The sequence below is a fragment of the Asterias rubens genome, chromosome 2, assembly GCF_902459465.1.
Source record: "Asterias rubens chromosome 2, eAstRub1.3, whole genome shotgun sequence".
Lineage (NCBI taxonomy): Eukaryota > Metazoa > Echinodermata > Asteroidea > Forcipulatida > Asteriidae > Asterias > Asterias rubens.
The window spans coordinates 11,009,103-11,267,080 of NC_047063.1; the positions used below are offsets into that span (position 1 = coordinate 11,009,103).

The following is a 257,978-nucleotide window of genomic DNA, read 5'->3' on the forward strand; positions in this document are numbered from 1 at the left end:
GGGGCCGTAGCAGTCTCTTTAAGAGACTACAATGAGAGACTATCAAGACGACATTAGTGACTTGCGTTTTGTGGTCAAAGAAGTCAATAATACCACTGAGCTTCCAGACATGTTGACACTTTATTTTCAACTTGTTTGTGGTCGGCGTCTCTATTTTTTTTTCAAGGGGCTTAAGTTTCTTGAGACTACTGGCCCAATTAATTTCTGGACATGGTTATTTCCCCCTTTGAGTTTTTTTCTTTCTCATTGGTGTCTGTCTTGCATTGTATTGACCAGGGCACAATTTCATAAAGCTTGTAAGCTCAAAAACTTGCTGAGCACAGAAAAGTATTGCTTAACAGAAATAGGATACCAGCCAAAATGCAATTAGGTTTACATTGTTGTGACTGGTAACCCCACTCAAATTTTGCGTTTCTCACAATGTTTTATACTATCAACAGCTCTCAATTGCTCATCACCAACTAAGTTTGTATGCAAACAACTATTTTGAGTAATCACCAATAGTGACCACTGCCTTTAAACACAGTTACATTTGATCATTTGTGAATGGAATGTTTTCTCCACTAGACATATGCCCCTTTCCCAATAACCAGGATTCTAGTAAAAGAAATGCATCCATGCCCTTGTTCTAAAGTGCTGTTCACACGACATCATTGCTTAATATTAGCATGTGGTAAAATGTAGCAATGTTTGACAAGATTCTGCAAGAAAACTTGGACAGTAGAAAAATGTGTTGTCCTTTCACACGTTGTGCATTTTGTAAAATTTTACAACCATGCTACAATTTAACAAGGGACCCTTGCTAAATTGATCTCATGTGAAAGGGGGTTTAATCATGGTATTATATACTCTCTATAGCTTGAGACCCTTGCTCTAGCATGTTTACCAAGATGTCAAGTACCCTGTTGTAGACCATAGAGAAAGGAGCAACTTTCCGGAGACAAAGGTCGTCTGGTTGAGAGAGTAACTGCTCGCAGACAGGCCTGGGGGTTGGGGGGGGGGGGGGGGTTACAGACAAAGTGGATTCTGGACAAATGTGTTTGAGATTGGATTTAGCCTTCCCTGAAATCCACTTGTTCTGTTGGCTTCTTATATGTATATATTGCTTACATAGCGATGGCAAGCATGCTGGCTTTTTACTTTATAGTGTATTTTATTATTGAGGGAGGGGACACGTGTGACTCAGATAGGAATAGTACACACTACCGCAGAGCAAGACACAACATTCCATTTTTAAGAGTGGACAAATTTAGTACTTGACCATCAGATTTGACAAGATGCCAGATTGTAAAAAGTTAAAACTTACTTCCGTGGGACAAGTCTATTTCTATATATAAATATATATAATGTTTTGATTACACATCCAATAAAATAGTAAAGTAACAGAAAAAACAAAAAATAAAAATAAATGTAAAACCTATTTCCTTGGGACAAATCTAGTTCTATTTTTAAATATTTTTTATATATGATTACACATCCAACAAATAAGCGCCAGTAAAAGGTGGAGAAAAAAATATGAGAAAAAATGTAAATTTTTTTTTTTAGATGGCTTTAATATCATGTGGAAGTTTGATTGGTAATCGTGTTTTTATCAAGGAAGCAATTTCATACTTAAAAAATGTATGTGCTTAGCAGCTCTATGAAATTGGGCCCTGATCACACCACGTTGAAAGCGAACTTAACATGTAGACTTAAACCATAACACGTGCACACTCACACTGCTTTCTATTGTTGCAATTTTTTGGCATTGCACATAGCTGCGGGACAATACAATAATAACTCGGTGCTAACTCTTGGAATTACTCTGACGTTATCTGACGCTAATATCATTATTTCCCCGGTGCCATTATTAACCGGGTGTGCATTCTGATGCTTATCTTTGAGTTTCTGGTGTTCAGTTTCTGTTAGTGTACACGGGTCCAGACGTTAACGTCAACCAATTCTTTAGCACCCCTCCTTCACCAGGCCTTATCTCGCCACCGATCAGGTCGAGGATAATTCACCAAAGCCAAACAAAATTACGTAGGACAGCCCTTATCGCATCATCGCTAAGCTAGGTGTTTTTTTTAGTCTTCACTGGTGACAAAATTCAATTTATTTTCTGTACGGTAGAGCTGATGTCTAGCCGCTACCCAATATCGTATGTAATTGAAATCGCATTTTGCTCATAATTCGGAAGCGTCATCGCATTATTTCGCTCAGAAGATTGATTTATGCAACTTTAACACTGTACGGTGAATGTGTAATATTTTTTTATGTAAACCTGAAAATGTTAACTAACTGGGGTGGGACTGACACTTTATACAGTGTACCACATGCCTAGAATTCAAATCCCTTTTTTAATAATGGCCTTTCCATCATGGAACAAAGGGGCACGCACCTTCCGGGAACAAAGGTGAACTAGGGCCAAGATAAGGGCAACCACAAAGCAAGGAGGCACTTGTGCTGGAGTTAAAGGCAGTGGACACTAATGGTAGTTGTCAAAGACTAGCCTTCACAGTTGGTGTATCTCAACATATGCATAAAATAACAAACCTGTGAAAATTTTAGCACAATCGGTCATCGAACTTGCGAGATAATAATGAAAGAAAAAACCACCCTTGTCACACGAAGTTGTGTGCGTTTAGATGGTTGATTTCAAGACCTCAAGTTCTAAATCTGCGGTCTCAAAATCAAATTCGTGGAAAATCACTTCTTTCTATGCCACTTCAGAGGGAGCCGTTTCTCACAATGTTTTATACCATCAACCTCTTCCCATTACTTGTCATCAAGAAAGATTTTATGCTAATAATTATTTTGAGTAATTACCAATAGTGTCCACTGCCTTTAATAAAGGCCTTTCCATCATGGAACAAAGGGGCATGCACCTTCAGGGAACAAAGGTGAACCAGGGCCAAGATAAGGGCAACCACAGAGCAAGGGGGCACTTGTGCTGGAGTTAAACCACCAACTGTGGATGGAGAATGATAAAACAATGTAAACAGTATCTGTCCATGCATCCTTACAATGACATCGCACACGGTTATCTTTTCTTCAGTGCCAGCAAGCCAGCAATTGCACTTTACATGTTAACAATAATGTACAGCGTAACCGTAGCGAACACAAAGATCATTATCCCGACACCTCCCCCTCCCTTGTCCTTCCTCAGACATCCCCCTCTCTTGTCTCATTCGCCTTCCACTCTTTCACTACATTGTAATCGCCAGATAACTTGGGACAGATTTCTTTTGTTTGCAGCCAAACCGCTGTGGCGTGCATCGGATCAGCAATCCATAATGCTTGACTGACCCCCCCCTGAATTTTAGCTCCAATAGATTGCTGGTTCGACAAGGTCTCTTGATGGATCACCAAGTTGAAGAGAGAAGGGGGGGGGGGCGGGGCGTAATAGGGTCCTTTACGACTGAACTGATCCCACATCTCAATGTTGGGAATGTCTCGTTCTTTGAGTTAGCGTGATACGCCTTTGATTTTTTAAGCCTGAGGGGCTTTGAGCGCAGGGTTAATATTAGTCATAGTCGTGATTTCATCTCGGCATTGTTGTATCATCACGAGGCGAGGCCTCTCCATGCCGTTTCGATTGGTAGTTGGTGTTTAGGGGTGGTTGTCTTAAAGACTACTTGGCTGGTTGTGGTAGTGCAGTGGCTTTTTGACTCCGGTTCTGAGATGCTTTAAGAACTTTAAGACATTATGAAATTGACTGACAGCTTGCACTTTTAGTTATTGGTGAATTTGATTAACAATAGGTACTAAACAAAAAAAGAAATTTTAATAATAAGGAATGTAAATAGCAACCCCATTAGGCATTTACAGAAATTAACCTAGATGTCAATATTAAACAATGCCCCCATGCATTCACATGCGTTGTTGGTTTTGCAATAGTGTAAAAAAGAAAAGTATGTAATTCTCTAAATGATGACACCTGCTCTACAGTGTTGGGGATCCTGGGTTCAAGTCCCACCTAAATAGGATGTGGTGTTTCTGCAGGACTTGAAAAGTAAAGTATGCAGTGCTTACCACATTTGTAATTTTTTTTTTTAACCGAAGACCTTTGATTAGTTTATTGACAGCAAACAATTTGTGTACAATGTCAGCTTATTGTGTGAAAATCTCAAAATTACGTGTTGTTGTGTCAGTAACAACAATAAATTGTATCACCAAGATTCTTATAATGAGGAAATAGTGTGATAGTGAAACGTTTGATGTGCAGTCAGCATAATGGAAGGTCAATTAATTAATGTGCAATATTAGAGTAGAAAACAGGTGTCCATTAAGAAATAGTTGAGATAAATGTGGTGCCATCTCTGTCCCTTGTGCAGTAATGTTCAAGTTAAGTATTCCCCAAAGTTTCCATTGACACCTCACTGTCACAGTCTTGTCTGCAAGGGGATATGGCTCAGTGACTGCGAAACATACATCAAGCAAACCATCCCTACAGGCTGCCCTCGCTCTGTACGCGCACTGTTTTAAAGTGGTGGATTTTACTCTTGTGATTAAAAACTTCCTAATCTCCCCATTGGTGAGTCAACTCCGGGATCGCAAAAAAAAAAAAAAAAAAACCCTTTGTTATTGAAACAAATAAATAATACCAAACTGCAGATATAGAAAAGTTTTGCCAGTGGGCTTGGAGCACTTAAGGGACAATATGCTTGCGATATTGCAGGAGATCCCCTGAAGCGTTGTAAACAAAAGGTTCTTTTTCCTCTCACCCATGTTTCTGTCTCTCTTGTGGAAGACAATGGATTAAAGGAGGTTGGATGATGGCTGGTATATAGCGGGAGGAGGAAACGAGAAAGTAAGTCAAGTGTGATAAGTGATGGTGACAGGTCTGTAACATTGTCTGGCATCTCCCGGGCATCATTCAGAGCAGGTGTCTCTGGTGAAGAGGGGAAGAAATTTTCTCCGGTGAAATGGGGAAGAAATATTTTCTGCAGCTCTGGAGAGCATTATGTTTCTCGTCAAGTCAAAGGAGGTGTCAAGAAGTCTTTTCGCTGATTTGCGGGGGGGGGGGGGGGGGAATAGTTGTAGTGCTTTGTTTTCACAAGAAGTATTCAATTCAATTTTATTGTATTGATATCATCACAGTTAACAAGTAAAAAGTGAAGGAAAAAATTCCCTGGGTGCACTAAAAAACGTTCAAGTTTATTTACTGAATAAAAAAACAATTCATTACAATTACATACACAACAAATACTCATTGCCGGAATATTTTTCAAGAATGGTAAATTTCTTATAATATGTAACATCTTTAAGAAAATTGCCATACCCATGTAAGTTTAATGTTTTTGTGTTTGAATAATAGAGTAGTTTTCTTACTTGCTGATAAGAATTTATTTTAGTTTTTACGTAGTATTGAAACAAAGTCTCGATGAGCAATTCAACATCTACAAAGTGTTAGAAACTCGACTTAAAAATCAAATTATTCAAATCAAGGGAAAAGTACCTGGCTTATGCTCTTCTTAATTTCATCTCTGCACCTCAAAATTGTATAATCGTATAAATTGAATCAAAGACGAGTGAACAAAACAGTAAGATGCAGACTTTGCAGAAAAATACCATGTCTTTTTACCAATCAAATTAACTGACTGCAAATCATGATCTGTCTCTGCAATCCGGGAGAAATTTAATTACCTTTTCATTCTAAAGTGCATGGTGGAACCAGCCCGGACCGGTTTCCACCAGTTTAAGCTTGGGGGATCCAGAGCTCAGGCAAAAAGAACCCATCCTTTTTTATTACTTGTGACAGGAATAGAGCATTTCATGCTTGGTTTGTCATCTAAAATCCGGTAAAAGGTGTGAGCAAATCCAATTTGGTGGGGCTTTGCAGGGGAGAGTGGGGGACGGACACATTTTCAGATTGTGCTTTTGTCAGTCGCGAGCGTGTTCTGATCAGCTTGGTAGATGGTCAAAACATTTCGGAAAGTGGGCGGGATTTTTTAAATTTTAGTTGCCCTTGGGCAAAGTCTTCAATAAGGATAATGGACGAGGTTCTTGTTGTTTTTAAATCATAGTTGTATTTATTTATCTGCTGCTCCAGGGGCTTTTTGAATGATGTTTGTTAGTCACTCTTATAGAAAGCCATAGAGCAAGGACCTATATCTAACTTACTTGCATTAATAATTTTTGCAGCAATCTTTGTTATGTGTTGGTTTTTTTATAAAAACAATTTGCGCAAGTTGATCCCAGACAAGGCTCAAAGCCACTCTTGGTCTGAGGCTTCTCAAAGAAAGTATTAAAGATGATAATAACTCAGGGGAGCTGAAATTAGGAACTGATGTTCCTCTTAAAACAGTCTAGATGGTGGGATGGAGGGAAACATGCACCAGGCAAGGAGTTCCAAAGAGATGCAGTGCATGGAATGAGAAAGATATTAAAATGGCTCTTTGTTTTACACCTCAACCAAAGCTAGAGTGTACGGGTTAGAAGAAGCAGAAAGCCTGGTAACACACTTTGACGTAACATCATTTTTAGAAATGACTGTACACCTCAAATAAATCGACAAGTTTACGTAGACGTGAAGACTTTTTGTATATATTTTCTAAACAGATGTGTGCTGTATGTAAATAAAGTAAACTGAAACAGCTTATAACAAGCACTCTCACTGGAAAGAAATCCAACTAAAGTTTCTTTAAACTCTTATTTCATAGCATTTTCTCTCTCTTTTTTTCCTGTCAATCGCGCTCCATTGTTATATTTTTAACACCTTTTTTTCTTCACACCTCTTGTCGAAATTCAACAAAAGAGGGTGGCGAAAATCAACACGCTGCACAGCCGTGGCCAGGTCGATCAGATGTGGTGGTAGGGAAAAGACAACCCGTCGAGCTAACTAGCTGTCCGGTGGACATTGAACAATTGCAGCGTGCCATGGTTGTGTGACAACATGTAACGGAAAAAAATCACACCCTCCGATTGTAGCTGGATTTGTTGTTGTACCACCACCAAGCTTGATCAAGTTTGGATCGAACTGATGTAGGGATGTGACTTGCTGATTTTGGCAATGATTTCCGCACTGCGGACTGGCCTTGGAATCAGTACAAAACTCCCGTAGTTTATCAATCAATCAATCTTACACCATATCCTGTAGGACGTTGGCTACTTGAATTTTCGCTCTCCACTCTTGCCTATCTTGCGCTCTTCGGTGTTCCAGGTAGAAGTTGCTGTTAGCGATGATGTCGCTTTCCCATCTCTTCCGAGGCTTACCCCATCTATTATTTCCAGTTACTGTTTCAAGTAGAATTGATGTAGTTTTTGGATGTAGGATGCTGTTGTTTAAAGAGAAGTTTATAGCGAAGTCAATTTATTATCTGTCAAGAGCAACTCTGCCAGAACAAATAAATTTAAAGGTGCTGTGGTATTTGAAGAGGCTGCAAGGTAGTTAAAAAGTGCAGGTGAATACCTAGGTTCAAAGCATCAAAATTACTACAAAATTATAACACAATACTTAAAAATAAGGATTCGGGAAGCGCTTTGAGATATTTCTGTGAGAATGTAAGTGCAGTTCTTGGTGCAGTTTATTATAATTAATAAAAAATACCTGTATTGAATCATCAAATTATTTCAGATATTTAAACTTTCTCTGTAAGTAATTAAAAATCTACCCCAGGTGATTCACATGTAATGAAAATACCTTTAAAAATGATCTAGTTAATAAAAAATTATGAAAAGGTTGACATTCCAACCTAGCATCCTAGGACATTTTCCCCCAAATCCCATAATCTGCGGCAATCATAAGTCATAAACAGAGCACACTCATACTGATCCCAGCCAATTTTCACAACTCTTCCAGCATCGCTCTGCGCTCAAATTTCATTTCAAATCCCCCCCCCCCTACTCCCCTTTCAGAGATGTCCTATAAAAAGTGCTTTTGATAATAACAGATGTGGAAAGAATTTTCTCTTCCAGCAAGCGGTGCCGCTGATGGAAACTTTGTATACTAATGTCTGGCCATGGATGGGCCTCTACTGGGGGTTCCAGACCAGATGCCTGTCCATGGTGGACCCATTCATCATTACCGCAGGGCATTCATGCATGTCCTGCTTGTCATTGGTAGATAGATATGCTCTTCATCTCCAAGATGATTTTTATTGAGGTCTGGATGATGGAATTTGCAGCCAGCCATCAATGTCTTCTTTCTTGTTACAGTTGTTTTTTTCCTCCTCCTGTTGGAAGTTTTGCTCACCACACACATGGTTGTATTGTACTAACTAACAGTTGCCATCTTGGTTGAATAGGTCTTGATGATGGACTGCTTGTAGTCTCAACCATGAGATTTCTCCTGAAGAGAAATTCTCGGCCATGAGATTTACCTGGAGAGAAATTCTCAACCATGAGATTTAACCTGGAGAGAAATTCTCGACCATGAGATTTAACCTGGAGAGAAATTCTCAACCATGAGATTTAACCTGAAGAGAAATTCTCAACCATGAGATTTCTCCTGAAGAGAAATTCTCAACCATGAGATTTAACCTGGAGAGAAATTCTCGACCATGAGATTTAACCTGGAGAGAAATTCTCAACCATGAGATTTAACCTGGAGAGAAATTCTCAACCATGAGATTTATCATGAAGAGAGAAATTCTCAACCATGAGATTTATCATGAAGAGAGAAATTCTCAACCATGAGATTTATCATAAAGAGAAATTCTCAACCATGAGAATTAAAGACACTGGACACTATTGATAATTACTCAAAATTATTGTTAGCATAAAAACTTGGAGAGAAATCTTTATACACAATATCCTCGTGATGTTTTTAGGATTAGAAATGAGAAATAAACATAGAACAGAATTTAGTACAACATTGGTAGCTTGTTGGAACATTTTTGGAACTACTTCGGTCCCGTTGCTTTAACTCGTGAAAGAAACAAGACTTCGTAACTCAATGGGTCCCCTATTGGTTTGTTACCTAGGGATAAGTCCTTTCTCTATGGATACACCAAGTGAGAATACTGGGCCCAATTTCAAAAATTTGCTAAGCATGAAATTTCTTTCTTGATAAAAACAGGATAACCAGCCAAATATCCACGTGATTTTCAGGATAAGCAAACAACAGCTGAATACCAGTAACATGCAATATGCAACAAATGAAATTTAGTCGATAATCCTGTTTTTATGAAGGAAGAAATTTCATGCTAAGCAAATTTTGGTGCTTAGCAGCTCTATGAAATTGGGCCCAGGTCTTTGACAATTGCCAAACTAAAAATTTGTAAAATCTTTGGTGCCATACCTTAGCATCCACCAGTACACACACCCTTCAGAATGGTTTCTCTTGACAGTTGATAATTTGTACATGTCTGTACCGAGTCTGCCAGGGCAATTATCAGCCAGTGCTAAACGGAATTCAGCAGATTCTTCTGTGACAGACACACATTCTTGGACATGGTTTATGGTCCACTTCTCCTTAGTTTGTGCCTTTTTATGAATTCTGGTATCCAAGCAAAAGATGTCTGCCCTCTCTTCAATGGGTCTCTGTGCCTGGTGTTTAATTTCTTCGCTTTGCTTGGCCTGGAGTCCTCCATTGGAGTTTAATAGGTCAGTTGTAGAAACATCTGCCATCTATTAATGCCAGTTTAGTTTCTCCAATGGTTTAAATACTCTGCCAGCACCTGACTCCTATCATGCTATGAAGATGCTTTTCATGCTACGACAATTCAGGAGCAATCGTCTGGAGTTGAATGATTTTTGCAGATTTCATTGGTCTGCGCTGACTTTTAAAGATATCATTTCTATGTTCTTGTCAATTTAAACAAGTTCTTGCAATTTCTACTGTTTGTTTATGTTTTTTGTAGTTAACATTGTGAAGAAATCCACTAAAACAATTAAGTATAAACATAACGTAGTGAGCAGTCAAAAGTTGAAAATATTTCTGTAAGAGAGATAACTTGAACCCAATGTTTTCTTATGTCTTCTTCTTCTTCGCCTTCCATTAGAGTACAGTCCACCATCTGGTATATTACGTACTTGATCATACTATTCATCCAAGAATTGTGAATGAATCCACTTTAACCATGAATCATAAACAAGAAGGGGGCCTAATGCACCTAACTAGTAACTTGGAAAACCTGATAAAAGTTTAGTTTAGAAAAAATTCCCCAGGTTTTCTTATTTCATCTTTGAATTGTGGGAGTTTTGTTTATTTACTCACTCATGCCCCCTGGTCCAGCAATCTCCTTGAACCTCTTGAGTTTATCACCATGGCAACTTGACAACTGCACACAAGATGCTGTTCCAGACACAGCCCAGACCACTCTGAAAGACTCAACTTTAACCCAACTGCTGTTTCATGACTGCAGAGCTTTTTAAAATTTTTATTAAACTAAATATTCAGCAGAACAGGCTGCAAAAATGACAATCAAAAACAATTTGTTCTTTTGATTTATAATCTTCTGTGTACATAGTACACAGTTAACATCATTTTGTGTGTACTGGGATTGGGGATTCAGCACACACTTGAAATATCAACAATCAGTCTTTTCTGAAAAGAGCATCTTTTCAGCTTCTCTTACAAGAACTTGACAAAGTGTTTAGTTACCTGACAAGTGTAGCAACATCATGCTCAAGTAACACTCCCTTCACAATACCTGGGCCTTAAAGCCAGTGGACACTATTGGTAATTGTCAAAGACCACGTTTTTCACTTGCTGTATCTCAACATATGCATAAAATAACAAACCTGTGAAAATTTGAGCTTGATTGGTCGTCGGAGTTGCGAGATAACTATGAAAGAACAAACACCCTTGTCACACGAAGTTGTGTGCTTTCAGATGCTTGATTTCGGGACCTCAAATTCTAAACTTGAGAGCCGAAATCAAATTCATGAAAAATTACTCTTTTCTCGAAAACTACTCCACTTCAGAGAGAGCCGTTTCTCACAATGTTTTATACTACCAACCTCTACCCATTACTCGTTACCAAGTAACGTTTTACCAATAGTGTCCACTGCCTTTAAAGCTGCGAAACAGCTTTCAGTATTCAAACAGCTTCTGTAACGTGTCCCGCATCAGCTCACTGGATAAACTTTTAACCAGAAAAATCTATGGGGGAAAAGAACCACCTTTGAACCACTGTCAAAACCAAAGGAGTGAACTTTAGGGCATACTATCTCACCATTGATGTAAAAATCGCCACCAAGAATCATCCAAGTTATGCAATCATGTAAAGAAACACTCTCAATCCTTCCCACACACTCGCAACCACTAGATCATACTTGAGCTTCTTTCTTTAACAAAGTTCTGTTGATCTATTATACCTTCCTTTACAATAGTCCGAATCACAGATACTGGTTTCAATGCCCAACATCTTTAGATTAAAGCCTTTGATTTGCTTTCAGTCGTTTTCACTCAAAGCTTCTGTTTGGGACTTACAGAAATCATGGGTGCCAGTTTCACACCCAAACGTTCTTTTGAATCTAGCCTGTAATTGGCTCCTCATCTTGCTATAGAGAAAAACAAACTTCTTTAGAATATTAATTTTGGTTTTTACCCATACACCGATGTGGGTTAGCACTGTATACTCAGTACTTACACCGATGTGTGTTAGCACTGTATACTCGGTACTTTCCCGAGTCCTGTGAAAAAAATATCACCGGCATTTTTACTCGGGTGGGATTCGAAACCACGACCCTTGCAATTCTAGAGCAGTGTCTCACCAACTAGACTACCTAGATCGCCTGGTAGCTAGAGGCAGTACGAATCCTGTTTTGGCAGCGGGTAATAACAATAATAAAACTTATAAAGCGCCATCTATCTAAGACTAAACTTATTCCGAGGCGCATAAAACAAACAAAGAGAGTAACAAAACAAAAACAAAAATACAAAATACGAAGCTTGGAAAGATATAAGGGTACATTGAATAAAAATGTTGAATTACATAAATGTGTTGGCAAAAATAAATGGTTAAAAACAGACAGAAAGTCAATCAAAAGAAAGTTTGAATAGGTGGGTTTTTAGCAGAGTTTTAAAAATGTCCAGAGACGTTGTAGCTCGGATATGTAAAGGAAGAGAGTTCCAGAGTGTGGGTGCGGATACAGAAAAAGCACGAACGCCATTGGAAGTGTTTGTTTTAGGGACAGTTAAATAAAGTTGGTTTGTAGAGCGAAGGATATAGTAGATGTTAAGTTTGCATCGGGGATAAAGAATATTAACTTTGGTTCTATAAACTTCTATAGATTGGAGAACTAAAAGAGAAAGAGCCAAAAATGGCACCGCTGCATGTTTCAAGTTGATCAGTGCACGCCTGATTATACACCTTGAAAGCAACTTCGCTGTGACAAACGCTAAGGAAAATACGTGTATTCTGGCACAAACGCTATAATAATGCAGGTGTGTTTGAGTGGGATCTGACACCATGTATTGATGTTGCCTCTGTATTGGATTCTTGTTTGCGTTGGTTCGGGGGGTTTGGTGTGGGGATTCGTACCCGAGCCTGGCCAACTGGCCTTGGCTTTGACAAGGTAAGGGGCTCCTCATGCTTGAAATTCCTCGGGAGGAGGTGTGACATCTAGCGATGGGGAGTCTGGTCTTCATGCATTAAGGGATAGCCTTTATCTCTGGAGGCGGGTTGTTTTTCAAGGATCATTTGAAATTATTTGACAGGCAGATTTTTGTTTTTTATAGGATGGGTATAATATGCAATTTTATAAGGGTTTAGGGTTTGTCTTGTTGAAGAGAATTGTGTGGGATTTGGTTTTGGACATTGTGACGACAATAAGCAGTGGAATGAATTTAAATGAAATACTTAAAAATAAAAAAGACTTTATTTTTTTCCACATTGACTCAGAACTACATCATTTTGTGAACACTACTCATGAAATCATCTGTAAAAACATGATTAAAATAAGATAGTATGGTTGGCAAAGTGGAGATGCAGAATCTTAAAAACAAAAGAAATACCCCTAACTCTACAAAATCCTTTCCTTTATTTTTGCCTGGGGTTGATTGCTCTACGACACTGCGCGACCAAACCAAATACACTTGGAATGATACCTGCAGCCGATTTCACAAAGTGCTCGAGTTAGTATGGAATCAATTTGTCCTAACGTCTTCGGATACGGAACTGAACTCATCCTAAGTCCTATGATAAATCTTAAGTTAGGAAGAGTTCGGTGAAATCGACGGCAGGCCTGCCAGTAGCCTATCACTGTGAACTGGTTGAACAACTGTATTCTTCTTCAATGTTCAGGGCAAAGAGATCTTAGATAGTATAGTCAAATGTTAAACAAAATCATACATGGGGCTTAAAAATGTTGCGTTCAAAAATTCCCAGTCTGATATTGGATTTCAATGTACATAATAATAACTAAATCAACTGAGAATGTGTTACATACCTTAGTGCAAACAAATGTAAAAGACGTGTCGTATTCAAGATAACGCATAGATTGCTACAGTAAACATACCCGGGCATCCCCAAGTCAAAGTTATGATGGGTATCTCTTGTATATTGCCCCTGGTCATAATTTCTACTTGTCTACAAGGCAATTGCAAGATGTTAACGCATTAACTTGAGGTAGTTTTTATCCACACACTACTCTGGAGACATCCAGAGCCATCGCTGTTTTATTTCACTGGAGACTGCTGCCTTTCTCTTCACTCTGCATAGAGCAGTTTACCCTCAGGAATGTTGGAAATGTATAAACAAGTTTTGGCTGGTGCTGGACTTGTTTATTTTTCATTTGGGACGGAGACGATTGAATAAAAACTGTGGATGAAATTACTGTCAAAATTATTATAAATATTTCTTCTTTTACAGTCAACAAAAATGTGTATAAAGTTTACCAAAAAACATGATCAGTAGGTCTTTGGAGGCACTGGACACTATTGGTAATTTCTAAATATAATTCTAAATTCGGTATCGAGCAATGGAGAGGTGTTGATGGTATTAAACATCGTGAGAAACAGCTCTTTCTGAACTACAAGTTTTTGAGAAAGAGGTAATTTCTCATTTAAATATTAAAAGACTTAAGCGTTAAGCCTGATGCCCTTTTGAGGCATCTGAAAGCACACAAATTTGTGCAAAATGGTGTGTGTTTTTCTCATTGAGTTCAAATTTGTCACAGATTTGTTTTATTGTGCTAATGATGGGATAGTTGACCAGGTGAGAATATTGGTCTTTGACAATTACCAACGGTTTCCAGTGCCTTAAAAAATAGTAGAGTCCTGTGCCGTTTCGTATTACATGCAATCAGCAGCACTAAACATTTCACTGTATTTGGGCTATCTTGTATACATTTTGTATTGACCTTTTCCTTGTTTGACATGCTATATTTGTGTGCATTTTTCATTACAAACATTAATCCAGCTTGTAGATTGAAAAGATATTTTTCCCCCCGAGTGCTATTAATAAACCTGCTGATATTTACTCAAGGTGTTCTGTCAGTTACATAACAAGAATTTAATTTCAGGATAAATTTGATAATTTAAATCTTGTGTATAGCCTAGCTACCAACACTACTAAGGTTATGTTTACAAAGTGCTAGGCTGTTGTATTGACAGAATGTATCGTATGACGTCATACTTCGGCCAGCTGTTCATGATACCTAAGTTGGATTGAAGATAAACTCTGACGCGTTCAATTTATCCTAATGTTTTCCTTTTCATTTCATTTAATTTCAGCTCATTTTATTGGAATCACACAGGCCAAATTGCACATGATTAACAATAATTAAATAGTAAAAACATTAAGAAAATTTAAGGAAGAATTAAAAAAAGATATTAAAAAACCCACATTTACAGGACTGGTGGAATACAAACAATGATGAGTTGCAATGCAAAAAAAAAAAAGCACTATAAAAAACAAAAACAACAAGCAAATAGAAGTGTGTAAAATGTGTTTTTATATTCTTCTTTTCTTTTCATGTCTTTCTTTGATGTTGTGATCATCATTTGTTTTTATCTTTGGATAAACCAGGTAAGTGATTTTGGTTTATACATCTGCCCTTGAGCTCTTGGAAAGCACCCCCCCTATCGAATAAGAGGAAAACAATATTTAATTAACTAATCAGTTTTGTACAGGTAGGTTAGTAACACCACTGGTAATATAAACATTACCATGCACAGTAACTTTTCTGGTCAATATCCAAATCCAACAATAAGCACCAGAAACTAAGGGAACGAATACCACTGATAACCTAGGTCAAAATTCCAGTTGAACCCAGTTAACTAACTAGGGTCAACTGGTTTAACTGGATAGTGACCAAACTTGTCCATTTTCCATATTAACCAACTGGTTTGGACTAGGTTTAACTGTGTTCAACTAGGTTAAAATTTTAAACCAGTTTGTTTCTGTCCATTTTCCATATTAAACCAACTGGTTTTAACTGTGTCTAACTAGTTAATCAACTGGTTCTCAACTAGTTCCAGTTAAACCCAGTTTAACTAGGTTCAACTGGAATTTTGACCTGGGAAGAGATGTAAATGTCAAGCGGAAATGAGCTGGTAACCAATTACATCAGTCTGTTAGCATTTAAGCTGCTTACTAGGGCTGAAAGTCACGAAGCTATTTAAGCAGAAAGCCTTGCTTACAGTACAGCTGGGCACCAGTCACAACAATGTAAACACTTTGGAGGTAAGACTGGTAACCAGTTGCTCCTTTAGTTAGCAAGATTAGTCTGTGCTTAGCAAACTGTGATGTTTAAAACTAGCTTCATGAAATTGGGCTCTGTGTTTCTGCTTGCCATTCTTCTTCTGTTTCAAGTAAGCACGATATTCTTGTGTGAAGTAATTAGAGGCTCTTGCTTTTGTCCTCTGTGGTTGTGTAGGGGAGGACAAGTCCCTAGACAGCCAATGTTTATGCAAGCATTAAGATTCCAATGCAATTACTCTCACCTATAAACATTGGGAATTTTAATGTGACCTAATGTTGACCATTAAAAAGTGTTGACCCATAGCCAGACAGGGGAAGAGGGATGTTAGGGAAGGTGGAGGGGAGATGGCATGGGTGGGGGTGCCTTGACTGAAGGGTGAATGTTGATGACCAGCAGCTACCGTGGGAGGGTGGGGGAGGGTTTGGGGAGACTGGTCTTGTGGAGGGGGAGGGAATGGTTAGGGGTGGCTTGATTGAAGGCGGCTGTTGATGACCGACAGTCCACAGAGATAGAGCAGGTCTTGGGGCTACAGGTTTTTGGGAAGGTTGAGGGAATGGGGATGGGTGGGGAAGGGCGAGTGTTGATGTCCAACAGCCACCATGGAAGAGCGGGGTTTGGGGAGACTGGTCTTGGGGAGACTGGTCTTGGGGAGACTGGTCTTGGGGAGTGGGGGTGTTGGTATAAAAGATATTCAGAACTGGAAAGAGATTTGTGATACAATGTGTGTTCTGTGGCCCACTAAACCCTCGCAGCTATAAATTGTCAGCCATTCAGCAGCATTTTCATAAACGATAACAGTCCATTATGATAACTGTGTGGACTGCAAGACAATATTAAGCGGTCGCCCCTCCTCCCTTAAAGACAGTGGACACTATTGGTAATTGTCAATGACTAGCCTTCACAGTTTGTGTATCTCAACATATGCATAAAATAACAAACCTGTGAAAATTTGAGCTCAATCGGTCATCGAACTTGCGAGATAATAATGAAAGAAAAAAACACCCTTGTCACACGAAGTTGTGTGCGTTTAGATGGTTGATTTCGAGACCTCAAGTTCTCAACCTGAGGTCTCGAAATCAAATTCGTGGAAAATTACTTCTTTCTCGAAAACTATGGCACTTCAGAGGGAGCCGTTTCTCACAAGGTTTTATTCCATCAACCTCTCCCCATTACTCGTCCCCAAGTAAGGTTTTATGCTAATAATTATTTTGAGTAATTACCAATAGTGTCCACTGCCTTTAAACTCTGGATCTCTCAAGATACCGTACTACATGATTTCCAAGGGGTCATACATTGGGCGAGCTGTGTGTGGTTTTTCCCACTACAGCCAGCTGGAAAAACAGTTAAGGCTAATCATAACACTGTATGATTAATACGGTAGATATGAAACAATATCGCTGAGTAATGTTACCACGCCGGACAACAAGCCGAGATGAAGACGGTATTCCCGTGAGAAAATTAATCTACCAGAGGTGTCCTTGAGAAAAATCATACCTTGTGCATGGGTCCTAGTCTCTACACAATTGGATTTCTCATTTTTGAATTGGATAATGTAAGGAGATGATAACGATTTAAAATGGAAAGCCATATGAAAGTACAGGATTTTGACAAGTGATGATAAGTTGAATCACATAAACGTTTGTGGGCACGTGTATGTGAACTGTGTATTGGGAAAAGTCGTTGAACATTGACGCCTGGTTTATACATACCTAACTAAAGCAAAATGAAAAGCGGCTTAAATAGGAAAAGCGGCTTCAATTTAATTTGTATTTTTTCTTTTTTTTGGCTGGCCCTTGCACTTTATTCATGATAGTTTTCTGTTTTTGCAGCAGTTGAGAGTCAGCCACTATAATTAACGGTTGCACAATCATGTTGTTAGAAAGTCAGCACTCTGCACTCGGCAGTTAACATATTCCGTCCTCTATTTATACTGGCCTTTAACAGAAGCCTGTAAAAAAAATCCTCAGCTTATCATCAGAGACCTCCTAAAGCAACTTGTAAATAGTCAAAACAACTCAACCAAGAGAACAACAAAAATAACGAGTCCATTTTCTCCACTCTTTTTTTCTTATGAATAAAATGTCCCTCTCGTGGAAGTCTTGTAACGGTTGTGAAACATGAGTGCTGTCTGCCTCCCCATTGAACAACAACTATTTCATTTGTCCATTCTACAAAAGTGTCACAGTTCCTTGCTGGTCAGAGGGTGTTTTTAACCCCCCTTCCCTCGCTGTACATCCCGTAGCCGACAAACAGTTATTTTCTCTAGCGATAACAGTTATTTCTATGGGCTACCACATAGTTATTTTCCAGACAAGATAAGTCCTTTTGTCGGAGGAGTCACGAATGGGGGCATTAGTCAAGATTTGAATTAGTTGGATCGGATCAGAGGCGGTGTTCGCCTCTATGGGGACCAGCTGGGGAGAAAGGCACCTTCTTATGTGGTGATTAAAAGTGGTGGCGAGATGGGCGGACTTTGTTAAATGGGTCATTATGAAGGGGAGGTCTGCATTCCATGAGATTCCTGTACTGGCAATGGTGTTTAGGGGACGTTTTTGTATTCTGGATGGGATATGGATCTTAAAAGCTATCAGTGGTTTACAGGGGGAGGTGTTGGGGCGGGAAGGGTTGGGGGGGTTCATTGCAGACGGATCATCTCCTAATGTGCTCTAGCTAAGAAGGATTACAGACACTTTGAGTAATCCTGGCTTTTCAAGGATGGATAATCTTGTCCTATGTTGTTATCCTGAGCAGTAATTTGGGATGGGGGAGGCTTAATTATAAACAAACAAACACATTGGGAATTTTGTTCTCATACATGCCCGTGCATTGAATTATGAAGGACACTCTTGGAAAAAAATGCTTGTTAGAGAAGCTCCCAATGTTTGTCATCTTATCTTTTATCAAGCCGTCGATATTGTATGGTCAGACACGAAAAGAGCAATGTCACAGTTTTCGTGGATCAAAGATATATCAGAAACCTGATTGACTGAATGAGTTTAAAAATTATGTCTGTATAGACCCCTTGCATTGGCTGCCATCTTTGACGAAACGTGCACACATGAAAGGCTATCATTGGCTTAGAGTCGTGCACAGCACAAAGTCCTTTTTATTTTTTTATTTATTTTTTATTATACAAAGATGGTGGTCATGACGCCATGGGCAAACCATCTATTGTATGTGCCTGCGGCTTGTTGTCACGTGAACATATGTTAAAGTATAGGATGCCTATAGCATTATCCTTAGCAATAGCCGAAGCCATAGCTGAAGCTGGCCAGTTCAGACTCAGCCTAACCAATTTCTAGTAATGAAAAAAAAAAACGAGGCAATTGGTGAAATTAAGATGAAAACTATTCAAAGGAATTACACAATAAGGACAGCAGAAACTCCTGTCGAAGATAGACCCTATAGGCCCTACATGTTGCTAAACGTGTTAAACATGTGCATGTACAGGTGTATACTGAAATGTAAACATGTTGTTTTATCTAAATTTGGGAACCAGCAATGCAAGGAATTCCCATATCTTGGCAACCCTTAAATTCTCGTGATAAGCCCAGACCCATTGATATTAAAGATTTAAAATGCTAAAATAGACGGCCGTCATTCGTAGGCTGTTAGATGACGTTTCTAATCTTAGAGAAGTTTTTTTGTACTGTAAGCTTCTTTGTAGGGGTTTAAGAGGGGATAATGGGGGATGGTTTTGGCTGGTTGTTTGGCAAAGAAACATCTAGGATATTACATGGCTGAGTTGGCAATCCATCTCACATACAGTAATAACCATTATTGCTTTATCGTATGGTAAACTCATCAGAGTGGTGAAGTAAAACAATGGTGTTTTGAAGAAGAAAGTGGTGTCTTAAAAATCAATTATTTGTTTTGTAGCAGATTAGCAAGCATTAATTGTATTAAAGGAACATGTTGCCTTGGATCGGCCGAGTTGGTCTTAAGCCGTGTTCGCACTGGATTAATATGTATTTTTACAACTTGGAAAACAACGCCGCCTGCCAATGAGGCATGCTCCGACACAGAGGGCCCATTACGCGGCTAGGAATACCTTCTAAACTATTTTCTGCACGGCCTGGCTCCGTTGTGTTTGTGTTGTGCATAGAGACATATAGGGACCAATACTCGGCTAGCTTTAGTACACGCGATCTAGTGGTTGTTGACTGCATTTGCCTATTACTGCTGTACAAATCACCGTCATATTGAAACTTTTGATCGCAACTTCTGAACGGGTCATTTCTCGAACTTATAAATCCGTGTATGGGAAAATTATTCCTCGTTTTTCAGCTTACGAGTTGCATTCCTGATTTGTGCTACATTTAATAGTTCGATAATCACGAAAATCTTATTCTTCCATGACAAAACATGTCAGCTTCCTCGGGTCAGGAAGATTTAACCGAGACGTCGCGTCCGCACTGGACTTTCTGGCTCGGTTAAACTGACTCGGTCAATCTTCCTGGGCACTCGGTCAATCTTCCTGGGCACCTTTGGCTCGGTTAAACTAACCGTGCGGCGTGGGTAAGTTACCTGTCAAAAAAACTACCCAGGCTGTTCGCACTGGACTTAACATGGGTAAGTTACCCATTGGCTCGGTTAGTTTGCCCAAATTAAGTCCAGTGCAAACACGGCTTTAGAAAAGCGTTTGAAAATAAAAAAATTAGACTGCACAATGAATGCCATTATTGAGTAACAAAATGGTGATTTTTGAGAAGCAACTGACACATTTTGTGTAGCATTCTGCTCTGCTGTACAAAGGGAAACCATTTCCTGCCTTGTCTTGTTCAGGAAAATGTAAAAAAAGTAGTCCCAAAAATAGGGATTTATTATAAATACACAGAAGCAGGGGCCATCGTGACCCGAATGACCTGACAAATTATCAGACTGCTCATTGGCTTTTCTACAGTTGTGCCATATGTCAGCACGGTAGGGGATCTTCCTGCTTGGAGAGCCAGCTTTAAGCCCCCAATGCTTACTCCACAGATCGATTGTCTTCCAGTAGACCAAACTGAACTTGAATGCTGCCCAAAGCATGATTTAGAAACCCCAGACTTTATTGACCTGGAATTGTGGTATATTGATGCCGCTGGAGTGATGTGAGGGTCTGATGCGGAGTTAAAGGTGGTACTAGAGATGTTCTTTGTTTGAATCGCCTTCGAAGGAATCTGTAATACTTAACTATGTAGGAGTTTCGTTAGAGATGAAAATATAACCCCTCTCCCACCATTGAAAAAGAAACACCCTGCTAAAAAAAACCACAATCTGTCGTTACATAAAGAGGGTCTAGTGTCCAGAAAACACAGATTAATATTTTGTTTTTATCTGGGGTTGGATGCACCCTACCCTCCATTAAACATTTTAAAATAATCATAGGTTCTCCCCTTAGTCATTTAACATTCCCTATAAAATCATCATATTTATTGTTTTACTTCTTTATTAGATGTAAGAGTAGGAAAGTCTCAATTAAATATGTTTAAAAAAATCATAAAAATTAAAACCCAAAACATAAATTATCTGTGCTCAGCTTGTCTTTTGGCCCGAATCAGAGGACTTTAACAAAAGGGATCCGGGTGGTGTGGCACACCAAGTATGTCCTCATTTAATTTTGTATTCAAACCAATTTCAGAGGACTTTAACAAAAGGAATCCGGGTGGTGTGGCACACCAAGTATGTCCTCATTTAATTTTGTATGCAAACCAAGTTCACTTTTAATTTTAGTTCATTTTATTAACAACATCATATTTATATTAATTTTGGTTTTTACCCATATACACCGATGTGTGTTAGCACTGTATACTCAGTACTTCCCGAGTCCTGTGAAAAAATATCACAGGTGAACAAATATCACAGGCATGTTACTCGGGTGGGATTCGAACCCACGACCCTTGCAATTCTAGAGCAGTGTCTTACCAACTAGACTACCGAGCTAGAGGCAGTTCGAATCCTATGTTTTGGCAGCGGGTACCGAGTATACAGTGCTAACACACATCAGTGTATGGGTAAAAAAACAAAATTAATATTCTTTATCCCTGATGCAAATTTAACATCTATAACATCATATTTCATGGCCAACAGGCCTCATTGAATGTGATTTACGATCAGTAATTAGAAATAAATAGTAAAAATATTAAGACAAATACAAGTAGGAATTTAAAAACACACATGGAGTACAGCACCGGATGAGGAATACAATCAATAAAACAACCAGTTGGGAATCGCTAAAAAAAAACCCACTGAAGTCCAAACAATTGGGAGAAGAAAGAAGCCTTAGATTTGACATTTGACCAGGTCGACTAACGGGGTGTGTGTATTTCAGGGAGTCAGGTGTTCCCACATCCCCCTTGTGTAGAGATTTTACCTGCGAAGGACAAAACAATGAATGGTTTGAATTTCATTCTGTGTTTGATTAACCTTGAGTGCCTACAGTAATGGTCTCCAGCTGTGGTGTTTTGATCCATTTGGAATGGTCGGAGTGTACAATTTTTTTCTCTCTTCTCTTCAGTTTATTTCAATTGGCGAAGGTATGTTTTTAATATCACATTGTAATGTTAAAGGAACATAAAGAATTGGGAAAAAAACCCAAAACACGCGTCTAAGATCACAGATTTGCATAAAACTCACAAGGTCTAATGATGATGATAGTAGAAAACACCCCTTGAAATATTTCTGTCCAAAATTTCATATTTGATGAGAAATCCCGTTTGGAATTTCCCCCCTGAAAAGAAATTCTCTCAAAGATTACAGCGTTTCAGACTTTAATATTTCTGTGGAGGATTGGTTGGTACATTACCTACTTATGGCGAGTATAAACAAATGTTCCATTACTTTCTTGGTATCCCTTAAATATCTGTGAGCCATAAAGTTATCAAATAGACAATTCAAATTCCATATCTTGCAATTCCCAGAAAGCAAATTCCACAATCAACTGACCCCACTTTTGGTTTTTCAGGTTGCACAAACATTTGATCAGAATAGAACACTATCTCTAAGCAAACCACAGATCTCTATCCCCTTGCCCCACCCCCCCCTCCACCATCAGACTCCCTTATCAACGCTGCTTTTCTCTCTTGTGACTGTGAACAAATTTATCAAGTTACGGACTTGTGATACTCGCTGAGAATTACTTTTAAAGGCACTGGATGCTTTTGGTAATTGTCAAAGACAAGTATTCTCACTTGGTGTATCCACCTCCATGGTGTTATCCCAAGCATAAAACAACAAACCTGTGAACATTTTTGGGCTCAATTGGTCATCGAGGTTGCAAGAGAATAATTAAAGGAAAAACACCCATGTTGCACAAACTTGTGTGCTTTCAGATGCATAATAAAAGACCTCAGCTGAATTCTTTAAATATTGTGAGTGAGAAATTACCTCTTTGCCAAAAACTAAGTTACTTCAGAGGGAGCCGTTACTCACACTGTTTTATACTTGCTATCTCAGTTGTATAACATAACAGTTCTCCATTGCTCGATACCAAGTCAGTTTTTGATACTAACAATTGTTTTGAGTAGTTACCACAACTCTCTAGAGCCTTTAAGCTTGGATTTTCCACTGCTTGTTCTCTTGGGTTCTTGGAGAGACATTTTGATTGGAAGATGTGGGGAGGAATTACTCTGGCTACTGTGGCCGGTCCGAGACGGTGTCCATGTGGATGCGGTAGATTGGGAATGCATAGCTTAGATTGCTGGATGTTAAAGCTCCATAATAGAAAGTTGATAATGACGTTTGAACTGTAGTGGTGTAACAGTCAAATGAGAGAAATAGTACGTCCTTGTCTGGGAATTGCTCCAAAATGTGTGGCGCGTTTTGAAACCTCAAAAATGTGTTTTGCAGATTTTGTATGTTTGTTGAAAAAGTTGAATGATTGAAAAGAAACGTGTGATGTCCTAAACATGATGGTATAACGATCGGAGGATCTGTACTTTAGTTTAAAAGAGATAAAGAGGTAACTTCAAAATGAAAGATATGGTTGAAGTTCCTTAAATATAGCAGTGTACTTTTTTACCAAATTTCCTTATTGGTTAAAAAAATATATAAACAATCAGGAATTCATTGATGTATTTAGTTTGTTATTTTCCGTACATAGGCCCTAAGCGTTCAAGTAAAAAGAAAGGAATGGCTTTAATCACTTTTACCCCCCCCCTATCTTTCGGACATATACCCAAACCTTGAACCCTAATAAAACAATTATAGTCTCAAAACATTTCAGCTTGTCCTGAGCATTTAATAATTAATAAGAAATATATCACAGCGAGTTAATCAATCACCAAGGAGCTTGAAAATTGTGGTATTTATGTGTGCGATTGTTTTCCCTATATGAGTCACCAGGAGTCTGATAATGAAAACCCCAAGTCAAAGTCATTAGTGTAGCAACTTGTAGTCGGCGGCGAGCATTAGTGTAGCAACTTTGTTGTCGGCGGTGAGCAAAACGGCATGAAATGATCACTCATAAATTTTGCAACTTGAGCAGTCATGCCTCAAGGAACAATCATCATGTCTTCAACGAGCGAGATTGTGAAGAGAAAAGAAAGAAAACTTAATCGTGATGATAATTTATCAGTTCTGAAGAATGTTACCGAATCTCTCTCTCGATCGGAATCCCTGACTGTTGTTCAAAATCACGCCAGATTGACATATGGGGGTCCACGGACGTGGCGCAGGCCCTTAGCGGAGTGTAACTGAAGACTGACAGCGCAGTGTTGTGCCAAGCAAAACATTTTGACTAATAGTGGAAAGTAATACTGCTTGGAAATTCTTTTTGGGCAAATCAGCATTTCAAATTGTCGGAGCAATATACGGCAAGAGTCACGTTACATTGATGAATGATGGTGAGAAGTGTGGGGGGGGGGGGGTTGAATATATTGAGAGAGTTGTCCATGTGAGTAGGGAGACCGTAGTCTCATTAAGGAGTCCCTTAAGATAATTATTCATGTATTCTGTTGGGATGCAGATGTACATGGAACCGGGCTTTTCAGAAATGAAACTAACCAGTTGAGGGTCTTGTGTGTAGAGTCTTCAAGTATTTAAAAATAAATAATAGGTAATTTAGATATTCATTGGTAAGGCAAACTCTCTTTGCATAGTGTGTTTTGTTTTGCTGTCAACTGTGCCCAATACCACTTTAAAGAGAGTTTTGTTTTTGTTTTGACCAAAAAAGCAAAAAAGCATTTCAAATTATGGTGGACACAATACTATAGCACCATTACATTAGGTTTGGGTACATTTTATCTGCATACACCCGAACCAAACAGTGCACTCCTATAGTAACCACCATATCTCAAAAAGGCTCATTCCTTATAGAACCTTTGGTTAAATTGGTGAGGATAGAACAAAAAACATGTAAACACCAGCAATTATTTATTTATTTAAAGATCTTTAAATTCCGATCTTTAAAGGTGTTTGCAATTCAGTTTCCCACAGAGGAACCTTTATTTTGTGGGAACACAATGACCTCAGTGAAACTGATAATCTATTAGACAAAGGTATTGATACTAAAATGATTTCTCTACGTGCAAATTTGTCCCACAACAAATCCCAGTCGGCCATATTAAAAAAAAAGAAAAAAGAAAAAAAGAAGAAAAAAAGAAGACCGAGGAAAGAGGAAACCTGATGCGGACTGCCCCGGGTGAAATGAAACTAGGGCTAATGCAGCATTATTGGAATGTAATATCACAAGGGAGAAAGACTGAGAGTGGCATATTACATTTGAGACATGTGCCACACGTTCTGCCGAAGGCATCACTATAGCTGCTATGGCAAGCATTTGCTCTTGTTGTGTTTGCAATTTTCCCACTTAAACTAATTCTGCTTTGAAAAAGAAGAAGAAAAAAAAAGAAAAAAAAAAGGGTGATAAATGTGGGGGCCCTGCGGCAACTGTATGTACATGTATGTCACGCATTTTCATTTAAGGTTTTGTCCGCTTTCCATTCATGCGCATGGGTCTTAAATAAAAAGTGCCTGTGGCGTGTGCGTCTCGCAGGCTATTATTATTTTGTGTCATCCACAAAGATTTCAATCGCAGGAGTGCACCTTTCTATGATCTAAATAATTAAAGAAAATAAATAAGCTTGTGGCTGTACTGCAATTACAATGTCAGTGAACGATTTCCCTCTTTGATAGCATAGCAAAATGCAACGCAAAATGTGTCGTTTGCTACTCATAAATCAAAAATTTGCGACTCAATATTACCGTGCCCAAAATCTTTTCAATCAAAATATTTTGTTCTGCAAAATTGTCAGATGAAATCGTTCCCTGAGTGTGTAGACTGGCCTAGGACCATTTTCATAAAGCCTGTAAGCATACAAAATAAGCAAAGCACAGAAAAGAATTGCTTAAAATGAACAGGTTACCCGCCGATTTTTGCTGAGGAAAGAAATTTGCCAAGCAGCTTTTTCTGCTTAACAGCTTTATGAAATTGGGCCCTGTTTGGAAAGGTGGTATATTTAGAAAGTAAGTAAATGTTGAGAAGTTGATTGGGATGTCACATTAGAGGAAGGTTCATTTATTTTTAGGCTTGTACGTGAATTGTACGTGGCTACCAGTCTAGTTTCAAATCTTTTTTTAGAACTTTAATTTTCATTGAATTGTATACAATAATGTTAGGCTACAGCTATGGCTGTTGCTAAGGGTGTTGCTAATGACGTCCTATACTTCAACGTAGGATGACACAGAAAATAAGCCGTAGCCCTAGCCACGAATTCGGACACGGTCTTACATATGCTCAATGCTTTTGAATGCATAGCTCCTGCTAATACGGTGTTTATGTGCAATGATAAACCAGGGGTCGATTTCACAAACAGTTAGGACTATTCCTAAGAGATATCAAAAGCTTACAGTTAGTCCTAAGTTAGGACTAGTAACTCGTCCTAACTCGAGATATGACTAGTCCTAACTCTTTGTGAAATCCACCCCAGTTGCATTTCAGAAAGAAATTCTGGCTATTATCAGTCCAGCAATCTTGTTAGCAGACATAGGGCTTCGTTCATAAAGAGACATCTCCCCCATGAATAGGGTACACCCTTGTAGTACATAGCCCCCCCCCCCCCCCCCCCCCCCCCCCCCCCCCGTTGCATTCATCGCTATGGTTTGCTGACGTCTTTTGTCGGGAGGTGCTTGGAACTCCCGAAAAGAATCACTAAAAAAGGATGAACCTTGAAAAGGGGGTTATCTGTAAACACTCGGTTAAATTAAATCTGACAATGCTTTGCTGCATTCTGGAGTGAAGATTTGAGTTAACAGGGGGAAAAGGAAGAGAAGAAGAAAGCACAAATAAAAAGGGAAAAGGTATAGCGGATGATAATTAGTCGAATTGGGTGAACACAAAATTCACTCTTTGGGCGCATGCAAGGTGTTTGTTTGTTGCACAACTTAAAAAATACATTAAATAACAGGGCCCAACTTCATAGAGCATGAAATTTCTTCCTTGATAAAAAACAGGATTACCAACCAAATTTTCATTTGTTCAATATTGACTGCTACTGGTATTCAGCTGTTGTTCGCTTATCCTGAAAATCATGTAGAAATTTGGTTGGTAATCCTGTTTTTATCAAGGAAGAAATTTCATGCTAAGCAAATTTTTGTGCTTAGCAGCGCTATGAAATTGGGCCCAGTTGTAATAGTAATGTAAAATGCAATAACTAAGGTCAAAATGGAGGTAACATCCAGAGGAGGTATAAACTAAGAGACCTAGACTGCTGTAGGTTCAAAAATATAAATTGACACCAACTCCCACCAATTTAACTTTTCTATCCCTTTAGTTTATGGACTCAATTTTGGGCTAAAGTAGTTCTGCTTTAGAGTTCGTCTCAACTAGGGGTCTGGTTTCAATTTGTGAAGGAAGATCGTTTTCTTAACTTCAGTCCTGAAAGGAAGTGGGGAGTTAAAGAAATTGGGAGATCAGGCTGATTTTAGTTTCATTTGTAATTTATTAGTGTAAGACATTACACATTTTGTTTTCAAAGATAAATGCAGTTCTTACAGAATTATTTTTCAGGATGTTTTACATTTCACAGATTTATCAGTGAAGTGAGCCAACACATACTAGAAAGTTTGACTTTGAAAGAAGACAAAAACTTTGTAATCGATTTTATTTCCCTTAAATAAGTCCGTACCTTTAGTCTATAAGTATTGATTTGCAAAATGCTAAGTACACACTACCCCGTGCGTACTTCTTTCGCTATCTCAGAATCTTTTGGCAGAGGAGGTTCTGTTATTGTATCTGAATTGACATTCTGGAATGTGAAAGTACATTCAAGATGCACCGTTTGCCAACAGTTGAGGCTGCCTGACTCGTGTAAAGTTACCAGTGCAGATCGCAGCTGGGGAGTAAATGGTGGGGAACTTTGACAATTTAAAGGTGGGATCATGGGTGGAGTGAAGCTTTAATAACCCATGTGACTCAGGTACTTTCGACACCTGATGTGTCACACCTGCAATGTTGTTATTTCTAGCATTTTTCCGCTGTGTACTGTAACATACTTTAGAAGTTATATCTCGCTATTAAGGAGTCCTTAAACTGACAAATTCAAAAGGCAAGTGCTGAGTTTTTTGTCATTTAAAAAAAAATTTTTTTGGGGGGGGGGACCACAACAAAAGATGTTTGGGAGTGTTTCGTCACATGAAAGGTGGTCTTGGAAACAACCTAACACTTTGCCAGTAGCTGTACAAATTTACACTCCAAAGTTGTGAACTTGTGATAGCACTGTGTGATAGAAGTGCAAAGCAGATAACACATTGAATAGGGTGCAGGGCGGCTTGTGATAACATAAAGAACTTGCCGTCCGTCCGAGCAAACTGAAGCAGTTATTACTACAATATGCAAGCCTGTGTGCTTTGATTTTGAAAGGGCTAAGGCACCGAGGTATTTTCTCTTTAGTAAAGTAAAGTAAAGGGCACCATTTCTAATGGAGCATTTGAAGGGCACCAAGGCAATGACCAGGGGCATGCATGGAGGCAATTGCCTTTGTTTCCTGTGTGAAGTATCGGGCCTGAGTGTGTCCAATGTGTAGACGCTGATCAAACAACACCACTGGTCTTTGGTCTACTGATGTGTATGTAGACTGATCATGCTACCAGCCTGCCGTTGTAAACCTCTTAAATGTTTTTTTTTTGTTTCTCCACTGGTATCAGCGGTTGCCGTGGGAGGTTTTTGATGTCTTTCAGTTTTGTAGACTGGTTGCTAAGCCTTTCAGAGGGACTCCAGGTGCCAGCCGGCCCAGCCAATGGAGCCGCCAACACAATCAGAAATTAATGGCTTACAGTGATTGACGCTCGGTCATCATTGAACTTCTATCATACAACTTCTATCATACATGTGTACAAGTACATGATGTGTTTGAAGGGGGGGGGGGGGGGGGTGGGGGTTGCTTCTAGCCATATTTTCTACTGAACCTATGAGTCAGTACATGAAGTTATTCGTGGGGGTAAGGTCATGAGTCGGAAGTGTGCTTATTAGAAATTCAAGTTTTATAAGTGTAATAAGTTCTTAAATAGCGCGTTCCACAATAACTGTCTCAATGCGCTTAACATTTAGTGCCCTAGTCATTGGGCCAATAACCTGCCTTTAATCTTTCTCAGCTCCCTGGGGAGTATACAGAAGAACAGAATTTAGATGCCTGTCGTTATTGTGTAATGTGAGTAGCCTTTGAAATGCCTGTTTAATAATAAAAATAATAATAATAATGTTGAACATTTATAGTACGCCATGTCTGTCAATGATGACACTCCTGGCGCAAACAAAACAAGAACTCTGCTAATACAAAATGTCACGAGACAACCAAAAGGTTGAAGGCTATTGTTTCCGAAATAGATATGTTTTGAGATGAGTTTTGAAGGAAAGAGTATCTGCTTTTCTGAGTCTGATATGCATGCTGTAGGGTTCTTATCTTGCTTTGACTTGCGTTATGTGCCAAATGCATTTACGATAACTATTTTACTGTACATGTAAAGTCGAAAGAGCATAATAAACTTACCATAACCCTGAAATCATATGTACCAGATGTGTTCAGGGCCAGTTTCGTAGAGCGGCTTAAGCAGAAAATATTGCTTAACAACTCTCTGCTAAGCGGAAATGAGCAGGATACCAATCACAAATGGTACGTGTGACATGGTAGTTTGGTTGGTAAGCATAGTTTTGTTGTGCTTAGCTTGAAAGCTCTATGAAATTGGGCCCAGCTGTAGCAAAATCAAAATAACTTTTTTTTCAAAGTTACTGTAGAAATAGTTTTCTCAATGGTGTATTTAATATGATGGCTGAAACTATAAGTTCAAGAGAGTCGAATGATCTTTAATAATGTTACGTAGCTGTTCTGACCTCATTCTCAGTACGTGTATGTGGGGGAGCATGTCACTAATTTGCACCCTGCCTATAAAAATAGATTATCTTAACAAAAGTAACTCCCCATTATCACAAAAGGACAGTTTGTTCTTGTAACAACAATGCTTGACACTTGCGCTGCGCTCAAGTCCCTTGGTTTGGTTTCTATGGAACTTTGAGGTGTGCGATCAGTAGTCCCCATAGAGACAAAGTTCATGCAAACATCAATGTACCTTTCCTCTCGAAGGGACAAAGTGAACATTTCCACTTGTCCCTCTCCTGTTTTGTACAATTGTACGGAACTGACTCAACGCGTCCGCCATTGACAAACCTGTCAGGTATATTTGTCCATGCGTCCCCTTACTCCTCGCGGGCTAAACGTGACACTCGGCTGGAACTGTTCTCCCCTTTGAACAAACTGAACAGAGGAAAAAATCCCAGAAGTCTTCAACAGGAGTTGCCATTGAAATTATTCCCCTTTTCCCTTTCTCTCAATCATAGTGGGTGATGTAGATATGCAGGCCTTGAACTTTGCTCTTGAATGAAAGGGGCTCAGCAATTTTCCTCTGGTAAGGGGCGCTTCTACTACGGGGAAAATGTAAGTTTGTTTTGGAAACTTGCAGAGGGCATCCCAGCAAGGTTCCAATACAAACTTTGTTTTGAGGCATGGGTGCAAATTTTATAGAGCTGCTTATCAGCACAAAAAGTAGCTAAACACAACAAAGTTATGCTTACCAGATATAAGGTTACCAGCCAAAATACCATGTCACATGTACAGATTGTGACCAGTATCCTGGTTATTTTGGCTAAGCAGAACACCTTTAATAAGCGTTGTTTTCTGCTTAAGCAGCTCTATGAAATTGAGCCGTGGGTATGCATCAAGTCTTATGAAAGAGAAATGGTTGACAGGGGAAGAACCATGGATCTTAGTGCTGGCCATAAGGGTGATGACCCCCTTACCATACCTTAGCGTCCATGGTGGTACCCCCTCTTTTGGAGAAACAAGCAGTGTATGAGTAAGCACAAAGCAAGGTCTCTAGCTGACTCGGTCATAAACTCCTACCATAGAGTGGCTAGGCTAGGTCCTAGCTCTATGCTCCTACAAAAGGACAGTTCCTCTAAGAAACTGGACAGATGGTCAAAAAGCAGAGGTCATCTGTAGACCATGCCACCAAACCCCCCTCTGTCTCATTAACACTATACACAAAAAAAAGGGAACACTGCAGGCTAAACTGTATGCCATTAAGGACCAAGGAACATGGAGGAAAAATAATAGGAGCAGCGGGATGTTTATTTGTACTGAGAGCTAAAAACAGAGAGTGGACAACATTTTAGGGGCCTGGAGGGCATCAAAACAGGATTGTTCTATAGTCTGTATGTGGGACTCTGCCACAAGCTGAAGTGACTTGTAGCTTTTTACAGATGAATCTCAATGAGAGTGTGATTGGGCTGTATTGCTCTCCAATGAACAAATAAAAGAAAGTAATTCACTCCATAATAGTTGTTAGTGTCATTATAAGTTAATCAAATTTTTACCGTCAAAGAAAGTGTGGTTGGCACAGGACCGGAGTTTACTTGTGTTGGAGTGCGCAGGAGGTTACGTGAGTTTACGTCTGCTCTTTTATCTGAACTGGAGGAGAAAACACCGTAACCCTGATCCCCAATCCGGCCATTTACACAGCGTTCTTGAGTTTCACCCCCACCATACAGAGAGAAGCATTTGCTGAAGATTATAGCGGCCAATGCCCTGGCATATAAGGGCCCAATACTGCTGGAGGAAAAAAAAAAAAAATATACCCTACACACCACATACACAGGTAAAAACTGTTTAAGGACATTGCTCCCACCTCGACTGAATTTCCCCAAAGATTAAAGGCAAACTTGCAGGAGTTGAAATGAAAATGCAGACATTGGTGTCCTGTCTCCCCCTCTTGGGATCGTTAAGCAGTTCAACAGTCACTTGTTTTTTCCAGCTTTTGGGCAGAGAGTCGAACAAAAGGTAGAAAACTTTTTTAAATTCTCTCTCTCCTTTGGAGACCAGACAAAAAAACTGTACACGGCTGTTGTTGAACTACAAGCGTTATATATAGGAGAGCGTGGTGAGGTAGGCGCCGTCAGGACATTGCCCCTTAGTCTGGCTTGAAAGCTGACGCGAAAGAATCGCTGTTCAAGCTAAACCCTTGGTCAACTCCGATTTGTGAGAGGTCTACGAGCGCAGACTCTCTTCTCAAGTCTTGCCGCGTTAGTCAAGTTTATTTTATGACTGTGAATCACATCAAGTTGAGTCACTGTTCAGCTGACTCGTGGACCAGCGAGTCAAGACATCTTCACGAGTCATCCTTGAAGTTACTCAGTACTCGACCTCTTTCCCCAATGATGGGTGATGCATGACAGCTCTTGGTTTTTCAGATCTCAACTGAACGTCTCAGCTTTCTTTGTTAAATAGTTTCAAACACCTAGTGGATTTAAATCCATGTCGTCATTTTTCCATTTCCCTTATATTCATGACAGTCACTATGGCTGACTTCATTGAGAATTTCAGTCCAGTCTTGTAGCATATACACTAATTGTTTTGTTTTAATCTTCCCGAGTACACTGCCCTCAATGTTTGGTCAAATGCCCAACAATGTAGCTGTGTTTAAGATGGGGTCGGGGGGGGGGGGGGGGGGTGGGGAGGGGGTTACCAACCATTAATAATACTATCATCTTTTTAGATGAGGCCATTGCTCTGTATTGCATCCAATATTGTGTCAGCTGTCTGTCACATAGTGCCCAGTGGTCTGATGATAAACTCCCTGTAGTGATCACCAAGCCACTCAGTCAATACCAAAACAAAGGTGGCTGTGGTCTATGAGTCACCACCCTTGGCTCAGCTTTACCAAGACCATGAGCCCTCTCTACTTTACAAAGAAAAGAAAGAAAAAAAACGATGACTGTGGAACAGTTGATTTGTCAATTGTTTCTGGGACCAGTTTAGAAAGAAGAGATTCAAAACCATTCATTACAGCTAATAGACAACCTTGACACCATTGCCCTACAACATGATCAAGCTGTTTAAGCTACCCAGGATCGGCCTGGATGGCACAAACGTGTTTCTAACATTGGACATACCCATGGTCACAATGTTTCGAGTCTGAGTTTGGCCCAAGTACAGTTTACTTTGTTATTATTACAGTTCTTCAGTCTTGGAATGTTCATTTCTTCTCTTTATGGGGATCTAATCAAGCAAGTTAATCAAAAAGAAAACAAAATCATTTATAATCCAATTCGGTTTCCATTCTATGGATTTCAACGACTTTCAAACTTCTGTGCTCTGGGAAAGAACTTTGCTTTCGCACTACGTGTGCCCTTTCAAAGATTCTCAATCATAATTGTTCATTGTTGTGCCTTCTCCTGTCAACCTAACCACCGAGTTTCAGTAGTCGTACACAAACTAAATTTGGACACGTAGGATAGCATTACTCTTTTTGCGTTGTTGTGTGAAGTTTGATTACAAGGTCTTTAAGAATGCATCCAATCATAAGGATATAGGCTACCCACACCAACCAAGTGAGTTTTCTGTCACCTTTTGTAACATTGAGGTGAACTTGTCAATCCCAAGTTTTTTTCTTCTTCAAACAGATTGACAGATTGAATGCCCTAAATAATCAAACTTTCTAAATGTCTTCCCCCCTCTCTCCTGTCCCATTTTGTCCAAATTGGAATTGAGTTTTCACTTCCTTTCTGTGACTGAGCTGCCGTTGAGAAAACAAGATGTGTCAAGTGAGGTTGAAATGACAGGGAGAGGTCAGTGGGTGGGTCAAACAGGAGCACCCACTAACCCAAATAATTACCGAACAGGGAGCTGAGCTGACCTAATTTTAGTGTCTGTAGAAACTTCACACAAAATCTGGGGCAATATTTGTGTTGTTGCGTTGTCGGTGGAGTGGAACACAGTTCACTGCTGCCTCTGGACATGGGTCTTAGAACACTAGCAATCTAAATGTTGTGGGATGATTCGTTCATAATGAACAAATTTGAGCGTGATTATGGACCAGTTTGACAGGATGTTGCTTGGACTCGCCAGTATTTAAAAAATAAATACACATTGGCATCATGGTGACAGCGTCTCATCAAGAAAGAGAGTACTACTAACAGGAATTATTCTACAAATTAAGGTCCCTATCATGGATTTCCAGGCCAGATACTTCACGGACGCAACGAAGGCAATTGCCTCCGTGCCCCCTGGTCATTTTGCCTTGGTGCCCTTGAAATACTCCATTAGAAATTGACAATTTCCGCATCAAGTGCCATTTACCAAGGAGAAAATGCCTTGGTGCCCTTGCCCTTTCAAAAACGAGGCATACAGGCCTGGATTTCTCATTTAATAAAGTCACTGTAGCACCTTCTTTTTGGGGAGGGGGCAACAATGTTGGTTTTCTGTCTTGATTTCAGGGGAGGGGAGGGGAGGGGAGGGGAAGGGGCAACAATGTTGGTTTTCTGTTTTGTTCGCGGTACTGAAAAAGGGTGACAAGCTAATGCTAGTTACATCAATTGTCAGTTTAAGGCTTAGGCCATACAACTTACAAGTTAAATTGTCAAAAATCTTTGTTGAGGTTTCAGGCGGTGTGGGTATCTAAAGCCACAAGAAATGAGTACTATGTAATCTGTTATGCAAAGTGTTGTTTGACAGTAAAAAGTTTCACTGTCGTGAGTGGTAACCATTTCCTTAAAAACAGTTTGATTCAAGGCCCCTTGCTACCATGACAATTTCAACAAGGCAAAACAAAGTCCAGCGTTTATGATAAAAGGAAAACACAAAAGCTACAACAAGCTGTTCTGCTGAAGGTTGTGTCACTGTTTACCCACAAACCAAGAGGATCAATGTTTCCTGGTATATATCTAGCGCAGAGCAATGACTTGCTCTATGCATAGAGCTCAATGATACAAGAGAGCGTCTTGGTCCCATCTTTGAGGTTTGTTTCTTGGGGACAGTTGATGGCAATGTACGCTCAACAAAAGATGCGTCTCTATACATCCGGATTCAATGACATCATTCAAAGGGGCCGCTTGTTTTGTCTGACCAAGGCCTATCCCTTCTACTTGGATGGTCTCCCTGTAACATGGACTGTTTATGTTGGCACTTTTTCAGATGTTATAATACGTGAAGCAAATCGCGAGATATTTTCGTACCTGAGGACACACCTCTGGGTGTTACTGCATAAGTAATTCTTTTCCTGTCATTTAAGGTTAGCTGAAAAATTTCCCCCCTTTAAACTCAAGGTCGAAGTAATGCTTTGTTATTAGGAAAGTGCGTGAGTTCGTTGTCGGACAGTGTTTTTTTATATTTTTGTTTTCCCCTGTAAACTCTTGGTGATTAGGGTAACAGAATTCGTCCCAAGAGTTGGCGAAACTAAGAGAGATGGTGTGAAACTTGTTGCGGTCGCCAATTTGTGAATTTTGTCGAGTTGAAGTGTTTGTGATTTTGCGGTTTATGGTGTCATGACAGGTTGAGAGCGGAACGGAAATAAAGTTTGGAAATCGTGGCAATAAGTTGTGACCATTCTTGGCTGTGGGGACTACAGAACAAATTAAATAAGAAATCTGTCTTAAAAAACAATAAGAAGCCCTTTGAGACGCCTGGGCATAATAAACTAATTACTATTTCTGTGATAAAAACTTTCTAAAAGTGAATGTGTTGATTTATTTCTTGTTGTTCACTCTGTTACACACATTCTTGTGCCCTCAGTTTGGATTCTTTACATTGTGATGTTGATGGGTTGTGATGTTGATGTGTTGTGATGTTGATGTGTTTATCTGCCTGTTTCTTCTCCAGCAAACATCCAAAGTTCCCAAGTAGAGACTCTCACATGTCCAACAAACTAATTACTATTTCTGTGATGAAACTTTCAAAAGGAAGTGTGTCGATTTATTTCTAAATTCTTGTTGTGCACACTTGCACGCACATTCTTGTTCCTCATATCAGTTTGGATTCTTTACATTGTGATGTTGATGTGTTGTGATGTTGATGTGTTGTGATGTTGATGTGTTTATCTGCCCGTTTGTTCTCCAGCAAACATCAAAAGTTCCCAAGTAGAGACTCTCTCACATGTCCAACAAACTAATTACTATTTCTGTGATTGAAACTTTCAAAACTGAATGCGTTGATTTATTTCTTGTTGTGCACACTTAATGCCCGGTCCCACTGCAACGATAACGAGAACGAGAACGATAACGACGCAAAGATAACGCAGTCTATTGGATGAATGAGCGTGTGCAGATTCTGCGTCGAGCAATTCAACCAATAGAACGTGTTCTCTTTGCGTCGTGATCGTTATCGCTCTCGTTATCGCTGCAGTGGGACCGGGCCTTAACACGCACATTCTTGTTCCTCAGTTTGGTTTCTTTACACTGTGATGTTGGCGTGTTTTTTCTGCTGTTAGTTCTCCAGCAGCAAACATCTAAAGTTCCCACGTAGAGAGACACCCACATGTCCAATAAACTAATTGATTTTTCCTCTGATGAAACTTTCTAAGGTAAATGTGTTGTTTTATTTCTAATTGATTTGCGCAATGATTCTTGTTTCTCAGTTTGATTTTACACTGTGATGTTGATGTGTTTTTCTACCATTTGTTCTTCAGTAGCAAACATCCCGAAGTTCCCAAGTAGACCGACCCCCATATGCCCCTACACCCAGCATGAGCCAGGGCCCATGTTTACATACAAGCCCCTATACCTGCTGTCAAACCACAACTGTGCAAACAATGACATAACCAGCCAAGATTGCTTGCCCACCCTGTCCCTCTGGTCATATTTCCTGTAGTTTTTATTGATTTCACAAAGATCTTATTTTTCTGATTTTTCATCGGGTTTGGTTTCCTTGGGATCTTGTTTTTCTTTTCTTTTATTTCCTTGGGAATATTTTTCTGTGGACGTTGAATGTTTTTGATATCTATTTAGGGATGAATCAAATTTGCTGGAATACTTTTTGTGATGATTGTATGTTCTGACATTCTGATTTTGTTTGGACTTGATTGCCATAAATTATAGAATTTTAAAGTTAAAAAAAAAATGATTCTGGAAGCTTGAAATCTTCTGTTTTTGTGACTTCCCTGTGTGTTACATGGATTATTTTAGGCGTTTATGTTTTCTTCTGGAATTATGAATTATATCTTTAAAACCTAAACATCTTTCTGTGGATTGTTTTATACCACATTGCCCTCAAGATGAATAATTAATACCTCTGTGATTCATAATAAATATCAAACGATGTTGAGTTTTTAAATTACACAATTATTGAGGTTTTAATATACACACAAATACACTTATCCTTTTCTCCAAGTGCTAGACATACCTTGCTGTAGTTGCATTGCACATTCAAAAAAATAAAAACCTGTCCTCAAATATGTACAAATGATAATAATGCATGCGTTGCATGCGCCAAAACCTTTCAGCAGCGCTTGCAACCACCGTCCTGTACTTAAGAGGTTTTGCCCTGAGAACCAAAAAACAAAGAAGCAACGGTTCCCCTCTAAAAATAAACCCCCAGACCCTTGGGTCTAGATAAATATTGCATTAAGAATTTGAAATGAAAATACTACTTGGAAACTGAATATAGTGAGATGGTTTGTGAAAGCAGTAGGGTTCTTGAAGGAATGCAGGATGCTCGGCTGGAGCTTAAAGGGGGGTGTAGTCCAGCACGCAGTATACCTGAAGAAACGAGCATAGCGTTTATGAAGGCAGATATGTGTAGGCCTATATAAAACAAAATTAAAAATACAGTGTTGTAGAAGGAAATATCTTTCATTCTGTTTGGTTGGGTTGAAAACACGGACAGGCTATCCTGTTTTACAACATTGATTGAAAAGTGTACACTCGTAATTCTTTTTTACTGGTAAGAGGGTTTTCCTTCGTTGTTGACAAACCAACAGTATAATGCACTGTTGTCTACTGAATTCAATTTGCTCAAAATAACTACTTGTTTACTACTAACTCCACAACAGTGTTATCTTGGTTGTAGAGTATTTTTATGCTGATTGTAATAGACCTTGTCGCAAATACTCGATACCCATGCGTTATGCGTGGAATGAAGTGCATGCTGGTCTAGCATCCCTAGGTAGACCAGCATGTATCTAATTTAACAGAGAGCGCTTGCGCAATGGGTATATGCGAAAAAATCTTTGTACTAAAGGATTCTTCAATATCACCCCCTCTATAGTGGTCGGATCCTGAGGTTCTTGAATGATATGCTTTTATCCACATCCATCTTATATGGTTACTGACCTGGTAAATCAAGGGCCTCTTTTTGTTCTCGCATTGTTTGGACTTCTTGTAGCAATAGCTTTTGTACACTAAAGTTGGTGAGGATGTCTTCGCTCTGTCAAAACGCCCGGATCCCTTTTGTCAAGGTAGACACCCCTACTAAAACTCAATAAGACCTTGTCCGATTTGGCCACTACAGCTACGGCTACGGCTACGTCTAGATTTCCGCGTCATCATGTGTTTAGGTATAGGACATCCTTAGCAACACCCTTAGCAACAGCCGTAGCTGTAGCCGAAGACGCCAATTCAGATGCGGCCTAAGTATGCTTTGCTGCTGGGTCCTTTATTGCACAGTTTTTCCCCAAACAAATTTACAGTTACTGTTGAAACAGAGTTCAAGTTCAACCCAGTGTCACCGTCATCATAACAATGAGTTAATATAACACGCATAACTGACATAACTAAAGACTTTCTTCCCCCGTAGTGTGTACAGGAATAAATAGCCCTCAGCTAGAAAATTCTTGAAGTGGGGTACCGGTCTCAAGACATCGGAGCTGTGGGTTTGCAGGGGCCCGGGTGTTGGTTACCGGTTAAACAAAATGGTGACAGCTTTGTGAGTGAAAACACTTGGACTGTAATTATTTTAGTTGGGTGTCGTTTCAACACCCTTCCATTAAAAAACTAAATGTACATCAATGCATCATGGGTGCATTTACTCTAAAACAAAACAAACAAGTACCGGTGACTTTGGTACAACATTTTACAGTATGGAGTGTGTAAATCATAAAGTACAGCTGCTCGGTTGTTTTTCCTTTAAATTTTTCAGGCATAAAATGATGGCAAATAAGTCAGATTTAATGTGGTTAAACAGCCCAAAAGTCTTTAAAGCCATTGGACACTTTCTGTAAACAGTATTTAACAAGTCCCACACTTCGTGTCTCACAACTCATATATAAAATAACAAACCTGTGAAAGTTTAGGCTCAATCGGTCATCGGAGTCGGGAGAAAATAACGGGAAAACCTACCCTTGGTTTCCACACGTTTCGCCGTGTCATGACATGTGTTTAAAATAAATCCGTAATTCTCGCTATATTGATAATTGTTTTAATGTTTTCTCAAAAAGTAAAACATTTCATGGAATAATATTTCAAGAGAAGTCTTTCGCCATTACCTTCTGTAAACCCTGTAAATTATTTGTAAATCTGTGAACTTTTTCTTCTTTTTTTTTCTCTTTCTAAATGATACCATGTTCCTACTTTTTTCAAAGGACCAAATGTCATGCCAGATAACAGGAGGCGGCGGCGGTGAGCATGTGTTTTCAAGCATTGCGTCTATCCATGGTATATGATCTAGAAAGGGTTGTTTCTGACAACCCTGATCCCACTCTGTTCCCTCCCTCTATAGCTAGCCACTCTCCCTGGAGCATTGAAGTCAAGACATTGCCTCTAGGCAATGATGCTGAATTGGAGAAAGTGAGAATTCATTTTGGGTTCAACTACTGTTAAGTGAGATTTCATCTACTATCCTAAAGCGCAAAATGTCCCCCGTGGGACATTGTAGTTGTTCAAGCTCTCTGCTCAGAGGCAGACATTTCTAAACAACAATTTATTATCAGCTCTCATGTACAACAATACTTATTATTAAAGTGAAGAGGTTTTTCCTGGAATGTTTGTCTAAGCTTTCAACTCAAAAGTATAAGTTTTTGTTTAGTTTTTGATAAAATTTTCAGATTCTAAATGAATTTATAGTTTTTAAATGAATTTGTACATTAACAATGAAAGTTATGGGAACTTTGGAAAAACAATGCATATTTGTTTACATTTTGCTATTATATTTTACACAGTAACACAAACAGTTTATTCTGAATATTTTATCAAGTGAAACTGTGATTAAATATAATATACCTTTTGTACATGATGTCATGTGAGTAGGACGTCCTCGGCTAGAGGTAAAATATTGGCTGATCCTGAGCAATGCGCAGATGTAGCTCTGCGTTTTCCACATCATTGCTTTACATCTAAGGAGGCAGCTTTTGTCCTTTTTTTGCTTGAATACTTAAAGCACTTCTAGGTCAAGTATTTCTCAAGATTGTTAGATTGTCCTCTTGCAAATTGAACTTATTTTGTTTCTTCTGCAATACCCATAGCGTCTTGTAATCGTAAGAATTGAATGAAGGACCTTATATCAAGGTAGGATTTGTTCAGCAGGCGTGCAGGGTAAACAGGGAATAATTAGCTGAGGTAATGAAAGGTTTAGAGAGGAAAATCTTGAAATTGACTTTGATATGAAAGTCTTGAAAGATACAAATGTTTTTTTCTTGGGTCACTGAGAAGGCCAGGCAACTCCCAGACCTACTGTCTGCAAGAAACTACTCCTGAGCACTCCCTTGTGATGTGGACGCATTATCAAAAGAGTTTGAAACCCTCTTGTGACCAGCGGGTATTGAAAGAATTAAAGACCCTAGCTCAAAATCGATTACTCTCAAACATTTGCTGCCCATTAATTGTGTGACTTGAATTCAGGAAGGGTTAAGTCTTCCTGAGATTTTCTCGTACGGTTCTGAACATAATGGTCTTACTATTGGAGTTTTTTGAGAGAAGAGAATGTTTTGTTTCAAAACCTTTCTCTGTTTTTGCTGAGAACATTACTGTTATACAAACAGGGTTTGATACCTTTTGTTGATCAAGTTTTGGGCCGTCACATGAATCCTACTATTACGAACTGTGAATGAAGATGTATATAATATAATTTACATGTGTAATTTACAATATAATTTACATGTAGTTGTCAAGTTTTTGAGGGGAAAAAAAAGGTGCAAATCACAGAGCAACATTTTCAGGGGAGTCACAGAAATACGGTGTACATGCTCGACTCATTTTTGTCACCTGGGATAAAAATAATTTGTGTGCAATGTTTTACTCATTTCCTCAAAACCTACAGCAAATAATATTTCAGGGAAGCTTTCTACTATCATATCTTCAAACTATGTAAGTTTAATGTAAATCTGTGGACATTGTGTTTTGTGTCGTACAAAAAGTACCCAGACCCTTTAAGGAAGAGTGCCCTGATCCAGCTGAGGGGGTTAACCCCAAGCGTCAAGTCCGAATCATTTCAATATACCCATCAAAAATTGCTCGGAGGTCAGCAAGTAATTTGGGTTTCATTGTTGATTTAAGGAACAAATTGAATTTGTCTGATTGGTTGACCATGCTGAGCTGTGGGATCACTAAACCCTGTGGTCTGAACACCCCTCTATGTCATGGCTCTGGTGCTAACCGCCGAATTCTGTGCTTAGGATCATCTTTCTAAGCTTACGTGCAAGCGCCAAATTTCTGGGCTAGCTGTGTAAGTGAAGATTGCCTAGAAATGTGGAGTACACGCACGCTTAAGAAAAAATTCCCTGCTAATGCGTGAAATAAGCTTGGTGTAAGCATGGAATTCCCTGCTTTTGACGTAAGTGATGATTTTTTTGTATATATTTTTTTTATACAGAAAGCAGAGCCATGAAATTTGGCCCTGATCTCGGGTCATTCTTTGTTGAAATTCTACCTGTTGATTGTTTGTGTGGTTCCCTTTTCGAGAACACTGAATCCAGCTTTCAGTAAATGATTCACATTCCTGCACTCTGAGATTTTCATAACTTGAGATTTTGGAGAAAAGAACACACACATTGTGAAAATTATATGCATAGCTTAAAACATTCTCTGATGATATGGTAAACTTTTACATTGATGATAATTAAAATCATTGAAATGATACAATTTATGTTACTCAGTCCCAGAATATTAGTATATTTGTACAAAATACGGCCCCAAAAAACTGAGTCTGCGTAGATTTCTTTGAGAAGTTTGTTCTCAACTGTTGAGGTGATTTTCAATAAAGAATCATTGACAAACATCCTGTGCGATTTCCACACGTGCTCAAGGCATTTGTCATCATATTTGCTTCCGTAATGCAGGATTTGTCAGCGTGTTATATGAATGGTTTCGACTACCTATACCATCCACCCCCCAGATAAAAAGCAATTTACACTTGAGCGCTAATCAGCTGCTGATATAGCCAGACCCTAATGACATTTCCATCAGCCATTAAGGCAAGCCGTTGCTAATAGCTGGGTAGCCTAGTCGATGGAGCACAACCACAGGGGCTGCGGCATACTACAAGGGAGTACGCTTACCCCTTAAATAGACAACAGTGAAAAGAACATGGGTTTGATGATCATCATGTGTTTATACAGTTGCTGAATGTGGACAGAGAAGCTCAGCTCATTGTGTTGTTTGGGAATCTCTGCTGAATTGATCTTGGAGATCCTCGTGTATGTAACTTTTAAAGTCATGCCGCGGCGTGCCTCGCCGTGCATTTATCTTCTTACTGTAAACATAGATGCACATCCCCAAACATGGACTAATCATTACAGCAGCTAACCACGGCACTGTTTAAGCAACACTCGTTATATGCGGCACTTTCATCCAAACTCTAAATGAGAACTGATTGCCTGGGTTTACATAGTTGCACCACTCCGTCGATTACCACCCGGCCAAATTGGTAAATGTATTGTTTAAGTGGGAGGGAGGGTAGGTTTCAGATTTTTAGTTAGCTCAGGTGGTGTTTTGGGATCGGCAGACTCAAAGGTACGATATCAGCGAATGGTTATGTTCAGCAAACACATTAGGTCGTTACTTGTTGGGTTTGACACCGTTGGATGGGTGTTGGAGTGTTTACTCCAGACAAGAGGTATGGTCTATCTATTTATGACTCCTTGGTGTGAAGTGTACTTTAGCCGTACTTGTTTAGTTTGGTGGTCTGCCTACTGGAAGTGCAGTACACCTTGACGAATTCAGTCGCATTTTGGAACTGCAGAATTCCTGTATTTAGAATTTGTTTGACAGCTTAGGTTGAAAGTTAGGTAGAACTTTTGACGTTACTCATATAATATTTTTGTATAAACTTTGCTGTAACTGTGACATGGTTTGTTGCTATTTCCCCTTTCAAAATGTTATAGGCCTACCTCGTGGCAGACAACTTACTTGTAAGTGTTTAAAGTGACTTTTCCCAGTAAAGAATAAAACAGATTGATTCGTTGATTTGTTGGAAAACCCAGCTCAAGCTCCATTGACCTTAACCTCTCTCCATCAACATCTCATCTATAATTTGTTCTAAAAACATTGACCGCCACCCCCTAAAATTTGTTTTGAGAAATATATATATTTTCACCATGATTTCTGGACATGTAGCTAATGTAGTAGTGATAGCCACACCATGGAAGTGCTTGAGAGATTAAGCAGATACTGTATGGTTGTATAGTCTTGGTTTCCATTGACTAGATGAGACCCATGGGGTTTTTGGTGGTCTGGTTGCCCACTTAAAAGTGCTCCTTGATCTCAATACTAACCAGTGTCCATGGTCCAAATCAGGGGCAAAGGGTTTACCAGCACTTTGTCCTTTAAAGGCACTGGCACCTTTGGTCATTACTCAAAATAATTGTTAGAATGAAACTCTTTCTTGGTAATGAGCAATGGAGCTACAGCTGAAGCCTTTTATTAGGCAGTTGAAAGCACACAAATTTGTTGGTGTTTTTTCTTTCATTATTCTCTCACAACTTCGATGACCAATTGAGCCCAAATTTTCACAGGTTTGTGATTTTATGCATTTAAGTGAGAATACTGGTCATTGACAATTACCAAATGTGTCCAGTGCATTTTAACCTGAAAAGGGGTAGATAACAACAAACCAAGTGCAGGCTCTTCATCTGCAGAAAATAAGCTAAATGATGCATTCTGTATTTTTGCTTTCTTATCAAAAGAATCCAGCAAAATTTATAAACAGTTATCACATTGGGATCAAAACTATAAGCCTGGTTTGTCATTTTTGTTGTTTAATATAACATGCAACTTAAGGTCAAATTAAATTGGTTTTCCAAAATCAGTACTTCTAAATCCTCAAATTCTCCATCCCTCTTCAAAAGAATAAATAAATCAATCAAATTTAACGAGTTGCTGAAATACAAGGAAGGAATAATTGTAATAAGAGGTTTTGACAGTATAATCAAGAAAATATTTTCCTCAACTCTGATTGAAAACAACAACAACAACAACAACAACAACAAAAACAAAAACAAAAACAACAATACCCATTTAGCTTTGTCGCATTTGAGAGCAATATTTCATTTTCATTGTTGGTAAAGTGTGACACAGTGCAGGTGCGAGTCTATTGAGTATAGAAGAATTCAACCCACAGGAAACAAACTGCAATCCCGCTGGAATCCCGCTGGAATTCCTCATGTTTCATTTTCAATTTTTGTTTGTTTCGTTCTCCGGACAACTCGTAAATTGTTTCAAACGCACCACTCTATAAACCACTGGAGGGAACGTGCCATATTAATGATATAGGTGTTTTTTGTAGGAGCAAGTGTTTAGAATCCTTTTCCCTATAGATGCGGCTCTGTTTTATACGGGACAAAAAAAAATAGGCGCAATAGGGTTGGGGTTGAGTTATAAATCTTGAATGCTGTGGGATGTACTTTTGGTTTGGGGTTTTTGTTCGTGTGTGTGACATCTGCATATTGATTCTGAGTCTTTTTTTTACATGTATTAACAAACATGGTACTGGGTAGGATGTGTCAATTGTTCGTATAAAAAACTGTATGTTTTTTCAGCAGGTTTAAAAAAATGCACTAGCGATGAAGAACCAATATGAAAAAGTGAAGGGAAAAAAATCACTGAGGAGAAAACCTCCATCAGACCTGATACTTCATAGTGGCACTGAATGCAATAGCCTCCATGCTCCCTGGTTATAGCCTTGGTGCCCTTGATATGCTCCAGTAGAAAGTTACAAATTTCTCATAGTTGCCCTTTACCAAGGAGTAAATGCCTTAGTGCCTTTGCCCTTTCAATAGAGCATAGCATACAGGCCTGCACCATGAACAGGGATTTGGATGTGCACAAATGACACAATTATTGTCACTGTCGGTTTTTTAGACCTGGAGGGATCTACTGGAAAGCCACAGAACACCCAGATAACTCTGTAGCTGCAGCTGGGCATATAAAGAAAATGGAGCTGCTTCTTTCGATTTGCCCATCACCACATGATGAGTCTGTGTGTGTTGGATCTAATTGCCTACATACTGTATCTCCGTCTTTGAGTACATCGGTGAGATTCCATAACCAACCAACCAACCAGCAACTGTACTAAATGGAGCTGAACTGGATTGAACTGCTCTCACTAATCAACCCAGCTGTCCCTCCTCCTCCGGGACGATTTTAATGACTGAATGTGCAGTGCAGTGACATCCAGCAGCCATTAGGCCTGGGTCTGAGATGAGTCCACTGGGGTTCTAGCTCTATGATATAACTTTACAAGTATCGGAGCTTATCAACCCAACACTTGTTGTCCATCATTCAATGCAAGAGGGAGACACAACAGAGTTCTTAATGATTATTCGTTGCTTGACCCAAGTGTTGCACTTCACTGGAAATGTGTGCTGTCCCACAGAGAGGGGGGAAAGCTGAGCATGAAGGATGTTTTAAAGGGCATGAGGAGATATTATTTCTGAATGAATATTTTGAAGTGCAGGCTTGTATATTTGGTTTTTTTATTTTTGAAAGGGCAAGGGCACCAAGGCAAAGTTCTTGTTGGTATTAAAAGGGCACCCTATGAGGAAATTGTACAATTCTACTGGAGCATTTTAAGGGCAGCAAGGTAATGACCAGGGGGCATTGGGTCAATCAGTCCCAGTGCATCTGGAATCATCAGGCCTGGCAAGCGGTTAGCGGGTCAGATGCAACTTGTAAGTTTACCTCGAACCACAAACGTGTCAAGATGGTTTGTTTTGTAAAGTTATTATTAAGCAGTTTACATGTAGGGCTTCATCTGGGGATAGTTGTAGGCTTTATGATTTGAAGACCAGAGACGTGAAGAAAAATATTTGCGCATGTCTTGAAGATGAAAACAAACCCCTCATTAAACATTACAACAGTCATTAGGTCTGTGCGTCTAGTGTCGAAGTCCCACTGAAGCCTGACTTAACCGAGTAGTAAATGTCACTAGTTGCTCAGGCCCAATAACAGTCATCCCCTTTAATTCTTCAGTATCAGGGTTAGTGAGACCATCTGAGAGGTATCTCTTTGCAGAATTCCCAGGCTGTCGATGCCTGATGATGATGTAGAGCTGATCTATTTGTTAATACTATGGAGAGAGGCTGTCCAGAGTTGTCAACATTTTCCAGGTTGCTCACAGGGTCTTGTGGGAGAGATTGCTAGATTGAGATGTCGCTATATACTAAGTATTGATGCTGTACATGGACATTGTGGATGCTGCAAGGGCTTGTTTGAAATGATGGGTAATGTTGGAATGGGTGGTTTGGGTACCTCTTGGGTTGGGGGTGAGAAGATTTCTTCTTATTTTGACCCTTTTCCTAACGTAGGGATGGCACCATTGGAATACTTTAAACCTTTTGCTCTCAAAAAAAAAAAACCACAATGTTAACACTGGCTGGGCTCCCAGTCCCAGACTATCATGTATTTTGCACATTTTCTTTTTTTAGTTTTCAAATAGTAATGGACATCCTACAGCAGTTTTGCTTGTTCCCTACCATTTTGATTTGTTTATGTGATTTGCTTTGTGTTCCACAAGGGTTAGGGTTTATTTGAATCTGGTGAGATACAATGGAGCACAAAAAATATGTCAGAAACCTTCTGCGATCGGGATGACCTGTCCCATACAAGCTTTACCACCTGTGAGCTCTCAACTAGCTAATTTGATAATTTCCAAATCATGTGGTATACCAATGTTGTACCCTCCCTTCTATTTAAACACAAGACCCTACTTTTGTCCATTGTCCCATCCAGCCAGAGGGGACAAATAAATTAACCACATATCACACCCCAGACATCAACATTGGCTCCTTTCATGTCTGCCTGTTTTGGGGGGTAGAAACAGAGAGTTAAAAAAAAAAAAATAAATAAAATAAATTGTTTCTGAAGCTGGTCATAGGTTAGGTTCGTGAGATTCAACCACCTTGTTATGCCACCACAAAATGAGCTCAAATTGAGACCTGATTATCCACTGAATGGTTTAATTGATTTGAGGTTGATGAGGTTTAAACCACAGACCTTCACATACTCCACCTTAGTTGGGTCCTTGCTTTCTGTTTACAAGTCTTTCAATTTGACTACACTTTCAGAACCATTCAAAAAGTTGTATGTTTAACCATAGAGAAAGGACTTTCTCTATGGTTTAACATAAAGGCAATGAGTCGACCTGCAACAACCATGTTTTCTATTTTTATTCAACTGAGCATACAAACACACTTTTTTTTGTAGTGACACTTTTTGACCAGTGTTAAAGCTGGGCGAGGGGTTTAAAAAAAAGTATTTTATGTTTACATATGGAGGCCATCATTGCTGAAGTGCAATCTGGGGGAAATCTGTGCTGGGCAGCACATTGTATGTTGCTTAGCGTGCTGGACGAAATTTGTTAGTTCTGGGCAGGCCCGCCTGGCACTGTCTGCCCGGCACCACCCACCTTGGCTGCAACACTGTTGGTGGCACTATTCACCAAACCGATAAAAAACCACCATTCAGGTTTTCTCCTGTCAAATATTCTTGGAAGCATTCCATGGTTATGTATTTTGATAGTTTGATGTAGGCCTAGACAATTCCCCAAGTTTGAAGGAATTTCAAAGTGATTTTTGTACTTAATTAGATGGGCTTGCCCCTCGTTGTTTTTGGTTAGTAATAGTAACTGAAGGACCAGTAAGTTTGCCATGTCACCACTTCCTTTTGCTTTTTCACAGCTGTAAAGAAAAAGTTTTTTTATACTGTTTTTATGTAACATAAAGTTTTGAAGCAATTTGAGTCAATGATTTGAATGAAGCTCTGGAAAACAATAAATTTAGCTAGGAGAATCACAAGGAGAGCTACTTTTAACTGGCCAGCAGACCACTGTTTAAATTACCAAGGACTCTCAACAAGAAGTCTTTCTTTCTTACTTGTTGTGAACACTTCGGACAAAATAACAGGGCTCTAACGGTTAGATAATCAAACCTTTCAATTTTTGTTTGTGAGGGGAATTGTGTCCTGCGAGGCAATTCTTTATCAAACAATGATGTACTCAACACTCCCATAACAGTTTCTACTTGGGTTTTAGTTCTTAGTGGACAAAGATCGGAGGTAGAAGCAACACTTTTGCTGAATGCCACCTTTGTCAGACTCTAAATGTTGTTTACAACATCACGACACTCAAGCGGCACGGCTAAATACCCTCAAAGGAGCGCCCAACAATGGCGCGTCAGTGTTAGCTGACAAAGATCACCAATAATGAATCCATTTGGTTTAGAACTTTTAAGATGTCCGCCTACCAGTTAGGAGAGATAATCTTGCGTGGAACGTAGACAAATCAACAGGCAGAGAAAGGGAGGGATTTGAGAAGAAAGGGGTCGGAGATTAATGGTAACACAATGGCGTTACAATAGCAGATGTGATGTGAATTAAGCTCAACTAATGCTACAACTAGAGATGCCCCGTTTGTGTAATTTACTTGCCAGTACTCAATGAAAATCACCTACTTCTGTTCGAAAACACTATGGTTCTTATCGCACTACTTAAATTTTGTGGACAATTTCAGGGACAATTTATTTGACCTATTCACACTTGGAACCGTGGCAAACTCCTGGGAAATAACTACCCTTGCTTGGGAGTAGGGTTTCCCCATGTAACCTAGGGGTTAGAGTCTTGAGTGTGTAATTTTTTTCTGAGGAATATCGCATGTAGTGTGAGAAAAACATTAGGTGGCAATGAGGTTTAAAATTCCCGGAAACTTCCCTGGTATTTGAATTGGCTCGCTAGTGTGAAAAGGGCTTAATACAGTCCTTAACTACATCTGCCTTTCAAAATAATTATTTGCTTCACCCCAAAATAATAACAATTAAAATAAAATTATAGTTTTAACGTTTTGGATCTAACTAATTGCATGTAAAACATGTTACTCTGTGTAACTCAAAACCAAATTATTTTTGTAATTTTGTCATACCCCCATCCGAAACGAAAACAGCCCTCCCTTTCAAACAACAACTCCTAAAACTCCAAGGTTCCCCCCTCCCCCTAAACACACCTCCAAGGTTCTTCTCCAACCAATGCCCAAAGTAATAGCACCTCCCCATTACCCCTGTAGCCAGACTAAACATCCCCAGCAGTGTTCCCATTTTACAGCACAATTATCAAGTAAGTTTTCAACAGGTCAATAATTGCTTACTTAACTTGCTGAAAGAGAGGGAGAAACAAGTTGCACCTGCAGCATAACAACCTGTGCTATGGTCTAATTGCTCTGACCTCTAAGCTCTGACTCAGGGAATGATTTCGGCCAGCAATTTTCCTATATCAAAATTAGCCGTAACTTTGTGTGTGCACACTGATGCTAACCCTTAGGTTACCTGGGGAAACCCTACTCCCAAGGAAGGGTAGGTATTTCCCAGGAGTTTGCCAGGGTTCCAAGTGTGAATAGGTCAAATAAATTGTCCCAGAAATTGTCCACAATATCTATGTAGTTTGAAAAGGGACCATAGGTTTTTTCAAACAGAAGTAGGTGATTTTCAATAAGTACTGGTTTCCCCCTTAAACTGGCAACACACTGAATGTGCTGAATCAATATTGGGTAGCAAATGGTGAGTTTTGAATAGCAACTGACACATTTTGTAGCAATTTATTTGCTCTGCTTTACAAGGGAAAACGTTCACTGCTACTATAATTTCAAACAGCCAAGGCTCCTGTTGTGACTGCCTGTTTTTAAGTTCCCTTAAATGTGATTTTAATGTATTTCTCATTTTCTTTTTTTTTCATATTCAACCTCTATTTTTCATCTGCTTCATCGATGTTTCTTCTACAACAACTTCAACAAATCAGGTAAGTGAGTCTTTTGCTAAAAATGCAACACAAAAACAAATGTGCATTCATTGTTTCAGTTTAACATCCATGCATAATCATGTAGAGAAGAAACCCTGCAAAAAGCAATGCATTTTGATGTGATTTGTTGATATTTAGGTAATACAAATTGGCTTCATTTCTGAAATGATATATCTTGTTGATATTCTACAACATATTCCCTTAGTAGTACTAGTAGCTGTAAAGCGTCGCTCTTACTTGCCTATAGATCAGTTTTAGAGACTTCAACATTATAAAGTTTAGGCAATCACATCAGCGGCCTACACATATGGAGTTACAAAGCAAACTGGATACACAACATATTAAAAGTACCAAAACGTCACTACGTTCCTATTCTGTGATAGCGGTTCTTGGAGTGATATCGCCCTCTATTGGCAGCAATTCATGATAGGGCGGATCACAGATTTGTATTGGTCGTAGATAACCAGAATTGGTATAGTGCCCTCACCATCCAAAGATAATTTACTTCAAATTGATTCTAAGTCTGTGTCCGAATTAGCGACTTCGGCTATGGCTACGTCTAGATTTCCGAGTCATCATGCATTGAAGTATGGGACGGCCTTAGCAACACACTTAGCACCAGTCAAAGCCGTAGCGTTAGCCGGCAATTCGGATACGGCCTCACTGTCGAAATAACCAGCTGTAATTCTGCTTTAAAGAGAAAGTTTATCTCGGCTATCAGAAACGCCTTAACATGTTTGCCATGTCTTGTTCCCACACTGCTCTCAAATGGAGCATGGACATTTCTTTCTGACCGAAACTGTCTAACCATAAAAAGGGAAATGAAATACTTGAGAGGTTATCAAAAGAATCAATGACATATAGACTTTAAGACATTGAACCCTAGAACAAATAAACATCCGTATGCAATAAAGATCAATAGGGACACAGCACCTGGAGAAACGAGGTCTGTTGATTCTCTTGAGTCCAAAGGGAGCTGTGAGAGTGCTAGCCAGGAATTCTACAAATCAGACATTTACAATTATTGCAAGATGCCTCTTAAAGGATTCAGGTACTTTTTCAAAATGTCCACAGATTTACATAAAACTTAAAGGGTTTGAAGATAATGATAGTGGAAAGCTTCCTTTCAAATGATACCAACTGAGTAAGTAAAATTTCAAGGGATGCTTTCTACTATTTTCAAACTGTGTAAGTTTAATGTAAATCTGTGGACATTGTGTTTTGTGTTAAGAAAAAGTACATAGACCCTTTTAAAGGAAGGTGTAGGTTTTGTGATCACTTTTAAAATTAATGGCATTAAGAACTTTTGGTTTGAAGATGCCTACAGCAGCTTCCAATAGTATAAAGCATTTTGAGAAACGTTGCACTTTGAAGTGATGTGGTTAAGTATCGGAGACATTTACAATTATTTCAAGATGCGTCTTAAAGGGAAGGTGCAGGGTTTTGTAATCGCTTTTTAAAATTAATGGCATTAAGAACTTTTGGTTTGAAGATGCCTACAGCAGCTTCCAATAGTATAAAGCATTTTGAGAAACGTTGCACTTTGAAGTGGTGTGGTTAAGTTTCAGATATTTACAATTATTTCAAGATGCGTCTTAAAGGGAAGGTGCAGGGTTTTGTGATCGCTTTTTAAAATGAATGGCATTAAGAACTTTTGGTTTGAAGATGCCTACAGCGGCGTCCGATAGAGAAACGTTTCACCATGAAGTTATGTGGTTATGTAAAAACGTATACCAGTTTTGATGCCCAAAATTTGAATCTGAGCTTACGCTTCTCCGCCAGCATACATTATATGCACTCACAAACAAACAAACGAATTACAAAAAGGGGACAAAATATGGAAAACATATCAAGCAATTATTAAATCATTAAACGTCTACTTTGTGATAAACTTTTATGCATTGTACTAAAAGGCAATGGACACTATTGTTAGCTACTGAAAATGATTATTAGCATAAACCTTTTTGGTAAAGAGTTATTGAGAGCTGTTAATAGAATAAAACAGTGTGAGAAACAGCTCCCTCTGAAGTAACATAGTTTTTGAGAAAGAAGCAATTCCTCCTTAAATAAATTGTTTGAAGTTGATTTCGAGATCTCAGAACTAGAATTTGAGGTCTCAAAATCAAGCATCTGAACGCACACAACTTGTGCAAAAAAGGCGTTTTTTTTCTTCCATTATTCTCTCGCAACTTCGACGACCAATTGAGCAAAATTTTTCACAGGTTTGTTATTTTATGCATGTGTTGAAATACACCAAGTGAGAAAACTGTCTTTGACCATTACCAATAGTGTCCAGTGTCTTTAAAGCTAGTCTAATCCTGTTTCTAGTGTTATTTTGATACTTTGAGAAATTTATTGGGGAATTCGATATGATGTATTCTAGTGATATTTTGTTACTTTGAGAAACTGCTTGGAGAATTTGATATGATATATTCTTGTCAAGAAAAAAGAAAGAAAATCAAATTGTAGTAGAATCTTCCCTTTAAAATTATCTGGCAATGCAGCCAGATGTGAAGCCCTGCCTGCCTTGGGTTTTAGGGAGATAGGATTACAGTCACCATGACCTCAAAAGGACTGGATGTTTCAAGGAGGTGATTTTTTTATTTTATAAAAGGCTCCTTCACTGAGGGCTGAGGTCGCTGACATTCAAGATGTCCCTGTCAACTTCTTAAGATGTCTGGGGCTTATTTTATATGAAGCTGCTGAACGCAAAAAAGAAGTTTTGCTAAGCAGAAAGCAATCAGCAGCTGAAATTTCACTGGGGTTGTTACCTGTGTTAATAAGCTGCTGAATGCAAAAGAGAAGTTTAGGCTTAGCAGAAAGAAATCAACAGCTGAAATGTCATGGGGTTACCTGTGTTATTTTTTGGCCTGCTTGTCACCTTTTGTCCAGAAAAATATGAACAATGTCTTTGTAGGTATTTGTCTGTATAAGGTTAAAGGCAATGGGCACTATTGGTAATTACTCAAAATAATTATCAGCATAAAACCTTACTTGGTAACAAGTAATGGGGAGAGGTTGATAGTATAAAACATTGTGAGAAACGGCTCCCTCTGAAGTGACGTAGTTTTCGAGAAAGAAGTAATTTTCCACGAATTTGATTTCGAGACCTCAGATTTAAAATTTGAGGTCTCGAAATCAAGCATCTGAAAGCGCACAACTCCGTGCGACAAGGGTGTTTTTTCTTTGATGACCGATTGAGCTCAAATTTTCACAGGTTTGTTATTTTATGCATATGTTGAGATACAAGTGAGAAGACTGGTCTTTGACAATTACTAATAGTGTCCTATGTCATTAAGTTCTTTGTGTTGTTCAATTACAATTTTCGCCGACTGAGGTTTTTGTAATTTTTGTTTTTCCCTAAACACTTATGCCCCCCTATAATGAAAATGTAATCGGTCCCTATCCACAAACTTTCTTTAAGTACTACATATCATTAAGGTACTCAACTTTCAATTCAGTTAGATGAAGGGAGCTGTCACAACCAAATACCTTTATAAACCGACTTTCTCTTATTCACCCTTCAATTTTTTATATTTTTTAAAATTATTTTCTTTGGGGGGGGGGGGGGGATTTGTTGATGGAATTTGGAATGGACTCGTTATAAGGGTCAATAGTGCAATGAACCTACGGTTGACCATCCTACATTTCTACTGTGCATAGTCATCCCTTCGTTATCACGCTAATAATATTGTCTACTAATCATACTCCAATAATAGAGTTGGATATATCCTGATCAGGATCTGAGTTGAAGTAACACCGATTCCTTAGTTCACATCTTGTCCAAACATCCCATGACAGTTTCCCAGTATTTGTGTTAACCTTCTACTACTACTCTCTGAAATGGTCAGGGTTGTCCAAACAATGGCGACAACTATTTTGCTTGTCTCTTGTATGTAGTTGCCCTGTGGGTGGGTACACAGGGCAACAGTGTTTTGTGAAGTGTTCAGTGTAGGGGTAGGCAACATGTAAAGCAAGTCATAAAAATAATACAATAAACTAGGAAAATGGGCAAGTGAAGTGAGTTGATCAAATTAACTCTTTGTAATTATGTTGTGTTCAACCCTGGTTTAAAGACACTGGACACTATTGGTACTTGTAATTATATTGTGTTCAACCCTGGTTTAAAGACACTGGACACTATTGGTACTTGTAATTATATTGTGTTCAACCCTGGTTTAAAGACACTGGACACTATTGGTACTTGTCAAAGACTAGTCTTCTCACCTACTTCTCACTTTGTGTATCTCAATTTGGATTAATTTTTTTGGGGGTACAAATTACACAATTACAGTGAGACGCTGTTAGTTGTGTTGCTTATGGCAAAACAATGCTATTTATTTAATATTCTTCAGAAAACTGGTTTTGTTTTTAGAGTCAGATCCTTCCTTGAGTATTCTTGGCATCATAGCGCCCTCTCTTGTTCAGGTTTCAACTTTTTTTGCATTATTATTATTTGCTCCGGTGTGATTTATTTTCTGCTGACTCTGGCTGGTTTAATCTAACGCAGTATGAATATTGACTTAGTAGATCCTAGTCAATATCCTTATTTTAAAGTATTAATTAAATTTCAAAGCAGGATCGTTGATGAAAACTATTACAAAATCAATTATTCATAGTTTTTCGTCAAGTGCTTTCAAAGTATTTCCATCATCATATTCTTCATATTAAACCATTTACACCAGCGGATTCCTTTTATGCTACGTAAGCACGTTATCGGACGACATAACAATGGGTCGTTCACCGCTGGGTTTTGTTATGCGCCCAAGCAACATTCCGCGTATATGCCAGCCGCGCCATTAAACATAATCGGCCTGTGCCACGAGGCGCACAAGTACGTAACACGAACCAGAGGATACACTCCAAGATGTGTCATTGTCCTCTAACAAAGGAACCCACCCAAATACTCGGTCAAACACCTGGGCATCAAGTTTCCTGCAAGGGGTAAAGAGAGAGAGGGGGAGAGAGAGATAAAATAGACAAGCCGGGGGTTAGGGGCATCTCTTTCTCGTTGCGTGGAAGAGTCCCTCGTGACTTAGGGAGACCAGGATGACACCAGATGATGTTGTACTAGGGGCAGACAATATTTATCTTGGGCGCATTGTTGTGGAGTGGGGATGATGGGAGACAGAGTGGTTGGCGTATAAGCTTTCACATTTTCTTAAAATAGCACTGGTGTCGGAGGTTTGTTTTGGGGAATGAAGGATTTTGTATGCTTTGGCATCAGGATATCTAAACCGACCAGCACAGTGTACATATTTTGGTAACTGCTCCAGGGAACAAAAGGGGGGGGGGGGGTCAAGATGGACTAAAAAATCAAGTTATTTGTTTCTCATCTTAGAGTTAATGAGAAATTCTGCTATGAATATTCAATTACTATGTGGATAATACATTTTTGTAGCATATAAATATTCATGTTTTGATGAGTCGGATAAGAGACCACTTCACCATAGTCACAGATGACTCAATGCATTTGCTTCTCATCTTAGAAATAATTAGAAATTACGCCATGAATATTCAATTATTTTGTAGACAATCCCCCTTTTTTTGACATGTTATTATTCATATTCAATTCAAAAGAACATTTGTGCCGGTTTACAAAAACACAAATTAAACAGGATAAACTGCACTAAATTGTGAAAGAAAAATTAACCGTTACAGTAAATTAACATACAAAGTAGATGGGGACGGGAGAGCGGCAGCTCCAAGTTAAGAATTAAGAAATAATACCAATAATTAGTCTAAGTAACGGTAGAACGAAGAAGACAAAGGGACTAACGATACTAGTAACAGTTAAGATAACAGGGCTGAATGCTTCGTTTTTGAAAGGGCAAGGGCACCAAGGCATTTTCTTCTTGGTAAAGGGCACTTTATGATGAAGTTGCAAATTTGTACTGGAGCGTTTCAAGGGCACCAAGGCAATGACCAGGGGACACGGAGGCAATCGCCTTCGTTGCCTCCATGAAGTATCAGGCCTGAGATAACAATTAAGAATCAAGGAACACTGCATGGATGCTGAGCACTGATGAATATTCACGATGTTTTGATGGGTCCGATAAGAGACCACTTCAACATATAAATCTCACATATGACTCAAAGCATTTATAAAGGTATTGTACTTGCAAGGTGAAGCCGACACCTTTGTAGTGTGCTGATAATGCAATAAAGGAGATTGCCGACCGATTAGGGTGTTTAGAAATGTAAATGCAAACATTAGTTGAAAGTTGGTAGTGGAACTAACGAGGCTGCATCAGTTGCTTGGCATGGTGTGGAATGTGTTTCTGTTTAATTCTCTCTTTTTAAAAATGATTTATTGAATTTATTTTATTTTGGTGTTTTTCAAATTTTTAATTTTTTGAAAAGTTTGTTTTCCCATTGTTTCACTGTATACAGTTTCAATCATCGTGTAGGCTCCGAATTCAAGGCCTTAAACTCATGCAATTGCCCACTGGCTTTGTCTTGGTGCCCTTTTTGGAAATTGTGATGAAAGATTGACTTGCCCCGACCAAGAATTAATTTCCATACGAGGTTGTGCATTGTGCTTAAAGAAAAACGGGTGCTCCTCCTTTCTATAAAGACCTTACGCACATGACGTCGCCACACTGGGGCGCCCTCACAAGGAGGTCAAGAAGAGGTTGCTGTGTCTTCCACATTCTTAGCTTCGTGTTACATTGTTCTATTAAAGTGAGATGGTCTCCCGGATGATTTAATACATAAAGTACATACATGGACAGTATTGCTGCATCAATATGTAAATTCCACTCATTTGCATATTATTGATAAATACAACCAGATGTCAAGTGGCTGTCACAGAATACAAGTTCTGATTGTTATTCAAATATTCCCATGGACCTACCTCCGCCATGAATGGACCAACCCTTCCTCACTCCACTGTAAAAGGAAGTGAGCCCCCTTGTGTTAAGAATGAGGCAACTAGATGGTTTCTTGGGCTTCATCTTGGTTACTTGTGCAGTCTGTGTTTCTCAAGACTGCATTCTGAAGGACTGAATTGAAAGGGTTTGCAACTGTTTGTTGTTGCCCAATTGTGCTTTAGTTTTTCTGCTCCAGAATAGTCTTTCAGGCCTGTATGCTTCAGTTTTCAAATGGCAAGGGCACAAAGGCATTTTCTCCGTGGTAAAAGTCACCCTATGCGGGAAATGTGAAATTTTTACTGGAGCATTTCAAGGGCACCAAGGCAATGACCAGGGGGCATGGGGGCAATCGCCTTCATTGCCTCCATGAAGTATCAGGCCAGATCTTTCTGTGGAAATATTTTTAGGGAAGATAATTTTAATTATTTAATGTAGGGCCTTGTCAGTGCTTCTGACGTTTTAAAGAAGCTTTGAATTGTTTCCACAAATTCAATCTGAAACAAGACTGATTGGTCTTTTAGGCCCCATACCCCCCTCTACCTGAATAATCCATGAACCAGTGAACTTGCCGCAACTAGATCAAAAAGAGCTCAGCTGGTACAACTAACCACACATAACATTGTCAAATGGACTGGACTGTTAGACCTCACTTCACAAGTCTGGGGCCCCTCTCATGCCCTCCCCTTTTTTCACTTTTGATGTCTGCCGCCCCAACAGGGTTCAAGGCTTTAACAAGTCCCCGAAGATGAGAGTGCACTGTAAACAATGCATGAACTAAAGGGTTTGGGTGCACTGATGATGACACTAAAGGATTACACCTCAGAAAAAAACCTTTTAAAGGCAATGGACACTATTGGTAATTGTCAAAGACTAGCCTTCATAGTTGGTGTATCTCAACATATGCATAAATAAACAAACCTGTGAAAATTTGAGCTCAATCGGTCATCAAAGTTGCAGGATAATAATGAAAGAAAAATAACCCTTGTCACACGAAGTTGTCTGCATTTAGATGGTTGATTTCGAGACCTCAAGTTCTAAATCTGAGGTCTCAAAATCAAATTCGTGGAAAATTACTTCTTTCTCGAAAACTATGGCACTTCAGAGGGAGCCGTTTCTCACAATGTTTTATACCATCAACCTCTCCCCATTACTTGTCACCAAGAAAGGTTTTATGCCAATAATTATTTTGAGTAATTACCAATAGTGTCTACTGCCTTTAAATCAAGCAGCTCAGAAGAAATTGCATACATCGTTCTCTCTCTATCACCCTGTGACTGAGCGAAGGTAAATCATTTGACAGAGTACATGCGTTTTACAAGTTGAATTTTTAACAGGCATGTGAGACTTACTCTTTTCAGCTGATTTTTCTCTCTTTTTTCTCTTCACTTTCTGTGTACAAAGTTATGGGAATTATTACCTTTTCCTCTTTTTTTTCTTGCCTGGTTTTCTCTTTTCCTCTGTTTTGATTCATGGATAGTTAATACTCACATGGCTGCTTTAAGAAAGTTGTAACCAGATTTTCAAATTACAGTTTGTGCCGAGGGTGTTGATTTCAAAGAGTTTTTAGTTTTAGCGTGGCATTATTTGTTAGGTTTTCTCTCTAGTTTGTGTTACTGTTGTGCTTTTTAACCTGTCGGTTCAAGTGTAAGGTGCCTGTAACGGCCATAATTCTGAAGTGGTTTTTATCAACGAGGAGAGCTTTATTTATGTTGAACTTGACACTGTGTTTAGTGGTATTTACTAAATTATAAGAAAACATGCATAAAATAATAATCCATGATGGAGTATAAACACTCTGAGCTACATGTACATGTACAAATTTTCCCTGCTATTTTGTAAAAATGAGTGTCTGCCATCAGAGTGGAGGATTTGAAAAAAGTAAACTCGGTCAACAACCCAGACATACACTCTGATATGACATAATGGCAAGGTGCAATGTTGTGTTGAGTCTATACAAAAACAAGCTGTAAATCTGTCAGTCAGTCAGACAGTGACAATAGTCAGAATTAGGCATTATGGATACATGGTGATGTGTCAGTAACAGTGTGTAGATAATAAAAGATAACTGTGGTTGTATGATGATAATTCAGTTAAAGCCATTGGACACTTTCGGTAAACAGTATTGTCCAAAGGCCCACACTTCGTATATCACAACTGATATAAAAAAAAAAAAAGCCTGTGAAAATTTAGGCTCATCGGTCATCGGAGTCGGGGGAAATAACGGGAAAACCCACCCTTGTTTACGCACGTTTCGCCGTGTCGTGACATGTATTTAAAATAAATCCGTAATTCTCGACAACGAGAATTGATAATTGTTTTAATGTTTTCTCGAAAAGTGAAGCATTTCATGGAATAATATTTCAAGAGAAGTCGTTCACCATTACCTTCTGTAAACCCTGTTAGTTATTTGTAAATCTGTGAACTTTTAGTTTTTTTCTGTAGCGAAAGTGTATAATGGCTTTCAAGATGTTTTACTTTTTTTCTGTAGCGAAAGTGTATAATGGCTTTCAAGATGCTTGGTCTGATTTTAGGCAGATTTGACCCATGAATTTAGATTTAAAATTCAATAGCTATTATTCTAGATTTGAGAAACTTATATGATTTCATTTAATGTATCCCACAAGAAATCCACTAAGTTTCAGCTTCGTCAAGTTTTAGAGGAAGAAAAAGTGAAAATTACATAGCAAATTTTTAGGAGAGTCGCGTAAATATGTTGTACATGCTATAAACAAATTTTAGTGTGAATTTGATTTTACTCATTTCTCAAAAACTACAGCAAGTAACATTTTAAGGGAAGCTTTCTACCGTCATTATTTTGAAACGATGTAAGTTTATTGTAAACCTGTGGACAGTTGTGTTTTTGTGTCGTACAAAAATGAGCCAAACCCTTTAAGGGTGTAACATTGATGTGTGTAAGTCACACTACGAGCTGGGGCGGAGGCAATTTCCCGTCAGCACTTCTCAACAAGGGGGCGACATTGTAATTTATCAGTATGGTGTATTCACCTGGACAGGAAAGTTGCATTTTAATTGGGATGGGAAACAATCCAATAAGGTTTGCGTCGGCTGTGTCAATGCCACCCTCGGGCCATCTTGGCAGTGGCTGAGAGAGGGAAACAGCTCAGCATTACGGGGCCAAGTGCCTCAACGATTGGAAACGTGTTGCCAGGTTATGGAAACAGGTGACGACCTGACCCTTCCTTAAAAAAAAAAATTGTAAATATTAAAATAGCAAATTGACATCTTTGGGAAGTAGCAGTCTGGCCTTAGGTGCCCATGGCCTGTCCCTTCAAAATATTTATAGGCCGGCTTGTCTTGACCAAGGTTTTATAAAGTCTGATGTGGATAGGTAGAGAGAAACAAGGAAGGAGGGGTGTTTGTTTCCTTTTGATCGCAATCAGTTATTGACTGTGTAAAATCACTGCTTATTTTTACTAGAAGGTTTATAAATGCTCCATTCTTTCCATGTTGTATTTTTTCAAAAGAAATATTTTATATTTCATGGTCGATGTGTACAAAAATGCGATGCTACTATACAGTAACTGGCACCAAGAAATCAAATCGCTATTTCAAAAAATAACAATGTAAGCAATGATTTAAAAGAAAGCATTTAGAGAAGCAAGCTCGATTCCTTGTCTCACTGACCTCATATTGAATTTAGTGGTTTTATACTCTGTTTGAAGATGATAACTATTTGCGCAGCATATGTGTTGTATTTAAAAGCAGGTATATTTTGTAGGGCAGATAATTAATATGCAAATTGTTTATCAGCTACATGTACCAGCATGTCTTTGTACTTTTGAGTTTGCAATTCATCAAGTACTTTTATTGTTTGCTTTGTTTTATTCGTATGTAATTCGACCTCGATGGCGGTTTAGTCATACTTTAGTCAATTTTAGTGAAGGATTATTTTCATAGTTCATTTGCTTGATTTACACCGTACAGCGTAAATTCTATAGGTTCATCCCTTTCCCATTATCTATTTTACCCTCACTTGCTAAGGAATTTTTAAAGGATTATCTTCCAGATGACTAGACCGGCCATTAAACTTCATAGTCTGTTCATTAAAGCAATTAAGTTATTAGTCTCGTTTTGGCGTTACCACATTTTAAGTTAATACCCAAATTGCATGCTTAATTTGACGCATGGCAAAATGGCTTTCTGAATGTGTTACTGGTCCATACACGCAGTGGTGCCCCCAGCGTCTCTCATGTGTGTCCTTATATGACCTTGAGTCTGCCTCATTAATTCTTAAGCCATCGCTTTTAATGAATAATTTCTTTTAATGAAATTGCAAAATGAGGGGACGTGTCCTTACAGGATGATCTTTTCATGAACGCGTCATTGGATAGAGTTGGATGGAGACCAGTCACTAAGTGCTTTAACCTAAAAATAAGTATGTAGGCCTACATCAATTTTTTTTCATAGTTTTTTTTTTTTACAGATTATAAATTTGATATGATGACTTTTTTTTGATTGGTTGACTGCAAGAACCGACTTTGGATTTTTTCCCTTAGAAGGCATTGGAGTGCAAACTTAATGGTTCCTTTTAGGAACGCATGAATGTGCAGTTTACTGCGTTTGACTTCACTGGTTGCAGAAATTGGCTTGTGATAGATAAACCAGAGTGGGGACAAAATTTGGTTCATGTAAAAACTTTTTACGCAGTCCTGTCCAAAATGTTCTCCATTTAAAAAACAAAATGTAACAACCCAAGTATCATATAATGTTCACAGGTATAGGTAGCTTGGCATCAGCAAATGCGGAAACAATTTGAATTGTATAAATCTGAAAACTTTCTGCTTATTAAAGCCCAGAAATAAATATATAACATGCTGTCTAGAAAATAGCCTTTGTCACTGGCTGTGATGTAGACTCTAAAGAATAGTCAAATGTTGAAAGCCCCATCCATGATCACTGTTGCTTAAATTGCAATACTACAAGTGAACATATGGAAAAAACACAAACCATTAATTAAGCTTGGTTGCACAATGTGATTATTGAAAACTGGACGTCAGGAATAAATTTTGCCATCAAGTAATAACCAATGGTGCACAGGTACCTGTTTCATAATGCGGTACTATATGACAGCCCAGGATAACCAATCCCTTTCTCTATAATAACACTTCTTATATAGCACATTTCACAATAACGTCTCAATACGCTTTACATATCCATCTCTTAACTATAGTCAGTTTAACAGCAGGTTCGTAATGTTTGAACAAGCCCCTTGTCCCCATTCCACTGGTCAGTCAGTCACAGTCTGCACGGTTGATGGTCAATTGATTCAGCTGCGGACCGGCTAATGGACAGAGTACCAACGTGGGTCCTCATCATGCTCTCCGCAGTCCTCCTCTACCTCTCTCCACTTTAAAAGATCCCATAAAACGGCGTCTCTTTCTTATTGATGTTGGCAGCATCCTGCACAAACATCTTACCCAAGGAGTACCAACAGAGGGTGTTTTTCTTTCCCTTCGTGAAGATGCTTGGAGAAGCTGATGTTCAGTTTTAGGGTGTTGATTTTTTTGTTGCTTGATTGAAAAAGAAGGAAATCCATTGCCTTGGCTATGCTACTTTTATGGTCCAGTAATAATCCAGTACCCCAAGGGAGTATTGTTGGAGAAGGGGGATTGGGGTCCTGCTAGGAAGGTTGAATTCAGAAATATTAAAGGAAGGATTCACCATTGCATCGGAATGTGTGTATTTTGTCTACTTAGGTAGAGCCAACTTATCGTGTACGATTTGATTTTTATATGATTTTTATATCAAGGTTTAAGAAATATAATGAATAGGGTAGATGGCCTTAGCTTTCGATCCAATCCGGACCTTCTTCAGAGGCATAAGACAAGTACAAACAAATACATATCCATTTATAGAAAAAGAGAGGGGGAAAGGGATTAAGGAAAGGATCCAGAAAGAAGCGGGAAAATAACAGCCAATCAAAGTTCCTATTTCAGAAACAATATTGGGGGCTATGAACCAATAGGAGTGAAGTGGCGAGGACAAAGGATGTTTAGAATGAAAGGAAGGGTTACTGGACCATAAAAGTGGTAAATGTATTGTTCGACAACAATGGAGGGAGACATGAAAGGGTAGGATTAGAGAGCAAGTTGCATCATGATGCAACTAACAATGGTCAATTAATAAGAATAGCAAGATCAAAGGTATGATGATTTTAAAAATAGGTATGAGGGACCTGTGGAAAAAAAGGGGGGGGGGTTACTTACATCAGATAGTTACAGTGATGAATTTATAAAAACAACTTTAAACTAGGTTAATTTATATTTTATGTACAGAATATATACAACATATGAGTTCTTAGGCAGAAGTGAAGTGGAGGGTAATGAGAAGTTATTTAACACCAGTGTTTATGTTAAGTCCAAAGGGTTTGACTGTCTTGAGTTGGTGAATCCAGTGTGATTCTCTATTCTTGCGGTGTGTGTCATCACCATTGCAAGCTTCAATCACCAGAAGTTCAACATCAATGACACTATGATTGGGGCTGTTGAAGTGGATAGAGACTGGGTACGGTTTCTTAGTCTTTATGGAAGAGACATGATTCGCAAAGCGAAGACTAAGTTTGGTCTTAGTCTCTCCCACATATTGTAGCCCACATCTCTTACATGATATGACATAGACTACATTAGACGTGCTGCATTCAGAGTCGGTCTTGATGTTGTATGAAGAGCCAGTGGTATGACTCTTCACCTTAAGTGAGGGCTTAATGTGCAGACACGTTTTGCATTTGGAACGGGTACATTTGTGACAGCCCAGTATATCTGTCGGGGGTTGTGTTTGGACTGTACCTGGGGGAAGTTTGGCCCTGACTAGTATGTCACCAAGGTTCTTAGGGCGGCGGAATGCAACCATGGGAACCTCAGTGATTGCTGAGTGTAACCTGCTGGAGGAGTGAAGTATAGGCATGTTATTATTGAGAATTGAGGGAAGTTTGGGTAGTTTGGGGTGGAAGGTGGTGACCAAAGCAACTCTATTGGTAGGAGGTTTTTTAGCTCCCGTGTTAGTCAACAGAGTATGACGAGGTACGTTGAGAGCCCTGTTGATAGCAAGTTGGACCCTACGTTCGCTGTGTCCCCTAGATACAAGGTGTTTCCTTAGCTCTGATGAGCGCCTCTTGTACAGGGTATCTGTGGAACAGATACGCCTGATACGTAAGGCCTGACTGTAAGCAATTGCCTTCTTACAGTGACTAGGGTGACAGCTATTGGAGAGAAGGTACTGGTGGGTGTCGGTGGGTTTACTGTAAACATCTGTGACAAGGCCATTAGGAGACTTGGTTATTGTCACATCTAGAAAGTTCACACTGGTGAGAGATTGTTCGGTAGTGAACTTTATGGTGGGGTGAAATGAGTTGATATGGGCAATAAACTCATCCAAGCTGTCTTGGTCACCACACCAGATGGAGAAAATATCATCAATAAATCTCCACCAAACTAGTGGTCGGTTGGGGGCGGAGGACAGGAGTCTGTCCTCCAACTGAGACATGAATAGGTTAGCATATGAGGGTGCCATTTTGGTACCCATGGCAGTACCCTGTACCTGTAGAAAATGCCTGTCAGAAAATGTTAAATTATTCTTCATTAGAATGTGGCTCATGAGTTCCTTAATATGACTCACTGAGGGGCGGGACTGATTACTAGCATTGAGGGCAGAGACACATGCACTCATGCCTTCATGATGGGGTATGTTAGTATACAGTGATGAAACATCAAAAGTAACCAAAATAGCAGAGTCAGGTATTTGGTGCTTGACCTCATCTAGTTTGTGGAGAAAGTCTTTGGTATCCTTGATGAAGGAAGGAATACGGCAGACTAAGGGTTTGAGGAAGCTATCAACAAACTCAGAAATGCGCTCTGTGGGGCTACCATTCCCAGATACAATAGGTCTCCCCGGGTTATTGGGCTTGTGTATCTTAGGTAGAAGGTAGAACCTTGCTGTACGGGGGTCATGTGGGAGGAGATAGTTAAATGTATCTTTCTCAATATCATTGGCATTATAAATCTTAACCAGGGTGTCACTGATATCTTGGGAGAAAGATTCAGTGGGATCAGAAGCACATTCAATGTAATGATCAGTGTTACTGAGCTGTCTAAGGCCCTCAGCAATGTAGTCATGTGTGTTCATGACTACAACTGCGGACCCCTTGTCAGCCCGTTTAATCACTATGTCTGGTGATTGGCGGAGTTGTGTAAGGGCGTGACGCTCATCTTGGGGGAGGTTGTTGGGAGTAGGGGTACTGGGGGCCTTAAGAACCTCGGAGTTAACCGAATTGATGTATGTCTCTAGAGACACATCTCGGTTCTTAGGGGGTACCCAAGTACTCTTTTCCCTGAAGCGGTTGCGGGGAATAGGTTGGGTCTCCACAGATGACTCGTCATCCATGGAGGGCTCTACATGAAAGTATTCACGTAGGCGTAACCTACGATTGAATTGGGCCATGTCCTGTTGGAAAAGAAGTTGGTTAGGTTCTCTGGGTGTGGGGCAAAACTTAAGACCCCTTGAGAGGAGTTTAACCTGTGGGTCAGTAAGGACCATGTCAGACAGGTTAACTACAGTATTGGTCTCTGGCAACCTAACAGTAGGAGGAGCAATGGTGGCTCTCTTACTGTGGAAACGTCTATGGGTGTGTTTCTTATGGTTAGCCAGGACATTCATACGTTTCTTGTTCTGTTTGTCCATTAGGGTGGACCTTAAGTGTTTGACGTTACATAGTATGGTATCTTGTAACTGTTCAAACTCTTCAATAGAGCATGACTCCTGGAGTTGAGACTCAGTGTTTGTTATCTCAAGTAACTGATTATCAATGAATTGTTGGCATTGATTTTCCAGCAACTTGATCAAACGTAAAGACGTATTAGTGAGTGTCTTGTTCCATTTCTTCAAAAAGGATGGGTCAAGGTCCCCAAAGGAAGGGGTACACTTGATCTGTAGGCCTTTGGGAATGATACGGGACAAACGATAAAAACGGTAGTTATCAAGATGTGACATGTAACGGGTGTTCTTTTCCTTAAGCTTACGAAGCTTGCGGAAAATGCACTTGGTGTCGGGAGCAAGTGCCATAATAGATGGGGGAATACAGTCAAGGGGAAATATCTTAAATCATTCCTGTGGAGAGAACGGGTTATAAATCCTGTACAAAATTGATTATTAATTAACAGACGTGAAAGATAAAAGTAAAATTACCTGCGAATAAATGGGGTTAACAAGACCCTGTAAAAGAACGGGTTAAACCTGCAAGAAATAAATTATGTACAAACCTGAAAAGAAAAAATGGGTTAACACAAACTTGTTGAAAAAGCAAAGTAAGTACAAAATCTGAAAAGGAAAAATTATGTACAAACCTGAAAGGGAAAACGTTAATATAAACCTGTGAAATAAATAGCGGTAAATATAGTCCTGGAAAAGAAAGGGTTATAAAACCTGCAGAAAAATAATATATACGTTATGTACAAATCTGAAAAGAAAAGTTATGTACAAACCTGAAAGGGAAAACGTTAATATAAACCTGTGAAAAAAATAGCGGTAAATATAGTCCTGTAAAAGAAAGGGTTATAAAACCTGCAGAAAAATATATACGTTATGTACAAATCTGAAAAGAAAAAATGGGTTAACACAAACTTGTTGAAAAATCAAGTTATGTACAAAATCTGAAAAGGAAAAGTTATGTACAAACCTGAAAGGGAAAATGTTAATATAAACCTGTGAAAAAATAGCGGTAAATATAGTCCTGTAAAAGAAAGGGTTATAAAACCTGCAGAAAAATATACGTTATGTACAAATCTGGAAAGGAAAAGGTTAACAAAAAATCTGAAAAGGAAAACGTTAACGCAAGCCTGTGAAAAAAAGCGGGTTAAACACAATCCTATAAAACAAATAGGTTAAAAACCTGCCAACAAAATTATTTAGTTGTATTTACAATCCTATAGGGCGAAAAATAATGATTAATTAATAATCTGTAGAGGAAGGAAAAATGTTAAAAGTGTTCTGAGAAGAACAGGTGGGAAGTGGGAAAAGATGAAAAGGATATGGTTATGACAATTAAAAACAAAATACAAGCAAATCAAGGGGATCACCCCGAAGGGATACAACAACAGAGAAATAAAAGTTTCTTACTACGACTTGTGGAGGGTCTGTTGAAACCGTTGAGTTGCAGACAGGAAAATCCTGGTGACCGGGAATATATATAATGAATAGGGTAGATGGCCTTAGCTTTCGATCCAATCCGGACCTTCTTCAGAGGCATAAGACAAGTAAAAACAAATACATATCCATTTATAGAAAAAGAGAGGGGGAAAGGGATTAAGGAAAGGATCCAGAAAGAAGCGGGAAAATAACAGCCAATCAAAGTTTAAGAAATATTGTAGGTTCACCATTGCATCAGAATGTGTGTATTTTGTCTACTTGGATAGAGCCAACTTATCTTGTACAATTTTATTTTTGTATTCTAGAGAAATAGGGAATTCCTTTTGTATTCTTGTTTAGAAATTCCCTTTTTTGGGGTAAGTGTCCAGTTGGGTTTGAGGGTAGATTATTTTCCCATTAAGCAAGGGGCAACTGCTTGTTGTACAAAACATGCCTCCATGCCCCCTGGTCATTGCCTTGAAATGCTCCAGTAGCAATTAACAATTTCCTCATAGGGTGCCCTTTATCAAGGAGAAAATGCCTTGGTGTCCCTGCCCTTTCAAATATGAAGCATACAGGCCTGACAGTATACCGGATCGCTGTCTAACTATTGGTTATTATTTCAAGCACATCCTGTGTAGTGGACTCGGCATGTTCTAGCAGCAGTCTGAGAAATCTAGGTACTTTAATTTTTGTGATGCTTTCCTTGTTTCAAGAGAGAGAGAGGGCGACAGAGACGGAAAGAGTATTAATTTATTTGTAATAACCCCCTCACATTAAAGATTCCACATTCATGGGATGTGAATAGCGCTCTCAGTCCAATGCACTTAGTGAAAACGTGCTTAGAATTCATAAGATTCCCTCCGACCAGTGATTCCCTTCTTGGTTTGCCTAATAATAAGATGAAGGGGTTTGTCAGTGATCGTTGGGAGATAGCTCTCCCACAGACAATGGCTGCCACTTACCATGGCAACGGTTGCCATAGGAACCAACCATTACATCAAATTAATAATCAGTGAGCTTTCAGATTGAAACTAATCATTTTCCCCCCGATGATTATCAACCCTGTATCTTTTGTTCTCAAAGCCAATGATTTAAGGATGGTAAAAAAAAATATTTCATCAGTTTGCGTTATTCCTTCACAAAGAGTCAGTCCTTGCCTCGTGAAAAATTTCATTGGTTAGAATTATAACAAGTGTCTTGGAAGGAAAAAGAAAGAGTCAGTTTTTAAATGGCGAATCTCTCGGCAGTGTTCCCTTTGTGCTTAACTGTACTATCGATCCTTTTATGGTCGTTTCTATATTTAAAAAAAAAGGTATGAATGAATACCTGGCGGTATCTCTGAAAGTGAAGCATTTTTATGAAAAGGTAATGAGGGGGGGGGGGGTGTCGCTGGTGCAGTGTTTTCATGACTATTGCCTTCGAATACTTGTCTAGACACATCTATATAAAGACATTTTTGCAAATGTATAATTTGTTTAAGGTTTTGAATTGTAAAAATGAATAAACTTCAGAATCAATCAATACAGTCTGCTGGAGCAGGAAATATTTAATTATTCATCAATTCAGCGATCAGAAAATCTTTTCAGAGGTTTAAAAAGGGTATGGCTGCGGGGCAGTTACCAGAAGCTATAGACGCACATGACAAGCTATCCATCGTTTTATTTGATAACTATAGCGGATTAGTCAATGAGAACGCCTCATTTGCAGTCCTTGATAACCAAACATATTGTTGGCCTTTTTGGGGGTGAAAAAAAAGTTGATTTATGTTTGGTTTGCAGTGATTTTATTTGCAGATTTTTTTTGATAATACGGTCATTCAAATCCTATAGATTTTGAAGAAGTTTATTGCATTATAAAACCAACCTGTTCATCATTAAAAGATGATGTCACCTTTATTTAAAGATCAGGAATTATCAATGGGACCAGTCCGATGTTTATAAAAAGTTGTCAGCACAGGAAGTTTGTATTTGTGGAATGATGCTAGTAATATTTGCTATCACAGTGCTATCACAGACACAACCTTAAAGGAAATGTTTCTTGAGGATTGGTAAGTGGTCGCATACTTCATTTATAGATTTTGGAAGTCAAGTTGTTACCAATGACACATGTTTATCAAGTTCTTTTATCATTGATATATCACATTTGGAAAAGCTGCACTGACTTTGACCTTATAAGCCATCAAAAGTGTCCTTCAATTTGGTGTTTTACAATTTGGTGTTTTGCAATTTGGTGTTTTCTCCAGATATGTATCAGAAACACTGTTATTCAAGAGAGAACTTCAAATTAATATTCTCTATCCCCGATGCAAATTTAACATCTATTATATCATTGCGGTACCCGCTGCCAAAACATGAAATTTTCGCTCAAGCAGGTCTTTAACAACCATTGTTATGATTACTAGATAGAACTTCACCTTCCGAAAGCTGCAATACACTGAAAAAAAGAAGAAGATGATTTCACACTTTTTGTTTATCTCAGTTTTTTATTTCATGGTTTGTTGACTTGACTGAAAGGCACCTGGATTTCAAAACAGTATTTGGTCTGCAAGGAATTTTGTTGCTATCACAGATTTTGTTAAAAGGCTTTGAAACTCAACATAATTCCCTCACCCCCCTGAAAATTCTGGAGCATGTAATTTGATGAAATGTTCAATAAGATGTTTTGTTATCTTTTGATAGTTACAAAAAATCTGAGGGTGCGCTGTCATATCGAGGTCTTCTCGTCTCCGCCGTTTCCGATAATATTAAGATGTCCCTCCCAGGCTGTGATAACAGAGCAATTTTGGTTACCTGTCTACAAAACCCTGGCGCCAATACCATAATTGCTGTATCTTTGCATGTGGGCTGTACGGTGCTGTTAACTGCTTGCCTCTGGGCCCAAACTCATTGTCAACCATATTCCACTCGCCTCTTTGGTGTACACGACAGGAATGTTATACTCCGTTTCTTTTCTTTTTTGTCTCTTAAAGGCAGTGGACACGTTTGGTAATTACTCTAAGTAATTGTTTAGCATAAAAACTTTACATGGTAATGAGCAATGAAGAGCTGTTGATAGTATAACACATTGTGAGAAACGGCTCCCTCTGAAGTAACTTAGTTTTTGTGAAAGAGGTTATTTCTTACTCAACTAATAAAAGACTTCTGCTGAATATGAAGCCTTTAATTATGCATCTGAAAGCACACCAATAATGCAACAAGGGTGTTTTTTCTTTCATTATTCTCTTGCAAATTTGATGACCAATTGAGCCCAAATTTTCTCAGACTTTTTACTTGCGTATGTGCATATGTTGGGATACACCAAGTGAGAAAATTGGTCTTTGACAATTACCAAGGTGTCCAGTGCCTTTAAGGGGGGGGGGGCGGACTTGTGGTTGTGGTTTGGTCATATTCGCCAGTGCCATTCTTGGCTGTGATAATTATCACAAAATTTGTTTCATCGGGAGTGAGTGATGGTGTGAATGTATTAGGGCTGACATTGTAAAGAGTCTTTAAAGGGATCTGTTTAGGGGTGGGAGGGGAGTCTGTCATAACGGCCCAGAGAAGTAATACGGTAGCTGTCAGCGAGCTGAAAGGATCGACCCCAGCTGGAAATTAGTTCACTGGACGAGTTTTTCATTTATTAGAATTCTAATTTGTATTAAGATGTTATCACGTTGTAAGGGTGAATTGGATATTAAAAAATAACTCCTGGCTTGTTATCATTATTGGAAAGAAGTACACAGGAAATTAAGCTACACGCAAGGTTTCTCCTTCTTCTGGCTCTCGTTCACAAAAACTAATGCGATTTATGATGGAAAATCCGTGGTGTAGAAGTGGATGTCTATTGGAAGGGCACTGTGTTCAGCATTAAAGGGACAGGACACTATTGGTAATTACTCAAAATAATTGTTAGCATAAAAACTTACTTGGTAACGAGCAATGGAGAGCTGTCGATAGTATAAAACATTGTGAGAAACGGCTCCCGCTGAAGTAACAAAAGAGTTAATTTCTCTCCAAGTATTTAAAGATTTCAGGCCTGAAGCGCCTTGAACACCCAGCAGGGTGGATACATGTGCATTACAAGTCTTCTTCTTTTCTTCTTCTTATTATTATTATTATTATCTAAAACATACAAATTTGTGCAACAAGCAGCGATGACCAGCGATTATTTTATGCATATGTTGTGGTACACCATGTGAGAATACTGGTCTATGACAATTACCAAATGTGTCCAGTGCCTTTAAAAAGGGATTTGTAGTAGGCTAGGAGGCACTGTCTCTGTTTGTGACACGGCCTTGACTCCTCACACCAAATTGGCAACCCTAATCCCCACTGATACCTCAATTAGTTTGAGTATTTGCTGGTAACCACAGCTACTCCATGGCAAAAAAATACAAACAACAACTTGCAAATAACACTGAGGTACGTACAAAGATATTAACATTCGGACAATCCAGACATGATGCCAGACAATTGCAAGTTTTCGGTGAGGGCAGTTTTCGTGATTTACTTTTTATTCATGAGAGAGGTTTTTTTCCCCCCTGCTTTACGACACAGGATGCCGCCCATTGCAAGTTGTTTGATAAATAAACAATCGTGAAGCGAGGGAAAAAAACAAGGACAAAATACTGGCCTATGGGGAAGGGGAGGCAGAAATCATGAAGGGCTGGAAGCTTTGAGTTCTCAACTAAACAAATAAAGGAGAGTTTTGCTTTACGTTGAGTGTTTTCATCTAGACATGTATCTCCCTTTGGAGAGAACGATTTTGTATGGAGAAAGAAATCCCTGTGGTCTGCTCACTAAAAATGATGCATTGTAAGACGTGAGAGTGCAATGACCTGTCGAGGATAACCTGAAGACAGTCTTTCCTGAGACAGTGTGGAGAATCAGTCCTCATTTTCATTCATTGATTAATTTTCATTCATTGATTAATTTTCATTCATTGATTAATTTCATAGGTAAAAATGCAAAGTACAGAAAATAAGAATGGTAAACAAAACAATAAGAGAGAGAACAAACCAAAAAGTAACACCCCTGATGGATTTAAAAAAAAAAAAAACTAAATTACTATTAAGTTAATCTCCTGATGCCACAATTTACGAACAGACAATAATAAAGGACATTAGATGGACATTAGCGACTGAACACCCAATCCACATTACGTAGTGACCTCAACATGATTCGAACCTGGGTCCTAGAAGTGAAAGGCAAGGAAAGATACCACTACACCAATTGGACCGCCCCCAGAAAAACCTTCGGCTAAGACCTCATTGCTGCAGAACCTGTCTGTATCATGACTGTCGGACTCCGGCCTGCCTGATTCATCATGTGAAATTATATACAAAGTCAATTTCCCTGACTTAAGATTGAAATTGCTTTGCAGTTGCATGAAGGAAGCAACCTATACTAAGGTTTCTTTGCATTGCTTTGAACTAAAAAAAAATACGGACTCATAACTTATACTTCCAAAGCATCTATCTGCCTGAGTATTCTGTACTGACAAAAGTCCATTCATGGCTTTACATTAGATTATATCCGAGTTGGAACTGTCACTGTACTTTTTGCATTGTGTTTATTGTGTGTTTTTATCTTGTATCAATACTATAGTCTCTGTCTTGACCATTGACCATGCATGTTGGTCCTTTTCTCTGTGGTATTACGCCTACGATCATTGTGTTACTTCCTGATAGAAGGAAATCTAACTCACTACTGTCATTAAAGGCAGTGGACACTATTGGTAACTACTCAAAATAATTATCAGCATAAAACCTTACTTGGTAATGGGGAGAGGTTGATGGGCTAAAACATTGTGAGAAACGGCTCCCTCTGAAGTTGAGTAGTTTTCAAGAAAGGAGTAATTTTCCTCAAATCTGATTTCGAGACCTCGGATTTAGAATTTGAGGTCTTGAAATCAAGCATCTGAAAGCACACCACTTATAGTGTGACAAGGGTGTTTTTTCTTCCATAGTTATCTCGCAACTCCGACGACCAATCAAGCTCAAATATTCACAGGTTTGTTATTTTATGCATATGTTGAGATACATCTAGTGAGAAGACTGGTCTTTGACAATTACCAATAGTGTCCATTGTCTTTAACTCAGTGAATCATAAAACCACCACACCGGTACACAAGCAGCCACCTCTATGCCAACCTCAGTGCTTGTTGTGACAGGGACTTGCTTCATTTGTGAAAATTAATAAGTTTTGTCCTTGGGATTTAAGAAAACACAGGAGTGGGAAGGCGAAAAGGGCAAGCAAATAAAGAGGTGGAAGTTTCAAGTGAAATTTTGTACATGAGGTTAAGAAATAATTATCTATAGGATCTGCTGCTCGTGTGCTAGTTTGTTATTGGAAATGGGCTTGGAATGGTGATGGAACGGTAGTGGTTTGTGATATTTGAAGATTGGCATGGTGTAATATACAATTTTTCAATGAAATAGGGTTAGTGGTGAATGCAGTTTTTCATTAAAAAAAGTATTCATGCATTCATCGTTTTACCCCTTTCCACAACACCAATGTTTCCATAGTGAAATAGAATTCTGAACTTAAGATGAACCTGTTGGCTGACAGAAAACTTGTACAAGATTGTTTTCATTCATTCTGTAGTGAATGTTTGAGTAACTTAATAACCATCAGTTTGTCACCTGTCAAACTTCTCGTGGTATTGTCCAAGGAGAGGGAAAGGGGCGGGGGCAGAGTTTAGCCAGCAGCAGGAGTGCTCTTTCATGGTTCATTGATGGTGTTCTATAGTTTTGATTATTGTTTGCAAACACTTAATCTGTAAACAGGCTATTGTTGTGGAGGTGCCTGTACTGTGGGCCAATGTGAGGGGCCGTAGGTTTTGTACTGTGGGCCAATGTGAGGGGCGGTAGGTTTTGGATGAGTGCAGATGAAGTGAGCCGTGTCAGGTGGTAATAATTTTTATATTTAGAACAATAATTTTTTTTTAATAGTTTAGTTCCACTAGTGGTTGGAGGGGAACAAAGTTATCGGCAATTAGGAGCATGCAGCTTTGAAGATGGTCGGCTGGTTTTCTCGTTTTGGGTTTCTCAGTTAAAGGCGGGCACTTGACACCTTTGGTAATTGTAAAAGAGCAGTATTCTCACTTGGTGTATCCCAACATGGGCATAAAAATAACAACTGTGAAAGTATCAATTGGTCATCAAAGTTGCAAGGGAATAATTGTGTGCATTCAGATACCTAAAAAAGGACTCCAGGCCTGAAGTTTTTAATGTTTGAGTGAGATATTACCTCTTTCTCAAAAACTTTGTTACTTTAGAGAGAGCCAGTTCTCAATGTTTTATACTATCAACAGCTCTCCGTTGCTCGTTACCAAGTAAGTTTTAAAGCTAACAATTATTTTGAGTAATTACCAAAAGTGTCCAGTGCCTTTAAACCATTAATGGTTGAAAACAATTAACTAAAAGTGTGCCTGCACTGGCCTCTCTAACCGCAGGTGCACGCCTGCAACTAGCGACTCGGTATAGATGGATGTAAAGGTGGAGTCATAGATTGGTTTAGCCACAAATTTATTACCATAAAAACTGCAGCTGTTGATAGTACATACTATTTTGACAAAGGATTCCCTTTCCCTGAAGAGGGTTTTGAAAAAAATTCACCCAAAAATATTTTAAACGATTTATGCGTGAAACGTTTCTCATATTTCTGAGGGTTAGTGTCTGATAGACCATTATCATGCTGCCTTCATCTTGGTCATGTTCCTTGTATCGAAAAACAATAATGAATGCTAATAATCATTTTGCAAATAGGAACCAGACTATTTGTTTTCTTCCAGCCTCGGTTTGATTACATTGATATCAATGAGGGAAATTCAAGATGGCTGCACCATGATAAAGGTCTATTTTTTTGCGAGGGTAGCATTAAGCTTTCTAAGTTTTGGTTTCATGTACAGTAAGCAAACCTCACTGGTTTTTGTCCATAATTCTAAGCCTCTGTGTTCTATTCCTTTTTCAAATCCTATTTCAGAAATTCATAGATATAGGCCTGTAGCTGTAGACCAAAATCAAATATTTATTTAAATGTAATTTCCTCTGGGTGTATTGAATAATGAATGCTGTTAAACCAAGGGGGAAAAAGGGAAATCTCTTTGCTTTTGCTTATTCTTCAGTTCAATGACATAAGTAAGCATTTCGTATAAGAGGCCTAGGGAACTTTCTCAGTAAAAAGAAGGAAAAAACACACCAAGTTTTGATTCACAAATGAAATGTAAACTTCAAAATGTCATTAGATTGCCATTAAAAATTCATAGCATTTAGAACTCCAATCCTTTAATTCCTTCAGAGGATCGTATAGCCTGGAGTTGACTTCCAACTTGTAGACGGAGAGAGCCAACTAGTAATGAATCTCCCTTATTTCCATTTATGCATAGGATCTTGTGGTTTTTGATTTGTATTCCTGTTTCGTTCCTGATGCAAAAACAACACCGTCTGATTGTGATTCAAAATCATTCAACTATGCCGCCGCTTCTAAAGAGAAAGTCAGGATGTGTTGTTATAAAGCAGGAGGGCTATTCAAGGTGTGCTTCCGCTTGTTCAGTTTGCCGAAAGCAAACTGAACAAGTTTTACCTGAAGCGTTTGACACCTTGGAATGCCAGATATTATTGGATGTTTTATCATGGATGTTTAGTTTAGATTTGTATAGATGCATCACTAAGCAATATGGAGAACTTCTTCACGCGTTAAAACGTGGGACCAAAGTGGTCCAATTTTTTTTTTTAATACACGTGTTCAAACACCTTCACTGATATGTGTTTGTTTTCATAACAACTACAGGTTTGAATGCGTTACTGTGATACTGATGGTCAGGGTTGACCTGCAGAACAACCTCGTTCCCACAGGTGCACATCTCGCCGCACCATTTTTGTTTCATTTCAAGAATGCCTTGCTCGATTTATAACCCCTGGACTCCATTGGCTACCAATTTGAGAACGAATCCATTTTTAAGATTGCTCTTCTCGTTTTTAAAGGCTTTAACAAAACTATACCTCATTATATTACAACTTTACTGTCACATTACACTCCTCCACGATTTCTTCGGTCCACACTTGACATCACTCGCTTTAATGTTCCCCGAGCAAACAAAGTTTTAGGTCAGAAGGCTTTCAGTGTGGCTGGGCCCATGGTTTGGAACAATCTCCCTACTGCCATTTGGGAATCTAATACTCTATCTGCTTTTCGTAAAGTCCTTAAGACTCACCTTTTCCAAGTTAATTTCTTTCTAGTGCGCTATGATCTTAATTGTTATGTTGTTGTTATGTTAAGTGTGACTTGGAAATATCCAAATATTTATAACTTAGTCCTGTGTTTGATCCATTCTGTGATAGAGACTACGTAGAGCACGCTGTCAAAAGTGGCATCAAGTCATTGAGCAACTGGGCTTCTCTCGTTCTTTTGTTTAAAAACTTGTGATACATCCTACTGTATGCAGTTTAGGGTGACCACGTACAAATGTGATTCATTTGAAGTGTTTTGCATCAAAATACATGCATTTTTAAACACTCGAAAGTTGTAGCAAGTGTGCACCCAGAGCAGTTACTTTTCAGTGCTTCCCTGCCAGGGGTTAGTGATGAGAGGTATCGATACGGCGCTGTCCATGGTCACGAGGTTGCCACTAAGAGCAGTCATGATTCAAGACAGATAAATTTTGGTAGTAAGCCTTGCACTAATAATCTGGATGCTCACTTCTATGCTCTCATCTACAACTCGCCTACATAGAGAAGCATTTTGTTAAGTTTATTTTCTTATTTTGTTATGCTACTTTTATTGCTTAATGGGTTTTTTTTTGTAGAGCAGCGCCATGAGCGCCGCTTGCGGCGGATACCAGCGCTACACATGTTTCCCATTATTATAATATTATTATTTCAGGTAGTTTTGAAGTACTGCGATTCAGTTAAAAGTATGTTTTGTGAAAGTCGATCTATTCTTAATTGTCCCTGCTCTTGGACACTCCAAGCACATGTTTTTACAGACTGCAATACAAGCATATACAACATTGCCTCTGATGTGTTTTCTAGTTTTTTTGGGTTTTTTTGTCGGGAGTAGGGGAGGTTGGAAATTTCTTCTTATACTTCTCAAAATGATACCTAAGGAACTGATTTGGGAAGAACTCTAATGTTACTTAAGTTCAGGTGGCGATGTAGCATAAGATAAACAGACTTCCCAGGTGAAAACGATCCCCTTCAGGAGTATTTAGCTCATGTTTCTCTGAGAATTTAAAACAAAAAACACTAAGGCCACGAGAACGACAATAACCGTTGCAACTCATTAGCCCCCAATCCCAATCTGAAATTCTAGAAACAAACGCACGACGGCTCATTCGGCAAAGTAAACACAGGGAATTTGAATCAAGCGTATCACGGACGATTTCCTAAGAGCAGGCTCCGCTACTATTTTCGTAACCGATATTAAGAGACCTGAAGTAGAGAGAAGATAACATCCCAGGTGACGAGACATGTATAAAACATGTTTTGAATTCCGTCATTTTCTCGCCTTCTCCGAAGCCACTGTTGCTTATCCCTTGACGATTTGTAAAGAGACTATTTTCTTTCTTCAAACTGTTGCCAGCCGTGTCCCATCTTGCCTACAAGCACTGGACATAATACAGTGATCTGACGGGGGAAAAAAAGGAAAGGGGAACACAATAAAGAAAACGTGTCGCCGACATGTGTTGTAATTAAACATGGATAGGCACGAGCTTCTATTGCGTGTTGTCCTCTTGAGAAGCTGCATGGCTCCATGACCGTCAGGTGGCTTGGCTACTACTCCTGAAGTTCCATCGCTCTCACCTGGATTACAAAGATGTTATTTTCCCTGCGGCCGATAAGTCCGCCTTTGTTAGATTTCTTGTTTCCTTCCTTCGTCTTGGTTCAGGTTTTTTTTTTTTTCAAGTTGATGTGATGACTCAGTATTTTGGGGGTTTGTTATTGGAATGATAATACCCAATTTGTATGTGAGATTTGTATGGATTTTCCTTAACAAAATTTGGTAATTTAAGTTACATTGGCGGATGTGCATTGATTGTCAGGCATGGTGTAATTTAACACATATAAGTATGACTCAACGGAATGGTTAACATAGTGTCGACATGTATGGTGTACTTGTAGTTGATGTACTTCTTATTGTTGTTTCCTCTTTGCCATTAGAAAAAATCAACCTAGAATTCAAAGCTTAGTTTGACGCTGCTGTTTAGGTGAATACCTACCCTTAAAAATGCAAAACTCAAGGTTTTTTTGGCTGGCATTTTGAAAATTTGCCTATCATTTTCGTTTGCTATTTGTCTCTGCATTAGATATAGAGATTGGTGCATTGCTTGCTTTATTCACAGTTCTGCAATGGTATATTTCCTTTGCAGTCTTATTTTCATTATGTTTTATCAGATGCAATTATTCATTTGTAGGATTGTATTGGATTTAATGACCGGATCCTACATGTAAAGTGATTATTATTTATTCAATCTAAAAACATATTTTTACCATGTCTCAAGATGATATTAATGAAAGCAATCGTCGCAATAATTATTGAGAACATGAACATGGTGAAAAAACATCTGTCGTCATCCCAACAAGAACTATAAAGTATAGATCTTTATCCGCTGTATTTAGATAGCTATTTGTTATGCCGGTTACAGTTATACTAATTACTCATGGTAGGAGCAGCCCAAATCCTAACCAACTCTAAACTAGGCTTGAGCTACGTTTTGTAATAGTTCCTCATGGCATTCAAATTAGTCTGTGTAAGAAACACAATGATTCACTACACACTCCTGGGCGGTCGAAAGTCATGAATATTCATCAGGACAGATGATGAAACCATCTGACTAGATTTCGTCCCTCTCAAGTGACCCTCTTTGAGTCACAGACACTCTCTCCGTGCGGACATGAGACGCAGGCATAACTTCTAAAGATACCCTCCCCTAAGGCCGATGGCTTCCCGCGGTCTGAATGTTAAGAAGGAAATTTCACTTGACTCTCCTCCGTAAAGTCTTGATAGATACTTGAAGAGCTACCCAAAAGACAGAGACAAGTACGGGCTGCCAACCATGCACGAATGCACGTGTCATTAGTAAAACTGTGTGTTGGATATTTGTTGTATTCCATGCTTACTCCGTTCTGTGATCTAGAAGTTCCAGCGCTAGGATTGTAAGCTTGTTTTTATTTTTTTAGGGTCTACTGTCACAGATTTTTACAATTACATGAACAACCTCAAAGTGTGAAGAAAAAAAAATTCTGATTTTATGAAAACGTCATGAAAACGTCACTAGTGTTTCTTGTTTAAGAGTCTTCATCATATAAAAGGGATAATTGTAATTGTTTGTTATTGCAACTTCTGAAACCCAATGATATTGGGATGGGATTAACAAAATAAATAAAAATAAAAAATAACAAAAAAAGGAGCTTGAAAAATATTCCAATTGTTGGGAAACAAACTGCGTGAAAGAGAGATGATGGTCGAAGGTGGGCAAGGGGGAGGAAGAAGTAGGAGATCCCACTCTGGCGTCTTGTCTTGCTTCTGTCGTCAGCCTTTATGCCGCCCAGACCATTCCCAAGTGGTCAGGTATAGTTCTGTTATTGAAACGCTAAACGCTTAGCTTGTTTCTCCTCGTACACGAGAGGTCATTGATCTAATTATAGCATACATTCATGTTGATGACTATTATGTGCTGTGAAAATGTCCCCAATTAAGGCAGAAAATCTCAATTTTGTTTCAATATAAATGACAAATTTTGTCTAGTGTTTGTGATTATCAATGTACCTGGGAAATAATAAAAGGTCAATTCCATCTTTTTTAGAACGAATTTAAAGAATCGGTTCAGTTTTTCGTTCTGTATTTCCAAATGGCGTGAAAGAGATGATGGTCAGAGGTGGGCATTATATAAATATTGAAGTATAACTGTACTGTATATTATATACAGTTCCCTCTTCTTAGAAAGAATTAAAAGAAACAGTTTAGTTTGAACTTGTCCAAACAATGCAGTACTTTGAAATTAAAAGCTGATTTGGGTACAGGTTAGGAAAATGGCACAAGTTTCTTCTGATGAATTCAGACGATTCAAACACTGAGATTATCTTGCTTAAAGTTATAACTCAATTATATATTTACTTTATGTAACTAATCAACTCTTCATGACAACAAATCCAAAAAGCTTCCCGAAACAATAATGAAGACTATTAGAAAAGAATTTGTAGACCGTCCAACAGAATGTATAATTTCTTTAATACGTATAGCGATAGATCGGGTTTGAAATTGTGACTGCCTTTGACGTCAGTGTCTGTATAAATGCACTGAATGGGATCAAGAATCAAGGGAACGTTATTGAGATGTTGCTGCTCTTCTCGACTGGGTTCTTATACGACGGACTCTAGTCACAGTGTCGCCATCTCGCTCCCTCTTGTATGGCCAACAAATCTTAGAAATCAAAGGCTGCTCAATTCTGTTTTTTAGAGAGTTGATTGAGCAGAAGGTAGCTTTTCATACACAGAAGTCTCCAAGTCTGCGACCTTTTAGACAACAACAAATCTTTAGTTATTTTTTTTTTCAATTTGAAGAAGAGTCTATACCTAGATGAGGAAGAATTAAGGAAGTTATGTTTGAACTTCTTTTGAAGTATCTGAGACACTTGTGTGAGGTTGAATCTGAGCCTGAATGTATGAATAGCTGTACTGTGGTGTGGTATGAAGCGATGCACCTGGTCGGTAATTGAAATACAAATTTGAAGAAAATAAAGGGCACTCTGAGTCAAAAAGTGCAAGTGTTACATTTATCTATTGTTTTGTTTATGTGGTGGGAGGAATGTTGAAAATCTACAACAAGTTTATGACTCTTCTGCTGGAATGTTAAGGAGATTCATAAATACAGGACCAGCATCTTCAACTGAAATTCTTAAAATAAAATAAAATGTTTTATTGAACTCCATTATAAAGGTGACAAACTCCTTGTTGTTGATGGTACTGGACTAACTGGGCTTGATAACCACATGTTTGCAGTCTTCTTAATAGCATGCTGAATGACCTATTCTGTATTTAGCAGGTATGCTGGCTGTGGTGTTTTCAGACTGAAATCCATCGCAAGATATTGACACACAATCATGAATTTGCACACTCCCTTTATTTCCTAGCCACTACACATTAAGCATTTTGGCTTCAATGTATTACATCAAAAAATCGCAGAGGAAATCTTAGTTCAAACAAACAAACAAACAAACAAACAAACAAACAAACAAACAAACAAACAAACAAACAAACAAACAATCGCTAAGGCAGAGGAAATCTTAGTTTAAATGACATGTAGCTTATAGCATTGCTTGATAGGAGTAGATATGCCAATGACACATTTTTTTTCTCCAAAACTGTTTGAAGAAGGAAGTGATCTCAATGTCATGCCTATAGTTGATATTATTTGGTTAATGGTACAGGCTTGATACTTCACAGAGGCAAAGAAAGCGATTGCTTCCACGCCCCAAGGTCATTAATAATAACAATAACAGGTATTTAGAAACACTCCTCATAGAAAACTATATCACAGCAGTTACAAAAACTGAAAATGCACAATAAACAACAAAATCTTATCGAAAAAGCTACATACACAATGTTTGAAAAGAATGAGAAAAAGAGAAAAGTTTAAACAGGGAAGAGATGTGCTTTTAGAAGTTGGTCTGTGGTTTTAGTGGCTTTAATGAAAGAAGGGATGTTGTTCCATTCTGTGGATGCAGTCATTGCCTTGTTGCCCTTGAAATGCTCCAGTAGAAATTTTCAAAGGAGAAAATGCCTTGGTGCCCTTGCCATTTCAAGAACGATGCATACAGGTCTGATGGTATGGTCTGGTCCGATGGATTTGGATGAATCAGACATGACCATACAGCTTAAGGCCAAAGCATATTAGGAAAACAGCAATAAACTGTTTATGGCTTGTTTAACGACTTGTTGCTGGAGTTTTATTAGCTTTACTCATCTGGTTCAAGACTTCTCAAAGTTCATCATGAAAGTGCTGCAACCTTGTGCTACTTATTTACCTATTTGGTAATTTACCTATTTGGTAAATAACATGGGATGTGGGGAGGGGGTTTGGCCTAAGGGAGGGGGTTGGGCACAAGGGGAGGGGTGATAAGATGTACTTAGGTAGGAAATGGACAATTAATGGAAACTGGTCCGCTGTTTGTTCAGTCTCTTAAGTACGTACTGTGTAGTTTTTCATTTCTGCGTTTCCATTTTGTATTTACAACAAAACAAATTCAATTGTTCAATTTATTTTGTATGGAGTAAAGACTGCATAATGACTGCACAGAGTGTTGCCTTAAGCTATTACAGACCAGGTTTAAGTGTCCATATTTTGTTATAAAGGTATCATTGACCAATAGGAGACTTTCTTGGACGAGGGCAGCAGACTTACCGGGTAAATTCATTGTTCTCAGAATTATGCGCATGTTCAAAACTACTTAAATAATGGAAATTTACCCGGTAAGTCTGCTACCACCTAGCGTTGGAAAGTCTCCTATTGAATTGTCTTTATTGACAAGATTTTGTTTTTAGTTTTTTTGGTGGCAATGGTAATATCAAAGATATTGATTTCACCAACAAAATATTTGGAGTGACTTTATCATGATAAAGATTGACTTTAAGATCAAAATGAAATTTGTTCACATATCAAGAAATTAAGAGGTGAGTGAGACTTGAACTAGACAGAGATACATGTACACTCTTGTTACTCACTCACTTTTGCATCATTAAGCAGCGACTGACCACAGCTGGTCAAATGTAGGATGTTGAACTCTCTGCCACTCCTAGAAGGTTGTTCTCTCAGTGCTTGGTTGGTCAAGTTGACCACTTTGAGGGTCTGTCTAGCCGAGTGACCTAGTTGCAATCTTGGTACACCACCCAAACCCCCAGACCATGCTTTTCATAATCTATAGGAAAAGATTATTATCGGTTAGTATCATTTTTTTTTGTCTTGATGAAATTTCAAAAAGCTGTTGAGGAGAAGAAAAAAACAAATTGGGATAGATCTGATATAAAAAAAAAAAAAATCAGCAGTCATAACTAATTAGTAAAGAATGGACCAGGATTGTGTACACAAATATTTTGAAGATTATTTTGATGGATTTGTACTTTCATGAAAACAGTGTCTACAAGATGAAAATCGCTTTTCAGGTTTTAGATTAAGAGAGGATCTTCAGATCAGCTCAATCATTGATCCGCTTTAAAACAGTATAAACAGGCTAAGGGGATTACATGGATTTAGTGATGCTTGTAGACAAAGCTTACATTTGTCACATCAAAGAAAAGTCCCCAGGAGTCCGGTGGCTGACCAGACCCAACCCGTGGGTGGTTTTCCTGTGTTAGTCCAGTGCAACTGTGCGGAGCCTTGATCCATACAGAATACCATTGGGCTTCATTAAACTCAGACGGATTGTCATTAGTGTTAATTGTGTGATGAGGAATGGAACAGACAATAGACACTGTTGAGGCTCGGTGGGAGGGGTATGAGGGTGGAAGAGATGGATTGGTAGAGGTTTGTTCATACATAGAGTGGGCTTGTAACTCTCTGGTTTTCATTATACTTCCATTTCGATCCTCTGTGCTCTATGATACGACTCACAGGCCTGATTCTTTACGGAGGCAATGAAGGTGATTGCCTCCATGCCCCTGGTCATTGCCTCGGTGCGCTTGAAATGCTCCAATACAAATTAACAATTTCCTCATAGGGTGCCCTTTACTAAGGAGAAAGGTGCTTGGTTGCCCTTGCCCTTTCAAAAACGAAAGGTTAAAACCGTCCTGTGACTTCGGCTATGGGTTTGTTCCATTAAACTGTATGGCCTAAGCTGAGACACTTGTAAATGATTACTGCACTTTCGGTCACTATCTTCAGCTGAATGCGCATCTACCGTTTCCGCCATTTTGGGAGTCAGCTCCTTTGTTCATACTCGCAAAATGGCAGATGGGATAGGCACATGTAATGGTTCTACAGAGAATCTTTAAATTGAGAAAACAAACTTTTTGTACTCACCCTTGGGTATATTTTAATGATCTACCAATGAAATACTAAAAAGAGAAAATGTGAAAGACCTAAAGTAAGCATGTCGGTTACCTCAATTTGAAAGAATACAATTGGACTGAGCCAGCAGTGTTGTGATATGATAAGCCTTTTTTTTTTTTTTTTTTTTTTCTACATCTCTCATGGTCGACTCGCAGACACATTTCCGCCAAATGAAACATTACCATCATGCCTGCCCGGCCGTTAACTTTAAAGAAAATATTTGTTCCTTAATCCTTTTGGTCGAGTATTTCACTGAGATTTCATTAAGATGAAGGTTGACTGGGGCTGTTTTTCGTTTTCTTCAACCACCCACAGACCACCAAGGTAAATATGAGAAGATTGATTGCATTAAAATACTGTCTGCCTGACATTGTGGCGGGTAATAGAAGGGATTTGCTCACATTGTACTCAACGGACAACCCTAATCCACGCACTGCTCCACCCAAGGTTGTACAATTGCATGGATGAGTTTATTTGAGGGGGGGGGGAACAGAATAGGCAATCTCATGTTTTTGTTTTGTTTACTTATGAAGCCGGATATAGATCTTGGCAATGGTGCCCCTTCAGAAGTTTTTCATAGACTTATTATGGAAATGCCCTTTGCAAAAATGAAAATGGCCTTGTCCTCTCGAAGATGAAATTCAAGGCATGGGTTCTCAGATAATGATGAGCTTGATACCACTCTGTGCCCTGCTGTGGACCCAGCATTACTGATAGCTTTTTACACGCAGATGTGACAACCATGTATGGCATAAATGGCATCGCGCAGTGAATGTTTTTCTACATTTTGTTTTGGTTGGTCTAAATGACGTGGCTGTGTGGCAAAGTTTTGCACTATGTAATTTTACCGCAAATGCGAACAAACTTTGCGTAAATGTTCCCACATTTGAGTGGTATGTATAAATGACTCACACAGCATTGCCTGGGTTTTATTCCCATGTGAGTTGAATGATTACATAAGTATGTGTTTGGAAAAAGTTATAACATTATCAGGAAATTGAGAATTGAGATCATGATGACGATGATGATGATGATGATGATTATGATAATGACGGCGACGAGACTGTGACGACGCCAGTTGCGGCGGGACAGTAGTGATGATATTAATAATGACCTATCATGTCCTTTATTTGAAATGATGTCAAATCTAACCCTGGAACCAGGGCAAGGCCAATGAAGTCTCCAGAGCACACCATAGCCTTGTAGCCAAACAAGATAATAATGTTACTTCATGACAGACAGGCAGGGTGTTGATTACGATGTGGTGATGATGTTTGCACTTCAGTCATTGACTGTTCAGATCTGATCAATGGGGTGTGATACTTAGTTCATGGTTGTGCAAATTTAGAAAACAAGCAAACAGTACAATACAACAATCAGCTTTAAAGGTTGGGTACACTGTTGGTACTTGTCACAAAATGAGTATCCTCACTTGGTGTATCCCAACATGCATAGAATGACAAACCTGTGAAAATTTGGGCTTAATTGGTTATCAAAGTTGCAAGAAAATAAGAGATTGACGTGGCAATTTTTTTTTGAAAAAAAAGGAAAGATATTTACTAAGGAAAGTCTTTTTGGTTGACATGGCTTAAGAGGATAATATATTTCATATTTTCATAAAAAGATATGTGATGTTTGTTCAGTTCCAATATACCATGCTACAACCTGTTCTTAAAGGCACTGGACACTATTGGTAATTGTTAAAATGCCAGTCTTTTCACTTGGTGTATCTAAACATACATGCATAAAATAACAAACCTGTGAAAATTTGAACTCAATTGGTCGATGAAGTTGTGAGAGAATAACGGAAGAAAAATACTATCAACAGCTCTCAATTGCTCTACCAAGTAGATTTTTATGCGAACAGTTATTATCAATAGTGTCAATGCCTTTAATAGACAAGTCACCAGTCTGCTCAATAAATATCACAGATGAAAGGGAAAAAAAAAGGATAAAATGGACAGAAGGAGGAATATCTGAACTCTTCTTCCATGTTGGAGAGTACTGCACTGAGGTTGTGCACTCTGTCTGTATTGATCTGCGAGGTTGAACCAGCTATTCAGATCCTGATGATTTAAAAAAAAAAAGCAAGGCTCGCGCCCCCCCCCTTTTCTCTCCCTCTGTGAAGTACATTTAATAGGATTATGAAGGGAAGCAATGGCTGATTATTGATCCAGACATTAGGGGTAATCCCTAATTGGGGGAGCTCCATTGTCCTTGAGACTCAATAACTGCTTACTGTTAGATTGTGGACCTTTTATGATATTGACTGCTAAGGATTGAGAAAGAGATGGGGGGGGGGTATGCCAGAGAAACCGGAAATGAAGTAAGTTCATTTTATGACATCACGGGTCAGCGCATCTCTGCAGTGGAAATTGCTCTGACATTCTTATTATAAGAGTTAATCTGATTTGTGACGCGATACATTGATTTGTTCCAGTGAGTGAATTCTCTTTTATATGGACGTGCTTACTTTGCCTGTTGTATTGTTGGAATGATTTGTTTATTTTTGATTATTGGAAAATGGGTTTGATGCAGATATGGTATTTCATATTCTGTGAATGTTTTGAAAAGGTGGGATTTGTTTTTTAATATTTGTTGATGTTGAATAGTAAGGATAAATAACCAAACAATTCTGATGGCTTCACTTGGGACAGGGAGTGGGTGCACAAGAGTTTTAGGGAGAACAACAGAAAATAAGAAGTTAGTTACCGTAGACTTAAACAGACTTTGGAAGTCTTCAGTTATTCGAACATTGAGACTCAGTAATAAAGCGCACAAGTTTGTTTCCATCACTCAGTAAAGCAATGTACATGAAAAATGTTCCATTGTGCGCAAGACTTGCACGATCTATTGTGAAATGGACGGTAAACATCCCAAAATGTTCTCTGGAGTGAAACAAATATTTCAAAAGCATTATAATATTACCTTCTGTTTGCCTCTGTAATAATAATTTATAGTCAAATTTCAAGGCATGTGTTGTTCTATATATTATTTCCTTAATATGTAACTGTTAGTGGGGAAAATAAATGTGCATATTAGAGGAAGTGGAACCCGGAAGAAGGCCAAGCACCCACCCTGATAACAAATCTTCCCCTGGGTCACATCGTAGATGCAGATTTTATTTGAAGACGTCTCTCTCCTCAAACCAGTGAGTCACGACAAGCCTGTATCAAATTTGCCAGTTTCTTCTTCATTCTCGGGAGATGGAAACGGTGCCTTGAACAAACCGGCCTTAATTTTTCTCCCATTTGGCTCAACATTTGTTCAGTGAGTGCGGACTCTATTAGATTAGCCCGTCGTTCCCTCCGTATATATCCAGAGAGATTGTAGATATAATGTGTGGAGGAGTCAAGAGGGGAATAGATTCAGAGATGTAGAGTAGCTTCTTAAAAACTCTATCTAGGCGTCTTTGTTAGGTTCCCTGTATACCCAGTATATATGTTGATGCACTTTTTAAAATGGGAACAGACTATTTTCTCTGTTAACAACATCACGGTGGTGTACAGAAATCTGGCAGATATATTTCCTTCTAATACTATCTGATGTAGAGTAGATAAAGACTTTAAAACTATATCTTGCAGTCTAGGCGTCTTTGTCAGGTTCCCTGTATACCCACTAGTATGTATAGATGCTGATTCACATTCAAAAATGGGAACAGACTATTTCCTCTTTTAACAAGATCACGGTGGTGTACATTTTGTATGGAAGCAGAAAAAGAAATCCGGCAGCCATATTTCCCCCTTCTAATACTATCTGATGTAGAGTCGATGAAGACTTTAAAACTCTATCTTGCAGTAGGCATCTTTGTCAGGTTCCCTGTATACTCACTAGTATGTATAAATGCTGAGTCACTTTTTAAAAAGATGGGATCAGACTATTTCCATTCTCGTAGGCCTACATTTTCTGTGGAAGTAAAAATTAAATCTGAATATGCTGACAAGTATTTTGTCCCCCTTCTAAGATTATCTGATGTGGAAACTCTTTCAAGGTGTGCTAAATTGAATTCATCACATGACCACCCTCAGACCCTCCTCTGAACTAATAAATGAAAATGTGCTGAATTACATATAATAGGATAACCAAAATAAATCCACAGAATGACATCGGACATGCTGGAAAACATATTAAATAAATGCTACTTCAAATCACTGAAGCCATCCCTCAGAATCCTTCAGCTGTCTTCGTCCGTCTCCGGCTCTGAGTGAATCCATCGATCCCAAACCACCTGCACTCCCCGAGATTATTCCTCCATGAAGACTTTTCTTCTCCCCAGATGAAGATGCAAAGCCGGATGTATTGATGTCTTGAAGGAAATTGTGTATTTGGCAAACATCTTAGTGTTTGTCTCTCTCATAGAAGAGAGAGAGTGGGGGTCAAGGGTCATGAGGGTGGGCCAGTCTGGGAGAGGCAGTCTGCGGCATAAATTCCCTTCTATTAAGTCAGAAATAGGAAAACACAATAAATATTTCAATAAGGTTGCTATAAGTTTGGCCTTTCTCTGTGAGAGTAAATTCTGTTTACATGAAATGGTGTTTCCTTTTGATGACTTATTTCACGACAAAACATTTAACCATAAACACCACTTTAAGGGTCTGGGTACTTTTTGTACAACACAAAACACAATGTCCACAGATTTACATTAAACTCACACAGTTTGACGACAATGTTGGTAGAAAGCTTCCCTTAAAATATCACTTGCTGAGGTGCTGTAGTTTTTGAGAAATGAGTAAAACAAGTCACCCAAATCCTTTAAAGGTAAAGTTTATTTTATATATTTTAAATCAGCTTGATGGTTATAATGAACGTTCTCCTCCATAAAACACTGATACAACTTCCCTTTAAAGGTAGACATGTGTTGATGGCAAAATTAAAGCTCCTGTCGACCATTAAATTGACATTGGCCACTGTGTGAAGGTCAAACGTTCCCGTCCTCAAAAGCGTGTGAAATTTCGCCAATTCTCAGACAAAGTAGACCGCAGATGCCAAACGGGCATAGCCGTCGAGATGCTAAAAATAAACACCCGGTTTAACTGCAGTCCTTCTCTAGCAAGGGAGCAACACATTCGTGTCTCGGTCGTATCATGTGTTGGTCGGGTACCTGTTATTGTTTTAATTTTGCCAATTCTCAGACAAAGTAGACAGCAGATGTCAAACCGGGCATAGCCGTGAGATGCTAAAAACATAACGCCTGGTTTTAACAGCACCCCTTCATATAGGGAGCAACACATTCATGTCTCAGTCGTTTCATGTGTTGGTCGGGTACCTGTTATTGTTTTAATTCAAAAAGAAAAAAAATGAATATGGAGGGTAGACCTTTTGATTTTGCCTCCGGGTTCTCAACACCTTCCTTCCCAAAAATGAAAATTGGATTTTGCCCTTAGATTCAGATGGATGGCTTAGAAAATCCCCGGAAAATCCTCAGAAAAGTGACAGCTCCGCTAATTACGAGCAGATGTTTCTGTTTTGAGCGATGACTTTGTTATTATAATTTTTCTGAGACAAGGTTAGGAGCTACTTTGGAATAATAGAGTACATCAAGTTGTGCTCAATACAAAGGCACTGAACACGTTTGGTAATTGTCAAAGACTAGTATTCTCACTTGGTGTATTCAAACATATGCATAAAAAAGTGAGACTCGGTTAGTCATCGAAGATGCAAGAGAGTAGTGAAAGATAAACCATCGTTGTTGCACACATTAAAAAGGCTTCTGGCCTGAAGTATTTTAATATATTTTTTATTTATTTAGAAATTGCCTCTTTCCCTAAAACCATGTTACTTCAGGGGGAGCCATTTCACACATAGTTTTTACTATCAAACCAACACAGCTCTCCATTGCTTGTAGCCGAGTAAGTTTTTATGCTAACTATTGTTTTGGGTAATTACCAATAGTTTCAAGTGCCTTTAAGTTGCTTCTTTTTGTAGTAAAACCTTTTCATTTATTACCCACATCTTTGATGTCCTTTCTAGAAATGAGTTGGTATATTCATGTTTTTATTATTTTTATTCTCTCTTTCTTTCATGATTTGTCAACTTACTCCAACCCATCTGGCTTCTCTCCAACTCACTGACGTACAAACAACAGGTAAGAGTCTTCAAACTTAATTGAAAAATTGACCACTTATCATAACAGTCTGAGCTAACCTCAAGAGTTTGAGAAAAAATCTTTCAGACAAATTTGATAAAATGTCTCGTTATGAGCGATCCGGTTTCACCTCTGGAAAGTCTATCCCATATAATTGCCCCATACTGGAATAAAAAACAGCTATCTTTAATATCATCCTTTTCCACCTCTGAAAGTGTTGCATTAATGTTCTCAGTTACTGGAGTTTAACAACCTCCCACCATCAATGTTTTATCATCTTTAAAAAAATTGAATTAAATTTAGGCGACTTGAGAATTCATCATCGGAGAGCAATAACCTGGTGTATAGATTTTTCTCCCCTTCTGTTTTAATTATTTGGCATTGAAAAAAAAATGGAAAAAAAAAGGCAGTTTCCTGATATAGGCTCCTGAAAGTGACTGCTTTTCGCCCAAGCTTGTAAAAACTAACTTGCAACTTAAACGCAGTAGGTACAAGAGGTGTGCAAACATCCCCCACACTCACATTAGCTTAAGTGTGTCTTTTTATTTTTAGTAACTAAAGTAAAATACAAAAAAAAAAACGCAAGCTCTTGGGGGAAGAGGTTGAGATTGGCACACCCATGAGAACGAGGTTGACTACATGTAAAGATGGGTTGCAATATGCGTCATTGACCGCCCTATTTGATATATTTTACACGTGAATAGTGCACGCACATACGCGCTGTGCGTGACTCTCGTGCACCTTTCATGTGTCAAATTTATCAAATATGGCGGTCAATGACGCGTATTGCAACCCATCTATATGTGCACAATAGAATTGGACCACAAAAGTGTCCATAAATATAATTAATAAGAAACAAAACCCGATCCATAATAAGATCCTTCTTGGGTTTTTTCCCAGTTGATTGGTTTCCAAGTAAAATTTCGCAATATTAGAATACCTTAAAAATACAAACCTCAATACTCAGCACTTCTGACTACACTGTTGCAGATAATGACCAAACTGCGTATTAAAAATTGTCACACGTAATTTCCTATTTTTCACATCCGGATTTACTGATGCGTCTTTCCTTTTCCAGTAAATTTATCTCTTTTCCTACTTCTCTCCTTTACTTTTTTTCCCCCAAAGAATTCCAGTACATTAAGTCATTACTATTCATCATCGACAGATAAACACTACCTGTTAAAAATTTCAAACCAATTTGCACATCAGCTGTATTCATTGTGACAGTCGAAAGCTATTCACCAATAATGCCGAGCGAGCCGAGATTCTGCCTAATGTTGCTGCGCTATATTAAAAATATATATATAAAATGTGGCTGGCTGGCTGGCAGCATAAATGGATTCTAAATTAGTAGGTCAGTTCTTTACAATGGAGATGCCGACAGGAAGATAAAATGCTAATAGTGGGGAGCCCTCCTGAAAAAGCTTTTCTGTTTTTCGGCGGGAAACCGTTGCCTGCTGCTGGTGGAATCTAGTCATGTAGAGAGGGGAGATTACAAAATGATGTCGGAGCCAAGATTCTTTTGATGAAACTTTTTTTGGAGGGAAATATCTGATAAAGATTGCCATGAAACGATAAGCAGTAAACTGACGCTGCATTTTTGAAAGGATTTTGTTTTTGTTTTTTTAAGTGAGGTGTTTGACCTGTGGGATATATTTCACGAGACAGAAGTCTGCCTCCTGGATAATTTGAACAAATCTTTGTATCAAACTTGAATTATTACGAGAGATTGAGTAATAGGACAGGGCTTGATTAGGAATATGGTTCTTAAAATCCTCTCTCTAGAGGCGAGACGTGTTAAGAAAGGAGATGCATCAACCAGAGTTCATTGAACCCAATTCTGATCAAGCCTGCAATACACATAAAGTAGGACTTTCGATTGAATGGAAAAATATTCCACCTCAAATTGTCTGTGATGTAGGATAGTGAACATAGTAAATTTGGTATATGCTCTCGTCCCTTATTTTCCATGAACTATCAATGTTTACAAGAATCCTGTTTCTCTACCTTCAAATCTGATCAAAGTTATTTCCGATCATAACACCCTTACGAATATTCTGCCTTTTCATTGGTTTAGAGCGTATCACATGATATGTCTTAGTTTTACTAGACCACGGCCGTGTGATAGTGCATCGGTTTGCCGTGCGCTAGTCCGAAGACTATCACACGGCGTGCAGATCCCAGAGGTACATTTCGGATTACATTACACTACATGCAGCACAGTAAAAGTTTTCGCAATCTGTGTTCGCGTCGTTCGTGGATTGTAGCATTCTGTAACTTAATAGTACAGTATTTATAAATGTTTGGGGTGTTATAAAACAAATATTGACTGTTTTTGCTCGTGCAGTCAATATTTGTATATTAGCTGTCTAGAATTACACAGAGGCCCAGGAGGCCATGGTCTCTGTTGCCCTAGTCTTGGCCACGGTGCCCCTTCAGAGGTTTCACATAGATTGGTTCCCAAATGGAAGTGCCCTTTGCAAAAAGAAATGGCATTGCCCTCTACTGTCCATAACAATTATGTTCATCAGCACCGACCAGCATTTTTAAAGTCCTCAACAAGTCTGACCAAATACTAAAGAAAAGCTTGACTTAGATGAAAGATGACAATCTGAACGTATGCGCTCATCTGCAATGATCTCACTTGACCCAAGGAGTCAATGATCCGGGAATTTATTGCCACTTTATCAGTTTGACCATGTCATTCAGGGGAGAAATATTATAGCTTTGAACCAGAAACAAATGATTTAAAACTCTCAGAGTGGGATCTGGCCCAGTTACAATGATGACTTACATTTATTTCTTAAATGCGCTTTTCTGGAATTGTTATGTTGTTCTAAATTGTTCTTGCATCTAGGTTGGTTTTATATTCAGGTTTATTTTTTGAGTCTAATTTTTGAGTAAGGTATAGTTGACCAGATACAGGCAGGTTTTTTAAATGTAAATGTTTCCATGAATAGATCTGCCAAATATGTAAACAGGAAGATTTTAAAACAACCCAAAAATGCAGAGACAAAAAAACAAATTCACAATAGGAGAATTGCATGTCATTATATGTGTTGTCTCTATTAAAAACAAATATACTGCAATGTGTCCTTTTTCACTGGTACATTTTTGCGTGCTGGATGACATAGTTAAAACCTTTTGAAAATGCTCGGTGTTAGTTTAATTTTCTTCTTCATTAATTATTAAACATTCAATTTATAACCTCTCGATTCCAAAGACTTGAAATTACCCAACTGAAAACAGAAAGGGAAGACAGTGTTTCTTAAAGAGCTTGAGCTGTGTTCGCTCAGGCACAAGCAGGCTCGGTTAGAGAGGAAGAAAAAGAAGGGGAAAAACTGGCCGAGCCAAAAAGAAAAGAAGAATTCTGGCCTTTGCTAGGCACGTTCTGCCATCATGAATATGAAAAGAGAACTTTGCTGGTAATTGAAGTTAAATGGGCAGTTCTGAGCCGCCTCGAGGCTTTGCCGGCTCATGGCAAAATGATATTGGAATTCCAGTCCAATGCTTCTGATGCCAGTGGCTCTGATCCATTTTCTTGGTTTAGTTGAGAATTTTTTTATTTTTTTATATTTTCCTTCCTGTCTTTCCCTGTCCCTTCATTATAGCATAGAGTTGCAAACTGAGCCATTGACATTTAAGGAAAGGCTTATAGTGTTTAGGCTTCAGGCTGGCATGTACGTTTTTATGTAGTTTTTTTCTATCCTTTTTTATTTGTATTTTTGTCGGTTGCATATTGTTGGAATCCTTTATTTTTTTTAACAGACTCGGGCAGCGATCAATTAGTGGGAATAATTGATCGGTGCCTCGATCTATGATAAAGGGGGAATGTTAGAATCTATCGACTGGAAAATAAAGCTTTGACAAGAAAAGGAGCAGTTGTCAAAAAACATCAACTAGTCAACTCATTTGTTGGGTTTGGTGTCTGGTTATAGATTTATGACATTTGTCTTGATGTTTCTAAATGGTTTTGGTTTTTGGAGAGTGGATTTCTGTTTAATTTCTTTAACAAAGGGCCATTTATTTGTGCTTTTAAAAGCAATTCAGTTATTTCGTAATCACACAAATTGGATCAAAATACCGGGTTGTCAACTTTTATTCAATAAATTGTTTCATCATTATAATTGTGTGTTTATGGTTCAGCCTTTAAATTCTGGCGGGTTTCATGTTTCATGGTTAAAGTTCATTCTTTTCAGGTCTCCGCTGACCATGTTCATGTTATTCAAGTCCTTGACTATTACTCAATGCTCAGGTCTCCACTTCAAAGGCAACTCGGCGGAAACACTTTTCCCTTTTCAGCTTGATGTGGAAAGCCACCCAGTACAAAGGGCACGCCAAAAGAAAAATAGACCACCATTAAAAGATTCATGGAAAAAGAGCCGACTGGCCATTTGTGTGGTGTCCGATTGCTAAGTCAACTTACACCGTATTCTTGAGCAAACGACCGTTTTTTTCGGCTGTTCCTTGTTGTGGAGTTTCTGCCTGCTTTTCACCCATGATTCATTGTACAAGTCAATATGCATGGCCAATCCTCGGAAACGGAATTGTGGTCAGTCAGAGTAGGGTGAAATTTTTGTGAAAACCACCTTGTAGGAAGGGACAAAAGGGTGTGTTTTTATTCCGATTCGATTTGATTGTTTTCAATGTTTGGATGGCGGGACTTCTCACAAAGGCAAGTTTGAACTCGTCATAAATACAGAGCGAATTATTATCAAACACTGGTCATGATGATTTCCCTTTGTTCCATGTAGTGAACCTCACCTCACTTTTGCATTTGCATACAGTTTGAATTGGACTCGCATAAAAGGGATTTTTTTCTTCTTTTTAAAGCAATTTGTTTTCATAAGAGAAGCGACCGTGTTGTCTTCAATCAAGTAGTCTTGTCCTCTTAAACAGTGAGGCCCATGTACATGTATTGTACACAGTTTGCCTTTAGGGTCTGTGATTTGATACAGCGAAGACGCTAAACAAAGACTTTAAGGTCATGTTACAAGCTCACATCTGATTCGGTCAATTTTAAAGAGCAAAGCCTCCGAGTCATTAAACCATCCCTCGCTGAGGATCCCATCTCTTTCACTACATCCATTGAGAAGAAGTGAAACTTAAAGACACTGGACACCATTGGTAATTGTCAAAGACCAGTCTTCTCACTTGCTGTATCCCAACATATGCATAAAATAACAAGCCTGTGAAAATTTGAGCTCAATCGGTCATCGAAGTTGCGAGATAATAATGAAAGAAAAAAACACCCTTGTCACATGAAGTTAAGTGCTTTTAGATGCTTGATTTCGAGACCTCAAAATCTTATTCTGAGGTCTTGAAATCAAATTCGTGGAAAATACTTTTTTCTTGAAAACTACAATACTTCAGAGGGAGCCGTTTCTCACAATGTTTTATACTACCAATCTCTCCCCATTACTCGATACCAAGTAAGGTTTTATGCTAATAATTATTTTGAGCAACTACCAATAGTGTCCACTGCCTTTAACAATTCCTCATTCTTCGACTTCAATCCCGTTCCATTTTTTCCCCCGTGTTTTTTTTGATGAGATAGATCCAGTGGTTTTCATTTCATCCCATTCAAACTCCGCACTTGTAATAAAAGCCGTGTGTAAATTTGTGGAGCATGATCACCATCAAAGAAACCAGGGTTGACATTGTTTGGGGCCCAATTTGGCCAGGAGATATTGTCGGGTGTTAGTGTCTTTGCAAAGCCCACTGGCTGGGTAAACCTATATTATACGAGACGTCCTCATTGTGTTCACTGGTTTACATAGGCTTGACTGCTGGGAGTCCTCCCATCACTGAGACGGACTACCGGTTATCAAATCCTGGTGTAGTCCGTTCTCATTGAGTCACACTGTACACACAGTTCTCAAGTGGTGATGTTCATTTCTGTTTTGTATAATGTCGCCAACCATCAATAAAATCCATTCGAAATCCCTTTCATCACCCAGCTAACCAGGAAAAAGGTGGAAAACAAATATTAGTAACGGACAAAATAATTATCCCCCAAATTAATCAAGTTATCACAGAATTCGATCCGACAGAAATTATGTCTCATGAATTCGCATAAAAAAACCCAGTTTGATTTATTCCCCAAATTATTGTCAATCCAATTGTTTTATTCCTTAACCCCCCTGCCCACATTTACCCGTTCCTTCTTTACAGCCCGGTTCAGTGAACCCGTCACTAACACCTCGGGGTGACTCCAAACGTATTGATTTACAAAATGATTGATGGCAAATTGTATCCAGAAATTAAAACCTATCTTAGGTGACACCACGTCCATATCCATCGTGGCAATGATATGGCCCCCAATTTGTAGTTTTTAATGATTTAGTTCACTAAGAGCTGACAGGTATTATTTTCCTTTTTTGGGGGTAATATTTGTTGGATGGGACATCACATTTTAATAAAGGGAAGTCATTGCATAATTATGCATGATTATCCAAACAAAAAGTTATTTTACAAACCTTGAGTGTCTTTTTTTTTAAAACTTACATGGTTACGTCGTGCAAGAATTTGTTTTATTATTTGTAAATAATTTTTGTGAGTCTCAACAAGTTTTCTTTTACCTGAAGATAGTTTGATGATGTCTTCTTTAACATCTTGCCAAACCAATGTATGTCTTTGTAACCATTCTGTTCACTAGAGTCCAATTTCTGAAAGCTGTAAGTATTGAATGAAATGCAAGAAATGGTCTTGTGACAATTGTAGCATTTTGTCGCAAATCCGTCAAAGCTTTCTGTGTGTAGCTAGAAGTTGGCCCAAGTTCCTGTTGGCTAAAAGCAGGCCTGATACTTCACATACAAAGGTGATTGCCTCCATGTCCCCTGATCATTGCCTTGGTGCCCTTAAAAGGCTACAATACAAATATACAATGTCATCATAGGGTGCCCTCCACAAAGGAGGAAATGCCTTGGTGCCCTTGCCCTTTCAAAAACAAAGCATACAGGCGTGTAAAAGATGTAATTTTTTTAACTATGTAACATTTGTTTTTGTTTGCCTACTTTGAGTAAAACCAGTTGTGTCTTCGTTGTCGACTGTAATTCAAAGGTCATACATGCATGGTGAATGTCGTCAACCATTCACACTTTAATCTAACCCAATTCATAGTTCTATAATTTGATGTACCTTTCAAGAATTCCACTGTACTTTGTCCCTGACTGAGGTGAGTGGGATAAGTAGTGGAAGTTCTTTATAAGGCTGGCTTAATAAGGTTGTATATTGAAGCAGTCCTCAATAGAGCTTTCCAGTCGAGCAAATCATTCCATTTCATTCGTCGTTTGTGTTTGATTTCACAATTCATTCTCAAATCAAAGTGCACAAATAATGGAACTGAGTGTTGATAAAATAGAGTATCATACTGAAGTGTTCCCTATTGTGTTTGCTGTATGTGTATGAACTGACTATTAGACCTGGCATAGCTTCATGATGGCCAACACTGTAAGTGTTTGGCAAGGCATACCAATTTGTGAACAACCTCGACACACTTCAAAGCGTGATCTCAGTAAATTTGAAGATTGTACACAATTTTTAAGTACAAGAGACCCACGTTTGGGTCCTTATCTAGTTGCATACAAAATTAACTATGATGGTATTTTAAAATTATGTAAAAATTATGTAAACATGCCTGTAAGGGCAAGGGCACCAGGGCAATTTCTCCTTGTAAAGGGCACCCATATGAGGAAATTGTAAATTTCTACTTGAGCATTTCAAGGGCACCAAGGCAATGAAGGCAATCTTTTGTAGTAGTTGTGATGGCACGATTGACACGATTGAGTAGTTGAGAAACGGTAGTTGCGACTCAACTGCTAGTTGCACTAGTCTAAGACTAAGCAGTTGATAGTCGCGACTATGACACTAGTTGCACTATAGTCGCCTACGCTTACGTAGTTACTTCCCACTCATCCCTTTGGCTTGTACTCCTCCATCTTGGGTTCTCATACCAGCTCCTGTCTTCCCCCGCACCCTTCTCCCATCTCTCTCTCTGTCTTTCTGTCCACCTGTCATCAAAGCTGATGTGGATCATGCATCTTTAAACCGATTCTTACCTGTGAGATGATGTCTCATCCATCATCTCAAGCCAAGACACTCTGTTCTTGCCTCCAGGGGAGCGCAAAAACATAAAATATTGAACGCGAAAGATGACCACTCTTATGTACAATCTGAGAAAAATGACAGAATCATTGAAAGGAGCTGTCAATTGTGACGCTGGTTGGTTGGTTGTTGTTTTCGGAGTGGTAAAAAAAAAGTAAAATGTTTAATTTTGTCCTTTCATTCCAGAAGACAGGATGCTGATGAATGGTAGAAATTATTAATGATATATGTATTTATAATATCTCTGAACAGTGTTAAATCACATATAAATGGTCTCCAATATTCATAGCGTTAGGCTGTAGTGATGTAAAATGAATTTGCCCTTGTGTATGAAAACAGTGTCAGTATTTCTTTAAATATCACTCCCCCTGAAGCAGTGTGCTCTGAAGTAATGTAGTTTTTGAGAAATAAGTAATTTCTCACTGAAATATTTGAAATCAAATTCGTGGAAAATTACTTTTTTTCTCGAAAACTACATTACTTCAGAGGGAGCCATTTCTCACAAGGTTTTACATGTACTATCGACATCTCTCTATTACTCGTTACCAAGTAAGGTTTATGCTAATAATTATTTTGACTAATGACCAACAGTGTCCGCTGCCATTAAACAATTGTTAGTATACAACATATGGACATATCATGGTGCACTTGACTCTCTAGGGACCCTATATTTTATATGCCTGGGATATTTCATCGCCATCTACATGTAGGAAATTTGTGCCTTAGAAAATAATTTCCATCACATTGCACAAGTCAGAGCCTCATCACATCTCGGCCTTGGCATTCTCAATGTGTGTGAAATCTCCCAGCCATTCAAGCATCAGCTTCCCCCTTTGTCATTGTGGTTGGAAGGTTGTCATGGCAACCCGCAAGAAATTAGGGCGAATGGAAGCCTGCTTAAATATGACCTGGACTGAAGAGGGGGAAAAAAGAAAGAAAGCAAGAACAAAATTGCTGGCTCTCTGCAATTGCATATGGGATATTGAGTTATTTTGTCCATGCTGAAGATTTGACTGTCTATCGCTGCCCTTATTTAATATTAGTCTAAAGAAACAAATTTCTGAGATGCTTTTTAAATCATCCCTTAGAAGTTCTAATATTTGGTTAAAAACAGTGCTTTTTGTCAGAAAATGACATTTGAAAGGTTGATTTTTGTCAAAGATTTCCATTTCTTGATATATAAAAAAAGGTGTACACAATAAAAACAAGACACCTGGCCACACAACCACCTTTCTACAACAGTTCAGCTTTTTAGAGGTTTTTGGTGTGCATTTGCTTTCCAAATGTTAGGTTGCCGTACAAATAACATTTGTTTTTAGGACATGAAGAATTTACTGTTCGTAAAAATGCTACTCAAAGATGACCTGGACGGTTAAAATGTACAAAGTTAAAGCCTCAAGTTAAAGGCACTGGACACTATTGGTAATACGCAAAATAATTGTTAGCATAACTTGGTAACGAGCAATGGAGAGCTGTTGGTAGTTTAAAACATTGTGAGAAACAGCTCCCCCTGAACTAGCGCAGTTTTTGAGGTTATTTCTCACTCAAATTTAAAAAGACGTAGGCCAAATTTGTGTAACAAGGGTGTTTTTTCTTTCATTATTCTCTTGCAACTTCGACGACCAATTGAGTCCAAATTTTCACAGATTTGTTATTTTATGCATATGTTGGGATACACCAAGTGACAATACTGGTTTTTGACAGTTACTAAAGGTGTCCAGTGCCTTTAAAGAGATGTCTTGACAGTAAATAATTGATGCTGTTCCGTTAAGAATTCCATAAATTTAAGATACTTCCATCCGTAATTTATGGAAATGTAATCAGATTTAACAGATTTTCTTTTACAGGGATTGACGATCAGATATAAATGCAAAAGCATTTTCTTGGTAACCAGTGGAAAAAGATTTGCCATTGATCATCATTATTATTTGAGCCAAAACTCATTCCACGATTTGCTGTGTCACAAATTTCTGGAAAAAAAAAAAAAAAAAATAGAATCTTCAAATCTTATGTGACAGCAATTGTGCTGCTGTGATTAGAATGCTGATGTGGTAGAGTCAGCGCTTTGACTTAATTATCATAAGCATTACGTATGTGTGTAAAATGAACGGAAACTGCGCACAAGTACGTACCACATAAGTCACCTTTTTCTGTGCATGTAATATCCAACGATGCATGTGTGTTAGACCATTAGGATTACCCTGCATGCTAAATTGGTTGGCCATGGTTTGCCAGAGGTGCCGTTATTAGTTTATGTTTTCTCTTCCCAACATGGAAGGCAGCTCCAAACATTGGAAGTCTTCTTATTCAGTCAGGTCAGTGCCTGAACTCTGATACACAGTCAAACATCTTGGGCTTCTTCAGTTTCGGCGTTGTACACTTATCCGGACTCAAGCTACACTTGATAAATCTTCTTCTCATATTATATTTGCCGCGTGCAAACATTCCGTTACTTATAACTGTACTTGTTAGAAAGGGGGGCCCTCTGCACTTTAGGCTCATGTTGCAAGAAAACCCGGCGACGGAAAAAAAAAAGGGAGATAAATTACGAGGCTTTGGCAAATGTTCACATTGTAATCTTACCGGTGATAAAAGTACAATTGTGTTTGCCTGGCTCTACTGCTTTACGCATTGAGGTAATAAATGCATACTTAATGTGACTCGGGCATCCGTAATGTGAAGGACCGACTCTTTTTTCTTCTTCACTTTTTCTTGTTGTCTGTGATTCTTTCTAGGAGCAGCCCCGGAAGGTTTTAGTATGGGTTGTGTTGTTTCTAGGTCGCCCCCCCCCTCCCCCCTTCTGGCAAATTCACTACCCTGTTGTACAAAGCGAAGACATTTTATGCTACTCTAGGTCCCTGTGTGTTTTGGCTGCATCCTTGTGTTAACATCAGGAAGTATCTGTGGGGCTCTCGGGGAGTGTCAGCAGCTGTTATCAGAGAAGAAGCTTTATTGGAGCTCTCGGTCAATCTTCTTGACGTGTTTGTTTTTTTAAATACCTGGGTGCAATTTCATAGAGTTGCTTAAGCAGAAAATATTGCTTAACTGGAAAAATAAGAAGGATACCAGTCATAGAGTGTACATGTGACATGGTAGTTTGGCTGGTAACCCCGTTCTGATAAGCTTCATTTGTTGTGCTTAGCTGCTTTTTGTGCTTAAGCAGCTCTATGAAATTGGATCATGGTTTGCTGAAGTTGAATGTGCCACATGGGATGACGGGGAGCATTCTTGGTGGTTGATGTAACAAGGCAGAAAATACCGCTTAGCAATTCTGTTCTGCTGAGCAAAAATTGAGTGGGGCACCAGTCACAACATTGTAAACTTAATTTAGTTTTGGCTGGAAACTATTTCTGTTAAACAATACTTTTCTGTGCTTAACAAGTTTTTTGGGGCTTACAGGCTTTGTGAAATTGAACCCTGACATGGCATGTACAATGATCTGAATTAGGGTTACATCCAAAAGTACAGGAATCCTGAGGCCATCCCATCTCTTGCTTTTTTTAATGTACTGGAACCACAACTCCATTCTTGTGTGTACCGAGCTATGCATAAATTAAGCTCATCAAAAACACACTGTCTGGCAAAATGCAATTTGGTGCAAATTAAGTAATGAATTAACAATTAATCAAAGTAATTTCTATTGGCTACAGTTGTCCAATGTGCCACCGTCACATGCATTGAGCAAGTGATACAAATAGCGGTGTCTATTTTTCAATAACGCCATCATGCAGTGATGCTGAAGGCGTATTATTAATAACCCTGTCATCGCGCTACTTTTTTTTTCCACTGCCAATGGGCTCTGTTTTGTAAGCACCGCTTTTAGAACAGACATAATTGCATTCCTCCATAGGAAAGCAGTCACTGTATTAAATATATGACTGGATACTTTCCCTGACGTAAATATTTCCCCTAAAAAAAAAAAACCCCAATCAGACACTTCTCAACTGTTCTTTTTACGCATACATATTAATTTACACACATGTTGTATGCGATGTTCAAACACAGGGTTTATAAATAGCTGTCGGAACCTTTAATGATGTATGCACAGATACAATATCGTTGATATAAGAATTAATCAGTGCTGTATATTAGGTTGACTTAACGGTGATACTGCCAAAGATAACAGTCTTGTTACTAATTGTCCCTTTTTGTTTATGTATGTGCAATTTCCTTGAAGTCTTTGATACATAACGAACAGGATGGTTTTATTTGATTGGTTTATTTGGGTTTTTTTAGCACCTGATTGGAGAAATATAAACATGTTTTTGGAATGGGATTGATCTTGGATTTCATGGACAACAATTAAATCCAATTTGTTACATTCAATGTATAAAGCCAACCTTGTACAAAAGATGTGTGTTGTGCTCAATGCATGCAGCTACAGTTAGTAATACGCACAGCCACACACTGCTGAATTATTTATGAACCCTATAGCAGAGTAGAACAGCCCAGAAGCCACTCTACTCCCTGATTGGTCAGTGGTGACTGGCAGGTGAGTGGTTCATTTACATAAAGAGTGATCATTGGTCTGCAAGTGTTTTGGGAGTTCTCTTTCATAGTGTATTAACCAAGGCTAGTAGTGCCCGTGTGCAGATGGGGAAAAGTGACTTTAGTTTAGCTCTATGGATCCAGATAGCAGTTTATAAGTTGAGTAAATGGAAAAAAGCTTGGCACGTGGGCTGTCTGCATAATGCTTCTCAGGTGGTTGGCTTATAAACTCTAGATGGGTGAGTGAGAAAAGCTAGAACTTGAAAACCAGTAACTTCAGTTGCTCTGTTCATCAGTTGCTCCATATTTTGACTGTCACTGGTCCGTCTGGCAATTTTTGTAAATCTGGCACCTCGGACCGACGATTCTACTCTTTTCCTCATCTCTCATGGAACGTGGTTACCCAAGCACAAATCATATCTTAACACCTGGTAATACTGACATCGCCCACCACTTAACCAGGGCACATAGCTGGAGTCCGCATCAGGCACTTGGTGTTAACCCCCTCAAGTGGAGACGATTATCTACACATAATTTGGCACTTTCCATCTGAGTAGAGGAGAGCTAAGGTTGTGCAGTGGAGTGGAGCTACATTTCATTGGGGTTTAATTGTGGTGATCCTTACCCATTTTTATGTGCTGTGTTGGTCTGTCTACAAGTACGACGTCGTCGGTGACAAGCAACTTTATGAATGGGAGCAATTTCTCTCCCCATTAGTTTATGCCCTCTCAGGATTCTGTGCCAATCCTTTTTGAAGTTAACGCTACTTTCTGTACCTGATTTGCTGTGAATAGCCTTCGAGGACTGGCTGTTAGTTTTGTTGGTCTTCTATTACATCGCTACGTTGAGAAATGCTTGATCGGGAATTTGGGTCGGAGTAAAAAAAAAAACCAGACAAATCTTATGGCGACAGCGACAAATATACCGATGAGCGAGGACGAAGATCTCCAGTCGGATCCGGTTCAGGGTGACCTGTCCTATGGCTCGTTTGCAGCCATGGATTTCATCATACTCAATGTACGTATTCATATGTATTATGATTATTATCTTTATATAAATGTGATCTTTTTCTCATTTTGGATAGCCTGTGAGACTGTCTTTAGTATAAGTGAATAGTCTGGTTGACTCTCACATTAAAGGATTTGGGTAGGCTACTTTTTGTAACACAAAACTTAATGTCCACAGATTTACATTAAACTTACTCAGTTTGAAAGATAGTGATGGTAGAAAGCTTCCCTTGAAATTTTACTTACTGAGGTGCTGTAGTTTTTTGAGAAATGAGTAAAACAAGTCAATAAATATGTTGAGTCTCAGTGAGACGAAAATTATTTTAGCATGTAAAACAGTTTTTATGGTAAAATACCATTACTTGTCAATCCTATTTGACATGCTAAAGCTTGAGACTGAAATTATTTTTGTGACATTTGTTTTGCTCATTTCTCAATGAAGCCAGTTCCAGAGTGGTACATTTTTGAATAACAGTCAATGTAAATAGCAGTCACTAGAAAGTTGTTACGGTATGTTTGACCCCACAGTATCGAGTTGAAAGGTTTGCATGGTGCTTTACCACACAAATCACATTTTTTTAGTGTTATTGAATAGTCCGGTTGACTTTCACATTAAATAATTGTAACATTCCAAAACCTGTGACCGAGAGTGTACTTTATCATAAAGCCACTCTTAAACTGGAGTTCAGTTGTTTATTCTTCTCAGTTCAACAGCAAACTTCAGTTTTTAAAAAAAGTGACAAAATAGAAGCAAAAGAATGTGGAAAGCGGAATGTACAGCGAGGAATGCAGTCAGAATGTTTACCTTTTTGAAGCAGTAATCCCACCCTTCTCGTTGCCTGGAGGGTTGGCATTTAAGAATTGATATATTGTCAATGTTTTGGGTCACTGCCACGGAATAACAACACACATGATGGCCCTGTATTTGACACCCCCCTATTCACCAATGGGCCGTGCTCACTGACTGTACTTTCCAAGGTTACACTGTGTGTAGTGGTGGTGGTGGAGGAACAATAAACATGTATTTGTACGTTAAGAATCATGCCCTTTATTGCTGATTATGTTTACATAATTAGAGATTGTCATGTTTTTTTGTACAAATACAGGTGTTGTCTTGATTCTTGTGTTAAAGCCACTGGACACCTTTGGTAACTGTCAAAGACCAGTCTTCCCACTTGTTGTATCTCGACATATGCATAAAGAAAAAACTTGTGAAAATTTGAACTCAATTGGTTGTCGAAGTTGCGAGATAATAATGGAAGAAAAAAACACCCTTGCCACACGAAGTTGTGTGCTTTCAGATGCTTGATTTTTAAACCTCAAAATCTAAATGTGAGGTCTCGAAATCAAATTTGTGGAAAATTACTTCTTTCTCGAAAACTACGTTACTTCAGAGGGAGCCGTTTCTCACAATGTTTTATACTATCAACAGCTCTCCAATGCTTGTTACCTAGTAAGTTTTTATGCTATCGATTATTTTGAGTAATTATCTGTTGCAAACTGCTTACCAACCAAACGGTCAGCTATGAAAGGTGTGATACCAAGACCTACTCTTTTATCATAGGGAGTACTGAATTACATGCACTTAAAAAAAAACCAGTTGATTGTCCCCTCCCTGATCCTTTTTTTAGGCCGCATCTTCTTTTTTTCTCTATTTTTTATACTTTTTTTCTTCAAAAAGACAAATTTTCTGTGTATTTCTCATTTAACTTACTTATCTTTTGAGAACTTGTAACTACATAAAGTAGGTGGTGACTTTAAACTGAAGAACTGTTGGTCAGCTATTAAAATGCTTGGCGACCAACTTTGAAAGAAATAAAAAAATAAAAAGGCCCTCATCCTCCTCTTTTTTGAAAAACCTAGACGATCAACTTGTAGACCTTTTTACTTGGCCTTATTTATCATAGAACCATAATTCCAAATAAGGTTTTCTTCAGGGGAACCTGTGAACTTGTTTCCTATCTGTCCTCGTTTTTGGAATTTAACGTTATCAGGACCCGAGACGTTTCCTAACGAGGCAACGCCAGACTAAGATTTCTAATTAAGCACCGAAACGACAGCTGCAAAGATAAGTTTCAGTCGCAGGAATGTGTTTGTCAAGGAAAAATACGAGGTGGTTTATCTTTAGAAACCAGAAACTTTCTTCGGATTGCTAAGAATCTGCGACAACTTGTTTCCAACTTTTTTTTCTTTTCTAATGAAGTAGAGATAAGGTCTGGTGGTTTCCCAACTCCAGGTTGATAAGAAAACTGCTATTTGACTTTGAAAAGGTCTAGAAAGGGCTGAAATTAATGCAATTGTAAATTAGATGTCAAGTTGGATCAAAGACCAATTATATACTAAGAAAGGAAAGGAAATTGTTGTGTAATGTATCCCCAAATTGCTGTTTGTTGGTATTCAGTTTTGTATTCAATATCATACGATATAGAATGTTTGATGAGTGACTATGGCTGTATCTGAATTAGCAGTTGTGGCTCTGGCTTTCACATCACATGAACATTAGCACCACCCTTGGCAACAGCCATAGCCATGACTCCCATGAACATGCATTGAATTATGGGATGCCAGGAGCACCACCCTTAGAAACAGCCATAGCCGTGAACATGCATTGAATGATAGTATGCCTATAACAGCACCTTTAGCAACAGCCATAGCCATGAACATGCATTAAATAATAGGATGCCAACAGCACCACCCTTAGAAACAGCCATAGCCGTGAACATGCCCTGAATGATAGGGTGGCTATAGCATCACCCTTAGCAACAGCCATAGCCATGAATATGCATTTAGTAAAAAGGACGCCTTAGCAAAACCTGGAGCTATGAATTCGGCATGGCTTAGTATTCACACATCAATTCAGATTTAAAAAAAAAATTAGGTTTAGAATGAAATGTCCCACAGAGAAAGGGAATTTTATAAGATTACAGAAAGTACAGAAGACATGGAAGGATTAAGACGAAAGTAGATAACACAGCGTCTTACATGATTAGCATAGTCCCACTATCCCATCAGATACCAAGACTGAAGATTACATCACTGTCCACCTTGCACTGGGTGAATGAAAAATAGCTTAATTAGCAGCCGTTTATTACCGAGTGGGAAATCACACGAAGAAATCGATGACACGTTGAAAGTACTCAGTCTGGCGAGGCAGCTTTGATAAAAGAAATGACGCAACCAAGTGGGGATGCCGGGACGTTAACGACCTGCTAATTATCAGGGAGGAAATAGTTGAATTGATCCAGTGCTTGTATGCGCATGAGCTATTAAAAGACAATTGTCCGATATCGCATAATGCTGGAATGTTTGCTGAGCGTGCTGGCTCTGTCTTGTGTGGTTGTTTGGATATGTGAAGATTAATGTCATGATATATATCTGACAATGTAGACCTCCTGCGTATGATGTCTCAGCTCAAGACAGCGCCCTCTCTGAGGTCAATGAATACCTGAGAGCTGTGCGCAGCGTGTATATGCATGCACATTTCCATTGATTGAGGTCAGCGATGGCGGTAAAAGGATCTATTGAAGAGCCTTAAATTTTGGCTGTTATTTTTTAATTCCCCCCCCCCCCCCCCCCCCCCACTGTACAGACCCATCCCCTCTCTCAGTTGGGATGCCTAACAAATTACCACGTGTTACACCACAGGAACAGTTCAATGGCAAACAATGCAAATCTATTTTTGTCAATATATTAATTACTAGTCTAAAGTTAACAAGGGGTAGGGCATTTTAGAGGGAGATGAGAGTTTGAAAAACTCGTACTTATAAAAACTCGTAATCATTTCATGGACTTAACTTTCCAGAAGTTCTTTTTTTTTTTTGAGTGTGTGCGTAAATTCACCTTGACACTTATGTCCCTCTCCGTCAAGCTGTCAGGACCTGTTACACATTAGTGTATAAAAAACCTGACATGTTGAAATGAGATTTGATCAAAGTGTTGTTGAATCTGGCGTTGCCCTTGAATGAAAAGAGTCCATGGAGGGCTTGACACAGTCTGTGCTGTGTAGATCAATATTATATTACTAAACACTAGGCCGTTTATTAGATTTTCCCTGCACTTTTTTCGCAGACGAAGTTTACCTTTTTCAGGTGTTCACACTTTTTGAGGAAAATTTGTCGAGTTGTTACTCGCAGTTGCCAGCCCCCTAAATACCAAAAACGTTTTACAAGAAGTATGGCCTAGTTTTAAGTCCTTAACGATATATCGAAGAGAAGTTAAAGGTGTTTGTTCATGGAACCATGTCAAAGTTGTGCACTACATTCCAATGCAACTACATTCTGCTTACACAATCTGCAAGTCAAGATTTGTCTTTGCTTAGCGATTTTTCTGTGCTCAGCAGCAACCTGTTGAAACAGATATTCCCTAGTGATATGATATTTGTATTTTGAGAAGCATGTCAAAATCATTGACTCGTATTCTAAATGGTCTTCAAGGTTGGACGGTGGTTGTAAAATCATACCAGTGGCTGTATTTCACTCCGGTCTGCATTTCCACTTAACTTGTTGCCATCATTTCGCAAATCTATAATAAGGTCTGTCGTAGTAAGGAAATATAGATGGTAGGAGATAATCCTGAGGTGATTTTGTTTGTCTGCAATCTTGGTCTATATGACGATACCAGTGATTCTAATAAGGACGTGCTCTTAGATTATCTCCTTTTTGGTTGATGGAGCTTTAAATTGTGTGAACCATTTTGTTTTCCTACCCTGAAATCTGTCAAAGTTACCACATGTCTTCTCTTTGATGCATACAACAAGTGCATCAATTTTTAACTGTAGGAAAATCAGGCCAAGTAAAAATAAAGTTGGTATCAGTTACTGCCATCCTTTTAAGAAGCCGTTAATTTTTTAAATATTTATTTATGTATTTTTTTGGCCCCTATAAGACCAATTCAAGACTAAAAAATACCATGTACTTCCCTCCCCCCCCCAAAAAAAAAAGGAAACAAAAAAGGAAACACCAAACAAACAATAAAACGGGACGATCAACTGGTGTATGTTTTTTTACTGGCTTTGCCAAAGTGTGTTTTTCTTTATTTTGTGAGACTTACAGACTCTTTTAAAGTATTAATACCTTTGTTTCATTGCATAGGTGAGAGCAAGGTTAAATCGCTTAATCTTTAATGAAACATGTATGGGGAAATGTGACTTCAATTAAATGCTGTGCGTCTCTAACTTTACAAAATTGACTTCAACGTGGGAAAGGGTCTTTATACATTTAATAAATGGGGAGTCAATCAGTATTAAAAGGTTCTACCTCGAGAGTGGTTCAGTTTCTTCATCAGGTACTTTAACAATTCCATTCCCTTCTACTAATGTCACTCAAAAGCCCAGGGGGAGTTGTTTTCATTTTGTGAGCTTGATTTCACAAAGTCAGTCACTGTTGGCCCCTCTCTATAATTCTACCGGGGGATTTAACGGTTTCGATTAAATCTTCCATTAGCCCTGACCTTTTACGCTAAGTAACATGGAAGCCAGAAAAGTTACTGACTGTGACTGATCAATCTGGGAATGAAAGCTGCCATAGCTTGACTAAAAGTATCAGTATTTCCAGCTAGTGATTCGAGGGAACAGGTTTAATCTCGAGTGGGTTTTAACCCCTTCTTCGGTATCCCCCTACCTAAGAAACCTCTTTTCATAAATGCCGTAAAAAGAATTACAAAATGTACACAGTTTTAGTGACATTTGCTGTGCTTAGCACAACTGTATTCCACCCAGTCATTAAAGAGAATAGGTTTAATCAGTTATGGGTTTTTTTCTCTTTTTTCGGTGACCCCCTAAAAAGGGAGGAAAAAAGCCCAGGGGCAAGTTTGATCATGGTGTCATCTACTACTTTAGAAACCTCTGTTCGTAAATGCCATGAAAAGAAATAACAAATGTACACAGTTGTACTGACATTTATTGTGTTGCAAGTTGGCGGCGTACAGCACAACTTCAAACAGATACGGAAAAGGTGATGTCATATTTTAGTTATGTGTTAGACCTGGTCATAACAAAATTAACAAATAAAAGTACGACGGCAGGTAGACATAACTTGCACATTAAGATGAAGTTGCTAAGTGTGAATGCTTTACACTGTTCAGTCTAACAATGTAGTGAAATAAATGATAAAACACGTACTTGTTGTAACCCTGCACATGTGTAAATGGATGGTAGCACCATATAAATAATATTGCAGGAGTTATATTATAATGTTTTACAAAGGGAACCTGTTAAACTGTTTATGGTTAAAGTAGAATTCCATGCAAATGGACCAGAACAAAGCAAATCCTTTTCCCATATTTTGGGATTGGATGGAAAGAGTACAATAACCCCCTGTTGCTTTCCAATTCCAAAGTAGAATGTTGTCTGTCACAAGGTGACTGATTGAAACTCTGTATATTATAGATGGGGTAATGGTAAGAAACAACCCACTCCTCATTCGAAGGCCATTTCATTACTTTACCCATTCCTGGACCACCACATGTGTAGAGCAAATCATGGAAAGTTGTAACTATTGTATTAGATTTTTTGAGAGGTTCGGCAATAAGAGATTTGATTAACTTTAACAACTTTGGAAGTGGAGGGTGGTTGATGATGGGGGTTGGGTTGGTTGATCCCATATGGTGAGAGATAGAGGTGACATGCTGGTTTCATTAGATGCGTACTGTGGTACCAATGAATTGTACAAATAACCACTGGCTTTCTTGGGCTTCATTTCGGACCATCTTTTTTTCTTCTCTCTTTTTTTCTTTTTCCATGGGTGGTGGTTTTCTTCAAGAAGTTTAATGAGTCTTAAACAAAGGTTGTAATGGGAAAAACAAATGAAATTAGAGTTAGCTGTTGCAAACTGCTTACCAACCAAAACGATTTTTGGTTTTAAGTGCAAACAAATACTAAATTGTCTGACGTTTCGACCCTAGCATAGTCGTTAGCCTTCGAGGAAGGCACTGCTAGGGTCGAAACGTCAGGCTGTCCATTATTTATTTGTTTGCATGCAGTAAAAATAATGGTGAATATTCCTCTGTGTAGAATAACAAAGTAGGCCAACTTTTTATTGTGTATTAATTTAATTTTTAAAACATCAAAATAAATTTCCACCAAGAGAATTTGTTTTGTTTCAATAGAAATAAAAAATGCAGGCAGAATTTTCTGACACTGCTTAAATATGTTCACGCAAATTGAAAGGCTATGATAACACAGATTACTTGATTCCTTTAACCTAGATACGATAATTATGCAAAAGTGCCGTTTTTCAAGAGGCTTTCGGGAGAGGGAGGAAGGAAAAGAAACCTGAAAGCCTTGCCCGGGAGACCAAAAATAAGATATTTATTATCATGAGGTTCACACAACCTTTTATAATCAACTCATGCTTTTAAAACGTTGCCACCAGAACTGCTCCATTTTCACAGCTCCCAAAAGCTCCCAAAGCTTATAAAATAAGGTGAATAAAAATCAGTCTTAATTTTTATCCCATGGTAATTTTCCTAGAAGCATTTATCGTTGATGGTTGTATTTTTCTCTGTCGCCACTTCATCGGTTACCTCTTCTTCTTCTTTTTCCATTGGGTCATCACTGAATCCCTGTAAGGCCTGTATAAATATCTAGTCTATTTTCAGTTTCTAGTCTTGGGTCAAGCTGTGAGCTCTTTTGTCCAGCCTCGAGCGTCAGGAAGCTACTACGGTGGCTGAAATGGGTTAGATCGTTTCTTACATCACTCCTTCTGACTGTCGCTAGCCATTTGCTATGTCCCTTTTCTTGGGTTGCCTTTGATCATGAAGGCAATGAATCACTGTCTAGACCAGGACCCAATTTCATAGAGCTGCTAAGCACAACAATTTGCTTAGGATGAAATTTCTTCCTTGATAAAAACAGGATTACCAACCAAATTCCATTTGTTGCATATTGCTTGTTACTGGTGTTCAGCAGTTGTTTGCTTATCCTTAAAATCACGTAGAAATTTCAAGCTAAGCCAATTTTGGTGCTTAGCAGCTCTATGAAATTTGGCCCATATAGGCAAAGACCACCCTTCATATGATTCTACAAGCTTGGTTAGACATGAGACACTCATGGGGTACTCTATATTTGTACTGATTGCTTAAATCCATATTTCTTGCCAGTTTCACAAAATCTGTTTTTTTCTCAAGACCTTGTTTTTGTACTTTCAGTGAAAATACTGGAACAAAGCAGTTACTTAACAATGCATCTAAACTCTTGTGTGTTTTACCGCAAGTTTCAGAGAATGTTGGAGCATGATAATAATAGTATTAGTTACTACAAGGAATGCTGAACATTGTTAGAATTATAAGACCCATATATTTACATATAATAGCACCGTATAGGCTTATTAGTTTGTAAGGTGGTGGCGCAATCTGAAGCCAACCATACCAGAAAACACTGAGGTGAACCTTAGTAGCATAAGTGTACCGAGTTCTTTTCAGGGAATGATTTCGTCCTGCAATTTTTCATAGCAAAATATCCAGCCTTTTAACTTTATTTTGTGCACACTGAATGCTTTTGAGTAGCAAATGGTGATTTTTAAGTAGGAAATCATACATTTTGTGTAGCAATTTGCTCTACAATACAAGGAAAAGCGTTCACTGCTTCTACATGCTTTACACAACACACAGGAAGTATCATTTTACGTCCCATGCAGGACACGAGGATCAAGATTGGGATTCGAACCCTTACTCGGCTGATATGAAACACCAGAGCGTGAGTCCAGTTGACCGCTCGGGCATAACACGCCACGGATGGCTAGAGAAAATATCATTGAGCTTTCTTCGTATTCAAACTTATCCTATTACTATGGAAGATTTTTAAGCAAGTTCTGTGTACTTCAAAATCAAATACTATATTCGGAATCTAGAAATGCATTTGACTTTTATGAATGGTCCATGAACACTCACTAGCCTGAGGTGTTTAAAATAAATATTAGGTTACAATTGTTACAAAGAAAAATATACCGCCTGTTACGAGAATACAATTGGAAACTTGTTTTGGCAAGAGTTGCATTTTTGGCTCAATAGTGTTGTTAAAAACAGATTCACTTGTGTTTGGGAGTTATGACAAAACATTTCACAGCCATGCTTGGTTGCTCAAGGTGTCATGTGTACTTTGAGATTATGTCCCTTTGTGCCGCAATAACTTTGTAAAAATAGTCCTTTAAAAAAATACCTAGGTCAGGTTTATACATTTGACTGATGTAGAATTTCTACATTTGAAGGGTTCTTTTTAGAAAAGACAAATTAATATTAACCAAGATTTCAACTTCCTGTCTTTTGTACTAAAAAATAAAACCCAGAATTCTCTGATGATAATATTATCACACAGAATTTCCTGTTCTATTTTGTTAACGATGAATTGATAAAATGGAAGGTTGCCAACTTCTTTATTTTGCATTATTTCTTTCTGCACTATTACACAGGTGTTTGCTGGCTAAAAATATGAAAATTATGCATCATCTAAAATGCAAACTGATACAGTGTGAGATTCTATAGGTGACATTTCACTGTGGAACAAACACCTGTTGTCCAAATGGGGAACGACACGTCTGCAATGGGGCCTAATGGCACAGCCAGGAAATGAGAAAAAGTATGTTTATGATGTGATACCTTGATTTATAAACATCATTTTGGGGATGGTTTAATGACTAACCAAGGCTGTTGAAAAAGACATATGGGATTCTTGAAATAGATGGATAGATGATGTGAAAATGAGTCATGGGAACACTGTTCAAGAAAAAACCAAAAGAAATGTAACATGAGGGGTTGTTTTTTATTGAGAAATAAAACTCCTTTCTGCTCCGCCTTGAAGCAATAGACATCATTAAAGTGATCGTTACGACTTGAATTTCAAATGTGATAACTTTTAAAATGTCAGTTTTCACAGGGCATTTACATTTTCTTGATTTTTGTTTTCTGGGTATGCTCACTCCTTTCTGCCTCACCTTAAAGCAATGGACATCATTATACTAAAATTTATAGTGATTTATGATTTGATTTTCAAATGTGATAATCTTTAAAAGATTAGTTTTTCCAAGTTTTTTTTAAGGGTTTATATATATATGTTCTTGATTTCATTTTCTTGAAACAGGTTAAGAAATACTTTTTCACTTCAACATATCATGAAAATGTATTATTACTTGACACATGGAACATTACACGTGGAACATTATTTTCCAGTGTCTCAGCTCATCCCTCCACTAGATGTCGTCGTTTATGAGTTTATGATTTCTTTTTCCACTCACTTACTATCCCCAAGAAATTTTGCCATCGCCATGGAACCTCGCCAGCAGAAATCAGGTCGTGCCTAGTGTATGCTTTATCACAATCAAAAAAGAATTCACATCAATTGAAGATGCCCCTGGATAGAAATTACTGTCTTTTGAAAGTCCAAAGTAAAAGAGGACAATGTTAGGCAGTTGCTGTTCGCTTTAAGTCAATAATGATTAAGTTGGTAAATTGTGTAGTCATGGCTGGTTTGATACAGTGCTGTATTGGGAGCAGGATCATCAGAAGAGCTTTGGGTTTCCCGCCAGTATCAATTTTGTTCGTGGATGGAGAGTTTTTGATCAGTTTTTGTGTGTTTTATTTCATCTGCCCGGTTTTGTATTTTTTTATTTTTTTTTTTTTTTTTTTTTTTTTTTTACTGAAAATTGACAGCAACTCTGATTTAACTTTCTTTGCGGACATATCATCCCGCAACATAAATAATAAAATGATATATATATAACATTTCTGAATTAAAAAAACGACCCCCTATCTTTACTTTCACTCCTTTAGGCGTAAAGAAATGATCCTTAATATGAGAGAATCTTTCTAGGTGAACCAAAACATCCTCAGGAATGTTCTTTCTGCTCCTTCAAATCGAAATCAAACAAGCAGCGAGCAAGACCCTGCATTCTTGAAGCAATGTGAACATGCATATCCTCAACCCAATGGTCTGAATACTAAGTGCATTTCCTCGGGAGTAGTCCAAGTACACAAGGCAAGACCCATAAGCTTTGCTGCCTTTATAATATATTGAAGCTCCTTCAAGGGAAAAAAACCCTTCTCATTGACCTGCTACTGAAACGCAAGCTGACACAGCCAGCTCCCCGAGTCTAAAAGCTGTTCCAATGACCACAACACAGCTGCCCATTACAATCTGCATGTTTGCGCCTGCCGCCCGCCACCATCATCGCCTGCCACTGTGCGGGTTTGCAGAGAGAGACATGCATATATTCACCTGTCTTCCTGTGCTGGCGCCAGTCCGTCTGCCTCCTGCTTTTTTTTCTTTTTATTTATACTTTTAACCGATTCGGCCCCAGAATCCGGGGCGAAATTTGTAATTTCAAGCAAGGAAGATGACCTGTTAAGTGCAACCCAACACTTTAAACTGAGTCACTGTCATGAATGTTGAGACCAAACTGCCAAGTCTCATGCATTATTGGAAGCATTTTTGCGCATTTATTGCTCTCCAAATTTTCAGCTGGTGTCTCCACGCTTGTAGAAAGACATTCCTTCCAGTTTCTCTGAAAACTCCACATTATTTGTTTTTGGTCTGGACCCAAGGGCATGTTCAGTATCTCTATTAAATTTAATCTTTTGTGCAAGCACTTCAACGAGCAAGTTCATGTGGAGGGATGCCAGTCATGCAGATACATTTAGTTGCAGTTAAAAAAAAATATTTCGGACCGCTGCGCGTTTTTTCTTCTTGTCAAACTACTAATACTGACAGCAAAGTGGAAGTGTGTTGACTATTCAGGGTGTATTTACTTGGGACAAACACGAAGTTGGAATCTTAATGGAATTAGTTGAAACGATGTCTTTCTATCGATCCGCCTTGGGACATGTTTACCTGCAGGGATTGCTAATTAATGTAATATCGGCTAAAGCTCTAGTTGTCGTGTGTGTGGGGGGGGGGGGGTTGTTGTCGTTGGCCCAGAGGAATCGTAGACGAGGGCTGGTTGTTTAACAGCATTGGTGTGAATGTCTCACTTTATGGGAAAGTTATGGTTATTATTATACATAGTAATAGCTTTATTGGAGTTTGGTTTCTGTCTGTCAAAATCGCTTTGCTTGTGAAGTTTTATACAATGTGCTTCAAGCATTTTTTTTATTGATAACGGAAAATTGTAGGCCTACATTGTTCCAAAGTAATATTAGCTATACACTATTCTAAAGAGAAATATTACAAAGCATTCCCTATTCCCTCGATAGCTTTGTATACAAACCATTTATATTCTAAAAATGTTATACTGTTTTAAGTATGTTTTGAGCTTCAGCTCTACAGCATTTTATTCCTTACAGATACACCTAGCAATATACACCATAGACCTAGATTTTACTACCAGCTTTAATTTTCAGTAATAAAGACTTGATAAATACGTGACCCCTGTCACACTATAGAGCATTGAGGTCGCGGATAACCTGAGGGTCACTTCATTTGTAAGTGTGAACATTGGTCATAAAATATCTCCTAGACAGAGTGTTGTCAAAGCTCCATGGCAGGGTCACAATAGTTCACCAAATGGTGGTGAAAATAGACTGCGGAACTTCAAGAAGTACTTGGGGTAAGAAATTGCATGCTCCACACTTCTTAGTGAATGAAATATATGATGCTGAGTTTATCTGTGAGAGAGGGTTGCATATTTTTGAACATTTAGAGTAGCCTTGGGTTTCTACGATTGTTATATTTTGAAGTGATCAGTCACAAAGTTTAACAGAGCCAATGTTTCGATATGTGCGAGACTTTTATCTGCTTCTTTCGAGATGTGAATACAGTTTCCGAAATCTCCTTGAAATTTACTCCAGAGATTATCAAAAGGTAGAAATGTCATCAACGTTCTTCCTAAAATTTGGAGCATGGTTTCCGATTTTCTTTTTTAGTAAGCCATGACTTTCACCTCATAAAATTTCTCATCCGGGCCCAATTTCATAAAGCTGTTAAGCAGAAATTAATACTGCTTGATAAATTTCTTAGCTTAACAAAAATTGAGTGGGGCACCAGTCATAACAATGTAAACTTCATGTAATCTTGGCTGGTAATCTTTTTCTGCTTAGCAATACTTTTCTGTGCTTAGCAAGTTTGTGTGCCTACAGCTTTATGAAATTGGGCCCAGGGGTCGATTTCACAAAGGGTTAGGACTAGTTCTAACTTAAGACTAGTCCTAGGAGATATATAAGCTTTATACAAGCTTTATAAAATTGGGCCCTGGTCAGTTTGTACACCACACAGTATACAAACTCCTTCAATGTGGAAGCTGGGTGTTGTAACAACTCCCTCAATAAGGTCCAGTCGGGCAGTTGGGGGAGGTTTTCAAGTCACCCTGTAGGAGGGCCATGTCTTTACCTGAAAGCACCAATTGTGCTCTCCCAGTAGGACATCGGTCGTCAAGGTGAGGGTCTTAAGGAGGAATCAAGGAAGGAAGTTAAGATATGAGGACGATGCTGATGATGGATGGATTGGATGGATCAAGGAGACGACTAACACCGTAGATTAACACATTAGGCACAACAGGCTTGGGATGCCTTCAGAGGCTTAACTTGTCACTAAGAATTAGGAGTGAATGCTTCCATCACAGGGGCCAGGGTATTGCTCAATACAGTCTGGCTTAGGGAAGCTGGGGTTGTTGTTCAAGGATAACAAGTTGTTTTTTAAATGTTTGGCTGAAATGTTTTCACTCAGTCATATACTTTGGAGTAAAAATGTAGGCCCTATATGTAAATTTAAACCCTGCTGTAATGAATATATTTGGTTGAAGCACTTCAGGGAAGAGAAAATAGAATTAGCTGTTGCAAACAACTTACCAACCAAATGGACCGAGAGTATAAATGCAAAAAATAGTTAATGGCCTGACGTTTCGACCCTAGCAGAGTCTTTCTCGAAGGCTATGAGAAAGACTCATTTAGCCTTCGAGAAAGACTCTGCTAGGGTCGAAACGTCAGGCCATTAACTGACTCATTTAGCCTTCGAGAAAGACTGCTAGGGTCGAAACGTCAGGCCATTAACTATTTTTTGCATTTCAGGGAAATCAACAACATAAATATTATGTCTTTGTATAATAGTAATGTTTTGTTTTATTTCTTTATTTCTTTTACTGTTGTACTAATGGCATTGTTCATCGTGATGACACCTGTAGCATAATGCAATAATTGCTTTTGTCAAACAAAACAAAACAAAACAGTTCTCCCCGACAATTTTATTTGAAGTTGTCGATGACTAATCCATCTGCACACATATTACACTGTTTTTAACAAAGGCCATAAAATGTGTCATTGCCACTTAATTTCTGTAGTAATAGTCTTTACTGATGCATGGATGAATGGTTATCATATTATGGTAGGTAACAAAATAATGTTTCCTGCACTTGGCTTCACATTTCGCTTCTCTCTAATTTGTAAAAGCGTGGATAATGATGATGAGGAGAAGAACTCATCAGCAGCTGGTAGCCGTGGGGTTGGCAAACCAAACTGTCTACCCTCCCTGTTGCATCCCAATGTAGGTACGATGCATGAGTGATCATTGTTGCCAAAACCCTAAACGATCAACATTGTGATCATCATTGCCTGCCAATTGCCAGTGAAGCGTAGAGAAAGGACCATGCACCTTTCTCTACGTAATGATTGAAGATACTCCCATGCCATTAATTTTCCAAGCTGGTTCTTTTTCAAGCTCCAGTTAAATCGCTTTGTAATGAAGATTGTACTTGTTAAATATACCATACGGTTTTACATTATTAGACATAGGGAGTGGAGTTACTTTTGACATACATGAGTTAACGTTATAACCTAAGCGTCATTATCTGTCTCAACATTTTGCTTGAACTTGAAACCAAATGTAAATGTTGCTGAAAGTAAGCTTAAAAAACACCAGAAAACAAAACAATGTCCAGAGGTTAAAAGTGCAGTGAAAAGTTACTTCTATTTTAAGATTTTTAATATGGGATTCTGTCTTTCAATTAAATCTGTCAAATGTCAAAGATTTCTTGAAAACTAGAAAAGTTTAATTGAACACGAGGCTGTGGCTGACTTGGTGGCTACAGCTTGTGACTTGATCATCAAGCCAACAAACATTGAAACGTAGAATACCCATAGCAACTGATGTAGCTTTAGCCAACACCCCTAGCAACAATGGCAGCTGTTAGCCAAGACCCATAGCAACATTACCAACTGTAGCCGAAGCCAATACCCATAGCAACATTGCCAACTGTAGCTGAAGCCAATACCCATAGCAACATTGCCAGCTGAAGCTGTAGCCAATACCCGTAGCAACAGTGGCAGCTGAAGCTGTAGCTAATACCCATAGCAACATTGCCAGCTGAAGCTGTAGCCAATACCCGTAGCAACAGTGGTAGCTGTAGCAAATACCCTTAGCAACAGTGGCAGCTGAAGCTGTAGCCAATACCCATAGCAACAGTAGTAGCCTATCCCCTTAGCAACAGTGGCAGCTGTTTCTGTAGCCAATACCCTTAGCAACAGTGGCAGTAGCTGTAGCCAATACCCATAGCCTTACTTTCCATACTTACTTGCCCCTTGACAAATTCTAACAGATGGTTGAGTGGATTACACTCAAAAGTAGGATTGATCGTCTCTGGTATTGACATAACATTTGGAAGAGTTCACTGAGATTTCTATTTTGTGCCGAATGGAAGTCACTCAACTGATGAACCCAATTTTGTTTACCAACTAGTTTTATCTTTTTATGAATGAGTGCTGATGGAATTACTATCTTGTTGTCGTTTGTCAACTGAACCATGATTCGCATACATTCAATTGGCCAGATTTTTTTCATGGCATGATGGAGCTTTCAACGGCAAATTTAGTTGCATCACTGTTACAATTTTATCCATTTTTCAATGGGCAAGTAATGGCAAACACAGTCCATTGTGCCATTATTCACACATGCTTTCACACAGTGAAAAAATACTGCATGTTCTGAGCATTGAAATAAGGTGACTAGAAATTACTTGTCAGTAATTTTAACATACACACTCATATAATGTAAGATGCATATTTTTCTTCTTGTTAAAATTATTTACAACGAGCAAAAGATAAACAATAAAAGACTGTGCCATTTAAACAATCTGTGTGAGGTTGATATTGTTTAGTAAATTTCACAGTCAAAAAATGAATCTCAAATGGACACTTTTCAAAAATTGAGCCTTTACTGTCATATATTGTTCTCAGCCTAATTCTTGACTGGTACAATATTGATGTGGAGTTCTTATGACAAGTTGACAGGAAAGTGAACATGGCTTCAAGTTAATTTAAAAACCACAGTCACTTCTACCCCAATGTGACATAAAAACCCAAACTACACTCCCAATCTTGGTAGCTGCCCTTCCGCCTATCGCACCATAATATACCCATACGGTCGCTCAAACACAACCACAGATTATATTGTCAACCTGGATTGACACCTTAACACAAGGTCAGATCAAGCGTCTATTTGGACTTGGCAACCGGGAGGAGAAAAAAAAAACACAAGGAAAAAACAAAAACCTGTGTTGACGTTTACTCAGAAGTTTCTGACAAAGATTGAGCGGGGAGATCAAAGCTGGCGATTCTATAGAACTCAGTTTGGGTACAAGAAAATCTCTCTGTGTTGTTGTGGTTAGATTAAGACTGGAATTGTACACGGGTGAAAAAAAGAACCCGACGTTTGTTTAGGATCAAACCGTGAGGGAAAAAAACTCTGACAAAGAGACATTTTTTTTTTTTGGAGTTACTTGAGGAGTCTTTTGTTGGCCGGTCAGTTCAGCTTGGTACATTTTGAGTTTTTTTTTATATATTTATTTCTGGCGTAAGGTCATGAATCACACATAGAAAAATGCTATAGTAATTGACATTGTCAGGACAATTTGATAGCGCTGGAGGCCTGAGGTTTTTAAACAAAATTGTTTAACTGTTCTGGAAGAAAATTGCGATCAGCTCAATCATGTCATGAAGTTCTGGAATGTGCCTAATAGTTTGGGCAGTTTAGAGGTGAAAGGGTTTTAATTCATTGGCACTTAATCACAAACCACACACAGTGGGGAATCTATTAAAGACACTGTCGAACAATAGATTGGTAAGTTTAGAATTATAATGAATTTTAACGGGGTCAGTGGAGAAATTGTGAAATATTGGGAATATTTTAATAGTTGTGGCAAGCGTGGCGGGGGCTTATTCTACCATGTACACCACACATAACAAAACAATGGAGCAACTTGAGTTCAATTGCATTAGACGCTCGACAAGATTTTAGTAGGCCTTGATGTTACAGACTCGCGACTTTCAGCTTATCACCTGATATCATGGTCTCAACAAACATGATACTTCAGGGAAAGATTTCTTTTTAGGCATTTTTGCTTAGCAAAATATTTAGACTGAGCAGATTTTGTGCACAATGAATGCTTATATTGTGTAGCAAATGGTAATTTTTTTAGTAACAACCGACACATTTTTCATTGCATTTTGCTCTGCTAAACAAGAGAAATCGTTCACTTTACTTGGAAACAAACAAACAAAAACGCTGCAAACTTTTGTTAGATACTCCATATACTACATAGTTGCGGTGGGGGGAGGGGTGGAAAGCTTTGTGATTTACACTCTAGGGTAAGGAATAGGAAAAGACACTAGGGGTGTTGGAGCATAGGTGTGTGTAACTGTTTACTTGGCCTCTGCGTCTTATTTTTGCAATTACAGAGTTGCATATATGGCAAAGTATAATGGCAAAGTATAGAGTAATTTCGTCTCCCTTCAATTTGTGATATGTTTGAATACATTTAGGCATCCAAACTTCACAAACTGTTAAAATGAACTAATACTGAAGTGTTTTTCCAGTCCAGCTACAGTCAATGGCACACACACATACGCACACGTTGTGCACGCACTGAAGTATCTCTTGCAACGGCACTTGCTTCGTGCCATGAAACTGTCTCCAGCATCAAACACCAAAGCCGACTTTCTAACCAATCTTATTTAAGGTCAAACTGGATATTCCTGACAGCTTGGAGATATTCTGACACGTACAAGCTGTTATTTCATTGATTGAAGCTTGAAAGTGTGGCATTTTATCTTTCCACTTGAGTTTTATGAAATTTTGGTGCTTAGGATTGTGTTTCACCTACTCTAAATATATAGCAGTGAACGATTTCCCTCATGTAGCAGAGCATTGCTCTGCAAAATGTCTCTGTTGCTATTTTTCAAGTACTCAACTGTAGCATTCAGGGTGCACTAAACTTTCCAGTCTTAATATTTTGCTATGCAAAATGACACTACTTCCATAGTGTAACAACCTTTACAGAATCGATCGGCGTACTCTTTTTAATATGCGCCGTGACCACATTTATTTTCTCTCAATTGTAATAAAATTAGAAGGGGAAAGAACATATCAATAATAGAAAACAATTTATTGTGGGGTTACCAGACAGTCCTATTGATCTTTGTATTGACGTAACATTTCTCATTTAAACTGAGAGGGTGATTTGTGTTGTGTGGTAGTCAGCGCTTGGACAGGTAGATTAGACACTTAGCTGATGGGAAGAATGACACCATGCCACTAACAAAATAATTGTCATGTCTCTTTGTCCCTGATGCAAATTAAACATCTAATAAATTTCTCTTATGGTTTTCAACTTGTGGATACGTTTACCTAGTAAAAAGACACTGAACCTTTGTGCTCATTTTGTTCATCTAAAAGCATTTCCCCTCCATGTATTCCATTCATAAAAAGAGTTATCTTTGTTCTTCGTTTACAATTTTTGTTTTATGTAAGGTAAACAATTGTTTCACCATTTGTTCAAATTTTTTCTGTAATGATTCATGAAGAACAAAATTGTTTCTTTAAAAAAAAAATATATATATATATATATTTTTTTTATATATTATATTTTGTTGGGGATTTTAAATAATCTTTGTACACAGTGCTGTACTCGTTGGACTTCTAACTTATAGTGAAAATTTCCCTGCTATTATCTCGTCCTTGCAGAGTCTGTAAATAACACAACAACTACCCATTACTTAGTCCCGTTCCCAAGGCAACTACAAGAAACACAATGCATAACATCTCAAACATTATTATGATTTCAACCATTGTTGGAGTATTATTAGTTCCATTACAGCTTCTTTCTATCCCTGGCATTGCAATCTCCCAGCAGCTTTACATCTGGCCTTGAGAGAGAGTCTGTTTCTATCTATCTTTATATGGGGCTGATTGTGGCGAACGCATTGCATTTCTAACCTTCCTTAGTTTTTTTATATATTATTTTCGTCTCCTGCCCTCGATCTTCTTGCAACTCACGTACTTGAGCTATTTAAAATGCATTACCAAGACTCGGAATGAGAAGCTCTTCTTTTCTACTGACAGGCTTGTCAACAAATTGCTAGATTGACAAGTTTGTCTTGTTATTAACTTACAGGCATGCAACTTTTTAGCTGACCAGCTGATTTCCTCTATTTCTGTTTAAAACAGTGCCATAGAAACTGAAAAATACTGTACAAAATTTAAGTGTCATGTCCTCTCTATTTTTGCAGTTATAAAGTTGCATGTTTGCTTATCTTCTTGTGATGATAGTTTTGATTGAGTGTATATTTTTGTTATTCAAAATTCTGTGATTTCATATTGTTACCTTACAGATATCAAGAGCAAAACAGACCGGAAACAAAAACGGTTTTTATAGGGAAATTCTTAAGGCTGTTGTGCTCCACAAGGAATTTTGTCTACCCTCGGAGACAAAAGAAAGAATGAAAGATGTCCCCACATGGATGCAAAACCTAGAATGTGTGATCAAATGCATGTTTCTGAACGCACATAAAATGTCTGTATAGTCGTTATAGTTGTTTCTGTCACTGCAATACCTCTCGAAATTGCAAGTCTACAACGCTAATCCAGATGCGAACAGGTCTCTCCCCCACATTTTTTTCTCATATAAGCACTTTGTCAAGTGATGAGTAACTGTCAAGGAGAATTTGATGGCATGCAAGTGGAGGCAATAATCAGAGCGTGTTGACAATAATGTACGTCAGTAATATCCACCCTCCGCCCTCTGTATGTTGTGCGTGTGTTTCCAGTCCATGCTATGATAACCAATCTAGCTGTCCCCACTTTGCGTACAGTAAACACTGTGCCATCTCTCCTCCTGTTGAAGAACTCAGGGGCTCTGTTGTGATATGGAGTCATAACGTTCTGAATTCAACAATGCCAACCCCCCCCCTCCCCACTCCCCTCCTTTTCCTTGTCACATGTTGATGCATCGCTGGCAAAATTTTGACGACCGTAGCTGTGTGAAGCAGCGTTCGTGTCATAAATTGTTACCCGTGTGATTACACTGTTAATTTGCCAATTCGTGAGTGGTGTGGTGTGTGTGTATGTCGACGGTCATCCCCCCCCCCCCCTCCAGTTTTCTTATCTCGGAGGCGAGATTTAAAATAAAAAGACTGGCGAGGATATATTGGAGGGCTGGAGTTTGCGATGTGGGTAGAGCACACATCGCCGTAATGCTGGTTATATTTGCACGACAAAATTGCGTGGAATGGGCTATTGATATGCATTGCCACAGATGGCTCAAAACAATCAGACAAGGTTTTTTTTATGACCAAATGCAATCAGTCAGTTAACTGCTGCAGTATTAAAGGAGAACAATGTTCAATATTTGTAGCAAACTTGATCCGTGTGGATATTAGGACGGGTAGAGAGATTCCAAAATGGAGAGCAAGAGAATTGGCGCAAATATTGTTTTTGGTACGTCAGATATCTGTGATCGAAAATTGTCTCAATATTTATAGTAAGCTGTCAATTTTAATGTTAGTCGATATTTGCGGTGTATGGAAAGTATCTGCATATATACAATTGAAGTATAACTGAGTTGGAATCACCACAAAGCTGATATTTTTCTCCCGTTATCATATGATGGGTTGAAATAGCGGCTGGCTGGAAGTCGGTCTGGTTCCCATTTTGTTTAGATATCAAAGCTCTGTGTGCGATTTATGGAACCCAATGAAGATGATGACGTTGAACTTGTAAAATGTCTTCTGCGATATTTGCTTTGAAGTGATGCTGGGCAGAAAGAGTGAATCCGTCATGCTTGCTGTAAGTTCTGTGCACACAATTATATTATAAATGTGTCTGACATTTGTCATTGATGAGAGAGGGAAATCGCAGATGCTCTCTTTTTTTAGTTTTCCTCGTAAAAAAGTCAGAACTTTTCTCATTCTGGACCATATTTTAGGAAAATAACCACCACCAAATTGAAAGCTTGCCCACAGAAAAAATATGGAAAAACATTGAATGAATGTATGCTACAGCTGATATGCCATCCACAGCTCAGCTTACGTTACGACCCCCAGGGCGGCCAATCAATAGCCAGATTTTCCCGTATGAATGATAATGACTTCCTGATGAAAGCGCTCCCTCGCTTCTTGTCGGAGGGGGTAAGGGAAAAGAGAAAATGAGAGCCGATTATTTGATTGGAGTGGTCTTAAGGTATTATTCAGGTGGTGTGTGGTGTGTCTGTGACTTTCATAGTTGGGGGGGGGGGCAAGAATGGTGCTTGAAGGGCATTGCAACTGTTCTTTGAATGAAGGTTTTATTCAAATGATGAGCAGAGATATTTTTAGTATGAAAGAGGAGAGATAATGTTGTAATGAAACTATAAACAAAATTGTGGAACACTCCACCATTGATTAATCAATTAATGCCTGAATTGGCTACACCTGCAATAATTTGTATATCCCAACATATGCATAAAATAGCAAACCTGTAAAATTTGGGTTCAACTGGTCATCAAAGTTGCAAGAAAAAAAGAATGAAAGAAAAAATTAACCATTGTTTTCAGATGCCTGAAAAAAGTAAAAATTTGGTTGGAAAATAATATTCCCTGTTTCTCTAAAATTACATTTACTTCTAAGGATGTCGTTTCTAACAATGTTTTAAGAGCTCTCTGCTGCTCTTTACCAAGTAAGTTTTTAAATTTTTGAGTTATTACAAAAGGTATACTAATCTTTTAACAAACCATCCTGTAAAAGCTAACACTCCTTCTACTTTACTTAGGTTCTTGCAAAAGAAAGAACCTCAAAGCAATTAGATATAGACGTGAGGAAATGGAATATACATGGAAAATTACACTATAAATTTTGATAAATTCCTGTGGCAGTTCTCTTGCTCCAGTTTCTGGATGACCACAAATTGGGAATTAATGTTTTACCAAATATATACATTCAATATTTCAACCAGACATAATGTCTGAACACATCAAAAGGAACAACACTCCCTTTTGAGAAGGAAAAACGCGGGAGGAATTCCACCCGACTTTGATCCATTGTAGATAAATAGCTTGGAGGGATCTTCACGTAAATCCACATTCGCTGCCGAGGCCGGACGGCGATAATCCCCACTAACAATATTTCTATTCATTTGGAATGACTGTGGACACCAAGGTGCCTAGAAGATTAGAGGTGCCTTTAGTAACGCTATGAAACTAATATTCCTCTGACCCAAATCACACCTGATTTGAACCCTCCAGGACCTTAAAATGTACAAAAAGGGGGAAAACAAAATTCAAACAGTTTCATTTTTGTTCTGACGAGAACTCGTTTGGATGGAGCGTCTATTGTTGTCTGGACCCTTGCAGACATTGTGACTTGTGACTTTGAAATTAACAAGATATGATGGTTCGTTTGATGAAGAGAGAAAGGATATATAGAAAATGATGTTGCCTTCTAAACTAACTACAGGGCAGGCTTGAACTATCACGATAAAGTAGGTCTTTTTAAAAACGATACGTTTTTTTTCATCTTTCTCTCGTCCCGGATGTGCGCATGAATTGTTTAACTTCTGTGTGCTTAATGTAGTATGAATGCATATTTAATATAAAGTTCGTCGACCAACTTAAAGATTATTCCATGCGTACGATATAAATGAATTATTATGACAGCTTATATAAGGGTAGAGTTTTTCATTCGGGGAAGATGGGGTTGAATTAAGACCACTGATTTGGACCTCGGTCGACTAGAAAGAGAAAGAGAGAGTGGGAGACCACTGTGTACCTGGAGGTATAAAGCGTGTTCAGTCTTGGTCAAACTTTGTGCATGATTCGTTCAGGCATAAGATTTGTCAGGATTTGTCATTGATTTTCTTCACTCTTTTGATTCTCTTAGAAGCAGCAAAAATTCCACCACACTGAGATGAAATTATTAACAACCTACTGATGATGTGGGCCAAATTTCATAGAGCTGCTTAAGCACAAAAAGTAGCTAAGCACAACAGAATTAGGCTAACCAAAACAGGGTGACCAGCCAAAATCCCATGTCACATGTACAATTTGTGACCATTGGTATTCTGATAAATTTCTGCTAAGCATGAACTTATTAAGCAATATTTTTTCTTTTGCAGCTCTATGAAATTAGGCCCTATTTGAAACGATACATCCTTGTAGTGTCTGTTAGTGTTAATCTCTGAAATAAAATTTCCTGTAAATTCAGGGACTTCATCTCGGAGTTTCAAGATTTTTCTTTTTCGAACAATCTCACCTGTGTTTTTCACATTGAGACCGTTTTGACTCATCTCAAATCACGCAGTTCATCATATCAGGATTGTAAATTAGCACTCCCCGGGAAGCACACAATTTATTGATATAAAGAAAAACAATATCGTGACATCAATCCACATCAAGAAACGGACCTCATTGATGTATCATTTGGAGCTGTTCTTGTGAATGTTGTACGTCGGTACATTCAGAATTACCTCATGGGAATTACCTCATGGGACATGGCTCATTGTGATGTTTGTGTGTACATTAACAGGTGCGCCTGGCTACATTTTTACGCGTACATGACTTGTGATGGTTAACGAGGTGTGTGGGGAGTGCGCAAATATTATTACATGATTAATTTGCCATGTTTCAGTAGTGAAGAGAAGCTTGATGTGTTTTGCCTGCAGCAATTAGTATTTCTCTCCACACTGTCTTGTTATAATCAAGTTTAATGTTTCCAGGTTTTGTTTTTTCACTTCTGTGGTGATTAGGCAACATACCAAATCAAAATATTTGTTTCGTGTTATGTTAGAGTAGCATTTTTTTTTAGCTCACCACTGTCCCATGTATGTTTCTTACGTTTTGTTATCTCACAAAACCCAAAGCTGAAGTATGAAGTCCCAACGAACAGCCATTACCTTGGCCCAATTTCTTCTTCTTCTTCTTCCTTTAAAGTGCTGCTTCAGAAAATTTGAAGATTACCGCACTGTGGCTGGGCGCACGCGTGAAACCATGGGACCGTAAAGGTGCTTAGCAGAAAATATTGCTTGAAAACTTTCTTTGCTAAGCAAAAATTGAGTGGGGCACCAGCCACAAACAATGTAAACTTAATGTACTTTTGGCGTGTTACCTCTTTATGTTGTGCAATACTATTCTGTGCTTAGCAAGTTTTTGTGCTTACAGGCTTTTATGGAATTTGGCCCTGGGAATTTGTTAGTTATGATGTGCATAAGAAGGCATATCAGCCATTCCCTGGAATGTCCTGCTGTATAAAACAGGCCTGATATTCTTCCTACTTCAGTCTGTTTTCTGATTTCTTTTTGCAAAATCAGCAAAATGGTTTAATAATAAGGCCTGAAAAGTTTGCTAAAGCCTACAACCTGTGTGTAGGTCAGACCCTGTACTGGATAAAACAGTCCTACTTTTTTTTCCAAAAAGGACCAAATATCATGCCTAATCAAAAGGGCTAAAATAAGACCCTGGTAACTTGCTTTTTTGTCCATCCTTGCAGTCCATTGCCGACTACAAACTGTTATTAATTACCTGCAATTGCTAGCATATAAACAAAACTTGATGACAAGTGCTTTCTTTTCTCGGCACAAGTGTCTGCATTTGTTTCCCCGGTGACCCCTCCCACTTGCCCCATTAACACATACCTCAAGACTCTGTCAGTGACTTTACCGTGCTGGTTGCTATGAGCGGGAAACTGTTGTAAAAGCTTTCAAATTGCCATCTCTTAAACTGTTGCCTGGATATGAAATGTAACCCCCTCATATTAACATGGCCTTGCCAGGGCAGGCAGTCATTTTGTTTCCTTAAAGTATGAATTAATGATAAAAGAACAGTACTTAATTTCTTGCACTTTTTGTGTAGTACTTTTGTTTGTGCTTGAGCTTGTTACTTCTAAAGTGATATTCACCATTCACACATTTTAGCTTTTAGTGGAATTTAAATCATGCACATTACCAAACATAAAAACACTTAACGTTGCTTGGGTAGTTTTTTTTAGTTTTTTTTAAAGTGGAATGTGCTTTTGTTTTTATTTTTTTCCTCTTCGTTTTTTTTTTTCCGTGGTGGAGATGGAAATGAATGCCATTACGAAGGAGGTTCTCCCCATAGAAATCACCCATTTAGTAAATTGTTAAAGGTCATATTATTTTCCATCAACAGATTTGGCGCTTGGTCCTGTGGATTACATTCATCTCTTTCTATTTTTAATGCATACATTTGTTCTTGTTTACTTCTGATTTAAAAATTGAAATAAATTAAACAATTCAAATGTGATTTGTCTTTCCTGCAGGTAAATGGCGTGGACCTCTCGAAGGCAACGCATGAAGAAGCGGTGGAGGCCTTCAAGAACGCCGATGAGCCCATCATCGTCCAGGTGCTACGGAGGGCGACTAGGAACAAGGCGACGGGGGACAAAGACTGCGCCACACTATGTAACGTCGGCACACAGACAGATCTACAGAGTGAAGACTTACTGTGGAAGGTCCTACAGAGATGCCCGAGTCCACTGGATACTAGTAATGGCGGAATCGTCATCGACGGGTCAGTTCGAATTTATGAATTTCTTCATCTTTTATAATTTCACTGTTCTTTTCTTTCTTGTGCAAATTTGTTTTGTGGAATAAATTTGTGTGTGTAAATCTCCAACTAATGTGTATAATATGTTCAATCCATACTGCACACTTCTAAATACACAGCTGCCAACTCTCCCTGAGTATGTAAACTATTTCTCTAATTATGGTAAATGTAATTCTAAATATCTCCCTGATTGTTTTGCAATTGGCAAATGTTGGCAGGACCAGAGCAATGTAAATAAAATAGGACCAGAGCAACAAAGGCAATGAGGACCAGAATAGCAGAGACAACATTTTATTTTTAGGTACCATTGCAATTCATTTATGGTAATCAGGGCACCAGAAAAAGGTGTATCCATATTGGAGTAATACACATGTACAATGTGAATACAACTTTCTCAAGAGGGCGAGCATACTGTAAGAAACTTCCGAAAATTCAAGAAACTGTACGAAACCATCTCTTTTCAGAGCCAACACTCCCTCAAAAGAGATTTACATATACCGACGTGTGTTAGCACTGTATACTTTCCCAAGTCCTGTGAACAAATATCACAGGCATATTACTTGGGTGGGATTCGAACCCACGACCCTTGCAATTCAAGAGCAGTGTCTTACCAACTAGACTACCGAGATTGCCTGGTGGCTAGATGCAGTTCGAATTCTATGTTTTGGCAGGGGGCACCGCAATGATATATAATAATCTATTGTTTATACAATGTGGTTTGCTATCCCCCACAGGCTTTGTGAGATATCCCCACAGGAGCAAATGACAGTCATTGACGATGACCTCATGCATGACCTGGACGCTATGGACAATTTGGACATTCCCATCATAGATGAGGACGGCATGGACAAAGCTTATGAAATGGAGTATGAGGTGAGTGTTCTTTGAAGTTTTTTAATAGTGATAATAATAAAAGACATTTGGAAAGCGCCTAATGCAAAAGCCTTTAAACTCATAAAGAGAACACGTCTGTCCAGGGAAAGTGGTAGCTAGAGAGTGAGGAACAAAAGCAATTCCAGCAGCCGAAACGCTGAGTTAAAGACGAGTAACCCGTCCTAACTGAAGATGGGTTCAATTTGTCCTACATCTTTGGATACCCAACTTAACTCATCCCAAGTCCTAGGACTTATCCTAAATTAAGAAGACTTTGGTAATATCGACGGCAGGGCTTAGTTTTTGAGTAACTTTGTCAAAGTTGTTTTTAAATAACCTAGGCAAGGTTTCTGTTTAATTCAGGAGTGTGGTTTCTCATTTCCCCCCTTGGTTTCCTGATTTAAACACATTTTTTCTTGAGCATTCAAACTTATTTGAAAGAAGAAAAGCACTGACACAGGGGAGAAATACAGAGTCCAAAGTGGACCTTTACTTCGCTTTTGAGTTGAGGGTTCAAGAGGACAAATTCATTGGACTGGCTCCAAGAATGTTTGTGCTGCTCCCATGTTTTAAGAGATAACCAAATCACACACTTCTCATAAAACAGCCTGTTAGTATTTTTCCCTACATCTAGATACAATTACTTGACATGATACTGCTTGCACAGCTTGCTCTTCCAATCCCCGTGCTCACCCATCTCAAGTCATAATTTCCAAGAGGAAGAAAATAACCGAGTGGGCTGTCGTTGAAATCAGTTTAGCAGTCCTGCTCAAACATGACTGAAATGTCTGATGGTGCACTTACAATAAAAAACCTGAGTGAAGTCGTAAGAGGCTGATGTACCGAAGAGCTTTAAAAACTGAACCTGAGAGAAAATTGTGGTCAGGGAAGGGAATTACGGTGTACGTGCCCTCGTCCGGCTTGACTCAAATTGGACTCTTATATTTAGATTGAAGCTCAATTTGGAAAAAGCAACTCAATATGGGAGAGTGCTCAGCATTCGTAGTGAGTAGAATAAAATGAAATTTGCTGTTATAAAGGGAAGTTGCAGTACTAGTTTTGAGAAAAGTACGTTAATTCCAATAGACTTGTTTTCACAGTTATTGCAGGGTTTCTACAGATCCTTAAGAAGCATTTGAAAAGTATAAGTCTTAAGAAAATTGATGAAGTGTGTAATGAATTGTTACATCCGCTGGTAAAGAACCGAATTACGATACATGTATTAAAAAAAAAAAAAAAGTGTGTGGGTATACCTGTTTCTCCCCTGCTTTTGTTCACTTATTTTTAGGCTTAAGTTTGTGTTAAGGTATCACTAAAAGGGTCTGAAAAGTCTTCAATTTGACTTTTTTAAAGTGTGCAGATACCCCGAATTTGAGGTTTTGTTTTGGCTTAATCTGGAACTTTTTTATGATTTTATATTGACTTATGCATTTGGTGTCACTGCAATGCGTTGTGAGGAAAATTAATTTACAGGAAGACTGGTGCTGAACTCTTTTTGATCTTCAACTGCTTATTTTAATACCGTTAAATTCATTCTGATCCTACATTTCATCTGCCCTTTATTAAAAGGACCTTTTTTTTCTAAAGGTCCTAGACTAAAAAGCATTTTCAGAGCCTCAGTTGTAAGTCTCTGCTTTCCACTCTGCCAGTTTTGATAGTTGTCATATATTTTCACGGCGTTTAAGTAATACTGTCATTGCCAGCTTTTATTACTGGCTTCTGCCTTAACTTGATGCAGCAAGCACGGCAGCGATGTCATAAAGATTTGTTTTCAGCCAAGGTTTATTATTATCAGCAAGGTGTGTAAAGTGAGTGCTAGTGTGTGAACATTGTATGCACGTTTGATTTTTTTTTCTTTTCTTTTCTCAGGATGTCATCTCCATGGTGATCACCATGGCGATGGCTGAAAGTACACAACACAAAAACAAAGCGAAAGATTGAAAATTGCATTAAATTTCAGTTGAATGCTTTTCAGAATCTATGCAATTATGCAAACCAGCGAGAAGTGAGGAGAAAAAAAAACCACGAGATGTAAAACATCTCTAGCGTACAATGCTCAATCAGAAAGAAAAAAATTCATTGAAGTGCATCTGTTGTTGTTGGCGGACGATATTGCTCGCTTGCCGGATGCCACAATATGCAATCAATGGTGAAGTTCAATTGAATGCAAGTGGTCAATTAGAAAGACTATTCACCATTCTCAATTGGTACCGGTCTTACCATGGCCTCTGAATATAGCAACTTTCTCACCTTGATTTTGAAACATGAACAAAGTTTCTTCATTTTTTTGTAAAGTGTGTGATTTAAAAAACGCAGTTTTATGATGAAAATGTCAAGAGTGATCCGTGACGTCAATACATGTTATTCTCATCAACATTCATAATTAAAGACTGATTCGTACTTCTACAATGTGAATGTGAAATTAGTTGTGACTCTCAGTTGGAAATTAATTATAATATAATTCCAGGCTGTACTGAAAACCAGGGTTTGAACTGTTACTTTAATCAGGGAATTTATCCTTAAAATCTTGTGTAGTTGCAGTTCTTATAGAAAGAAAGAAGATGTTTGTAAGGCAGTGTATGAATTGGCTGCTACGGCTACGGCTAGATTTCCGCGTCATCGTGCGTTGAAGTATAGGACTTCCTTAGCAACACCCTTAGCAACAGCCATAGCCGTAGCTGGATACGGCCTATAGCTCCAACCATATTTTTTAGTGGTGTCATGATTCATGAATGAATTTAGAAACTTCTACTTCTAAAGATAGGCAAAATGTGATAACAAAAATGTGTTGTCTGGCTGTTTGTCTAATGTGTTATTTTCATGTTGTTATTATCTTTCATCACGCAGGATATAACATTAACGAGAGGCAGTGATGGAACCAAACTAGGTTTGACACTTTGTTGTTTTAGAGAAGAGGATGCTGGGGTCATCATCAGTGAGGTACGTTTTACAAGTTATCATAAAAAATTTAAAAGTAGAACATATAGCAAGACAGTTCTTGAAAGAATAAAATCTACCTGGCTAGTAGATACACACATGGTGTTACCGCAAACCAAATATATATTGATACCTCACCATGCCATGCCTCAAATTACATATCATAAAACTGTGTTTATCAAGCCTTATTTTTTTTTTACCCAGTCACAGTTCTATGAACTCTTTCTGAGCTTTTTAACCACTAGACGTCAGATGTGGCCATATGCCGCAAAACTTTTCCAGACTGGCTTTCGGCGGTCATTTTGTTTAATGTCCGGAACAACTTCTGATCGAGTGCCCTTTATTTTTGCAGTCTGTCGGACAGCTGTCATTTAAATTTATGTGGACAGTCCATTGTGTAGAGTGCACAGACATTCAAGTGTCATAGAGGGAGAGAAGGTACTGGAATTGTGCTCCTAATCCCTCTTTTTCCTTGGGTTGTTGTGCAATGGGTGACTTTCTGGGACGATAGAGGGCAGCAGACTTACCGGGTAAATCCATTGTTCTCAGAATTATGCGCATGTTCAGAACTACGTAAACAATGGAAATTTACCCGGTATGTCTGCTGCCACCTAGCAATGGAAAGTCTCCTATTCCAACCATTTGTCCTTTAAAGGGAAGGTACACGCCTTTTCACTTGGTGTATCCCAACATAAGCATACAATAACAAGCCTGTGAAAATTTGAGCTAAATTGGTCATCGAAGTTGCCAGAAAATGATGAGAGAAAAAACACCCTAGTTGGATGAATTTGTGTGCTTTCAGATAGGAATAAAAGACTTCTGGCTTGAAGTCTTTTATTATTTTAGTGAGAAATTACCTCTTTCTCAAAGTCTATGCTACTTCAGAGGGAGCCGTTTCTCACAATGTTTTATACTACCAACAGCTCTCCAATGCTTGTTACCAAGTCAGTTTTGAAGTTAATATTTGTTTTGAGTAATTACCAAACGTGTACCTTCCCTTTAAGTGTGGCTTACAAGAATGTATAGGCTGCCATAAGGAGTTTATCATTGAATTCGACTAAATAAAAACAATTCAACATTTTTATGTAATTTTTCAATAGGTGAAGATTTTTCAAACATGCACAGGTATCAAGATGGCCCGGTGAGGGCTGAGATCATTTTGTTTTTACAACTTTACAAATTTCTCCCAAATTTTTCACCCAAAGTTTAATAATATGTTTCTAATAAGAATATATGATGGAGACCATAGAATGCACACCAGAATCCTGTCTTTAATCTTGTTGATATTTTTTAAAACAAGAGGGTTGTTGTTTCTTTCCAACTACCCGTATGAATCTTGTTTCCCAACTTTGGAATTGCTGTTAAATCTAGTGAGACAGAGACCTCGGCCGAACATCTTTTGAAATGGAGGCATTTTGATTACTTGGGATGACTATGCTTGGTCTATGACATCACTTGTTGTCCGCATTTATGCATCAAGCTTAACCTAGCTATAGAATTCCATTTGTCCCAAAACGCCATAAAACCCTGTTGATGAATTCAGGTATACATTCTCTCTCAACCACCCCCCCCCCCCCCCTCCCCATCTCGTGTTTCATGCATACTGAGTGAATCTCCCCCCGCCCGCTAGATTATCCTAAAAGAAATGATGATGGTACACATTATATTCTTGAGATTACTTCACGGAGGAATTCTGTTTCCACAAGGAGGAGGGGAGCGGAGGAGAGAAGTATTGCAATTGACAAGAGAGAAGCTGCGGTCGGTCGACAGGTAAAGAGTTCTTTATCCTTAACTGATTGCAGACGAAAGATGCTGCGGATCAGAGCGGGATTTGACGGCATTGTCTTACACAAGGGGTCGGCAGCAGGTTGCCAAGTCAGGTTTTGCATCATCCATTGCCAGATTGCTTGATATGCTATGGTGTTTCTTCGTTGTGTGGGTTTTTTTTGAGGGAAGGAATGGGAAGGGCGCTGGAACGATCTAGTTACCTAGGTAATCCGCATTTAATAAAGAGAAGAAAGCCCCCCCCCCCCCCTCGGTCTACCTGTCCGCGCATCGCTATGGAAATCTGAATCACTTGAAATGGAAATTGCATTTTACTCCAGTCGGATATGACAGGTAATCTTTGGGCTTCATTCTGCGCCGGATTGGTATACAAATGAAATTGGACATGAACAAGATCTTCCCATGCAAGATTTGTTTTCGTCAACGTTTTTAGGGGGGAAATTAATTTTACAGGGAACTATATTTTGTTGAGATGGAGATCGGATTCAGTTTCATAGCAGTTGTAGTTTTCATTCCCTTTTGCAATCGTTTTGAATGTACTTTCGCTATTGAGTTATGGGTCGGGTATGCCAACCTTGTACCCAGCTTACAGGTCTCACCACAAGACTTGATCTAATTTGCCTCTTATTAATCCCTGAATATCGGTGGCCCCAATATCAGCACTGGACACCTGCAGTTAACTCAATCTCGCCTTCTGACAGGAGCCTGGTGATCAGCGGCCATTATCTTGACCAATACACACACTACTTAATTGCTTTTGCTTTAAAGGGAACAACATCTTCCTTCTGAATTGTTTTTGTTTTTTTGTATCCACACTTCAAACAAACAAACAAACAAACAAACAAACAAACAAACAACCCTCCTTTTAAAGGCACTGGACACGATTGGTAGTTACCTTAAAATAGTTATTAGCATCGAAACTTATTTGGTAACGCGCAACGGAGAGCTGTTGATAATGTAAGAGTATATGCTCCCTCTGAAGTAACGTGTTTTTTTTTTTAGTAAGAGGTAATTTCTCACTCAAGTAAGGCCTGAAGTCTTTGTTATGCATCCGAAATGCTTAGGTTTGTGCAACAAGGGTGTTTGTTCGTTCATTATTCTCATGCAACTTTGGTGATCAATTGAGACCAAATTTATACAGATTTGTTATGCATATGTTGAGATACACCAAATGAGAATACTGCTCTTTGACAATTAACAAAGGTGTCAAGTACCTTTAGTGTGATGAGTTTAAAGTACTACATTGAATACCTTGGCATGCACTCCAACACTATCATCCTGCTCGTGTACAGATTGTACAAACCAGCGAGGGCCTTCAATAATTACACATAACGCATAATCCACACTCGATTATTAATTACAGCTTCTGTGTCCCTGGATAGCAATTTTCCACGAGTGCTTTTCTTTCTGGGGTCGTTTCTTTGCAATTAAAATTTGAAGGAGGCGAGGTCGGTATTCAGGTTAGGGGAGCAGGAAGTGAATTATCAAGCCTTCTTTTTTTTTTTTGATAAATGAGTCGGAATTGATGAGGACAACCATTCGCTTTCTTCCGTTTTTAGAAAAGACTTATTGTGTTTGTATTGATACAATTATCTTTGCCTTTCCAATTTATAAAATATGAAATGATAAATGAAAATGATAAATGAAAATGTTAAAGGAGACTTGGTAAGATGAAGATCTGGTAGTGAATTTTTGTGATTTTTACTGAAGCATCATGTTTCAATCCTAACCCCTTTAGTTTCTCCATCCTCGCCCCCACAGTGTTGGATTGGGTATGCATGCTGAGTGGGAAATGGTGGTTAATTTGACCTTATTTGTTCCCTATTTACTTCCAATATGTGGCTGTCTTCCCTGAGAAAATAATCCAGCATTCTCCATTATATAAAAAAAAGTGTGGATAGGCTCCCTGTGTGCCAGTATGGTCATCAGGTAGTCTATGTGTAAAGGTACCAGTCTGTTTTTCGGTTATCCTCTTCATCAGCATCTTGACAGGCACACAGGGAGTTGACTAACTAGGTCGTGTACAAATGACCAAGTATCAACCCTAGATAGTTTGGTCGCATTGGCAATGAACGTGAATGTCACATTGTATTTGATTGGTACTCATAGAGGGCGTGCACAGTAGACCTCGGACGAGGATTGAGTCACGATTCTATGAAATAGAATAGAAGAGCTGTATTTTCCTTTCTCCATTGGGTTGATGCACGAGCTCAGCCAGGGCCCGAGGGCCAAGATAAGATACCGACCAGTAGATGTAGACTTTAAGTCCCTCCGAGCCCCCAATGGCAGGGTTAGTTGATGTAGGAACATTCTTGGGTACCGCAGGGGTCAGTGTTAATGGTGGAAATGTCTTATTTGAGGGGATTTAGAGGCTTACTAGAGACATTTGGGAGGTTGAGCGTTATTGACCCTGGATGGCAGTAACCACAGGGTTACATTGTACCTCAGCATTCAGAATTGACAGCGCTTCTTACTGAATGGATACCTTATTGAGCCTTCAGCAGGGAGGCACAGATGTACAGATGTAGAAGTGACAAGTTCAGTTTGTTTTTTCACACTGTGACCCCCCAAAAAACCTTTAAAACATTTCATTGTCCTCATTAAACCTTGCAGGGTATGCAGAGATGTACAGATTTAGAATTGTCAAGTTCAATTTCTTTTTCACTACCCCCCTCCCCCATAAAACGTTTAAAAGTATTTCATTGTCTTCACTAACCCTTTTCACATAAGGAAAAAGAAGGGAACATTCCCTGAGAAATTGTCTTTACGTTTGATGAAAACATTTCCAAAGAAGATCATGTGAAGAGCTGTTATATTCCGTCATGTTTTACACTAGAGTCCTTAATTATTTAAATGTTTGCTCATCATTTAGCAATGGAAAAAAAAAACTAGTTCACGGTGTTGTTTTTTATTTAAACACAGGCCTGATACTTCACGGAGGCAACAGAGGTGATTACCTCTATGCCCCCTGATCAATGTCTTGGTGCCCTTGAAATGCTATAGTAAAATTAAAATTAAAACTTTGTCATAGAGTGCCCTTTACCGAAAAGAAAAGGCCTTGGTGCCCTTGCCCTTTCAAAAACGAAACATACAGGCCTGAAAACAAACACAATCTATCAAGACTATAACACAAAAAAAAGCCAAAATAAGCTGCAGTTGTTGCTATCTTGACGGCGGTGCTTTATTTTATGGGAAAAGCAAAGACAAAACTACTGGATAAAAAAGGTATGTGACTAAACAGATTGATGACCCTCGCCAAACTATGTTAAAAGGTAGCTGCATTGCATTCAGATCCAATGCTTCGAATGGATTGACTCATCAGGATTGATGTATCGTCCGGTATACTCGATGTGTGAGTTTGTGAGGGATCGCTACTTTGTGCGGAATCGAGCTTGGGCCATTCGGGTAACATCTGCTTATGGTTGCCTGTAGGCATTTCAGTTCTCGAGTCTGGGGGAAAGGCATCGATTCTAGCACCAGACTGAACGATTGAGAATTCATCTCGATAGTTGAATCATCATTTTGAGGGGGGTGTGGTGGTTGTTTACGAACACATGAGCCACAATTATACAGCCGTTAAATATTCAACTATCAAACCAAGCTTTGTATAACTGTTGTAATGGGTTGAGGTTTCTTCCAATTTAAAATTCTCTCAGCGAAATTAACCTAATTCTCACAATAAAAGATTATTAAATGCCTTGGACACTGTAGGTAATTACTCAAATTTGTACAACAAGGGCATTTGTTTCCTTTCATTATTCTCTTGCAAATTTGGTGACCAATTGAGTTTAAATTTTCACAGATTTTGTTTGTATGCATATGTTGGGATACACGCCAAGTGAGAATACTGGTCTTTGAATGAAAATTATCAAATGTGTCCAGTGCCTTAAGAAGATTATACATGTAGCGGAATAAATTTCAGTACGATTTCAAAGAACCTGAATTAGTTGACGCATGATTCCAAGAACATGCTTCTGCCTAGCAGTGTGGAATAGTAGTGAGTGGTAACTCAGTACAAACATATTTTGCATCAAATGCAATTGAATAATTGAAAAGACAAGATCATTCATTATCACATGCCTCTCAGTATTGTGTTCTCCATTCTACATGAGTACAATTTTCAAAGCTGCTTGGACCAACTGTCCCTTTGATTTGAATTGTTTTCAAAAAGGTGACATTTGCTGTGATTCACAGAAATCCAGCACACCTACCTGTATGAATCATTTGATGCAGATAAATAATGCAGCAACTTGACATCAATTCTGGTGCAAGGAGAGAGTGAATTAAAACTCACAAAGCGTGTTTGCTTGCCGGCAGTATAAGATTAATCACACCGTGTCATTGTCTTGGCTGAATATCAATCAAGTTTATTTCAGTAGTACTGAATCACCTGTTGAAATAAAGGACTTTCTCGCTGTCTGATTTAAAAAAAAAAAAAAAAAAAAAAAAAAAAACACACCTGTGCTTTGGAAATGGTCAGTTTTATAGGAACTTTTTTTAAAACCATGATTTGGGCTTGGGCTTTGGCCATTATTAGATATTTAGAAGACATCAGATATTTAGAAGGCGTGCACTTTACTTTTGGAATTTCCATCAGGTGGATGGATTCCAAGCTGGAGCTCCAACCGAACCTGTGGTTTCGAATAGGGCCTTAAAGCTAGGAAGCACACACCAGTGCCCAATTTCATAGAGCTGCTTTTAAAGCACTAAAAGTAGCTAAGCATAGCAACATTATGCTTACCAGATTAAGGTTACCAGCCAAAATGCCATGTCACATGTACAATTTGTGACTGCTCATTTCTGCTAAGCAGGGAATTCTGCTTAAGCAGCTCTTAGAAATTGGGCCCTCTGTTTAGCAGACACTGTGACCAGCATGGATACCCTTTCTAACTCTTACCATCCAGAGCCGCAAACCTTTCCCGTTTCTGCAGATAGAAAATAAACCAATCTCTCCAGGGTTCGATTTCACAAAACTCTTCCTAACTTAGGACTAGTCCTAGGCAATGCTAAGAGATAGGACTGGTCTTAAGTAACTCATCCTAACTTAGGACTAGGATAGGACTGGTCTTAAGTAACTCATCCTAACTTAGGACTAGTCCTATCTCTTAGCATTGCCTAGGACTAGTCCTAAGTTAGGAAGAGTTTTGTGAAATCGACCCCAGGTTTTGTTGAACACATTTGAAAATCTCCCCCCCCCCCTCTTTTATGTTGAATGTAATTCTAAAAATTCCCTGATTGTTGTGCAAGATCTCCCTGATTGCAAGATGGAATTGTTGTCAGCTTTCTCATACAGCTTCTCGATGTCTAGATAGCACTAAAATTTGGGTCAATTTATCTACCGTAAGTCTTTTAATGGCACAGTAGTAATAACATATCTACTTTATGATCTTTTTGAAATGTCCGGTTGCTGCTGCACCTAAAGACTGTTTGCGCTGTAAGTGGATTGTTTAAAGAATGAAATCAAACTAGAAATCTCCCTGCCAAAATAACCAAATAAACGTTTTTAAAATCAGCACAAGATATGTTGCGTTTTTTCTCTCCTTCCCATCCGGACTTGCTGTTTGCCTCTAAGAAAGACCAAGAGAGGAACAAACTCCCCTCTAATGAAATCATAAATCGGCGCTTCGTAAAGAAAATGAATCCCGAAGTGTGTACGGAAGGCATCCAGGAGAAAGAAGCCCAGCATTTTGCAATTGAGGGTTGCAGGGCAGAAAAGTGTAATTAGATAAATCTGAGGATGGTTTTGGGAGGTGCTCCGGGGCGGACCGTGTCCTTTCACTCTGCTCAGAAGGAAATGGAACAAACTGACTTTCTTGTGTCGCGTGTTTCTACCTTAACTATTGAGGACTATCCGGTAACAGTCTTGAGGGGTATTTAAGGAGTGACTTTTCGATTGGGATATTTTCTCCAGTTTTGTCGATGCAGGTTTTGAAGAGATGTTTTCAGTATCGTTTTGTTGGGTTGGGAGTTTTGTTTTAACATGCCGTTTGTTTTGAGAAAAATAGTAAAGGTATTTAAAAATATGTTTAGCCAGAAGACAAATTTTGTGCCCATAAGGTATTTGCTTACCGCTTTGGTAGCTTCTGTGAAATATTTGTTTTACAAGCACCTATTCTCTAATAAAAGAAGAGGAAATAATTTATATACATTTTTTCAGATGAATAATGTCCACTAAATTTTTTTCTGACAAGCATGCAAGCTGTGCCATTTTTTCGTCTCATCTGAAATGTTGTTTTCGGCCTGAAATATAGGTGTAATATTAGGCAACATGTGTCTTGAATTTGGGCTTCCAGTTACTGATGAATCAGTGAGTGTCCGGGCAAGCCCCAAACAAATAAAAACATCCCTCAAATTATTCAATTGGCACAATTTCACTCACACACCCCCAGGAAATCAAACAAGGAGGACCGTCCAGCATTGACCAATTCCAATCTCCATCACCGAATTCCACCTGAGATCCTCCACAAAATGTTATTAGTTTTTAATCTGTGGGGCTCTAAACCAGAAGACCAGAGGATAGGTGGAATTGAGAAATCATTCTCTGTCCCAGGTCCCCAGCCATCCCCGTTGTCTGCCCTGAGGCCTTTCTTTGCATTGCACATGGGGGTGCTTGGGTCAGCCATAGGTGTGCTGCTAATGAAGTGGAAGTGTTAAGAATGAATAGATTGGGGGTGGGGGCTGTGGAGAGATCGGGAGGCTAGTGATTCTGATGTGTATCTCAAAAATGGCTGTTGTGCTGGTAGAGGAGTGTATAGCCTTGCTACTCTTGGCAGCATGCCCTAGTGATACCCTTCGTGGAGGGATGTACTGAAAAACCAATTGAGTTAAAGGCAGTGGACACTATTGGTAATTACTCAAAATAATTATTAACATAAAACCTTTCTTGATTACGAGTAATGGGGAATGTTTGATAGTATAATACATTGAGAGAAACAGCTCCCTCTGAAGTGACGTTGTTTTCGTGAAAGAAGTAGTTTTCCACGAGTTTGATTTCAAGACCTCAGATTTAGAATTTGAGGTCTCGAAATCAAGCATGAAAGCACACAACTTCGTGTGACCATGGTGCGACAAGGGTGTTTTTTTCTTTCATTAATATCTCGCAACTTCGCTGACCGATTAAACTGAAATTTTCACAGGTTTGTTATTTTATGCATATATATGTTGAGATACGCCAACTGTGAAGACTAGTCTTTGACAGTTACCAATAGTGTCCGGTGTCTTTAAAGCATGTTGAGATACACCAAGTGAGAAGACTTGTCCTTGACAACTACAAAAGGTGTCCAGTGTCTTTAAGGAAGAGAATTTTGCATATTCACTTACACAAAAAGGGCGCTGTATTGAATCATTTAGAACTCATTTAGAACCCATCATGAACCCTTTTAGAGAAGTTTCAATTTATCGCATGAAGTCAGGGAAGATTGTCTTAATACGTCAAGAAAAAGAAGAAAAATCAGTCCAAGATAGTTGAAGTATTTGTTATTTGAATGTTGTCTTGAATGTTTCTTGCGTGCACCCTGAGGCCATTTTGTGTATCCAGCCCGCATCAGCTTTTGAGTCAGTCTGGTTTGGTGCCAATGAACTGGAAGGTAAATGACTAAGAAACACAGGGTTGTGGGGATACAGTAGTAGTAGGGAGGTTTGCAGTAAATCCAATCTCGTCTTTAAATAAGGAAAGGAGGGGAGATAAAATGAGATGGAAGAGTCATGGCGAAGTTGTGAATCCCTGGGCTGTTTCATCAACGGACAATGCGGTGCAATTACGGGTTTGGGGAGAGGTACGGCTACAAGGCCGGAAGGATGTTGAGGCTTGGGCTACAGAGGAGAAATTGAATTAGACTAGGGATGCCAATGTTGTCATGGATTCACCTGAAGGCAGTTTGAGAGTCAATACCGCAGTGAATGGTTACAGGTGATTTTTCTCTTATTGCCCTGATTGGTTGTTGCACCACCTGCTTCCAGGAGCTGATATGGGGTTGCATCCACACGGCATCATTCTATAGATAAATAAGGAAAGTGGTCGATACTTGTGAACATTGTGTAGTGCTTGTGTAAATACTTTGGTTAGCCTAGCGTGCATGGAGATGGTGATGATGATACGCAGCAACAATGTGTCAAATTATGTTTTCAATATTTGAAATTACACTTAAGAGTCATTGAACACGTGCACATGGAACTATGGCCTTATCCCAAAAATGGTAACCTGCTTCTTTGGAAATGTTTCTTTCAAAGAGCGTGCCTTCATCTTGGAACTAAAAAGCAAGAAAAAATATAACATAACAATTTTTTAATGGATGGAAATTTCACAAGAAGCGTTTCCCAATCTTGTAACAGGAATTGTTTTCTCCATAAGTGGTTGTCCTTGCACAGTTATGCATTTTTTTTAATTCAAAACAAATAGCCAAAAAAAGAAAACTTAATAATAAACCTACAATTTCAATCATCATAAATTCCCTCTGGGCAATCGTGGTAACAAATACCAGCCTGTGTAAAATGTTATAATCATACAAACCCTTTGTACTGGCAGGGGTGTGCTAAGCTCTCTCTGTGCAATGCGTGTAACTCAATCTACAGGTCTGATTTTAAGGGTTATGATTGAGGCACACTGCTAGCTTCAACACCTTCAGTCTCTGATAGCCAGGTGTAATGAGCCATGGAAACAGCTCCATTGCCATAAATCATCTTCCACACTATTTCAATTTGCCAAATCTCAGCTTGATATAAAGAGCAGAGAGGAAGGGCGGAAAGAAAAAAAAATGGAGTGTGTGGGTCCACAGGGATGCTGCTGTACTGGTGTCGATGCGAACACTTTACTGCAAATATGACAAATGGGTGCTGCGTGCTATAATGAAAGAACTGAAATAAAGTTCTGCCACATTTTATAAATGCATTCATAGTTCATGTTATTTGTAACATTAGGGTTATAATGTAAGCTTCTCAAATTGTCAATTATTTGAAGTGTTACAATCTGATAATGTTACTGGGTTTCATTCCGTCCGGCCTGTTTACGGTTGGAGGCATAAGTGGTGATATATAGCAACAGTTATGAACTGCACTAAGAGAAAAAAAGTTCCACACACAATGAATTGAGTTTTCTGGTGACTCTGGGATAGCTTGCTTCTCTGCAGGTTTTATTTGGGAAGAAGGTTTCAAAACTAAGACAGCATTTACAATCAAACTCTGTATGATTGTTAAAAACAACAGCAGAGGAAGGAAAGGGAAAACAAAAAATGCTCTTCCTAAAAAGAAAAAAAAGAAAACCAAGGAAGTGCCTTTCCTGAAAGTATGAATACATTACCAAGTATGTATGTCTATGAAGCGCCTTTAACCAAAACCAAACAAACTTGTGATCATTCTCGGGTTCAATGTGCTGTTTTGTTTTGTTTTGTTTACCATGTAGTTGAGACCACATGATTAAATGTTTGTCTAATCACTCTGTTAACTACGCCTTGAGTTGAGCCATCATTCCTTGGGCTCCATTCTTCCTGAAGCTCTCAAGTGGCTAACCATACTTAATCATTCCATGCAAACACCCCTACACAGAGTGTAACCATACGTTATGATCTTCGTCTTTATTCAACAACATGTTTGCCTTATTAATTTCCATTCTATCGGTGGGCTGAGAAATGATCTGTTGTATATCTTGCTGTCCAAATTTATTACTTGGCAGACTTTTCTTTTGAAGCTTGAGTTTTGTTTAATGGAAGGATCGTGATGTCAAATTTGTTTAGTAATTTCTTACAAGCGTCACTATATTGCAGAACATCAAGAATCCTGCAAAATCCACCTGATTGTTAGTTTGTTTAGATGATCTTCCATCAAGGGAACTCGGCAAACTCCCCACAAGGGGATATAAACACCAAGCTGGCAACAGCCAATCTCTCTCATCATACAAACATCGGTTTAACGTCTAAGATTATGAATTGCACAAATCAAGAAAGTGAGATTCAGTAACTAGACAACAATATTTATTCTAGTCACTGTGAAATCAACGGTTAGCTGAGGGATTCGAACCCACAACCTTGTGAGTGCAAGTCCTGCAGTCTGACCACGGTGACTGAAGCAATGGTATGTTTGTTTACTGTGTTTCTTGAAAACTGGTGTTATTAACTTTGTCTTTTGTTCTTTGTGTTTGCTGCAGGTTGATCCCAACAGCATAGCAGGTGATGATGGCAGAATCAGAGCAGGGGACCAGATACTACAAGTAAGTAAAAATAAATAAATAAATAAATAAATAAATAAATAAATAAATAAATAATTTTGGACTAACTTAGTCCTAACTCTTTGTGAAATCGACCCCAGGTCAGGTTTTGTTTTCATAACCTTTCCCAACAATACAAATTGTTGTTTACCCTTAAACACTGATGTGTATGAACATAGAGCAAGGAACAGATGAAGCACTGTATACTTTCCCGAGTTCTGTGTGAACAAAATCCACAGGCAAATCACTCAGGTGGGATTCGAACCTGCAATCTTTGCATTGCTAGAGCAGGTGTCTTAACTACCGCAAGACCATTGAGCTAGCCTGGTGGCTATATGCAGTTAGAATCCTAAGTTTTTAGCGGTGGGGATCACAACCATTCAAAAGATGTTAATTTTTGCTGTTCCAATGAACTTCTCAAATATGTGCCGCAATAAAGTATTTTTTTCAAAGCACAACAATGAAAGAAACGCATCATAACTGAATAAAGCTAGTCATTGTTCAAACATTATTGCCCTAGAAAAGAAAATGGTTGTCAAAAATACATCTCAAGTCAGAAATACCACACCTTGTGATCGTGATACTGGTTGTAGTATTTGAGCAGTAAATCTGAGTTAGGCCAAGCATTACTGGCAGAAGCACGTAGCAACCCCCGGTCCCTCCGTGGTGAAACTGTGTTGTCCTATACCATCCTGAGCAGTTAATTAGGAACAAACATGATCACATAGAGATCCCCTACTTTAAAAGCCTGGCTGTTAGGTACGCATTAACAAACAAACCTCAAATGGATGACTCTTAAATAAATAGTGACTCAAGTCATTCCCACGCATTATGACATTGTTGGTTGAATCAATGACAGAATCATTCGTTAAGTCCACAAAATTAGACGGACGGACTGAAAATGTGGGGAAAATTCCAAAGTTCAGCCAAAGTCAAACAGACCTAAGAAAAACAGGGCTAGAGATGAATGCTCTATATCGCCTCATTTATACTACTTGAGTTTTTACGTTAAGACACTCTAGGCAAAGCCACCGAGGCTTTGTTGTTTTGGGGTAAAAAATACTGAATGGAAGATTAATGAGAGCTTCCCCGGTTGTGGATCAGGTCTTTGTCTGCTTGGTTGGGGGTTAGTTTATCAAAGTCCACAAGACAACTGGGCTTGCTTGGATTAAACAGAAAAAGTCAATTTATTGCTTTGTTTAAGACGTACACGTTTATCCCCCAGTCCAGTGATTGTTTTCAAGAAATAATGTCATAATGGAATTTTTCATTCATCACATTCAACAGCAAAGTTCTTTGAGGTTTTTAAAATTCTTCCAGACAACTTCTTCAATATTTTACATACTGTTTACAATTAGTTACAAGTGGTATGAGTAATGTTACTAGAATGTCCCACACAATTTTAAGTGAATCTCAAATTGAAATTCTTCAAACAAAAGAAAACTGTTTCTGCCTGTTTGTCGCATAACTAAATGAAAGCTTTTATGTATATGAGAAGTGGCCATACTCACACAAACCATTCAACTTTTGCATCTTGTATTCAGTGTTTTCAAGGCTTTTCCAATCTGGGCCCAATTTCATAGAACTGCTTAGCACAAAATTTTGCTAAGCATGAATCTTTTGCTTTGATAAAAACAGGATTACCAAACAAATTTCCTTTTGTTACATATTGCTTGTTACCAGTACTCAGCTGTTTGCTTACCCTGAAAATCAGGTGGAAATTTGGTTGGTAATCCTGTTTTTATCAAGGAAGAAATTTCATGCTCAGCAAATTTTTGTGCTTAGCAGCTCAATGAAATTGGGCCCTGGTCACGCTTGCTTAGAACTATGTGACTTAGGAACACTAGCTTTAGTGAAAAGAAATTGAAATGAAGCAATAATTAAAACAAAACTAATTGAGCCAAACCCTCTGCTTACAAGCTTTAAGAAAATAGATCCGGCTGGACGCTGAATGAAGCTTCAACTTTCAGGTGAACTTGGTGACTGATTTCCCATGTAAAGCAGAGTAAAATGCTAAGCAAAATGTGTCAGTTGCTGCTCAAAAAAACATTTTTGGCTACTCAATATTAGCATTTAGTGTGCACAAAATCTGTTCAGTCAAAATACTTTGCTATGCAAAATTGCTGGATGAAATCGTTCCCTGGAACTCCTCCAGAATAAGAGAACTGTGTTCCTAGTTGATGCATTCCCAGACTTGTGCACTCTGGAGTAATGGCAATAAAAGAATGTTGAGATGCAAAATCCATTCAGCGAGAAGTTGAAATTCCTATATGGTGGACAAAGATTCAGTTTAATTCGCTTTGCAACGGGACACGATTTCTGCGCATGGTGTACTTTTTAAGTATCTTCTAAACAACGACTTGCAGGAATATGCTTCTTGTTCTATAGGTTTCACTTTGTGTTAGCTGGCCTGCACTGAGCATACACTGTACCAACAAAAAATCAACCTACAAAAAAATGTTACCAAATGTTTACTGATTTTTTTTTCTTCAGGAAACCAGTCATATATGAAAATTTCAATCATAGTTTTTTCATTTGTCATAATCAAATCGTTTTGATTGGTTTTTCAAAATTTTTACTCCGAGTATTCTGTTTGCTTTCAATTGCAGTCTGCTTTGTTTCATTAATTTAAATATTTCACAAAAATCTCATTTATCACCAAGGTCAGAGTTTATGGATGTTAGTTTTTTTCATTTTTTTCTTTTTCTTTACAGATCAATGGTGAAGATGTACTCAACAACGACCAAGCCCTGTCATTATTTGCACAGAAGTCTGATACTACCTCAATACTAGTCTGTAGATCGCAGTTGCAAGTAAGTCACCATTTTACTTTGATACCTTGAACCAAATCTCACTGTGTTACTACCTTTTGTCTATTGACTCAATTCACCTGACGTCAACATCAAAATAAATCTTGGATGCTGCATATTGGTGGGCAATGTCATTGTGCATTATTCAGTGAAGTACGCATTTTAGGCGACGCTGTGATTACTAGTAAACCTATTGACCACCAACATGGTGAGCATGGCACAGTCGCCGCATGTGACGTGCGTGCAAGGGGTCTATTGGGCTGTAACATCTAGACTTATTTTTTTTACACATGCAATGCATTGAAAGACTTTATTCTTGGAAGGGAAAAGTTCTTCTAAAACCTGAGCATTTCTTTCAGAAAGGTTTCCATTACAAACAAACAAATAAAATGCCAATACACCATCTTAGTGTGCCACAGACATCCCTTCTGAAAATGAACTCAAAAAGTGGGTCACCAATCCAGAAAGCAGATTGGGGAAAATTAACAGATAAAAAAAGGGTCAGCAGTTTACAGCTGATTGCAAATGAGTCCGAAATTCAAGGAGATAGCAATCAAGATGGGGTGATGCCAAATAGTCGGCATCCCTTCCTTCCCAACATTTATTAAAAGAGAAATAGAGAGAGAGAGCAAGTTCAAAGACAGCGCGTCTTGCGACTTCAAAAGATGTTTGCTACGTCCTGAATACAAAGCTCAAGAGGATACGTCTTTGATGGTACGGTGAGGGGAGAGTCATCCAACCGTCTAGTTGCTACATGTTCATTTTTAGAGTAGGAGTTTGTTTGGGGGGGGGGGGGGTTGGAATGAAGATCATCTTCAGCAAGACTGCATCTCCTACGAGGGAAGTGCCTCGTTTGGTCGGTAATCAATCGCTGTTCCGAAAGAATCAGTCGCTTGGCTGCAGAATGCTTTTGTCGGCGGCATCAAACGACCGTGTTCAATGAAGCTTGGTGCTTCTGGTAAACAGTCAAGAAAGAGAGACGAGACCACGGTTGTTGTTTTTTATTTTCTACAAAAATAAAGGAGGAAGAGTTAATGAGCATGGATGGGCATTAACCTGAGAGAAACACGCGTTGGCTCGATGTCGTCTGAACAAAAATTATCAGTTGATTATAGAGGGAATGTTTTTACAGTGTCGTTTCACTGGGAATTAAGTCATTCATACCTCAAAAACAAAACATGCGTAATTACTATCACTGCTGAATGAAAACTATACAACTCGCCAATACGCTTAGATGTAATTTTCCTCGGGATCCCTAGACATTAGAGGTTGAATAGTTTCACTCAACTATCAAGGGATTGCCACTGCACTTTCAACGAGGGGGGAATATTTTGTAGTTCCATTTTCTCTTTTGGCTGATATCAATCGTCTGGGAGAACATTACAGAGAGCTAATAAGACAGGGTAGCGCACTTACTAACTTCACATCCGCAGATGCAAATCAAGGAGAAGATCTTTTGTGAGATGGAAAGCCTGCATCAAGGGACACTAATCTCTTCAATTTGCAAAGCTTGCTATTATTATCCGGAGAACATTTCAAAAACACACTAAAAGAACCTTACGAATAGTAGGCATTTTTGTTTTTTTGTCATAAGGATTTTTTTGTTCAAAAAAGATTGACAACTGCTGTAATGTTTGTTAAGTTTTAAATAAATATATTAAGTTTTAATAAATATTATCAACACAACATCATATTTTTTAATTACAATAGTTGTAGTTAAATTATTCAATATAACATTTAAAAATCCAGACCAGCACAAAAATCTACAAACTCCCATTTTACCAGAATTTGATGGATTTAGTTCTGCTTATAAAAGTCCTTGCTCTATGATATAAATATGAAGCTAAACTAATTAAAGATGGTTTGAGGCCAGGCAAGTACAGTCCTGTATGCTTCGTTTTTGAAAGGGCAAGGGCACCAAGGCTTTTCTCCTTGATAAATGGCACCCTATGAGAAAATTGTAAATTTCTACTGGAGCATTTCAAGGGCACCAAGGCAATGATATAGGGGGTATGGTGGCAATCCCCTTTGTTGCCTCTGTGAAGTTTCAGGCCTGGAAGTATTTAAAAGATACTGACTGATATGAGATAGTGGATAAGTAGCCAAAATGTCAAGGACACTTCGACTGATTGATATTCCAAAGTTAAACAAGCATCCTGGTTACTTTCCTCTTTAAATACATCATCAGAACTTATAAGAAAAGAAAGAAAAAAAGTATTTATCTTTCAGTTCATAGCAATGACATCTTATGGATTGTCAGTGATGTTTAATTCACAAATCTTGAATTCTCAAGACTTCTTGAGATAAAATTGTCAGTTTGTTGATTTGGGAAATGCTCATCATTGAAATGCTTTCTAATGATGTCAAAAACAGATAATAAGAAGAATGATTGTGTGTGATCTGTTTGTTGAAAGAAGCACTACTCGGTCAGTTGGGTCTTTAAGATTGCAAATTTGTTTCCGGTGAATTCCTAAATAAGATCGAAACGGCTGTTATATTTAGAGGATTGTGTATCTTTTAAGTTCCAATTGTCAGTTTGGGTTAAATCAAATATTTTGCGTCCATTCCCCTCCCCTGAAGTGTGCCATGTTTAATCCCCATCTGGAATCCATTTTAAAATTAACCAGGAGATTCATTTTGAAAAGTCATTTCCGTCAAGTTGGGATTTTTGTTTCGTTGTATTTCTTACAGCTCCTCCAAATTTTTCTCATGTCAGTATGGCTTTTACAGTCCTGAAACGATTACCAAACAACTTGTCAATGCAACAGAGAGTCAAGTCCAAGTTCGTCTTCTAAATTTCTTGAAAGTGACAACCTGCCAGATGGAGTAGGGTATCAAAATATTCATCATCATTAAAAAGACAACCATCATTGAAACATCTGTGACTTTTCAAAGTTTTAACCAATGGTGTACAGAAAATGTGATTTTCACACTCCTTTGAGAATAACTGGGTGAAAGAAAAGCAACAATCTCATTGGCTCACACCAAGGCCAAATTTTGTAAAGCTGTCAAGCAGAAAATTCTGCTTGGCAAAATTCTTTGCTAAGCATGAAATGAGTTGGATACAGTATTTTGGCTGGTAACCTAATTTTGCTCAGCAAGAGTATTCTGTTCTGTTCTTAGCAAGTTGTTGTGCTTACAGGTTTGATGAAATAGGGCACTAAAGGAAACCTGAGTCAGCGGGCGAGCTTTATACAGAGCATTTCATTGGCTAATCTGTACATGTATACCTTCAAATCTCTGCAATTTTCTACGTGAATTACGGCATTGGAAAGAGATTTAAATGCACGGATCCCTCTTTAAGACGGGTCTCACATTAGCCGGGCATTCAAGTCTCATCCCAACTTCCATCGGATCAAGGCAAGTGTAACAAATGACTTAGGAAGGATGTAGCATTAAGCGCTCAACTAGTTCTCCCTCCCGCTGTCCCCTACCTCTTTCCCCGAACACTCCATTAACGCCCGACCCAAGTTATTTACATCAAAAGTTGGCCTTGTCGTTCAAGAGCAATGGCTTGATGATGCGGTCAGGCTAAACGAATCTTCCTTGGATGTTCGGGAGACTCCATGCAGCCATATCGTAATCAGATGGTTGCGAAAAGACTTTCCTCTCTCCGTCTCTCTCTGTCTCTCTCCCTCTCGGAAATAAACGTCTCCAACCCTTAAAATAGAAGTGGTGAAATAAAAGCATACAGCTCACCTATTCAGGAAATGCTAAAGATATTCATGTTCCTTTGTTATTTCTGTTGTACGGTTTAGACGATTGTCATCGACTGTGGGAATAAAAGGGAAGGCTGTTGTGTTCAAGCGACAATACACTAAAGAATTCTGTTTTGTTTGAGAGTACTTATCTTCGAGAGATGCGAGTTGTATAGGTAAACTTAATTAATACGAAGCTTTTTCCTTTTATGTCCATGAATTATCAAACGACGTGATGGTGAGTCTCTCAGCTTGTTTCTGTGGCACAAAAAGCTTTTTCTCGTCTTGTACATGTTCACATCATTTAATGAAATTCACTGCCACTGCAGAGATTTTTTTTTAGCCTGAGCTTTGCCAATAATGTTCTCTATCCCTTTGATAGATCTTCATTAGGGCCTCCTTTGATGTGGGACGGGATGCCGCCGTTGACCTTAGCTACCCACCCCGTGGCCATGCAAGCAAGCATGCAAGGAAAACTTGCACTAAGGCATCGGCACCTGAATTACTATACGATTCCCAGATATCGGCTTATTTGTGAGTTAAGCTGACGTCTCATGTGCGACGCTTTGATCAAAGAGTGGGGGAATCAGTTTCCACATGATGGGATTCTGAGGCCGTTTCTGTCTCTTCTATTTGTCCTCACTCGTCGCTAAGATACTTTATTCGTTTTTTATTATGCCCACTTTGCTTCAGCTCTTTATCCACTTCCGTTCCCTTGTATCAGTTTTTTTCTTCTTCTTTTTCTTCCAAACTCTGAGTAGATTTCAAGGTACGATTGTAGTACTAGGCAATAACACATGATATGCTGAATGCAATTATTATAATAAACTCCACTCTGTTGTTGTTGTTTGTTTGCGAACACTTTCAGTACATTTATAAGAAAATAATAATAGACACAGAGAGTTTCTCCCTTGAAAATCTTGCCTAAAAATCTGCTTCTTTTTTTAAGGTTATTTTGGTAAAACAAAATAAGCCTCTCCCTAAAGTATTTGTTAGATGAACAAAATATGGGGGAAAACGATCAAAATATGCAGCTTTTAAGAATCAGGCTGCTAGGAAAATGTGGCTAATTATGTTATCTGATGATGATTCGAATGACGCAGGTTTCTCTCAAACTTCCAGTTACCATGGTAACACTGTCCAAGAAGATAGACCTTATGCATTGACGTCATCCAGCGGCTATCTTAGTGGAAAAACGGTGACGAAACAATCGAAACGCACAGATCTGTACGCGCGGCGCACAGGATTGGCCAATGAACAATCTTCGTTTGACCTCTAGGTGAGGGCGCCCTACTGAAATGACGTCATGTGCATAAGGTCTATTGTCGAGAGCATTTTACAGATGCCTAGAAACATAAATTCCTGGAGAGCCTACATTTAAATAGATGTCTGTATATAAAAATGCTCATTTTTATCAACTGCTAAATGATTTTGACTCTTGCCTCGTGAGGGCCCCATAATTAAGATTAATCTTAGAATTTTATCTTAGGAGCATTTGACAGAAACAGTTTTAAGGCACTGGATACCTTTGGTAATTGTCAAAGACAAGTGTTCTCACTTGGTGTATCTCAACATATGCATAAAATAACAAACCTGTGAAAATTTGAACTCAATTGGTCGTTTAAGTTGCGAGAAAATAATGGAAGAAAAAAACACCCTTGTCGCACAACTTGTGTGCTTTCAGATGCTTGAATTTGAGACCTCAGCTGAGATCTCGAATTCAATTCAAACAATTTTAGTGAGAAATTACTTCTTTCTGTAAAACTATATTACTTCAGAGGGAGCCGTTTCTCACAATGTTTTATACTATCGACAGCTCCCTATTGCTCGTTACCAAGTAAGTTTTTATTCTAACAATTATTTTGAGTAATTACCAATAGTTTCCAGGATAAACTTCGAAACCATTACAGACCTCGATACCAAGCAAACATTTCGATTAGAAATCATCAATCAGTATTTCAGATAATTAGCCACACTTCATTATATCTTGAATCATCATCCTCAGCGACTGTGTTAATATATCTACTGTTAATGTCAGCCTTCTGGATGTGAATGCTGAGCTTCTTTGTACAGGTGTGCCAATCCTAGGGACTGATGATACCTCAAGCCTCCAGAGAGAATGTGCCGTACATTCTTGCCGGAGGCGTAAACTGTCGCAGAAGAGCGTTTCTTGACCCCCACTTTTTTTTTCCTTTCGTTTGGCAATCATGTTTTCATTTCCAAAGGCGCCACTGTCGCGATGCAAAGCTTATTGGTGTAGACTCATGATCTGATGGTTCGCTTCTCACTAGTGTGATTGGATAAGTGGAATTGGACAGGTAATTGGGAACCGTGTAGAAATCGGGAGCTTTTAGGTTTTTTCATTTGTATTTTCCAGTTTAGATCTAGTCCTTTTTTTTATGATTCATCTGGTCAGGGAATTGTTTGGTCAGATTTCTCCATGGGTTTGTTATTGTGTGTCGGTACTTGATGATGAGTACAAGTGTTGACTTAGACAAGCTGCAGACGTTTTCCTTTAGGTTCAATCTATTTTGTATGTTTTGTACAAATTCAAGTACTGGTAATAATAGTGACCTGTTTTGGTGTAACTCAGTTCTGTGACATGTATTCCTGCAAAAATAAATATATAAACTGTCATGTTTCATGAATGTTCGTGGATGAAGAACCCATTGTACTTTATTCAATTAAATGTTGAGGTGCTTGAGCATTTATTTGTATTTTATTAACAAACTAATCTTCACACAAAATTATTAACATTTTTTATTCAAATACTATTTTTTCAAATGGTGGTAATAATATCTTGCACAAGGTGTAGAATACTAAACTGATTGACACATCTTTTTAAGCCTTGTAGGCCCCTTTTGAGTTTAAGTTCTAAGAGTATACTTTAAGTTCTGCACAACTGCTGTTCATGAAGAGTGTTCTTTTGAAGTACTCAAATAATAAGAAATATTTCCTTGTGTTAAATCTTCATCATACAGATGTAGTCCTGTATGGCATATTAATTTTCTCTGAATTACAAAATCCAATCGGAATAATATTTAGACAGCATTCATGTTCTACAAAGCCATCACAATATCAGCTGAAAAAGAAATAAAACCTTTGGTAGCTTGTAATCAGTCTTCTCGTTAGTGAAACAACAAAACAATCGCAAGATGAGGTACATGAGAGAGAAGTAGTGTGGCATTATTGACGTCATACAGGAGCCTAATTAATTGGATAAAATTGCACTTTGTGTCGCTCAGAGAAAAAACACTGCTCTGCGGAACAGGAAACTTCAAATTGCTAATAATGTTCCGAAATCCAAGAAACCTTGAGTCACATGTTGGGATGAGTCATTGTGGCGAGATAAAAAAAAAAGGAACATGGAGTGGGGAAAAAAAAGCAGCGTTTTCTTATTTTACCGTGTTTTTATTTGATGCTTGGATGGATTGATTTTGTTTTCTTTAAACTAGCAGAGATAAAACCCTTAAAATTGGCAATGTGTTTGGGGAGATAAGGTGACATTGAAACCTACTTAGTCTGGCTTTTACTACTAAGCCAAAATATGATCAGATCCAATGTTGGTGCACATGGTAGAACAAATTGCTATCGGATACTGTTTGGATTTTCCCCAGGATTTTTGTTAAAAGTGTTTTTGATTTTATTTTTGCATAATACTTGCATAATGTATTAGTTCAGTCAACATTTGTGGGAAATAGAAATCATTGTGGTTTGTTAACAGACATCCGATTTGTACCGCTCGCAAAAAAATAAAATAAAAAAATGGTTTGTTCAAAAGATCAGAAGCGGTTAAAACCAGCACAGGAAGTCTTTAGGAGCTAGTTTCATTTTTTAATTCGAACAATTATAGATCAATTCTGAAGACTAAATTAGTTATTTGTTGCTGGTTATTTTACATTTTATAATTTTTAGTACATCATAATTTGTTTCCTTTTACCCAATATTGTACCCCCAAAAATAAAAATGCGGTAAGGTGTATGTGGATTAGACCTTGTACCGTGAAGCCAAAAAAAAAAAAAAAAAATGTGTACGTCAGTTCATGCTCGTAACAAACACAAATTATCCGCTGAGAACATGCCATTAGTCAAACCTATAAAAGCCTAATTACATTTTACGCATCACATAATCACAGAATTCGCTCCCTGTATCAACAGCTCAATCCTGGCGACCTCATACCCTATGAAAGTTGATATTTCCTGGGTTGAGGAAAAAGAGGGGGGGGGGAAGAAAAAAAATCAAAATTGAACATCAAGTAATTACAGTTTGTGTAAACAAAAACTCCCAAAGTATAGCAGCAGTAGAAGGGGATGTCGTTGAACTTATAGCCAGCCAGCCCCGATACTGTCAGCGATCTGTTAATAGGATTTCCCTAGTCGATATACGAGAGATGGTGAACAGGTAGCAGCCGCCGAGAAATTGATAGCAGTCTATCTTATAAAGCATTCCCCGTTTAACAAACACCTCTAATAACTATCGAGGATTGATAGCGGAACGGTCTCATGTTACACTCTGAAACTGTAGCGCAGATAGTCTTGTGCCATTGAGTGGGGAGACTTTTTACAGAATCCTGGAGCCTCGGTTATGGATTTACCTCCACAAAAGGATGTGATATTATGATACCTTACAAGGTTTCAGCTCACCATAAAAAACTGACAATCAACATGTCAAGTCTATAATCCTCTCCCTCAGACAGAATTTCTTCTTTGATTTTCCTGTTGAAATTTTAAATAAAAAAAAGAAGATTTTCTTAAGCTTTGGAACAGGTTAACACTATCGACCCTGTTTTTTCCTCTTTTTCTTCTCAATGAAAGTGAGGTTATATTTTTAGGGCGGTGAGATGTTTTGCAGAGGAAGTTTGCAACTGATATGTTTTTCAGTCATTGTTGAGGATTAGTTGGGTGGTTGTGAGGAGCCGCGCTGCTGTTGCAAATAGAAAGTACCGGTAAAGCTGTACAACTTGTTTTTGAAAAAAAAATAAACACAACTAAGTTGTGAACCCTGCAAGTTCAATTTAAACCAAGCAAGACTTTAAGTTAGAGACTATTTCACTCTATTTCTGACCTACAAAGCATTTTCCCAATGAATCAAACCTGTATACCTAAGTAATTATTGTTTTTTTGTGGGGGGGGGGGGGTGTTGTTAGAAACACAGCATAACTAGTCCCACATAAATAAAGCAAGGTTTTTTATTATGTCTGTCATCAAATGTGTTTAAAAACCCTGGGTCAGTTGATTAGGGCTGAACTCTGACCTGACTTGCTGACTTGTGACTCGTTTAAAGGTCAATTGGACAAAGTGTGACAAAAATTGTTTTGGATTCTCTACATGTTATCAGGGGCAGATGGTAGTGTAGGGGGTTCCATTAGGGCGAGTGACCAGAAGTATTGGAATTCATAATCTGAATCATACATGTACATGGTGAACTATTTTTGTGTACACTTTGAGTCAGTTCTTCACTTAAATTTTGTGGCCAACATTCTCACTCACATTTTGTGTTAAAAAAGAACCCCAAAACCCCCACCATTTCAACCTTAATAATAAGGGAATAAAAGGCTAGTGACGAGTTCTTCAACGTATGTTTAAAGCCGACAGGGTCGGCGGCCGTGTGATAAAGAGCTCCAGTGTGCATTAACAAAAGGTTTATGCACACCCACGTGACGCGCTCTCCACCAATAGGAGTAGGAAAACTGTCTGGGGTATTTATGAATAAGCAATTATTGATTCGTTTTTCTGGCGTCTACACATCAAACATACACATCCTTTTTCTCTAGTTCTCTCAAACAACAAATTGTTCATGAAACAAAACTGTTGTTCAAACATGCTTCCTGTAGGGGATGCCCCTCCTCATGCCACGCCCCCAGACCCCCTCCCCACCCTTCCCCCTACCCCACAACAGAAGAGAAAACAACAAACCAATGAAATAAACGAATGAAGAAAAAAAAGATAAGATGTGAATGGTTTGGTCTGAAATCCCATATTCCTGCGTGTGCTTTTCTACAAAAATACATCAATCACTTCCCACACTAGGAGTGACTCACAAGGCACCAAGGTGTACAGGTGGTTCAAAAGCATTCTCCCATGGCACTCAAGGGCTGATAATCATCACATACCCTCCCCCACCCCAAATGTCACTGCTATGATATTTACCAACTTCAAAACAAGAAATATTACCATGTTGTTGTGATTGTATCCAGTGCCTACTTGTGATAGAAACATTGCAGGTGTGTGTAACAACTCTGTATCATGCAAGTAATTAGCTTTGATTTATAGAGAGAGTTTGATATATTCCCCTCTGATGTTCCAACAGTTGGAAAGCTTCTCATAATGGAGAACGTTTGATTTGATGTTTTGAGGGGTGATGGGGTGAGGTTGGGGTGCCGGTAGGGTTGTGTGAGGGTGTGGTGAAGGTATGGGTAGGGTATGGTGGGGGACGGAGGGTATGGTACTATCTTGATGTAAAAGAGTAAACATTTCACTCTCTTGTCCGAGTGGTGTCAGTTTTCGCTCTTTTGAGAGTGAAAGTCAACCTGTGTCATTCTTTTTGATTGAAATTGGAACAAACTTCACTTAAAATCAAGGTGTTTTAAAAAGAGTTGTCCGCCATATGGCTCTTTGCAAGAGTGGTATTGCGGACAAAACAAGTGTTTTTTTCACTCTTTTACATTTAAGAGAGTAAGGGTGGGGAGAGGGTGATAAAGGATAAATTAAGTATTTAAATGACATTGCTGCCAGCCACATTTACATGTCATAACTCCAAACTTCTTTCTGTTTTTTTAACTACAGTATGACGAGTGTCTTTTTGACGAGAACTCCTTACTGGAGGACATACAGCTAGACATGCTTGAACAAACACACCAAGAGTCCATGCAGTTTACATCTTGCTTACTAGCAGATCATGTAAGTATAAATATCAATAAAAGTATTGTTTATTATTCAGGAAAGACACAACGACACCGGTAAGAACCTTATAGCAAAATGATAACGTTTGGGGGGAAAAGACACAACAACATTTGTAAACACACTGATAGCGAAAGGGGTGACATTATTTTTGAAACCTCACTTGGTTGTTTTTATAAATTGACTGAGACTTGTTTGCACTGGTTACTATCTGCAACTGTTTTTGTAATCGCAAACTTGATTGCAATTTCTGGCTGGTTATTTGTTTTGATAAGCATGATGGTTTACCGTACTGTTAATTGTTGTGGGCAAAAAAATTAGAGGCAATTTATCTTTAACAAAGTAGTTTTAAATTCATGTTAAAAAATCAACATCAACATCAAGTATTTGACTTGATTCCAAGAGGCCCTCTTAGTAAATTCTTAAAAAGAATTACAACCATATCATCCTTCATTAAATTTCTTGAAACACAATCCGCTTTAAACCCAAAGGCAAGCCAATTATCCACAAAATATGTCGTCTCGAGTTCCTGCTGGTCTTATAAGCAGTAATGAAAAACTCCTCAAGTAGCTTATAATTATAAGTAAGAGTAAGAGCCTTTCCTTAAAGGTTCTGAGAGGTTCGCACGACCTCCCTCTACACTGCTCCGTATCTGCAGAGAGTATCTCCGTAAGTCTCTTATATATCTCCGGTGTACGTGTATCTCTAAATATCACGGCTACATTGGAGGGACGGTAAGCTTTCAGTGCTTCTAAAGCCTTCAGGCCCTTTTTATCGTGGCAATCGCCAGAATCCTGAACAGACAGGTTTAAATAAATGCGGCTCTAGTTTCCCTGGCATTTGCCAGTGGACAATGCGGCAGTGTAACAATCTGCTACAGAAATTGTGTGGCTGCCATTTTTTTATTTTTGTTTATTCTTGTTCTATTCCCCTCTCTCAGATTCCTTTTTTTATTTTTTCTGCTCGCTCGTTTTTCATCTAATAGAAAATCATGGCTTGTTGATTCCACGCGGCTGTGTTTACAGCCCTTGCCTTCCTGTGCGAAACTAGATATCTCCAATTATAGCCACACGAATTGTGTTTTTTTTTTTTTATGGGGAAGAATGCGGTGTGGGCCATTTAGAATTGACATTTGGGAAATCATGTGCTCCGCCAATTCTGGCCAATTTTTTTTTCTGAGAGGCTGCGTCCCGCAGGGGAGTAATTAACAGCAGGGTTGCTGTGGATACGCTTGAAATTCAAACTGTTGCCTGCAAATTGCATTGTTGATTCATCCCCGTTCTTTGCTGATTCACAAGTGAAGAAAAGTTGAAAAAAGTGGAGGAAGAAAATGACAACAGTAAATCGTGACCAGAGGGAAGACATGTTTATGGAGAATTTTCCAGTGGGGCCAGCATTAGAGCTAAATGTTTGTGTTACTTGAAAAAAGAGTGGCAGAAATGTAATGTTTATATTTGTGTATATCCTTTTATGACCTTGATGATAACCTTACTGTAAATTTAGGTAGAAATCTTTAAAAATTTAAATTCAAAGAATCAGTGACCAAACTGTCCAATCAACTAATTAAATTGATGAAATACGAGTATGCAAAATTTTCATTTCGGATACCAATTAACATCTAGCCAACATGCATATGGGAAAATGTAAAAAAATTCATTTGTCTGCTTAGTTTGTTTAGTTTGGGTATCAGATTATATACAGGCCTGATACAGGCCCGACTGCCTCCATGCCCCCTGGCCATTGCCTTGGTGCCCTTGAAATGCTCCATTAGAAATTGACAATTTCCTTAATTAATACATGTCAAAGGGAGCCTTTACCGAGGTGAAAATGCCTTGGTGCCCTCGGCCGTTAAAAAACGAGGCATACAGGCCTGACCTAGTTACAACTAAAACTAACCCCTGTTTTCTGGATAATGCATTTTGCTGTTTTTGATGATGATGATCAGACCAAACCTTTCATGACTCATTTGATACCGGTATCAAATTGTATTTGTCGGAGGATAATTGTTATCATTGTCCGCAATTTCAAACTTATTCCGCCTTCTTTGTCGGCACACGAGTCCAACATCCCTAATTGAACAGTATCGTCAGTCCCTCCACTTATAGTCTACCCGTGCTATATCTTAAAAACTCATTACTGTGTCTGCCAGCAAATTAGTGCCCACTGTCAAAAGAATTATGACTTTTCAATGATCCATTGGGTATGATTTGCATAGATATAGTGCCCACCGCTGCCAATGCCCGCCGCTGAACATTGCGAGCGGGTTTTTCGCTCAACAATGCTGGGCTGATCATATTGGAATCCCATTATAACATCAGCACCTGATGAGTGCATCCCAGCCCTAATGAGAACTCAAGCAATTCTCATCGATCTGCTCCTTCGATTACACAAGATCAGATATCTGTTGCTATACTCTTTAAGTAGAAGGCCCCGGACAACCTAAAATAGAGCATTATCAGAACCCTGCATGCGCATACACGCACAAGTCCGCGCAAATATTGTGCACAACATTGTGGACGGAGCTCTACTACAGAAAACTTTGAAAATTTACATTAAAGGCAGAGGCCACAGCACTAGAGTATGACATTTTGAATCTGTTGACATCATAAGATAGCAATCAGACCTTGATATATATGGGTTGCGTTGTCTATAAAGTTGCCACAAACAAAATATGTAAATAAAAGCAGCAATTGGCGGGAAAACCTTGAAGTCAAAAACCAAAGAGACAAACATTCTGCTCTTTTATCTGATTGTTATCACAGGGACAGCCGCATATATTTTTCTGTTCAAGGTCTGACTAAATTGAGTCATCCACTTGAAACATTGCGGATTATGGCCCATCAATGTTTGACGCAAGATGTGTGTCATGCAGTTTGTCAGTCAGACTTATCTACTAATATTTCAAATAATCCAAGCAGACACAACAAGAAATTTCTTTTCATTTTGATATTTTTTATCAAGACTTTTTTAAGACTACTATCAACTGAACTAGTTTTTGAGTATCCTTGATATATCAAGAGACATTACATTTTTTCGTACAAATTTTATGGCATCATGAGTATGTAGGATTTGAGGCATTGCATGGTGAGGTATCAATATATATTTGGTTTGCGGTAACACCATGTGTGTATCTACTTGCCAGGTAAAGTTTCTTCAGAACAGAACTGTCTTGCTTTATTCTACTACCGCGGAGTAGATGTTTGGGGGTTTGGGAGACTTCTCAGTTCTGAAAATAACTGTCCTGCTTTTTTAACTATTCCCCGGGCGGCTGGTATAGAAAATGTGCTGGGACTACTACTACTTTTGCTCATAGAATTGCAATTAACTGTACTACCACAGAGTCAGTTCTTAAATTGGTCTTAACCTTGCGACTAGCTTGCTCAGAGCAAGCTAGTTGAAAGGTTAGACCAATTTAAGAACTGACTAGCTCTAGTCATCGTCAGGCTTGTGAGAACTCTGCAGAGTTCTTTGTAGAGTTCTAAAGGATTAGTTGATGTTTGGTTTGTACCTAGTAATCTCACCATCCCCAATTATTCATCTTCATCGCTAGTGAAATGCTAATCTGTATTCCTGATTAAAAAAAATAATCAACTTCATTGTCCGAAAAATAATATTGTACATTAGAGCTATAATGAGGCTTCTTTTGTTATCCCCGGTGGTTTACACTGTACATCTGTCCCAATTGTACATGATTTGAAGTGTATTATGTGCAAGAAATATCTACCTAAATGCATTGGCAGCTGGATGTCTTTTTTTCCATGCCTGGTTCAATACTACATCTGCTTATTTTTTTAATTATACTGGAAGCTGCATTTGAATAAGTGTTTGTATGGACAGCTTTTCATAAAAGGGTTTTAATGGAGTTGGTTATGCTTGCTAATACATTCCGTGCGACATTAGTTTATGGAGAGATGATAGAAAGGTGACTGCAGCAGTCAGTCATGATATATAGACCCTCACTGGACAGCCCTTTTTACTTATAAAGGGTAAAACTATGGAAGCTCACAGTTTTTCTCTTTTACTCTTAAATTTTCATGTCTGTAGTTCAGCATGAGGAAGTTACTCCTGATTGTAGTAGTTTTTGCAGGGTTCTTGAAACTGGTGACCAGTAATAATTACCTTTGTCACCTTCTGTTTTTTCCTCCAAAAATTAAAACCAACTAAACTTTTGTTTTTATACAAACAAACAAAATTGTGACAAGCAAAAGTGCCTATCCTATCTATATGCATATCCAGTACGATTACTTTCTTGTAAAACTGTAGAAGACCGTCTTATTTGAAAAATGGCACAGACCATTTGTCCCAAATTTGTTTGTGGGAAAGGAATTTTGTAATTATTTTCTCAGTCATATGAGATAGTCATTATTGTTCTGGTACAAATTACAAAGAAGTCACATTTTTTCTCTTCTTCAAAAAACTCTTTACATCTATGGTTGAAATTCATGATTTGTATCTGTCTGGCTGGGAAATGTAACCAAAGACAAGTGTACCAATCATTAGCCGGTGCACTGTCCTCTATTTTTCTAACCGGTTGCCATCTGACACGACATCATGTCTCATACAAGCAGGTCGGGGTGCGATGACACATAAAGGTATTTGTAGGGAATCGCATCAAGGCAGGGTTGATCCCAGAAAGGGGATCCAGGCTGTCACCAGGTTTGGATCATCACTTCATTAAGGCATTGAGACAGCAGAGGATGAAGGCGGGATGCAAGACCATTTAGTAGATGCTGCCCTCTCTCAAGTGGTCCACTGGCCAAATACTAGTAAACAAAAGAGCGAACAGACCAGTACAAATATTTTCTCTAGCTAGTTCAACGTTTCCAGCAATGAACCTTTACTTGTTAAAGGCCAATCATGGCTTTCAACTCAATTTCCTTTACAAGTGTTAATGTTAAAAAGAAACCATTCGCTTTGGACCAGTGAATATGCTTGGCCCAATTTCATGGCTCTGCTTACCGTAAGCACAGAACGGTAAGCTATTTCACGGGTTAGCGGCGAATTTTGGCTTCTGCGCCTGCGTACTTCACGTTACTAGGTATTCTACGGTTATAAGGCTAGCACAGATACTCGGCGCTTGCACGTAAGCGGGGAATCGTGATCGTTAGTGCAGAATTCGGCGGTAAGCAGAGCCATGAAATTGGGCCCTGGTGGGTTATCAAACTGACTGGTCCAGCTTGGCAAGTCATCAAAATATAGAATAAAAACAAAAACTGTACTGGAGCTTAAGTCTTACAGTAGCCAACTTTTAAAATTCTTTGTACAAGTTTTGGGGTTTCGGGTTCAGGTTTCAAGTCATATACCCATACTATTTGCATGTCATTGGCTGTGGAAGATTGTTAAATAATTATCATGGTTAAACAAGCAGCACAAGCAGAGCTTGCCTTTTCATTAAGTTTTCTTCTTCGTCACTTTACCTCCCTCCCCCAATTTCTTAGTTATGAAGCTTTTACACCATTATAGTGTGAGCTTTTTTACACTACAATAAACACACCTACTAAATCTGGACACAGGGGAAGAATCGGATGTGAATCAGGATCAGAATTGGACCTATTGATTTTGCCCTCCGATGAACTGTCCCGAGATTTTGTGTTGAGTAGACAAAAGGTCTGGATATACATTAGTCTGGAAATGCACCCAACTTGAAAAAAATAAAACATTTCTGGCTATCCACAGTGAAAAGGCTTCATCCTCCAATGGCGTTGAAAACATGGATCCCCAGTTAATTTGTCACCAGTGTGACCAACTTGAAAAAAGGGGTTTCTAATGATCGAAGAGCAGAAATCGGTCAGCCATCTTGTCCCCAGGAGGATGGTGAGAAGAACCAAACAAAATAAGAGGGTTTTTTTGGAGAGAGTAAACAGTGACTCACTATAAACATCCAGAAGACGGATATTTTCTCATCACCGGAACCAGACTGTCTGTGTATCCAGAGATGGGTTAGTTTGAGGGGGGGAATCCTAGACCGTTTCTGAGATGGAGTGGGTACAAGCTTCCCATACATTTGAAGATGGATGGGTTTCCGCTATGCGTGCCTGTTTAATTTACACTCCCATTCACTTTGACCTAGCTGCATCTCCAAGTCCGCTTTTTTCCTCCTCAAACACAAACACCACAGAATTGATGTTGTGTACCTGGCCGTTTGGTGAACAAATGAACAAGTTGGTGCTACACAGAACAAGATCACAATGTAAAGCTAATTACTTTCTCCAGCCCCATGATTTTGTTGTGAAGGAAACGACCACGGAGTTGCCTTAGTCAATCAAGGAGCGTTTTGCTCATGAAATGGAGATCTCACTCTGACATGGCTCATTACTAAACGCATCAGTCAGAGAGAGGGCCATAATACTGCGGACTGATTCTCCATCAATAGTGCTCATTTCTTCACCGGTATCCCTGTTTTAGTAGCTGCTGCCTCTAGTCAACATTTGTGTAGTGATGATACATCAACAAGATGGATTACCAGCCAGTGGTTGTTGGGTTAGGATATTTTGTCTTTCTGCTAGGCTTTGGTTACATGGAGATCACAGAGACTGTTGCTCTCTTTTAATATAGTCCCATAGAAATGTTGACCACTTTTGAAAACTGACCCCTTTTCTCTAGTGAACCAGTTCAGTGAAGCTGAATATTGTTATTGCCATTTATTCTGTTAACGAATCTAAGGATGCCTCATAAGTGAACTTAATCGAGCTCGCAAGCCTGAGGAAACCTGTAAACAGGGGTGCTTGCTATGAACCCACTCTTCAGATCAGAGACACAGGAGCTTGAGTTCGGTGCTTTTAACCGCTTGGCCATAACCCGCTGTAATAATGACACATATATTGTGTTTTTAATTTGTGTAGGCTTTGTAAAAACAGATCTTGTAAAACACATAACCCATGATCCTAGGTCAATGCCACTGCGTAGACAGTTGAATATGTTTTGTGTACATTTGGTTGATCCCTTTAATTGTGTTATTTCGAGAAAAAGTGGTGTTGAAAACAGTTCGAAACAAGGATTGGATCCATTCAAGGAGGGAATTTTTTTTTTTTTTTAAAGGGCGGTGTAAATATTGGTTTTCAGTGTAAACTAAATAAAGTGGCGCAGCGAGCGTGGTAGACATCACGGCTACAATGCTTGACAAAACAAACCGATTGCTCGTACCGCACAATGTCAAACACACAGCCCTCAAAAGAACACCGCGTTGTGGCCGCCACAGAGCATGCACACAGCAACCGTAAAGCGCTTCACTTAAGCAGCAATTTGCAATTGATAGTAGTGTTTCTGAGCCTGCGTCAATAGTGTTGAGTGGGTGTCTTTGTCATGGTGTGTGGAAAAAATGATTCTTGTGAAGTTTGTGCAAACTTTGGGAAGGAGAACTGGCTCCGTTGGGGACAGGTGGGAACTGCCTGCGAAATGGAAAGGAAATAATAATAAACCAATACCTTTATGTAGAAGTAGGAGTTCATTATATAAAAAAATCCTAATTTCTTGGACTAGTCCTTGTCAGATAAAAATGAGATTCTTGTGAGACACTGAGAAAGGTGTTTTTCTTTGTATTTATGTAGAGCAGCTCTCCTTTTATTATTTGTTTTCTGTTAAATAAAAAAAAAACAGCAAGTCACTAAAGAAAATTGATTATGAAATCAACTTGTCAAAGGTTGAATTCAGTCTTAAAAAAATATTTCAGAATATCTTCCTTGTACTGTTTTGTAAAGAGCTTATAATTACTTCACTTTATTTACATGCAGTGCAACATTCGTCTTATTCTTAAAAAGCAACTCAATCAGTGATGGTTACATATTGTTAATGTGTGATAAGTTGAAGTTTACAATGTTTCCAGGTCTGGTTTTGAATAGACATTTTGATGATGTTTAACATACAAATTGAAATCAGCTCATTTATTTTTCCTTTCTGTTTTTTTCTTTTCTCCTTGCAGGACAGCACACAACTTGATGACGACAGCAAAACAGACACAACAGGAACCACTGAAACAACTTCCCTCCACCATGAAAAGGACAGCGGGGTTGGCCGCGCTACAGACGAGAGCGTCCGCAACGATGAAAGCTCCGGGCAGGAGAACATCCCCGATGACTGTAGCAGCACACATCAGAAATACCCAGCTCAGCAGCCGAGCCTAGGCAGCAGAGACCTGAGGTACAGCAACGACAGCTTCATATCAAACGGTGTTGGAGACCCAGAGTTCCCAGGGCATGAGATCTCCCTGGAAGACTGTATGAAATTTCAGGCCGCTCTCGAGAGCAAATGCGATAAGCACATGAGGAGTGACACGGACGAGAGTATGAGGGGGAAGGAGTCCAAAGTGATGAGGCTTGGATCAGACTCGATGGAGACTACCAGTCTGAGCGGTGATTCACTCAGTCGCACCAGCCGCAATCGCTCTGGGGCCAGTGATCAGGATGAGGGCACAAACCACAGGGATGCCTCAAAGAGTAATGTATGGGTGACGCAACAAAATGGGCAGAAGGGTCTGATACCCAACGGAAAGCCACAGGGTAGCCCGGAGGAACCAGAGTACCACGGTTGTGAGCAGGAGTCCAGGAAACTGGAGATGATTGTTGAGAACGGACAGGTTGGTAGTCCGACACACAGACCAACTGACCTTGGTCTGGATTCCCTAAGAGACTCTGATACTCACCTCCCACAGATCAGCCCCCATGAACAAGACACCAAAACCATGACATCGAGCTCTTCAGGTTCAACAAGACAGCATCGTGCTCCACGCACAGTCCCTGGCAGCCCTAGTAGGAGTAAGTCTTCTTCCGGTTCAAGAGACCGATCAAAGAGCTCAAGCTCATCGGGATCTAGTAAAGAAAAGACAAGTCCAGTGAAAGTAGCAACAAGTAGGAAAGACTGTCCTGTTAGGCAAACCCCACCCCCTCATCCATCAATACCGTACCAGCGACGACCAGCAACCAATCCTCACATGCGTTCACAGCAGTTTGTACACCGCAATCCATACTTCCTGCAACAGGAAGAGGCAGCAGCTCATCTCATCACCCAGAACTGGAAGCTTCAACAGCAGAATCTGCAACTCAAGAAGAGCCTAGAATCTCTGGGCCCTAACCAGAAGCTGCACTCATGCCAGTCCATCATGTCCATCCCAAGCCATGCCAAACACTATCGCAGCTATCTACACCTGGTGAACCAGAATGAGGAGAACTCCCTCGGTACCAGTCAACCCAACAAGAAAATCATCAACCGCGACGAGTGGAAGGTGAAGATCAGAAGCGACGGGACACGCTACATCACAAAAAAGAACACCAGAGGTAAGATCCTGAAGGATCGTGCGAATAAGATCCAGGAGGAACGTGGCGGGTTGACGACGGATGACGAGGCGGTGAGTGAGATGAAACTGGGCAAGTACTGGAGCAAAGAGGACCGTAAGCGACATCTAGAGAGAGCTCGGGACCAGCGTCTTCGACGCGAGTACATGATGCAGTCCCGCATGGAATGCCTACAGGAGCAAATGGAAGAGGATGGCAAGAAAGAACCGAACATTGTAGAACTAAGCCAACGCAAGATGCTGAGGAAGAAAAGCGCTCGCAAAATGATGCTCGACGACTTCACTACAGTTGAAGAGATGCTTGTCCACGGTACGAGAGTCAGCCCAGAAACTGCTAAAACATTCTGTAGTAACCCACTCCTTAACGTCACAACAGTATGACACCTTAATAATATACCCTCTTTTTTTTAAACGCAATTTACAGCATAATAACAAAAACAAGTGATGAAGCCAAAATAAGATATTTATTACTTAAAGTGCAAAAAGAAAATGTTGATGTAATCACATAGCGGTTGTGATGTGTTTGACATGCTGCTAATCAGCAGTATGTAATGCTGGTCTAGATACTTGTAAATAATATGGGGTTATTATTATTATTATTGTTTTTTATTATCACTATCATTTTAATTAAGACGAATGGTCTTTTCTCCTTCCTCACTCTTGCCAGTTTTGGAGGAATAAAACTGATCTTATGTTGGATGCCTCTCACGGAGGAAAAGTGTAAATGCAAACAGGGTTGCTCTGTAATGCATTTATATATTTATTGTTATTTTATTTCTTCATTTTTTTTTCCATTTCATTTTCATCTCTGTTCATTTTGTTTGGTTTTTAAGTATAAACAAAATTCCAAGTTTAGCTTTGAATTCCAGTCTAAGCTATTACTTTGAAGAAACTCACCGCTATAGTCACCACTAAAATTGCAGACAATGAAAGACCAACTATTCATTATGGATTGCCAAATGAAATATTATGGGAATGTTTCTAACAATATTTTACAAAACTGTTTTGGGGCCCAGAAACGGAGATAAAAGTTCTCAAGCTGGTTCAGCACAACTTTACAATATTCGGAGTAAGTATAAGTTTGGAGAAAGTCTGTACGCAAGGTATCTGTAAAACGGGAAAAAGGGGGACAAGAAAGAACTCTGTTTCAAAAGACAAATATCAATGGTAGGAAACTTTAAACACCTAGATAAATATGTCATGCAGGGAATGGTATTTTTCCGGAAAAAATATAGACTATCTCAGACAGACACCATGAATGTTCAATGAATTTTGTTTGGACTTTATCTGATGAAATACCTCTGGTTCTTATGCTTTGACAAGATACTATCAATCTTGTGAGTTATCTAAAGAGAACCTTCTCAAGGGGCTCTGCTGGGCCTCCCACAAGACTTGCATTCCTTTACGATAAACTTATGATCTTTCTTCTGCAACGAAACAGCTTTAAACTACCAAAGTTAGGCTCTGCCATCATGACATTGGAATGATTGCCCCCCCCCCCCCTCCATGGTTTTATCTGTTCTCCTTTTCCTGGTACGAGCCATATGTGCTGCCTTTCCCTGCTGTCTTTCCGTTACAAGAGCTATTTTAAGTCAGTTGATCCATGAAGCAAGGGGAAATGATTCCGGTGTTAAACAGAAAGCGTTGAATGGCATAAGGCAAATAGCTTGATGATCAAATCAACATTGTTGTGTTTGTTTACGAGGCAAAGTCAAGTAGTCTGTTGAGGGGATCGACAGAGAAGCTCTTGGATGCATTTAAACTGAAATTGATACGAGAAATTCACACAAGTTTGTATGTTGTCATTTATATGCAAACATTCGTTTGGGAAAATGGAGTGCGGAAACGAAGGCGGCCAAGTTGATTTTTGTTTAATGTTAAAGTGGCGGACAGATCAAACGCTTCTTGTAATTCGCACACAAAATTGATCTCAAATATTTGCTCTCCTTAACTTAATTATCCACAATGCCCTTAAGTTGTCCCTATGGTCCATTGTCATAGTATTGTTGAGAAGGAGCTGTTACTTAACTACTTCAAATTATCAACAATTTATTTCTGCTCTTCACAAATTTGTGTGTGATATATGCAGAGTCATGAAATCAGGTCATGGTCGTGTCTTTTTGAACGGTATCTACATGGTAAATTAGTTTCATGAATATTATCATTTGGATAAATTCCCTTCGTTACCCGTTCTGTTTTTTTTTTTGGGGGGGGAGGGTTGCTCCGTACAAACACTTCATAATAAAACACCTGAAGAGAGGAAATAGTGTTGGGAGTTCTTTTACAATACTGCTGAAGACATTGATTTGTAGGTTAAATGTTTCCAAATGCTTGTGTAGCTTGTGATGCAGCAATTTGACATTGATGAAGTAAACATGGTCAATCGGAATTGTGGATTTGAAGAAAGATTTCTTTTAAGCATCAAATTGTTTCTATTGTTATTTTTATTTATGATATCATTCTTTCACAAATTATAAATTATCTAAGTACCTTTTCTAAATTCTTCATCTGCACTTCAAACAAAGGTTTGTTCATTATGACCGGTTTTGAAACTGAGTCTGTTTTTTTGTACAATTGCCAAGTAAATGGTGACTCAATGAGTTTCCCTCTGGTTTCAGAATTTGAAATTAATATCTACATTGTTAAGTTTTTATTAGGGAAGACTTGACACCAATCAAAGTTTGACTTGAATGAAAGCTGCTACTATTCAAGCTATTGTCTGTTATTTTGTCCGTTAACATTGTGATATTTTATGTAAACAATTTCACTTATTTTAAAAGAACTAATGCTTGCATTGTTGTCAAGCATTCTCTGTAAATTGTAAATTGTAAGTAAACCACATAAGAAATATATTATGAGCTATCTCTGTATTTAAGTATATGGTTTAAGTTGAGCCTTTTTTGAAATGTAAACATTCGTGGACCAATTTTCATAGATCTGCAAAGCAACAAAAACTAAATTATATGAATAATAGAAAGGCAAAGAAAACCTGAATTCTAATGAAAAGTATGTTTTGCCTAACACCATTGCTTGTATAAATGTATATTAATTTGGTTTGCGGTAACACCATGTGTGTATCTACATGCCAGGTAGAGTTGCTCTTATAATATACATTGATACCTCCCCATGCAATGCCTCAAATCCTATATTGCTTGTATACTTAGCAAGATTTTATAATGCAGCTAAGCACAAACATTCACTAACCACAGAAACCGGTACCACAAAAAATGCCATATATTTAACATTGTTGTGACAGGTGCCCTCAAGGTTTTTGCTTAGTGAAAAACTTGCTTAGCATTGCTTTATGAGATAAGAACCAGGTTAGCATAAATATGCTAAATTTCAAAGTAATTTTTACTTTAAAAGAATAACATCAACAATAACCGATTCCAGATATTTGGAACTAGTTTTTTCTTTTGCAAGTCCACTTGAGTTCAACCATTGGGTTTAACCCTTGTTTTGGTTTTAAAAGTCTTCAACAACATTATTTTATCACTGGTTAGTTTTGTTTTGTCTTTGCAGATCTATCAAAGTTATTAAAGGGCCTGATGATATTTTAGTTTGTAGAGATGAGCAGGGCTGTCTTGATCTGGCTCACATACTGCTGGTATCTTTGTGTGACGACATTCTGTTTCCACAGAATCAACTCTGGTGCTATATTATGGGAAAGGGCAATGGCCGAAGCTATAATGCTTTCAAAAGATTTCACTAAAAGACCCAATTGACAGAGTACTTGATATAGTACTATGCATTATCACGTTGAAGTGAAACTGAATTTACAGCTTTGTTTTAGTGTGACAAAAATAAAAAGTTAAATTCAAACCAATATAAATAACAAACCTGGAATTATATGCCATATTTAGATACATGTGTTTCAGCTTCTGTAATTGTTGTAGATGTTTTAACCCACAGTTACATAAGGGCAGTACATGTGCGAGCCTAGTGCATTCTGTCTGAAAAGTGAAGTTTTTACATTGGCTGCAGATATCTGCACTTATTGGTATATTAGGCCGTGTCCGAAACGGCATCTACGGTAATTCTACTGCTAGATTGCGCGCATCTGCCTATTCTTAAACATTGTAACAGGCTGATCTAGCCGTAGCTGTAGCCGAAGTCGCCATTTCAGACATGGCCTAAGTCTCCACAAGGTTCGGGGTGTTTAACCATTAAAAGGTTAATGTCAAAAATTTGATTAATTGGTGAGTTAAAAAACTTGTTCCTTGTATAGGAACATCACTCGCACCCAGTTGAGCTTTCAGGTACTCATTTATATTTCCTAAATAAAAATAGCATTCTTTGATATTCTGTCACTTCATAAATTTACTCGTTTCTATTGGGTAATAATATCTTTGTGACTTTACTTCTATCAACAGCTGATGTTGTTCATTCATTGATTTGAAATTTCAATTTTTATGAATGGTATCTGTCTTGGTTCTCAAAAACAAATAATTCTACATAGATATTACCCTCCAAAAATACCTGTTTGTTTAGAATATTCTGAAACAGTGTTGTAACTGTTTGGTAAAAAATACCTGCAATGTGCCTGTATGATTGCCTGCAAGCTATAGACCTTCATCATGCTGCCGCCATCTTGATTTTTCTTCCGTTCAACTCAATGTAACCAAACCGAGGCTAGAAGGAGAAATAGTCTGGTTCCTTTTTGTACACAGAATATTAGCATTCATTGATGTTGTTGGATCATGACCAAGATGGCAGCATGATGATAATGGTCTATTCACTTTACCTTTTACTTCCAGTGTGTTGGTAATACTTGGGGGCAGAAAATAAAGTCAATAACTATGTATGAAGTTCAGTCAAGCTGTTGTGGATGTGTACTTGCTGTCTATGGTTCAGCTTTGGTATTTAAATATAGACACCTTATCACTGCAAATTGTAGCCTCTCCCTCCAGCCTCATTCACCCACTCCTTCCTCCAACTCCAATCCATCCCTTACCAAGTCAATAAAGCACTTGTATAAAAAATGTATGTGATGTAAATGACTGTAGAAAAACTATGGAAAAGCACTGTAAAGAAAAAGTATTGTCAAAATACAACACAAAACTACACAGTGGCCATAAGTTCTTCTTCTTATTATGAAACAAGCCCTGTATTGTTTGTATATAAACTTCACAAAATAAATAATACCAGATATGAACGAGAAATTACTCTGGCTGAAGTGTGTTTATTTTTGGGGGTTTTATTTGATTGCCAGACATGGCATCTTTTTGCTGATTGGGAAGAAACGTGTTTGGGCTTTGGTCATTTGTGTGCGCCATTTTGGAAGTTTGGCTGAGCTGTTAACGTCCAACAACCAAGGAATCCGACATTTTGGTTTGGGTTATTGTGTTTCTTTCTGTGGAACTTGGAATGAATCAACCAGAAGGACATTTCGAAAGAGCTGGGCCCAATTTCATAGAGCCGCTAAGCACAAACATTTGCTAAGCATGAAATGTTTGCCTTGATAACAGGATTTCCCAACCATTCAACATAATTTTTTGCTTAAAGATAAGCAAACAAGAGCTGAATACCAGTAATAAGCAAGATGCAACAAAAAATGGAAATTTGGTTGGTTATCCTGTTTTTATCCAGGAAGAAATTTCATGCTAAGCAAATTTTTGTGCTTAGCAGCTCTATAAAATTGGGCCCAGGTTGCATTCGGTGAAATGTTACAAAAATTCTTAGTTTGTCCAAGTCTCGTGCGTATTCAAACATTGGGACCCGTTAAAAAATGCACGAGTTTGATTGGTCATTCCTCTAAAAATTAATTACCATACATTCTAACTTGGTAAAGAAGCACTGCTCTTTTATGTAATGCAAACATTTTATGCGGAAGCTATAGTAGAAGTTGTTTCGATCAAGTTTCTAAATGAGAGGACGTGTAGAGGATGTGATCTTTCAACATGATTTAAATAAAGCTAGATTACTTTGCCGACATCGATCAAAAAAAAAAAAAAAACTCTTACATTAAACATCGTCAAAAGAGGGCGCTCGTGCAGATTTATGGACATAAATTTTATGCGTTGAAGCAGTTTATTGTATACTGGGGTTTCTGATTTTTAAAAAGCGATGTATAACGTATGTTTCGATCACTAGAACAATCGTCGTTCGTGAAAAAAAGATGCATTCAGAGTAGAAGTAAGATTTTACTCAGCAATATTGTTTAAAGAAAGCACAGGGGTGGGGTAGGGGTTTCGGGGTAGCCTAAGCTTGACAATTTGGTTTAATAAAAATAAAATAAAAATCATTATGTGGTCTAGGCCCAAAGATCCTTCCTCCATTGCTGTATCATGAACAAAACATGGACAGTTTGATAATACAAATAAGCTATTACCTGTCAATTTTGATTAATTAAGTCAAGCGATAAGACTTGTCGTTAACCCATTACCAGAACAGATGCCAATCAAAACCATAAAACACGAGGCCGCGGCGCGTGGACAATTATTTCAGCTTAGTTCCTGTTCAAATTCCTCAATAATGTCAATCGTGATCTTGATAAAAATTGCAAGCAAATTAAAGGGTTCGTTTTTGTTTTCTGTAGATGGAGCGGGAATAAAGCAAAGTCCCTCCCTCAGGACAAATTACTTTAAAGTCAGAACCTCAAGGAAAACGGTGGACCTACGACAAAGGATAGTCCGGTGTCTGGTCCAACTGAATAAACAATGGCTTGGTTTGGGCGGCGGTAGCTGTTTATCCTCTGAGAAAGCCATCTCTCCAAACAATGGAGTTAATCTTACATGACCGGCGTGATTCATACTGTATCAAACCATACGAACCATTTTTTTAAAACTTATTCAATTAACAACAGCAAAGACAGTCCGTGAACACACATCAAAGACACCGATTCAGTCATCAGCTCTGGCCTGACCCGTGGGCAGGCTGGCCGCTCTCACACACGGGGTGCTTTTGTCACTGTGGGAGGCTATGAGGAAATTGATGGCTTGACGGGTTTTCACGCTAAATTAATCCCAATCAACGTCCATTTTTAATCAGCTGTCCTTTTAGTCTATGCGTTTCTTAGTTTTTGACAATTGATTTTTGAGTGCACAGACTGGGTTTTGAGCTGTATTTTGTAAGTGGTCGAGTGTTTCCACTAGTGAGGAAAGTTTCTCTATTAGGCGAAGAATTCTGTTTAGCGTCCTGTTTTTTCTTCTTAAAAATGGCCGCCCGACACATGTTTTAAGACAACCGGCTGGGCTATTTTTAAAAATTACATTTTTTTACCCCCCCATTTGAGATCGTTCAAGGTTCAAATTGCACAAACAAGAGTGCTGAAAAGGGGGTTGTTTAATAGGTGGAGAAACTGACGGATAATTGGACCCACTACATACTATGGTGCACCCCCTGTTGACCCCCCTCCCCGTCAGTGGTTCTACAAACAACAATATAAAAAGTCTATCTGTCAAGTGTTGGCAAAAGAGATAATTTCCTTCCTGTTGCAATTTACAGAATATGATTGAGTTGCTCTCTCGTGAATTGAAACTAGGCCTATGCCATAATGAAAAGCCCCGCTGTGACAGAATAATCACAAGAGAACACCTAGAATGTTGAAATATACGGCCAATAAATCCATCGTGTGTGTTTGAGGAATGTGGATTCCTTTAAATGCGTGCCTTTCGAAAGAGGGCGCAAGTGCGAACAACGCATTTTGCAATTTCTAGTCATCAAACATCTTTCGAATAAAATATCCGGTCCCCATTCAAAAAAGCAGATCAATCTTTGCATGATATGAATAGCGCCCTCTTGCATCCAAAATAAGGCTTTTATTTTTCAAGAGAGGGCCTCACAATGAGGGTTGTAGACCTTTAAATTATTGTGTGAAACTAAAAACTGGATAAAATGGTGGTCGTTTTTTTTTAATAACGTTAAAAACATGTTAAAATTTAACAGCTCGTATACAACGTATTTTGTGTAGTGTCAATCACACATGTCAATTATTTACACTTTGAAAAAGCATAACACAAGCCAGAAATCGATTTATCAATATAATTGCTTTTCGATAGAGTCCAAAAATTAATTATACAAGTGTATTGCTCATTCCGCAAACACTGATCAATAATTTACAGTGTGTTTGTGAAATGGGTCAGCAGATTGTTCAGGTTTTTCTCAAAGATCGATGCATTAAAACACTAGTGACCGACTGTATTCACAAATAGGGATCGACAGTGAGCTATTATGCCTGAAATGTTTTAAATTATTCCCATCCCGCATTGCTTTCTTTCGGATAATTAATTATTATATACAGACAAAAGTTTTGTGTTGTAACTTGTTATCTTTTTATTCAGACTAGGCCTTATTATATAGGCCTACGTATGTTGTTGATGTTCCAATTAATTCCTTTTCAAGTGTGGGGGGGGGGACCTAGTAGTGGAATAAGCTTTTGATTGACACTGACAAAAAAAATGAAGCAAAGCATATGACAAAAAGTGAAAACGCTCGCTTCTCCTCCTAGCATTGATCAATGTCGTTAAAAAATCAACCATGCGCAAAAATAGATTGTTGTTAAAACGGCTGGCACTGACTGAGGCGATCATGTTCTAAAATGAAAGTAAACACGTGTTTTTGTGTTTAACTGACTGAATTGGATCCACTAAAAGTTGAATTTAACAAAGAGTAAATAATACACAAATCAAACTTCTGTTCGTATAATCATTGTAGAGTGTTGTATTTCGAATGACACCTTCAAATTCAATGCCACAATGTGGCTTGATTTGTAGAATTTAAATCACTTCATTCAGTGCGTTCCGCATCACTAGCAATGAGGAAAGCCCTATCAGAGTGCTTTAGTGGGCCTGGCCGAACTATTGTTATGAACAATAACATTACAACAACAAAACATCCGGTTTTACATTTTTTTTTACTTTATTATTGATTCGTATAAATAAAACATATGGTTGTATTACATTTTAACCTTTGCGCGCAACTAAAACTAAATACCAATCACAAGAAGCCACGCTTAGCCGTCGGCTGAGCTGAGTTGGGATAACGTGATTGGTCAGTGGAGTTGATCGTGGTGTTCGCTGATTGGATAAAATCCACGTGTGACCCCTGTGTACCTTAGCCATATTTTTTAATTCACAGCAGTGTTGTGTGTAGCCGGTCGGTGGGTGTGCATTTTGTATTAGCTGTGTCGTTGTAACGTACGAAAGAGACGTATTTGTGGAAAATTCTACAAAAATGTCGGCGAAATTTTGGGTGATTGGGCTTCTTGGTGTGCTTTTGGCCACATGTAAGTAGAAATTTGCTGCAATATCGTTGATATTAATCCACAAATTGTTGTGTTTTGTTCCTCTTGCCACGGACCAAAATGGCACATGTCATTTGTCAGCTGAGTGAATGATTTTGTGTTTGACACTGTTTTGGATTTATTTAGAGTAGGCCTATCGTAACGTTGGCATAGTAATAAAGTGTGATGATTATTGTATGAACGAGAGAATAAACGAACTTGTACGGATGAAACATTTTCAGGTTATGATTTTGATTTTGATGTAACCAGCAAGCAAGGACCACCACAGCGGACAGCCTGAACTCGATTCAAAGGACTGAATCAAATTCAAAGAAGGCATAGCCTAACTTTATTTAAAACCTGGTTAAAAAAAGGAGGGGGGATTTAATTGGGTAAATAAATCCACCATCCTACATCATGGGAGCGGAAACCTTGAAATTTACAATAATATTCTATTTTAGTAAATTATTAATCAGTACAGATAAATAAAATTGATTTAGGGCCTACTGGTACTGGGATGTTTTTTTTACGAGCTTGTAATTGTAATTGCAAGGGATAACTTTCCGTATTCATTAGACTGATCCATCATTAGGCTCCGCCCAGGGCGCACGTGTGAGCAAGAACACGTGAGCCTCTCCAATGCCTTTCTGCACAACTCTGCTGCGCGCGCCAAGCTTACGCGCACGCATGTCGGACTTGATTTGTCGGACCTTATTTGTCGGACCTTTGTTACGTTGTGATTGGTCAATACGCAATGGGGCGGAGCTTAATGGATCGAATCTATTGGGGCATTAGCCATTGTACTCCGTTTTTTGTTGTTGCAATTTTGACATCTGCTTTCGTACTATCAATTCAATGTAGTGTCAAGCTCAGGGTTTTTTTGGGGGCGGTTGTGCTACATTGCAAATGTCAAAATGGATAACTTTTCGTATGGCGCCACCACTTTTTACTCATTTTTACAAAAAGGGATATATCAATCAGGTAAGTTAGATACTATATTATTTTATTTCAAATGAAAAAGTGGTGGCGCCATACGGAAACTTTTCCGTCAAAACTTCAGTTAAAACTGACTTTTTGCAAGTGCAGCAAACACTATCAGTGCAAGTACATGGCCAACCAAAACTTCCTGGAGCCGTCTCTCCATATCCATGTGTGAGCATGGTTATACATTTCCCTGATAAGTCCATAATCAGAAAAACGTTCAACCACACTCGACACAACGAACCCAAATGTTCCACGAATGGGGTGTTACAAAATACCTTGCCTCTTCATTGCGACGCACGGACGCCATTTACGCATACTGCATGAATAAAGACAAAGTGCCGGTCTGTGGTGAAAACCTTGGTCCAAGCCGCGTCTGCCATGTTAAAGCAAATCCGTGTTTCATTGCCCGTTTAAAAAATGCAGTGAACAAATTTGTAAGCAAATAATTGTAACCTATCGTGTATTATTTGATTTTGTTGACAGCATTTGTGTCAGCCGCTGAGGAAGCAGAAGATGATGTCTTAATTGAGGAAGACATCGGGAAAAGCAGAGATGGTTCCAAAACAGACGATGAAGTTGTTGAAAGGTACAATAAATTTGGTGTTTGCAAATACTAAGGGTATAAGTTAACCCCTTCATGTCGTTAAAATACTGGGGGGAAAGTCTGCGCATCTGCGTGGTAATACTTTCCTCGTAGTAAGCACCAAGAGTCATTGTTTTGTTCCCTAATGACAATGAATGAGAAAATATGAGGATGCGTTCAGCATAATTTGCTAAACTTAAGCCGTAACCAAAAGCTGATAATCTGCCTTGCGGGAATCAATTTGTTGGAATCTCGGAACTCCAAAACTTGCCCATCCTTTAGCTGAATACAAGTATATTCAACAATGTTGGCAGTCTGTCCATTCTTGTTCCACATTTGTATAACAAAACGCCACATTAGTTAGTTCAATCTTTTAGTTTGTACACTTGTGATATTGGTCAAGTAAGTAATAAATAAATTACTATAGTCCATTTACATCATCTTCTAATCTTGTTTTTTTTTTGTACTATGTTGATTTCTACAGGGAAGAAGAAGCCATCAAGTTAGACGGTCTAAACGTTTCTCAAATGAAAGAGTTACGAGAATCGGCCGAGAAGCACATCTTCCAGGCCGAGGTTAACCGAATGATGAAACTCATTATCAACTCACTGTACAGAAACAAGGAGGTATGTCTCAAAATGATCATCCTAATGAAATGTCATATATGTAAAATTTGAAACTTTGCATGGTGGAAATACGGTATAGATTGTGGTAACACCATGTAATGATAATCTCTAAATGAGTTGGGGTGGTTCTGTAAAGGACCATTGTTTTCAACTCAACGTTTCGATCAGTATGCTGTGATCGTCTTCTGGAGAAGGCTGTCATCTATTCCCCCCGTTCCAATCTTTGTGTGTGTTCCTTTACAACAGCAGACATGGAAATTGTCTCTTCTAATTATATTTTCTGTTTCCCCCCCAGTTTGAGAGTTAGGTGAGCAATATTTGTTGCTGACTGCTGTTTTTAAACTGGGCTTAGACCTTCATGTATCAATTGTAAAGTTTATATGGCGCCATATTCCAACACTCATTGCTCATGGCACCGTACAGTAAGCTCTTGTAAACAGGTGGGATTTTGAGTGATATGTGTACGGGTTCTCCCGATGCACAAGCTAGTGTATTGGGCCGATCCAAGCGAATTGTGTTATGATACTCACCAATTTCGGCTGATAATGATTTTACAAAAACCATCCAGCCCGCCATTTAACGTTCCAACATACACATTAGGGCCCTTTAAAAATCAAGATTAACACCAAGTAGAAAGCATTCTGAAGACCTTGTTTCAGTTCAGAGCCTTTGGCTAAACTTGCCTCGCAGGTTTTAAAAATCTTGGATAGAACCTGTGAACCAATTAATAAGTATCGCTTGAATGTTCATAATGACAATTTTCTTTTTATGATAAACAGCATTATATGTACCTGTGTGTTTTTTTTCCGACATACTGAAAAAATTAAGTGAATGAGTATGTTCTTATTTAGGTTGTGTATTTTCTCTCGTCAGATTTTCTTGAGGGAATTGATTTCCAATGCATCCGATGCTCTGGACAAGATTAGGTTGCTGTCACTTACTGATAAGGCTGCGCTGGATGCCACTGAAGAACTCGTCATCAAAATTAAGGTAATCTTGAACAACAAAATAACTCAATTGCAAAGGTCGTTGGTTAGAATCCCACCCTAGTAATATGCCTGTGATTTTTGTGAAGTACTGAGTATACACACATCGGTGTATCTGGGTAAATCCAAATGACTATTCCTTAACCCCAATGCAAATATACATCTAATAAGCAAAATAGCTAATTTTTAAGTTTGACTGGTGTTATTCATAATGCTGTAAGAAATTGTCCACAATAAATCAATACTAACTCAATGCCATTGCAGCATTTATGTACAGGAGACAAACAATTATCAGAATTAAGCCTTGTGTACAGATATGGGTCCGTAAAAGTTTAAAGCCTATTTGTACGCGTTGTTTTAAGAACATGGCAAATGTAGCATTCAAATTCCTTCCCACACTGTGACAAATCACCATTTTAGATTCTTCACTCGTCTCATGTTTTCCTAAAACCAAGAGCCGAATACAATTGTCAGAATAACTTCTCAAGACGTGAATATCATGTGTTTGATTTTGTCGCGATAATTTGTAGGTAAATTTTACCTCACTTTCTTATTATTGTACAGGCGGATAAGGACAACCACATGCTGCACATCACAGATACTGGAATCGGTATGACCAAAGCTGAACTTATCGCCAATCTTGGAACCATTGCTAAATCTGGAACCAGTGAATTCTTTGAAAAACTCACGGTAAGTCTTCCGTTTTGAGCAATGACTCCTAAAGATACATCGACACACTCAACTATAAAAAACAACATTGTTGGCAACTTATCTGCTTAGCAGCTTTTATTAGGCTGGGACCAATTAATAAAGTAGGCAAGCAAAACATTTCTGCTTATAATGGAGTGGCCCTTTCCTCTGTTAAGCAAGCGAAGCTAAAGGCACACTACCTTGCTCAGCTCTTGTGACAGAGTGATGCGTATTGCACTGTTAAATCTTCTCGATTCATTTATGAAAATTACTCTTGCTTGTGAACAACTTGTGAAGCACTTGCCTACCCACTTCGCTTTTATCCGTCATTAGAATGCAATAGATAATAGGCATACTATGTGGCTTCGAAAAAAAAATCTCATCTAAATGTTTTCGTATTCAGGAAGCGAATTCAAATGATGCAGGTGATCTGATTGGTCAGTTTGGTGTCGGTTTCTACTCTTCCTTCTTGGGTAAGTGAACAATTACAAATTTTAAAGTGTTCTTAACAGATGATGACTGTTAACGGAAAATGTTGTCGTCTGACCAACTGGCATTTTTAACATAATATTTCTTCATCCAACTGTCATCTGTTTAGTATTTAGTGGCTTCTGTTACATAGCACTCATGGCGCTCCAACATTTCCTGGTTCATTTAAATCATTCCCTAAACCATCTCGGTTCCCTTTGAAGTACAGCCTGTGCTCAGGCATGTGAGACTTCCTCTTTTCAGCTGATTCCTCTTTTGGGGTTTTGATTTTCCTCTTTTTTCCTGAACTTTCTGTGTACAAAAGTATAGAATATTCCTCTTTTCCTCTTTTTTTCTTGCCCGGTTTTCTTTTTTCATGGATAGTTACTCACATGCCTGACAGTTGTAGCGCCCCAAGCAAACAAATCACAAGGACCCTCACAGGTGCCATTTACCACAGGGTGAAGAGAAGCAATTATAGTTTAAAAGTGTCTTGCTCAAGGACACAAGTGTCATGATAGGGATTCACACCCACACCCTGATGACTAAACAACCAGAACTTGAATTCGATGCACCAAAACCACTCGGCCACGACAAAGATGAGTTTATTTTGAGGAACATTGTTGTAAAATGTATTTTTATGATTTGCAGTTGCTGATACCGTGATCGTCACATCTAAACACAATGACGACAAGCAACATATCTGGGAATCAAATGCTGGAGAGTTCACTGTTATTGAGGATCCCCGTGGTGACAGCTTGAAACGTGGTACAACAATCAGGTGAGAATAGTTAATACTCAAGTCAGTGGCTACTTCAAGACTTAGGCCGTGTCCGAATTGGTGGCTACGGCTGCGGCTACGACCGTTGCTAAGGGTGTTGCTAAGGGTGTCCTATACTTAAATGTATGAGGACGCGGCGATCCAGCCGTAGCCGCCAATTCGGATACGGCCTAACAACCCAACTCCTCTGAAAACTACTCACTAGTTATGTACTGTTTTACCAATGCACAGTTAAATCTACTTACCACACAGAAGCTATCAGGCGTGATAATCTTCCTACTTAAAGTTTGATTTCAAATTGTTGTTTTCCCCTTGGGAAAAATCTGGAAAATTGTGATTAAATGGCCTGAAATGTCTATTAGAGCCTACATTATGTGCACTGTGTAGGTCAGCCCTTGTTCTTGGTAATATATTCCTACTTTTATCCAAGAACCAAATATCATGGCTGCGCTATACTGATCATATTCATAGACTTTGCATGTTGGATTATTATGTTTTAAAGCGAGTGTGGCATTCTAGAGGATTTAGGAAGACTCCTGGTCAATAATACTTGTTGTTGACAAGAAGTTCATTTTGTCATAGAGATCAAGTGGAAATGTTGGGATTATGTCAGGCAATTTCTCAAATAGCCTTGCTCAAAGCAGTCGCATTATTCGCTCCGAAAATACGCCGCTGTAAACCCACCTGTATACCCTGTGCGTGGTGCGTGCGATCACACCGCATGACCTACCCGTAAACACACTGTCACATAGTACGACTACTGTGCACACAAGCCATCCGCACCCGTACCACTAACCGCATGCGGAGGCCGTTAGGCCGACAGCCTTGTCGGGTCTGTAACTATCGGGTTTAATGGGTTGTTTTTTAAAAATGTCCACAAGTGGAAAAAAATGGGGGGGCTCTCGGATATGCTAGTCCATAAATATGTATATCTTTCGTCAGACCTATCAGACAACACAGGATGTGAGGCAAATGAATTATTCATTTTGACATCCAATCACGCACTTCCCTTATCACGACCTTTGGACCCTATCATGCGTCCGTGGTGGTGGTGTGTGATGTAAACATGTCCCGTCTTTCGCGGGCATTATGGTAATGAGCTGGCCGTGTGAACCCTTCGCTTATTATAGTAATGAGGTTAGTGGCTTCAACACAGACCCTACAAGGCTGTCGGCCTGACGGCCTCCGCATGCGGATAGTGTACGGGGGCATCATGTCGTGCGATGTCACGCACAGTGAATACGGGTTGGTTTTTATACAGCGGCGGTCTTTTTTCGGAGTGAATAATTCGACTGCCTTGAGCAAGGCTATTTCTCAAATGGTTTGTTTTACCATGGCTGTTCAGTTTTACATTCTGCAAAGTGTATTGGACGAATGTTGGTTTGGGTTAAAGGCAGTGGACACTATTGGTAATTTTTCAAAATAATTATTAGCATTAAACCTTACTTGGTAACAAGTAATGAGGAGCTGTTGATAGTATAAAACATTGTAACTTATTTTTCGAGAAAGAAGTAATTTTCCACAAATTTGATTTCACGACCTCAGAATGAGGTCTTGAAATCAAGCATCTGAAAGCAGACAACTTCGTGTAACAAGGGTGTTTTTCCTTTCATTATTATCTCGCAACTTCGACGACCAATTGATCTCAAATGTTCACAGGTTTGTTATTTTATGCACATGTTGAGATACACCAAGTGAGAAGACTGGTCTTTGACAATTACTAATAGTGTCCAGTGTCTTTAACAATGTGCTTTGATGTTTGGGTGAATGATTTGCTCTTTATGCGAGTAATAATCAGCCACCATCCTCGTTATTTTCTGTCTTGCTAGCTTGCATCTTAAGGAGGAGGCTTATGACTTCCTGGAGCCTGACACCATTGAGAAGTTGGTCAAGAAGTACAGTCAGTTCATCAACTTCCCCATCTACCTGTGGGCAAGCAAGGTAAATTGAAGTTTTGATTTTGTTTAATGTTGTGTTTCATTTAGTTAATCAGATTATAATATTTGAAGAATCATTTTTTGGAGTGATCATCATGCTTATGCCAGGGTGTGTGTTGACATCTTCTGTATGATGTTAAGAATTTTAGAAATTAGAGGTAAGCCCTGCTCATACTTCCTGCGAATGCAAATGCGAAGCGATTTTGACATCATGTGGCCGTTTTCGCAGCGATTGTTTTGCAGGAGTTGAGCACAAGTCAACTGATGCAAATTATTTGTGACGAATTTCTGACGTCAAAATTTGTATTGCATTCGCAGGAAGTATGAACCGGGCTTTAGCTCTTGCAAACTTGTAATCAACCAAAATGACCTTTGGTATAAATGCCAAAATAGGCACTGGCCTGTGTTCTGATCCTAGCAGAGTTTTTCTGGAGAAAGTCTCTGCTGGGGTCAAAAGGTCAGGCTGTTAACTATTTTGTGTTTGTTAAGAAACCGTTCTCTCTCTATCTTGTCTTTAGGTGTGTGCTGTGATTCAACATTTCAACAATTGTTCCCTTTTGCTTATGAATCTGATTGCATTACTAAATTCGTATTTCCTTGTTAAATTTGTCTGAGTTTGCTATTTTTTGTTTGTTTTTTTAACTTGTTGTTTTTACTTTGCTTTTTTTACATTTTGTAATTTACATTTATTGTTAAGTTACTTGCAATTTGGCTGATGCCGGGATGTGTTAATTTTATAATAATCCATTGATAAATGAATGAATTAATTGTTTTTCAAAATATAGGCCTACCTCTCCCTCTCCCCATCCCCTGTATTAATTATTATAACTAAAGGTAGGCAATAGAGTAATATATAATAAATATAAGTAACTCAAAAGTAAATTACATGTAAGAATTTGTTGGGGGGGGGGTGGTCATAATAGACAATATAAGGGAGTTTGCTGAGGCCATCTTGAGATTCTAGACTTTATTTGATTCATCATTTGTCTGAACGATTGAATTCCTATAATATACCGTACCTCTTTCCCGGCCCCTGTGTTAGCCATATTCTTTACTATAACTAAATCTAGACAATAGAGTAATTATAATAATTAAACGTAAATGTAACAGAAATTAAAAATTAAATGGGAGAATGTTCCACGGGGCGTCAACAGATAATATGAGGGAGTTTGCTAAGGCCATCTTGAGAAATTCTAGGCATCATTTGAATCATGTATTTGAATCATCGTTTGTCTTATAGACTGAAACAGTTGAGGAGCCAATTGAGGAGGATGAAGAGGCAACGGAGAAACCCGAAGTAGATGAGGATGAGGGTAAGTTAGATGAGTACTTATAAATAAGGGAATAAAAGGGTAGCGACAAGTTCTTAAAACCGGCAGGGTCGTGGCCGTGCGATAAAGGCAGGGTCGCGGCGGCCACAACCCTGCAAGTTCTTAAACGGCAGTTTAAGAATGAGTCGCTACTTTTTATTCCCATTCATAAATGCATTTTTGCACAATTGTCTATGAACTACAAGCAGTATGCTTTGTTTTTTTGTAAGGACAAGGGCACCAAGGCGTTTTCTCCTTGCTAAAGGGCACCTATGTGTGGAAATTGTAAACTATTATTTGAATTTTTCAAGGGCACCAAGGCAATGACTTAATGCGACACAGTTGTCTGCAGTATCGGGTCTGATAACTGCACTGTTTTCTGCAGATTCTTTTCATACACAGCTGTTCCAGTAAGTTTAAATTGTTGATTGATAACTGTGTTGTCATAATGTTGAAGTTACTTAAAAGATCATTTTAAAACTTTTTGCAGATGTTGAAATTGAGGAAGAGGAAGAAAAAGAGGACAAACCAAAAACAAAAAGCGTTGAGAAGACAACTTGGGACTGGGTTCTGATGAACGCCAACAAACCTATCTGGACCCGCAAGTGAGTAACGGGACAGTCATTTCATGTAGTTTCATTGTAACAAAGTTTTGAATTTGTTAAATGGCAAATGAAAAATGCCACCCGTCATTGTTAAACATGATTATTGTTATGTTCTTTATGTACAGTATGGTTTATAGATTAATCAAACAAATTATAATTTGAGAACTGGAATGAGTTTTAAAAGATCCTGTGTGAAGCTTGTTTTATACTTCCTTCTAAACAAAATTTGAAGTCGCAAATTTGCAACTAATAGTTTGCTTCAGTTGAAATGTGCTCAACTGCTGCTAAACATTCGGGCGAAAAACAGGGCTGTGGCGTCAAATTTGTATCGCATTCGCAGGAAGTATGAACCAGGCTTATGTTTTAAAACTTTTCTTTGAGTTGATTATCAGACACTATATTATAATTATTTATTGACACAGTGCCAAAGAGATCACAGATGATGAATACAATGAGTTCTACAAGTCATTCACAAAAGCCAGTGATGAGCCATTGTCTAAGACTCATTTTACCGCCGAGGGTGAGGTCACCTTCAGGTCAATTCTCTTCATCCCCAAGTCAGCCCCACCACAGATGTTCTCTGACTATGGCAAGAAGTTTGATCACATCAGTGTAAGTAAACTGATTACAAAAATCAAGTTGTTGAATTGTTCAAAAAATTGTGTTGCGATGGTCTTGCTGCTGTGGGGTGAGGTTTGTCAAATACCATAGTGTTACCCCAAACCTTGCTAAAAATATACTTTACTCTCATGGCAGTAATTTAACATATTTAAGACACATCTCAAAACATTAGTTCTCTAACTTGGGTTGTATTTGTGTATAGCAGAGTTCTTGTTTTTGCACCAGGAGTGTCATCATTGACGGACATGGTGCACTAGAAATTTTCAATATTACTATTATTATATTAACCATAAGGTTTTACCTCATCATTTTGTACAGCTCTTTGTAAGGCGTGTGTTCATCACCAACGACTTTGAGGACATGATGCCTAAATACTTGAACTTCGTCAAGGGAGTCGTGGACTCTGACGATCTTCCTCTGAACGTCTCTAGGGAGATGCTGCAACAACACAAACTCCTCAAGGTCATCAAGAAGAAGCTGGTCCGAAAGGTAATACTCACAAAACTTACTCAATTAAGAACTCACTTCGCGATAGATGAGTTAATGTGCCTATGTGCTTAATTGTTTTAAGGGAGAACTTGTCAAAAAAAATATGGAAACAAGGTTGTCATAAATGCTGTACCGTGTCCTAATTTCATAGAGGTAGTTAAGCAAAACATTTTGCTAAGCAGAAATGAGCACGATACCACTCACCAACTAGACATGTGACATCATAGTTTGGCTGGTGACCTTCTAGTATGTAAAATTTTACTGTGCTTGGCAACTTTGGTGCTTAAACAGCTCTTTAAAATTGTGCCCATGTTTTCAAGTTACTTACTCCAGAGAGATATTATTTCTTATCCTGCTAGACCCTTGACATGATCAAGAAGATGGACTCTGAAGAGTACCTTGAGAAGTTCTGGAAGGAGTACGGCACCAACATCAAGCTGGGTATTATTGAGGATCACAGCAACCGTTCCCGTCTCGCTAAGCTGGTTCGTTTCTCTTCCTCCAATTCTGAGGATTCAGTCACCAGTCTCGCTGATTACATTGAGAGGATGAAGGACAAACAGGAGTACATTTATTTCATGGCTGGCGGCAGCAGGAAAGAGGTACAGATGGTTCAAACAGATTTAAATGTTCATAGTTGCACAACAGAACCAGAGCTGCCAACTCTCCTTGGATTCTGAAGAAAGTTCCCTGAAAATAAACCAGTATTGAGCAAATTTGAAAGTCTCCCTGATTACGGACATTTTCCCCCGTTATGTTGAGTATAATCCTAAATATCTCCCTGATTGTTGTTATAATCTCCATGATTGCAAAGTGCAAATGTTGGCAGCTCTGCAGAACTGTTTAAATAACAAACTATAGCCATTAGAAATATCTTGTGAATGTTCTAGGTGTCGAAGGTTTCAGATGAAACTTTTTGTCCATCCCCCACAGTTAAAAGCAAACAAAATACTGACCAGAACACTTATCCAGCTTTTACTTTTATAACTCTTGGTTTTATGTGGAAATTATGACACAAAATGTCAACTTTCTCATAGGACCAGTGTAGTATCTTTCCTGCCAGAATACTCAAAGAATGTACAAGGTAACACTTGTTGCAAACAAGGTTCACATGGTCTATAGACTAGCCGTGTAAGGGCCTTGTCACAATAGGCAACTTTTCCAGGCAACTATGATTCAAACAATTGCAGTGCATGCTACAAGACCACTTTTGTAGCACATGAGTTAGTTTTCAAACAACCCCTGATTTAAAAGAAAATTCTGAGAGCATTCACATGTGAATAGATTTTCTTTTTCGAGATGGAACTGGTTGCCTGTAACTTGCCTCGTGTGTGGCCCTAAAACTATAGTTTTGTTTAGGTCACTCCAGCAGTGTCTTCTTTTAGACGGGTAAGGGGATTTTGCTGAAATTATCCACTGTTTGGGATTTGCCAAATGTAGGAAAAACACTTTTGTTTACAATCATTATGTGTTTTTATATCCTGCAGGTTGAATCATCTCCATTCACGGAAAGACTCATTAAAAAGGGATATGAGGTTCTGTATCTTACTGAGCCTGTGGATGAGTACACCATTCAGTCACTCCCCGAGTATGAAGGCAAAAAGTTCCAGAACGTGGCCAAGGAGGGCCTGAAGATCGGCGAGGAGTCGGAGAAGGCCAAGGAGAGGAGGGAAGAACAAGAAGAGAAATTTGAGCCACTTACAAACTGGCTGAAGGAGACCGCACTCAAGGATGAGGTAGTTGCCTATACAATGACTTCAGCAAAAAGAAATTGTCATGAAACAAAATAATATAGACTGAACTGATAAATGCAAGGAAACGTGGCAACCAGTCCCTCTGATTTGATGTGTGCGATCGCACCATCGCACCCCTAAAAGTTTTGTCAGGACATGTCCAAAGAATTTCAATCAAGCTCTATATTTGAAAGCTAATAAACATTTCATCCTGCTATGATGCATGCTTTGGCATTAGGCTTTGATAGGTACACAGTTATTTTCCCAATTAAACAGCAAACATTCTCAGTCCCAGCCTGTACCGTCAAAGTGTCACGCCTAGAAACACTCATGTCCTTTCATCCACACGCCTGTGATTTTCGAATAAAGACTGGGCAAGGTTCTTTGGATTTCTTTTTAAAAGATGAACAGTATGCATGTATAATCTACAAATTTAAAACTAAATGTTACACATTTTTCATAATCTTGTTTATTAATTTACACCTTTTTGTATTCCACCTCAGATTAAGGATGCTAAAATCTCGCAGAGACTGACGGAATCTCCATGTGCCCTCGTTGCCAGCCAGTACGGATGGTCTGGAAACATGGAACGCATCATGTCGGCTCAGGCATACGCAAAAACTGGAGACTCAAGTAACAAGTAAGTCAAATGTATCTTACATTAAATTTTTGAGTATGAGTCGATATACATAGCACACCATTTTCCACTATGCGCTAATCCACCAATCAGATGTTCGAACTGGAGGGTGGTATAAAAAGCTGTAACCTACTCCCAGTTTTTATATTGCACACTGCTTATTCTGAGTGTCAATGCGTCGTGCAAAAATTACATTCTAAACTATGTTCTCGTGCATGCTGTTCGTCGTGAAGTAATATTCTGAAATTTTAAACTTTGCGCGTTGTACATGAGCCTGGAAGATAAATTCGTCCTGAGCCTCATTGGATATGGGACGCAGAAGCGCTATATTTTTCCGTATTCAACTTGCGCTTGTGTGATAAGTTATAATAAGGATTACATGTGATGCATGTTCCATCAATAAAATTACAGGGATTTGTGTGTGCGCGCTATGTAAATAATATTATTGGTAATCCTGTAAGACCCTTTTTTTATCCGCTTGGGAGCTGGTTGGTTTGTTTTACTTTCGTTATTTCGTGAACAATTTGACATAAGTGTACAATTTTTGTTTCTTTCCAGTTATTACAAATCACAGAAAAAGACACTGGAGGTCAACCCTAGACATCCTCTAATTAAAAATCTGCTCGCCAAGGTGGAGTCAGACCCCGAGGACGAGACGGCAATAGATCTTGCCAACGTCATGTATGAAACAGCAGTACTCAGGTCTGGCTTCAATCTACCAGACTCGGCTGGATTCGCTGGCAGGGTGGAGAGAATGCTCCGACTTAGTATGAATATTGACCTGGATGAGAAGGTGAGGCCATAAACTTGAACTTGTCGCCCGACCTTTAACCCACCCATTAGACCTTTAGCATGGTGCAGCCATCTTAACTTTTCCCCGTTGATGTCAATGTAACCAAACCGAGGTTGGAAGAACAAAATTGTCTGATCCCTATTTGCAAAATGATTATTAGCATTCATTATTGTTATTTGATACAAGGAACATGACCAAGATGTAGGCAGCATGATAACGGTCTATTCGTCCAATGCGTTCTATGGCCTCAGTGAGGATGATAATTGAGAGTGTGATGCCATAAGCAAGGGGTCTATTTGTTAATTGTCAAAGACGTATACGCTCATTTGGTGTATCCCAACATATGCATGCAATTTTTTTTTAAACTGTGCAAATTTGGGCTCAAGTGGTCATCACAGTTGCACGAAAATACTGAAGAAAAAAAACCACCCCTGTTGCACAATAGCGTATGCTTTCAGATGCTTTAGATGGGTTTCCTGCCTGAAGCCTTTCAAAGATGAAGCAATCCAAGTTCAATTGTTAGAGTTCTTTTTAGACTGAAGGATTTTTGGTTGATAACAGTAGGACAGTTTTCACAGGAACCCAAAAGAGTTTATAGTCCAAAATAAATCCAGCCATGAATTTTTGCTTGATTTGGATGGTATCAGTGCTTCATATTCAACCTTGCATCTATAGATTACATGTTGAGCTACCAGCTTATGGTTTCCGATGGATTCAAGAAAGTTATTGTTAAATCTGTTTGGTAATTTGGTTTTTCGTCGATCCTTTCAACGTCAGGTTGATGAAGAGCCAGAAGATGAGGAGGACCCAGAGGAGCCAAGTGAAGAGGAAGAGGAGGAAGAAGAAGATGAAGAGGAAGTAGAAGATGAAATTAAAGAGGAGACACCGGAAGAAACGGCAGAAAAGGTCAGTCAGGAACATATATTCCCTTAAGGGCCTTGTCACAACGTGGTAGGCAACCCATTGCAGTGCATGCTACAGGACCAGTTTTGGTAGCACATGAGTCATTCTTCAGACAATGTAGAAAAATATTTGAACGTTGAAATGTAAATGGCATATCTTCTTGGAGGTTACCTGGAACGGGTTGCCTGTGAATTGCCACGTGTGACATGACCCTAACTCTCTGTCTTCCCAACTTTACTGAGATTAATTTCAAATTAAGAAAGCACAAATAAATCTCTAACAAAGCGACGGTGTAGACGTTTTACCTTTGAGCTCAAATTTAAGCAAACACGTCAAACATTTGCAGTTTTGGAGAAACAAAAGTTTTAGATAGAAGCATAGAACATTTAAACTTTTTTTAATGATTGCTGCTCCAACTCCAGAGAGATAACAAACATCATTTTTAGGAACCAGAAATGAAGTTGTATTGATGTTAAATTTGTTTTACCCTATATTCAGTACTTTCCCGTGTTCTGTGAAAAAAAATTACACAGGCATATTACTTAAGTGGGATTCGAACCCACAACCTGCAAATCTAGAGCAGATATATTATCAGATTCAAACTGCCTCTAGCTACCAGGCAATCTGGGTGGTTGGTAAGACACTGCTCTAGATTGGCAAAGGTCATGGTGGGTTCAAATCCCACCCGAGTAATATGCCTGCGGTTCACAGAACTCTGGAAAGTAAAATCTAATAGTATTCAGAACTGGAAGTGTTAGCCTTGTGGAAGTTTTGTTATCTGGTTGTTTTAAATTTTGTTTCTTTGTTTTTTTCTTTTATCTGAACAGGAAGCAGACCCTCAAAAGGATGAGCTTTGAGGAAAAGCAGATATAGTTTCTTTATAAAAGTCACCTTGTCTTCATGTGGGTCAGTAAATGGAAGACAATTTAGCATTATTCTTTTCTATAAATTAAAAAAAGATAATGACATTATGAGTACACTTTTATTTCATCCTTTCCATTGAAAGTCACAATATTCTTACCATTGTTGTTTAAAGATGCACATCTCATGTGGTTAGCTGCATTATGTGACTGGATATAAATTGAATTAATTTATTCTTTGGATTTTCTTTCCATTTCTCAGTCCTAGATTATACTTCGTCACAAAGTGTTTGTTTTTGTCGATGGGAAAAGTCTTCAGATTTGAGCAGAGAAATTATATGAAATATGAATTCACTTTTCAGATGTGCATCTTTACGAACTGTCAAACTGTACCACATTCCCATGTAGTGTTCCTTTTTTAGATTTTAAACTTGTTTCATACCTTTGATGAATCTCTTAAAATTATATTTAAAAATTACAAATTAAAAATTATTTGATATTTTGTTCTGGCTCAAATTGTATTTTGTGTTGTATCAAGACTATGTGCCTGGACTTGGTTTGGGATCTTGCACCCCTAGGGTGGTTCTGTGGGGAACCGTGACAAGTGTTTCTTGAGGAACTTTTGTGAGAATTGTAGAAGAACACAAGTGAACCTCATGAACAAAGCAAACACCCACTTTGTCAGAGATAGATTATCCTGTTCACAAATATCACAGTTATGCAGGTGTTTTTTGTTTTTTTTCAATCATTGTCTTTTTCAGACATTTATGGCAATGCAGTCCAAGTATGCACAACCAATGTTTGTTTGTGGTAAATCTTTGTATGAAAACTATGTGTTTATTCACACTGTGATATCTACTTAGTAAATTCATTCAATTTTCAGGGTTGATGCTTTGTAAACTTTGCTTTTTGTATAAAATAAGGAAACATAAATGGAATGTGAGGTAAAACAAAGTCAACAATGTACATAAATGTGGCCAAGTCACACTAATGGGTTAAAAGATAACTTTGTAAATGAGGCGTGAGACAAATGTAACTTTTTTGTCGCAGTCTTTTCCTGTACATTCAAAAGCTGTTCATGATTTTTCATTGCAAAAATAAATAAATTGACCTTAAGAAGTTACAAGGTCATATATTACTACAAAACCACGTTCCCCTCATATGTTACTCTTTTGTGCACATCAGTGTAGAACCACCCACATATGTATATTGCGCCACTGACCTATGACATTTTGATGAATGCAATCGATGTGTAACACTTGTGGAATATTGAAGTGTGTGTAGTACAATGGCACATTGTCCGTGTTTTGTATAAAAATAGGAAATAAAATGGTACACCACTTAAAATGCATATTGTCCTGATAATTATTTTCTTGATTTTGTAATGCATGTCCCAGTGCTTTTGATCGACAAGCAACCATCTGTACACAACTATACAGGCAAGATATTCTTCCTACTTTAGTCTGTTTTACAATCTATTTTTGGCCTGGTAAAAATCTGAAAAATTGTGATTAAATAGACTGAAATTTCTTCAGTCTTCACCATAATAATAATACCCCGTTTTTATATAGCGCTTTTCACACCCTGGAGGGCGTCCCAAAGCGCTTCACATTATTACCCCTGGTCACTGGGCCTTAATTCACTCCATAAACCATCTAAGCTCCCTGGTGGGGAGTATACAGCCTTGTGCAACATTAATAATTATGCGCTACTCGTTCAATTTATCACAAGAACCATCTCTGCCCTCACAGGTACCCATTTACCCCTGGGTGGAGAGAAGCAATTATAGTTAAGTATCTTGCTCAAGGACACAAGCGTCACGACCGGGATTCGAACCCACACTCTGCTAAATAGAAGCACCAGAGCTTGAGTTCGGTGCTCTTAATATCCACTTAGCCACGACACCCTACCATGTGTGCGCAGGTCAGCCTTTGTACTCAATAAAATATTCCTATTTTTTTCAAAGGATCAATTACTATGTCTGAATATAAAACCTGACATGGTATACATTTAAACTGCAGCATGGCATCCATCATGGCAGCTTAATTTTTTTTAAATACTTTGTTTTCCAAGTAAGAAGATGCATTGTGGTTTATTTTCAAGACGGGGCTTGTGTGTAGGTCTATTGTAAAGAAAATTATGTTCTGGCCAATGTGTGTTCTGGATTGAATTCTTTGTCTTTCCACAATGAATCTTTATTTGAGTTTCACTTTTGCAGACATGCTTACGAACAGTTCCTCGGATAATATTACTGTAAAAAAGATAATTTGATTTCTTGTTGCAATTGTGAATTAGAGTAAACTAACGAGAGTCACCAAACAAGGAAATATAATGATTTACATATGAAAAGTATTTATTCATATTTTTTTCAAAAAACAAACGGTGAAATAGTTTTGTTTTGGTAACTTCACACAATAACAGGGCCATGGATGTAACCATGGCATAGTATAGCAATATGAAATTATTTACAGGCCCTATTATTTGTTATTATTTACAAAATATACATTTCAAACAAACCTAGACATAAGTGTTGACTTCTACAGACTTGAGCCCAATGTAATTAACAGTACATATAAATATAAACAATTCGAAGCAATATATTCATAAATTTGAAGCAAAATATTAATTTCCCCTAAGAACTGACGTCATTTCAATGGGTCGCAATAGCGCCCTCTGTCGACGTTCTGGCCATGATTAAGCTCTGCAGTGCCTGGAATTCTGTCATGGTTCTGTGGTAGGACTCTTCTAGGCTGGCTCCCAGGTCTGTAAGATGATGTAGTACAGTCTCAGTTGAAATGCCATCACTGTCTTCGTTTGCTGTCTCCTTCCACTGTACACTCTCCTGATCTGACGGTAGCACGCGGTCTAGTTGGGTTGATTCGGGTTGTCTACTTGCAGTTTGACCCATTCTCTGTTGACAAAGCTGTAAAATCAGATTTCAACAACGTTTAGAAAACAAATTTTAGACTTGTTTAAAAAAAAGTCGCATTCATTTAATTCATCCCCATGTTGTACTACAGGAATTGGGATAACCAAACAAACTTGATGAAGTTTGTACAGATACTTTAACAAGTTAGAATAGTGGGCTTACATTGAGATCACGATTTTATTTTCGAACAATTTTTTCAAACGACAGTGGATTTGACTCGACCCGCTGTTGCATCTATTTTAATTCGTCAACTAACTTCCAACAGTTTCAGAGGGTACCCGACTATTTTCTGTCCTGCCTCGTGAAATCTGTAGTTCTTGACAAGGCCATGCATGTTCACAAGATGAGAGAGGTAAAATAATAAACTTCTAATCCTCACCTTCTGCTCAATTGCATCACCATCATCATCTTCTTCGATACCAAGACTCCGCTTCAAGATGGTGTCCATCTGTTCCACTCTCCTCGCTACGTCTGTCAGCATGATGGCAGTGTTATCAGCCACGAAATCCTTAGTCCATCCGTCGTCTGTTTAAGATGGTAGAGGATGCAAAGAAGATTGGTCTTTCGGTGCTAATGTAATCTTCAGGCCTGAGATTTTTCAAGATTTTCTCAAAACCTCCTTGAGGTTTCAAATGTCCTTAAGAGAGGTAGTGCAGTCGCCAAATGAAAAAAGAAATACTCAACACTCTCCGGAAAAGTACCAAATGCGAAACCAAATAAGGGGAGGGGTGTGACTCAGGCCAGAGCCAATTTCATAGAGCTGCTTAGTGCTTATACTTTCTCTATGCTTATATTAAGCACAAAACTCGGCTTTAAGCAAAGCAAAATATTATGCTTACCAGAATAAAGTTACCAGCCAAAATACCATGTCACGTGTACAATCTGTGACTGGTATCCGGTTTTGCTTAGCAGAAATATTTAAGCAGTATTTTCTGATTACTAATTTTGTTTTATCACCGGTGAAATTTAATATCTCACAGTATTTTCTGCTTTAGCAACTCAATAAAATTGTAATCTTTGTCTTTGTTCTTACAACTATAGTTGAAACAATATTTTACTTGCCCTGGCTGTTACTCTTCCTGATCGTCCTCCACCTGTTAAGTACACTGAATAGCTCCTTTACCAATCTCTTCTTGGTATCTCTGAACTTGGCAAGTTGAAGAATTCGACGTAGACGTGGCGAGCTGTCGTAGCCGCTACGTTTGAATAAATATAGACGCCACGTGGCCTGTATGCAACAGGCTGCTTGGTGCTTCACCCGGTCCACCAGATCTGTTATGAATTTGAATTCGAATTTTATCAAAATTGAGAAGGTCAAATTACAGAGTCATAACAATAGTTAAAAATACAGATGATATAATTTTGTTTTTAATAAATAAAAAAAGTAACCAATTTAAAATAAAATGATACTATAAGGAAAACAGATTGCAGCTCGCCGTTTATGGCAGGAGTTATGCAAAAATAGTGAACTGCCCTTAGATGTATGTCATGTAAATGGCTCGTTGCAGCCAACATTCTTACAAGACAGTATTGGCCTATCGCGGGAATCACTCTTAAAAATGAGAACAATATTGGAAGATGATTCATTTAAAGTTGCAGTGTTTTGATTTGGCAGCGTATACTTGAACAGTGTGGGTTACTTTGTCTCGATATACCATACTTAACAACAAAATGTGAAGGAGTGTATACAGATTATTATAGAAATATAAGGTTATTAAAAATTAGAGGACATTATGTGTATGTATGTGCAGGACAGATAAATATTGACTTCATACCTTGCCTCTCGACGTAAGCAAGAATTCTCTTCTCTTGTTGTGACATCTGCAGTGATTCGTGTATGACACTAATCAGCAGAGCCATTAGAAATATACCAAGAACAGACGACATGCCGACAAAGGCCCTGGCTAGAACTGACTCTGGAGTGACGTCACCGAATCCAAGGGTCGTCATGGTAACAACTTGCATCCATATTGAATCCTTTGTGGTAACAAAAGTATGGAAAATATGTCCGGTAAAATTAGCAAGAGGAAAGTCTTTATTGTCACTTAAAAAGAAACAGTAATCCAGATCGGTCTTTGATGGTTGTTTATTTAACATTTGTTGCACAATAATATTTTGTCAGCAGACTGAAGTGTTACATACCAACAGAGAATTGTGTTGCAGTGGACTGAATGCACGATCAATCGCGAACACCAAGTACCCAACTCCAAACAAGTTCAAACAGTAGAATATTGCGATCATGGCAAACGGCCACTTGATAAAAAAAGTCTTGACCAAGAAGCCACTCCCGAGCTCTGTCTGGAGAACGGACGCAAGGAATCGAGTGGACTTGCTGAACGCCATGTGGTTATGCTCCCTGGTGTAACGAGCGACGAGGTAGAGACGCAGGAAAACCAAGAGTTGGAGTTCGTTTGGGAGGAAGTGATCAGCAACAGGAGGTAGATGGAAGAGGCACAGTGCGAACTCCATGAAGAAGTTCATGAGACCAGGGGAGGTGAAGACCGATGCCCCCTTGGGGAGGCAGTGCTTGACAATGAGAAAACGGCAGTGCTGGTGGAAGTATGCGTACAGCAACCCGCACGTCACAAACGAGACCAGTGTGACACAGGTCTTTAGTCCGATTCCTGCACTCCTGCTACCAATCCGTGATGTAGTGTCATTTAGCACTGATGATGCATTCACAAACAAACTGATGTTATATTGGAATGAGTAGCTAAGCTCTAGGTCTGCAATGGCCAGACCAACAGCCAGCACAGCCATAGCAAAGAGGTAGCTCGAAAGTCTCTGCATTTTTTGTTTGATCGACGTCTTGGCCGTCTCGCTGTGTCGAAACTCAAGGAGCTGATGGTCAAACAGGGTCATCCTTCTCTTCTGCAACCTCCCCACGGAATCCTTGTGAGAGAAAGAATTATCCGCCACGTCCTCGCCAGAGGTGGACTCTTCAAGAAAGCGATCTATCTCCTTGTCAACTTCCTCCTCCGAGTTGGCAACCTTTTGAGGATTCACTCCGGGGAACAATGTGGACGTATTCCCCGGCTCGGTGAAGCTCGTGAGGCTGAAAACGGGAGGAGCACGGTCGGCAAGAGAGAGGTTTTTCTGTTTCACCTGAGTTGAGCTTCTTGGCTTCATCCTGTCCATTTGACTAAGCTCGTCGTGGATGCTGCCACGGTGATGGTACAGCTCACTCTCGTCAATTTCCATGAATCGTACACTTTTCTTCTTGTGAGGGGCAGCAGCCTTGTGGTCTGGCTCTTCAAGTGACCCTCCTCCTCCCTCTGAAGAAATGTCTTGGTCTTCACTTCCGCTACCCACTGTAATAAAAGTGATTCAAACCAGCCATTAACATAAAGCCATTTTAAGTTTTTGAACCGTTTAAAAACACTACACAAGATTCCATTCCCAAAGAAACCCTCAACTCAAGAAATGAGTGAGCCAGTATTGTTGTTAAATTGATGTATTGTAAGTTATCGCGTCTGTTGCATACAACTGGACTGGCGTCTTACAGTACAATGGGCCAATACTAAGTAGCAGCAGTTCCACCTTGTCCCTATTTTGAAAATTTTGTACATATTGATACAATTTGTTTAAACTTTACTTACAAATTCATTGAAACTGAAAGTGATGAAATAGTTCAAGGAAATGTTAATAATTATAACTAAAGAAGTAAAAAGACATCATGATCAGGACGTTTTGGTCGTGATCGGAATTTTTTTTTATATCATCTATTAATTAATTCATTCATTGGTAATTTTGTGCAGTAGCTTTACCTGTACATGGACTTCTTGGAGCTTCCTTTACCAAAATAATGTTAGTAGCATCCATATTGAACGTCCCCTTATTAGTTGCTATCTCCAACCACTGTACTGTATTTAGATGTAGCGTTTGGAACCACTTTGTCAATTATGGACTGCAGGTGAAGAAAGTACGTCTTGGGTTCTTGGTTATAAACTATGTCGTCCTTCGAGTGCCGTAGGGTCTAGGTTGTTGACAATACGCCATTTGAATACTTAATTGACAACACAATCACGAGATCCGATTTATGTTTTAGGTGACATGTTCAATATTTTGCATCGTTCAGATTCTGGTTCTTTTGAAATATTGCGCGCACTCATCTATGGGATGGGCATGCGCACGTGATGTTTGCGTTACATACGCATGCCCACTCCCGACGCACACGCTCCACGCGGCCCAGTAACAGCATTGTAGATTATGGAATAGAATAACTAGATCGGCCGCGCGTACATACGCGGGTTCTGGCATGGGGGCTGCAGTTGCCTATCTCCCGTGTACATTTTCTGTGCGTTGCCGTCAGCACGTGACTTTTTGCCGTCAGCACGTGACATTTAGCGCGTCAAAGGCCTATCTCCCGTGTTCATTTTGGCGCGTCGCCTTTCGAACGTGAAATGTTTACCGCGTCCATGGCGAGCAAAAACTTTTTCTACACAGGCAATGGCGTGTATGTACGCGTGGCCGATCTAGTTATTTTTATTCTATATCCTATGCTGGGGTGCGTTCCACTCGCGCAAACGACTCGCAACTGTTCGCGCAAACGTTTTTTTATCGTTTGAACGATTGGTGCGTATACGCGATGTCAATATGGCGGCGCCCTGAAATGAAGATGGCGCGCACCATACGTAGGTTTTTTTTAAACTTCGTTTTTGCTGCAATAGTCCTCTTTTTGACATCATTACATCAACTAATTAACTTTGTTATTCCAAATCTGCATTATCATCCACCGAAAATACAATGTAATTATGTTTGTGACAAAGAAATAATACCGTATGCTTGTCCGCCATTTTAAAAATCACTCGCCAACACCTCCGAAGTATGTTCGCCTAAAGTTGCCAACGTTCGCCAACGGTGGCGGCGAACAACTCGTTCCACTTGAAATTGTTGGCGAACGTGCGCAACTGTTGGCAACGTTTGCGCGAGTGGAACGCACCCCAGCATTGTGAAAATTATAATACAATCAGTAGGAGCTTTATGTTAGGTGCAAATAAAAGGCCTAAATGGAACAATTAATATAAGTGTATACTTAAGACCCTTTAAGTAAGAAGAACCAAATAGTACCGTTCACGGAAGTACCAGTGGTTTTACGGAAGTGCATTTCCACACGAAGTAAAAACAAAATTAAAAATTTATTATCCTTTCTTGGTGCGTTTTGGAACTGCAGCATCAGTTATCGGCGTCCTTACCAGCTCACAAAAGATGGCGACCAAATAATAAGGGGTCTCTTTGTAAAGCCCACACAACAACAACAGCAGCATTATTATCCATGGTGTTATTGTTGTACTGGAAACATGATGTGTCGTATTGGATATGATCTTGTGGACATCAACTGCCAAGCACACCACACAGAAGCTCAATACCAGACTTGAGGACATGAATCTCGCTTCTACATCACACATTTTAGAAATCAGGTATGTTATGTAAAGTAAAGTTAAGTAAATAATCATCGTTCTTTCCCCGCACATACAGACTGGAACAGCTTGAATTCGAAGATCACAGACATGTGTGACGAAATGGTCAACACTGAGGGTGCCGTGCGGCGCGAAAATCAAAAACTTTTTTTTTTCGCTCGTCCCCAGCGCCTTGCTTTGATAGACTGCGGTATAACCGTGGGGGAAGGAAGAGAAGGAGCTCGAACGATCCGCAAAACCGCAGAGTAACAAAAGAATACCGGCCTGACAATGCCCCTGTCTGACCAGTGGAAAAAGATAGGAGACCTCCAGCTGGACGGCCGATTAACGAGCAATTTGAGCCCAATCGGTCATCAAAGTTGCGAGATAATAATGAAAAAAAAACACGCTTGTCACACGAAGTTGTGTGCTTTCAGGTGCTTGATTCCGAGACCTCAAATTCTAAATCTGAGGTCTCAAAATCAAACTCGTGGAAAATTACTTCTTTCTCAAAAACTACGTTACTTCAGAGGAAGCCGTTTCTCACAGTGTGTTGTACTACCAATCTCTCCCCATTACTCGTTACTAAGTAAGGTTTTATAATAACAATTATTTTGAGTAAATACCAATAGTGCCCACTGCCTTTAAATTGTGTTTTCAACCAGTTTTATGTCTTTAAAAAACGTTCCTAGCCCAAATCACCAACCCTAAAAGCAATGTGTCTCTTAAAGGCAGTGGACACATTGGTAATTACTCAAAATTATTATGAGCATAAAACAGCTCCCTCTGAAGTGACGTAGTTTTCGAGAAAGAAGCAATTTTCCACGAATTTGATTTCGAGGCACCTCAGATTTAGAATTTGAGGTCTCGAAATCAAGCATCTGAAAGCACACAACTTCGTGTGACCATGGTGCGACAAGGGTGTTTTTTTCTTTCGTTAATATCTCGCAACCTCGGCGACCAATTGAGCTCAAATTTTCACAGGTTTGTTATTTTATGCATATATTGAGATACACCAACTATGAAGACTAGCCTTTGACAATAACCAATAGTGTCCGATGTCTTTAAAACAATTATTATTAAAAACAAACTTTAACTAAAACAAGAGCTGTTTCGCTGCGCTGCGCTACAAAACATCTAATAAGGAGTACTAAGCCTGACTTTCTTATTGTAATAGAGAAATGATGAATTGTTTTGAAGACTTTTCCATTTGTAAAATAGGTTATTCGATTTTGCTGTCTTTGAAAATGTGAGCAGGACTGGCTATACAATTGAATGAACCAAATGCTTAGTTAAAAAAATAACACAAAATCTTCCTCCACAAGTCCTCAGTATTCCATGTCTTTAATGGTTATTGTTTTAATTGTTTTAGTATTGTTGTATTCTGTGGAGGATTGACTAATAAAAACAAACACATTAACAGTGTGTGATCATAATTTTAGTATTCTTAGGGCCAATTTTATGCATTAGCCTTCTGGTAAAAATTAGCAAGCATCTTGTGTGTTTGTATGCCATACCCTAAAGGCCTTGTCACACGGGGCAACTTTTACAGGCAACTTTGAGGCATTCAACTGCAGTGCATGCTTCAGGACCACCTCCGTAGCACATGAGTAATTTTGCAAACAATGTCTTACGACTCCCAAGGAATGTATGTGGACATTGAAATGTGAATGAATTATCTTCTTGGAGATTGCCTGGAACTGGTTGCCTGTAAATTGCCTCGTGTGACATGGCCCTAAGAGGAAACTTTTTTGATAGGGACAATGGGTCTTCACTAGTCGTTTATTTATTTTTTTTTTTTTTACATGGGTCCTCTTGCGTACACAACCAGGGGCAGTTGCTTCATTACAGGAACATTATTCAGTACCATTGAAAACCCTTGTGCGTCAAATTTCATGCGGTCCGGAGATGGGGACCACGGAACCCCCTAAAATGGGCCCCTTTTCAATACCCATCCCGTGGTCTAACAATGTAGTTTATCTACCAATTTCTTATCAAAATCATCACCACAAGCTTTCTGAAACAAACCTGACTGTAACTTAACCCAACTAGACCTACTGCAACAAACCTTTGTGCATTCAAAGAGATTGTGTGAAATTAACAACAGCAATATTTCCACCAATCAAGTTGTCGAGTCCGGTTGAATTTGAACTTTGTAAAACAGTCACTGTCACTATCCAATTCATGTATTCCTTCAGACGTCCCTTTTTTAATAAGGGAATAAAATGGTAGCGACGAGTTCTTACACGGCCGTTTAAAGCCGGCAGGGTCGAATTGCTGTGTGATACTGCGAGGTTTTAAACGGACGTTTAAGAACGAGTCACTACTATTTTATTCCCATTCATAAATGCCCTTATGTTAAAAAACGTAAAAAAAAAATACAATTTAATACAGACACTTTGAAAATTGAAAATTCGAGGTTTGAAATATTATTGTTTTCATGTTTGTGAGGAGTCTGTTGCGCGTGGGTTGTGTGTACGCGCGCGCGCTTAGAAATAGATTACGCGCGCGCTTAGAAGTAGATTACGCGCTGTTACTAATAGCTATGATTTGCGTTCCGCGTAATAATCTTGCGCGCCTGACACGCGGAAGCCGGTTATAAACACTGGTCATTATCAACCGTTTAAACACCCCCACGTGACGCGCTCTCCACCAATATGAGTAGAGAAACTGTCAGGGGTATTTATGAATCAGAGTTTAAGTGTTGCTCGGCAGGCAAACCATCTTCCCTCCATTTTGTTTCGGCAGATTGAAGGAGTGACATCGGGGGTGTGATTTGCAAGCCTTCCCGCACGATCCGACGCCACCATCACCCACTAACTCCTCCATGGCGTGATGTAGCAGGCACTGAGGAGTGAGGCGGCCAAGACTGCTGTCGGTCTGTGTGGTGGTGGGCACCATTGTGGTCTTCACATGTTGTGTGCCAGGGGTCTTCACATGTTGCTCACAGACTGCGTACTTGTATTCATTCGTGCAATCAGCATCTTCCCATTCACCATCAGAAGTTATCCGCATTTGTGCACAATTTGCACCACTTGGCTCCCCAACCTTCCACTTCTCAAAGCCGTTGTCACCACTCAACGGGCAGGGATACCAGTTTCCCTCCTCATCGATGTCATTACAACCAATCCAGAGCTCGTAGTCTGGCTGGTGACCTAACAGCTGCAAGAATACTCCCCATACCAAAAAATGTTCGGTTAGTGAGTTTGGGACAACAAGGTTTGCTCGTGACTCGGCACAAGTGCGATTTGCTTGGTACCAATTCATTTTGTCGTTCATGAAGAAGTAACACGAGTCGCTGTCTTCAATCCCATACCAGTCGGAAGGACACTGTTCAGCCAGAAAACACCCACAACCAAAGCCGAGAACAAGACTTAAAACTTGAACAATATCCATCACTGTGCGAGACAGTGAGTACAGTGTTTGATGTTTATATTGAGGATGAAAAGTTTTTCCGCAAGTCCGTTAGACAGAGTAAGACCGTTTCATAAAACTACTCTAGCTGATGAATTCGAAGCAACCAAACTAGAGACGCACTGCCCTTTGTCTCCAAACATCAGCTGCTCTTGAGAAAAATTACAATATTGATTATTTAGGCCTCCCGCTATAATTGTTTTCAAATTACGGGATCGCACAAAATAATTAGCAAAATAGCGATTTAACCCAACAAGGTCAACCGCCGGGCGGACGGACACTTAAATAATAATTATAGGGATGCACTACACACTAAAGAGATAAACCTATGCATGAAGCCTAGCCTTAGGGGCTTATTAATTTTATTTGATAAACCATGGAGTAATTTATTCCTCCATGGATAAACCCACAAATTGTTCCCATAGTTGAAGGTCGTGACTTTTATGGATTGTAAAAAAACAATATTGTGGTCCGGGGTTGTTGACTTTGAGCGAGGCCAGAGACGTCGTCCTCTATGGCTGTGTGGATGAGTATTGGAGGAAGAAACCATGAAAGTGCCAAAATAATTATGACTATGCGCTCAGTTCTGGCTTTGGACACAATGGTAAGGGAACCTTTTTTGCAAAAAATTTTTAGGATTTTTTTTTTCAAAGATGGTTTCTGGCCAGGTAATCGCTAGGATTCTCGTCCACGAAAACAATTGTACGTAATGAATGAACATCACCAATCACTCAGGGCATCGGGAATCATTGACTTGTTTTGGAATTATCATCACCCTGTGTTGTCAACAGAGGGCGGTCAACAATGTTGTAGCACCCTCTCTTGGCAGAGCCAGTCGGCGAAGTAAACAACCTCACCATAGTAACAAAAGACCCGACGTGTGAAGAAAAAGGACGGAGTTTTGTGGATCCATCCAGCGAAAGTAAAACAAGGAGGCAAACTATGTGCACACATAACATGGAAGCTCATTGACATGTTGTATTTCATCTACTTGTGAATAAAACAAAATCACAATGTCGCACGGGTAAGTCAAGTGGTTACGTTTTATTTATTTGTTTAAAACTGAAAACGCAAATTTCATAACGTAAACACCTGAACTGTGATGAGGCTGTCCTGAGCATGCTGAGTTAGCACAGCACAATTAGCATTAGCAGTTAGGCCTACTGAGTACCTAGCTACATAAATAAAATGGCAAACCAACAATACACCCCAAATCAATGAGTTAAGTCAAGAAATAAGACTGTATGTAATGTAAAAGTAAAAGTAAAACAACAACTGACAACTCATGTTTCCTTTTCTTATGCTGTTTAAATTGTAATTGTAGACTCAGTCACTCAGTCAGTTAGTCTCATTTCTTCATAACGGTCATCAGACCATGATCATCGATCATGTATGTTCATGTCAGGTTTAGCTGCATTTCGTTATTGTTCATTGTATTGCAGAAAAGTAAGATGTCTTGTCAATAATGTCAATAAATGTGGTTACAATAATTGAAACCCTCCATCCTCCTGCCGGACAGTCGCAGACTGTCGGGAGGATGGAGGGTTTGGTTGTCCCAACCAACATGAACATCCAAACTCTCTCACAAAACTCAGTACAATAATTTACAAATACAAGCTCGAACACAGTTTTGTGTAATAATTTGAATAGTCTAACTCTACTGAATCAAGCATAATTCTAATATAATAACAAGTGATTGTTCTAGAAAGTGAACAAGACATGTAATATAAATGATAAATTGATATCAACATTTCATGATCCACATGTAATAATGTATTAGTCGGCAGTCCTATTACTTGTTTTTAAAGTCTCCGTACACACATGTGTGTATCAAATGATGTATCATTTCCCTCGTCACACACAGGTTTTATCAACGTCAATGGGGTCAAGCTCAAGAGAGTCTCACCGACCTCCTCACCCAAGAGATTCCTACAGAACCCGTTAAGCCAGAAAAGGATCGACTGACAGCCTTCCAGAACATCGCCACCCTCTACATCAAGTATCTACAGATCTTTCGTCGTTTGGAGCGGTGCTATGATCAGGTCGTTCATCCGCAGAAGAGACGGGTTCTCCACCATGTCTTGGACGGGGTCATGGGCCGAGTTTTGGAACTTAAGAACGAGATGGTCCTGCTGGAGTTTTCAGAATTTCATTATTTTGATGATATTTTGTCTGACCTCAAACTGACACCTGTGAGTATTGAAGAACATGTATTTTTATAAAGTAAAGACCCTGCTTTTGTTAAAAGAAACAATTCTCTTCACTTGAGTTTAAATTATAATGCTTATTGATTAACCGAATCTTATACTTTATTTGACAGTTGTTTTCATATTTATGCTCAAACAAATTTAGAAACAAGTTTAACTATTTGAATGGATTTTTAAAAGTTTGTTAACAATATCTACAAATTTTGTTCCTTATATTCAACAAATAATATGAAGGCCCTGTACTTTCTTTCATGAAAGGTTCTGGGGGGAAATGTTTTAACTCTCTGTAGACTCTTTCACGGAAGCTTTGGCTTTCTCGGGAGAGGCTCTCTGCAAGAGTTGTACAATAGAAGCCCTGCCTTGAAGACATTGGACACCTTTGGTAATTGTCAAAGACCAGTCTTCTCTCTTGCGTCTTGGTGTATCTCAACATATGCATAAAATAACAAACCTGTGAAATTTTGAGCTCGATTGGACGTCGGAGTTGCGAGATAACTATGAAAGAAAAAAACACCCTTGTCACACAAAGTTGTATGCTTTCAGATGCTTGATTTAGAGACCTCAAATTCTAAACTTGAGGTCTCAAAATCAAATTCGTGGAAAATTACTCCTCTCTTGAAAACTATGTTACTTCAGAGGGAGCCGTTTCTCACAATGTTTTATACTATCAACCTCTCCCCATTACTCGTTACCACGTAAGGTTTTATGCCAATATTTATTTTGAGTAATTACCAATAGTGTCCACTGCCTTTAACTATCTCAGAGTTGACTGGTTTCCTTATAAACACTCGGACAAGCCCCCTTCTCTTTTGATGTGCCTAACTCGCAGGGCCTAAGGCTGTATTTCGAACCGGAGGGAAAATAAAATTGTGGTTAAAGTGAGAATTGGATTTGCTTGTTTCCCTAGAATGACATTGAAGTACCCATACCAAAGTACTTCATTAATGAACGAGCTAAGATCCTCCAGGAGCGTGAGAAGCTTCTCGGGCAGATCTTGGCTAAGATGGGTCCTCCTGATGAGAAGACAGAAGAGGTTACCATGACAACTGATGAAGCAGCGAGACTCATCCAGGTAATCTTATCTTTCAAGTAGAGACTCTAGATTTTTTTTTTTTAGTGTCGTTTGCCAAATAATACTTATCCTGAAATTAGTCAATTTAACAATTACTTTGAGGCTTTTTTAATTATGCCAAATTATTTCAAAATGTTACCTTCCTCACTTTATTCAAGCTTATTTAAGAAATTATTATTATTTGTTTGCTTATTATGATCTTCCCAACTAGTGAAGTCAGTAAATTTTGTGATTCTGTAACTAGACAACAATTTTACTTATTCAAGTCATTGTGAAATCAACAGTTACCTTGGCTAGTTTCAAACCTACAACCTTGTGATTGCAAGTCCTGCAGTCTAACCACTTGACCACTCTGTCTAGTTTTGTAAAACTTAGTATACCTTGTATATTTCTGGTATTGAAACCACAAAACCCTCAAAGCCATAGCGTGGGCCTGAAGATACCTGTGGAGAGGGGGATGAAGAAATGTAGGTTTTAGATCTGGGAGAAAAACCCGAAATCATAAAAGAGTATGCAATCAGAAAGGGATTAAAGCCCCATTCCATATATGGAACGCCTACAAAATACACTGAGTTCTGAAATGAAATGTTCTCACAATAAATTATCATTTTCTCATTTTCACAGGTGCATGAGAGGGCACGGCAAGGTCGACTGAGGGCAAAGTTCATGCGTGAAATTCGTCTTCAGGAAGAGCGAGAAAGAATGGCTGCAAATCGCGGGGCACCAACTGTCGATGCTGATGTGGCAGCTGTTAGAATACAGAAGGTGGGGACCATCTAAGTATTTGACTGGTATCCTTACGCAGTCCCGGGGCCTTTCTCAAACCTCGGCTTAGGCTCCGACTCAGGCTCCGTGTGCTGATGTTCGTGCAATACTGACGGGATAGCCACACCAGGCGTTTGTACAGTACTAAACAGATGCAGATGCAGATATGTGCTGCTCCAAAATGCAGAGAAGGCTGAGCTACGTACGCAGCATGCGGAGCCTAAGCCTGAGCAGGAGCCCAAGCCGAGATTTGAGAAAGGCCCCATGTCTCATATTCAGACTTACAGTTCACAACAACTTTGAATTTTTTTATGTCATGATACTGTGAACTGTGTGCAGGCACGCACGTAAGTGCACAATTTTGAAGCAAAACTGAAGCTAATGTTTCATTCTTTTTTTCAAGTAACTTGATCAATCTTGAGAGTGAATTTTTTAAAATATATTTTGTTATAGGTTTGGAAAGGCTGTGCCATAAGGAAGAGAGTGCGACGTGAACGAGAGGAAGAATTGATGTTTATAGGAATGGTAAGTCTATTATGTTCAATCAATTTTTATTATCATTAATGGTACATTTTATTTTATTTTATTTGAATAAAAAAAACACCAAAAGGTTGACACTATTAAAAGTTGCAAAGTTTTAACAAAGTTAAGAAAATAAAAATTAACACTAAACAAGTTTTAAATCAACAGACATACACGAAAGCATTTTCAAAAGTCAAGGGATTACTCTTCCAATTCTGAGATTTGTTTCTTTGTTTTGATCAGTACCATTAATTTGAATCTTACTAAAATAATTGTTGTTGTTGTTGTTGTTGTTGTCAAACTGATAGAACCCCCCACCACCTCCAAGCAATCCTAAATTGGCACCGACCGTCCTCGCAGACCGCACTGAGGGCAATCGTAGGGTGACACAGACCGAGCATGAGCGTGAGTTTCAACAGGCATTGGTCACCATTAAAGACAAGCTTAGAGAAGTCGAGGGACCAGACATGAAGGAGAATATGCAAGACCAGATCCGCCAGTGGTTCTTAGAATGCAGGTAATAATGATAACCGTAATAGTGTACCTTTATTACTTGAAAACGTGCGCGTGACTGCATGACCTCAGCATCCCTGTTGCGTTTCGCAGTATGCAAGGGGTCGATTAGAGTCTTCAATCTTCACGGCCAAGTCTTGAGTTCAGAAATCCAAGTCTACAGTGACCGAGTCTCAAATGTGGGCAAAGACTGATTCCCAAATCATGCAAGACTAGTAAACATTATATTGACCGCTTTCGAATGCTAGGGTTGAAACGACAACGACCGAGGTGATGATCCTTGGTGTGTTCGGTTTTCCAAAGGAGAAGCCTAGGGAAAATAGACCGCTCCGGGGATCATCGAGGGAGTCGAAGTTTCAACCATAGCACGAGTCAAAGCAGTCAATATTTGATTTAAACACCGCAAACATAGTTGTGCCTAGATGTCTAGATACCAAGTATCTAGACTTGGGTATAGACTGGGTATAGTACACTAGGTGCTATAAAATATTGGTCTCTACATGTAAATAGTACATTGATTGTTGTGTATTGACCCCTTGCACGCGCGTCACACGCGGCGACTGATGCCACGCTCACCATGTTGGTGGGCAGTTAGGTTTACGTGTATTAACGCCGCGTTGCCTAAAATGTGCAGTTCACTGCGTAACGCACAGCATAGAGTTATATATAAAAAGGTACAGTGAAATTGCCCACCAGTATGGCGTATTCAAGATTTTTCTGATGATGTCGTCAGGTAAAATGGGTAAATAGTAAAACTAAGACATATCATCTGATGCGCTCTAAACCAATCCAAAGGCAGAATCTTTGTGGGGGTGTTATAATGTACACCATGTGTAGCACTCACAGCACTTGGAGATCATCCCCTATGTCAAATCAGACGTATATCACGCTAGATATTTCAGTTCTCTCCGTATTGTTTTTCTTTCAGAGATGCAACAGGCAAGTTCCCAGACTACCCGGCTGAGGATGAAGGTGGCTCAGCAGCCATCTTTAAGGAGAAAGACCCAGCTGAGGTGAGAGACAGTGTCACACAGTATCAGTAATAATGTGTGTCCTCTACAGCTTACCCCAGCAAAATTACACTCATAACTCTGCAAGAAATCAGAGTCAAGTTTTAAATGTGGGCACTTTAGGCTGTCTGAAATTGTAGTCACCAGCTTAAAAAATGCAGTCCTGTTCATACCTCTTGGGGATGCTTTATGCGAAGCAAATTTTCTTGTGTCCCAATAGGAAAAAAACAGAGCGTACCCATTATTACCTAAACATTATTGTGCATTCGCAGGAAGTATGAACCACAGGGCCCAATTTCATAAAGCCTGTAAGCACTAAAATATGCTTAGCATGAAATTTCTTCCTTAATAAAAACAGGATTACCAACCAAAGTTCCATTTATTGCATATTGCTTGAAACTGGTATTCAGCTGTTGTTTGCTTTCTGAAAATCACGTAGCAATTTGGTTGGTAATCCTGTTTTTATCAAGGAAGAAATTTCATGCCAAGCAAATTTTTATGCTTACAGGCTTTATGAAATTGGGCCCAGGCTTGATGCTGTGAGGGCAGAAAACTTTGGCCTTGCTACTTTGCCAACCACGAACAAAAATTTAAGGGCATGGGATGGGTGCTGTGTTGGGATCAAACTGTGTTGACCTTTTTTTAAGAGACACTAAGAAAATGGACACTTTTGGGCAAGCGTTAGAGGGAGAACTGTGTTGCAAATTGCCCATACTGTTGCAATGTCATTCAAAGAGATGGTGCATTTAATCCTCCAGTTTTCAAGAAGCTCATCATCTGGTTTTAGGGAAGAGAGCATATACAACTGTGACATGAGATCTAACTAGACCATGCTCAGGTTCAAGGGAAACAACTTTCAACAGGAAGAGTCGACTTGCGGTCATCAAATGACACTACCCATCTTGTCGAACACAAAATAAACCACAGATCTCTTGCTTCAGCTGCTGAAAAATCCTTCTCTTATGCTGCCCCTAAATGTTGGAATAGTCTTCCCCCATCTCTGCGCTGTGCTGATTCACTTCATATTTTCAAGAAGCATCTGAAATCACACCTCTTCCCACAATGATTGTTTTGCTGTTTGATTTAACTTGCATTTTGTCTCATCGTTGTGGCCTTGATGAAATGGCGGTATATAAAACATTTTTGTATGTATGTATGTATGTAACTATTTCGTGGGACCAGTTAAAACCTTTCTGGCAAAGCAATTGTCTATCTTATCGCCCTTTTGGCCGTTTTCATAACCACAGCTTTGGCTTTGGATTCGGCTCAGGCTAGATTGGCTGTTGTGATAGTTGTGCGTGGTTTCGTGCGCGCTCAGGGTCTCAGACCAGTTGATGGAGTCTGAAGTCGAATCCAAAGCCGAAGTTGAGGTTTCGAAAAGGGCTTATGTTCTAAGGAACCTTATTGTACTGAATCAAAGTTTGTTTCCAACGATCAGACCTAATAGACCATTCCCATGAAATATGTAAATTGCACATAGCGCGTGCGCACTAACGTTTTGGTTGGCAAAATGAGGGAACATTGCGCTGTTTTGACAAGGCTAATGGGTGCGTGACGCAGACGCGATTGCGCGTCTGCTTAGTGCATAACTCTATGGCGTTTGCCAACCAACAGGGTCTGTACGCATGCGTGAATGTAATTAGCATATATCATGGGAAGGGTCCATTCTCTTTGTATTGATCATAAATTGTTGTCCTTTTTAGGTTGAGGCTGAATTGAGAGACAAAGAAGATGACAAAGGTAAAGGAAAGAAAGGAAAGAAAGATAAGAAAGACAAGAAAAAGGACAAGAAGAAAGACAAGAAAGGGAAGAAAGGAAAGAAGGGTAAAGGAGGAGATGATGAGGTAAGAATTGACAAACAACAAAGAAAGATTATAGGGCTCCAATTTTACACTGGACACCAGGCCCAAGCCAGGGGATGCGTTCCACTCGCGCAAACGTTGCCAACGTTTGCGCACATTCGCCAACAATTTCCAGTGGAACGAGTTGTGCGCCGCAATCGTTGGCAACCTTACATGAACATACTTCTGAGGTGTTGGCGAGTGATTTGACAAATGGGGCACAAGCACACGGTATTATTTTGTTGTCAGAAATATAATTACAGTGTATTTTCATTGGTTGAAATTACGAAGTTAATTAGTTGATGTCATGATGTACGGAAGAGGACTTCATACAGTGAAACAAAGTTTTAAAAAACCCTACATATGGTGTCGCCAAATTGACATCGCGTAGTCGCACCAATTGTTCCAAAGATAAACAACATTTGCGCAAACAGTTGCAATACGTTTGTGCCAGTTTGGTGCTGGGCCTGGCAACTTATGACTAGGCAAGTCAGACAGTCCCGTGTTTTTTTAATTGAATAGTAAAACCACTGTGTAATATTTTTTACACAAACAAGTGATGTTAAAATGTTGGTATTTGAGTCTGATTAAACACTTTTCATCACCAGGTATTGACCCAATTCACTTGCTGTCATCATCAGAATAATCTTGGATGCGCCGTTTTGGTGGGCAATGTCACTGTGCGTTATTCAGTGAAGTGCGCATTTTTAGGTGATGTGGCATTTACACGTAAACCTATTGCCCACCAAAACGGTGAGAGTGGCACAGTGGCCACGTGTGACGTGCATGAAAGGGGGCAATACAGTTCTGATAAAAATTTTGGTGTAGGGGTAAAAACCCAAACCACTTAGACCTTGTTATGATTATTTGCAGTTTTCTTTTGGGTGAAACCTTTTTGTTTTCCATTCAGTATTTTTGGCTAATGCCGTTTTATGTAATGTTTCAAATTATTTTTTATTTATTTTTTTATTCAGGAAGAAGAAGAGGGATTCAAGCTACAACCATCCAACTTTCTTGGCACCGTCACAGATTCAACCAAGGATTACGACAGTAAGTCGACCTTGTAACTTTATTTACCCATCTCTTATTTAATTTCAAACTATCTGCATTAAGTGCTACCTTGAGACTGCCATGTAAACAGTCCGGCTATTATAGGTTGAAGATAACCCATATCTAATAAAAAACTAGTTCTTATATAGCGTATTTCACAATAAGGCTCAATGGGCTTTACATTAGCGCCCTGGGCCCAATTTCATAGAGCTGCTAAGCACAAAAATTTGCTTGATAAAAACATGATTACCAACATGAAATCACATGGAAATTTGGTTGGTAGTCCTGTTTTTATCAAGGAAGAAAGCTCATTCTAACCAAATTTTTTTGCTTAGCAGTTTTATGAAATTGGGCCCTGGTCATTGGGCCAATAACATTCCTTTAATCTTTTTCAGCTCCCTGGGTAGTATATACAGCCCTGAGCTGCCACATGGCGCTAGTGGCTTTCAATATCAACCTCCACCCTCGCATGTACCCTTTTATACCCCTGGGTGAAGAGAAGCAATTTAAGTAAAGCATCTTACTCAAGGACACAAGTGCCATGCCAGGGATTCAAACCCACACCCCGATGACTTAACCACCAGAACTTGAATTCGATGCTCTTATAACCACTCCGCAATGACACCTCTAAATATCTCCATTTGTTTTTTCTAACGATTAATTTCAGCTGTTTGGAAGGAGCGTAATGAGGAGCATAACTTCAGTCAGAAGCACGACTCAGAGTTAATCAAAGAAGAGAAGAGAGTGGAGGTAGAGGTAGAGATAAGGACTCAAGTGGATGAGCTGATGAGACAGGAACTCAAGAATCTTAAACTGGTACGTCCTCCTCTTCCTTGTATCTCGATAAAATTGCCTAGAATTCAGCAATATGTTTAGCAACAACCAATATATGACCCTTTAAACATCGTTAGTTAAAATTAAAGGCACTGGACACTATTGGTATACTCAAAATAATTGTTAGCATATAAACTTACTTGGTGAGAGGGGTCACTCCATATAATTGTTTGATGTCATGTCATTGTTTTTGGGTCATGATTTTTACAAACAAACGGTTTGTTCCCCCCCCCCCAAAAAAAAAAAAAAAATAAATAAATAAATAATAAATAAAATAAAATAGCTTAGCAATGCATACAATGCATACTTGCCAAAGGTTCAAATCTAGTTGGAGCTGTCCAGATTTTCTAATAATAATATTATATTGAAGTCTTATATAGCCCACGTATCTACCAAACAACGTACTCATGGCGCTAAGTATATACAAACTTTCAGAAAGATGGGTTGTTGTAGATCACAGGCCGCAAAAAATCATAACATTCCTATTTCTGAGAAGATGAATATTTGGACACCTATGTATGTATTTCCTAAAAACTAAAGGAATTAAATAATTCCTAAATAAACATCTCTTCTATTATACTACAGGCTGTTGACAGGGACAAGGGTAAAGGCAAGAAGGGGAAAAAGGGCAAGAAAAGTGGCAAGAAGAGCGGAAAGAAAAAGAAGAAGAAGAAGAGTGGAAAAAAGAGCGGGAAGAAGGGAAAGAAAGGCAAGAAAGAGAAGGATCTCACTCCGGACAGGTGAGTTATAATCTTAACTTCAAGATCAGTTTCGGAAATGATGATGGTCATCAAGATGAATTTTGCCAGAAGCAGGCATGTCACTGATGATGAAGCATTCATACCCAGAGAATGCTGAAAGTGAAATTGACTGCAAGGATACTATGTGATTATCATGTATGGCAAAATTATATTGTGATATTGTTGAATGGCAAAATAGCGACACATGCATTGGGCATTTGTCTGTTAATAAATAATAATAACGATTATACTTGGTTCTTATATAGCGCTTTGTCACACCCTAAACGGTGCGTATCAAAGTGCACAGTATTGATATCTAAATGAATAAATTTTGTGCCAAAATTGGTCCATACATGCATACCAGGTGATATCATTTTGCCATACACCCATATAAAGAGCTGCTGCATATTCTCGGTTCTACTTCTATTGATTGGTGATTGGACTGAACAACATTTGTGATGTATAGTTTTTTGGAAAACAAATTAACTGCAAATGAATTCAGCTGAGAGCTCACTCCGCGGTAGTGCAGTTAATAACAATCCTATAAGCTAAAGTAGTAGTCCCAGCCGATTTTCTATACCTTCCGCCCAGGTAGTAGTTAAAAGCAGAACAGTTCTTTTCAGAAATAGGAAGTCTCTTGAACAATCTGATACTCTGCGGTAGATAATAGAAGGAAAGTTCTATAAAGAACAAACTCTACCTGGCAAGTAGATACACACATGGTGTTACCACAAACCAAATATATATTGATACTTCACCATGCAATGCCTCAAATCATATAAAAGAATTGTAGGTTCACACAATGTAATTTACATTTTTTTTTTTTTTAGGACAATGGAATCTCTATATGAGGAGCTGGTTCATGAAGGAATCATTGTACGTACTCCAAAGTTTGGTATGAAGGATTACCTGGGTGAATTCAGCTACCTGGGTACAACGCTACGACAGAACAACATCGAGCCAATGCCCTCACTGTCAGATGTCAGACATCTTGTCACGCTTTATGGAATCCTACCTTTAGGTAAGGAACATGGACGAATTCTATAGCTCTGCTTACTGTCGATTTCTGCGCTTGTCCTGACCGTTTTACGCATTGTGCAAGCGTTGAATTACCGCGCTAGTAACATGGAGTACGCACGCGCACAAGCTGACCCGTGAAATATCACTTTTAATTTTATACATGATGACATCACACTTGCATTGACCTTTCTGTATCAGGGTTAGTGTTCATACAGTTTGAAGTTCATGAATTTTTCTGTTTGAAACGAAAGCTCTGCAGAATTATCGCCCAGAAAAAACAAACCCCTGCAGAATAATCTCAGAAAAAACAAACCCCAAACTTCAACACTAAACCTAAAGAAAATGAAGACAATCCCAAAGGGTGATTGTGTCAAACCCAATTCCATTAATCAAAATAAAACACAAAATTGAATAATTTGTCCTATGTTTCCACAGGTTCCCAAGCTGTCCACGAGAAAGCACCCCTTATCAAGTCAATGCTTCTAGCAGGTCCCCGTGGCACCGGTAAACGCAGCTTGATCAATGCCATCTGCACCGAGACGGGAGCCAACTTGTTTGACCTGACTGCAGCAAACATCGCAGGGAAGTACCCAGGGAAGAGCGGCCTACAGATGTTGATGCACATGGTGATGAAGGTGGGCAGAAACTTACAACCATCGGTGGTATTCATTGGAGATGCCGAGAGGACATGGCTGAAGAAGGTTCCGAAGACAGATAAGGTATGCAGAAAAGCTTTTTCTCGTCCAAATTGTTGATGAAATAAAGTGACATTCGTGTGCTGGTAGCCTGTTGAAGAATAGGATGTTCTACCGAAACCTTGATTTATACAGGGCATATACATTCATGAAGGAGCGATACTGTTTTGTTTTTTTCCATCTTGATCATCCATCTTGCACCGTGACATTTTGTCCCAGCAAGCCCCGCTCATCCATAACCCTCGGTTTGCTAATTCAATTAGGCCTAGGGTTGGTTCCCTATACATACATGTTTAACCGTGGTTACCTGCAAAAGAGGCATACAATCTTATAGCAACTGGCCCTCTCACCTGTAACATGTACAACTGTATTCTGTTTAGGTCGACCTTTTTAAATATTGTTTACTTTAAACAAGACTGTGTGCTTAGTGTCAAATAAGCACACTATAAGCGCCATACAAAAGCTTCAAAGTTTGAAGTAAGTGTGCACGCAAACGAATCACTATCAGAACCCAATCAGCATTGTTTTTCAGAACATTTCTATAATAGGTTTAGTGATGAGAGGTGTCGATGATAGCTAAGCCCAGTTCATACTTTCTGCGAATGCGATATACAAATTTTGAGGTCACAGCTGTTTTCGCAGCGAATGTTTTTTTGGAGCATAAGTCAACTAATACAAATTATTCGATGCAAATTTGTGACATCAAAATTTGTATCGCATATGAACCGGGCTTGAGGCAGGCAGAGATCTTATGTTGATTTTAAAGAAAGAAGCTCACCTTTTCTGGACCTATTCTATTTCTACGATCTTAATTTTTTTGTCAGACTGATCCTAAGAGACTCAAGAAGGAGATCCCCAAGATGTTGAAGCTGATGAAACCAGAAGATCGTGTGTTGTTTGTGGGGACGTCCAGGTCGCCCTATGAGTGTGAGATGAAGGGACTGACCGGTGCCTTCCAGAAAGTCATCCTCATCCCGAGACCAGACTATGCATCAAGATATTGTGAGTATAGCTACAGTTCAGAAAGCTTAGAGTCTGGAACTAGACTTCAGTTCAGTGAAACAACATGCATCAGCTTTACTCTTATATGCTCAAGTTGACAGTGAAAGTTAGTTTTTGAAAATATCATTGATAATGAGGGAAAAGGACTGACCTACGTTCATACGGTATAGGTTTTGATAGGCTTTCATAACCACTAAGTCACTAATGTCCACTTAGGTGACTTAAGACCTTGGTTGGGCGAGAAGTTCAGTGTGATGTTTGCAGTGTCCTCAAACGTGACTCTACTTACACAGTTTTTTGCACTAAGCTTAGAGAACCGATACAAAACTTTTACGTATACACATTTCTCTTTCAACAGTGTTATGGCGCAATCTGATCATCCAGAACAGCGGCATACTGACCAATGTAATGGACATCAGCTCTCTGGCCAAGGTGACCGATGGCTACACCCAGAAGCACATCTTAACATCATGCCAGCAAGTCTTGACCGATCGCCGCATTGCTCAGCTCAACAAGAGGGCGCTGACGGCAGCCGAGTTTATCCCTCCATTGGCTCGGATTGATCCAATTTATAAAGAAGAGGAAGAGGCCTTCAAGGTAAATCAGCTGTTTTACTAAATTCATGTTATGACATTGTTTTGCTACAATGGAAGAAGTTTGTGGGTGCAAGAGGGCAGCAAACTTACCGGGTAAATCCATTGGTCCAAAGATGTGCACATGCTCAGGGCTACATGAACAATGGATTTTACCCGATATTGCGCTAGGTGAGAACCTAGCGTTGACCGTTTTTCGTTCTGTGTACAGAGGAAGAGTCCTATATAGGGCTAACACATTTCCACCAACTAGACAAACTCCCAAGCAAAATGACTATCGGTACCGTCCACTACCCTCTGGAATTGATCACTTGGACAGGTTGCGTTCTCTCAACCAATCGCAAGATTGTTCCTTGTGACCCCATACAGTATTTGTGTAATTGCTACTCCTACACATTTATTTTGCAATGAAAGTACAAACTCTCAAAATTTATTCAAAGGAAAGTACAACTGATGCATATGCCTTTTAAATCTAACCGAGATTGTAATGATCAAAAACTGCATGAGAATTTCTACTAAAACTGTAGTAGAAATGCAAAAGCTCAAATATTATTGATAGTCATTGAATATCAAATTCACTCTGTTTTGATTTCTTATAAACTTAATACTTGGTTATAGTCATAGAACATATAAGAAAGAACATGTTTGTAAATAAAGAAGAATTCTTCCAGTGACACTGCGGCAGTAGTATGTATTCTATGATTATTGTGAAACTCTGCATAGAATTAGTTTTTTAAAAATTCAGCATCGTCATCAAGCCTGTTTCGCCCCACTGCAGGAGGAAAACTTCTTCACCAATTCTCCATCTCACTCTATTCTGCGCTGTCTTTTGCCAAGAATGCCCCTGTACGTACTTAGGTCATCTCTCCATCTTCTGTTTTGTCGCCCTCTTTTTCTTGTCCAGATTCTTGGAGTCCAGTTGGTTGTTTTACATGCCCACCTGTTGTCATGCCTCCTTGCTAGGTGGCCTGCCTATCTTCACTTCTTTGATTTGATCGTCTTGATAATATCCTGCACTCTTGATTTATTTCTTAGGTCTTCATTCGTCACCCTGCCCTTCTTTTGTTACTCCTATCATAGTGCTGAAATGTTTCAGTATACAAAGTTTTAAAATCTCATACACAAAGTTTTTCAAATTTCTGATGATTGTTCTCTTCTCTTCTAGACTTGGTATGGTAAGACGCCCCTCGGTAAGAAGAGAGCCAAGGCAGCCGAAGGAGGAGATGAAGATGATGGAAAGGGCAAGAAAGGAAAAGGCAAAAAGGGAAAGAAAGGAAAGAAAGGAAAGAAAAAGAAGTGAGACAAAACTGTATCCGTTGATATCCCGTGGAAGTTTTTGTTTGTACATATCAAGGAAAACTTATGGACGGGGGTCTGGGTTTTTTAATTGTTTATTTCAAACAGGACAAATTTTCTTTAAAACATGTTTCGGCCTTACTTTTTTTACTTGGTGCTTAATTTTGATGTTCATTAGTGCCTAAAGATATTTTCAACTTGTTAAAAAAAATTAAAATAATTTTATATGAAAAACATTACCGTCCATTCAGTGCCTGAAACAGTTATTCCATCAATTTTGTTATTTAACGATTATTTAGTGTTTGTAAGGTTCTTGTTTTGGGAATTCTTTTTGGTAGAAACCAGAGATAATTCGCAAAAACACTAAAAGTAAAAAAAAAAATATGTAAATGAATGTGTTGAAGTGAACAGTGCCTTTTATTTGTCAAGTATAGTTTTCAATAATACTACAATACTGCATTTATAGCTATTTAGGCCGAAATACAGAATTTATCTTCAGAGAGTATCTTTAGAAAAGCTATACTCTTGGTTAAACGCTCACTAGGAAAGAATGTACCTATCTTAATGAGTCTGTATAAAAACTTGGAACTTGGTAAGAGAATTGAAACGATTTGGGGATTTCAAAGAAACCTGATTGATTTCTTAGGACTAAAATCTTACATCTTTAGTGTTAACAAGATATTAAAATATGTATATAAACGTGCATTTGTGTCTGCTGTTATTTATTTATGTGGATATAAATAGACAATTCTACTCATTGAATTGATGGGGCTGGCATCCCTGTGGCTGTACAAGGAATTATCTCACCCAGTTAATGCGCATCACTAGCTAGCCAGTAGCCATCCCCCAGCATGATGATTTATGCTGCTTAAGTCTCCCCCACCCTCAAATCGAACTCTCATTCCCTGTCGGCTTAGTCAGCTCATACACATTTCCACCAACTAAGACACACCCAAGCAAAATGACTATCGGTACCCTGCACCCCTACCCTCGAAGCTTACTATCGCCAAAGCCCTCTGGTGCTAGTCAGCGACTACGCAGCTTGCGCGGGTACCGGTCAACTCGGTCCAAAGCAAACTTGGTCTGAAGTCAACTCAGTCCGAGGTCAACTCGGTCTCGGACCTATGATATGAGTTTTTACCAACTCGGGCTGGGAATTGAAAAGCAAATGCAAATCAAAAACAGATTGCTACTTTTTGTAACAAAACTACAACAATATTAAAACAGTTACATTGTGTTCATTTGTTGAAAACAAACAACTAATTATGGGAGGGATTTTATTGAATTAAAGGTTTGCAGAAAATGTTGAAATTTGGTAATGTCAAAAAAGGGAACGTTTTTTTACTGCGCGGTCACTCGAAATAGCGCCCTCTATTGGTGAAATAAATCACGTTGGTGCTTATAGGCCCTTTTCGAAACCACGGCTCGGCTCCAGTCTCGGCCAAGGCTAGCTTGGCCCCGCGGTTGTTTTGACAAATTGCGCGTGCTCTTAGTGCGTGCTCAGGGCTTCAGACGAGAGAACGGACCCTGAAGCCGAATCAAAAGCCAAAGCCGTGAATTCGAAAAGGGCAAAAGTTCAAGTACAACACCACACGTTGCATGCGCTGCCCCCGGATAAAGAGCCAATAATTAATTTACACGACGGCTCTTGGAGTATAGCGCCCTCTATTGTCGGTAACAGAAAACGGTGGTTTAGCTTAAAAGATGGCGGCGTCCTTAAACCGAATTTGATTGCCAACAACAACCTACTGTACATTCACATTGGACTGCAGCAATAGCCACATTATCTAAAATTGTGGTTTATCTACAGATACGTTCCCCTGTAGACCACACCTCAGTGGAAACATGAACTCAGGCAAGTAAATAGATTAGAAGTGAATTATTCCTCGTAAGAACTCTTTGAAAGTTTGAATTAATTGTCACGATCGATTGTTGTCATGTGGTCATGACATAATATGATGATAATGGCATGATTGATGATGGTTGTTGAATTGAAATTTGAACACTGTTGAATGGAATTTACTTTATTTTTCCTCCACTTCAAGTTCACACTTCCATCGACCAGATCAAAATAAATTAATTTCTTTTTAATCTAAAGTCATCAATCAATCAATACAATTACAACACGCACTTACTTGAACTTACTTGAACTTACTTGAATCCACCGACGCCATCACACAACTGGGGAGGAGACGGTGGTTCTGGTTACTGGGGCAGACAGCTTAGATAAGCTTATGTAGAGCCCCCCGGCGTTCTTTAGGAATTTATCCACAGACCAAGTGTAACTGGGGCGCTGTATTCCTTTATAGAAATTTGGACATTATCGGTCATTGTACATGTATTTGTACTATTGTTTGTAGGCCTAAGCCTATTCGGATAACTTTCCGTATGGCGCCACCACTTTTTCACTCATTTTTACAAAAAGGGATATCTTATAACAATATTGAGGTAAATTAGATAGTATTTTTTCATATCGCATGAAAAAGTGGTGGCGCCATACGGAAACCTTTCCGCCTATTTTTCCGCCTTTTTCGAAATTAATGTTAAAATTTCGAAAAAGGAATCAGTGCCCCAGTTAACACATCCGTTTCCCTGCCACCACGTTTCATGCAGAAAATTGTAATTTTTGACGATGTTTTTTAATTTCACTCAACAAAAAGGAAATACAAGCATTATGAATGTATATTGAGTAGGTTTGGGAAAGCTTTAGTTGTACAGTACACAGGAAACTTCAGTTCTGGCTGGCTAACGGTCATAAAACTTCATCAACACTGATTTGAAAAACGTATAGCGTTAAGAAGGCCCTAAATAATTATGTGACCCCTACATAAGGCTCACAGGGGAGCCTATAGTTTCTAGAAGTAGGCCTACATTATCTCATTGAGGTAGGCCTAATGAGACTTGATATTATTTCATATTGAATGAAAAAGTGGTGGCGTGTGATACAGAAACTTTTCCCTATACAATCATCTAGGCGTACAAGTCAACTCTTCTACCCTTTCTACTGAACACAGACTCAGAACACGGTCCATCATGAAGTTTTTCACTGATCAAATTGAAATACAAAAAACCTAAAGTTTATTCTGGCTTTTAAATAAAGAATTAAAAACAAAATTAAGGAACATTGAAAAAGTTACCAATACGATCGAGTGACTCAATCGCTCAACGTTTTGTGTAACTGTAAAATATGTAGACCATGGATATATCCAAGTAGGAACCTTCAGCTTTTCAGTTTCAGGAGGTGATATAATTTTTTAATGGAAAACCAACTTTTTATGCTGAGAACGAGATGCTACCCAAGTTATTTTGAAACACCCCCAAAAAAGTTCACACTAAAACAGAAATGAATATATTCTAGGCATTGCATGGCAAGCCGAGGTATCAATTTATGTTTGGTTTGCTGTAACACCATGTGTGGGTATCTACTTGCCAGGTAGAGTTTGTTCTTAGAGAGCTTTCTTTCTGTATACATACTACTATCGCGGAGTAGAATTATTATTATTATTATTATAATTAGTATTTATTCCACCAAGATACAAGACAATAAAGTTCTCAAAGGTACAGTATACTACTACAAAACAAGTAAACAGAATCAGGAAAACTAACAAATTCAATAACATGAATAAATCAAAAAATCAACAACACAAAAAACCAAAAGAAGAACAACACAACAACACAAAAAACAAAGAACATCTCCAGACATATTATTAAAAGACAAAAAATATGACAAAACAACATGATCAGACAAAAACAGGAACCAATAAACAACATAACCAACTTAAGCCGGCCAGGATAGACAAAAGTGTACCAAAACACTGTGAGCCGAAGGCCTGTCTATCCAAATTGGATTGTTCAGGAGACTTCTCGTTTCTCTGTCCTGCTTTTTAACTATACCCGGGCGGAAGATAGGAAATTGGCAGGGACTACGTGTACTTTAGCTTACAGGAGCGTTATTAACTGCGCTACCGCGGAGTCAGTTCTTAAATCGGTCTCAACATTTGGACTACCTTGCTCTAGTCATCGTCAGGAGACTCGAGTTAATAATTTGACATTAATCAATGTGATCACTTTCTTCTTTTGCAGCTTGTGTGTTTGAAAGCAGAGTTATTCCGGAAACAAGAGGCACTCTGCAAAGAACGACTTCAAGAGAACTCTACTACAGTCAAGGCTAAACCTGTTCCTAAGGTAGGCTGGACCTGGGATGAACTGAAATGAGACTCTGTCTGAAAAGGTGGTTATTTACCATGTTCACCTATGTTTGACACCCCCATGGAAGTGTCGTGGCCAAGCGGTACAGAGCACTGAATTCAAACTCTGTTGTTTCTGATCAGCAGAGTGTGGGTTTGAATCCCTAGCCGTGACACTTTTGTTCTTAAGCAAGACACTTCACCATTGCTTCGTCCTTCGAAAGGGGCGTAAAGCTGTTGGTCCCATGTGTTGTGTAACGCATGTAAAAGAACCAATTGCACTTGTCACACTTTTTTATCGCAAATAATATGAGTAAAACCTGAGTCACAAAAATAATCTTCTTCTCAGTGATACAAAAATTATTTCAGCATGTAAAAACGTATTAAAAACCAGTTATAATAAAAATGCAATCTTGCTGTAAAAAGTATTAAAATACTTTTTACGGCAAAAACTGAGACAAACATTATTTTTTTGTGGCATTGTTTTACTCATTTCTCTAAAACTGCAGAACCTCAGCAAGTTAGTAATTATTTTAAGGAAATCTTTCTACTATCAGTATCTTCAAACAGTGTATGTAAGTTAATCTAAATCTGTGGACTTGTGTTTTGTGTTACAAAAAGTACCCAGACCCTTTAAGCAATCAAACTCAAGTTAAAGGCAGTGGACACTATTGGTAATTACTCAAAATAACTATTAGCGTAAATCCTCTCTTGGTGACGAGTAATAGTATAAAACATTGTGAGAAACGGCTCCCTCTGAAATGCCATAGTTTTCGAGAAAGAAGTAATTTTCCACGAATTTGATTTTGAGACCTCAAGTTTAGAAATCAACTATCTAAACGCACACAACTTCGTGTGACAAGGGTGTTTTTTCTTTCATTATTATCTCGCAACTTCGACGATCGATTGATATCAAATTTTCACAGGTTTGTTATTTTATGCATGTTGAGATACACCAACTGTGAAGGCTAGTTTTTGACAATTGCCAATAGTGTCCACTGTCTTTATCATTTCAAGTTCCAATCAAAATTATTCAAAACTTTACCCTGTCAGTTTCCTTAAGGTTATTGGTCTTTTTTTAATTTTTTTATTATTTTTCTTTTACAGAAAGCAAGTATCTGGACCAATAAGAATGACGGAGTTCAGTCCCGAGCTGAGAAGGATAAAGTCCTTACAGCAGAAGAAGAAAATGCATTGGATAAATCAAGGTAAATAATGTAAGATGCATGTTTCATTCCCTAAAAAAGTTTTGAAGGTAGTGCATTTTGCTCCACAAGCCATGCTCCTAGTGGATGATCCTTACAGACTTTGAAGGGGGAAACCCTGTTTCAGCCCTAGGAGTAGGTGGCTCCTAGTGGATGACACCCATGCCTACATCCTTAGGGACTGTGAAGGGGTAACCCTGTTTCAGCCCTAGGAGTAGGTGGCTCCTAGTGGATGATACCCATGCCTACATCCTTACAGACTGTGAAGGGGGTAACCCTGTTTCAGCCCTAGGAGTAGGTGGCTCCTAGTGGATGATACCCATGCTTACATCCTTAGGGACTGTGAAGGGGGTAACCCTATTTCAGCCCTAGGAGTAGATGGCTCCTAGTGGATGATACCCATGCCTACATCCTTACAGACTGTGAAGGGGGTAAGTCTGTTTCAGCCCTAGGAGTAGGTGGCTCCTAGTGGATGACAGCCATGCCTACATCCTTAGGAACTGTGAAGGGGTAACCCTGTTTCAATCCCAGGAGTAGGTGGCTTCTAGTGGATGATACCCATGCCTACATCCTTAGGGACTTTGAAGGGGGTAACCCTGTTTCAGCCCTTGGAGTAGGTGGCTCCTAGTGGATGATACCTATGCCTACATCCTTAGGGACTGTGAAGGGGTAACCCTGTTTCAATCCCAGGAGTAGGTGGCTTCTAGTGGATGATACCCATGCCTACATCCTTAGGGACTTTGAAGGGGGTAACCCTGTTTCAGCCCTAGGAGTAGGTGGCTCCTAGTGGATGATACCCATGCCTACATCCTTAGGGACTGTGAAGGGGGTAACCCTGTTTCAGCCCTAGGAGTAGGTGGCTTTTAGTGGATGATGCCCATGCCTACATCCTTAGGGACTGTGAAGGGGGTAACCCTGTTTCAGCACTAGGAGTAGGTGGCTTTTAGTGGATGGTACCCATGCCTACATCCTTAGGGACTGTGAAGGGGGTGACCCTGTTTCAGCCCTAGGAGTAGGTGGCTCCTAGTTGATGGTACCCATGCCTACATCCTTATGGACTGTGAAGTGGGTTTCCTGTTTCAGCCCTAAGAGTAGGTGGCTCCTAGTGGATGGTACCCATGCCTACATCCTTACAGCCTGTGAAGGGGGTGACCCTGTTTCAGCCCTAGGAGTAGGTGGCTCCTAGTGGATGACAGCCATGCCTACATCCTTAGGAACTGTGAAGGGGTAACCCTGTTTCAATCCCAGGAGTAGGTGGCTTCTAGTGGATGATACCCATGCCTACATCCTTAGGGACTTTGAAGGGGGTAACCCTGTTTCAGCTTTAGGAGTAGGTGGCTCCTAGTGGATGACAGCCATGCCTACATCCTTAGGAACTGTAAAGGGGTAACCCTGTTTCAATCCCAGGAGTAGGTGGCTTCTAGTGGATGATACCCATGCCTACATCCTTAGGGACTTTGAAGGGGGTAACCCTGTTTCAGCCCTAGGAGTAGGTGGCTCTTAGTGGATGATACCCATACCTACATCCTTAGGGACTGTGAAGGGGGTAACCCTGTTTCAGCCCTAGGAGTAGGTGGCTTTTAGTGGATGATGCCAATGCCTACATCCTTAGGGACTGTGAAGGGGGTAACCCTGTTTCAGCCCTAGGAGTAGGTGGCTTTTAGTGGATGAAACCCATGCCTACATCCTTAGGGACTGTGAAAGGGGTAAGCCTGTTTCAGCCCTAAGAGTAGGTGGCTTTTGTGGATGATACCCATGCCTACATCCTTAGGGACTGTGAAGGGGGTAACCCTGTTTCAGCCCTAAGAGTAGGTGGCTCCTAGTGGATGATACCCATGCCTACATCCTTACAGACTGTGAAGGGGGTGACCCTGTTTCAGCCCTAGGAGTAGGTGGCTCCTAGTGGATGGTACCCATGCCTACATCCTTAGGGACTGTGAAGGGGGTGACCCTGTTTCAGCCCTAGGAGTAGGTGGCTCCTAGTTGATGGTACCCATGCCTACATCCTTATGGACTGTGAAGTGGGTTTCCTGTTTCAAAACAGCTAAAACTTAAAGTCACCTGGAATTTATTTTTTTTCTCCAAACATAAGAGTATAATGTTGATAAACAATAACATATTTTTTTTTGTAATTGTTTGTCACGATTTATATATTAAAAAAATAGATAAAATTGTTTATGTGGGTGACTCCGCCTACCCCTTTTGTGACGTCAATCGAGGCAGACCTTGCCTTGATCGAACATCGAACACATGTGGAAGTACATGCAAGTCCTAGTCGTGAGTTTGTACGTTTCGAAAAAAAGTTTTTTCTTGCATTTTTCCGGCAATGCCGACCAGGTGTATTGCTGTTAAATGCAGTAATACAACTTTAGATGGGGTCAGTTTGCAAAGTGGTCGGTCCATTGTCTTTTTTCAGCGCTGTGCAGCGAACACTTCGAACCGTTGTGCTTCGAATCCGGAAAACAATACACCACACATTTCACATGAAAAGAAAAGGTATTCTGAAACATTACACCATCCCAACAATTTGTCTTGCTAGTGGGACGTCGAAGAAGGTACCTGAAAGACGTGATGAACTTAAAGGAGCATTTGCCTGATGAGAAAACAATTTGGGTAATGTTTCAACTTTGAGGGCATGTTTTTAGCTTACACCAATCGTCAAGCGCCAAGCTATCTTGTGTTGGCACTGCATGCCATTGTCCGTGCAGGGTAATCCGAGTGGACCGTCCGCACAGCAGCCATAGTGCGTGCAGACATGGTTCGTGACCATAGTTCTGTACGTATGCATCATACCGCTCAGGTACCCAGTATACGAGGCCAGACTACACATTTTCTCTTCAACTATCGTGCCTCGATTGACGTCATGGACAGCGCCCTCTCGGGTCGGGCCTAACTCTTAAATTTATAAATAAAAAGAAAACAAATTTTTTGGAACCTTAGTTAACTATTTTTTCATATTCTACTCATCAAAACACATATTTTGATTGTTGACAAAAGCTCTATTTTGAAAAAATACCACTTCCAGGTGACTTTACGAAAAGTTTGTTTTAACTATAATATATTCCAGGTTTTGCATCGGAGATAAATAATATAATTTGTTTACACCGATGTGTATGAAAGCACTGTATACTCAGTACTTTCCCAAGTTATACATGTGTCTGCTCTAGCAATGCAAAGGTCATGGGTTCAAATCCCACCTGAGTGATTTGCCTGTGATAGTTCTGATAAAACAGTGAGTATACAATGCCCAACACACATCTGTGTTAAAGACTCTGGACACTATCGGGTATTGTCAAAGACTAGTCTTCACATTTGGTGTATCTCAACATATGCATAAAGTAACAAACCTGTGAAAATTAGAGCTCAATCGGTCGTTGAAGTTGCGGGATATTAATGAAAGAAAATACACCCTTTTCGCACCATGGTCACACGAAGTTGTGTGCTTTGAGATGCATGATTTCGAGACGTCCAATTCTAAATCTGAGGTCTCAAAATCAAATTCGTGGAAAATTACTTCTTTCTCCAAAACTGCGTCACTTCAGAGGGAGCTGTTTCTCACAATATTTTATACTATCAACCTCTCCCCATTACTCGTAATCAAGAAAGGTTTTATGATAATAATTGTTTTGAGTAATTACCAAACTGCCTTTAAAGGAACGTTACAGAAATGGTAAGAAAAAAAAATCGTGAAGATCACAGATTTACATAAAACTTACACGGTCTAATGATGATGATAGTAGAAAACATCCCTCAAAATATTTCTGTAATAAATAAATATTCTAACTTCGCGTTTGGAGTTTATCGCTCAGTGAGCGTTTTATTCATTTTAATTTTGGCATTGATGCAATGCAAAATTTGTAATCGTTTTTTCGCTATTCTCTCATGACCCAGATGGCCGATCGATCTCGAACTTCTACAGGTTTGTCAGTTTATGTATTGAAGGTGGATTACATAAAGTGCTTACACTGCCAGCAACTGTTCTGTTAGTAAAAACCAATTCTGTAATGTTCCTTCCCAAAAGAAGTAAATACCAGGTAACGATAGTATGTTTTAGTGTTTCAAGACTTGATTTTTTTGTTGTGTTTTCAGGGCAGCCTTAGAGGCCAAGTTAAAGCTCTAGGGGGAGATGTCAAAAGGAGCCATTCTGACAGCAGGTAAAGAGTTGTGCCCTTGCGCTTATTTTCCTAAAGGGTTAAACAGAACCTGTGACTGTTTTTTTTTAACCATCAACTTTCTCTACTGATTCCAAGCAGACCTACACATGTATGAGCCCATCTTTAAAGGAACACGTTGCCTTGGATCAGGCCAGTTGGCCATTTATGGGAATCAAATTTTTGACTCCCTTAATTAGGTTGCTGACCGTGTTTTAGTCCACGGCATACAAGGAAAACACTTTTGAGGCATGTTTGTGTGGATCATTATATTCAACTTTTAAAATATCTTTCTAATCATATGCATTTCATCGTCCGATCCAAGGTCAACGTTTTCCTTTAAAGCCATTGGACCCTTTCGGTAAACAGTATTGCCCAAGGCCCACACTTCGTGTATCCCAACTTCTATATCAAATAACAAACCTGTGAAAATTTAGGCTTAATCGGTCATCGGAGTCGGGAGAAAATAACGGGAAAACCCACCCTTGTATCCGCGCGTTTCGTCGTGTCATGACATGTGTTTAAAATAAATCCGTAATTCTCGCTATCGAGAATTGATATTGTTTTAACTTTATTCTCAAAAAGTAAAGCATTTCATGGAATAATATTTCAAGAGAAGTCTTTTACCACTACCTTCTGTAAACCCTGTAAGTTATTTGTAAATCTGTGAACTTTTTTTTTTTCTGTACCGAAAGGGTCAAATGGCTTTAAAGGATTTGGGTACCTTTTCAAAATGTCCATAGATTTACATTTAACTTACAGGGTTTGAAGAGAATGATAGTGGAAAGCTTCCCTTCAAATAGTACTTACTGAGGTGCTGTAGTTTTTGAGAAATGAGTAAAACAATGTCATGAAAATACGTTTGGAAATGATTAAAATAATTTTCGTCTCATGAGACAAAAATTATTTTCATGACATTGTTTTACTCATTTGTCAAAAACTACAGCACCTCAGCACGTAATATTTTCAGGGAAGCTTTATACTATCATTATCTTCAAACTGTATAGGTTTTGTGTAAATCTGTGGACATTGTGTTTTTTGTCCTACAAAAGTTACATATAGTCTAGACCAGATTTCAAAAAACCAACTTCGAGCGGCATTTTTGAGTAAAAGTTGGTAACATACCTGATTTAACTAATTTGGAGGTGCTGAATCCGAAAATGATAGATACCAAACCTAATTTTTAGTCCTTCACCCTGAAACATCAAGTTTAAAACAATACAGAAAACCTAGGAGACGCAGACTTCTCACGTAAAAAATAGTCAGGTTCTGCTGTGGTTCCACATTGATGTTGTCAGGATACTATACAGGGCAGGTACCCGGGTGCAGGTCAGGTATCCGTAACAAGCTTTTGGGTGTACTGGATAGATCTGCAATCAAATTGCACATTCAGAGGGACCAAAAGGTGCTTTTAATGTCATTTTGAAAGTATTTGAGTTCGTGTTTTTTCTAATAAAGAGTTATTTATTATTTGAACAGTCCACAAGTATAGACTCCTACTTTATTTTTGTATGTCAGCTTTTTTTTTTTTCAGAATTGTTCAAGAGTGTTTCAGTTTGATGTCACTTAATATTATGTCCAATAAACAACCCAATGTATATAAATTATAAACAAATGTTTTGTAGTATTTGGGCTCCCATCCCTGTCCTTACAGAGACATTTCTATAAAATAAAGTACAGAACTAATAGTACACAACACATTGCAATTCGATTGAATAGTGACTTACTAAAAAACACAAATCATCATGCAGATGGACTAGCATTCAGGAAACTGATAAACAAACATATAACTTTACAAACATGTTAATTTCCTTTGGGGAGATACAGTTACATGACATTACAAAAATGCCTCTATGGAATCGACGCATCAAAGCATTCCATTCAAGCTGATATTTCCCAAAATCCAATAGTGTTTTTCCTAAAATTAACCTGATTTTATGTTATATTATGATAGAAGTATACCGGAGAAGGTATCCTTGTAGTACTGATACAACACTGAAACACATACAACAGCTTGGTGCAAGGAGGCATCTTCTTTTCAGTGTATGTCATCCTTTCCAGCATCCACTTAAACCCTATACTATAACATGTACAGAGTCATCTAAATCAAAAATCATATACTGTCACATTGCAAAGAAGTCCACTGGGTATTAGACATTTTGACGATTAGGTCCATTTTTAACTTACTATTTTTATTTTTGGGGGGTTTAAGACTTTTCTTGAAGTTGGTTTTAAAAGTTTAAACTCCTGTTGTTCTTCCCAAATAAAATATTGCTGGAAAAGCAAAGTAAGAGTCTGGTGTACTTGGCCAAAATTAAAACAGTCTTTTGACTTAAGCTTTTTTGTTTAGCAAAACAATTTGACTCAGTTTGTACTCCAAACTATGATTGCTAATATCGAAGATACGCACACCTTTCATGAATGATTCATTGCTGGGAATCGTCCTAGCTGACACACAAAAATAAAGTAGGAGTCTATACTTGTGGATTGAGCGGTAATAATGAATAAAGAGATATTTGTTTTTTCCTTGTTCTTCACAGCCAGCTGAAAAGAGAGGGGTGGATTGTTTTATCACTGGAGGGGATACATATGTTGTTGTCCTTTGTTTCGGAATCTTACTATCGTCTTCTTGTGTGCAATTTGTCCGTGTGTGTACAAACGCGACTAACAATGCGTTATACTGCCAACAAACAAACAAACTGGAATTTTTTTTTTCAATTGTTAGCCTACAACAGTTAGATTGGTTCGTCAACTGTAGAGAATTGTAATCGAAAATTGAGTTACTTTAAAATCCTCTAAAATCAAATTTTTTGACTGGTAAGATAATTTCAAGCCATGAGTGTGAACACTAAAAGCTAACCTATCCAAAAACAGGGAGCACTGAAAAGTTGATATACAACACAATTTTCTGTATCATTGTTGAGTCTAGACTACACCTGGTAGGCCTACCTGTTTAAGTAGTGTAGGCCTACATAAGAGAAAATAATCAACGGTTTGTGCTTTTAACAACAGAGAAATTATGTTCAACTAATAAATAACTCTTTATTAGAAAAAACACGAACTCAAATACTTTCAAATGACATTGAAAGCACCTGTTGGTCCCTCTGAAAGTGCAATTTGGTTGTAGATCTATCCAGTACAATCGAAAGTTTGTTACGGATACCTGACCTGCACCTGGTTACCTGCCCTGTGTGGTATCCTGACAACATTAATATGGAACCACAGCAGAACCTGACTATTTTTCACGTGAGAAGTCCGTTGTCTGCTAGGTTTTCTGTATTGTTTTAAATTTGATTTTTCAGGGTGAAGGACTAAACATTAGCCTTGGTATTCATCATTTTCGGATTCAGCACCCCCAAATTAGTTAAATCAGGTATGTTACCAACTTTTACTCAAAAATGCCGCTCACTTCCTTAACTAGAGCCCTTTTTGGAAATCTGGTCTAGACTAATAGACCCTTTAAAGGATTAAAAACAGAACACTGTAACCCAGTCTTTACTTATTTTGGTTTACACCAGCGGGACTTGAACCTGTGACCTCTGAATTAACTTCCCGTCTTGGTTCAGGGCAAGCTTTTGTATAGCAACCTCCAGTTGAGCAAACTCCCGTACCATTGTGCCATTCACTCTCATTGAATGTTGGGCCATTCGGGACTGAAATTTTTGCCAAAGGACACTAAAAATGGAAACAAGGTCGTCGGAATGGGTTTTTTTTACTTGGTGTTTATCTTGGTGTCAGGAGCATTAACAATTGTTTTAACCAGAGGATTTTTGTAAAATTAGTAAATACAAAACTTAGTATCATGATTTTTTTTGTTTTTTCAAATCGGTTGTATTTGGGAGTATCGACCCGAACCCTGCATCTCTTACTAACTATGCAAACACTTGCCCTGAAACATTTGATGTAGCAACTGTCTCAATTGTCATAGAACTTTCAATTTAAGAAAACACCTTGTGGCTAAGCATGTCATTGTACCAGACATTGTTCAAATCTAACTTTCAAATGGCTGATCACTAATACTGAAGTCATCTTGTCACATTCCGTCTTACCCAGGGGACGATGTTGCAGATCACTTCCTGGTGGACTATGAGAAGAAGGCCATCAGTGACATGAAGGAGAAGAGAAGACTCGAGGAGGAGGAAGAGGAGGCAGCAAGGGCGGGGCCAGAGTATGAGATGGGGGCTACGGATGTACCTGGCCCAGTCGACCCTCAAGACCAATGGTAAGGAAATTCATCTAGAGGGGGGGGGGGGGGGAAACAGGAGGCAGCAAGGGCGGGGCCGGAGTATGAGATGGGGCCTCAGATGTACCTGGCCCTGTCGACCCTCTAGACCAATGGTAAGGAAGTCATCCAGGGAGGGGAAGGGGGAAAACAGGAGGCAGCAGGGGCTGGGCCGGAGTATGAGATGGGGGCCTCAGATGTACCTGGCCCTGTCGACCCTCTAGACCAATGGTAAGGAAATCATCCAGGGAGGGGAAGGGGGAAAACAGGAGGCAGCAAGGGCGGGGCTGGAGTACGAGATGGGGGCCTCAGATGTACCTGGCCCTGTCGACCCTCTAGACCAATGGTAAGGAAGTCATCCAGGGAGGGGGAGGGGGGAAACAGGAGGCAGCAAGGGCGGGGCTGGAGTATGAGATGGGGGCCTCAGATGTACCTGGCCCTGTCAATCCTCTAGACCAATGGTGAGGAAATCAATCAAGGGGAAAATCAAGCTAAAAATCCCATCTCATTTGCTGCTTATTTTTGCTTTGTAGAAAATGTTTAGGTGCTTTGTCAACTTAAAGGCAGTATTAGTACTTTCGGCAATCCTCACTTGGTATATCTCTAAGTAAGTATTTATAACCATGTTTTAAGACCAATGTCAAATCCGTCCACGTTTAGTGTTTAGTGTGGATGGTGACAGCACATTTGTCTACATTGGGTAATTAAATTGTTAAAGACAAGTATTTTCAGTTGGTGTATCCCAACATATGAATCAAATACAAATCTGTGAAAACTTTTAAAACAATCGAAGTAGCGAGAGAGTAATTAAAGAAAAAACACCATCATTGCCCAAATTTGTGTGCTTTTAGAAGCCTGAGAAAGGCTTCAGGCCTGAATGTCTTTAAGTACTTGTGTGAAAAGTTGCCCCTTTCTCAAAAACTATGTTACTTCAAAGGGAGCTGTTTCTCGCAATGTTTTATATTATCAAATCAACAGCTCTCCATTGCTAGTTATTAAGTAAGTGTTTATGCTAACAATTGCTTTGAGTAATTACCATGGTGTTCAGTGGATTTTAAAGTCATACTTTCCTTGTTTTCTCTTCTTCTTTGACAGTTGAACATTCAAGGTTGGAAATATTTGTTTTAAAACCTTTGTGACACGTGGAAGCCAGCTGGTCATAAACACTGGTCATTATCAACCATTCATAAATACCCCAGACAGTTTCTCTACTCCTATTGGTGGAGAGTGCGTCACGTGGGGGTGTTTAAACGGTTGATAAAAACACAGCTGAAGCTGTTTAAGACTGGCTGGCTTCCGCAAGCCGGGCGCGCACGCGCAAGATTATTACGCGGAACACAAATCATAGCTATACAGCGCGTAATATATGTTGATCCACACAAGTATCACTTGAAATTGCGTGGTTTTCCTTTACCTCGTCGTCAAACACGGTCAGTCATTTATGGGAGTCAAATTTTTGACTCCCATAAATGGCCCGCAAAGTAAAAGGAAAACCACGCAATTTTGAGGCAAATTTGTGTGGATCATTGTATTCTACTTTTAAAACATCTTTCTAACCATACGCATTTGATAACAAACGGTTATAAACGCTTTTCAAAGACCAACTCGACCGATCCAAGGCAACGTGTTCCTTTAACTTGACCTGTCTTTGTTTGCATAACTTAGGGAGAAGGAAGACAAAGAGAAATCTATGAAGCAAGAATCACTTCCAGATTTTCGCTCTTGTGATAATAATATCTGTTGGCATGTGGCCTTAAAGGATTTGGGTACTTTTTGTATCAAACACAAAACACAATGTTCACAGATTTACATCAAACTGACACTGTTTGAAGCTAATGACAGTAGCAAGCTTCCCTTAAAATATATTACTTACTGAGGTGCTATAGTTTTTGAGAAATAAGTAAAACAATGTCATGAAAAAACGTTTTTACATTCTAAAATAATTTTCGTCTCATGATCACTGAGACAAAAATTATTTTCATGACATTGTTTTACTCATTTCTCAAAAACTGCAGCACCTCAGCAAGTAATATTTTCAGGGTAGCTTTCTACTATCATTATCTTCAAACTGTAAATTTGGTGTAAATCTATAGACATTGTGTTTTTATCCTACAAAAAGTACATAGACCCTTTAAAGGATTGGGAAAGAGGAGACTGTTAAATCAGCCTTGATGGGAAAAATACTGCCCTCTGGTGGCGGATGGGGATGAGATAATAAGCTTCACTTTAATACCTGTTTTTGTTTTGCATATCTTAGGGAGAAGGACGACAAAGAGAAAGCTATGAAGCAAGAAACACTGCCAGATCTTCTCTCTAGTGACATGCATCGGAAGATGATGAGGAAGAAATGGGAGGCTGAGGAGGAAGAAATGAGGAGCCGAGGTCCTGGGCCTCTTCACTACCAGAACCTCAAGTTTGATGGTAAGGTGTAAGATAGGGTTCTTAAAGGCACTGGACACCTTTGGTAATTGTTAAAGACCAGTCTTCTCACTTGTTGTATCTCAACATATGCATAAAATAACAAACCTGTGAAAATTTGAGCTCAATAGGTCGTCGAAGTTGCCAGATAAGAATGAAAGAAAAAACGCCTTTGTCGCATAAGTTGTGTCCTTTCAGATGCTTGATTTCGAGACCTCAAATTCTAAATCTTAGGTCTCGAAATGAAATTTCTCAAAAACTACTCAACTTCAGAGGGAGCCGTTTCTCACAATGTTGTATACTATCAACCTTTACCCATTTCTCTTTACCAAGTGAGGTTTTATTCTAATAATTATTTTGAGTAATTATCCTTTAAATGCCCCAGGCAACCCTCATGCCTTCCTTTTGTTACGCAACACCAGGCGGTTTCTCTGACTCCACTCACACCTGTGTACTCACTGCATGCACTCCCTCTCTCATTTATATTTTTAGGACTCACTCCTGGATGAGGCAGTACGTTAAAGCCATTGGACCCTTTCGGTACAGATAAAAAAATTAAAGTTCACAGATTTTCAAATAACTGACAGGGTTTACAGAAGGTAGTGGTGGAAGACTACTCTTGAAATATTATTCCATGAAATGCTTTACTTTTTCACTTGAGAAAACAGTAAAATAGTATCAATTCTCGATAACGAGAATTACTGATTTATTTTAAACACATGTCGTGACACGGCGAAACAGGCGGATACAAGGGTGGGTTTTCTCGTTATTTTCTCCCGACTCCGATGACCGATTGAGCCTAAATTTTCACAGGGTTTGTTATTTGATATCGAAGTTGTGATACAGGAAGTGTGGGCCTTGGACAATACTGTTTACCAAAAGGGTCCAATGGCTTTAAAGGCAGTGTACACTATCGGTAATTACTCAAAATAATTATTGGCATCAAACCTTTCTTGGTGACGAGTAATAGGGAGAGGTTGATGGTATTAGTCATTGTGAGAAACGTCTCCCTCTGAAGAGCCATAGTTTTTGAGAAAGAAGTAATTTTCCACGAATTTGATTTTGAGACCTTAGGTTTAGAACTTGAGGTCTCAACCATCATATGTTGAGGTTCACAATCTGTGAAGGCTAGTCTTTGACAATTACCAATAGTGTCCACTGCCTTTAACCATCACCAGAATGTGTGTATAATGAGTGCCACACAGCGACTCTTATCTGTTAGAGAGGAAAATTCAATTCAGCACTTACATTACTTTATTGGGACTCTTGGTGCTGTGGTGTACTGGGCCTAATTTCATAGAGCTGCTAAGCACAAAAATTTGCTTAGCATGAAATTTCTTCCTTTATAAAAACAGGATTACCAACCAAATTTCCACATGATTTTCAGGATAAGCAAACAACAGCTGAATACCAGTAACAAGAAATATGCAACAATGGAAATTATTCCCATCTGAAAGCACACAAATTCGTCCAACAAGGGTGTTGTTTCTTTCATCATTTTCTCGCAACTTCGTTGACCGATTGAGCCCAAATTTTCACAAGCTTGTTATTTTATGCTTTTGTTGGGATACACCAAGTGAGAAGACTGTTCTTTGACAATTACCAAATGTGTACCTTCCCTTTAAAGGCAGTGGACACTATTGGAATTGTTGATTGTATAAAACATTATGAGAAACGGCTCCCTCTGAAGTAACGTAGTTTTTGAGCATTTTTCTTTTCCATGAGTTTGATTTCGAGACCTCATATTAGATTTTGAGATACACTCAGTGAGAAGACTGGTCTTTGACAAACACCAAAAGTGTCCAGAGTGTTTAATGCCAGTTTTGTTTCTGTTCAGAGGTGAGAGAGATGGGTGTCGGCTGCTTTGACTTCTCAAAGGATGAGGGAGAGAGACAGAGTCAGATGGAGATGTTGAGTCATCTTAGAGACGAGGTAAGAAGAAAACATTATTTTTGTGTTGATTAAGGGCAGTGGACACTATTGGTTATTGTCAAAGACTAGCCTTCACAGTTGGTTTATCTCAACATATACATAAAATAACAAACCTGTGAAAATTTGAGCTCAATCGGTCATCGAACTTGCCAGATATGAATGAAAGAAAAAAAACACCCTTGTCCCACGAAGTTGTGTGCGTTTAGATGGTTGATTTCGAGACCTCAAGTTCTAAATCTGAGGTCTCAAAATCAAATTCGTCGAAAATTACTTCTTTCTTGGACACTATGGCACTTCAGAGGGTGCCGTTTCTCACAATGTTTTATACCATCAACCTCTCCCTATTACTTGTCACCAAGAAAGGTTTTATGCTAACAATTATGTTGACACCAATAGTGTCCACTGCCTTTAAAGACCAGCATTCTCACTTGGTGTATCCCAACATTTGCATACAATAACAAACCTGTGAAAATTTGGGCTCAGTTGGTCTTCGAAGTTACAAGAAAATAATGAAAGAAAAAACACTCTTGTTGCACAACTTTGTGTGCTTTCAGTTGCATAACCTCTTTCTCAAAAATTATGTTACTTCAGAGGAAAACTATGGGAAAACAGTTAAGGAGATGTTTTCTCTGCAACCTTACTAGTTTTTACGGTACTTGTAGTTTAGCACTTGGATAAGCAAAGCCTGAACATCTGACGCCACACTTCGTGGCTCGCAAATAACACCAGAGACCGGCATCAAAAACTGGCGTGTGTTTTGACTTTTGTACTCATTAATTTCACATAGAGATACGCAGTCAAATTCCATTGCGGACTTGACAGTAGTGTACTGTTTGGGCATAATGGGTGCACGTTTATCCAATATCATTGTATCCAATGGAATCACTGGATCTAGCGGCATGGACCTGAAAGACAGACCCCCAGTCTAGGATAGGCATCACAACCAGCCCTCAACCCACAACCCGCATAATAATAATAATAATAATAATAATAATAATAATAATAATAATAATAATAATAATAATAATAATAATAATAATAATAATAATAATAATAACCCGTTTTTATATATCGCTTCTCACACTCGGAGGGCGTCCCAAAGCGCTTCACATTATTACCATGGTCACTGGGCCTTAAATCACTCCTTAAACCATCTCAGCTCCCTGGTGGGGAGTATGCAGCCTGTGCAACATCAATATGCGCTACTCGGCTAAATCAATCACAAGAACCATCTCTGCCCTCACAGGTACCCATTTACCCCTGGGTGGAGAGAAGCAATTTTAGTTAAGTGTCTTGCTCAGGGACACAAGTGTCACGACCGGGATTCGACCCACACTCTGCTGAACAGAAGCATCAGAGCTCTTATCCGCTCGGCCATGACACCCATACATGTATATCACAACCCATAACCCACCTCGACAACCCCACAACCTACAGCAACAAAATACCAAAGTACAACTCACTACCAACACCTCAGAACCCACACCCTTCTCTTGCAACTTCGATGAGTAATTGAGTCCAAACATTCACAGACTTGTTATTTTATGCATATGTTGGTATACACCAAGTGAGAAGACGGGTCTTTGACAATTACCAATAGTGTCCAGTACCATGATTAGTTTTGCGATAGCACCATGTTTAAATAAGGGAATCAATGTGTGGTGAAGAGGTTTCCAACTAGTGGTTTAATCCCAACGAGGCTTGGTTCTTGATAATTTTACCGAGACGAAGTCGAGGTAAATTATAGAGAACCAGGCCTCGGCGGGTTTAAACCACTAGTTGAAAACCTATTCAACACACTTTGATTCCCATTCATAAATACCTTTTCGGTCAAAAAAATCATCACTTTTTTGTCAAAAAGTAAAATAAATGCAAAAATTTTAATTTTTAAAAGATTTCTTTCAACACAACACCCCTCTAGCTATGAAATGGTAAAGCCCTCCGCCCCCCTCGGGTAAACAACTCTTTATAAGGGAATGTTGTGCGCGTATCGCGTGATGTAGCACATCTGTTTCAGCCATTGTTCTCTACCAATAGGAGTGCAGAAACTGCCTTATAAGAACAGGTGCAAGGTCGCGTGTCACGCCCATGAATTAACACTTTTTACCGGTCATAAACAAAGGTTTATACACACTCACGTGACGCGCTCTCCACCAATAGGAATAGCAAAACTGTCTGAGGTATTTATGAATCTCTTTTTGAGTAGAGTTGGTTCTGAGAAGAACCGTTGGTTGACAACTCAACGATTGTCAACCACCAGTTCTTTTCAAAACTACTACTCTCAGTGAGATTGACACAAGCCTCCCCTCATGGAATAAAAATTGTGATGCGATCTAAACCCATCACAAGGTGATGAAAGTATTCATTTCTGAGTTAATTTATATACATGAAATTTAAGGGGACACTCCACTCTTTTCGTATCTACCTCTACCTCCATGGTAGGACCAAGGGTGGATTTCACAAAGAGTTAAGACTTGTCTTATCTCGAGTTAGGACGAGTTACTCGTCAGTTTGTAATATCTTCTAGGACTATAGTCCTAAGTTAGGAATAGTCCTAACCCTTTGTGAAATTGACCCAGTTGGCCTTGGTTTGAGAAATCAAGCTTTAAAGTTCCAAATGCACATTGATACAGATGTTTTTCAAGAATACAGTTGGAATATCGTTTTGTGCGATCGTTTCTTTTTTCAGACGCTTGGTCAGAGAACAAAGAGTGACCAGCTTAAAGGGAAACGCAAAGCGGCCCTCACCCTCAAGGCCCAACTAGATAAAGTGAAGCAGCGTAACCGAGCCAAGGGGGAGATAGTTGAGGAGGAGGGCGATAAGGACCATCAGGAGGAGGAGGAAGATGCGAGGATGAAGGAGGAGTCAGAGTCAGCGAGACGGAGACAGAAGGAGGAGGATGAGAAGAGATTAGCAGAGAGGCTGAGCAAGACGGCGCCGGCGAGACCTTGGGATATTGGAAAAGGTAGGGTACCCTTCTTCATCTTCTTGTTCTTTTTAGGGCGTTTGTGTCGTTTTCTTGATGCGGAAGGCTCTAGCAAAGTATTAGACTCGAAGTACATTAAAGCCATGTTCCCATTGGACTTTTCCTTCAGCTGTCACGTGGAAATTTACCGTGACTGGCTTTTGCGTAATTCTACAGTGCGTTCCCACCTAGACTTATATTCCGCAGCGTTTGCAAAGTTTTTTACAGCGTGGTCGCGGTAGGTTTACAGCAAGGAGCTGTTCCCGTTGCACTTTCTAGATAAGTTACAGTGGCTGTGCGGAAGTCTTCTGCGCCCTCTTTCCGCTTGTTAGTTTTACATCACAGTTGCGGTAAATTGACAGGGTCAGTTTACCATGCGTCCCCTTGGATTGTATTGTCATTCTACAGAGAAGTTGCGGTACTTAAACCAAAAACAATCCATTTGGGAACACGTTTTTGTAAACATACATCAATTTTTCGCTATCTTTGTGAGGACTTTCCTTTGTCCCTCTAACTAAACACTCTCCATAAGAGCATGAGAAAATGTGAGGATGTAAAAATACAAAGGAGTCCAGTGCGAGGACAGCATTGCTCGTTTTGAGTTCCTTTGTTCTACTGTCCCCTCTCTTCCGATGAAACCATGTCATCGAATTCAATGAATTCAAACTCTGGTGTTTCTGATCAGCAGAGTGTGGGTTCGAATCCCCAGCCGTGACACTTGTGTCCTTAAGCAAGACACTTAACCATTGCTTCGTCCTTCGGATGGGACGTAAAGCCGTTGGTCCCATGTGTTGTGTAACGCATGTAAAAGAACCTAGTGCACTTATCAAAAAGAGAAGGGGGTTCGCCCCGATGTTCCTGGCTGTGGTTGCTTAATGCGCCGTAGCACCTTGTAAACCCTTATAAGGTGCTAACTAATTGGGTCTCAACATTCATCACTGCAATAGCCTATCTTTCTGAAAGTTTGTATATACTCAGCGCCTTGAGTACCTCGTTAGGTAGATACGTGCGCTATATAAGACTTCGATATTATTATGTATTGTATGTTGATAAACCTTGTAAACATGGTAAAAGAAGAACATGCACTAAACCTTGTGGAGAGTTAGGATTTCAGAGTCTTGTTGTGATTAAAGGGGCTGTTTCATGATCAAAGCAGATCTGTGGCTGTACATAGTATCATGAACTCTCACCTGCATGTTTGCGTGTACTCGCCTTAGATATGATACCGAGGGAGGGCACATGTGTGACCTGTCACAACAAAATGAGCTAAAAGTCGGAATTTAAAATAAATTAGCTATTCACATTTCTGAATTCTGCAGATCAAGAGCTTTCCAATGGTATACAACACTTGGGGTGACAATAATCCTCCAAGTCGACAGAGCTTGTGGAAACATGAGAGTTCTCACTTATCTAATGAGAAAGATTTGACTTTGACCGTCTGTAATGGGAAATGGCACAATGCGACTTATAGCTCATTTCGTTGTGACAGGTCACATATATGTACAGTAATTCATGAATCCGTTTAAAGCTACAGGCCTGTTGAGTATAACACAGCCCCTTGGAACCTAACCTTGCTAAAACCTTCTACATCCTCTTTGCTGAAATAAACGATTCAGAAGGACTTTACACCGCAATAACAATATTGTACCAGGGCTGTGTTTTGAGAACGTTGCATGGAGGGACGTCTCGTCTTCTTGGTCACGTTGCATGCTGAACCAAATTGTTAGTCCAAATGTAGCACATATCAATGCGCAGTTCAATCTGGCACCGCGTGTGCGCACATGTTTTTGTTTTTAAAGGCAGTGGACACTATTGGCAATTACTCAAAATAATTACTATCATAAAACCTTACTTGATTACGAGTAATGGGGAGAGGTTGATAGTATAAAACATTGTGAGAAACAGCTCCCTCTGAAGTGACGTAGTTTTCGAGAAAGAAGTAATTTTCCGCGAGTTTGATTTCGGGACCTCAGATTTAGAATTTGCGGTCTCGAAATCAAGCATCTGAAAGCACACAACTTCGTGTGACCATGGTGCGACAAGGGTGTGTTTTTCTCTCATTAATATCTCGCAACTTTGACGATAGATTGAGCTGAAATTTTCACAGGTTTGTTATTTTATGCATTATAATGTTGAGATACACCAACTGTGAAGACTAGTCTTTGACAGTTATCAATAGTGTCCAGTGTCTTTAAAATGGCTGCAAATTACTAGTACAAATAGGTTTGCGGTAACACCATGTGTGTATCTGCTTGCCGGTTAGAGTTTGTTCTTAGAGAACTGTCTTGCTTAATTCTACTTCCGTGGAGTAGATTGATCGGGAGACTTCTCAGTTCAATCTGGCACCGTGTGTGCGCACATGTTTTTGTTTTTAGCAAAATGGCTTCATAAGTACTCGCAACACAAATCAGGTATCAGTTGCAGTCGCCAAAACGCACCCCTGATGTCAACTGAAGATATTGAAGACTTTGTTAAACTTTTATAATCAGGTAGCTGTCATTTAAACTAACAATTTGTATACAATTCTTATTTATAAACAGAAGAGTCGCAATGGGACAGGGTGAAGAAGCAAGTACATGAAGAGCGCCCTCAAGAGTTTGCTCCTCCACAGCAGTACAACTGGATGATGCCATCGATGAGACAAACTCCAAAGAAGAAGAGCAAGTTTGCGTCCACAGAAAGTTGCGACGACACGCTTAACACGTCAAAACAGCCGCAGGAGTTCGCTCCTCCTAGTAATTCTGCAAAGTGGAACATGAGACAGGGTTTGTCTGCAAGTACTTCGTTAGAGGCCAAGAAATCTAAGGATCAAGGCAGCAGGCTGGGGAATTGAACCAAGAACCGCAAAGAACTGGAGAAGATTTCTGCCGTGGAGGTAGCCTGATCATCTGACGTCATTCTTCAAGGCTCGTGAATAACACCAGAGAGCGGCCAAAAACCGGCATGTAGTTGACCTCTGACCTCTGTCGTTTCACATATAGATACGCAGTCAAATTACATTGCGGACTTGAGAGCAGTGACTATTTGGACATTATGTCACTGCATGTGAATTGTATCCAATGGGAATCACTGGATCTAGCGGCAGCGACCTGTCTTTATCCTTGCAGATAAAGACAGGGGCCCAGTCTACCATGGAGGGATCGGAGCTAAGGTAGTTAGTGCGGACTCTATAGCACAAGCTTTGTTTTTCTTCCGTAGTAAGGCAAAGAAGTAGGACTCAATAGAGGCCACAATTTGACAATATTTGATAAAGGAAAACACTTGTCGAAAAGTAACACTGAATTTTCAGGTTGTATTATTAAAACCTCAGAAATTTACAAAGGGTTCCCCCATGGCAGATTCTTTTCCAAAGTGTAAGTCTATGTTTATTGAGGGCAAAAATTGCCAAAATCTCAAACATATTTATCAATTTTGGGCTAAAAATTGAAGGAAAACAAATCACAAGGGGTCATAAGTCCAGTTGTTTTATCAAATTTTAGCCAAACATTAAAGAAAAAAACAAGGGGTAAAGTCCTGTTGTTTTATCTTGATAACTTAGCCTTGTAAACTTTTCGCTCGAAAAAAATCATAAGGCTATAGCCTTGTGAACTTTGCGCTCGAAATAAAATCACAAGACTATAGCCTTGTAAATTTTTCGTTCTAAAAAAATCATAAGGCCTTGTAATCTTTTCGCTCAAAAAAAAATAACAAAGCTATATATATATAGCCTTGCAAAAAAGAGCAGAGTCTTTCTCGAAGGCTAAATTACTATAATTCGGCCAACTAAAAATAATAAGTAAAAAAAACATAACGTGGAAGAATGTTGTGATTGTTGTTATTTGTCTATTATTGTTACGCAATAAACCAGTCGGGCGTGACCGGTGGCTGGGCAGCATCCTGCGGCCTGGCCATGCGGCAGTCCGTTGCCCACCAGTCTTCGTCGTTGTGGTATAATTCTTAGCTCTCGTATCGACCAGTCCAACGGGACTCTAAAAAAATCATAAGGCTATAGCTTTGTTAACTTTTCGTTTGAAAAAAATCATAAGGCCTTGTGAACTTTTTGCTCGAAAAATATCATAAGGCTATATATAGCCTTTAAACTTTATGCAAACAAAAAATCATAAGGCCTTGTGAACTTTTCGCTCTTTAAAAATCACACGGCTAAAGCCTTGTAACCTTACCCTTGTGAACTTTTTGCTCCAAACTTTTCGCTTGTGAACCTTTCGCTCCAAACGAAATCACCGGGCTATTATTAACCTTGTTAACTTTAACCTTGTTAAGGCCTTGTGAACTTTCGCTCTAAAAAAATCATAAGGCCTTGTGAACTCTTCGCTTGGAAAAAAAATCACCAGGCCTTGTGAGCTTTTCGCTCGAAAAAAATCTTAAGGCCTTGTGAACTTTTTGCTCGAAAAAAACATAAGGCCTTGTGAACTTTTCGCTCTAAAAAAAGTCACAAACTAACCCTTGTGAACTTTTTGCTCAAAAAAATCCATAACTTTTCGCTTGTGAACCTTTCGCTCTAAACAAAATCACCAGGCTATTATTAACATTGTGAACTTTTCGCTCAAAATAAAATCATAAGGTTATATATAGCCTTGTAAACTTTTCGCTCGAAAAAAATCATAAGGCCTTGTGAACTTTTCGCCCGAAAAAAACTTTTCGCTCGACAAAAATCATAAATCTATAGCCTTGTGAACTTTTCGCTTGTGAACTTTTCGCTCTAAAAAAAATCACCAGGCCTTGTGAGCTTTTTGCTCGAAAAAAATTTTAAGGCCTTGTGAACTTTTTGCTCGAAAAAAAAATCATAAGGCCTTGTGAACTTTTCGCTCTAAAAAAATCACAAGGCTAAAGCCTTGTAAACTTTTTGCTCGAAAAAAATCATAAGAATTGTGAGCGATTGTAGCCTTGTGGAATTTTCGCTCTAAAAAAATCATAAGGCCTTGTGAACTTTTCTCTTGAAAAAAAATCACAAGGCTTTGTGAGATTTTCGCTTAAAAAAAAACATAAGGCCTTGTGAACTTTTGGCTCGAAAAATAAAAATCATAAGGCCTTGTGAACTTTTCGCTCTAAAAAAAGTCACAAACTAAGCCTTGTGAACTTTTTGCTCGAAAAAAAACATAAGGCCTTGTGAACTTTTCGCTCTAAAAAAAGTCACAAACTAACCCTTGTGAACTTTTTGCTCAAAAAAATCATAAGGCCTTGTGAACTTTTCGCCCGAAAAAAACTTTTCGCTAGACAAAAATCATAAATATATAGCCTTGGGAACTTTTCGCTTGTGAACTTTTCGCTCTAAAAAAAATCACCAGGCCTTGTTAGCTTTTTGCTCGAAAAAAATGTTAAGGCCTTGTGAACTTTTTGCTCGAAAAAAAAATCATAAGGCCTTGTGAACTTTTCGCTCTAAAAAATCACAAGAATTGTGACCGATTGTAGCCTTGTGAAATTTTCGCTCTAAAAAGATCATAAGGCCTTGTGAACTTTTCTCTTGAAAAAAAATCACAAGGCTTTGTGAACTTTTCGCTTAAAAAAAATCATAAGGCCTTGTGAACTTTTCGCTCGAAAAAAAAAAAATCATAAGGCCTTGTGAACTTTTTGCTCGAAAAAAATCATAAGGCTATTATCGCCCTTTAATATTTTTGCTCTTAAAAAATCATAAGGCCTTGTGAACTTTTTGCGCGAAAAAAATCATAAGGCCTAGTGAACTTTTTGCTCGAAAAAATCATGAGTCTTTAAACTTTTTGCTTTAAAGGCAGTGGACACTATTGGTAATCACTCAAAATAATTATTAGCATAAAACCTTTCTTGGTGACAAGTAATGGGGAGAGGTTGATGGTAAAAAAACATTGTGAGAAACGGCTCCCTATGAAGTGCCATAGTTTTCGAGAAAGAAGTTATTTTCCACGAATTTGATTTTGAGACCTCAAGTTTAAAACTGGAGGTCTCGAAATCAACCATCTAAATGCACACAACTTCGTGACAAGGGTGTTTTTTTCTTTCATTATTATCTCGCGACTTCGACGACCGATTGAGCTCAAATTTTCACAGGTTTGTTATTTTATGTATACGTTGAGACACACCAACTGTGAAGGCTAGTCTTTGACAATTACCAATAGTGTCCAGTGCCTTTAAAAACATCATAAGGCCTTTTCGCTCCAATGTGTACTTTTCGCTCGAAAAAAATAATTGTGAACTTTTCGCTCGAAACAAAATCATAAGGCCTTGTGATCTTAGCACTCGACAAAATTCATAAGGCCTTGTGAACTTTTCGCTCGAAAAAAATCACAAGGCCTTGTGAACTTTTTGCTCGAAAAAAAAATCATAAGGCTATATCTATCGCCTTTTAACTTTTTGCTCAACAAATATCATTAGGCCTTGTGAACTTTTCGCTCTAAAAAAATCACATGTAAACTGACAACCGACAACCGACATCAAAACTCAACAACTTCCACCTTGTGAACTTTTTGCTACATAAAATCCTAAGGCCTTGTGAACTTTTCGCTCTGAAAAAATCACGGGCTAAAGCCTTGTAAACTTAGCTCCAAAAAAATCATATAGCAAACTGACAACCGACAACCGACATCAAAACTCAACAACTTCCACCTTGTGAACTTTTTGCTCCAAAAAATCTAAGGCCTTGAGAACTTTTCGCCCTGAAAAAATCACGGGCTAAAGCCTTGTAAACTTAGGTCCAAAAAAATCATATAGCCTTTTAACTTTTTGCTCATAAAAAATCACAAGGCTTGTGAACTTTCCGCTCAAAAAAATTCATAAGGTTATTTTAGCCTTTTAACTTTTTGCTCGAAAAAAAAAATGGCCTTGTGAACTTTTCGCTCAAAAAAAATCGTAAGGCCTTGTGAACTTTTTGCTCAAAAAAATAGCCTTGTGAACTTTTCCCTTGAAAAAAATCATAAGGCTTAATGATAAAAATGCTGGACTTTACCCCTTATAGTTTTTAAAGTTTCACCCCAACTTTCAAGTAAAAATAAAAAATAACAACTTCCTAATTATTGTTTCAAATATTATTATTGGTTTCTGTTTCATTACAAAGGCTTCAGAAAAGCCTTACTGCATCATAAAGAGCACAACATTGCACCTGAAAAAAAATAGGCAAAAGTTGAGAAAAGTGCTGGCCTCACCCCCTATGATTCTTTCAAATTTCAGCCAATAAAATAATGCCGTTTGTACTACATCACGTGCATGCACATCGGGCAAGGCATGCTGGGAAAAAATGTTACCTCGTCCCCAGCTTCTTGCTTTAGACTGGCCGCTGGGTATGGGGCCGAGAGAAGGATAAAATGGTGCGACGAGATCGATCACCCCTGGGAACGAGGTTGATGAACCCATTTACTCCCCGCGGCCATTTTCTTTCTGAGCGCGGGCATCGTGTGTTCCACGTGTGTGTGGAGAAAAAACACATTTTCTGCAACTATTTACATCGAAAACCGACATCAAAACTCAACAACCTCCACGATGAGAACTGCACGGATGTTCATAGAATCTTCTTAATCAGGTAAATGATTCATGTGTTAATGCAAAAGAGGAAATTTGAGGGGTTTTCTAAGACAAGATTGTCTTGGCAATATGTAACAGTCAAATCATTGTCAGCTTATGATACCCAAGACAAATTCGAAGAAACATAGATTGTGTTAAAATGTTTATTAAACCACTGAATTCTCGCTCAATACAAGTGAGGAAAATATTGTTAGGGACGGATAGACCCACATCGATTTTGCTGATGAATTCTGACGCTTTACACTATACGTTTTTTGTTTCTTCAACTCCTTCAATGCAAGTTTTAAGACTAAAAGAGTAAAATCACAGGGTGCACATATTTTTCTTCAAATTGTTTTCTTGTGTGTTGGGAATTAGATTTGACGACATGAAGTACTGTACATGTCTAGCCCTGGTAGGACGTCAGTCAGTGCCACTGTAAAATTTTTCGCATTGGTACGGGACCTTTATACCCCGGACTCCGTCGCGTTGCCTGCATCGGAGGAGTCCAATCTGGGCTATGTACATGTCATGTGTATGTGGAGACAATTTAAAGGCCCCTGAACATGCTGTCCTGAAGTAATTTTCCCAATGCCTTATGCTTTCTATATCCCCTCATTTGTATGAACACTAATTTACATCCATACTCTAAATATAATTTTGTTCTTTTTCAGAGTTCGTGGAATCTGATGTTTCCCTTTCATCAAGTGTATGCTGCCTCTCCCTGCATCTTAGCAGTCTTTACAGCCACAACAGCAGTCAATGAGGTACAAAGCCTCAACCATTCTGTAAGGCAACCAAAATGTATCATTTTCTATTACTAGCTGTAGTGCCAGAATAATTTACACATTTGCCAAACTTTCTCTCATACTTTTTTTTCTCCTAAGACCCAAATTATTTACGACTTCTTTTTTTGTGGGGCCTCCGAAGAATCAGTTAAATTTCTATTACAAACTTTCATTTAGGTCAGCCCCCAAGGATTTTGAGAGAAAAAAATTAGTTTGATAATAAAGCATTCTATTAAATAGCAGTACAGTTTATCTGATACATGGTAGTTACTCCAAAAACTAATTACCATGTAAACGTTAGAGCACTGGTCATATTACAAAAATGTTGTTGGAAAAACACCTTTTAAACTAAAATTAATGTAGTTTTAGGGAAAGTGGTAATTTTTTTTCACACCCAAAAGTTTGATTCTGAGGAAGGCTTCAGGCATAAAGCTTTTCTCATGCATCTAAAAGCACACAATTTCTTGCATGGAATATTGGGTTTTCTTTCATAATTTGTTTTCAACTCTGATGACCATTTTAGCTAAAACTTCCATTGGTTTGTTATTCATGCATTTATTAAGGCACACCAAGTGAGGAGACTGTTGTTTGATAATACCAAAATTATCCCAAACCTTAATTATTTTCTGAAAGTTATTTTTAATTAAAATTAAATCAACACCAAGAAGGCATCAGAGTTATAAGCTATTCATAGAACCAATAATTGTCAAAATATTAGGATTCATCAGAAAATAATAAGCAAACCAGACTAGATTGTTTATTTGAATTTTCAAGACTTTATTTGAACAAACTTTAAATGTCTTCCAAAGAAAGAAAACAATAACACTCAATTAGTGCATCCACACTGTTAGACATTACCCCCACCCACCCCAACCACTTGATTATGACTGTGTTGTATGTTATGTTTCCTTAATGTTTTAATTAAAACAAATTTTGTTTTTGTGGGTGCTTTGGCACTCCTATTGCTTCCTTACTATTCATTTTGATAGTTGCTTAAATTGATGGTCGGAAATTATGCCAGTTGATGTATTATTACTGTTTGAAAACCTCATTGAAATTATTTCAAAATGTTTTTTTTTTGTAATGCACTTGTCAAGTGCCACAATTCAAAAATTGTATTTGTAAAATCAAATACAGCTTTCAATTCATACTATTTTTTATTAAAATTATTGAAAATGTGTAGTTTCAAAATTCAACTTAAACCCCCAAAATATCCGAGAAGAAATATCAGCTGGCAAATGACAACCATAGCTAAGAAATATAAATGATCAACCAAGGAAGAAATGTAACCTGTTTTATCCAAAAGGAGTCTACATGGCTAACAAAAAAACCAGTTTCATGAATTAACTTTTTGGTTTCTGCAAACTTGCAAAATATTTTTTTTGTGCTTTTTCTTCACCTTACAAGAACTCAGAATATTTACAGAATCAAAGCGTTTTTTGTTTCTTTTCAAACAAATCTAATTAAATTTGACTCCTTTATGGTTTACAGGTTGCATTTCTTACTTATAAAGAAGGTACAACATTGGTATTCATATACTGCATAAAGAGTGCACACATTTTGACACAAAAAACGTTATCTCAAACTTGCAGCGTTTTCATAACACATTTCTTTATTTATTGTTTAACTCAATACAGTTTTTACATCAAGTGGACATTTAGATGAATGTTTACTTGCATGCTTACCAAAATTGAAGGTAATGCATGTTCACTAAATTCCCGCAATAAATTTATAAGTTCCATTCACAATAGCGTAACTACCAATGTTGTATCTTCTGTAAAGGCCGCATCTTATAGCTTGTTCTGTGACTTTATAATCTCAATCTTGGAAAGTTTTTGAAGTCCACAAAGGGACACAGAGAGTCGAAAATTACCAAGTGTTTTTGTCAAACATTGAATATGAGTTTCTGTTCAAAAAATGTCTAAGTCCAAACAATGACTAGTTTTTTGGTCGAAAAAATGACTAAGTCCACAATAGGACACAGAAAGTCAATAATTACCAAGTGTTTTTGTAAAAAAAATGACTAAGTCCAAAAAAAGACTAAGTACAAACATTGACTATGAGTTTCTGCTCAAAAAATTACTAAGTACAAACAATGGCTAGTTTTTTGGTCAAAAAAATGACTAAGTCCACAATAGGACACAGAAAGTCAATAATTACTAAGTGTTTTTGTCAAAAAAATGACTAAGTCCAAAAAAAGACTAAGTACAAACATTTAATATGAGTTTCTGCTAAAAAAATGACTAAGTACAAACAATGGCTAGTGATTTGGTCAAAAAATGACTAAGTCCACAATGGGACTCCATTTTATTGTTATTTAAAGTCACAACAAGCTATAAGACGATACCTTTAATAAGGGGCTGTATTCCATTTTGATGTACCTAGCTATATAATCTAATGGTAATTTGAATTTGACGTCTTGTATAAGTGTCATGTGCAAATTTCTAGTTGATTACATTGTTGGTGTACATTACTTTGGGATACAGTCTCTTCTGCACCCCTATAGGGGGTGCACTTGGTTGATCAATATTTTAATAATAGGGGGGGTAGGGCCAAACTTTTTACGCAGTTAATTTCGAACCGTACAACGGCACGAGAAATATTTTTGGCTGACTTAGTCTATATAAAAAAGGCGTTTTTTAAGGGATTTTTTTGATTTTTTTAAGCACCACTGAACTGTAGAAGCAGCAGAGTTGCGCAAACGTGTGTGCCGGTCGGTGTGGCCAACTACTATCTAGAAAGTGAAGCGACTTAATGATCTAAGTATTAATGGAAGGAAAGCATTTTATTAAGTTAAATCAAGTAAATGTTTCATTGATAGTCTGTTTTACCAATGTCCTGCCTTACATGATTGACAAACTAAAAAGATTGTTTTTTAAAAGTCCGAAGCCAAAAACAAACTTAAGATTTTTTTTTTCAAAGTCCAAAACACAAGTCAGAAAGGATTCTGTTGCCCGTTAAAATGTTTGATGAATCTGTATCAAGTGTACCATCGGACGTCTCCCCCTGTTCGGGCAAACACGTCGCTAAGTTCTTGGAGTAAAGTTTCAAGTTTGAATTTTGGTTGAAGTGTAAAAGGACGCTCCCACTCCGTCACCGATTGAGTCCTGTACCATCAGAATAATGAAGACTTCAACCCAGATGATGATGCGCTGATCAGAGAAACAAGATTCCAACATGGCGGCTGAACTTGAAAAATTTTGTGAAGTTTTGTGACAAGCACAAAAAAACAGAACAGCATACTCAGGAATGTATTGGTTTCACTTGCATTAGAAGTACTACAATTTTTCATAAATTTGTTTCAAATCAATCATAAGTTTTGGATTTGTTAAAACATTGCAACATTTTAACAGTGTGTGTGATTACACGTTCAAATGAAGTCAAATTTCAAAGTCAAAAATGAGGTTATACGCAAACATCAGATTTGCATCTTCATTGCATTGAGTATCATTACAGGAGATATTGTAGATGACATAGGGTTTATGGAGGATAACTAGACTGAGAAAAAAACAACTAACCTATCTCTAAACAAATTCTAAACTCTTAAGTACAACAAAGTTTCAAATCCTACGGAACTACAAATTGCTGATGAAGTCCCAATAAAGTATTGAACATCTAGGATCAACAACTACTCCTACTGATTAACTTCATGTAAATCTGCAAACCAACCACTGCATACTAATGATTTCGTACCAATCATAAACTACAATGTTTTTGCATAAAAATGAGTCTGACGTCGATGTCGGAAAATTAAGGTTTTATCAGTGACGATAAGATCGCTGATAACTTGGTGTATTTTTCATCTAGAAAGACGCCTGTGATTCTGCAAACAGTGCTTGACTAAAGTAACAAAGTGACTTCTTATTTAGATTACCTATTCCTGCTGTGTCTTTTTGGCATAATATTCATAACAAAATCAATCTAACAAGCAAATTGAGAAATAACTAATTTAGTTATTTGTTTAATAATTCTACACTAATACTGGACTAGTGTTTATGCTTCGTATAACTACCTAGCCATGTGACAAATTACTATGTTTGTTCCGAGGTTTAACTGAATAAGTCTAAACTAATACGCTAATAAACACCTAGTTTGATACATTGTACACTTCGCTGTTGTACATGTTGAGACGTTCTCATGTTAACCATAAAAGAATTAAAATTATTGATGGACATCGCACAAAATTTGTCTCGTTTCAAAGAGATCTTAAAAATAAAATAAAATACAATTGTTGTACTGACAAAAAACTAGTAGGTTGCATTTGTTCCCAACAGTTCTACGGGTTACATATCTTAAACTTGCCAACTCTTTTTAGAACTTGTCAAAATATTAATGACCAAGTGTCTTTGTCACTTTAACAGCCTAAATAACTAGAGAAACAAGATTCAAACATTGTGGCTGAACAAATTTTATGAGTGTTTGTAAACCGCCTGAGTGTCGTCACCATATTCAGCTGGAAAAGGGTTAACCAGTTGTAAAAACTGTTTACAATTATCAATAATTAATACCCTGAAGGATTGAAAACACCTAGTGCAGCTAAATTACTATGTTTATGAAAAATGTATACAAATCATGCACACCACAGTGGCAGTATTTGTTAAAAAAGCAATGTCTATTGGTCAACATCATTTTGTAAATCATTTCCTCAACTGATTGTCGTTAACATACCTACTGTAGAATCTGTCATGAAGCTGACCACTCAAAACCTACAATGGACAACCTAGTTAATTGGTCACTGAAATAGACCAATAGTTAACGTCATAGACTGAATATTGATAACCAGTTCAACAGGGGTTTTAACTAAATCTAAAATCTAAACACTATTCTAACTGACGAAGGAGTGTACATACAACCTACTGTGGCTGAGAATTGAACCGGTTACAATTACCTAATGCACAACGGCATCTATCTAAGCGACGATGTTTCTTCTATAAAGGACCCTGTTAACTTCCTACACAATCCCAATGTCATCTTTGATATCTCCTTTTGATCAGTAAAAACTTCTTAACACAAGTGAAACCAATGTAAAAGCCTGAGTACCTGATTGAAATGTGAATAGCCATGTTCAGAATCTCGTTTCTCCGACCCTCGCACCAACATCTGGGTAGAAGTCTCCATCATCCGTCAAGTTCAGAGGCTCCCTCAGATCAGAAGAGGATGTCCAGTGTAGAGAAGTTGCTCAAAAAGTAGACCCGTTTACACAGGAACAGTATAGAGAGACGGGTACCAACTTAGGATAACAAAATGATCAGGTAAAAAATGTGCAAAAAAGTGCAATGGTCCTCAGTCCTTGACACTTTTGATACAGGCCCCCAAAGACTTCAACAGGCAACCAAATCCTTTCTTTCTTAGGTTTCGTTTTTTTGTCGGAGATCGAGAAAGTTGAAATAGTTTGTCAATCATGTAAGGTAGGACACCGGTAAGACAGAATACCAGCGCCACATTAACAAGATTTCACTTAATAAAATGCTTACCCAACCATTAACTCTTGGATCATTAGGTCGTCACACTTTCCAGATAGTAGTTAGCCACACCGACCGGCACACACGTTTGCACAACTCTGCTGCTTCTACAGTTCAGTGGTGCTTTCTACAGCATTTAATGAATGGTAACCAATTAATTTACTACATCATTTTTCAAATTATACAAACAGCCAAGTACAACATTTACAATCCTTGAGTTGAAATAAAGTTATCTCTGAGATTAGATTTTTTTTGTATCAGCTGATGCAAAAAAAAACTCAATAAAATTTAGAACTGTTAACTATTACTGTCGCAGCAATGCAAAGAAGAAAAAAAAAAACATTTTCAAATGAACTTTGTGACTGTTTCGTAAAAAATATTGTACTTTTTAATTTTGAATTTGGACAGGTGTAAATCACACTCGTCCAAACATGTCATGCCTAAAATGAATAAATTTGGTTAAATTGATGACGTACTCGTATTTCATTTTGAGTTTGGACAGGTGTGCATCACACTTATCCAAACATGTCGTGCCAAAAAGGAATAAATTTAGTTAAAATGATGGCGTACTTGCATGTCATGAAGATTGGTCCCAAGAATACAACTTTAGGATGTGTTCCGCTTGCATTAATTGTATTGAGTGCAAGTTGTACTTGGCTTCACAATCATCAAAGTATCAATATAGGACCAGAGACACTCCCACAATTTGAGTCACAAGCAAATTTTACAGAAAACAAAAATTTCTGTAAAATTTGCTAAGATATTCCAACTCTGGGAAAAATCTAGAAAAGAAGAGTTTTCAAAGTGAGCAAAGTTTTAAAAGTAGTAGCGGGAAAAAAATTTGCCAAGAGAGTAAAAAAACAAAAATAAGAATTTAGAATTTTGTATTTTGGGAAGTAAAGTCGAGCGTTCTATATGAAAAATGTACGCATTTTGTATATAAAGTAATGTGAACTCATTTCGTGGGAATGTCTCAATAAAGATAATTTATGTAAAATACACAAATATTTTGCAGTTGTGACCCAAATTACCATAAAGGACAAATCTTTTCACGTTGTCGTATTTCTTGTCCCAAAATTAAGTTTAAAGCCAAAATTAAGAATAGCTTTGACAGTAATTTATTTTTGCGTGTGTGGCCAACACAAAGAATGATAAGCGAAATGTTACACGTAATGATTTGTCTTCTTCTTTTTGTGAAGTTGGATCACAGATGCAGTCAAATGCACAATCATGAATAAATCCAAGCCTGATACTTCACGGAGGCAACAAAGGCGATAGCCTCGATGCCCCTGGTCATTGCCTTGGTGCCCTTGAAATGATCCAGTACAGATTTACAATTTCCTCATAGGGTGCGTTTTACCAAGGAGAAAATGCTCTGGTGCCCTTGCCTTTTCAAAAAAGAAGCATACAGGCCTGTTGGTCTATAGAAACAATTCACAACACATGATTCAAGATTTATCATTGTGTTATTGCAACAAATAGCCCAGGTGGGAAGGGGGGGGCACAGGTAATATGGCAAGTGGCCATTTCTGACATACAGCCGCAAAGGTTTACAGTAATCTTACCCCACAGAGGAAGGGTCAGTGGTCACACGGCAGGTGGATTAATAGAAAGTACCAATCATTTCCCCCAGGTAGGAAGGGGAAAAGGTCATGTATGTACATATGAATCTCAACATTTTGTTTGCTATGACCCAATCCCTAGCAGAAAGGGATGAAAGTCACGTGTGGTGGTAGTGGTACAACAGTAAGCCACTAATATAAAACGTTACTAAGTTTGCTGCGACACAATCCCTAGCAGAAAGGGATGAAAGTCACGTGTGATGGTAGTGGTACAACAGTAAGCCACTAATATAAAACGTTACTAAGTTTGCTGCGACACAATCCCTAGCAGAAAGGGATGAAAGTCACGTGTGATGGTAGTGGTACAACAGTAAGCCACTGATGTTAAACGTTACTAAGTTTGCTGCGATACAATCCCTAGCAGAAACGGATGCAAGTCATGTGTGATGGTAGTGGTACAACAGTAAGCCACTAATGTAAAACATTACTAAGTTTGCTGTGACCCAATCCCTAGCAGAAAGGGATGAAAGTCATGTGTGATGGTAGTGATACAACAGTAAGCCACTAATGTAAAACTTGTTTAAGTTTGCTGTGACCCAATCCCTAGCAGAAAGGGATGAAAGTCATGTGTGATGGTAGTGGTACAACAGTAAGCCACTAATGTAAAACGTTACTAAGTTTGCTGTGACCCAATCCCTAGCAGAAAGGGATGAAAGTCATGTGTGATGGTAGTGGTACAACAGTAAGCCACTAATGTAAAACTTGTTTAAGTTTGCTGTGACCCAATCCCTAGCAGAAAGGGATGAAAGTCATGTGTGATGGTAGTGGTACAACAGTAAGCCACTAATGTAAAACGTTACTAAGTTTGCTGTGACCCAATCCCTAGCAGAAAGGGATGAAAGTCATTTGTGATGGTAGTGGTACAACAGTAAGCCACTAATGTAAAACGTTACTAAGTTTGCTGTGACCCAATCCCTAGCAGAAAGGGATGAAAGTCATGTGTGATGGTAGTGGTACAACAGTAAGCCACTAATGTAAAACGTTACTAAGTTTGCTGTGACCCAATCCCTAGCAGAAAGGGATGAAAGTCATGTACGATGGTAATGGTACAACATTAAGCCACCAATGTAAAACTTGTTTAAGTTTGCTGTGACCCAATCCCTAGCAGAAAGGGATGAAAGTCATGTGTGATGGTAGTGGTACAACAGTAAGCCACTAATGTAAAACGTTACTAAGTTTGCTGCGACCCAATCCCTAGCAGAACGGGATGAAAGTCATGTGTGATGGTAGTGGTACAACAGTAAGCCACTAATGTAAAACTTGTTTAAGTTTGCTGTGACCCAATCCCTAGCAGAAAGGGATGAAAGTCATGTGTGATGGTAGTGGTACAACAGTAAGCCAATAATGTAAAACGTTACTAAGTTTGCTGTGACCCAATCTCTTTCAGAAAGGGATGAAAGTCATGTGTGATGGTTAAGTTTGCTGTGACCCAATCCCTTGCAGAAAGGGATGAAAGTCATGTGTGATGGTAGTGGTACAACAGTAAGCCACTGCTAGAGAACACGTTGATAGGTTCCTAGTTTGCTATGACGCAAACCCCTAGCAGAAAAGGACAGCTCAGTCATTTAAACAGGGCAAGTGCACCAAGGTGGTTTTTCTTGGTAAAGGGCACCTCTATGGAATAATTGCAAGAACATTTCAAGGGGCACCCAGGCAATGACCAGTGGCAACGTTGCCTCCGTAATGCATCAGGCGTGTCGTAGTAACAGTATCGAGGATGACATATGGCAATGACCAACTCTCAGGAGAAAGGGAGTTTTAGTCATGTCATGACCCATAAGTTATGCCATAATCCTAACGAGAGCTAGAAGGCTTTTATCATAAAAGGTGTGCACTCAAGTTTCTTGTTCAATCTATCAATCGATTAACCCACCCCAGGGGTTAGGGGAGGATCGATCAAAACAACAATTGATGATGGTAAACAATTCAATTTCATATACTCATTTTTTGAAACAAGCTATAAAGCACGAGTTATCGCAAACTAATGTAAGCAACACTGACAGTTTAAAAACACCTTTACCACAGTTCGGCCATTTTGTCTGGTTCCCGTGTACCGATCAAAACCCGCTCGAAACGCTCAAAGTTTAACAAATAGGAACCAGACTTAATTTTGTTGTCAAGCCTCATTTTGTTTCTTGAGACAATCCTGATGGCACTGTCAGTGAAAAGAATCCTTATCTTATTTAAGTACCCATACTGGGATGGATGCTCGGCCTCCTCATCAGTAAGACATCTCTCTGGCATCAGGTGGTGGTCGTCGTTGTCGTCGATAGTGATTTCATCTCCTTGTTCCAGTGCGCTCTTGCCTCGAGTTCCTCTCAGTGTAGACCGATCCGAAGATGTTGATTCTCTTCAGGAGTACTCAATCTCTTGATGCCTGTAAATAAAAAAATAAAATAAAAA

At 38.8% G+C, this 257,978-nt stretch overlaps 5 protein-coding genes across 9 annotated transcripts; 4 read left to right on the forward strand and 1 right to left on the reverse strand.

The window, feature by feature from the left end:
• Positions 1-102,848: 102,848 nt before the first annotated feature.
• Positions 102,849-173,186, forward strand: LOC117306155 (E3 ubiquitin-protein ligase PDZRN3-like). Its single transcript, XM_033790886.1, has 8 exons — positions 102,849-103,767; positions 129,252-129,502; positions 130,273-130,411; positions 133,259-133,351; positions 145,272-145,334; positions 148,046-148,144; positions 158,625-158,738; positions 166,657-173,186. Exons 1-8 carry the CDS (start codon positions 103,654-103,656, stop codon positions 168,403-168,405), a joined length of 2,622 nt encoding a protein of 873 aa, XP_033646777.1. The 5' UTR covers positions 102,849-103,653; the 3' UTR covers positions 168,406-173,186.
• Positions 173,187-177,108: 3,922 nt separating this feature from the next.
• LOC117306858 (endoplasmin-like) lies at positions 177,109-193,600 on the forward strand. Its single transcript, XM_033791413.1, has 18 exons — positions 177,109-177,250; positions 178,715-178,817; positions 179,299-179,440; positions 180,314-180,430; positions 180,991-181,116; positions 181,520-181,589; positions 182,236-182,365; positions 184,195-184,306; positions 185,543-185,615; positions 186,103-186,217; positions 186,640-186,829; positions 187,157-187,327; positions 187,687-187,929; positions 188,815-189,063; positions 189,564-189,700; positions 190,256-190,490; positions 191,268-191,396; positions 192,221-193,600. Exons 1-18 carry the CDS (start codon positions 177,199-177,201, stop codon positions 192,248-192,250), a joined length of 2,424 nt encoding a protein of 807 aa, XP_033647304.1. The 5' UTR covers positions 177,109-177,198; the 3' UTR covers positions 192,251-193,600.
• Positions 193,601-194,903: 1,303 nt separating this feature from the next.
• Positions 194,904-199,004, reverse strand: LOC117303117. Its single transcript, XM_033787216.1, has 6 exons — positions 198,950-199,004; positions 197,325-198,493; positions 196,958-197,159; positions 196,245-196,454; positions 195,461-195,707; positions 194,904-195,057 (listed from the first exon to the last, which is right to left on the reverse strand). The coding sequence occupies exons 1-6, from the start codon at positions 199,002-199,004 to the stop codon at positions 194,904-194,906; spliced, it is 2,037 nt and encodes a 678-aa protein (XP_033643107.1).
• Positions 199,005-204,853: 5,849 nt separating this feature from the next.
• On the forward strand, positions 204,854-219,858 carry LOC117307191 (dynein regulatory complex protein 11-like). The gene is made up of 16 exons (XM_033791867.1): positions 204,854-205,019; positions 205,860-206,187; positions 207,110-207,274; positions 207,899-208,039; positions 208,493-208,564; positions 208,870-209,078; positions 210,003-210,087; positions 211,788-211,928; positions 212,900-212,975; positions 213,643-213,791; positions 214,395-214,549; positions 215,380-215,570; positions 216,005-216,288; positions 217,089-217,266; positions 217,625-217,863; positions 219,025-219,858. Exons 1-16 carry the CDS (start codon positions 205,009-205,011, stop codon positions 219,157-219,159), a joined length of 2,559 nt encoding a protein of 852 aa, XP_033647758.1. The 5' UTR covers positions 204,854-205,008; the 3' UTR covers positions 219,160-219,858.
• A 978-nt stretch (positions 219,859-220,836) lies between these two features.
• LOC117306949 (coiled-coil domain-containing protein 174-like) lies at positions 220,837-243,259 on the forward strand. Of its 5 annotated transcripts, none has more exons than XM_033791542.1 (7): positions 220,837-221,010; positions 228,637-228,701; positions 232,752-232,920; positions 235,178-235,341; positions 237,176-237,270; positions 239,960-240,236; positions 242,777-243,259. In XM_033791542.1, the coding sequence occupies exons 2-7, from the start codon at positions 228,674-228,676 to the stop codon at positions 243,067-243,069; spliced, it is 1,026 nt and encodes a 341-aa protein (XP_033647433.1). In that variant the 5' UTR covers positions 220,837-221,010; positions 228,637-228,673; the 3' UTR covers positions 243,070-243,259. The 5 variants fall into 5 exon arrangements, with proteins under 5 accessions (XP_033647433.1, XP_033647431.1, XP_033647430.1 ...); XM_033791540.1 differs by lacking the exons at positions 220,837-221,010; positions 228,637-228,701 and adding exons at positions 223,242-223,340; positions 224,450-224,550; XM_033791539.1 differs by lacking the exons at positions 220,837-221,010; positions 228,637-228,701 and adding exons at positions 223,352-223,386; positions 224,450-224,550.
• Positions 243,260-257,978: the final 14,719 nt, after the last annotated feature.

Excerpts from the sequence above, each read along its gene's own strand:
- LOC117306155 (XM_033790886.1), top strand. The coding sequence starts at position 103,654 with ATGGCGACAGCGACAAATATACCGATGAGCGAGGACGAAGATCTCCAG. Across the intron at positions 103,768-129,251 it reads TGGATTTCATCATACTCAAT|GTAAATGGCGTGGACCTCTC; the intron begins GTACGTATTCAT and ends TCTTTCCTGCAG. Across the intron at positions 133,352-145,271 it reads CTGGGGTCATCATCAGTGAG|GTTGATCCCAACAGCATAGC; the intron begins GTACGTTTTACA and ends TGTTTGCTGCAG.
- LOC117307191 (XM_033791867.1), top strand. Across the intron at positions 210,088-211,787 it reads AGGAGAAAGACCCAGCTGAG|GTTGAGGCTGAATTGAGAGA; the intron begins GTGAGAGACAGT and ends TGTCCTTTTTAG. Across the intron at positions 217,267-217,624 it reads AGACTATGCATCAAGATATT|TGTTATGGCGCAATCTGATC; the intron begins GTGAGTATAGCT and ends CTCTTTCAACAG.
- LOC117306858 (XM_033791413.1), top strand. The coding sequence starts at position 177,199 with ATGTCGGCGAAATTTTGGGTGATTGGGCTTCTTGGTGTGCTTTTGGCC. Across the intron at positions 177,251-178,714 it reads TGGTGTGCTTTTGGCCACAT|CATTTGTGTCAGCCGCTGAG; the intron begins GTAAGTAGAAAT and ends TTTTGTTGACAG. Across the intron at positions 181,590-182,235 it reads TTTCTACTCTTCCTTCTTGG|TTGCTGATACCGTGATCGTC; the intron begins GTAAGTGAACAA and ends TATGATTTGCAG.
- LOC117306949 (XM_033791539.1), top strand. The coding sequence starts at position 223,367 with ATGAGACTCTGTCTGAAAAG. Across the intron at positions 224,551-232,751 it reads AATGCATTGGATAAATCAAG|GGGACGATGTTGCAGATCAC; the intron begins GTAAATAATGTA and ends CGTCTTACCCAG. Across the intron at positions 235,342-237,175 it reads CCAGAACCTCAAGTTTGATG|AGGTGAGAGAGATGGGTGTC; the intron begins GTAAGGTGTAAG and ends GTTTCTGTTCAG.
- LOC117303117 (XM_033787216.1), bottom strand. The coding sequence starts at position 199,004 with ATGGATGCTACTAACATTATTTTGGTAAAGGAAGCTCCAAGAAGTCCA. Across the intron at positions 198,494-198,949 it reads TCCAAGAAGTCCATGTACAG|TGGGTAGCGGAAGTGAAGAC; the intron begins GTAAAGCTACTG and ends CTTTTATTACAG. Across the intron at positions 197,160-197,324 it reads TGCAACACAATTCTCTGTTG|GATTCAATATGGATGCAAGT; the intron begins GTATGTAACACT and ends GTTACCACAAAG.